A 280,756-nucleotide genomic window follows, 5' to 3' on the forward strand; every position below is an offset into this window, starting at 1 on the left:
TTTCCATTTTGTGTTTGGACAAGTTACTTAATCTTCCTAGTGTTTCCAAGTCTGTAAGATGTTTACTAAGACTGACCTCAAGGGTTGTAGTACCAATAATATGAGATAATGTGGGCAAAGCACACAGCCCAGAGCCTGATAGTAGGAGTTCAGCAAATGGTGATCTGACCCCCTCCCCCTTCCCCAGGGTGTGCTGGAATTCACCCACTGTGCTTTTTACTTTAAATCCTTTTCAGAACAGGCTCCACAATAAACTAGCAAAACAATAAAATACAGACCTCCTTTTCTCTCTCTTTCCCCCTTTCTTCTTTCTTCCTCTGCCTTTTCTATGGGGTCCTTTTCTTCCCTTTCTATTCTTTATTTCACGTGTGTATGTGTCTGTTATTTCTTTTCTGCTTCTCCTACCATACCTTAGCCAGGGTCAGGGAGCAATTAACCAAATATTTTCACTGTGAGAATCAAATCAGAAGATAAAAGGAGTCAAAAGAGAAAAGTATTCTAGAATGGAGCCAAGTTTCTCACTTCACACACCCAGCATCAGAAAACACATTATCGGTATAGATCTAAACCATTGTGGGCTAGGTGAAATTTAGGGGGAAGACTCCCTAACCTGTCTTTAGTATGGCAGACCACCCTTTTCTCCCTTCACATCTTGCTGATTTGTTTGCAGTGATGGACTTCAAGGCCAAAAGACAGAACTGTGTCAGGCAGGCCCTTTTGGGTTCCCAGGAGCAGAGGAGCAGTGGGAGGAGAGGCCATAAGGATGGTAGAAAGAGAAATGAACTGTGAGAGGATGGCAGAATTGGAGCTCTTTGGGCTAGAGACCTTGACCAAATCATTCTCCTTTCTGCTTCCTTATTTCTCTCTTTATGAAATGAATAATTCTGACTTACCTGTCTTGTAAGGTGGTTAGGAGGATCAAATATGAAAGTGCTTATGAAATGTGAACTAGATAAACTGCTGCTTAGATGAAACATCATAATTTACATTTATTTAACTACAGAGCACCTATTTCACGACATCCATTGCTAGGCACTGGAAAAACATAAAGATAAGAAAGGGTCTTTCTAAGGAACTCAAAAGCTAGAGGGTATTTTTAGGATAATGGGTACAATGGGGTCTTTAGACAGTGGACCTGAAGACTTAAGAACTAGAATTGGCCTGAACATAGGTATGATCAAGCTACTGAAAGTGCAGAGGGATAATAACAGTCCCAAGATACCTTCACCCAGTAGGTGTGCCCCAAACTTTCTACGGTGTGTGTCACCAAGGTGAGGGCTGAAACAGTTGAAATGCTCCATGAGCAGGAGGAAGCCATGGGACGGCGTGGAGGGTCCCCACAGAGAATGGAGCCTCATCAGCATCGGAAACCACGGGAAACCAGGTCAATGCATGGGGCCCACTCCCTCAGTTCCAGGGCTCAGCTATGCGACCTGGGGCTTCCTGAGCAGACTGTACTGATTAGTGGATCCTTGAAGCTGGAGGCCCTTTGGCAGAAGTGCTGGAACTGGCCAACGGGTAGAGAGAGAAAGCTGGACACTAGTCCTGAAAGTCAGCCAGGTGGGAGCCAGGATGCACAGGGGGACGTGTGAGGTCTACGTGCATCCTATAGTGCTCTCTTGTTCTGCCCAGCTCTAAGTGGTGCATCAGTCACCTCGGTCTCCAGCACCCACTGCAGAGAAGTGCTTGATAGCTCTGTCAGCCTTCTAAGTGAGAGGATGAAGCACGTGTCCAGGGGAGATGCAAGGCCAGGAGCAAGCTAAGGGGCGGGTCTGATCTGCAGGGTGTTGCAGGAGTAGGAGGAGTTAAGAAGTGGGTGCAGCCCGCCATCCAGCCCCCGAACCCTGTGCCAGCCTCTTTCCTGTTATTTCTCTGCCAGAGCAGGAGCCCCCTTGCCTTCCAGGTAGGGGAGTAGGGTTCTCTGGGGGGCAAGTGTCCTTCAGTCCCTCCACTTGGAGGAGAAGGAATGTGGCCTGGCCGGCTGGTTGGGATTGAGGAGGAGCTTTGGGGCCGGGCGGGGCAGGGGCAGGCTGAGGCAGGGCTCCTGCTGGCACTGCACTCCCTGCTGCTGCACGGCAAGGCCCTGCCACCCACCTTCAGGAGGTGCAGCCATGTTCTGGATACCCTGACCCCTCGGAAGCCCATGGGGAGCCCCGGACTGGCAGCCCTGCTCCTGTCTCTCCTCCAGCTGCTCATTGGCCTGTCTGCCGCTGCTGGTGTTGGCTGCCCCTACCTTCCCAGCTGGAGCGCCCTCTGTCTGCTGGCCTCCCACGTGGTAAGGTGTGCCTGCTGCTGCGGGGTGGGGACACCTGGCTGGCACAGGCTGGTAAAGCTCCCCACTCTCCGCCTGCCCTTTCCTGCTACCCAAGTCCCTGAGCTCTGATGGCAGCCTCAGTGTGTTCTCTACACCGTCTTGAAGGGATAGTCAAGGTCCTGGTGCACTGAGGGCCTGGGCAGGGTGGAGCTGGGAAGAAAAGAGCCAGAGTGGATGGGCTGTTGGCTTATGCGGGCCTCAAAATTAGGTGATGTGAGGCAAAGACCCCAGGGAGAATGCTCCTCGTGGGAATACCTACTAATTACACTTCTGTCCTTTCTTTTCCCTACTGGGCCCTGTGCCTTCAGGATGACAGTTTCACTGGTGAGTCGCATTCCCTGCCCTGCTCCTCTTCCCCATTCTTCCATTCTAATTTTTGGTTCTCAACCTGGGAAGTAGCATAGTATCAAAGAAAAAACACAAGGTGAGCCTGGATTTGCATTGTAATTCTGCCACATACTCCATGCATGGCTTCAGGCAGTGCACAGTTTCTGAGGGGTATAGCAGCACAGTAGAAATGATTATACAATGAAAACAGTTGTCCCTGAGCTGTGGGGAGGATTAAATGAGAGTCAGGTAAATCTCCAGGCACTCTCCCTTAATTGGTCCCTCACCAGTCAGTAATACAACAATGATCCTTCCTGTTTTATGGTACATTTTGTTATACTTTGTAAGGCATTTTCCCACGCATTATGTTACTTGATCTTGACAGCAGCTCCACTTTATGAATGATGAAGCTGAGACTTAGAGGAGTCTGTAACTTGCCCCAGGTCAGTCGGCCAGGATGTAAGTGGCAGAGCTCAGCCTCAAGTCCAACTTTCCTGAGGCAGGAGGGAACTCCTGGGACCTTACCATTTGATTTCCTTTTCATCTTTCACAGGAAGGTCCGCCCAGATTCCTCGCCATACCCGATGGGCCTTTACCCCCTCCCCAAAGCCTTGGTGTGCTTGGCTCTGCCACTGTCCCTGCTGTTGGTGCCTGCATCTGGTGTCAGATCCTTCGGGTATGAGAAACAGTCCTTTGGGCCATTCTTAGTGGAGATGGGAATTGGGGGAATTTGGGGGGGCCCCTAGGCTGACGCTAGTAAAACTTATCCTACTAGAAGAGATGTTTGTCCTGTTGTCAACCTCAGCAGAGACTTAGGCCCTCCTAAAATAGCATGCACCATGATTGATATTCGTGAGTTCAGTTGTATCATTTTGTGAAGGTGTTTCTCCGTTCAGCTGCTACCAATTCTTGGGATTAAAATGTTTTAGTTCTATGAGTATACTATTTTTACCTTCTATCTGTAAAGTAAGAGCTGTCTTATTCAACTCTACATTTTCATTGCCTAGCTCAGTGCCTGGGCACACTAAATGTCCACACACTGCTTAAGAATTGACAGTTTTTAATTGTTCACTGTTGTAAATAATGCTACCATGAACATCTTTGTATATACATAGTTTTTCTCTACTTAAGAAGAGAAAAAGCTTTTTTGATTGTATCATAACTTAGGACTAAAGAAGTTTGCGATCGTTACCTTCCCTGATCTAAAATGACTGACTGTCCAACACTGGGTCACATCTCCACGTAGGGGAGGGGCCATGAAGGGCTGGATAGTAAATGTATCATTCCCTGTGCAGGTCTTCAGTGGGGCTGGCTCCACCTCCTGGTGCAGAAATCCAAAAAGTCTTACAAGTTCCAGTTCTGTAGGAGGCACACGATGCCAGCATCTGCTCAGGTACTCTCCCTGCCAGTTCCAGCCCTGCCCTACACCCCACAGCCCTTCTCTTTCTGGCTTCTCATTCTGTTCTCCAGCCATAAAAGAGAGATGGAGAGAGTGGAGCTCAAGAAGACTATTCTGTCCATTACGCAGTTAGGGGCACTGAGCCTTAAAGGTTGAGCAGCTCGCCTGTGGTGCCCTGGATTCCAGAGACAGGAATAGAAGCCAGAGTTCCTGATTCCTGGCCTGAGGCCAGCCCAGCCTTGCTCTCTGCCTGCAGAGGAAGCTGCTAAGTAGCCGTTGCCTGTCTGAGAAGGGCCATCACATCTCCGTCCCCTCCCCAGACACCTCCCACAAGGGGCTGCGTTCCAAAAGAACCCAACCTGCAGATCCAGAGAAAGGGGACGTTCTCTCCAAACGTGGCTCACAAAGGCTTGGAGGTAGGCACATCGTGTGACTGGAGATGGTGGAGCCAAGTAGTGGTACCTGTGCTAAGGCCAAAAGACAAGGCCACCAAATCCCCCTTCTCCCCAGGGCCTGAGTTCTCCTTTGACTTGCTGCCTGAGGCACGGGTTATTCAAGTGACCGTTCCTCCAGGCCCTGAGGTCAGTGTGCGTCTTTGCCACCAGTGGGCACTGGAGTGTGAGGAGCTGAGCCGTCCCTTTGATGCCCAGGTATGGAGGGCCATCTGCCTGTAAAAGCCAAATCACACAGGGCTGGAGTGAAAGGACCTACCCATTATACAGATGGGGAGACTGAGTCCCAGAGAGAGGTGGTGATTGTCCAAGACTTCCTTACAAGTCTGAAGTGCCTAGCATGAAGACTTCTTTGGTCTAGGCAGAGAACGCAGGGGGCCTTGTCTCCTGGCAGGAGAGGAAGGAAAGGGCAGGCAGAGACCTGGGGGCAGCCATGAATGCCTAGCAGAGAAATGGATATGGCACTTACCCCCAGTGAGAGGACCCTCAGTGAGATTCAGGTTGCATTAAGAGGATTTTTCAGTTCCCCCAAGAAGCTGTTCTCCTGAGAAAATAACAAAATGGTCACAGCTGTTTGGTACCCTTCCATCTCCCTCTCTTTTGTCACTGCTCCTCAGAGAATGAGATGTCCCCTATTCTTCCAGCCTAGGCCCTGACACTCCACCTCAACCTCCAGTTGTCACGGATGCCCTTGTATACAGTTGGTACCATTTGAAGGGACTGTTGCTGTGCCCGAGTCCCTCAGTTCTCCACATTTAAAATGGCGATGATGCCTCCCAAGATCACCATGATGCTAGCATTTAATTAATTGAGTTGGTGCTTCTAGCACCTTGCACCCTCCCTGGCATATAGTAGGGGCTCAATAAATGTATATTCCTTTCCCCATCTCCTCCCCCACCCCCCACATTCCATATATTGAGACACCTAGAGCAGATGGTCAGATTACAGGGCAGAGACCCCCTGAGAAGAAATTTCTCAGAGAAAGAAATGTCTCAGATAAGAGGAAAGGTAGGGTGTGTGGTGACCAAGGTCCCAGTTTTCTCCTGCCGTTTTCCAGGGTGCCTCTGCTCTTTCTCAAGCCCCTCTTCTTCTCTTCCTTTGCTGCTTTGTCCACAGAAAATTGTGTCTGGGGGCTGCACTGTAGACCTGCCTTATGAATTCCTTCTGCCCTGTCTGTGCATCGAGGTGAGCAGAGGAAAAGGTGTGGGTGGTCCATAGCTTCACTCCTAGGCCACCCAGATAACACCACTGGCCAAGCATATCTCCACTAAGTCAGGTTTTAAAAGGGCTGGTGTTAACGAGATGCTAGGGAAGACTGGTGCCAGCCTGACAGTGAGCCATACACAGAGCCAGGGATGGAGGTGTCCTGCTGACCATGGCACATTCCTGGGGGTGAGTCCAACCTCAGCCCCACCCAAACCCAGCTTGCCGTTGTCGAGACCCAGCCTCAGCCCACAGAGGCAAAACAGACAGCTGCCTTCACTGGGTGTTCTGAGCTGTCACAGTGGGGGCTCGTGGCCACTGCAAGGCTCCATGTGGCCCCAGAAGTCTCATCCCCACTAGCCCTGCATGGAAGTCCTCCTCCTCTCCTTGTATGCCTGAGGTGCCTAGCATTAAGACTCCTTTGGACTAGACAGGAAAGGCTGGGGCCTTGTCACCCAGGAGGAGACAAAAGGGAGGGTGCAGGCAGAGACCTGGAGCGGGGAGCACCTGCCGGGGGATAACATTGGGTGTTGGGCTTTCAGAGGGAGGGGCCCTATGGGGCACTCGGCACCTTAGGAATCGCTGAGAGTGGAGGCCAGGGAAGGCAAAAGTTGAGGCATGTGGACCTCATGATTTGCCTCTTTGTGGGAATACGTTCTCCTCTCCGGGAGAAGAGGACTCGGCCCCTTACTCACTGATCTTGCTCCTATAGTCTGGGTTCCTCCCTGAGTGCCACATGCCACCCACCATTGCCCACACCCCACACTTCTTCCCCTCCTCGGTGCCCTGCCAGCTCAGGCAGCTTGCATCTGGGCAAGGTCAAGCCAGAATGAGTTTCAAGTCTGAGTGATGTAAGGAAAGCCATTCCTCTGACCCTTCTTCCCTGCTCCCCTGTCCCCACAGGTGTCCTACCTGCAAGAGGACACCGTGAGGCACAAAAAATGTCCCTTCCAGAGCTGGCCTGAAGCCTGTGAGTGCTGCTCATGTGACTCTTGTGCACGCACAGCTTCTCTCTGTCTCTCTCTCCCCCACAGACGTACAGGTACATGCACATACACACACACGCACTTGCACACCCTCTACACCTGTGTTGGAGCAAGTCCCCAGAAGGCATGCAGGCACTTTCTCTGGAGTCAGTGGGGGCAAGTCATGGGCTACCATGTCTACCAATCAGCCTGCCAATAAATCAGAGCATTGAACATTGTACTAGCACTGTTCAGAAATATCAGAAATATCCACCCCAGGAGGTAATGTCCTGAGAAGGTGGACCAGAGGACCTGGGCTCACATCCCAGCTCTGCCACTTATTCTTCTCTGAGCCTCAGTTTCCTCATCTGTAAACTAATGATACTTGCCCTGCCTCACTTTCCAACTCCTTATGAGGCTGGAATTCAATATTATATGCGAAAGTGACTGGTGACATCTGTGCATACTGTTGAGCCCAAATTGCAGAGACAGGATGCTCAAACATGACAAACGAATAGCACAAAGCATCCTATGGTCCAGGGCAGGGTTGTAATTAAGGAATAGGCTGTAGGGCGTGAACTCAGGGGAGGGAGAAGCCCATGACGGCTGTCCGTGAGTAGAAAAGGTCTCCTAAAGGGAGTGACATCTGAGCTGGGCTCAGAAAATGTGCAGGATTTAGAAAGGAGAGGAGGGAGGGGAAAGCATTCCTGACTCTGAGAGGAACATAAGCAAAGATATGAAGATTTCAAGTTTGGGGAGCAGCAAGGAGTTGGCCAGAATGGAGGTTCAGGAAGGAGAGGAGACAGCTAAGTAGAAGAGGTAACAGGAGGGGCAGGAGGAGGCATGCTCATTTAGCAGGCACCTAGGCAGACCAGGGCTGTGCCAGGCTCCTTCACAAATATCATCTCCCGATGCCCTGGGGATAGGGCTCAGGCCTCCTGGGCCTCACTCTCTGCCCCTGCTGCCTGCCCAGATGGCTTGGACTTCTGGGAGTCGGTGAACTTTACTGACCACAGCCAGCACAGTCAGATGATCATGGCCCTGACACTCCGCTGCCCACTGAAGCTGGACGCCTCCCTCTGCCAGAGGCGGGGCTGGCATACCCTTTGCGAAGACGTCCCCAATGCCACGGCTCGAGAGTCAGAGGGGGTGAGACGGCCTCCCTAGGACCTGGGTGGGCAGGGCTGGGACCCAGGGCCCTGCTCCCTAACTCCCTTCTCCCACCACAGTGGTATGTCTTGGAGAAGGTGGACTTGCACCCCCAGCTCTGCTTCAAGGTACAAGCATGGGCAACGGGAGGGGGAAGGGTGTGCATGGTGCCTGGAGCTTGCTGACTTGCCATTCTTGGATTTCTCAGTTCTCTTTTGGAAACAGCAGCCACGTTGAATGCCCCCACCAGACATTCGGTGAGCCAATAAGTGACCCTGGCTGGGACCCCTTCCCACCATTTCACCCTCATGCAACTGCGGCAAAGCCAAACTCTGTCCCTGCCCTGACTTCTCTGTCAACTGCAGCCCGGCTCCTATCACCTCCCACAAAGCATCATCTATTACATGATGCCCTTTCCTACCCCCTGGCAGCCCCATCCTGGAACGTGAGCATGGATACCCAGGCCCAGCAGCTGGTCCTTCACTTCTCCTCAAGGATGCCCGCCACCTTCAGTGCTGCCTGGAGCCACTCAGGCTTGGGGCAGGACAGCATGGTGCCCCCTGTGTACAGCGTCAGCCAGGTATGGCCTAGCCAGGGCTTGGCCCCCACTAGAACCTGTTGATTAGAGCACAGCAGGTGGAGGCAAGCAAATCTCTTACATCTGGTTATATATTTACTTGGCCAGCCTTTGTTCAGCTGCCTCCTCTGCCAGTCAGTGGGGTCTTTGATGGAGCAGTTTCTAATCCTTTTTTTTGTTTATAAATTTATTATTATTATTTTTGGCTGTGTTGGGTCTTCGTTGCTGTGCGCGGGTTTTCTCTAGTTGCGGCAAGTGGGCTCAATAGTTGTGGCTCACGGGCTCAGTAGTTGTGGCTCACAGGCTTAGTTGCTCCGCAGCATGTGGGATCTTCCCGGACCAGAGCTCGAACCCGTGTTCCCTACATTGGCAGGCGGATTCTTAACCACTGCGCCACCAGGGAAGTCCCTCTAATCCTTTTCGATTTTGAACCTACAGGGATAAACAGAGACAAGAGACTGGCCCTCCCACTCCCAGCTGTTCTCTGGCCCACTCGAACTCCCACCACATTTTATATTGATGCCCTCTCTTGAACCAGCTGTCCTCTACCACTACTCTCCTGCCTTCCTCCACAAGGCTCCTGGCAGAAGTTCTCTATCTTTGGGAGGCAGAGCCCCAGGAAGCTGAAGTGCTCTTAGCAGAATACTGTAAACTACTGACAGATTTAACTCTATCATGTGAACTAAAAACAGTTTGACTAGCAGACTCTCTTCTGTGTATCTGACATAAAAACCACCATCAAATATATCCGCAAAACCACAGCACCAAGCTGACTAAGCATAGCTAGCTTGTTTCAGTTCTTTCTTACTTACATGCAGCTTGTTTATTTCTTTTGTATTCTGTGAGGGCTCCCAAGCCTACAGGTGGTAGCAAATGCTTAAGATTTAAGACGAAACCATGCTTAAGATTTACGACAAAGTCATGTGGGATAACTTAAAATTGAGAGCTAAATCCATGGACTCATTTATTTTTGTGAGCTGGGAACGTCATTGAGTTTAACCATGATTTGAGAGCCACTGCATCAGCACCTGCTCACAGCTGGCTGGAGAATGGGGTCTGGGGCAGGGCTGGGGTATGGGGTACGTGGTGGAGGGTGTTCCCAAAGGGTGGAGACTGATCAACTCTCTAACCAGCACCCAGAGCACAGGGTGAAGGCACATCCTGCCTGTAGACAGATGGCAATCAGTTCAGCATGCATTTATTGAGTGCCTACTCTGTTCCCACTCTGTATTAGGCCCTGGGAGACACAAGAAAAGTATATAACACAGTCTGCCCCTAAGGAGTCCATAATGTAATAACAGCTACTACTACTAAATGAATACACATTGCACTGTGTATTTTTTAATATTTATTTATTTATTTATTTTGGCTGTGCCGTGTCTTAGTTGCGGCACATGGGATCTTTTAGTTGCAGCATGCGGACTTCTTAGTTGCGGCCTGTGGACTCTTAGTTGCGGCATGCAGACTTTTAGTTGCCTGCATGCAGGATCTAGTTTCCTGACTAGGGATAGAACCTGGGCCGCCTGCATTGGGAGCGTGGAGTCTTACCCACTGGACCACCAGGGAAGTCCCTGTACTTTGTATTATAAAGGGGGTTCACCTGCATATTCCCATTTGATGCTTTCAGTAACCCAGTAAAACAAAGATTATTATCTATCATACACAAATGAAGAAACTGAGGCTCAAGGAGAAAGGAAGTCTATCTCCATGCAAAGATCCCACAGCTAGGAACCACAAAGGCAATAGTTAAGCCTGACTTTGTTAGCTGTGGTCTCCTGACTCTACAACTTACGTTCTTTCCAATGGACAAGCTGCCCCTTCAGGTGCGTAGGACACAGAAGGGAGGCAGCATATAATTAGCCTCCTGGTTTGTGAGCTGCTGGAGGACAGAGACAATGTCCATGCCCGCCTTGTCTCCTCAGGGGCTGGCACAGAGTAGGCAACCCAGAGTATGTTTGTTGACGAGTGCCTGATTGCCTGACTAATGTTTATCTGTGCAGCAGTTCAGATCCGGGAACGATCAGCGGGATCTGGGAATGAAGCGTGGGAAGGCTTCTTGTCAGGGGTGGCACTTGGCCCTAAGCCTGGGTAGGGTTTGGGTAGGGGTGGTGGGTAGAAAGGAGGAACACAGCAACGGGCAAAGACTCAGGGGCTGGACAGAGCCAGATCTGCCTCTATGGGGACAGTCATTCTGCTCTTTTTTCCCACAGACTCAGGGCTCAAGCTCAGTGACACTAGACCTCATCGTTCCCTTCCTGAGGCCAGGGGGCTGTGTCCTGGTAAGGAATCCTGCCCTCACTCTGCATATACTCCCCTGTCATCTATACCACAGGTGACACATGGGGCAAATCCAGTCCATAAAAATGTTTGATTTGGCCAGCACGGTGTTCAAAATTGGAATTAGTTGCCACCACTTAAATATTGGGAGATGTCACATTTTAAAAAGCTGATTTCTGGCGTCTCTTGAAAAAAATCAGAAAACCTGGTGCTTTGTTTCCACATTCAGGCATGGTGATCATGGGCTGGAGCTCAGTGGTGTCTGATTACTTCAGTCAGGGCCTGTGCCTTCCACGTCCTCATGGATGCTCTGGTTAACTTAGCGTTTACTTTTTTTTTTTTTTTGATGTGGACCATTTTTAAAGTCTTTATTGAATTTGTTACAATATTGCTCCTGTTTTATGTTTTGGTTTTTTAGTCCTGAGGCATGTGGAATCTTAGCTCACTGACCAGGATTGAACCCGCACCCCCTGCACTGGAAGGCAAAGTCTTAACCACTGGACCGCCAGGGAAGTCCCTGGATTTACTTTCTGAGTTTGCCACTCTTGACCTTGTTCTGTGCCCAGCCAGAGCTGGACCAGACACAAACCCTGTGCTGGAGGAATTCCCTATCCAGGGGGATTCCCCTTCACTATCCCCATGCCTTATTCAACTTCCCCTGGGAGGAGGGTTTACCCTGGCTTACAGGGGTTGGGGGGCTCTGTGCCCTCAGGTTTGGAGGTCAGATGTCCAGTTTGCCTGGAAGCACCTCCTGTGTCCGGATGGTGAGTTCTTGGGAGGGGGAGGGGAAGTGAGAGGGAGGTTGGGCACTGAGGAGCCGGGCTTGGCCTCACCCTGCTTGACTCAGTCTCTCATAGGCTCCTGGGGCTCTTGATCCTGGCGCTGCAGGCCTTCACCACCCTACTGGGTGTTGTTCTGGTGCTCACCTGCCAGCGCCCACTGTCAGGTAAGCTCACTGGGGGTAACCTGGGGATTCAGACTTGCTTGGCTCCTAGGCCAGTTGCCCCCATCCCTCCCCCGCCCAGGCTCCCTTCCGGAAAGAGCCTTGTCCCTGCCGCTGCGCCCAGCTCTCTTTTACCCAAGGCGGTGAGCCTCAGGCCCCCTAGTGGACAGGAATGGTTAAGGCAGGGCAAAGGTCCTGCAGGTGGTTCACTGCACCAGTCTCTAGGCCAGATGCTAGTGGGGCGGAAATCCAGCCTGCGCTGCACCTGGCGCCCTAGCCCTCTCCTCTTCCTGGGCACCTTTATCTAATTAGCCCAAAGGCGCCCTATAGGCCTGTAGGCTAAAGCTGCCTTGGGTACCCATCCCCAGCGCAGAGGAAGAAAGGGGGGGTGGTGGAGTTAACCCTATCATGTAGCCCTGAGGCCTGGGAGGAAAGGGCTGGGCTGTCCCTTAGCCCCCCACCCTGTTCATCTGTTGCTTCCACCCCCAGGCCCAGGTCGAGCGCGGCCGGTACTGCTCCTGCACGTGGCGGACTCCGAGGCGCAGCGGCGCCTGGTGGGAGCGCTGGCTGAACTGCTGCGGGCCGCGCTGGGCGGCGGGCGCGACGTGATCGTGGACCTGTGGGAGGGCACGCGGGTGGCGCGCGTGGGCCCGCTGCCGTGGCTCTGGGCGGCACGGGCGCGCGTGGCGCGGGAGCGGGACACCGTGCTGCTGCTGTGGAGCTGCGCCAGCCCGAGCCCCGCCGGCGGCCCGGATGCCCGCGCCGCGCCCCTGCGCGCCCTGCTCCGCGCCGCCCCGCGCCCGCTGCCGCTGCTCGCTTACTTCAGTCGCCTCTGCGCCAAAGGCGACATTCCTCCGCCCCTGCGCGCCCTGCCCCGCTACCGCCTGCTGCAAGACCTGCCGCGCCTGCTGCGGGCGCTGGACGCGCGGACTTCGACCCAAGCCACCAGCTGGGGCCACCTGGCGGCCCGGCCGTGCCTGCGGGGTCGCGTGGAGCTGTGCCGCCAGCTGGAACGCGAGGCCGCCAAACTTGCCGATCAAGGCTAAGCAGAGCTCACCGCAGTCCGATGTCTGTGGCCGCAGGCCTAGGGGCACTGGCTGGAAGCCCCGAATGAGGCTTCTACCCTGGAATCGTTGGATGCCTCCTAGGGGCCACTGGCCGCAGAGTCTTACGCTGCCTCCCAGCCCGGGAGCAGGGCATCACACTCACTGTCCCCGCCCGTTCCCCACGTTCCCCCAGGGTCCAGTCTCTTCCTCATGCTTATGCTTGAGGGTGCTCTCCCTCAGAACTCCCAGGGAGAGTCACTCTTTCCTGAGAACTCCTCTGACCTCAGTGCTGTTGTGAGTCGGCGATCGTCCCACTTCCTCTCTCCGAAATTCCAGAGAATAGTCTGCACGTGCTCCAGTCCAGGCCAGAGGGGTTGGGACAGGGGTTGGGGAGGCAGGAGCTCTGGCAGCTCTGAGTGGGAGGCGGCTGCAGAGGGGGTGGGGGGACAGAAAACCCCTTTGGGAGCCAGGGATCCCCCTTTTCCAGACCGGGACCCTGCCCAGAGTGGGAAGAAGGGAGGGAGGGAGGGCTGTGGACCCAGGGAAGGAGGCTTTCGCCCTGGGTGACGGGGGCAAAGGTGGGACAGTGGAGACTGAGATAGAGGAAGTTGAATAAAGGTGAACATGATGGATAAACTAAGAAACACAAGTTGCTTTTTCAGTGTGCCCAGGGTGCTGAGTTGGGGGAAGGGTCAGCAAGACCCTGCCTGGCGGTTGTTATGCATCATTTTCTGGGCCCAAATCCACATCCATGTCTGTCATATTCTCACAAGCAATGTCTCCCTGGAAATTTCCTTGATCCTCACTGTGATTCTTCAGAGAGAAGAAAGGAAAACACAGGTTCAGAAAGGTGGTGTGGGTTCACAGTCACGCAGCCAGCCCATGGCAACAGCACAAATAGGACCCTGTCTTCCTGGCGCTGGGTCCTGGGTCCCATCACCCCCTACCCCTCACTTGAGCATAGGCCGGGAAGTGGTGAAAAGCTCACGTTATGGTGCCCCTTGTCCCTGTCTTTAGAGATCCTGTCCTACAATGAGGCCCAAGGGGAATGTCTGAAGGGACCTGGGGTGGCCAGTAAGAGGGGCCCCGTGGACACCAAGATCCCAGAGTCACATGGGAAGTGCATATGCCCCAGGATTGCTGAGGGCCTTGGTTGTCTCGATGGAGCCTTCCTCCTTAGGGACGCCCAGAGTGAGTAAGAGCTCCCTTACTCAGCCTTTAGGCCACCGCCCTCTCCAGGGGCCCCTCCCAGCCAGGTGTCAGCAGAGAAGGAGGAGGAGGGGAAGAGGAGGAGAGGAAAAGAGGGAGGGAGTGAGGCCACCACTCCAGTCCAGGCTGCTGGCTCCCAGGCCTAGTGTTGGTGGGAGGGACCTGGCGGGGCGGGAACAGCCGGCTGCCTGCCGGGAGCCAAAACGAAAGCACTCTGGCAGGGACTGGACGGGAGTCAGGGCTCCTGGGAGAGGGCGTGCGCAAGCGGCCCAGCGCCGGGACCCCGAGACTGGGGAGGGATTCCGGCCCCTCCTGCCCGCAGGCACGCAGCTGAGTGGGAGAAGAGGTGTGGTGTCAGCCCCCCTTCGGGGGGGTGGGGCAGGACAGGGCCTCAGGCCTGGGTGCTGCCTGGCACCTGGAAGATGCCTGTGCCCTGGTTCTTTCTGTCCTTGGCACTGGGCCGAAACCCTGTGGTCCTCTCTCTAGAGAGGGTTGTGGGGCCTCAGGACACTGCCCGCTGTTCTCCGGTGAGTCTGGGGCCCCAGGAGTGTTGAGGAAGGCTCAGGGCTCGGACTGCGGCCATTGAGGCCCTAGCCTGGCTCCTGCTCTGCCATCACTGTCAGAACTGCCCTGGCTGGTCTGTCGGGTGCTGATGGGGTAAGAGAAGAATGGGGAGGGGGCAAGAGCTGGGCCTGAGCTCTTCTGGGAGGGACTTGGAAAAGGGAGCCCTAGAAAGAGGTAGGCGGGTGGGGGGGGCCTCAGGAAAAGATGGTTAGATTTGGACGCATAAACTCTAACTTGTCTTTACCTCCTTCCCAGGGCCTTTCCTGCCACCTCTGGGGTAAGTAGCCCTACTTTTAGAGAGGAAAGATCTTCCCAGGTGGGCAGAAGGGAGGGGGGCTGTTCCGTCCCATGCCCTCACCACCTTCCCTCAGCCCAGGAAGAACCCAAAGCTCCTTGGCCCTCTGGGGGTGTCAGGTGCAACCAGATTCTGGGTCTGAGAAGCTTCAGCTCCCACCCCACCCTTCACACACAGATGGTGACGTGCTCTGCCTGCCTGGGAGCCTCGTGTCTGCCCCGGGCCCCATGCTGGTGCCCACACGCCTGCAGACAGAGCTGGTGCTAAGGTGCTACAAGGAGACCGACTGTGACCTCTGTGTGCGTGTGGCCGTCCACTTGGCTGTGCATGGTGAGCCTGTCATCCCATGACTGGGCATGGGTGCATGTGAGTGTGTCTGGAGTGGGCACGAAGACCAGGGAGGGTGTCTGTCAGGAAGCACGGGGCATCCTCAGTATTCTCCTGGAGGACACTGGCCAACGGAACCCCCAGGTCAGACTGGTCTCCCCGCCCACACCCCCGGCCCCAAGCCTGGCCTCTGCTTCCTAGCACTGAGCTTCCTGGAAGGAACCCAAAGCCAGAGCTGGGGCTAGATCTGAGCCTTGCTCTCGGGTCATTCCAGGGTACTGGGAAGAGCCTGAAGATGAAGAGAAGTTTGGAATTGCAGAGGACCCAGAGATCGAGGAGCCTAGGAACGGTGAGGAGAAGCCGGCTGGCCCAACTGCCCCCCGCCAGAGCCTTGCCCAGGGCCCCTGAGCCTGACCGACCCCCTGCCCTGTTGCTCACAGCCTCTCTCCAGGCCCACGTCGTGCTCTCCTTCCAGGCCTACCCTACTGCCCGCTGCGTCCTACTGGAGGTGCAAGTGCCTGCTGCCCTCGTGCAGCCTGGTCAGTCTGTGGTACGCAAAATAATAATGAATTTATGAAGTGCTTTCACGTGCATTATCTCTTTAGGTCCTGATTCTGGCAGGGCTGTGAGCAAGTCCTTTCAGTCCTTTATGCCTCAGTTTGTAAAGTGGGAAAAAGAACAGTCCTACCTCAGGAGTTCCCTGGCGGTCCAGTGGTTGGAATTCTGTGCTTTCACTGCCGAGGGCCCGGGTTCGATCCTTGGTTGGGGAACTAAGATCCCACAGGCCACCCGGTGCGGCCAAAAAAAAAAAGAATAGTCCTACCTCATATAGCTGTTGTGAGAATAAAATGAGTTGATATGTATAAAACACCTGGTACAATACCCAACACGGAAGAGTCACAGAAAGTTTAATTTTTCCTTTCTTTTGTAATCCTCAAAACTACCCCCATGAACTAGACATTATTATTGCCCTCATACTCCAGATAGAGAAGCTGAGGCTTGCAGAGGGGAGGTCTGTGGGCTGAATCCACTCTTCCGGATTCCCTGCCATACTGTCCATGTCTGCCCCACATATACCATGTCTGTCCCCCTGCGGAGCTTCTCCCAGCCTCAGGGGGCTGCTCATGGTTGGGATATGTATCTCCACTTGAGCCAGGTCACTCAAACTTTGACTTCCCTCCTGTCCCCAGCCCCCAGTCTATATCGTCTTACCTGGAAAATAATGGGAGATCACCTGCTGGTCCCCCTCACAGGGCAATCATGAGGCCCACTGAGGCACTGGGAGTGAGAACAACTTCTGTGGGAAGGGCGTCCCACATTTGTGCTGGGGTCTGGGGTCTCTGATCACCTTAGCTTTGGCACGTGACCTGGAACAGCAGGGATGAGGCAAGGACTAATAGAGTGAGGGCACTTAGCCTGGCCCTGCTGCCACCCCTCCTGAGGGCGTGTGCTTTAGAACTGGAGGCCTTTGAGGACACGTTCATGGCAGAATTGGGGGCCATACAGTATGAATAGTCATTGGTTGGGAATAGGGCAGAGGGTGAGTGGAGCAGACCATGGAGAGGAGCCTCAATTTTGAGCCCTATACCACCAGCCTTCCGCCACCCTCTCCTCACAGGGCTCTGTAGTATTTGACTGCTTCGAGGCTGCCCTGGGGGCTGAGGTGCGAATCTGGTCCTACACTCAGCCCCGGTACCAGAAGGAACTCAATCTCACACAGCAGCTGCCTGGTAAGTGGCCCCAGAGCCTGAGGGGCCCCAAGTGCTGGCCCCTTAGTCTCTCTCCCCACCAGCCACTGCCCTTCTGCTTTCACCCCCTTCCTCGTCCCGGCCTCTCTCAGGCACTCTCACTCCCAGCCGCCCATAGTCAGTCCCTCATGCCTCCTCTCCCCAGGTGACATTGCTTCCCAGTGCCTGGGGAAGGTGCTTTGGGCACTGGAATAGATATGGGTGGTATTGAGGGCACAGGGAGCCCTTCCCCGGGCTCCCCATGGGTCGGATTGCCCCAGTTCTTTCTTTGCCCCCAACCCCACCAGAGACTTTTCTGTGATCTCTCCCCAGACTGCAGGGGTCTCGAAGTCCGGGACAGCATTCAGAGCTGCTGGGGTAGGAGCTAGGGCCAGCAGGGCTGGGAGGAGGGTGGGGGTGGATCTGGAGTGTGAGGGACCCTTGGAGTGAACTTCAGGTCTGGCTGCCACATCCCAGAGTGGCTCACAGAGCTCATTTATTCATTCATTCATTTATCACAAAAGAACTGCGGTAGCTCTTACTCAGTGCCAGGCATTTAGAATATAAAAATGAATCTCTCACTTTTTAGAACAAATATTTATTAGTACCAGGAACATCTAGTGGCCCAAAACATTGTCAAGATTACAGTGCACCCCGCCCCCATATATTAAAATAAAAATAGTACTAAATCATAAAATAAGGGCTAAGAAACTCAAGGTTCTGATGATTTTTCTCATGCACTATTTGGACTTTGTTCATTTTTTTGTTTTGTATTTTCTTTTTTATCATGGTATAACATACATACAGAAAAGTGTGTAAAGTGCACCAATTTTAATGTCCAGTTCAATTAATTTTTACATATGTATACACTTGCATAACTACCAGCCACATCGAGATAGAAACACTGTGATGCTTTTGAACTCAAATGATTTCAACTTCATTTTCTATTTGGGTTCTTAAACTTAAGCTTGATGCCTCTTTGGTAATTCATTAAAGACTACTCAGAACCAGAGGTTTGAGGATACAGATACACATCATGGATTTCATGTCTTTACTCATTTGGTAGACACTGATTCACTTATTCAGCAGATATTTATTGAGTCATTACCCTGCTCAAGGAATAGCCGTAGGCACTGGAGACAAACCAATTAAAAAAAAAAAAAAAAAACTGACAAAAATCCCTGCCTTCACGGAGCTGACGTTCTAGCTGGGAGTCAGGGTCAGGGTGGGGGTGATGGAGGACACAATAAACACATGGAGATGTGAAATATGCAATAAGTTAGATGGTTATTAGTGCTATGGAGAAATTTCAGGGAAGGGGGATAGAGAGGTTGGGAGTTGGAGTGGTCAGTGAGCAAAAGACCTGAAGGACGTGAGGGAGGAGCCATGGGGTATCTGAGGGAAGAGGGTTCCATGTGAAGGGAATAGCCAGTGCAAAGGGCCTGAGGCAGGAGTGTGTCTAGTGTGTTTAAGTATTAGTAAGGAGGACAGTGTGTCTGCAGCAGGTTAATTAAGAACAAGAGTGCTAGGAAATGAGGTTAGAGTGTTCACAGCAGCCATACTGGGGAGGGACTTGCAAGCCACTGTAATGACTCTGGCTTTTACTCTGGGGTGATGTGGGGGCCATCAGAAGGTTCTGAGCAGAGGAGAATGATTTATTTTACAGTGGTTACAGGTACTTCTGGCTGCAGAGGGAGAAGCAAGGAGAAGAGCCCTCTCCAGACCCCATACTGGGGCCTACATGGGTTCAGTCCTGGGCTGTGGCTGAAGTCTGGTCTGACATGGAGACACAGGCTCTGCCCTCCAGGGGCCTCCTAGTCTAAGGGCTTTGAAGGAAACTCCAAAGGGGCAGTGGGTGGGTGTGACCCAGGCTTGGGTGTACAGAAGAGGTGAAGGAAGTCTCTCTCTTTGTTTCCTCCACAGCCCTGCCAGGGCTCAACGTGTCTGCAGATGGCGACGACGTGCGCCTGGTGCTGGACGTCCCTGAGGAGATGCGCTTTGGCCTCTCCCTGTACTGGAATCAGGTCCCGGGCCCTGCAAAACCCTGGTGGCACAGAAACCTGGTGAGGCCTCCCTCTCCCCAAGTCCATTCCCACTGCAGGCCGACGCTTGTGCTAAAGTTGCAAGTGCATTATCATAGGGCACCTTTGAAAAGGACACAGCCACCCACACCCGAAGCAAGAAACATTGGTGGGGGGACGGCTGCCTGCCCAGTGTCCTTAACTTTGGCTTCCAGCCTTCCTCTTCCTCATCTTCTTCAACTTCTCTCCTTCTGCTTGTCCCACAGACTGGGCCGCAGACCATTACCTTGAACCACACAGACCTGGTTCCCTGCCTCTGTATTCAGGTAGGAGCAGAGTCCAGCTGGGTGCCCGGGGATGGGGATTAGGGAACTGGTGAGACGGTTGGCCCTCACCTTCCTGGTCTCCCCACCCTCCACACTCCTCTTTGAGGTGGAAACTATGGCTCCCTAGGGGGACTGGCCCTCCCTTGCCCTTTGCTGTCCTATGTTTTCTGCTTGTACATGCCCTGAATGCTCTTCCTGATCCTCTATCCACAGCACTTCTACTTGTGCTTCATGGCCCCCTTCAGATGTCATCTCCCCCTTGAAGCCTTCCACTACTCCTCCAATTCCCTCTTTGTGTTCCCCTGGAGAGTAGAGTGTGCGCCGTGAACTCAGACTTATTTGAATCCTGACTTGCCATTTGCTAGCTGTGTGACCTTGGACAAGTCACTTCACCTCTCTGAGCCTGTTTCCTGTCAGTAAAATGGGAATAAACAGTACCAGCCTCACAGGGCTGTTATAAGGAAGTGTGCCACTTCCAGCTTATATATGTTATAATAATATATTCTCCCTCTGATTATACATTTAATTGGTCATCAGGTCCCATCTGTTTTACCTCTGACATTAATGTCTCTCATTCCCACCACCTGAAATGCCCTCACTTCTTTTCCATACACCCCAATCCTTCCAGTCACCTCTTTCCCAAAGCTTTTGCCCAACCTCCTGGCCTCTTCTATCTCCAAATCTTCTTGCATTTCTGTCTTTTCTTTTCTATTTATCATTTATCACTTGTTTTCTTATTTGGGCACCTGTCTCTTCTTGCATACCACAAATCCTCAATAAATGAGTGATTGATTTATTAATTTGTATACATGTCGTATCCTTACTACAACTGTGAATTTGTAATTTCCTTGAAGGCAAGGAAATGATATCTATTCAAATTTAGTAATTTCTCCAAGCCTTGCATAATAACTGGTATGTAGTGGGTGCTAATTAAGTTTGTTAAGTGAATGAACGAATGAATGAGTGAAACTCTACTGCCTAGCACAGTGATAGGACATATAACAGACACTCATGAAATGTTTGCTGTGATATAAATGTCCTCACTGCCAAGCCCAATGCCTGCTATGTAGTAGGTGCTCTTATACATTTGTTGTATAAATTAATATATTATCTCTAGTGCTTAGAACAGGGCTAAGCCAAGAATGGGTGCACTTAAAAAGTCTATTGGGGACTTCCCTGGTGGCACAGTGGTTAAGAATCTGCCTGCCAATGCAGGGGACACGGGTTCAATCTCTGGTCCGGGAAGATCCCATATGCCGCGGAGCAACTAAGCCCGTGCTCCACAACTACTGAGCCCGCGCTCTAGAGCCCGCAAGCCGCAGCTACTGAAGCCTGTGCACCTAGAGCCTGTGCTCGGCAACAAGAGAAGCCACCGCAACAAGAAGCCCGTGCACCACAATGAAGAGTTGCCCCCGCTCGCCTCACCTAAAGAAAGCCCGCACGCAACAATGAAGAATCAACGCAATCAAAAAAAAAAAAAAGTCTATTGGAAGAAAAAATGGAGAATAAATGGACATGTCCTTAACGCTGTGCTGAGAACCTGTGCTAAGTAGGTTCTCACAAAGTGATTGTGGATTTAATTGTTAAAAGTCCCTATGCCTACCATAGTGCTAAGACACATAATAAGTACTCATTAAAAATTTGTAGAGTGAAGATGTTGCCAGATGTTGGCATAGGGTTTGCTGGAAGAATAAATGTGTGCAATTCTAGGGCCTTGTAAAGGGCAAAAAGACTTGGGCATATGTTGGTGAAATACATCCTCCTTCCATATCCAGTATCCCAGAGGGATTAGTTCCAGGACCTCTGTGGATACCAAAATGTGCAGATGCTCAAGTCCTTTATATAATATAAAATGGTGTAGTATTTACACATAACCTACTCACATACTCCTGTATACTTGAAATCATTTCTAGATTGCTTATAATACCTAATACAATGTAAATGCTATGTAAACAGTTTCCTGCAGGCAAATCCAAGTTTTGCTTTTTGCAACTTTCTGGAATTTTTTTCCCTGGGATATTTTTGATCCGAGGATGCGGAACAGCGAATCGGAGGGCCAAGGAGCGCTGACTGTGTGGGCTGAGTGAATGCAACCCCAGGGCTTAGCAGGGTGCTGGCTGGGTTGAACTGACCTGTGGAGCCCCGTTTCCTTTCTAGGTGTGGCCTCTGGAGCCCGACTCTGTCAGGACCAGCATCTGCCCCTTTAGGGAGGGTGAGTGGACCGGCCCTGCCAGGGCGGGAGCGGTGCGGGCGGGACCTGCCGGCACGCAGTAACCAGACCCTCTCCCTGCAGACCCCCGTGCACACCGGAACCTTTGGCGTGCCGCCCGGCTGCAGCTGCTGCCCCCGCGGGCCTGGCGGCTGGACGCGCCGTGCTCACTACCCGCTGAGGCCACACTGTGCTGGCAGGCACCGGATGGGGGCCCCTGCCAGCCGCTGGTCCCACCGCTGCCCCGAGAGAATGTCACTGTGAACGTAAGCAAGGCGGCAGGAGGTTCCCGGGGTTGGGGAAGGAAGGGGAACCTAGGGGCCCAAATTTAATGACCCCACCCATTACCCTCTTTCCACAGAAGGCTCTTGAGTTCCCATTGCTGAAAGGCCACCCCAACATCTGTGTCCAGGCAAGAAAGGGGTGCCAGAGAGCCGGGCTTGGGGTCAGGACCTCCGCTGACTCCCAGACAGTCACTGTCTTCTGAATCCACTTTATCCTTGGGTCCCTGGAGCAAAGTGGTTACCAGCTTCCTCTTTAGGAGTTCCACTATTTACTTCACCAGTGCCTGGCGTGGGACCCTGGGCACCTCACCTTTCTGAGCATCAGTCTCCTCATCTGTTTAATGGGGATGATAATAGTAACTATTGAATACTTCATAGAGTGGTTATGAAGATTAAGCAAGTGCTTCACCTTAGCAACGGGCACAAACTAAATTCTCAATAAATGTTAACTGCTTTGATTATTGCTATAATTATCCTATTTCTCTACCTGTAGAAATCGGTTGCTTTATAATTTCAAAGGGTAGTTATAAAAATATTAATTCCAGATTTATTGAGCTATTATGTTTCAGGCACTGTTTTAGGCTCTTGGAATAGATATGTCAGTGAATAAAACCAATAAATGTTCCCACCCTTAAAGAGTTCATGTTGTAATGGAAAAAGGCAGACAATAGGCATAATAAGTAAATTATACAGTATGTTAAAATTGTATATAAATACTATAGGAAAAGGTGGGAAAGGATAAAGGAGGGTTGGAGTTGCAATTTCAAGAGGGGCAGTCAGATGAGGCCTCTTTGAGAAGGTGGTTAGGTGAGAAGGGAGTGTATAAAGTGTTCTGTCAGAACTGAAAAGAGTTAATTTACGGCCGTAAGCCCCTTTAGCACAGATGACCTCACAAGGCTGAGGCTGAGAAAGATGGAGTGATTCCTAATTACTCAGCCTTGAACCCAGATCTGCCTAAGGTCAGGTCCAGAGTCCAGACCCCGCCCCCCAACCTGACAGGCCTCCCCTTGTCTGTCCCTTCCCTTCTGGTTTTTCTGGCCTCCGCTTTTGCTTTTCCTTGTGCCCCTAACCCTGGCCCCTTCTGAGCAGGTGAGCACCTGGGAGAAGCAGGAGCTACAAGAGTGCTTGTGGGCTGGTGAGTGGGACCTGGGGGAGGCTGGGACAGGGCCACTGCAATAGGGGTGGACCCTGGAAGTGCCAGCTCCTGGGGGTGAAAGTCAGGCATGGGGCAGGGGAGTGGCAGCCCTCAACCAGGTTGGGTCTCACTCAGAGTGGGCTCTCACCCTTTCCAGACTCCCTGGGGCCCCTCAAGGATGACATGCTGCTGGTGGAGACACGAGGCCCCCAGGACAACAGATCACTCTGCGCCTTGGAATCCAGTGGCTGCACTCCACTGCTTAGCAGGGCGTCCACGGTGAGGGATGGGGGACCTTCCTTCATGTCCCTTTCCAGCTCCACTTCAAACCTGGCCTCAAATTTTCACTATTCAATTTCCCCTCCTCTGTGCCAGGCCCTGTGCTGGTCTCTGGGAATGTAGGGGGTAACTCAGACCTGGGCCTTGTTCTCAGTGGCCTCTCAAAAGTCTCCCAGACCCTCCCGCCTACTATTCTGCCCAGCTGTAGCCTGGTGGCCTCCTAGGTGTGGTGCCTCTAGGTGACAGCACCCATCCCTTGGCTTGGCAGAGGGCAGCTCGTCTTGGAGGACCATTACTACAAGATGTGCAGTCAGGCCAGTGTCTTCAGGTGAGTAGGTGGCAGGAGGGCCCTCCCCAATGCCCAAAGGCAACAGGCCTCAAACCCTGTCTTCAACGTCTTCTACCTCTTCCTGTGCCTAGCAGGCAAACTGTCACTCTTCAGGGGCAGGGGCCTCCTCGTTGTCCCTCTAGCATCCACCCACCATCTGTGTGTGCTTATTTTGTGTCCAGCCCCGGGGAAGCTAAGAGTTGAAGAAGCATAGTTCCTGCCCCCAAGTTGCTCATGGCTGGAGAGACCAGCAAAGAGATAACCATTGGGTTAAGACAGCTAATAGCCAATGTGCTAAGCTTTGGGTTCCAGGGAGAGCTTCAAGGAAGGGTCTTTTTATGTGGGCCCAGTCTGGCACCAGTAGGAAGGTACAGTCCAGGAAATAGACACAGCATAAGCAAAGGCAGAGCAGCTTGTGGCTGCTGTGTGTGTGTGTGTGAAATATGCATAGCTGAGGCTGGAAATATGGGACCAGACTTGATGGGTGTTGAACACCAAGCTGGGGGCTCTGGATTTGGTTTTGTTTGTGTCTTACAGCTGTGGGACGATGACCTGGGAGCACTATGGGCCTGCCCCATGGAAAAGTGTGAGTATTACAAGAACTGCCCTTCTTCTCTGTACGAGGAGCTGGAATCTTGACAGGGACCATTCCTGGGGGGAGCATACACAATGGCCTTAGCCTTTCAATCAGAGGGTCATTCCTTCATTAATTCAAACACCACAAGGGGCGCTTGCAGGGATCCCAGCATCACCAAAGAGACACATTCCCTGTCCCCATGCCAGCCACAGAAGCTAGAAAGACATTAGCTAAACAGTCATTTAGGAAGTGTGGGCTATTGAAGCATTCACTATAAAGTAAAAGTGTCCAAAGCCCTGAATGCATATAATGGGGACCTGACTTAGTTCAGGGGAAAGGTTGGAGGTGAACTCTGAAGGCTGAGCTAGATGAAGGGGGAAGAGATGCATTTTTGTGAAGACTCTGGGGTGATTTTTTGAGGAACTCCAAGGTAGCCAATGTGGCTGGAGGGTCTTGAGAGATAGGCCTCTGTCATGAGATTAGGATGCAAGGGCCATGTAGGGCCTTGGGAGCCGATGTAAGCAATTTGGATTTTATGTTAAGAGTAGCAGGAGCTTCCCAAAAGGCTATAATCAAATTTGTATTTTTTTTAAATAAATTTATCTATTTTTTATTTATTTATCTTTGGCTGCATTGCGTCTTTGTTGCTGCTGTGTGCGGGATTTCTCAGTTGTGGCAAGCGGGGGCTACTCTTCGTTGAGGTGGGCGGGCTTCTCATTGCGGTGGCTTCTCTTGTTGCGGAGGATGGGCTCTACGTGCGCGGGCTTCAGTAGTTGTGCAGGCTCAGTAGTTGTGGCGCACGGGCTTAGTTGCTCCGCGGCATGTGGGATCTTCCCGGACCAGGGCTCGAACCCGTGTCCCCTGCATTGGCTGGCGGATTCTTAACCACTGCGCCACCAGGGAAGCCCCCAAATTTGTATTTTAAAAAGATCTCTGGGGGGACTTCCCTGGTGGCACAGTGGTTAAGAATCCGCCAGCCAATGCAGGGGACACGGGTTCGAGCCCTGGTCCGGGAAGATCCCACATGCCGCGGAGCAACTAAGCCCGTGCGCCACAACTACTGAGCCTGCACAACTACTGAAGCCCGCGCACGTAGAGCCCATCCTCCGCAACAAGAGAAGCCACCGCAATGAGAAGCTCGCACACCACAACGAAGAGTAGCCCCCTGCTCGCCGCAACTAGAGAAAGCCCGCATGCAGCAACAAAGGCCCAATGCAGCCAAAAATAAATAAATAAATAAATACATTTATTTAAAAAAAAAAAAAAGATCTCTGGGGCTGCCATGTTGTAATGAATTAGAGGCAAAAAAGAGTCAGGAACACCAGTTAGAAGGCTGTTGCAGTCATCCAAGAGTGAGGTTAAGAGTCCAGCAACCCTAGGCTTAGGGGGCAATAATCTTTTTTTAAAAAACATTTATTTATTTATTTATGTGTTTCGCTGCACTGGGTCTTAGTTGTGGCACATGGGATCTTCACTGCGGCATGCGGGATCTTTAGTTGCAGAATGTGAACTCTTATTTGGGCATGTGGGATCTAGTTTCCTGACCAGGGATCCAAGCCAGGCCCCCTGCAGTGGGATCACGGTGCCTTAGCCACTGGACCACAAGGGAAGTCCCTTAGGGGTCAATAATCTTAGCTGACATTTGAGCACTTACTATGCCCAGCACGCTGTTCAGTGCTTTATGTGTATTAATACATATAGTCCTCACAGCAATCCTGTGAAGTAGATACTATTGTTATCCCAATTTTACAGAGGTGAACTGAGGCAGAAGGGGAAGTCACTTATCCAAGGTCACCCAAGTAAATGGATCTATGTTCATACACTGACCCTGTGAGCTGTGGACTTCGGGCAAATCTCTTCATTTCTCTGAGCCTCGTTTTCCTCCTTCGTGAAGTGGGGGTCTCTAACAAGCCTGTCTTCTCCCCTGGGTCTCCTAGACATCCACCGGCGCTGGGCCCTGGTCTGGCTGGCCTGCTTACTCTTGGCCGCTGTGCTTTTCCTTCTCCTCCTCCTCAAAAAGAACCACGTGAAAGGTGAGCGCTTCCCGGCTCCCCATTCCCCAGTGGACCTGGGAGCTGGCCAGGAGAAGGCGGCGGCTGGGCTCACCGGCTGCCTCCGCTCCTCTCCCCTCACAGGGTGGCTGAGGCTCTTGAAGGAGGACGTCCGTGCGGGGGGTGAGTGTGAGCCAGCTCCGGGCGGGGGGCGGCCCCCAGAGGGCCGGGCCTCAGGCCAGCTCACGTCTCCGCTCCTGCTCTGTTCTTTCCCACAGCGGCCGCCAGGAGCCGCGCGGCTCTGCTCCTCTACTCCGCCGACGACGCTGGCTTCGAGCGCCTGGTGGGCGCCCTGGCTTCGGCGTTGTTCCAGCTGCCGCTGCGCGTGGCCGTGGACCTGTGGAGCCGCCGCGAACTGAGTGCGCAGGGGCCCCTGGCCTGGTTCCACGCGCAGCGGCGCCAGACCCTGCAGGAGGGCGGCGTGGTGGTCCTGCTCTTCTCGCCCGGGGCCGTGGCGCTGTGCCGCGAATGGCTGCAGGACGCGACGTCGGCGGCCGGGGCTCACGGCCCGCACGACGCCTTCGCCGCCTCGCTCAGCTGCTTGCTGCCAGACTTCTTGCAGGGTCGGGCGCCCGGCCGCTACGTCGGGGCCTACTTCGACAGACTGCTGTCCCCGGACGCCGTGCCCGCCCTGTTCCGCAGCGTGCCGGTCTTCTCACTGCCCTCACAGCTACCCGACTTCCTGGGGACCCTGCAGGGGCCCGCAGCCCCCCGCCCCTGGCGGCTCGCGGAGAGAGCGGAGCAGGTATCCCGGGCCCTGCAGCCCGCCCTGGACAGCTGCTTCCGGGCCCCGGGGACGGGACGCGGGATGGGGCCTGAGGCAGAGAACAGGACTTGAATAAAGGCAGACGCTATTTTTCTACCCGTGTCTCCCATGTGTGTCTCAGTGACCCAGCCGCTGGGCCGAACTGTCCCCGTATCCGCTATCCCCGCGCCCCTTTAACACCCGGACAGGTGCAGGACGGCGACGCCTCTGGTTGGCTGGCGTGGGGTGACGCAATGGCACATGGCCCGCTACCATTGGCTGTGGCGCGGGCTCCGCCCCCTGGACTGCAGAGCCGGCGGAGGGCGCACGTCTTACGCAGCCGGCGGTAGCAGCGGCGTTGAGGAGCCTGGGCTTGTGGCGTCCGCGGGTTGGGTGGGTTCTCTCTTCCTCCCCCGCGGCCTACTTGGTTCTGGATCCTTCCTTGCCCGCTCGGGGGCCGTGCGTTTGCAGTCTGTAGACCCCGAACCTGACCCCTTCTCTTCATATCCGGATCCGGGCTCCTCCCCCCCTCCCCCAGACCGGGGTTCCGGACTCCTCCCCCCAAGACCGTCCATCCGACGTCTTCTCCCGCAATATTTAGGAATCTGATCCATTCTCCCTAATTCCGCTGATCCAGCCCCTAAGAACCATATCCCGACCCTAAAACAATGGGCTGACTCCTACCCCCTTGCCGAGGATCCAGGCCACCTCCCCCCGCGGTGACGAGGATAACTTGTTCCCGTCCAGGAATTGCAGAATAGGCTCCTTTCCCCAACTATCTCCCCTCCCTCTGCCTTACCCTAGTCTAGACCTTCTTTTCTTATAACACAGATCTGGACTCCCAGACCCGCGGCACCTCAGAACCCACGCTTTTCTTTCCCACTTGGCTCCTCCAGCGAACCCTCCCCATGTCCTCTGTCTACAGGTCCCCAGCCTGGGAAAAGATGGCCCCACGGGCCCCGAGGGGCCTAGCCCCAGCTCTGCTCTGGGGCCTGAGCCTCTTCCTTGGCCTCCCAGGACCGGTCTGGGTCCAGCTTTCTCCGCCTCCCAAGTCTTCTTCCCCCACTGAGCCCCATCCATGTCACACCTGCCGGGGACTGGTCGACAGTTTCAACAAGGTGGGTGCACCAGCAGTGTAAGAGGAGGGGGCTAGCTACTATAGCACAGGGGTTGAGAGCTGGGAGCTCTGGCATACAAGTCTGCATAGACTCAAGTGTCCCAGCTTGGTTACTTACTGGTTGTATGGCCTTGGGTAGGTGCCTCTCTGTAACTCAGTTTACTGGTCAGTGAAATATAAGTGCTGGAATGTGCCAGACACTGTACTTAGCTATTACTAGTTTTCTCCATTTCCAGGGCCTGGAGAGAACCATCCGGGATAACTTTGGAGGTGGAAACACTGCCTGGGAGGAAGAGAAGTTGTCCAAATACAAAGACAGGTAAGGAAGAGGCTGGAGGGGTGGATTTGTATATCTAACATCCCAATCTGTGTTCTGCTGGTGAAAGCCTAGAGACACTTGGGGAGCACTTATTCAACAAATGTTACTGAATACCTATAGGACAGCACTAAACAAGCCAAGCAGAATTCTTTCTTCAAGGAGCTTCTATTCTAGTAGAGGAAACAGTGAATAAGTAAGTAAATAATGTCTTATCAGGTGAAGAACAGTAAAGCAGAATGGTGGGAGGCATGGCATTCAAGGTATGACATTCGAACAGAGACCTGAGGTGCAGAAGCAAACTGTGCGACAGTCGGGGAAGGGTTTTGGACAGAGCGGGACTGAGCTTGGTGTATTTGAGAAGGGGCTGGATTTGGAGTGGGCAGAAGAGAGAGTGGTGAAGGTGAAGGCAGAGAGCGTTGAAGGCCACAGAAAGGCATTCAGATTTCATTCTGAGTGTAGCGGGAAGTCATTGGAAGGTTTGGAGCAGGAAAGTGATGTGGTATTATTTATACCTATAAAAGGTCACTTACACTAACAGACTATAGGGGGCCAAGGTGGAGGAGCAGGAAGACCAGTTGGGAGGCTAGTGCACAGTCTAGGCATGACAGTAGTGGTGGACCTGGTGAGAAGGGGTCAGATTCTGGGTACATTTTGCAGATAGACTGATAGGACATGATGATGGAATCATTATGGGGTGTGAGAGAAAAAGTAGAATAAAAGGTGCTCACTAGGTTTTGGGCCTGAGCAACTGGGTGAATCGTGGGACTGTCTTACGAGATGGGAGAAACGGGTCTGGGGGGGCCTGGAATCAGACGTTCTCAGTGAACATGTTGGGCTGAGATGTCTGTTAAACAGTCAAGTAGAGTTAGATTTAGGAGTCAGGAGTTCAGGGTAGAAGTAGGGCTGGAAACATGAATTTGACAGTTATCAGCGTATAGTCAGTGTATAAAGCCAGGGGAGAAGATGAGATTTTATTGAGAGGAGAGGCCTGAGTCCTAGGCCCTCTAGCTTTTCAAAGTCAAACTGGGGAGAAAGAGGCCTGATTCCTAGGCCTCCAGCTTTTCAAAGTCAAACTGGAATTAGACCAGCTTGTCATTTCTAACCCTTTGTACCTTAGGGTCACCTCTCTGATCCTCAGTTTCCTTATCTGTAAAACGGGAGTATTAATGCCAATCCTATTTCATAGGATTGTGGTAAGGATTAAACTATGATACGTACTAGAAATAAAAGTTTTGTTACTACGTAACACTGGTCATTTTCCTTTCCCTCAATGGGGCTCAGTTGCCTCATTTGGGAATGAGGGGATTGACCAAAATAACCCTAAGGGCACTTATAGCTCTATAATGGTTACTGTTTTTTTGTTTTGTTTTAAATCACCTCCTATATGCCAGGCACTGTGCCAGACCCTTTAAATATATAATATAATACATTTTATGTGTAAATGTATTTTTAAAAAATTTTTTATTGTAGTAGAATGCAATAACATAAAATTTACCATTAGAGACATTTAGTATATTCAGGTTTTGCAACTATTGCCATTATCTAGTTCCAGACTGATTTCATCCCCCCAAAAAGAAACTCCATCCCTATTGAGCAGTCACTCCTCATTCTCCCTCCTCCCAGCCCTTAGCAACCACTAATCTGTTTTCCATCTCTATGGATTTGCTGATTCTGTTGGAATCATACAATATGGCCTTTTATGTCCGGCTTCTTTCACTTAGCATAATGTTTTCAGGGTTCATCCATCTTGTAACAAATATCAGTACTTCATTCCTTTTTAAGGCTTAGTAATATTCCATTGTATGAATAGATCACATTTGTTTGTCCGTTTATCAGTTGATGGACATTTGGGTTGTTTCTACCATTTGGCTACTGTGTATAGTATTGCTATGAACATTTGTGTACAAGTTTGAACACCTGTTTTGCATTTTCTTGGGTATGTATCCAGGAGTGGAATTACTGAGTCATGTGGTGATTCCATGTTTTATTTACGGAGGAACTGCCAAAATGTTTTCATTCCCACCTGCAATGTAGGAGGGTTCCAGTTTCTCCACATCCTTGCTAACACTTGTTATATGATATATTTTTAACCACATCTACCCAGCAGGGGTATTATATTCTGTTGTACAGATGCAGGGACTGAGCTATCTTCCAGCCAACCTACAGGAGAGCCATTGTCCCCATTTTACAGATGAGAAAACACATTCAGGAGAGGTTAAGTTCCTTGCCCAAGGTCACACCACTAGATTGGAACCCAGGTCTCCCCAAACCAATACCCCTTCCATTGTGGCCTCTGGCCTTTGACATTATCTGGCACGAGGTGGGGAGGGGGGAGATTGTAAGGAGGGTGGTGGGTGGGCTGGAGTGTGTTCCTACCACCCATCCCTGTCTGGTCAGTGAGACCCGCCTGGTAGAGGTGCTCGAGGGCGTGTGCAGCAAGTCGGACTTCGAGTGCCACCGCCTGCTGGAGCTGAGTGAGGAGCTGGTGGAGAGCTGGTGGTTTCACAAGTGAGTAGCGGGGGCCTTCCTGGGAGGGGCTCAGGCAGGGCCAGCTGGTAAAGCAGAGGGTGGCGAGCTAGGGGCTGTGTCCTCATTCAGCGCCTTCCTCCAAACCCAGGTGTGCTGAGGACTCGTTGGGGGGCCCAGGCTCTCACGCTGAGCTGCAGACTGCCCCTCTGTCGGACGGGGAAAGGGCAGCCTTATGGGTCTTACGCCCAAGATGGGCTGTATCACAGATCCTGTGGGAGGTTGCGGGAGACGGCAGCACCTCTGACACTGTCTCAGCCCCCTCACCATCCCTCCGCCTCAGGCAGCAGGAAGCCCCAGACCTCTTCCAGTGGCTCTGCTCAGATTCCCTGAAGCTCTGCTGCCCCTCAGGCACCTTTGGGCCCTCCTGCCTTCGTGAGTTTTTCAAGTTCCTCTTGGGGGATGGAAGGGGACTGCTGGGGCCAGGGATCCAGTCCTGGCTCGGCCCCTGGCTGGCTGTGTGAGCTCAGGCTGCTCATATCACTTCTCTGGACCTCTGTTCTCGCCTGCCTCACAGGGCTGGTGAGATGAACAAATCCATGGGGAACGGCTCTGAAAAAGGATACGGGGTTAGAATGAGTCAGGTGCGGCCGTGGTTTCTGTCATATATTTAAGAAATGCGCCCCCCCACCAGGCATTTCCCATGTCTGGACTAAGGTGACCTTCCTAGGGACGGGCAAGTGCTGCTGAAGGCCCTGTTGTCACCACCTTTTTCTACACACAGTCCTGAGGCAGGAGCTGAACTTAACTACCAGCCCCTTTTAGAAAAATCTCTCTCAAAGCTGCAGATATAAAGAGTTAGCAACAAAGATGGTCAATTCAGTTTTTATAAAACAAAAGATTTGTAAATAACCTAACTGTTCCACAATGGGGTGTTGGTTAAGTAAATTTCATACTTATGACAAAATATTATGATGTCGTTAAAATTGTTTCCTCTCCAAAAATGCTTACTAATATGGGGAAAATGTTCTCTACGTACAAGGTTGTATTTACGATCCCACCCGGTTTGGTGTCTGCCCACAGCCTGTCCTGGGGGTGCGGAGCGGCCCTGCGGTGGCTACGGGCAGTGTGAAGGGGAAGGAACTCGAGGGGGCAGCGGGCACTGTGACTGCCAAGCCGGCTATGGGGGTGAGGCCTGTGGCCAGTGTGGCCTCGGCTACTTTGAGGCGGAGCGCAATGCCAGCCATCTGGTATGTTCGGGTAGGTAGCCAAGAGGCGTGGCTTTGGGCAGGGGCGTGTGGGGTACCTGCCTGCCCACCCTCATACTTCCCGCATTCCACCCAGCTTGTTTTGGCCCCTGTGCCCGCTGCTCAGGACCTGAGGAATCAAATTGTTTACAGTGCAAGAAGGGCTGGGCCCTGCATCACCTCAAGTGTGTAGGTGAGTGGGACCCTGCCCTAGGTCTGGAGGGGTGGGCAGGGTCTTGGGCTTGGTCCCCCATCAACACACACATCTCTGGGCTAGACCAGTCCAGTCCCCATCTTCATAGAGATATCAACCTGGTTGGGAAGGCAGAAAAGTAACCAGGCGCTTACAGTATAGACTGATCGTTGTACAGTGAGAAATGTCTCTCTTCCAATTCAGTGGTAGTGGGGAATCAGGGAAGCCTTCTTGGAGGAGGTGTCACTTGGGTCAAGTCTCGAAAATTGAAGAAGGGTTAACCCAGGGAATGAGCATACTGAACTTGGGGTCTGGAAACCTGTGTTCGAGACGAGGGTAAAGGCTAAGCTGCTGTAACAGAAAGATCCCCAAAGACTGTGGCTTAATGAATTTAGAGGTTTATTTTCATCTCACATCACAGTCTGGAAGCCAGTGGTCCAGACTGGCAGGAAAGCTCTGCTTGTCATAGTCATTAAAGACCTAGATTCATTCTGTCTTACTGGGCAGTCATCCCCTTGGGTGTTGAGGCTGGATCACGGGCACCTCTATGTATCATGACCTGGTATTCAGGACGTGCGAAAGAGAAGAAAGTGCACGGAGGATCCAAGTCTGTTGTATTAAGGCCAAGTGAAAAGTGGAGCACATCACTTCTGTTTACAACACGTTGGCCAGAACTGAATCACAAGGCCACACTTAGCTGCAAGGCAGATTGAAAAACACAGTCTCTAGCTGGACAGCCCTGAGTCCAGCTGCCCCTCTGCATGTGTGTTGGTGGACAGCCTGCAGTCTCAGCCACACTGTTTAAGCCTGGGCAAGTCCATTCCCAACAACCCTGGCCTCAGCTTCCCTGTTAGTGAAATAGGGATTGAAATCCCCACCCTGCCGGCCTCTTTGCAGACATTGATGAGTGTGGCACAGAGCGAGCCAGCTGTGGAGCCGACCAGTTCTGCGTGAACACGGAGGGCTCCTATGAGTGCCGAGGTAAGTGTCTGCTCCTGCGGGGGAGGGGTGTGGGGAGGGTAGGAGGAACTGCTCCACGCCTTTCCCCAAAAACTGCCACGTTACCAGGTGCCGGCACCACCCCCCACCCCCGCCCTAGGCTTCTTCTGGAGCAGGGCTTCCCCCAGGCCTATGGGCAGCTCGCACCCTTGTCTGTCCTCTCCCTTCTCCAGACTGTGCCAAGGCCTGCCTGGGCTGCATGGGGGCAGGGCCTGGCCGCTGTAAGAAGTGTAGCCCTGGCTACCAGCAGGTGGGCTCCAAGTGTCTCGGTGAGTGTCCTGCCACCTGGGAGTGCCTTGTCCACCACGAATTGACAGGGGCCGAAATGTGGACGGGGTGTGGGAAGGAAGGGTGGAACGTTGCCTGGGTCAGCACAGAGCGCGTGTCAGGATGTGAGTGAGACCGGAGTCAGGGGTGCTGCCTGTGGGACCCTGGCGGTTAGGGCTCTGACCTCTCCTTGGCCTCCGTCAAGACGTGGACGAGTGTGAGATGGCGGTGTGTCCAGGAGAGAACGAGCAATGCGAGAACACCGAGGGCAGTTACCGCTGTGTCTGTGCCGAGGGCTACAAACAGATTGAGGGCATCTGTGTGAAGGAGCAGATCCCAGGTGAGCCCCAGCTCGGCCCCAGAAACCTGGGGAGGGGAGGTCCTCATCCAGGGGGAGGGCAGGCAAACCCCTCCTTCAGGCAGCTGCAGGCCCTGGCCCACCTGCACTGCCACCCAGCCCTCATGAAGCTGCACTGGGACCCGAACCCCACCTCTGACCCCCAGGGTGGCTTTTGGTGGCCTCACACCTCCCAGGGTAGAAAGGAAATCGGACTTGGCGTCAAATCATTCTGTGCCCCCCGAGCCTCTTTCTCATCTGCCCTTGCCCCGCCTGAGGGCTGCTGTAGGCCGTAGGGGTGATGAGACGAAGGACAATCACAGTGATGACGATAGTGACCACTTCCACAGTTCCTGTGTGTCACACGCTGTTCCAGGCATATTGCATGTATTAACTTATTCACCCCTAAAACAAATCCAGTGCTGTAGCTATTATTCTCATCCCCATCTTGCATAGTGGAAGCAGGGACGCAGAGAGATGAAAAAACTTGTCCAGGGCCCCATGGCAAGCAGGTGGCAGAGCTGGGCGTCACATCCAGGCACTGTGGCTCTGGAGCGGGGCTAGTACACATGCTCTGACCCAACTCTCCCGCGTGGCCTTGGGCAGACCTCTTCACCCTCTGCGCCTCAGTTTCCCATCTAGTAAGACAGGGATAATAAATGCCCGTCTTGGAGTTGTTCTCAGCAGTAAATGACACTGTGTGCTGGCGTGCCAGGCAGGCGTGTGGCAGTGATGATCAGGTGTGTGGGAGGCTCCGGGAACAGGGGATGAGTGACGGGCGCTTCTCCTGCCCAGAGTCAGCAGGCTTCTTCTCGGAGATGACAGAGGACGAGCTGGTGGTGCTGCAGCAGATGTTCTTCGGTGTCATCATCTGTGCACTGGCCACGCTGGCCGCCAAGGGTGACTTGGTCTTCACCGCCATCTTCATTGGGGCTGTGGCAGCCATGACCGGCTACTGGTTGTCAGAGCGCAGTGACCGTGTGCTGGAGGGCTTCATCAAGGGCAGATAATCCCTGCCACACCTGCAGCATCTCCTCCTGCCCAGGCTGACCCCAAGGTCGGGACTCTCCCACCTGGACACTTGAGGCACTTGCTTTACTTCTGAGAGTGCGGTAAGCACCCTCTACCCACCTTATGGGGCAGCCCAGACACCTGGGCCTGGGCAGGTGAGGCCCTTGGGTGAAAAAGTAGCCCTGTAGGTGGGTGCCATGAGATCTTGGCCTTGGGGCACTGGTCAGCCTTCATAGTGTTGTGAATTTTTTTAAAAAGTGTCTCCTCGTTGTGGCTGCTAGTGAGCTTTGGCCCCTACCCAGGATGGGGGGGGGGGGCGTCCCTTCACAACCCCCTCCTGCCAGCTGCATGCTGTCAGCTCCTGTTCTGTCCTCACCCCCTTGCCCCTCAGCCACTGATTTATTTATTCATCTCAGGAAATAAAGAAAGGTCTTGGAAAATGGAGAAGCTTGTCTTACTACCTGCCCCCACCCACCATGGGTTGGCCTAAGCTACTGAGAGCCCCTCCACCCTTGGGGAAGTTTCCTAAAACCCTGGGAAACTGAGGGCCATCCTGATGCAGGAGCAGCAGGAGGACAAAGGAGAGGGTTGGCCCTGAAGTAGTGTTAAGAGAAGGGAGATGGAGGAACCAGGCTTAGGAGTGGAACTTTCTCAGTTCAGTACCAGCTATCACTTGCCAAAGGACCCTGACAAATGACTTTCATCTCTGAACTTCACTCTTCTCATCTATAAAATGGGCATGATAACGCTTCCCACTCAGGCTTACTGTGAGAATTAAGGTGATGGATGTGAAAAGCTGAAGACAGTGTACAGCAGATAGATGTTCCATGAAATATTGATAGCCATTATTTCTAAAGCCTCCAAGGGTTCAGGGCCCTTTCCTTTGGAAGTCCTCCCCTCCGCAATAAACACAGGACTTAGAATCACTGGGGGTGGGCATCTCCTCTAAACAGGACCCTGGCATGGCCGGAGGGAGGCTTGAGCCAAGTCCTAAGGGTTTATTTCTTTGGCACAAAGAGGACAGTCTGGACAGTCCAGCCTCATCTTCATACTGGAGGGTGGATGGGATGTTAGGGCATCTGGACCCTGTTCCCCATTCCCAAATACGTGCATGTCCACCCTGTATTCTGCATAAGTCACGGCCTCTGTGCAAAATACCCGCTAAAAAATAGAGATATTTTAAAAAACAAAAATCTGGGGGTGGGGGTGGGTTCGTGTCCGGCTGTCTCCGGAGGCTGCAATCAGTTGGGGCCCAGGAATACTCCCGGAATGTTTTTCAAATGCTCAGCATCCCAGAAGGTCATGCCGCGGTAGGGCCATCGAGGGCGGGGCCCTGGTCCTGAGTTTCTGGACCCCCTCAGAGCTCGATGGTGTCACTGGAGGCGCTGCGGGAGTCCCCGGGCTTGCAGCGAGGCTGGATCCCATTCTGGGGCTCCCCGGGCCGGGCGGGACCCGGGGCAGGAGCTGGGGCAGACAGTAGCTGCACCGTGCTGGGCAGCTCATCCAGGGGCAGACTGTCCATCGACGACAGCCCGTGGCGCCAGGGGTTCCAGCTGATCTTGAGCGAGCCCCGTGAGAAGCTGTCCACGGAGCTGCCGGAAGCCGCCCCGACAGGCTCGTCCACTACATGTGGTGGGACCGGGCCGCGCACGCGCACGTCGCTGAGCGACCGGCTGCGGCCGCGGAGGAGCGAAGAACCTGCGCCATCCAGCTCGGCGTCGGGATGGCTGCCCCGGCGCGGCCGCAGCGCGCCCCCGGGCGGCGGGGAGGCCAGGCCACGGAGGCCGCAGCGCCGGAAGATGCTGTCTCGCACCAAGTGCTCTCGGAAGAGCGCGGCGTCGATGCTGCGGCTCAGGTTGATGGGTGATGGCGGCCGCAGGTCTAGCTCGCTCATCGATGGCGCCGGCCCCATGCTGCTGCGGGACGGTCCCGGGCCACCCAGGGGACCGCGGCCCAGCGACGCAGCCGAACCCCAGGCGCCTGAACTGGGCGTGGCTGGAGGCCCACCCTCCGCCGGGTTGCGCATGAGGCTCTTGCTAATGTCCAGGTTACCTGCGCCGACGCTGCTGGGCCCCGCGTAGCAGTTGTTGGGCCTCTCGGGCACCTCGCTCTTGCCGGAGGGCGTAGGGCACGCCAGGCGCAGCAGCTTAGCCCAGCAGGCGTGCTCTGTGGGCGGCCTGGGCCTCGCGGCGGCCAGAGCGGCCAGCGCCAGGGTGAGCGCCCACGTCAGCTCCAGCAGGCGCAGCCAGAAGTGGACGCCCCACCAGGCCCACGAGAAGTGGCCCACCCGGCCGGGGCCCGGGTACAGCCAGAGCGCGGCCGCCAGCTGCAAGCCACTGGCCAGCAGCCCCAGCGCGCCCGCCACGGCCAGCAGCCTGGGGCCCGGGCTGGCATCCCAGCCCCTCGGCCCGTCCAGCAGGCGGCGACGGCACAGGCAGAGCGTGCCCAGAGCCACGGACGCGCCCCAGGCGCACGATAAGCCCTGAGCCAGGAGGTTGAGCGCAGGCCTCGCCGACAGCAGGTCTGTGGCGAGCAGCCCCAAGCCGTGCGCCAACGCCAGCGCTCCCAGGAGGAGCGGGTTCTGCAGCTGCTGTGGCAGACCCGCGCCCAGGCCGAGCAGGGTCAGGGCCGCCAGCGCGGTGAGTAGCAAGGGAAAGGGCAGATTGTAGAGCACCAGGCCGGCGCGTAAACCCAGTCGTGCCTGCGAGCCATAGGGGTCGGTGAGCATGTAGGCGGACCGCAGCCCCGACGCCACCAGCACCAGCACCGCCGCCACCAGTGCCAACCGTGGCCCCGCAGGGGCGGCTGCCAGCGAGGCCAGTGCCAACAACGCAGGCAGCAGGAAGAGCACCCCGACCCCGTAGACGTGCAGCTCCCAGGAAAAGCTCAGCACCCGCCGCAGGGGACCCCAGCGCAGGGGAGGTGAGGTGGCGTTGGCCGGGGGGCTGGAGGCTGGGACTGATGCCGCGGAGCTGGCGGAGGGCTCCGGAGGGGGTGGCTGGCCCAGGGCACGCTGCGTGGTGACCCGAATGAGGCCCCGGCGTGACGTCGAGGGGGCCTGGACAGGGGGCACTGGGGGGTGGCTTTGGGGACGCCCCGGCCACTCCTCGGCTTCATCTGCAACAATAACAATATTAAAATAGCCCTCTGAAAAGTACTTTTGATTTTCCATCATCCTCCGGTGTAGTGAGCAAGTTACTTAACTTTTCTAAGCACATCTGTAAAATGGGGATGGTAATAGCACCCCTCTTCACTGGGTTGTGGTGAGGATTAAATGTTTAGCACAGTCCCCAACACCCAATAAGTGTTAAATGGATGTGACCTATCATTTTTATTAACATGCCACCTGCTCTCAACGGGGACTGCATATTAGAATCACCTGGAGATCAACTCAGTCAGAATTCCTTGTGCTGGGGCCTGGGCACTGAAATTTTTTAAAAGCTCCTCTGGTGAACTGTGGGACTTGGAGAATCACTGCACTAAATATACCCATGTATACTTAAGAATTTATATTTAAGAATTTTCTAGCCCTCAGAGTGCAAATGACTTCTCCCAGAGTACCCAGTGAGTAGTAGTTTATTATCCTAAGTTGTTTGAAGTTGTTGGCCATTTCCTTTAAGGAGGTGTTTGTCCCCATTCACTCCCCACCCCTCGCTTATATACCTCACACAAGTTCTTAGGTATTAGAGTACCCGATCTCCCCAACCCCCGAGCCATGCCCTCACCTGGCTGCAGGGCTCCCACAGGGCTCTCTGTTCCGTTTGTAGTTGGGCCAGGGTCCGAAGGGCCAGGGATGAGGGACTTGGGGGTACCTGGGGCCTCCACTGCTCCTCTCACACGCTGGGGGGAGATGGGGTCTGCTCCATTCATTGCTGCTATCTCTGAAATAACAAAAGCAGTCATTGCTTTGCCTGACCCTCCAGCGTTCCCCAAAATCTAATCCCCCAGGAGGGAGGCACAATCACCCTCATTTGCCAGAATGAGGAAAGAGGGACCAGAGGTCACACAGAAACTGGGGCATCCAGCTGCCCTGGAACACTGCCCGTCCCAGCCCTGCTCAGCACCCTCACTTTGATACCCACCTGGCTTGGGCTGCCCATTAGGAGTCTCTGAGGCTGGGGGACCTGAGGGCTGGGGTCCTGATGAGCCCCTAACATCAGGGAGGTCAGTCTGTTTGGGTGAGGGACTTGGAATACTGACTTCCCAGGTCTCCCCACCTCCAGCCTTCTTGGGGAGCTCCATGGGCAGCTCCTCAGCAGGAGGAAGGCTTCTGGCCAATGCCAGGTCTGGCTGGGACCCAGGCTCCTGAGAGGATGCCGCCTCAGCTGGTGATACTGAGCCAGCATCAGGAGCTGCTGGATCCTGCTGGGTGAAGAGGGGGCCTTGAGCTGCCTCCTGGAAGTCCTCCTCACTCCCACCCTGTTCTTTCAGCCCTGGCCTCATGATAGTGCCTGGGTGTGGCGCAAGAGTGTGGGGAGGGCCCTTGTGGTCCCAGGGGGATGTCTCTGAGACCCCGATCTTGGCTTTGGCCACAAGACCCTCATCTCTAGGTGGTCGCTGTCCCACTTGGCTTCCAGGCTGCCCTGGGATGGGAGGAACCGTGGCTAGCCCGAGTTGGAGTCTGGGAGTTGTGGGGATGAAAGTGAGATGGGGGGTGCCCACTGGATAGGGGGCTGGTGCTTCTTGCTCCACAGACTCCTGTGATTCAGGAGGTCCTGTCCAGCCCTGAAAAACTGGCCCTCGAGCCACCTGGAGGTCATCAGTTACTGGGAGTCCTTCTCTCTGCGCCCCATGGGCTGCTTTAGGTCCATGCAGGGCTGGGCCAAGGGAGTCCGTGGGCCTCTCAGGCATCTCCTCAGCAGGGACCTGGGGGACATTGGAGTTCCAGGGGCTCTCGTCTCTGGGCTTCTCCCAGAAGAAGTCAAAGGCCTGGGCCTCTGTGCCAACAGGGCCCTTGGGGTGGGCTCCTGGGATCAAGTGTGGTTCCAAGTCCTCAAGTGGCCTGGGAAGGCCCCGGCCCAGGGCAGAGCCAGCCCCCAGGGACAGCAGCAGCAACAGCAGCAGGCGGCCATACACACAGCCCCAGGGGCTGGGAGCCATGGTTCGCTCTGATGCCTGGGCCTGGAGCCCTCAGCTTCCAGTCTTCACGGGATGAGCCTAAAAAAAGGAGAGGGGGATGGCATAAGATGGGTCTCCCATGGCTGCCCCAAAGAGGCTGGTGGGAAAGAAAGGAAGAATCCTCCTCTACCCGCCCCTTCCTCTTCAACCTCTTCATGCTGCCCAGAGTGACCTTTTAAAACTGCATCTCTGGTCATGCCACTTGCCCTAATTCAAAACCTTCAATGGCTCCCCATCGCCCTCAGGAGAGAATATAAGCTCCTCTCCTGGCCTTCCAAGGCCACACCAGGATGCTCACCTATCCCTCAACACCCACGGAACTGCCTGACGCCCCATGCCTTTGCTCCTGCTCTTCCCTCAGGCTGGAATGCCCTCTCCCTTCTCCTTCACTTGCTGAAATCCTATTCTTTTTTTTTTTTTTTTTTTTAATCCTATTCTTGAGGGCCCAGGTCAAATATCAGAGAGGTGGAGAGGGAGAGAAATACTACGCCCGTGCCTTTACGCCCGTGCCTTTGAGGAGGGACCTGGGTTTCAATCCCAGTTTCACCATTTCCTGGGTGAGTTACTTTTCCCCTCTGCATCATGGTTTTCCCATCAGTAAAATGGGTATAATAATAGTACCTAACTCAAAGGGGCTCTTATAAGACATAACAAAACACAGGATGGACCAGGCCCATAATTGGAGCTTAATAAGCATTAGAGCCCTTTTACTTTTCCTTTTGTCCAGAAAGCTTTCTTTCCCACCAGCCCCCTTAACTATGTCAACAAATAATTGGAGGACATACTATGTGCCAAACCTTGGGGATAAAACAGTGAAGAAGATTGACAAGATGCCTGGCCTCACGGAGCTGGTATTCTAGGTAAGAGACAGACAATGAATAATTTTAAATAAGGTGAGCTATGGAGAACATAAAACAGGGTTAAGAGATAGAAGGAGGGGGGGCTACTTTACACAGGAGTGCTAGAAAGGCCACTCAGGTGACATTTAAGCTAAATGCTGCATGGGAAGAAGGAGTCAGCCATTTGATGATATCCAGAAAAAGCATCTGGAGGAGGGAACAGAAAGTGCAAAGGCCCTTCAGCAGGAATGAGGAGCACAGCAGATGCAGGAGAAAGGAGCAGAGGGAGATGAAATCAGGAAGGTGGGGCTTTCTCAAAAGCCACGAAAAGGCACCTGCATTTTATTCTAAGTGTCCCAGGAAGCCAATGGAGATGTTAAGCATGGGAGTCATGAGATCTGAGAAGTGTCTTAAAAGGCGGAGAGAGGCCAGTGCAGAAATCCAGGTAGGATATGATGGTGGCTTGTTTCAGCTTGAGTATTTCTTTTCCCTGACACTCCCTCCACCCCTTCCTGTCACACCAGTCACATAGTATAATAATCTCCTATCTCCCCCACCCTCCTGGGGCTTCTCAAGGGCTGTGTCTGCGTCTTTTATTTCTTGTCTCCAGCCACTGCATATGCCTGGCCCAGGTGGATATTCCTTTATGGTGCCGCTTCCTGAGAGTCCCTAATGGAGCCGGGAGGCAAGACGGGACCCCACGGCCAGGAGAGGGGGACCAGGAGAGGGGGCCAGGGGCTGTGAGAGCCAGTGCCCGGGTGTGTTTAGGGGCAAAGGCCCTGTTCCCTTCCTCTCTGGGGAACAGTTGTGCTCAAAGATCCTTGGTGGCTCACAGACACCTTGAGAAGCCGAAGAAAACTCCAGGCGCTCTCCCCAGGGAAGTGTCCAGGTCCACCAAAGCTTGTGGGTAATTTTAGGGGGAATCAAAGACCCCTTAAACCCATTCCCCAATCTGCCTCATTAGTTCATTTCTCAAACATTCACCGAGCTCATGCTCTGCTCCTGGCCCAGGCTAGGTGCTGGGGACCCAAAGAGAAGCCTCAGTTCCAGTGTGGGGAGTGGTGGTGAGCTGAGGGGGAAGGACTGGAAGGGCCCTAACACAGGCACTAGTTAATAATAGTACTTCTGTGTTGAGCTCTTGCCCACTTAGGCTCCTGTGCTAAGCTTAGCTGCGTGTCCTCGATTTTATCCACCGCTCCCAAAACAAGCTGGTGTGAGTATACCCATTTCATAGGGGAAGAAAGCAAGGTTCAGAGAGGTTGAGCAAGTCGCCCAAGGTCACACAGGCTGCAAATGGCCATACTAGGGGCTGTGAAACCCGCATTGGCTCATTTTACACAGGGGGTCCGAAAAGCTTTGCAGAGGAGGAGACAGCAGAGTCGGGCCTTCAGTGATAAGCATCTACCATCTGCTCACCACCCGCAATCCAAGAGATGTAGTCACCTCCGGATGAGGAGGGGGCTGCACAGTCCTGGTTTCCTGCTGCTGAAGAGGTTTTTTTGTGTGTGTGTGTGTGGGGGGGGTGTTCTCGCTCCCTCAGGGACTGGGAAGAGGCCAGCCTGGGGGCAGGGCGAGGGCCGCCGCAGGGCAGCCTCCAGGAGCTGGTCCATCTCGGGTTACCTCTCCTTTTCCTCCATCTCCTCTCCCCTGGCTCCGCGCCTTCCCGCAGTGTCCTGGGTGGGGGGTGCACGCTGGTGCAGGCCCTGCCGCTCGCACCTGAGAGGGGGGCTACAGGCCACGCTCCCTGCCTGGGCCCCGCCATCGCCCCCTCCCTAGTCCAGCTCCTCACCTGGGCGCCGAGCTGGCAGCCCCCGCGTTCACCTTGCGCACGTCCCTGAAGCCGCTTGCCGCGCCGCATCCTCCGAGATGCTCAGACTTGGCTAACAGAGCCCGGCGCTGCCGATGGCGGAGCCCGCCCACAGGAACGCCATCCTTGCTTAACCCTTTCCCCTTAGGGATGGATTCTTCTCCCAGTCCTGACCTCCCCTCTCTGAGAGATTCTCAGGGCTAAGAAGGGAACTGAGGTCACCTTCGAGGGGTGTAGAAATCACTTCCGCAGCATCCCCGAAAACGGGGCAGCCAATCTCTGTTTGCATACCTCCTGGGACGGGAAGCTCACTTCCTTAATGTCTCTAGACCTATATCCTTATAGGGCTACATACATACTACATACAGACCTACAGGTAAATCCTACCTACAGCTTGATGTGTATCCTTCAGCTTTTTCAAGGCACAGCCATATATACTTCTTAAATAGAAAAGAGACCATACTGTACATGTCGTTCTGTAACTTGCCTTTTTCCCCTTCACTTTGCAATATAACCTGGCACATTTTCCATGTACATTTCTGCAGATCCATCTCATTTCTTGTATTCAGTGTTGAGAACTGCAGCGTATGATCAGCCTGTCATTTTTATTTATCTGGTTCCTGAGGTTGGACATGTCGATTGTTTCTAGCCTTTTGCTAGCAGGAATAATGAGGCAGGGACATTCTTGCATAGACATCTTTGTGCACATGCACTAGCGTACCTATCAGATAACTTCCTCCCTGAGGCATGGTTAGGTCAGTGGGTCTGCACATTTTCAGGTCTGTCTGTCAAAATGCTCCAGGTCCCTCTTTGGACAGCTCCTGATGTACTAAATTTCCACCATTAGGTTCAACACATTAAGAGGAATCCACACAAGGAATACATGTGGTCATTAAATATGGTGTAGAGTCCTTAATGGCATGGAGACATGTCCAGAGTAGATTGTTATTTATTTATTTAAATTTCAGTCATTTGAATTCTAAAAGTAATATGTGCTGATTGTCCCAATTCAAGCAACATAGAAATGTTCAAAGAACACATGAACTGTCTTATCCTTGGTCTCTCCAACTCTGCCCCCCAGATATACCCATTGTTAACACCATTCTGTTTTCTTTGCATCATATAAAATATATATGTGCATGCATTTCTACAAAAATGGGATCATACTATGCCTATTATTCTATAAGTTTGTTTTGCCTTAAGCAGATATATGTTGGAAACATTTTGAAGGCAATACATACTAGCTCCACCCTTTCTTTCAATTAGCTGCACAGTTTTGTATGATGTGGATGTACCGTTTGTTTCGCAGACATTCCCAGTATTCCCCTACTGATAAGTAATCAGGTGGTTGACAGCTTTTTTTTTTTTCTCCTAGAAACAATACTGCAGTAAGCATCCTTACATGCTAATATATACATCATTATATGCTGATACTCTAAATTCTCTCAGATAAGTATTTGTGTGATCCCATTTTTGTTAGTATCTGTCAGTCAATCAATCAATCATCTATCCTATCCCTAAATATTAGAAGGTAAATAGTGGGTGATGCGATTTTTATCTAATTTTGCTTTTCTGTTTACCAATGTTTAATACAATCATGTATTTCTTTTGTGATCAGAGATAAGAATGATAAATATCATTTTAAAAAGAAAGAAAGAAGATCCTTCCTAGGTTTGAGCTGAAATCTCCCTCCCAGTGTTTTCCTACCTGCGTCTCTCACAGAAGAGCAATGCTCAGCCATTAGATGTGTCTGACATGTTGCAGTTTGAAGGGTGTTCAGTCCCTAGTAGCTGATAAACGGTGGAGCCTGAATCCAGCTTCTCTGACTCTGGGAGAGGGTTCAGGCTTTTCCCATTTCACCATATCATCTGACCAGCTTTACTGTTTTTCTTGTGGGAACCCCTTCAGGATTGTAAAGTCATCTCTCATTTCTCTAGAATTTTCTCCTTCCAGGCCAAATGCTCCCAGTTCTTTTAGTCTTTCCTCGAAGGACAGGGTTCTGGGATTTCACCATTGTGACATCTCTCCTCTGTTTCCTTTTTACCAGGTCAACGATGTCCTCTTTAAAGTATAACTCTTGGAACTGAACCCAGTTGAGAATACAGCTGAACTTTCACCTCCCCTTTCCTAGAGTCTACTCCTCTATTAATATGACCTCACCCTAAAGTAATGTTTCTGGCAGCCACATCACTTTATTGCCCAATATTGACTAGGTCTTCCTCATCTCGTTGTGTGCATTTGGTCTCTTGACCGTCACTGTAGGATGCTACATTTATTTGTTGTTTATTTTATCTTGTTAGATCTAGCCAGTTGTTCTGATCTTGTGGGAAGTTATCTAGATCCTGATTCTATATGTAATAGATAATTGGCATTTTTTGGCATTGTCCAAGATCTCTCTTCCTGACAGTATCCTAATTTCCTTTGAGGAACCTCTGTCTTTTCCCCTGTGGGCAGTCTTGGTGGGAGGACAGTTCCAGGGGCCCACTACAGAAGCTGCGGGGTCCAGGTCCCTCTTCTCAGTGCCTCCTGTGAACTCTCTAATGAGTCTCCTTAGAGATGTCGAGATTCCCTCAGCAGGCTTGGAGCTGGCTTGGTTCCCTTCCTCAGTTTCCCCCGAGGAGGGCAGTGTGTGTGTGCGTGGACCACCCATTCATGCCCCTGCAGAGTCTCACTGCCTTGACAGTGCCCAGCCCCCCAATCCACGCAGGATCATTTGGCTGCTCCCTGGATGACTCTTTGGAGCCAGGAGCCCCAATCCCATTGTGTTTCCAAACCATGGCTTGGTAGGGCTTTTGAGATCACACACAAAGGCAAGGGATATTATGATCCCTTTGGCCAGAGGCCAAGATGAAAGCTGATCCAATGGAAAGAGGAGACTGACTGGGGGTGGAGGTGAATGTAAGTGGGGAGCATGGGGTGCCAGGTGTAGGTGGGGAATATCCTGTCTCTCAAAGGAGCTCCTAGCATCATCCTGGAGACTCTGGGACAGCAAGAATGGGCAGGGGATGATTCCAAGCTTATGGGGGATGGTCAGTAGCTCTGTTTACCAAGTGCTTAGTCTGCCAGGAGCTGTGCTGCACATCGTACATGCATTATTCTTTTTAATTCCTGACAGCAACCCTATATATTATTATGCTCTCTATTTTACAGCCAGCAAGTCCAAGCTCAGAGAGGTGAAGTAATTTGTCCAAGGACACACAGCAAATAAGAAGCCAAACCATAAGAGCCAGTGATCTTAAGAGTGATGACACCATCCTGCCCCTCTGGAGGCATCTCGGAGATAGAAGGGAAGATGAAAATCCCAGGCCTTCCAGGTGGCTCCAACTGTGCTAGGAGTTTGAGTCTGAAAATAGGCCTCCAACTGGGATCTCTGTTGAAAGGACAGCAGACCACCAGCGTTGGGAGTTGTTGGGAGCTCCTACCCTAGAGTACCTTGGAAGCTCCCAAGGAAAGGGAGAGAGAAGGAAAAGACAAAGGTGAGTGACAGCAATGAAGTCTCCTGCTTAGATAGGACAATTGGCTGGCATTTCTGTTCTTGCTGGTAGCTCTGGCGGGCAGGAGCAGAGAAACAAAAGGCAGCACGGGGGTGATGGGGTGGCGGGTGCGGTGGGGCGTGGGCGAGATGCTGCCGCCTGGAGGACATTCTTTGCGTTCTGCCCGCTGTCCTATCTCTGAGGGCAGGAACAATTATACTCTTTCACTCAACTGGCCAAATTAAGCCTCAAGGGTTCCTGCAGTCTTAACTCATTCCTTCTCAGATTTTAGCCTCCATGGATACCAACTAAACGAACCCAGTCTTTTAAAAAGACGTTTTTTTTTGTTGTTAATAAGTCTGATAATCCGGTACACACTTTAAAATCAACTGTTCCTTATTTCATTCCCTCTCACTCCCAATTCCCTTCAACTCTTTCTGGTATTTCTGATTATTCCTTCTGGTTTTTATAAGTGTTTTCTAAGGGTCAGATTTATACTGCTAATGTTAATTTTTTTTTTCAGTTTTAGATTCTACCTATTGACTACTACAAAGGAACGTGAAGATTTAGCTCTCATATTGCCTTCCACATTTTTCTGCACCGCTTTTGTTTATATCATAAGTCTGCATTTACAATACGAGAAGCACGAAACAGATTATTCAGGCTGAGTCAAGAGTGTACTGTGATTATAATTCCTTTGCTAGATGTTCTGTTTTTCCTGGGGTAAGTGTTGCTTGGTTTTTTACTTGCTTAATTTTCTACGCATCTATCACTAATTCACCTATCTATCATTAATTCCCCTTAATCTTTCCTTGAAGCGAAAAATAATCTAAAGATTTGGCTTCCCATCCAGATAAGAATACTTTCAAAAAGACTCACAGACTTCTATAAAAAATACGTGGTTTCTTCAACAAATAAACAGCTTGAAAAAAAGCAGGGGGAGGGGAAAATGTTATAAAAGAGACTTAAGAGACATAGCAGTCAAATGCCACGTGTGGGCCTTGTTGGGATCCTCATCCAAACAAACCAACTGCACAGGGGCGTTTTAAGATAACTGGGGGTAGTCTGAACATTGATTGGTCCTTAGCATAGACTAAAGAATAAACCTGTTTGGACTAGGTGAATAATGGCATAGTGGGTCATGTTTTAAAAATTCCTTATCTGTTAGAGCTACTTACTAAAATGTTTATGTGTGAAATGATATCGTATCTAAGATTTACTTTTAAAACACTCCAGGCAAAAAAGCGGGTTTGGAAGATACATGAAATACTGGCAAAATGTTGAGAATTATTCGTTATCAGTGGAGGGAGATGGGTACGTCCTTATACTATCCTCTCTACTCTTGTGTATGGTTGGAATTTTCCATAATAAAAACTTTTAAATGAAAAATAAATTCACAAAGAAATGGAAGAAAGGAAAAGATTGCACAGGGTTGGCTGTGCATTTTGTGAGCTGGTTGCAGAAATAAAACATTTTATGTATTGGGTACTAGCCCACTTTGGAGGGGCAGGGATACAGAACTCAGGTTTCTGAAGCCCACTGACCTTCCCAGGCTGCCCCAGAGCCCGGGAGATGGGGAGGTGGGACCAGGGTGAGAGCAGGGTCAGCAAGAGGGGTGGCAGGGTGGGGGGTTAAAGCACAGGAGAGGCTCAGGGACATGCTGGCAGACCCCTGACACCCCTCTGCACCCAGCAGTCGCAGATCTCTCCTCGATGCCCTCCTTCTGCAGCCTGGGTAGTCTACAAGAGCCTCTCGTAGCCATGACCATGAGAGATCTTGATGTCAGCTGCCAAGGGCTTATGATCCACCTCTCCTGCTTAACAGTGATGTAATTCACATAACATAAAATTCACCTATTTAAGGTGTACTATTCAGTGGGTTTTATTATATTCACAAAGTTGTGCAGCTATCAATTTTATTTTTTATTTATTTCATTTTTAAAATAAATTTATTTATTTATTTATTTATTTATTTATTTTTGGCTGTGTTGGATCTGCGTTGCTGCGCGTGGGTTTTCTCTAGTTGTGGTGAGCGGGGGCTACTCTTTGTGGCGGTGAGAGGGCCTCTCATTGCGGTGGCTTCTCTTTGTTGCAGAGCACAGGCTCTAGATGCGTGGGCTTCATTAGTTGTGGCACGCAGGCTCAGCAGTTGTGGCTCACAGGCTCTAGAGCACAGGCTCAGTAGTTGTGGCGCACGGGCTCTAAAACGCAGGCTCAGTAGTTGTGGCACCTGGTCTTAGTTGCTCCGCGGCATGTGGGATCTTCCCAGACCAGGGCTTGAAGCCATGTCCCCTGCATTAGCAGGCGGATTCTTAACCACTGCGCCACCAGGGAAGTCCCTATCACCACAATTTTAGAACATTTTCTTTTTTATTATATTTTTTATTATTGAAGTATAATTGATTTACCATGTTGTGTTAATTTCAGGTGTACAGCACAGTGATTCAGATATATATATATATATACACACACACACATATATTCTTTTTCAGATTCTTTTCCCTTACAGGTTATTATAAAGTATTGAGTATAGTTCCCTGTTCTGTACAGTAGGTCCTTGTTGGTTATCTGTTTTGTATATAGTAGCGTGTATACGTTAATCCCAAACTCCTAATTTATCCCCCACCCCTTTCCCCTTTGGTAACCATAAGCTTGTTTTCTATGTCTGTAGGTCTATTTGTGTTTTGTGAATAAGTTCATTTGTACCTTTTAAAAAATTTATTGATCGATTGCCGTGCCATGCAGCCTGCGGGATCTTAGTTTCCTGACCAGGGATAGAACCCATGCGCCTTCCATTGGGAGCACAGAATCTTTACCACTGGACCACCAGAGAAGTCCCTGTACCTTTTTTTTTTTTTAGATTCCACATATAAGTAATAGCATATATTTGTCTTTCTCTTATCTGGCTTACTTCACTTAGTACTGTATGATAATCTCTAGGTCCATCCATGTTGCTGCAAATGGCATTATTTCATTCTTTTTTCATGTCTGAGTAATATTCCGTTGTATATATATAACACATCTTTTTTATCCATTCATCTGTCGATGGACATTTAGGTTGCTTCCATGTCTTGGCTATTGTAAATAGTGCTGCAGTGAACATTGGGGTACATGTATTTTTTGTGAATTATAGTTTTTTCCGGGTATATACCCAGGAGTGTGATTGCAGGATCATATGGTGACTCTGTTTTTAGTTTTTAAGGAACCTCCATACTGTTCTCCATAGTGGTTATACCAATTTACATTCCCACCAGAACATTTTCATTACCCCCAAAAGAAACCTGTACCCATTAGCAATCACTCCCCATTTTCCTCCTCGCCAGCCCTGGCAACCACTAATCTATCTTTTGACCCTATGGATTTGCCCATTCTGGACATTTCATAAAAAATAGGATCGTATATGTGATCTTTTGTGATTGTCTTCATTTAGTTCCACACTTCATCGCATCATAGGTTGTATCAGAACTTCATTCTTTTCATTACTGAATAATATTCCATTGTATGGATATACCATATTTTATATATCTATTCATCAGTTGATGGACATTTGGGTTGTTTCCACTTTTTGGCTATTGTGAATTATGCTGCTGTGAGCCACGATGTACAAGTTTTTGTGTGGACATACGTTCTCATTTCTCTTGGGATATCTGTCTAGGAGTGGATCCTATGGAAACTTTGTTTAAGCTTTTGAGGAACTGCCAGACTGTTTTCCAAAGTGGCTGCAGATCTCCTTTTGGCAGATGGGGAGACTGAGGCCCAGAGAGGGGAAGTGTCTTATGCAAAGCCACACACTGAATCAGAGCAAGAAAGGAGGAGCTAATCATATAAATGGCCTCAATTCCACCCCACTCTGACCTCACTACCGTCTCACTCTCCACTTCTACCCCATCCATTCCTTTCCCTGCCCAGTAGCAAATCCTTTCCCATCAGTCCCTCCCAAAGGCTCCTGAAGCCACATCAAGATCAAGTTCGTGTCTGAGGGGTGACTTACAGGCTCTCTTGACACCTGGTCTTGCCTTTGCTTCATCACGTCTTTTTTTTTTTTTAAATGCAGCTTTATTGAGATATAATTCAAATGCCTTACTATTCATTTAAAGTAACCCAGCGCTCATTACATCTTTTTTTTTTTTTTAATGTTTTGGTTTTTTTTTTTTTAATTAATTAATTATTTTATTTATTTTTGGCTGTGTTGGGTCTTTGTTTCTGTGCGAGGGCTTTCTCCAGTTGCGGCAAGCGGGGGCCACCCTTCATCACGGTGCGCGGGTCTCTCACTATCGCGGCCTCTCTTGTTGCGGAGCACAGGCTCCAGACGCGCAGGCTCAGCAATTGTGGCTCACGGGCCTCGTTGCTCCGCGGCATGTGGGATCCTCCCAGACCAGGGCTCGAACCCATGTCCCCTGCATTGGCAGGCAGACTCTCAATCACTGCACCACCAGGGAAGCCCTCATTACATCTTTTTATTCTCTACACTTCAGGGTCACCCAAGTCTTGTTTCGGTTTCGTGAAAACACCACCACCTCAGCTCTTGGGACCTTGCATACACTGTTCCGTCTGCCTGGGATAATCTTATATTATATATATACTGAATATATTATTCAGTAATGAAAAGAATGAAGTTCTGATACAACCTATGATGCGATGAAGTGTGGAACTAAATGAAGACAATCACAAAAGATCACATATACGATCCTATATCTTCCCTTATATCTTCCCCTGGCTCTGTATCTAATTCCTTGTAATCCTTCACATCTTGAGATGATACTTTGCTGGGAAGCCTTCCCTGGCCTCCCAGGTTGGATGACTTGCAGGACATTCCCACAGCCTCCCTCGGATTATCCCTGTCACGACATGTGACACAGTTTTCTGAGCTCTTAAGGTCTGGAGTGTGGCTTGCTTGTGTGCACAGTTTTGGGCAGATGGTCAATGAATGTCTTGTTTAGTGAACAGGAAGATCTGAAAATATCTAGCATGGCACTGGGCATGTTGCAGAAATCCAGTAAATATTTGCAGACTTCATGGCCTACTAGGATAGGGCAGTACCTCCTTTGGGGAACATTCTAGGTAATTAAAGGGTAAAACATGATTGTTTTTTCTTTCCTGGTACCCATGCCACCTTCTTCTGGCAGCAACACCCCTATTTTCCTTTAGGGAATCATCCTTATCCCATTTTCATTCCTTATAGTTTAGGTAGGGCTAAGTATTTCCTGGAATGTGCACATGACCCAAATCAAGTAGCCTGACTTTTACTGGAATTTTAAGGGGTGCTTTTCACTGGGGTTACTAAGCTGGTGTCTCCATGAGAAGACAAACTACCTGATAGTAGAAAAAGGCAGACCTGAGAAAGCAACCAAGTCTTGATGATATCAGTGAGGCCCTGGTTACAGTGAAGACACTGACCATTGAACATTTTAGTTACTGGACCAACTTACATTCCTTTAAAAAAAATTGCTTAGGGCTTCCCTGGTGGCGCAGTGGTTGAGAATCTGCCTGCCAATGCAGGGGACACGGGTTCGAGCCCTGGTCTGGGAAGATCCCACATGCCGCAGAGCAACTAGACCCGTGAGCCACAACTACTGAGCCTGCGCGTCTGGAGCCTGTGCTCCGCAACAAGAGAGGCCGCGATAGTGAGAGGCCCGCACACGGCGATGAGGAGTGGCCCCCGCTCGCTGCAACTAGAGAAAGCCCTCGCACGGAAACGAAGACCCAACACAGCCATAAATAAATAAATAAATAAATAAATAAATAAAATTTAAAAAAAAAAAAAAAAAAAAAAAAAAATTGCTTAAGCCAGATTGAGTTCTGCTTTTATCACTTGCAACTGCAGTATTCCTCACACAGTTAGTAATCCCCCATATCTCACACATACACCCATGCCCATCACACTCCTTATAGACCAGAGGAACCATACTGACTTTTGCCTCTAAGTGCAGGTTTACCTACTGTCCTCAAATCTAAGTCATCATTATTTTTCTGAGTTGTGTTGTGCAACTGACTGTCAATGTTTAGCCTTCCACGCAAGGTGCCTTCCATACCACTATCAGTAAGTGGACATTTCAGGTTGTCCTAAATGGTTTCAGGTGCTAAGTCCAGGTTGGTGGAAAAGGTAGAACGCTCATCTAGCAGTCTGACCCAAATTAAACTCCAAGAAGCACACATGATAAGGACTGTTCCCTGAACTTGTGAGCTGGTTCTGGGAAGAGCCTGCTAAAACAAACTTGGCTTTTCCCTTTGACTTGCTGGTGCCAAGGAAATGTGCATTTACCACTGTGATGGGTCAGAAAAGTCTCACACATTTTACCCACTTAACTTTGCTACAGGGAAAAGGACAAACTGTGTGTGGATCAAGAGGCAGACTGAAATGCTCTGAGGATGCCTTGTAGGAAAGAGGGTGACATCACTCTCAATCACCAGTTACTGTTTCCATTCCTGCCCTACCTGGACCTTTTGGTATATATCATACAACTCCCCACTTTGTCAGGGAGCAGTGAATTGTAGACATTTTAATCTGAAGGCCTTTGCTGGTTCTGTTCCCTCTGCTTGGGATGCCCTTCTACACTGCAGAACTCTTTCAAGGCCCAGGTCAAAGGTTAGCTCTCCTGGGAACCCTTGCTCCTTTAATATTTTATTTTAGCAGCTCTTTTAAATATTAGCATTTCTTACCTTGGGTCAGTGGGTCACTATGAATAGGCTTTGGAAAGTCTATTAGTGCTCCTGGGGTTACCCGAGAGGTCTGTGTGTCTGTGCCCATGTGTGTTACTCAGGAGGGGAGGGTCAGAACTTCCATCAGATTCTCCAAGAGGTCCTGTGACCCAGTGAACGATTAAGAACCACCAATTTCTTATGTGTCTCTCTTATGAGTTCCTGAGGGCAAGAGTTACATCTTTTTCCATCTTAGACTCTCCAGCACTGGTCCATGATAGACACTGATAACTGCTGGCAGAAGGCTGTTAGTGACCCACAGAGGCAACATTTTTACAGGCAAAGAAAAGGAAACAGGATGGTTTAATTTGTAGAGTTGAGTTGTTTGTTTTTGATTATAGCGTTCAGCATGTAAATTACATTCACCTCGTGGTACAGAAATGGCCCTCTGCCACTTCCCTGGGACAGTTAATCCAGGCAGAATTATTCCTGGGCAACCCTTACCTATGTGTCTGCCAGCAATCACCCTCTCTCCCTTCTTTTTTTTTTATTTTTTATTTTTCTTCCTCTCTCCCTTCTTACAACCATATGTAAGCTCTCTCTCATCCAGAATAACTTGGACATGGGGTCTGTCGTTCAACAGAGTAGCCATATACAGTACAGCACCACTGATTTGTCAACGGATTTGATATATTCTGAACTCCAGATCAAGACCTTGCATTACTTAACTGTTGAAGTCTTTGAGGATCCCAAAGGCACTTGAGAATCTGGCAGTGTATCAGGGTCACCAATTTTCACTGGACAGTATTAAGACATAGAGAAGGTTTGCTAAGTCTGTCCTGGCCCTGGGTATTCACTCTGAAAAGAGTTTGTTTGAATAAGGTTTTAACATATTGGCTCTTCATGTCATTCTGCAGGCGCAAAATGAACAACACAGAGTTTCATCCATTGGTCCTAAATTTTCGGTAATGAAAATGTATTATTTGCATAAGGAAAGTTATGAAAATACTAACAAAAAATTAAAGGTAAAACGCGGGGTGTTTGGATCCCAAGAAAACAGGCGTTTACTATGGTTTAGAAGTCAGAGTGACTGTACATAATCATTAGGTTTAATCGACAACACTTTTTCTGAAATTCCTGAATTTTTGCTAAGTTTTATATATTATCACTAGCTTGAGTTTCTCCCCCTGTCTTACTTTTATTACTAGAGTCACCAGAAGGAAAACTTTAAACATTTCAAAACTCGTTGTTTCTGGGCAAGTCACCCAGCACACACTCCTCATGTTTCTTCTGGTTTCAAACATAAAGGGGAACCCGGCTCAGACAAGAACAATCCTTGCTGCACACCCGCCAGCTCACGCATCCCCCTTTTTATTCCGAGAGGCTCCAGGTCAAACAAAAGTTACAAGGTTAAGCGCTACTCCGAGTTCCTGACACAGCTGACCCCTGCTTGGTCTTCAAAAAATAGAGGTCTGTAATTCCTTTTTGAACATGCCTTCGAAGTGGAGGTCTTTGGCCATGAGCTCCTCTTCGACATCATCTAGTGCCCACTGGTGATCCGTCAGCTCCAAAGCTTCCCACTCTGTCTGCAGAGGAAGAGAATGTGGGGGCAGGGAGAGAAGGGCTGTTATAAGAGCAGTGCTGACTTGCTTGGGCCAGGAGCTGGGTTCAGCTATGTATATGTGAAGCTCACTCAATCCTATGAGGAAGGTGCTGCTCTCCCCTTACCCACCCCCCTGCCCCCAAGTTACAGACTAGGAGACTAGGCTAAGAAAGAAAGAATTTGTTCAAAGTCATTGGAGCTGGCAACTAATAACATTTCTCAAGTATTCTATTAATGCTGACTACTTTCGCTTTTAGTAGGTTTTTAAAAAATGTTGTATGAAACTTAATGTGCAATACAAATGTTAGCTCATGGGTGTGGGTTTTTAAATATATAATTTAGGCCGTAAATTCACCCCTTTAATATGTGCAATTTAGTGGTTTTTAGTATATTCACAAAGATGTGCAACCATCACTACCTAATTCCAGAACACTTTTGTCACTGCAAAAACAACTCCATGTCAAACAGCAAACACTCCCCACTATCCCCTCCCCCAACCACTGGCAACTACTACTTTACTTTCTGTATCTTTTTTTTTTTTTTGGCTTTGTTGGGGCTTCGTTGCTGCGCGGGCTTTCTGTAGTTGCAGCGAGCGGGGGCTACTCTTCCTTGCGGTGCGCGGGCTTCTCATTGCGGTGGCTTCTCTTGCTGCGGAGCACGGGCTCTAGGCACGCGGGCTTCAGTAGTTGTGGCTTGAGGGCTCTAGAGCACAGGCTCAGTAGTTGTGGCTCATGGGCTTAGTTGCTCCGCAGCATGTGGGATCTTCCTGGACCAGGGATCAAACCCTTGTCCCCTGCATTGGCAGGCGGATTCTTAACCACTGCACCACCCGGGAAGTCCCTGAACATTCTTGTACTAAGTTTTTGTGTGAACACGTGTTTTCAGTTCTCTTGGGTACTTCGCTAAGAGTAGAACTGCTGGGTCATATATGGTAACTGTGATTAACTCTTTGAGGAAAGGCTAAAAACTGTGTTCCAAAGTGGCTGCACAATCACCAGCAGGTATGAGGGTTCCAATTTCTTTGTATCTTTGTCAACACTCATTATCCATCTTTGTATCTCATTGTGGTTTTGATTTGCATTTCCCTGATGACTAATGATGTTGGGCATCTTTTCATGAGCTTAGCTTATTGGGTATTTGTGTATCTTCTTTGGAGAAATGTTTATTCATGTCTTTTGCCCATTTTTACTGGATCATCTTTTTATTGTTGAGTTCTAAGAGTTCTTTATTCTGAATACTGGACCCTTATCAGATATATGATTTGCAGACATTTTCTCTGATTCTCTGGGTTGTCTTTTCACTTTCTTAATAGTGTCTTTAGAAGCACAGTCTTCATTTTGACAAAGTTCCACTTATCTATTTTTCCTTTTGCTGCTAATACTTTTGATGTCATATCTAAGAAATCATTGCCTAATCCAAGGTCACAAACATTTACACCTATGTTTTCTTTTAAGAGCTTTATAATTTTAGCTCTTATATTTAAGTCTTTGACCCATTTAAAAACTTTTATTCAAAAAAATTTTTTTTATTGTGGTAAAATATATATACAATACAAAATTTGCCACTTTTAGCCACTGTTAAGTATACAATTTAGTGGCATTTATTAGGTTCACAATGCTGTGCAACCATCACCACTATCTATTTCCAAATTTGTCATCCCCTGAAACAGAAACTCTGTACCCAGTAAGCAATAAGAATCTTTTCTCCCCTACTGAATTGTCTTGGCACCTTTGTCAAAAATCATTTGATCTAAATGTATGGATTTATTTCTGAACTCTCAATTCTATTCTGTTGATCTGGATGTCTGTCCATATGCCACTCCCACACAGTCTTCATTACTGTAGCTCAGAAGTAGGTTTTCAGATCAGGAAGTGTGAGTCTTCCAACTTTGTTATTATTCAACATTGTTTTGCCTGTTCTGGGGCCCTTTCATCTCCATATGAACTTCTGGATTAGCTTGCCAATTTCTGCAAGACAGGTTGGTGGAATTTTGATAGGGATTATATTGAATCTGTAGATCAACAGATCTAGGGCTATTGCCATCTTGATAATATTAAGTCAAGATAATATGTACATGGATATATTTCCATTTATTTAGGTCTTCTTTAGTTTCTTTCAGCAGTATTTTACAATTATCAGTGTACAAGTCTTGCGTGTTTTAAATTTCTTCTTATTTTATTCTTTTTGATACTATTGTAAGTGGAATTGGGTTTTTAAATTTTTTTTTAATTGAAGTATAGTTGATTTACAATGTTGTACCAATCTCTGCTATACAGAAAAGTGAATCAGTTATACGCATATAGACATTATTTTTTTACATTCTTTTCCATTATGGTTTGGAATTGTTTTCTTAATTTCAATTTTTCAGATTCTTTATTACCAGTGTGTAGAACAACGACTGCTTTCTGAATATTGATCTTGTATCCTAAAACCTTGCTGAACTTATTACGTGTAATAGTTTTTTTGTGGATTCCTTACGATATTCTATATACGAGACCATGTTATTTGCAAACAAAGATAGTTTTACTTCTTCCTTTCTAATCTAGATGCCTTTGATTTCTTTTTCTTGCCTAACTGTCCAGGCTAGAACATCTAGTACAATGTTGAGTAGAAGTGGTGAGAGTGGACATCCTTGTCTTGTTCCTAACCCTAGGGGAAAAGCTTTCAGTATGAGTATGGATGTTAGTTGTGGGTCTTTCATAGATATCTTGCATCAAGATGAGCAAATTCCCCTCTATTTCTAGTTTTTATCGTGAAAAATTATGGAGAGTTTGCTGTACAAAAATTATATTGGATTTTACACATTCCAGAATCATTTCATGAAAGGCCGTAAGTAATTTAGATTTTTTTTTTTTTTGGCTGTGCTGCGTGGCCTGTGGGACGTTAGTTCCTTGGCCAGGGATTGAGCCCAGGCCCTCAGCAGTCAGAGCGCGGAGTCCTAATCCCTGGACCGCCAGGGAATTCCCAATTTAGATTTTATTGAATGAAATTTATATCACGGTCCAAAAAAGTTCAAAATATTCCAAATGTTTACTTGGTACCTCTGATTGGGCTGTTTTGTTTTTTTTTTAATTTATTTATTTATTTACTTATTTATTTTTGGCTGCGTTGGGTCTTCGTTGATGCGCACGGGCTTTCTCTAGTTGCGGCGAGCGGGGGCTACTCTTCGTTGCAGTGCGCGGGCTTCTCATTGCGGTGGCTTCTCTTGTTGCAGAGCATGGGCTCTAGAGCACAGGCTCAGTAGTTGTGGCGCACGGGCTTAGTTGCTCCGCGGCATGTGGGATCTTCCCGGACCAGGGCTCGAACCCATGTCCCCTGCATTGGCAGGCGGATTCTTAACCACTGCGCCACCAGGGAAGTCCTGGGCTGTTTTTATAACTTCATTTACAGTGTGGATTAAACTGGGTGAGCATTTAAAAACCAGTAAAAGGGGCTTCCCTGGTGGCGCAGTGGTTGAGAATCTGCCTGCCAATGCAGGGAACACGGGTTCGAGCCCTGGTCTGGGAAGATCCCACATGCCGCGGAACAACTAAGCCCGTGAGCCACAACTACTGAGCCTGCGCGTCTGGAGCCTGTGCTCCGCAACAAGAGAGGCCGCGATAGTGAGAGTCCCGCGCAGCACGATGAAGAGTGGCCCCAGCTTGCCGCAACTAGAGAAAGCCCTCACACAGAAACGAAGACCCAACACAGCCAAAAATAAATAAATAAATTAAAAAAAAAAAAAAAAAAAAACACAACAGTAAAAGTACCAAGAATCTCTAATTTACTTAACAGATGATTCTGTCTCTGGAATAAGAGACATGTAAACGGAAATACATTTTTGCTAAATTTAAAGGATGGAACCATACATACTACACTCACTTCAGGAAATTCATCTTTAAAAGTAACGCTGGTAACACCTTTCCAAGCTTCAGTGAAGCTCGGAGGAGAAGTGAGTGTACCTTAAAAGCTTTGTTGGTGTCGGCAGGCATGGCCATGGCTGCTCCAGTCATCTGTTCCTGCATCATCCGTGATTGGTCAGCAGCTGCAGAGTAAGACACATCCGCGTGAGTGCCAGGGCGCAGAGAGCACCTAGGACCCTCAGAGAAGGATGGTCCTTACACAGCACTTACAGATGCTTGGTAGTGGGTTAGAGAACCATATGACAGTTCACTGGCCCTGTCACGCACTATGTGAAAGCACTTTACCTCTTCTGAAAAATGGACATGATAATAGCAGGAGAAGGAAGATAACTAAAGGAAGTGCTAAACTTTATTTCAAATTTAAATAACACTAACAACAGCCATCAGTTACTGAGCAACTCCTACATGCCAGGTACTTCACTAAGTACTTTATGTGTCTACCTCATCTACTCCTAACAACAAACCCAGAAGTCAATCATTAAGGTCCCTATTTTACAGATAGGCAAACAGAGGACTGGAGTGCTTAAGTAACTTGCCCAAGGTCCCAGCTTGGCAGAGAGAGCCAGGATTGATACCAGCAGGAACTCTAGTCAATGAGTAAACTGATCAAACCCAGCCTTCTTTCAGCTTCAGGTTTACAGGCTTGTATTGCTGGAGCTGGATCCCTCACAGGAGGGCATCAGACTCTGGGCAACTAAATACTGTCCCCATGATTACCAAGGAGAATTCAGATCTTCAATCTGACCCTGGGGTTTTTAAGACTCAGAATACCTCAGAAACTTATGAATACGTTTAAGGAATGAAGCACTGTATTTGACTGTGTTCACAAACAGCATAGACTACATGATCATTCTGGCCCTGGCGTGAATGACTCATCTATTGAAGTATTTGCTTCTTACCATTATCTTGGCCCAAAATCAGAGAGTAAATGCTCCGAAGCCCAAAGACATTGAGGAAATACCAGGATGCAGAACTCACCCTAGGAAGCAAAAGTGAAACAATGTAGGTAAGTTATTTCAGAATTAACCTAGTTCACACACTTTTCTACCATCCAAAGTTGTTCAGAGTATGTAAAGGAATCACCTGGGGCAGGCTGTAGTCATCCAAAGCACAACCAAAGAAGAAACACAAGTTGTGAAGGCCATGTTGCAAATAGTTATAGCTCTGTGCAGGCAAACAGCTGAGCACTGGATTTGGACAGACTTGGGGGTCAAATCTCAATTCCTCCACTCACTTCCCAGAGTTGCCATGAGGATAAAATAAGGTAATATACGGAGGCAAACTGCTCCTTCCGGCTATGTGATAAATTCTTTGGCATTCAGTAGCAGGAACTGAACTCACAACTGGTGTGCTTCATTTTATCAGGGAATGCAAGCTTTGTTTAATTTTTCCTTCATACATAATGGGTTTTCAAACCATTTATTATTTGTAATCATAAAAACAACACACACTTGTTATATATAATAAATGCCAACAATACTAAAGTACATAAAATATAAATAGAAAGAGGCCTCCTGTCCTGAATTCCATTCTCTAGAAGGAATCACAAGTGTTGGTGGGCTTCATACTGAAGACTGTAGCAACTGGGAAAGCCATTCCAAGTTTTGAACTATTATCATCAAAGCCCTCCTTAGCTTAGGTTTCCCACCTTACCCCAATAAAGTTAATATGCTCGCATATAATAAAAACTAAAGAGTATAAGAAATGATACAGAGATGGAAAGAACCCACACTTCATTCCAATACTTGGGTCACACCTATCTGTACATAATGTTGCAGGTTGGTAAGGTAGTTTATAGCCGGTTCTAGGCTCCTTTGTCCACGCGAGTATGTCAGATGCTGAGAAAAGATAAAAAAGCTTTTCTCCAGCCCATGAAGTTTTTGTTTAGCCCACATGAGACTGGAAGGTCAAGGTTTAATAGAGTCATGCTACTCATATTAAGTATAGCTTTTCTCCTCTGGGGGAAGGGCACATAGCCAAGACTCTCCCAGCACCGGGTCTATCCTGTCCCTCCCAAACAACCAGAGACTGCTCTGCTCCAACTGGGGAGTGAATCAAGATCAGCACTGGTTACCCCCCGTTGCCCATTCTCCTCCTTCTCCTACTGTTTGGCTTCCTTTAGATGCTAGTCTTTGGGAAGCCATAGACAAAATAATCTGGAGAGACCACATGAAGAAGCACTACTGCATTCCAGAGGCTGTAGCAGTGTTCTAAGAGCTCTTCAGATTTTGGGTTTTATTACTCTGCTATAAAAAACAGAATGGTAAGACACGAGTGTTGGATTTGGACAGGTTTGTGGTCAAATCTCAATGTCTCCAATTACTTCATAGGGTTTCCATATATTATAAAATAATATATGGAAAATCCTTAGAACGGTGACTGGTACCAATGAAAAGGATTAATGTTGTTATTAGCAGTAATGTATTTTGGAAAAAAGAATACCAACATCCACTTCCATAAGCTCCAGGGTATGTATTGCTAAAAAGTCTGCCTTGGCCAGAGTTCCTGGCTTTATCTTTTAAATTTCTTGGAGTGGACACATCTGCTCTTGCACTCCTCAGCCCCAAGATGCTAGGGAAAAAGAGGCTGATACAGGGCTTCCCTGGTGGCGCAGTGGTTAAGAATCCTCCTGCGGGCTTCCCTGGTGGCGCAGTGGTTGAGAATCTGCCTGCCGATGCAGGGGACACGGGTTCGAGCCCTGGTCTGGGAAGATCCCATATGCCACGGAGCAACTAGGCCCGTGAGCCACAATTACTGAGCCTGCGCGTCTGGAGCCTGTGCTCCGCAACAAGAGAGGCCGCAACAGTGAGAGGCCCGCGCACCGCGATGAAGAGTGGCCCCCGCTCGCCGCAACTGGAGAAAGCCCTCACACAGAAACGAAGACCCAACGCAGCCATAAATAAATAAATAAATAAAATTAAAAAAAAAAAAAAAAAAAAAAAAAAAAAAAAAAAAAAAAAAGAATCCTCCTGCCAATGCAGGGGACACGGGTTTGAGCCCTGGTCCAGGAAGATCCCACATGCCATGGAGCAACTGAGCCCATGCGCCACAACTACTGAGCCTGCGCTCTAGAGCCCGCGAGCCACAGCTACTGAGCCCGTGTGCCACAACTACGGAAGCCCGCGCCCCTAGAGCCCATGCTCCGCAACAAGAGAAGCCATCGCAATGAGAAGGTCTCGCACTGCAACGAAGAGTAGCCCCCACTCGCCACAATTAGAGAAAGCCCGCATGCAGCAACGAAGACTCAACACAGCCAAAAATAAAATTAATTAATTAATTAATTAAAGAGGCTGATACATTCTCTCCTTTTGCAAGACTCATGTAAAAGTTGCCATAATCCACCTGTGGCATTCTGAGTGGAGTTTCAATGAGAAAAACTCCAAAAACCTATTCCAGTGAAGCAGGCAAACTGGAAATCCTGTTCTTTAAGAGATCCTTGTTTTAGATTTTGGTTGGTGTTTTTATTAAATAGAAGAAAGTCCTTACCAGGAGGCATCTAATGTGAGTAGTTCAATTCCTTGCTGTAGCATAGGCTTAAAACGGAGGGTCAGTGGAAACGGGACCTTGGCTGCAGAGAAGAAAGAAAAAATTCAGAATCACTCCCAGCTTCCTTTGTAGAACAGTTTAAGTGTGATGCACATATTATTTCCCTGAGGAGGTGGGAAATCTGTACCATACAGTGTTTAGAAAATGATTTCTACAAGGAGATGTGTGTCACCTTCTGAAGAATTAACAGTCAAATGTCACTCTGCTCTAGTTCCTTGAAAAACACCAGCTTCTCAAGTGCTTAAGAAGCAGGGGCTCAAACTGAGCTGTGTCCCAAAATCTGGAAAAGAAACTTGCACTGATCTGTTAAGCCCAAAGTGGAATACATACACACAACGAACTACATTACTGAGAAACCTAGTTCATTTAAATCAAAGCAGCTTACAAACAAATTGACCAACAACTCACCCCAACACCTAGAAAATGAAGTCAAGACAGAAATAGGCTTCCTTTCTCCTACTCACTAGAATACCAAACTAGTTTCGGATATAAACTAGCAATCCACTTGTTTGAGTCCCTATTAGTAAAAAAGCAACCACATCATGAATTTATGATCATTTTGGGATAAGAGCCATAAAATCAGAGCATATTAAATTTTTTTGTTCAAAGACTTATCAGTTTCCACTAGAGAACATAGGACCCGTGATAGTAGTGTCTCAGCAGCCCTTGGATTTCTGAACAGGGTCATGGGAAAGGGTCACAGATGAAGTAAACCTGAAGTCTTCTGGGTCTATAACTTACTTGTGACAAAGCCTGAAAACGTCATGTTGATCCATCCACCAATAAGAATCATAGGGAGGACATTTGTGACATTGCCTTTCATCATATCTGTGAGCATAGTGGGATCTAAGACAAAACACAAGAAACCAATACCTGTTACCACTGTTGGCAGGGACTTACTCCTGTTTTCTGTTAGTTTTTAATTTATTTGATAATTAAAGTAATACAAGCTCATTGTAAAAAATTCAAACGACATAGAAACACAGGATGCAGACAGTTCCTCTGAGCCTACTCTCTGAACATTTTTAACTGTTTGTTTTATCTCCTTCCATCTTTATATATCTATAAAAACATACATATGCACTTATACATGAATATACACACAATAGTTTCTCTCTCTATATATATATATATACGTATAAAGGGATACTATGCTTACTATTCTGCTACTTTTTTTGTTTGTTTGTTTTGTTTTTTGACTGTGTTGGGTCTTCGTTGCTGCGTGCGGGCTTTCTCTAGTTGCGGTAAGCGGGGGCTACTCTTTGTTGTGGTGCATGGGCTTCTCATTGCGGTGGCTTCTCTAGTTGCGAAGCATGGGCTCTAGGTGCGCGGGCTTCAGTAGTTGTGGCACATGGGCTCAGTAGTTGTGGCTCGCAGGCTCTAGAGTGCAGGCTCAGTAGTTGTGGCGCATGGGCTTAGTTGCTCCATGGCATGTGGGATCTTCCCAGACCAGGGCTCGAACCCGTGTCCCCTGCATTGGCAGGTGGATTCTTAACCACTGTGCCACCAAGGAAGTCCCTATTCTGCTCTTTAATTTTAAAAAGTTAACATATTGGGAATGGTGTTTCCACATTGGTATAATATCTCTCATTATTTTTAATGTCTGCATGGGAGTCCACTGTGTGGTCACTCATCACTTCTGGGTAGGCCTATAGATTGTTTGTTTGGTTGGCTTTTTGGCCAATAAACAGTGTTACCAACAACTTCCTTGTACATAAATCTGCATGTTTATATAAGTGTTTCTGTAAGAGAAACTCTTAGAAGAATTTCTGGGCCAAGGGATTTACCATTTAAAACTGACTTTCAACAACAGTGAGAGGGCCTAACTTCCCATGACCTTGACAGTAGCAGTTTTGGTCAAGCTTTTCAATCTTTGCCAGTTTAATGGGCTATAAATGACATCTTGTTTTAATTTGCATTCCACTGATTTTAGTGATGTCAAGTATCTTTTCATATACTTATTGGTCTTTTTTTCTTGTAGGTTTTCTAAAAGACTTATTAAAATCAATTCCAGTATCTTCTGTCTAGGTTTAAAATAACTGGTTATCTCACCTAAAGAAATAGGTACTGAAATGAGTGGATAGGCAACACTGAATAATAAGTTATTTTGTTTTACTTTAAAGATGCTGTATTTTTCACATGACTGGGATCAGAGAAAGTAAGAAATCTGTTAGAGGAAAAACTGTAGGATGGGCCAAGCAATCATGTCTGACAAAGAAATAGATGGTCTAGGGAAGCAGTCAGGCAGAATCTGGAGGTCATCTGTCAGCAGTAGGATCCAGGCACTGGATGGGACCTGGGACTGGAATGCTCTCCAGCTGTGCTCCTCAGAGCCCCGGGTCCTGAGGAACAGCAAAGGGGAGAGACCCAGGGACAATGGCTCTAGTCCCCACCCCCTCAGCTGAGAGCTCTTTTTTTAATCCACTTTATACATTGGGGTTCCCTGAAGATTTATTTGAAAAAGAGAACCCCACTTCTGTAGATCCCTGTATCCGATGATCCCTAAGGTCCCTTAGATTACTGTCTTGTAAAATTTAAATTTCAAATAAAACGACATCCTCCCTGCCCATCCCCCCAATAATGATAAAAGTCTTCCTTAAAGATGAGAGAAGGGAATAAACATACCAGTCATAGGAGAAGGAGGAACAACCTTCCTTTTAGTTTTTTTGAAAAATCCATCCTCTGGGTTGTTGAAGTAATATTTTCGTGTCAGGAAAGACTAGTAGAAAAAAGAACTTTTTAAGTCTTAAAACTGTGACATAGCACATTGTCAAATTATTCCCCCAAGGTTTAGTCAGAAGGCCCTTGGAATATGCTGTTACACTCAGAGCTGGCAGCCTACTTGGCAGCTGACCTGACACTTTAGCTGAGTCACATTTAAAAACAATTTCCCAAGAAGGGCAAGGTCACAATGACAGCAAACACCACCAGGACACAGCTTAATTACTGACTTGCCCGCCTTCAGCTTTCCCCGAAGAATCCCCTTATAAAACATTCAGATATCTACTGCCCTCAACAGTGAATCGCGGAGCTTTTACTCATTTATGAGTACCTGTTTGGGAATGTATTTTCCATTTTCCCTGAGGACTCTGCTTCGAATTAGGACTTGACTGAAAAATACAACCAAGACAATGAGATTTTTAAAAGCGAAACACTAGAAGAAAATGAGAGAATAAAGTAGAACACCTATTTAAACACAAGACAGGGCCTATTTGGCAATAGCTCTGTGCGGAAACTTTTCAAAATACAGTGTTCTTAAAACCAGTAGAACATATTTAACCCAACAATGAGCTTTCCAAAAGAGCATTTTTCAGACGTGACTGTTCCTGAACAAAGATTTCTGAGGAAGGCACATTTGGGACATTACGCTCAGCTTTTTCTTACTTTATAATGAGCTAAGAAGGAACTTTCTCTGAGTGAAAAGAGTAGCAGTTGGATGCTACTCAGAAGACCTGGGACCAGGAGGAGGGAGGAAGGGTGAGGATAAACGAAGGAAGTTTTTAAACCCGATAGAGAAGTGAGTACAAGACTTGACAGGGTTGTTACCTGACAGACAACAAATAGAAATTGTACTCAGGACTCAGGATGTTAGTAAGCTTTCAATAAATACTTATTGAATTAATAAATGAAATTATCTGATACTTGAACATAATTGATCATTACAGATAACAAAGTGTAATACCACAAGTAGGCAGTGCTAAGATACAAACATCAAACAGAAGAGATAAAAATGCTAATTTTTTCTAGATTTTCAAAGGTGGTTTTAATGAGCGGAATAAAAAACCTCCTTAAGTTAATGGAAATCCTTCTTGAAAAGTGAAAAAAACTGTATACAGAAATGAACACAAGAAAACTGTGCTTGGTTTACTGTCTACTCCTCAATGTAGACCACCTGCTCTAAGCAGTCAGCCGGTACGCTTAGGGTCCCGCTGTCACCTTATGCATATTCTAGCTTCTCCATGTGCTGGGATTGCTCTAGTGCCCCCTCCCTCACCAATTCTACCTCATCATGCTCCAACACCCTTTTCAAATCCCACCTTCTCCATAGAACTCTTTTTTTTTTTAAATTTATTTATTTATTTTTGGCTGAGTTGGGTCTTTGTTGCTGCGCGGGGTTTCTCTAGTTGCGGCACAGGCTCGGTAGCTGTGGCACCCGGGCTCAGCTGCTCCACGGAATGTGGGATCCTCCCGGACCAGGGCCCGAACCCGCGCCCCCCACATTGGCAGGCGAATTCCCAACCACCGCACCACCAGGGAAGTCCCAGAACTCTTTTTTTAATTGAAGTATAGTTGATTTACAATATTGCATTAGTTTCAGGTATACAACATAGTGATTCAGGTTTTTTTTTTGCATATTATTTTCCATTATAGGTTATTACAAGATATTAGATATAATTCCCTGTGTTATACAGTAAATCCTTGTTGCTTATCTATTTTAAGTACAGTAGTTTGTATCTGTTAATCCCATACTTGTAATTTGTTCCTCCCTGCCTCATGGTGCCCTTCGGTAACTGTAAGTTTGTTTTCTATGCCTGTGAGTCTGTTTCTGTTTTCTATATAGATTCATTTGTATTATATTTTAGATTTCACATGTAAGTGATATAGTGTTTCTCTTCGTCTGGCTTATTTCACTAAGCATAATATTCTCTAGGTCCATCCATGTTGCTGCAAATGGCAACATTTCATTACTTTTTATGGCTGAGTAATATTCCACGGAACTCTTTTTGATGCCCAGTGGCCTCATGGAATTCTCTCTGGTCCTCCTCCTCTTGACCTCATTATACTGTACAGCTGACTGCTCTATACACAAGCCTACAGAGGTGACAGGTGATATGTTTCGTTCCCTGGGAGCTAGTCTAAAGCTATTCACAGACTTCCCTGGTGGCGCAGTGGTTAAGAATCCGCCTGCCAATGAAGGGGACACGGGTTCAAGCCCTGGTCCGGGAAGATCCCACATGCCGCGAAGCAACTAAGCCCGTGAGCCACAACTACTGAGCCTGCGCTCTAGAGGCCATGAGCCACAACTACTGAGCCCACGCGTCACAACTACTGAAGCCCATGCACCTAGAGCCCATGCTTCGCAAGAAGAGAAGCCATTGCAATGAGAGGCCCACACGCTGCAATGAAGAGTAGCCCCCACTCGCCACAACTAGAGAAAGTCCATGCGCAGCAACGAAGACCGAATGCAGCCAGAAATAAATTAAAAAAATAAATAAAGACATCTTTTTAAAAAATAAATAAATAAAGCTGTTCACAATGTGGCCTATGTACGAACACTGGTCTGTGACGACGTAAGAATAGTCACTGAGAGTGAGGGTTTAGAAACCTTTATAGTAAATTGACATTGTCACAACATCCAAATATGTGATCAAAAAATTTTACAAAAGCACCAGTCTGAGATAAATTGGAAATTGAAAAACCAAAAAAATTGGTCCTTTACCACTGACAGTTTAAGCAGCACTGGGTCTCCAATAATGGGTAAGAATTTAAGCTCTGGTGTTGGACAGATGGGTTGAAGTCTTTGCTCTGCCACTTGTTAATTATGTGATCTTGGATGAGTCATTTAAATTCCCTACGCCTCCATTCATATTGTGTATAATAACAGATTTATTCTCATTGAAGAAATACTTCTTGAGCTTCTGAGTGCCATGTTAGGTGACATGAACAACAGTGATCAAAAAGCAAGTATCTCAAGAAAATTAAAGTTTAGTGGGGGAGAAAAACATTAATCAAATAACCACAGGAATAAATGTGAAATTCATCTGTATGTCCTAGGAAGGAGAGATGAATGGGGGATGTGACTGAGTCTAGTAAGTCGAGGTCTTGGAGAAAGCTTGGCTGAGGCGGTATGATTACGTTGAAATCTTAAGGATGAGTAGAGATTACCTTGGCCACGTGCTGGAGGGAACAGCTTGGGCAAAAGCTGTGAGGGAGGAGTAAGCACTCTGTCTCTGAGGACCTGAGAAAAGGCCATATGGCTGGAAGAAAGAGGACTACAGAAATGTGGTGAGACAAGGCTTGAGAGGTTGGCAAGAGCCAGACTATGCAAGGCCATGTGAATCCCAACGCTTTTTTTAAAAATTGTGGTGAAAAACATGTAACAAAATTTACCATCTTAACCACATTTAAGCGCACAGTTCAGTAGTGTTAAGTATATTCACATTGTTGTGAAATAGATCTCCAGAACTTTTTCATCCTGCAAACCTGAAACTCTTCCCATTGCACAGTAACTCCCCCATTCCCCCTCTCCCAGCTCCTGGTAACCACCATTCTATCAATATTTTCTGTGAATTTGACTACTTTAGATACTTCACATAAGTGGAATCATACAAATACTGTCTTTTTGGGTCTGGTTTCTTTTACTTAATGTCCTTAAGGTTTATCTATGTTGTACCATGTGACATGATTCCTTTCTTTTTAAGGGTTCTACTGTATTTTAGTCTTTATCTTAAAAGCAAAACGGGGAGGAAAGGAAACCCCTGCTGGTGGGAATGTAAATTGGTACAACCTTTATGGAAAATAGTATGGAGGTTCCACAAAAGATTAAAAATAGAATAGAATCACATTAAAAAATATATATATATATTTGCATCCCCATGTTCATTGCAGTATGAATCACAATAGCCCAGATATAGAAACAACCTTGAAAGGATAAAGACAACATGATATATATGTAGACACACACACACTGGAATATTATTCAGCCACGAAAAAGAAGGAAACCCCTCATTTGCAACAACATGGATGAACCATGAACACATTATACTAAATGAAATGAGCCAGACACAAAAGGACAAATACTGTATGATTCCACTTATATGAAGTACCTAGAGATAGAAAGTAGAACGGTGGGTCCCAGGGGCTGAGGGAGAAGGAAATGAGTTATTATTTAATAGGCCCAGAGTTTCTGTTAGGGATGAGGAAAATATTCTGGAAGTGGATGGTGGTGACAGTTGCACAACAATGTGAATGTACTTAATGTCATTGAATTGTATACTTAAAAACAGTCGAAATGGAAAATTTTATGTTATGTGTGTTTTACCACATTTTTTTTTAAAGAGCAAAAAGGAAATACTGAAGGACTTTAAGCTGAATTCTTCCTATATATTATGTCATTTAAAGTGATTACCACTGTACCGGCATACCCTAAGCACTAAGTTAATGGTATCTCCTATTTTCCTTGTGCATGTTTTATCACTTGGACTGAAACTCCCTGAGAGTAGGATCTTGACCTTGTCATATTTTGTACCCCAGAGCATACAGCACAGTGCAGGGCACATGGGTGGTCATCAAGAAAACCTTGTTCACTATAGATAATTCAGGACTTCCACAGGCTGAACAGAAATTCGGCTAGGTCTCTATACTGCTGAGCAATTTTGCAGAAGTGGGGTTGAGAATTGTGACCTTGAGGCATTTAAACCCTGAAGCAAGGCAAACTTAAATTATCCTATACATTCTAAACACTCAGTTTCTCTAAGGTCTGCAAATTCTACAAGAAATTTTTAATTTTGCATTTTCATTTCCATTAATATCTAAAAATAAGTCCTTGTACTGGTTATAAAGGTAAATTTCTGTTTTGCAGTGGTAACTTGCAAGTGAAAAACATTTTCTTAAGATAAAACTCTAGTTTTTGTTTTTTTTCCTTTCCGAAGAGTCAGTGTATTCTTCAATCTTGAGAACCACTTTTTACATACATTCTATTCCCAAATATGGTCTAATATTTTTTTATTTGTGTATTTTTCAGTTTTGGTTTAACACATTTTAGAAAAATTTTAGTAACTTTTGAGGCAGTAAAACTTAATTTATGAAACCAAATGTCCCATTTTGTGATCATTCAGGCTCATGGAAACTTATACTGTATCTAGAGAAATGTTTTACAGACATCATCTAAAATTTAATCCCCACGCCTGCTCTATGAGGCATGTCCTGGTATCATCGTCCTTTTGCAGATGAAGAAAGTGAAACACAGGGGTAACTCAGCCAAGGACAGTCAGCTGGAGGGGGCGCGATGTGAACCCGGGCAAACTGACATAACCCCTGCACTTTCTTGCCCAAGGTCACGAGAGAGTGAGATCGCCGGAGAGGGGAGGGAGCTGACCTGTCGGAGACTTGTTCCTGGGTGAGCTTCTTGTCGCTCTGCAGCAGGATGGACACGTAGTGGCGAATCATGCCCACGAAGAAGGTGATGATAACGATAGGCAGGACCACCCAGAGGCGGATGTTGGAGTCGAGCAGCAGCTCCGGCCCTGCCATCTTCACAGAGAGCCGGCTCCCGGCCACTTGTAGCCGGGTCGATCTTCACCGGGGCGCAGGTCTGCTCGTCGAGTTCGCCTCCGGGCCTTCTCACGCCCCTCAGCCAGGCGAGCCCGGAACCCCACCTCAGCCTCTGCCCTTGCGCCCTGCCCCCCGCCGGGCCGCGCGGCCGCCGGCTTCCGGCGGGGAAGTTTGACGTCACGGCGAGGCGCGCTTCGACGGCGTCCGTGTGGCGTTGCGCCGCGCGGGAAAGTCGAAAAGGATGAGCAACAAAGGCTTCTCGGCGGGTGAGTGGAGCAGCGGTCGTTTCCTCTAGAGGCTCCGCGTCTCTGCGGCCGGTCTCTAGGCCCCGGCAGAGCCCGGCCTTTTCATCTGGGGCTCCGCGCCCCGAACCTCAGCTTCCTCAACTGTCTTGTCATGGGATAATCCTCCCAGGTATCTCCTTGCGTCGTTAAAATGACGGAGTGAGGAGGGACTTGACCCCTGCTCCCTCCCCGGAGGACCTGGTCTGGGCAGCCCGTCCGGTCTCCCCGGCTTTCAGGCTTCTGTGGAAGCGGGACCGGTTAGCACGTTACGGGCGTGTGCCCTGAAGTCAGGAGGCCGTGACTTGCCTTAGTTTTTCCATCGACAGAATGGCTGGTAATGGTTATAAGTAGTAAACGAGGCAACGGATAAAGAAAACGCTTAGCATGACGCTTGGTACATAGTGAATGGTAAATATTATTGGAAGGCACTGTTATAATCAAGAGTAAGTGTAGGTGGTAGTTAAGAGGCAGATCCTGGAGCCGGATTGCTAAATTGGAATCCCAGCTCTGCCACTGAATGTGAGAATAATGGTAGCTACCTCAAAAAGTTTTGTGAGGAATAAATGAAGTATCAAATGTAAAGCACTTAAAATAGTTTTTATTAGCCGTTAGTATTTACCTGCCTGCCAGCCATTCTCATTTAGCGAATATTCTCGGAAATTTTTTTTATGTCAGGTACCGTGCTGGGCACTAGGGATACCTGAAATAAAGGACACTGGGTTCCTGCTCTCAAGGAGCCCCACAGTCTAGTGCATTGTAAGGGCTCCTACATATACTCTGGAGCAGGGAAGCTGGAGTAGTAATCTCCCTTGGGGATAGGAGGAAGATGACATTTGACTGAGTCTTTAAGGAGGAGGAGTAATTTCCAGGCGGATAAGAGCATTTCAGGTGAAAACAACACCTTATGCAAAAGCACTGAAACCAGGAAGGTTCTAGTTTACAAAATTGAACTCCCTGTGGTTCAGGCCCTCCCCTACCTCTTCAGGCTCATTTCTCACTCTACATTCTCCCTGTTTCAGTGTTGAGTTTTTCCTTGCCTGGACCACTCTTCTCATACCTCTTCTACTGGCTAACTCTTATTTCAACCCTCAGGTCTCTGCTTAAAAATCACTTTCTCAAAGAGATTATCCCTGAGAAATTGTCCCTGCTTTTCTTCATCACCACCAACTAGACTAGATTTCCTCATAGCACCCTGCACTTTTCTTTTATAACTACATCAGGACTACTTGGTACTATATAGTAAATTCCCTGAGGACAGGGGTTGTATGTGGTTCACTGTTGTAACCCCAGCACCTAGCACAGTCCCTAGCATGTAGTATTGGGTTAATGAGTTAAAGGAGCAGTAGACTGGGGCTAGATGATGAAGGATCTTAAATGTCAGAGAACTGTGGGTTTTATCTTTCAGCAAGAGGGAAACGGTCTGGCTAAAGAGGCAATTAGGTAAACAAATCTTGAAAACAAGGGAGTTTTGACCAGATAGAAGAGTTGAAATTTTCTCAGCACCTGGATTTAGATAGCATTATTGTAAAGTCTTTGGTTTTGGATAGTTTTCTTTGAGCTAATAGCTTTAACTTCTCAGAATTCAGCTTCTAACAGGTAATTTCTGTTCTCTGATTTGCTCTGCAAAGTAATTTAACTGAAGAAGGCTTTGGTCAAAATGGTTTCCAAAAGAAGACTCCCAACATCTGAGGATAGAGGGAGCCTGACAGAAGATGCCTCTAGTAAGTGTCTAGTCATTTGTTGCTTTATTTCCTGTAGCAAATGTGTGAGGCACTAAAAGGGTTATAAAGTTCCTGCTTTCAAGTGCTGGAGTCACCAAGGCTTAATGGATGGGGCACACAGAATCTAGTATCAGGAGATTTGGAATGAAATTTCTGCCTCTAATTGCATGTATGACTTTGGGCATGCCCATAGTCAGTGAGTTTCAGTCTCCACATACGTAGGAGGAATCTACATACATAAGAGCTTAACTATTGTACATCCTTTAGGTGCTGGGGCACAAAGATACGACATAGTCTATACCCTTTATTTTTTATTTTTATTGTTTTTAAAGGATCTCTGGATTGGGTTGTATTTTAAACAAGCTCCCCCACTTCCCACCACTTTTTAAAAAATATTTATTATTATTTTTTTATTTTTGGCTGCATTGGGTCTTAGTTTTGGTATGCGGGCTCTTCGTTGCAGCATGTGGGATCCTCCTCTGCTGTGTGAGGGCTTCTCTCTAGTTGTGGCATGTGGGCTTAGTAGTTGCGGTGCATGGGATTAGTTGCCCTTTGGTATGTGGGATCTTAGTTCTCTGACCAGGGATCGAACCCTTGTCCCCTGCATGGGGAGGCAGATTCTTAACCACTGGACCGCCACGGAAGTCCCTTCCCTTTAAAAATCTTATGTCCCCTTTCCTGCCTTAAAAATGATGATCTAGATAAATGCTATGATGGTGATGTATAAAGGAAAAGCATCATAGCAAAGCAAGCACACCAGAGGCAAAGTAAGAGTACAGAATCTGTCCATATGAGAATGCAGTTGACAGAAGCCCTAAGAGTTCCAATGAGATGGGGTTGATAGTCTTTCATTCATCACACTCATCCACTCTATTAAGGCAATTCTAACGTTGCTTCATTAAGGGAGAAGAGTAGATAATCATACTTAACTTCAGGTACCTTTTTGTTTTTGTTTGCTTATTTTTTATTATTTCTTATGGGTTGAAAGCCTTGGGATGAAATCAGTCTGGGCTTTGTACTCAAAGATATGATGTAGGAGAACCTGCTGCATTCTTTCTACCTCTGTATCCTGATCGTTGGTTCTCAAACTTTGGTGTGCGTCAGGATTGTTACCTGGAGAGCGTATTAATAATTCAGATTCCCATGCTCCATCCCTGAAATTTTGATTCTGTAGCTCTGGGACATGACCTAAGAATATGCTTTTAGTAAGCTTCCCAGTGATTCCAACACAGTGGTTTGTAGACCACATGAGACACCCTGACTGCTTTAGAATTTGGCTGGAAAACACTCCTCTGGTCATTCTTGTTAGAGGTGGCTCATTTTGAATTCTTCAAATGAAAACTCAGTAGGTGAAAATAATTCGATTTGTTGATTGTTCTATTTGTTTGTTTGCAAGCCATTATTGCTGACCCTTGTTAGAGATAAAATTGCAAAGCAGCATCAGTTCCAGTATAGTTCTTCAGGAACCCATCACCTTCCCTGTTAGGGTTATTGTTCTAGGGTTTACATTTTAACCTTTGCTTTACTATTTGTCACATTCTTGAAAATTTTGTCTACTTTCAGAAGCCAGGAAACAGCCACTTTCCAAAAAGACAAAGAAATCTCATGTTCATAATGAAGTTGAAGAGAATGACAGTGTCTTTGTAAAGCTTCTTAAGACATCAGGAATTACTCTTAAAACAAGAGAGAGTCAGAATCAACTAGGTAATATTTTAATCAAAATCTTTTGTCTGGGTATAGTGAAAGGGCTCAGAACTTAATCATGGATTTTCTAGAGAGGCAATGAAGATTAGAAATGGGGACACCATCTGTCTTCAGATAAGGATGAAACTGAAATTGATTTTTAGAGAATGTTGTTATTCTCTTTGGTCCTGATTAATGCATGTTAAGTGAAGTATGTCTAATCCTTTTTTTTTTTTTTAAAGGAAGAATGTTATGTACTAGTATTACTTTATGTTTTCTTGTGAAAAAATAAATTGATACCTAGAGAGCAATTAGATCTGTGTCAGAATAATTTCAGAAGAAAATTTATAAAGCCACGTAAGGCCCTACTTTGGGGGCATAGATTATTCCATCCAGCTAAGGTTTTGGCTTTTTTTTTTTTTTTTTTAAGAATACTTAGTAGCTATCCTTTGTAAAAGCTAATTCTGTTTTGCAGTGGGTTTATAAGATTTGGCTCTGAAATTAGGTTGGAAATATCTTTATTGTTTTATCAGACAGGAACCTAGGTCTTAGGAAAGTAAAACTCTGGTAGGAAGTGTTAAAGACACTGGGGACCAACTAGTCTTCTTTCCTCATAGCTGTGGATCAAATCGTTTTCCAAAAGAAGCTCTTTCAGACTCTGAGGAAACATCCTTCTTATCCCAAAGTATGTATTTTCTCCCTAGTATTTTTGTTTTTGCCAGCAGTACTCTGGAATTGGGAGTTTAAAGACACTAGCATAAAGTTGAATAGGCTTGAATGATTTTAGCTAATCGACAGCAAATGTTAAACTAAAAATCTTACTCTTTTTTTTTTGTTTTTAATGTCACTAAGATAGTAGAAGAATTCGTTAGTGGCCTGGAGTCTTACATTGAGGACCAAGACAGTTTCAGGAACTGCCTTTTGTCTTGTGAACGTCTGCAGGATGAGGAAGCCAGGTGTGGAGACGAAGCACTGGACTGTTGCTGAAATTTAGTCTGTTACACTTAACTGGATTGGGAGGTGGGGTTGGGGCAGAATGTGATTTTTTGGAATTTTACTTTTGATTTATAGCTCTCTTTTCCTCAAAGTTTTAACCTAACCTTTAAATTATTAAGTTTATGATAACAAGACTAAGAACCAGAATGTTTTCTAGAATGTGTCTCACCTGTGTTGATACAGTTTCAACTCTACTTGTCTGTGACTTAAAAGCTATCTTCTTATGTTCTGTATTTCTTATCTAACAGAATAGTTTCTCCTTAAAAATTACATAGTTAACCAATTTTATGGAGAAAGGATAATAAAAACATTAAAACAAGAAAAACAAAATAGAAAACCAATCTCTCCCTTTTTTTTTTTTTTACAGCATGGGCACATCTTACTGTAAGAGCCTCATTAAATTGCTTCTGGGGATTGACTTATTACAGGTGAGACTGTGCCACTTTTTCTGTGAACATTTAATGGATGTGATTTGTGGTGTATGCCCAAGTGTAAGTGGCTGGAGCACAGGGCAGAGCAGGGTTAATGGGAGAGTTTGGGTTTGCAACAGTTTACCACAGCCCTGTTGCTGACATGGATCTTGTAGGGCAATATCTTTGTCTTTGGACTGAGCTGATTAACCCAATACATCTTGAAGCCTCATTTATCCTGGCGGCCTCTGATTCCTGTTTTGTAAAAAGCTTCATCCTGTGTGCTCTGAGTACCTTGTATATCTCTGCCATATTCACATCTGCATCATCTCCCATTTAGCTTCGTATTTGCTTATTAACTAGATCTTTCCCTTTTCCTCCTCCTTTCTCTCTTAATTTATTGATTAGACAATCAGTGAGATGTTTTAAACATCTCAAATTATAGAAATGTATATACAATGAAAAGTCTCCCTCCCACCCTGTCCTTCATTTTTCCTCTTTTCTTCTCTTGCACTGTTAATCTTCCCACTCTCTTTTCCTTTTCATTGGAAATCTTGAATATAATTTAGTTAGCTTAAATCTAAGAGCTCTCTTGTTCCTCCAAAGAGAAATCTTTTCTTGCAAACTATTTGATAATTTGTTAAAGCCTGCATATCATGGGTTAACAATTGTCATCATAATTAATAATGTTTTTGATTATCCGATTATTTTAATGTTGCCTTGATAGCCATTTTGTAATTTTTCAGAGGACAGATTATTGATAAATCTTTGTATTCCAACAGGTTATATTCAAAATATAGGCAGCATTCATGTGGACATACTTTTTTATTTTTACATCTTTATTGGAGTATAATTGCTTTACAATGTTGTGTTAGTTTCTGCTGTATAACAAAGTGAATCAGCTATATGTGTATATATATCCCCATACCCCCTCCCTCTTGAGCCTCCCTCCCACTCTTCCCTATCCCATCCCTCTAGGTGGTCACAAAGCACCTAGCTGATCTCCCTGTGCTATGCAGCTGCTTCCCACTAGCTATCTATTTTACGTTTGGTTGTATATATAAGTACATGCCACTCTCTCACTTTGTCCCAGCTTACCCTTCCCCCTCCCCGTGTCCTCACGTACATTCTCTACGTCTGTGTCTTTATTCCTGTCCTGCCACTAGGTACATTAGAACCATATATATTTTTTTTAGATTCCATATATATGTGTTAGCATACAGTATTTGTTTTTCTCTTTCTGACTGACTTCACTATGAATGACAGACTCTAGGTCCATCCACCTCACTACAAATAACTCAATTTTGTTTCTTTTTATGCCTGATTAGTATTCCATTGTATATATGTGCCACATCTTCTTTATCCATTCATCTGTCAGTGGACATTTAGGTTGCTTCCATGTCCTGGCTATTGTAAATAGTGCTTCAGTGAACATTGTGGTACATGTATCTTTTTGAATTATGGTTTTCTCAGGGTACATGCCCAGTAGTGGGATTGCTGGGTCATATGGTAGTTCTATTTTTAGTTTTTTAAGGAACCTCCATACTGTTCTCTATAGTGGCTGTATCAATTTACATTCCCGCCAGGTGGACATTCTTATAATGAGAATTTCAATTATAGCAGGGTTTTTCCTCCAAGAACTCTCGTTGGAGAGAATTACAGCTAATTATACATTTCTGTTGTACATTTCGAGACAATCTCCTAACTCCCTATGTCTTCTTTTTTAGCCTGCCATTATCAAAATCTTATTTGAAAAGTTGCCAGAATTTCTTTTCAAAAAGTAAGTGGAGTTACTCTGGAATGCTCAAAGTACCCTGGTGTACTTATGTTTCTCTCTGAAAAGGTTGCTCTGAAGCATCATTGGTATGTCTGAAGATCGTATTTATTATGACTCCAGATTCTTAAATGACTACTCAAGTTTTACTGGGGTGACTTTCTTTGAAATTTTATCTATTTATATGTCCATGTATTCCTAGAAGGATACACAATAAACGGGTAATAATGGTTGTCTCCCAGGAGTGGAGCCAGTTGGCTGGAGTTATATATTCTCTGAATGCCTTTTACCTTTTCAATTTTATACTTCATGTGTGCTACCATTTTTTAAAATTTACTTTAAGGGAATTTCCTGGCGGTCCAGTGGTCAGGATTCCGGGCTTTCACTCTCTTGGGGCCTGGGTTTGATCCTTGGTCGGGGGAACTAAGATCCTGCAAGCCGCGTGGTGTGGCCCAAAAAAAAATTCTTTTTTACTTTATAAAATAACTAAGGGACTTCCCTGGTGGCACAGTGGTTAAGAATCTGCCTGCCAATGCAGGGGACGCGGGTTCGAGCCCTGGTCCAAGAAGATCCCACATGCCGCAGAGCAACTAAGCCCGTGCGCCACAACTACTGAGCCTGCACTCTAGAGCCCGCCAGCCACAACTACTGAGCCCACATGCCACAACTACTGAAGCCCACGCACCTAGAGCCCGTGCTCCGCAACAAGAGAAGCCACTGCAATGATAAGTCCGCGCACCACAGTGAAGAGTAGCCCCCACTCGCCATAACTAGAGAAAGCCTGTGCACAGCAACGAAGACCCAATGCAGCCAGAAATAAAAATGAATAAATAAATTTACTTAAAAATAGTAATAATAAAAAAATAACTAAGAGAAAAAAAGAACAGCCTAACAGAAAAGTAGATAAAGGTCATTAATAGACAATTCACGGAGAAGAAATACAAGAGCATTAAACACTTTTTTTTAATGCTCAAGTTCATTAATAATCAAAGACAACAATTTCAAACAGTAAATAGATTTTTTTCCTTCTCAAAGGATCTCCCTTGTTGAGTGCGATGAACAGGCATGCTCATATATCACTGGTAAACATATAAAGCAATGTAATTACTCTGAAGGGCAGTAGGTTGTGTGTATCAAAACCTAAGATTTTGCATACCCTTAAATGTTCAGCCATGCCTCCAAATTTATCCTAAGGCAATACCTCTGAATGAAAACAGTAATGAATAATATTACCATTTAAAGTAACAAAAATTGTAAACTGAGATATTCAACTGTAGGAGATTGGTTAAGTAAATTAGGTATATCCACATAATAGAATATCATGTGGACATTAAAAATTATAAAGAGGATTATTTAATACCATGCATTAATTGAAAAAAAAGGCTACAAATCAGTATTTACAGTTCCACTCAGTATTTTGTTTAAAAAAGGTACATACATACACATTTACATAGATAAATATACACATGTATATCAGTGGTGGACCTCTCTGGGTGAGAGGATTTAGGTAATTTTTATTTCCTCCTTTTTAATATGTGCTGCTTCTGGGTCTTGTATGTAACAATAGTAAACTTGAAGATTTATCTTTGGAGATTCATGGTTTGCCTGAATGGCTTGCACTGTGCTTTGTGTCCTGGCTAAGTCTTTTTTAGCAGTTAAATTTGTCTATAGTAAACAAAGACTGAGAATGCTGTTCAGAAGTGCTGGAGGTGGTCCAAAAGTTAGATATAGGAGGCTGGGAAGAAGGCAGAGACTGTCATTTTAGGGGAAATAATACTGGGAAATTATTTATAATAATTTATTATGAAGATTAATGAATAATAATTAATGATTATTAATAAATATTGTTATATTAATGATAATACTAATACTGAGCCAACTTCTCTTCATCCTTAAATGGTTTTTAGTACTTTGACATAGTCTAAATCTGACCTGTTTCCATAGTGGTAAAAATTACTTGCATTTTTTGGTACTTACCACATTGATGTAATTAGTTTTTTACCTTTTATTTTATTTATTTAGTTTTAAAATTTATTTTATTTATTTTTAAAATTTATTTTGGCTGCTTTGGGCCTTGTGCGCAGGCTTTCTCTAGTTGCCGCGAGGAGGGGCTACTCTTTGTTGCGGTGTGTGGGCTTATTGCGGTGTCTTCTCTTGCTGCAGAGCATGGGCTCTAGGCGCGTGGGCTCAGTAGTTGTGGCTCGCGGGCTCTAGAGCGCAGGCTCGGTAGTTGTGGCACATGGGCTTAGTTGCTTTGCGGCATGTGGGACCTTCCCGGGCCATGGCTCGAACCCGTGTCCCCTGCATTGGCAGGCGGATTCTTTTTTTTTTTTTTTTTTTAATTTTTATTTATTATTTATTTATTATGTTTATTTTTGGCTGTGTTGGGTCTTCGTTTCTGTGTGAGGGCTTTCTCCAGTTGCGGCGAGTGGGGGCCACTCTTCATCGCGGTGCACGGGCCTCTCACTATCGCGGCCTCTCCCGTTGCGGAGCAGAGGCTCCAGACGCTCAGGCTCAGTAGTTGTGGCTCACGGGCCCAGTCGCTCCGCGGCATGTGGGATCCTCCCAGACCAGGGCTCGAACCCGTGTCCCCTGCACCGGCAGGCAGACTCTCAACCACTGCGCCACCAGGGAAGCCCGGCAGGTGGATTCTTAACCACTGCACCACCAGGGAAGTCCCAGTTGTTTACCTTTAAAAACAATTTATCTTACTCAATTTGTTAAAGTTTGTTACCTTTATTTTTTTAAATTGTTCATATATTTTAAGAGATACTCTCCAGACCTTTCTTCCCCTCTCTAAACCCTCCCCAGATATAGCCACTAACAGTTTAGTGCGTCTTCTTCCAGACATCTGTCTCAACATACATAAGCATATGTCTCATGCTTTTTTTTGTATTACCTGTGTGTTTAGCACAGTGTGCAACGCATGGTAGGTGTTTAGTAAATGTTAACTGAATGGCTGAAAATGTTACATGCAGTATTAATGCTTGCTGCTGTGTAAGTCAGAAAGGCTACGTTCCTGACTTCTCATCCATCCTAACATTCAGCGTGAACAGTGATGGACTCAACATGCCTCGACTCATCATCAATCAACTGAAGTGGCTTGACAGAGTTGTGGATAGTAAGGTAAGTTGGGGACTTTTTCTGTCTCTTGGATTTATAGAGAGTATGTTTTCCACACTTAACAACTAAACTTTTGGCATTTGCATGTTATTTTTTCCTTTCTAAACAAAAAATTCATATTTTTCTATCCATTATCTTTTTTAGCTTTAATAATTTGAAAACCATGGTTATTTCACCCATTAAATTTCTCTAAAATAAGACATGTATCTAATCATGATGACTGGATGTCATTTATTAAATAAATTAAATATTTGGAAGGAATTCATTAACTTCTCAAAGTACAGAGATTATTATTATGTTTTATTTCCCAAAAGCAATGAGATCCGAAACCATCCTACTTCACTGCAAATGTGTTATTTTAATTACACATTGAGGAAAATTTCTTTGGGATTATGTTACTTGTTACTAAGCACCTTGGTAAAGTTGAATCTGTTCTGAGCCTATTGCTTAAGGCCCATTTCTTTTCAGAGTTCTTAAATCATTCTACTAATTTTTGTCAGACATTCAAAGGCTCAATCTTTATTTGGAAGAACATGAGTTTTGGAATCTCATCTGGGCTGGAATTTTGGGCCTGCCACTTATTAATTGTGTATCCTTGAGCAACACATATCCCTACATTTTAAAAATGGGAATACAGTTGTGAAGATTAAGTGAAATAAAGACAGTAGAAAAGGGAAAAAAAAAAAAGCAAAAGAACCCCCAATTGTTGGACTTCCCTAGCAGTCCAGTGGTTAAGACTCTGCACTCTCCCTGCCAGGGGCCCGGGTCCAGTCCCTGGTCGGGGAACTAATATCTCACAAGCTGCTCGGTGCAGCCAAAAAATTAAAAAAAAAAAAAAAAAGGTATTAAATAATATGCCATCCAGCCTATTTTTTTCTATGTACCATCTCATGTGTGAAAATCTCTGGGTCACTTACCTCTGATTTTAGGCTTTGAGCTTGAGTGTGTGTGTAGTTGTCATATTGTACACAAAATAATTCTAGCTCTACTTTTCATGAGTAGGAAGTCTTTCTCTATTCTGGGTAGTGTTACAATTCTAATAGTCTCCTCCACTGCAGGATCTCACCACCAAGATCATGCAGCTGATCAGTATTGCTCCAGTGTACCTGCAGCATGACTTTGTCACCAGCCTACCTGAGATCCTAGGGGATTCCCAGCATGCTGATGTGGGGAAAGAACTCAGGTGGGTAAGCACCTCGTTGGCATCTTGAGCAAGACTTCACTTTGGGAGCCTTATCACTGCAGTATAAAAAGAGTAGTAATAATGTGTTTCTTATTTTATAAAAGAGGATGATACCCATCTTTCTAGGGTATGGAATTTGACTTGCTTTTCTAATAATGAGTGGTTTTTTTTTTTTGGCTGCGTTGTGTCTTTGTTGCTGCGCGTGGGCTTTCTCTAGCTGCAGCGAGCGGGGGCTACTCTTCGTTGCGGTGCACGGGCTTCTCATTACGGTGGCTTCTCTTGTTGCTGAGCACAGGCTCTAGGCACGCAGGCTTCAGTAGTTGCAGCACAAAGGCTCAGTAGTTGTGGCACGTGGGCCCTAGAGTGCACAGGTTTCAGTAGTTGTGGTGCGTGGGCTCAGTAGTTGCAGCATGTGGGCTTAGTGGCTCCGCGACGTGGGATCTTCCTGGACCACTGATCGAACCCTTGTCCCCTGCATTGGCAGGCGGATTCTTAACAACTGCACCACCAGGGAACTCCCTGGTTTTAACAATTAATTAATTAATTTATTTTTGACTGTGTTGCGTCTTCGTTGCAGTGCGTGGGCTTCTCATTGTGGTGGCTTCTCTTCCTGCGGAGCACAGGCTCTAGGTGTGCGGGCTTTAGTAGTTGTGGCACGCGAGCTCAGTAATTGTGGCTTGCGAGCTTTAGAGCGCAGGCTTAGTAGTTGTGGTGCACGGGCTTAGTTGCTCTGTGGCATGTAGGATCTTCCCGGACCAGGGCTCAAACCTGTGTCCCCTGCAATGGCAGGCGGATTCTTAACCACTGTGCCACCAGGGAAGCCCCAATGAATGTATATTTGAGTAGATCTGTATACTTTCTTTCTTTTCTAATAATGAGTATATATTTGAGTAGACCCGTGTATGTGTCATGAGTATGAAGTCTGGCTTAGGATTAGGTGTGTAAAAGTGATTTTCCCGTCATTATTTGCCCAGCTCTGTTAAAATTTGCACACCTTCTCTCTTTCTACTATTCACAGTGACCTTCTAACAGAGAATACTCTGCTCACTGTCCCCATCCTGGATGTCCTGTCTAGCCTCCGACTTGAGCCGAAGCTCCTGACTAAGGTAGGGAGGACTCTGCTCTCCAGAAAGAGCGCCAGCTTGCTCGCTTCCCAGAACCAATGTCAGTCAGTCATTGCCTTGGATCAATCGCGTATAATGAAAATTTCATTTTGAAACAATGCTGAATGACATTTGCTCTCTTTTTTCTTTTCAGTGAATTTCATATGCCATACTATGATAGACTAACTGCTCATTTTTAATCAGTATGTTTTAGTGGAAATCTTCTGTATTGCCTGTATAGTTACAAACTGCTCCCATAGGAATAACAACTTTTTATGCCTTCCTCTAACCAGTGGAAAATTCAGCCTCCAAAATTAAGAGAAGAAGACTTTCACGTTTATCACCTGTCTGTTTTTGAAGAAGCTGTAGCGTTAACAATTGAAAGCTTGTAATTTGGAAAAAAAATAAAATGAGACGTTTTTCTTCCAAAATTACAAGTGAGAAAACTGAGTGAGAGAAATAATTTTTCTAATTTTACCTAACGAGTCAGTACTAGATTGAGGCATTAACATGAAAATATGTAAGGTTTTTGTGCTTTTTATGTTTAGGTCCGCAAGTTAGTGATGGGTAAGCTGTCATCTGTCACGTTGGACGATTTACCTATGATCATCAAGTTCATTCTTCATTCCATAACAGCCACGGATGCACTTGAGGTACCCTACTGTTTCCCAACAAACGCTGTAGGCAGCTAGATCCTAGCAGGTACAGGGGGTAGCAGTGGTGCCCTTGTGAGACTCAGAAGTCAAAAAAAGACTAACCTTGAGGAAGATACATCAAGATAAATCATTTAAATTAATCAGTTCTAATTGCTCGTCTCCGTCCCAAAACTAATTGATAATGCTGATTAATCCAGCAGGGGAGAGAATGGAGCTACTACCCAGACTTGTTGTTCTGTATAAGCTGCTACAGGTTATATTTGCTATTTCAGTGTAATGCCTGAAGGAATTCTGAAATTTTTTTTGTTTTTTTTTAAAGATTTATTGATTGATTGATTGATTGCTATGTTGGGTCTTCGTTTCTGTGCGAGGGCTTTCTCTAGTTGCGGCAAGTGGGGGCCACTCTTCATCGCGGTGCGCGGGCCTCTCACCATCGCGGCCTCTCTCGTTGCGGAGCACAGGCTGCAGACGCACAGGCTCAGCAGTCGTGGCTCACGGGCCCAGTTGCTCCGTGGCATGTGGGATCCTCCCGGACCAGGGCTCGAACACGTGTCCCCTGCATTAGCAGGCAGATTCTCAACTACTGCGCCACCAGGGAAGCCCGGAATTCTGAAATTTTAAAGAGCATGACGGGGACTTCCCTGGTGGTCCAGTGGTTATGAATCCACCTTCCAATGCAGGGGACACGGGTTCAATCCCTTTTGGGGAACTAAGATCCCATGTGCCACAGGGCAGCTAAGCCCATGTGCCACAACTACTGAGCCCACGCACCACAACTAGAAAGCCCATGTGCTGCAACTACAGAGCCCGAGTGCCACAACTACAGAGCCCATGCGCTCTGGAGCCCGAGCACCACAGCTAGAGAGAAGCCTGCACGCCACAACGAAAGATCCCACGTGCTGCAACAAAAGATCCCACGTACCACAACTAAGACCTGATGCAGCCAAAAATAATAAATAAATAAATATTTTAAAAAATAATAAAGTAAATAACATGGCATACTATACTCACATTAGCTATTTTCATCAGCTGCCTTTTTCAAAATGCCTTGTTTAACAATACATTTAATTAGTTAAGTAAGTAAAACACTTTATTTATTTTTGTCTGTGTCAGGTCTTAGTTGCAGCACATAGGATCTTTCGTTGTGGCACGTGGGCTCTTCTCTTGGGGCACGTGGGCTTCTCTGTGGTTGTGATGCACGGGCTCCAGGGTGTGTGGTCTCAGTAGTTGCGGCACACGGGCTTAGTTGCCCCGTGACATATGGGATCTTACTTCCCCGACCAGGGATCAGACCTGTGTCCCCTGCAATGGAAGGCGGATTCTCAACCACTGGATCACCAGGGAAGTCCCAACAATACATTTAATTTAATACTTCTTCCTCAGTCTTTCAGGAGAAAGTTACGGTTTTTCTATTGAAAGAATAGATTGTGCCTATCTGCTGTGAATGAGCAGAACACATAGCTAATATTTATTTGCCTTAGGTAATTTCTGAGCTTCGGGAGAATTTGGATCTGCAGCATTGTATTTTGCCATCATGGTTGCAGGCTTCTCAAAGCAAGTTGAAAAATAAAGGACAAACGAGGTATAAACTCATGGACAGTTATCACCCTTTTTCTCACATAGGCAAGGAAAGTTTTCTGACATTTATCCTGAAGCCAGGACAGAAGATCTTAATACTTAACAACTACAAATAGTGGTAGTAGTATTACAATCATGTACTACTATACAGTTTTTCAAATCATATTTCTATGTGTAAGTATCTGTATGTGTGTATATGTGTGTGTGTGTGTGTATTCCCTTTGCTCTGCAGATCAATTCCAGATAGACTGCAGTACAATTTTACTAGCCATTGTACACATGAAGTTGTGACTTGTTTTAAGGCACATTGTACACATGAAGTTGTGACTTGTTTTAAGGCACATGGCTAGTAAGCAGGAACCCAGATCTTACAGGTTCCTCTCTGGTAAGTGGAAGAATGATTTTTTTTTCCCTCTGCTACTTGTAGTTCTTCAGGAAATCAAGAAAACAGCGGTCAAGACTGTGTTATTCTTCTCTTTGACGTAATAAAGTCAGCTGTTAGATATGAGAAAATCATTTCAGAAGCCTGGATTAAGGTGAGTGAGATCTTTAAACATTGAGGAAGAAATGGGTGGCAATCAGTGACAGATGTGTAAGTAAAGATAGTTGAAATAAAAGTCTTAAAAGTCAGTCAAGTAGAAATAATAGATGATGGTTGCCAGATGGGCAGATTGGTTCTCAGATAAGAGAACAGAGCATGCTGAATAAGGCGAAAGGTGTTCTTATGTGTTGTAATATTTTTGTAACCCTTGTTTTCACAGGCAATTGAAAACACCACCTCAGTGTCGGAACACAAGGTAATGTTCATGTACTATGAATTTTAAGTATTGCAGATGTAAAATTAGTGATATTTGCTGGCTTTCCTTCCTGCTGTTTTCTCTGGCTCCTTCCAGTCATCCCTTCTGTGACTTTCGTAGCTGCTCTAATAAACATTAGCTGCCTGAGGAAGATGGTCTGAAGGGGTGACTTGCCAGATGGTCTTTATTCTGGCAGTAAAATGAAATAAAATATCCATAAGGGGAAATAGTAACATTCCAAACAGGCATAGTGAGTTGCAGTCAAAGAAGCTGAGTCCCCCTCCCATGAGGAGGTGAGGACTAGAGTCACCTGGGTCATGAGTTAGGTATTCAGGCCCCTCTGTCTGTCTGATTGCCCTTCCTCCCACCACATGGAATTGTCAAGATAGTGGCATTTCATGTTTCACTTTCCTTTACCTGACAGAACTGAATCAAATAGTCTATCTACTCTCAGGGCAGTGGTACTGAATCTGTCTTAAATCTGGAGATACTTTCTTCAGTCAAGAAGACAGATGATTGAATTTCTTGTGTACTGATTGGTTCCCTTTAAGGATTTTCTTTAGTTGGAATCTCTTGTTTTGTAGAGTTTTGTTAGTTGGATTTTCCAGTTGTTGGATGACTATTTTAAAAGCTGCTGTGATACTGAATAAAACAATGAAAAACTCAATAATTTTTTGTGGTTGCCAGGTTGTGGGTGGGTAGGGAATCAAAATATCCAAGACAACGGTTTTATTATTGCATAACCCTTGACCTCCTGCATAGCTGTTTTTACACATTTCTGATCATTGTATAAATATAATTTTGTATTCTGGATTTTTTTTCTCTTCACATTGTGTCATAAACATTTTGCACGCTTCTGCATTGTATTTATTGTCTTTTTTTTTTTTTCGGCCGTGCCACGCCACGTGCAGGATCTTCCCCAACCAGGGATTGAACCCATGCCCCCGGATTGGGAGCATGGAGTCTTATTAACCACTGGACCGCGAGGGCAGTCCTTTTATTGTCATTTTTAATAACTGTATTCTGTTCTGCTATAATCTGTCACGATTTTGGTGTCTGAGTTGGGCCTTCAGTGAAAGGATGTCTCAAGTAATTTATTGTTTTTGCTTTTATTAATTAGAACATCTAACATTTATTAAAATATCTTTTCTCATTAATTGAGATATTGACATTTTATATTAGTTTCAGGTGTACAATGTAATGATCTGTTACTTGTATATATTGCAAAATGATCACCACAATAAGTCGTTAATGTCCATCACCATACATAGCTACCGTTATTTTTTTACTTGTGATGAGAACTTTTAAGGTCTACTCTCTTAGTAACTTTCAAATGTGCAATACAGTATTATTAACTATATTCACCATGCTGTACATTACACCCCCATGACTTATTTATTTTATAACTGAAATTTGTACCTTTTGGCCCCCTTTACCAACTCCCTACCAACTCCCTACCCCTACCTCTGGCAACCACCAATCTGTTCTCTGTATTTGTGAGTTCATTTTTGTTTGTTTTATTTTTTAGATTCCACATATAATTGAAATCATACACTATTTGTCTTTCTCTGTCTGACTTATTTCACTTAGCATAATGCCTTCAGGGTTCATCCATGTTGTTGCCAATAGCAAGATTCGTTCTTTTTTATGGTTGAATAATCTAGAGAGAGTGTGTGTGTTTATATCACATTTTCTTTATCCATTCCATCAGTGGACACTTGGGTTGTTTCCATGTCTTGGCTATTGTAAATAATGCTCTAATGAACATGGGGTGCAGATATCTTTGTGAATTAGTGTTTTTTGTTTTCTTCAGATACGTAGCCAGAAGTGGAATTGCTGGATCTATAGTAATTCTATTTTTATTTTTTTGAGGAACCACCATACCGTTTTCCATAGTGGTTGCATCAACTTACATTTCCACCAACAGTGCACAAGGGTTCCCTCTTCTCTACATCCTTGCCAACATATGTTATTTTTTGTCCTTTTGATGATAGCCGTCCTGACGGGTGCGAAGTGGTATCTCATTGTGGTTTTGATTTGTTTCCCTGATGATTAGTGATGTTGAACATCATTACGTGGAGGTTGGCTATCTGTATGTCTTCTTTGGAAAAATTTCTATTCAGATTCCCTGTCCATCTTTTAATTGGATTGTTTGTTTTTTTGCTTTTGAGTTGTGTGAGTTCCAAGTAATTTGTGTTTTTCTGTTTTGTCCTGCTTGACTTTTTAACTTCTCTGTCTCTCTCTCTCTCTCTTTTTTTAAAAATATTTTTCTGTTACTTGGCAGCTGTAACTCTTTATTTATTTATTTGGCTACGTCAGGTCTTAGTTGCGGCATGCAGCATCTTTTGTTGTGTCGTGAGGTCTTCCCTCTAGTTTTGGCACACAGGCTCAGCAGCTGCAGCCCTTGGGCTCTCTAGTTGTGGTGTGCAGGCTTAGTAGTTGTGGCGCATGGGCTCTAGAGCGCATTGGGCTCAGTACTTGGCAGCACGCGGGCTTAGTTGCCCTGTGGCATGTGGGATCTTAGTTCCCTGACCACAGATCGAACCTGCATCCCCTGCATTGGACGGCAGATTCTTAACCACTGGACCACCAGGGAAGTCCCTCTTTTTTTTTTTTTAAACATAGGTAATACAAGCTAATTGGGGAGAAAAAAAACCCACAAGTAATCTAAATATGTGTAAAATAAAGTTTACCTCCACTCTCTGTGCCACTCTTCATGGATAATCATTCTTCCAGATTTTTTCCTATTCATATACAAGTTGTATGTGTGTGCAAGTGCAGTCACACTCACTCTTATACATATTTGTACTTGTATATTGTTTTTACAAAAATAGAATTACTATGATTATTGCAGGTTGCTTTCTTTTGCTTCACAATATGTTGTGAATGTCTTTGTCAAAAAATATAGCCTATCTCATTTTTTTAAATATTTTTTAATTTTTTAATTAAAAAAAATATTTTTTTGGGGCGCACCACACGGCATGTGAGATCTGTTTCCTTACCCGCACCCCCTGTATTGGAAGCGTGGAATCTTAACCGCTGGACCACCAGGGAAGTCTCCAGCCTATCTCTCTCTCTCTCTCTTTTTTTAATAAATAATTAAATAAGTAAATGTATTTAATTGTTGATTCTTGCCTGCAATGGGTCTTTGTTGTGGTGCGTGGGCTTCTCATTGCGGTGGCTTCTCCTGTTGCGGAGCAAAGGTTCTAGGTGCGCGGGCTTCAGTAGTTGTGGTGCACGGGCTTAGTTGCTCTGCAGCATGTGGGATCTTCCCAGACCAGGGCTCAAACCCGTGTCCCCTGCATTGGCAGGCTGATTCTTAACCACTGTGCCACCAGGGAAGTCCCCTATCTCATTTTTTTTTTTTTTTTTTTTAAAGAAATTCACGTTCTTTTATTTATTTATTTATGACTATGTTGAGTCTTCGTTTCTGTGTGAGGGCTTTCTCTAGTTGCGGCAAGTGGGGACCACTCTTCATCGCGGTGCGCGGGCCTCTCACCGTCGCGGCCTCTCTTGTTGCGGAGCACAGGCTCCAGACACGCAGGCTCAGTAATTGTGGCTCACGGGCCCAGTTGCTCCATGGCATGTGGGATCTTCCCAGACCAGGGCTCGAACCCGTGTCCCCTGCATTGGCAGGCAGATTCTCAACCACTGCGCCACCAGGGAAGCCCCCCTATCTCATTTTTAATGGCCATATAATGTGCTGAAAATGACCATCATAATTTATATAACCTTTTTCATTTTGACAGACATTTACAGACTTTACAACTTTTCACAAAGTAATTTTCCTAATAATAATGAAAATTTATACTGAAGTTGGCAAGAGACTTAATCTTTTTTTCCATAATAAATGTGAAGCTATTCAAAGTTATTTCTGTAATAATACTACTTTTGCTTGTATTCCAATATTTTTTTAAAAGGTACCAGTGGTTAATAGTTGTGGCACTTTATTTCTCTAAAAAATATTTCTGGGTTTTATGAAAACATAGGTGCTCCCATGAGAGGATGTTGAGCAAATGAGAATTCTTTGTTTTAAATGGGAAAAAGTTGAGAGCTGCTGTTTTGTTGTAGTAAATGTACTGATTTATTAAACTGTTTTCGTGTTGTTGCATATTTATTGACAGCAGATTCTTGACCTGGCAATGCTCTTCATCATCTATAGCACCAACACTCAGACAAAGAAGTACATTGAGAGGGTGCTAAGAAATAAGATTCGATCAGGCTGCTTTGAAGAACAGCTGCTACAGAGTACATTCTATGTTCATTACGTGGTAAGTGTCAGAGAATCAGGCAACATTAGTCTTAAAATTTTAGAGAGGTCGTTTTAACCTTTCCTACTCAGTATGGGAATCATGACACTACCAGCTTTGCTGGGTGTAGATGTTTGGCAGGGAGCTCAGTATATTTCAAAACATAGTAGGATTATTACTTACCTTGATTGAGACATTATGATGTTAATCAAATCAAACTAAGATCGGTTTTCATGTTTTTAGCAAAAAAGTCACAAGATTGGTTTATGTTGAACTTACTAGACTCAACCCCAAATTCTTTTTTTATAGGAAATATTGCAATTCAGGTCTTCTAATGACATACTTATATAGCTTTATTTTTAACCCAGAATAGAAAACTTTTACAGCTCCCTTATAAAATGTCATCTTATTAGTTTCAGCCCATTGTTCAAGCCCATTGAGACTTTTGAATCTTAATTTTATGTTAATCATTTTAATTGTCTAGCTCTCTATGATCTGCAACTTTGATAAACTTGCCTTCTGTATCCTGTTTTAAGTAGTTTCTAAAAACTCCTGAGTATAACAGGATCAAAGGAATGGTAATAGAGACATAATTTTGTATCTATTGAACCATCACTATTTAGCCATTCAACACTATGACCCTGAGATGATCATTCCTGTTGAAATATAAAGCATTTGATTTGGAATTTTATAATCTAGGAATGGTGTTTTCCAGGTGAATATTCAGGATATTAATAGTGTATATACCTTCTTAGAAAACTGGGTGAACCAGAGGTTTAGGACCTGACTTAGGAACTAATGAGAATATGTAGTTGCGTCTTAAGACTTTATATTTATGGGCTTCCCTGGTGGCACAGTGGTTAAGGATCCGCTTGCCAATGCAGGGGACACGGGTTCGAGCCCTGGTCCGGGAAGATCCCACATGCCACAGAGCAACTAAGCCCGTGCGCCGCAACTACGGAGCCTGTGCTCTAGAACCAGCAAGCCACAGCTACTGAAGCCCTCACGCCTAGAGCCCGAGCTCCACAACAAGAGAAGCCACCACAATGAGAAGCCTGCGCACCGCAACAAAGAGTAGCATCCACTCGCTGCAACTAGAGAAAGCCTGTGCGCAGGAACAAAGACCCAGTGCAGCCATAAATACGTACATACATACATACATACATAAATAGACTTTATATTTAGGAATGGATTTAAAGTTTGTATTATTTTATCTTACAGTTCTTTGCTTATTTCTGCTATGATACATGTTTTGGGCTATAATTTTGCGTAGGCCAGAAACCATATATAATTTTTTATTGCATTTTCCTCAGTAAAGCATTATACCAATTTCAGTGCTTAATTTAAGATTTTTTTTTAAATTGTGATGATATCAGTAAAGAAACTGGACTTAATAACTGATTATTTATTCTGGTTCCATTAATGTCCACCTACTACCTTCTTGGTAGGACATGATCAGTTCTCCTCTTGATGTTCTTTAAAAGAAATCAGTTTAATTAGCATTGAACCTTATAGACTGATTTCAAATCATAACCAAGGCAGAGGAGACCTGCTATATCCCCAGGGAGGCAGTATGATTAAGTGAGGAAATTGGGATTTAGAAAATCTGGATTCTAGTTCCAAACTGGGCAGATAGGAACAGATTACCAGCTATTAGGCTTGTGGTTTAACTTCCTTGAGCTTACAGGTCAATTCTTATCCGTATGTTGAATCTCACTGATCCTGAGAGAAACTCAGAATGGTGAAGGATTATTCTGAGTAAAACAAAGATTAAGGTTCCTTAAGTTAAAATGAGAACTGGGGAGAACTCTGACATCTTAAAAGAGTTAGCAATAGCAACTCTAGATGCTATAACTAAGTTTCTCCCACAGCTTCATTTCTCTCTACTCTTCCCTCCTCAAGGTTCTTAAGGATATTTGTCCATCCGTTTTGTCACTGGCGCAGAGTTTGTTGCACTCCCTAGACCAGAGCATAATTTTGTTTGGCAGTCTCATATACAAATATGCATTTATCTTTTTTGACACTTACTGCCAGCAGGTATGTTGAAATGTTTATTTTGGGAAGGAGGGAACAAGGAAAAGGAAAGAAATGCAATTCCAGGTGACTTGCATGTGATCTGATGTTTTTATTTCTTCTTGTTTGGAAGGCATTGAAGGAGAAAGAACTCTGAACTGGGAGTTGGGAAAACTTAGTTCTAGTCCTAGTCTCAAAATGAAGAGATTGGACTTGAGGATCTAACTCTGTGTTTTGAGCTTTAAAATTCTCTGAGTCTAAAATAAGGTCCAGCTCCAGTCTGCTTCAAACAAACATTGGCTTAAAGGGCTGGGGTTATCGTGCAATTTTCACAGTACAGTAATGGCAGTTTTAAACTTAGCTCTAAATAATCAACTGCCAGTTGATCCTGGAGTTGTTCTCTAGAAAAAAGTGTGGTGGAAAAGAAATGAAGGAGAAATGCCTGAGGGCCTAACCCTATTCCCATGAACACGAGACACCAAATTTAGTAGCACATATCCAGTCAGGGAGGGCTGTACTTATGGAAAGTGATTACGAAAACAAAGAACAAAGTGTCTTATTTTGTATTGTTTATATATGCTATACCTTTATTAACAACATTAAAGCACATTTGAATGGAACTTTTAAAAATGAAGACAAAATTTTTAAAATTTAAAACAGAGCTATAGACTCAGCTGGCATGAGATAGCTGCTGCACTTGAGAAAACCATGTGACTCAGTGTGGAGCAGCAGTATAAAGGAAAGGGAGAATGACATCTAAAACTTTTGGGGGGAACCATCTTAATGTCTTACAGACAACATCATGACCCATGTTTACTTGAAACGTACAAGTCTAACTTGTAAAAAAAACTTTTAGCTCCTTGAGTGCCACCTTTTCAGTAAATTTCAATAGATTAAGTACAACCACAACTTAATGGGTAATATTTAACCCATATGAGAAAAAGAAAAAGACTACGCCAGGGAGCAAAATCAGGAGGGTTTAGACAGTGCTCACTGGTAAATTATGGGAAATAAATGAAGACTGGATGGTAGTGTTGTTAGAGTGACATAATCCTAAACCTCCTGAATCTAACGTTAATGAAAACTAGTTAATAGAATTAGACAATGGGATTGGGTGGGTTGGGATTTTAACCAAGTTGAGATTGGAATGGCCTCTGGCATGAACCTCTTTTAGATGACCATACCAATCGCTTCTCGGCCTTTTGGCTAAGATCAAGTGTAGATGACCATACCATATTTTAGCTTCACACTGTCCTGTTGACTCTTCTCTGTATAGGAAGTGATTGGTGCCCTAGTGACCCATATCTGCAGTGGGAACGAAGCTGAAGTTGATACTGCATTGGATGTCCTCCTAGAGTTGGTACTTCTAAACCCATCTGCTATGAGGCTGAATGCTGTCTTTGTGAAGGTATCTAGTCCTACCATTGACGTACTGAATCATTTTTCTTTCTTGCATATATTTGAGAGGTACCTGATACCTGTTAGTTAACAGCAATTTATTTTGTACTCTAGATATTGAGCACTATAATTGGTAGAAGCAGGTGATATGGAGGTGAGGGTGATGGGGCAAATAATAGAAAAAATAGCTCATCTATCTATGTATTAATTCATTCAGTGAATACTTGTTTTTACCTAACTGTGTGCCAGGCTCTATTCTGGGTGCTGTGGATATAAAAGTTAGTCTTTGCCTTTGATGATAGAAAGTAAGACACATAAGTAAGTCACTGTAAATACGTGATGAATTCTCTAATAACGTGCTGTAGATACACCAGAGCAGGAATAATTAACTGGGGAAGTCTTCAAAGAAGAGATAACATTGGAGTGATTCTTGAAGGATAGAGATTTGACAAGAAAAAGTAAGGGAAGTACATCTAGGCAGAGAACAGTTTGAACAGAAGCAAATTGGCACCACCCACGTCCATGGTGTGCCTGAGGGATGACAGGTAGATTAGCATGGTTGGCGGATAGGATAAGGTGAGCGGTGGTGGGAGGTGAGGACATAGGACAGGGCCAGATTATGAAGGATCTTAAATACTATGCTAAAGAGTTGCAACTTTATTTTATGGACAAGAGGGAGCTTGTTACAGGTTTGTTTGTTTGTTTTTTCCAATTCATTTATTTATTTATTTTTAGTGCGTTGGGTCTTCGTTGCTGCACGCAGGCTTTTTCTACTCTTCATTGCTGTGTGTGGGCTTCTCATTGTGGTGGCTTCTCTTGTTGCGGAACACGGGCTCTAGGTGTGCGGGCTTCAGTAGTTGTGTGGCTCGTGGGCTCTAGAGCGCAGGCTCAGTAGTTGTGGCACACGGGCTTAGTTGCTCTGTGGCATGTGGGATCTTTCCCGACCAGGGATCGAACCCGTGTCCCCTGCATTGGCAGACGAATTCTTAACCACTGCCCCACCAGGGAAGTCCCTTGTTACAGGTTTTTAATGAGAGTTTGACATAATCAAGTCTGGGCTTTGAAAGATAACTATGTAGGCCCTGTTATCCCCATTTTACAGATGAGAAAACTGAGGCTTTGCCCAAGGTCAAAAAGTAAGTAGCTCCCCTGTGACTCTTTCCATATCTGTAGAGGATGAATAAGTAATTCATGGGGTAGAAGCTGAGAAATAAGGTCAGAGACATAACTTTTGGCAGAATATTGTTTTCACTAAGAAAAAGGGAAGTGTGGAGAAAAAGAATAGGGGGAACTAGGAGGAGGTATGTTAGCATGGCTAAGCAGAACATCAACCCTTTGGGCTCTGAGCATAGTTTTAGAGAACTGGAGCTTTTGTTTAACAGATGCCTGGCTATCTGTGTGTGCCTCTTATGAGGATTTTAATTTTTTTATTTAAAGTAAAAAAATGTTACCTGCTAATCTCATCATTGGCATTTTTTTTCTCCCAGGGCATTCTAGACTATCTGGATAATATGTCACCCCAGCAAATACGAAAACTCTTCTATATTCTCAGCACACTGGCATTTAGCAAACAGCATGAAGCCAGCAGTCACATCCAGGTAAGAGGCAGTGTGTTGAGAAAGAATCTTTTAAACCTCTTCAACTGAAATTTGCTGAACAAAATTACTGCAGCCGGTGTAGTGGTAGAAATAGAGTACATAGCTGTAGTCCTAGCATTTGTTTATTTTCTTACTACAAACATCAGGTGTCTACTGTGTGCCAAGCACTGAGATGATAGGTATATATTAGACCTTCTGCCCTCAAGGAACTTAGTCCGTTAGGGTGAAAATGAGTCTGTAATCAGCTAATTATGAAACGGAGTAAGAAAAGCCACTCAGGTACTGTACTGAGTGCCACGGGGACACAGGGAATTCCCTTGTTCCCTAAGGAACATCTCCATCTAATGTGAACTCCATCTGGGCCTGCTCTCATTTGTGGGCATCATTCACTGAAAAAGCCAGGCAAAGGAACTAAAGATTAGGTTGGAATCATAACTCATAGCTCTTTTGTGTCTTTAGTGCCACCTTGTGGCAGTAATCCATACTGGCCTGTGACTTTGAACAACCAGCACTTTTTTTTTTTAACTAAAATTAATTGGCTGGGTAATATACACGCATGGTACAAAATTCAAAAGGTATAGAAAGGTAGTGAAAGATGTCTCCTCCCTCTCAGTCCTCTAGGCATCTGGTTCTCTAAAGGCAATCGCTGTTATTAGCTTATGGCTTTCTGAGATGTTCTGAGAATTAACAAATTTGTATTTACTTGTATACCTATATTTCACACCTTACCCTCTTGTTCTGTGTCTTGCTTGTTTCATTTAGCAGTATAGTTTGACGATTTCTTCATGGCAGTAATAATAGAGCTACATCATTATTTTATTTTATTTTAATTAATTTATTTATTTATGGCTGCGTTGGGTCTTCATTGCTGCATGCAGGCTTTCTCTAGTTGTGGCAAGCGGGGGCTACTCTTAGTTGCAGTGCGCAGGCTTCTCAGGGCAGTGGCATCTCTTGTTGTGGAGCACGGGCTCTAGGCGCACGGCTTCTGTAGTTGTGGCACATGGACTCAGTAGTTGTGGCGCACGGGCTTAGTTGCTCCACGGCATGTGGGATCTTCCTGGACCAGGGCTCAAACCCGTGTCCCCTGCCTTGGCAGGTGGATTCTTAACCACTGTGCCACCAGGGAAGCCCTATTTTATTTTTTAATTGTGGTAAAATATACGTAAGATAAATTTTACTATTTGAACCAATTTTAAGTGTACAACTCAGTGGCATTAAGTACATTGACAGTGTTGGGCAACCACCACCACTATCCATCTCCAGAACTTTTTTATCATCCCGAACAGAAACTCTGTCCCCATTAAGCAATAACTCCCCATTTCCCTTTCTCTACACCCTGGTAACCTCTAACATACTTCTATGAATTTGCATCGTCTAGGTACTGCATTTAAATAGAGTCGTACAATATTTATCCTTTTGTGTCTGGCTTATTTCACTTAGCATAATGTGTTCACGGTTCCTCCATGTTGTAGGATATCTCAGGACTTTATTCCTTTTTATGGCTGTTAGTGTTCCATTGTATGTATAGACTGCAATTAGTTCATCCATTCACCCATTGATGGATATTGGCTTTTTTCCATCTTTTGGCTATTTTGAATAATGCTGCTATGGACATTGATGTACAGGTATCTCTTTGAGTCCATGTTTTCACTTCTCTTGGGTATATACCTAGGAGTGGAATTTCTGAGTTATGTGATGATTCTGTGTTTAACATTTTGAGGAACCACCAAACTGTTTTCCACAGTGGGTGCACCATTTTACTTTCCCATGAACAGTAGAGGGTTCCAATTTTTCCACATCCTCACCAACACTTATTTTCTATTTTTTATGTTTAACTATCCTACCATTTGAAAAGTGGTATCTCATTGTGGTTTTGATTTCCATTTCCCAGATGACTAATGATGTTGAACATCTTGTTGTGTGCTTATTGGTCCTTGTATATCTTCTTTGGAAAAAGTCTATTCAAGTCCTTTGCTCACTTTTTAAATGGATTATTTTTTGTTGTTGTTGACGTGTAAGAGTTCTTTATATACTCTGGATATTAATCCCTTATCAGATATATGATTTGCAAATTTTTTCCTCCCGTTCTGTGGATTGTCTTTTAGTCTTGATAGTGTTCTTTGTTGTAGTTTTGGTGAAGTCCAACTAATCTATTTTTTTTCTTTTGTTACTGGTGCTTTTGGTGTCATACTTTAAAAAAATTGCCGAATTTGAAGTCATGAAAAATCTCCCCTATGATTTCTTCTCAGAGTTTTAGTTTTAGCTCTTAAATTTAAATCATTGATTCACTTTGAGTTAATTTTTAAATATGGTGTAAGGTAAGGGTTCAACTTCATTTTTTTTAAACAAACCAGTTTTTATTTTATTTATTTATTTATTTATTTATTTTGGTTGTGCCGGGTCTTAGTTGCGGCACACGGGATCCTCGTCGCGGCATGCTGGATCCTTAGTTGTGGCATGTGGACTTCTTAGTTGCAGCATGAGGACTTTTCAGTTGCAGCATGAGGACTCTTAGTTTCAGCATACGAACTCCTAGTTGCGGCATGCATGCGGGATCCAGTTCCCTGACCAGTGATTGAACCTGGGCCCCCTGCATTGGAAACGCAGAGTCGTACCCACCGGACCACCAGGGAAGTCCCTCAACTTCATTTTTGTGTGTGTGGGTATCCAGTTTTTTCTAGTACCTTTTTTTGAAAAGGCTCTTTTTCCATTGAGTGGTCTGGGCACCTTTGTGGACAATCAATTGACCATATGTGTGAGGGTTTATTTCTAGGATCTATTCTATCTGTGGGTCTAAATGTGTGTCCTTATGCCGTTAGCACACTCTTTTGATTACTGTAACTTTGTAGTACTTTTGAAATTGGGAAGTGTGAGCCCTCCAAATTTGTTCTTTTTCAACATTGTTTTGTTTTTTGTTTTTTGTTTTTTAAAGATTTATTGATTGATTGATTGATTGATTGCTATGTTGGGTCTTTGTTTCTGTGCTAGGGCTTTCTCTAGTTGCGGCAAGCGGGGGCCACTCTTCATCGCGGTGCACGGGCCTCTCACTGTCATGGCCTCTCTTGTTGCGGAGCACAGGCTCCAGACGCGCAGGCTCAGTAGTTGTGGCTCATGGGCCTAGTTGCTCCGCGGCATGTGGGAATCTTCCCAGACCAGGGCTCGAACCCGTGTCCCCTGCATTAGCAGGCAGATTCTCAACCACTGCGCCACCAGGGAAGCCCTTGTTTTTTTTTTTTTAAATTTATTTTTTTAATTTATTTTTGGGCTGTGTTGGGTCTTCGTTGCTGCGTGTGAGCTTTCTCTAGTTGCAGCGAGCGGGGGCTACTCTTTTTTGCAGTGTGCGGGCTTCTCATTGCGGTGGCTTCTCTTACTGTGGCTCTAGGTGTGTGGGCTTCAGTAGTTGTGGCTTGCAGGCTCCAAAGCGCAGGCTCAGTAGTTGTGGCGCATGGGCTTAGTTGCTCCATGGCATGTGGGATCTTCCCGGACCAGGGATCAAACCCATGTCCCCTGCATTGGCAGGTGGATTCTTAACTACTGCGCCACCAGGGAAGTCCCTCGCGATAGTTTTGGCTATTTGGGGTCCCTTGAAATTCCATATGAATTTTAGTATGGGTTTTTCTGTTTCTGTAAAAAATGCTGTTGTTATTTTAATAAGGATTACATTGAATGAGCATATTATCATCTTAACAATGTTCAGTCTTCCAGTCCATGAACATGGGATACCTTTCCATTTATTTAGGTCTTCTTTAATTTCTTTCAGCAATGTTACGCAGCTTTTAATGTATAAGTCTTTTGCCTCCTTGGTTAAATTTATTCCTAAGTACTTTTTTCTGTTTGATTACTTCTGCCTGATCAGCCAACAACATTATGATAATTCACATTATCTATATCAAGCAACGGTATCAATAATAGCTGTTATTATTGAATGTCTACCATATGTTAGGCCCTGTTCTTGGAATTTTTTGTAATTTGTCTCTGATCCTTGAAAAACCTTCCCCATTTTATAGATGAAAAAAATTGAGACTCAGAAAGATGAAATGACTCACCAAAGACCACACAGTTAGTAAATGACAGAACCCTTGCTATTCTAGGTTTTTTGGCTCTAATACTTGTAGGCTCTTTTGCTGTACCATTCCAACATCTTCATCTTTATCATTGTTTCCTTGTAGGATGACATGCACCTGGTGATACGAAAACAGCTCTCTAGCACCATGTTCAAGTACAAGCTCATTGGTATTATTGGTGCTGTCACTATGGCTGGCATCATAGCGGCAGACAGGTATGCATGGAAATTCTGATTTCTGTGGCTCATGGTCAGTTAATCAAGTTGCTGTCTTACAAAATAAATTGTTACATCGTGTAGACATCATTGTAACAGAAGACATTAAAACCATAATAAGAGAAGTGAGCAAATGTTTGTTGCCACTCTTCCGTGTTGCAGCATGTGGGGTCTTTCGTTGCAGTGTGTGGGATCTTTCATTGCGGTGCGTGAACTCTTCGTTGCAGTGCGTGGGCCTCTCTCTAGTTGTGGTGCACGGGCTCCAGAGCGTGCGTGCTCAGTAGTTGCAGCATGTGGGCTCTCTGGTTGTGGCACATGGGCTCTAGAGCTCACAGGCTTAGTTGCCCTGCGGCATTTGGGATCCTAGTTCTCCAACCAGGAATCGAACCCCGTCCCCTGCATTGGAAGGCGGATTCTTAATCACTGGACCACCAGGGACGTCCCCCATGTTCCTTCTAATCTTGACTGTATATACTACATATAATTTTTACAGAATTGCGATCACAGTCATTACATTCTGATGGTTTAAAACTAGGGATTGCTAAGAAATTAAGTTCTAGGAATGTTTCTAAAAAAGGGAAACCCTGATCTTGCTGGGATGCATTCTTCTGCATCTGCTCCAGTCCTGGGCACTAGACAGTACAGGTTTCTTCACTGCTGTGTTATTCCTGTCTGGAACACCATGTTTGGTATAAATAAAGTCTTCCTGTGGATTTTTCCCCCTTTGCACTTTGATGCCACAATTGTAACACCTAAAAGAAGCTTGGGGCTTGATAAGTTGTTACCATTGCAAAATGAGATTGGAATTTAGTTCATGCTTCTTGGAAATGATTTGTCATGAATTCCTGGGACCTCAGGAAACATCCTTAGAGTCAACATTAGCAATCCGTAGAGGCTGCATAGTATACTGGTTAAAAGTTCATTCTCTGGAGCCTTACTGCTTGCCTGGGGTGAAATACTGGCTCCGTTATTTATTAGTTGAATGATCTTCGGTAAGTTACTTTACCTCTCTGTGCCTTTGTATTCTCACATCTGTGAAATAAAGATATTAATAGTATTTACTTCATAGAGTTGTTGAGAGCGTTAAATAGTTAGAACAATGCCGAGTGCTTGCCCTTATGATTTTTACTAATTTAATGTACCCTTAAAAAAATCTTAAGATAACCGTCGTTTGCTGTAATCCACATTTTGTATGGTCTGAATAAATACTTGGGGACTTGCTTGGTGGTCCAGTGGTTAAGACTCCATGCTCCCAATGTAGGGGGCCTGGGTTCCATCCCTGGTCAGGGAACCAGATCCTGCATGCTGCATCAAAGACCCGGTGCAGCTAAATAAATAAATATTTTTAAAACAAACAAACAAACTTGTCTGTGCTTTCGTGCACTTTTATCTCCACCCCGATCCCAAGGAAGGCACATTTCTTAAATTTATTGCCATTTGTTACAAAATATTACAAAAATGAGTCTAAAATAATGTTTTTAGAAGTAGATCTTCCAGTTTGACCCCAGGGAGAGGAGACCTCAGCAGTGAACAGTGTACACAGGTAAGTTCTTGTCGTGTAGTTGGATATGTTTATGAGTAACTGAGGAATTGCTTCTAGTCACTGTCACCTTGCCAGAAAGAAGACTTCTTTTTTCAAAATCTGTTTTCCTGAACTCATAGCTTTTGTAATTTGTACCACTCTTTTGGCCTTTAGAATCCACTCGCTTGGGTTGTATTTTAGTTCTGTATCTGTCTGATCTTCCTAATTAAATTGTAAATTCCTAGAGAGCAAAAAAGGTGGGTCATGTTTGAGAGTAGCAGATTGACTGGAGCATAGGGACAAGTAAGTGAGTAATTGGAGAGTTGGAGGTAAAGCTAGTTTGGAGATAGAAAACAGAGAGCTCTGAATGTGAATCAAGACATTTTGATTTAATTTTTACACAGAGGTAGTCCTTAAGGGTTTCTTAGCATAGAAATGGCATAATCCAAGCTTCGCTTTAGAGAAATTAATCAGGTTCATGTGTCTGATGGATTGGAAAAGAGATGAGATTCAAAAGAGATGGATTGGTCTGGAGGCCTAGGGAAAACCTCAGGTGAGAGGTGGTGATAAGAGCTTTGCCAGTGAAATCAGAAAGGGAAAAACTTACTACTGAATGGGGTGAATGGTGTTTAATTAGGAAGCATTGGCAGCCCAAGGGCTGGACCATTCTTTCTCTTCGACTGCTCCAGGTGACCTCCTTGCTACAGTTGGTTCATTCCTGCAGTGAGCAGTCTCCTCAGGCCTCTGCACTTTATTATGATGAATTTGCCAACCTGATCCAAGGCAGAAAGCTGGCTCCAAAAGTGCTGGTATGTCCAAGTATCTTTTCTTAAAGCAATGAAGCATGAGGGCTGCTTTACTATACATTCTTCAAACCCTTCTCTCTGTTGTGCTGCAAAAATAAAAAGATCTTCCTGTGAGCTCTCCCATATTCTAATTGGGAAGGCTGTTCTGACTCACTCGGCCCCAGGCCTCTCCTCTGAGGCCTCCTTCACATAATAAAAATAAGGGATGAGGAAGATGAACATGTGGTTAATGATGTTGTTGAAAGCCACCATCTATTCTGTGCCACGCACCATGCTAAGCATGTTTCATGTATTATGTCTATTCCGCATCACAATGATGAGGTATGTATTATTGTTATTTTCAGAAATGAGGAAACTGAGGCTTTAGCAAGGTTAATAGTTTATTTAGGGCTTTATAGCACATATACCCTGGTCTACACAGCCTTTTTTGTTTGTTTGCTTCCTGAAGGAATGGGCTGGGCAAACCATCTTTAATGATTTCCAGGATGCCTTTGTGGTGGACATCTGTGTTGTTCCAGAAGGGTAAGTACCGTTTACCCACTGACATGGTTGTACTGGTAAAGAAATTATGTCAGTTATGTCAGTTGCTGGTGCAAACCTCAGAATGTTTTGACCTCAGCCAAGTCTAGCCCACTCCCACAACTTCCCTCCTCCCAACCCCAGCACCCCAGCACCCCCAGCTCCAGGATTGCTAAAAGATTCCCCACTTGTTCTTTCTCCTCTTTCTCACTTCTCCTCATAACAGAGGAGATTAGTTTGTTCTAGTGGTTTCTCCCACAGACTTGTCATACCCTTGAATTGCGGTATCAGATTCTGGGTTCTCTCCACAGTGACTATCCATTTCCCGTGAAAGCTCTCTACGGACTAGAAGACTATGATAGTTGTGATGGGATTGCCATCAACCTCCTGCCACTGTTGTTCTCTCAGGACTTTGTGAAAGATGGGGGTAGACTGACTTCGCAGGAATCAGACCAAAAGTCAGTACACTTTTTCTTCTCTAAAACCTCTGTTGGTATTTTGAATGTTCATGGGGAATGCCGCAGTTCTTGCACTCTCTTGAGAACTTGATTGAAAAGGATTTCTCCCAAGACAGGTGGTATATGGATGGGTTACTAAGAATGGGGCAGACTCCTTGTTTTCTCCCGGACCCTGGGTTTGGAATTTGCATTGAGTCATGACAGCCAACAGATATTCTGTGAGGCTGCTTTTGTTTCTGTTCCTTTTTCCCACCCATGAACGTGTTTGTCTATCTCTGCCACTTCTTAACCCCTCCTTCCGTCTTATCTCCGCTTTCTCCTAACACATGGACATTCAGTCTACTTACCTCTGTCTTCCTCCAATTCAGTTCGTTATTTATTTGCTTAGCATCCATTACATTCCTTGTTATATGTTCTTAAAAGTAGACATTTATTTTGGGGAAACCTCCTTAATTATAAGGTTGGGCTCCCTATAAACATGGACTAATTGTCTATAAACTGTGGTCTAGAAATGGATTTTTCCTTCCCAGATTGGTTTCTCCGTTGTGCCTGGCTCCCTACTTCCGGTTACTGAGACTTTGTGTGGACAGACAACATAATGGAAACTTGGAGGAGATTGATGGTTTATTAGGTATAGGATGAAGTTATCAGATCCTTTCTTCTTTGTAACCTTTCTTTGGTAAACTTAGGGAAGGGGCAGACTGGTACAAGTGTGTGTGGGAAGGAATTTTTTAACTTCACAGAGACTTTTAGATTATATTTGTTGACTGCTGCATGATATGGAAGTATTTTTGAGACTAATCAAAGCTTGACCTTCAAATACTAGTTACAGGGGAAAGTAAGTAGAAGGAGAGCTAGCTCTGGGGGCAGCATCCAGGTTCTGTTGACTGGAACTAAAGGGGATTAGAAATGTTTGTTCTTCTCTTTCAGACTGTCCTATATTCCTCACTGACCTGGAGCCTGGAGAGAGACTGGAGTCCATGTCTGTTAAAGAGCGTTCATTCATATGTTCACTTATATTTCTTACTCTCAACTGGTTCCGAGAGGTGAGCAGAGTTACTAGGACAATTCACTTACTGTCTGTAGTTTCTCTTGAAAGGAAACTGTTTTCTTGGTTCCGCGAGGCTCCTTAAAAATTCTTCACCAACCACTAACCCCTGTGTGTTTCTGCAGAGGTTGTATCCTACCCTTCCCTCATCATATGCACCCCCTGATGCAGCGAAATCAAAATACTTAGAATTCACTTACTGTTGCCCATGCTTTACTATCTCCAAGCCTTTTCACGGTAATCTACTTCTGCCTGGAATAACTTCATCTTCACCACTGTGAAAATACTGTCCCTCCTTACGTCGGTATGCACTTAATGTTTCGATTTAGTGAGATCAAGTGAATGATCGTTTTCACTTTCCTTTAGAATATGTTTGTGCTTAATGAAATGCACAATAATAATGAAATATAATGAAAATGAAATGCAGAAAATGATGGTAACATCTTACATCTATATCACACTTCCTTTCTCATGCATATTATTTCTGAGAATGTTTATTCACTTGAAAAATCTCTTATCCTGACAACTGTATTATGATGTAGGCAGGATGGGTGTTATTATCCTCGTTTTACACATATGGAATTGCAGGTACAGAGAGTTCAAAGTCATTAAAATTTACCAAACACACGTGCCAAATGCTGGGCTAGTTTCTTTATTCACACTTAATCCATACGACTGCATTCCAATTTTATAGCTGAAGAAATAAAAGCTCAGAAAGGTTAAAGACTTGGCCAAGGTCACACAACTAGTAAGTAGCAGACTAGGATCTGTTTCACCGAAGTGTGTACTTTCTAGCTATTGTGCTGTTCCACCTTGTTACTTAACTAGAAATAAGTAGAACCAGGATTAGAAGTTAGAGCTCCTCTATTGGCCCAGGGCTTTTTTCTTTACAGTGCCTTGCTGAAAACACTTTGACATTTCTCACTAGACTCACAGATCCTGTCACCAAACAACTCTTTTAGCTCTTGCTGAATAACGCAAACAAGGTTAAAATCTGAACAGTTCACAGTGTGAGAATATAATTTTTACTTCCACAGGTTGTAAATGCCTTCTGTCGGCAAACGTTGCCTGAGATGAAGGTGAAGGTGCTCACCCGGTTAAAGCACATTGTAGAGCTGCAGCAACTCCTGGAAAAGCACTTGGCAGGTGAGGGAAGGGTCCTGTATTGTAGCCCTGCTGGGCAGTGGTGAGGAGATAGCAGAGTTAGCTTTTAAGCCAGACTCAACGATAGCTGCTCCCTACTCGTGGGGCAAGAAAATGGTTGCTCAACAAAAATTTTTTAAAATGAGTACATCGGACTTCCCTGGTGGTGCAGTGGTTAAGAATCCACCTGCCAACGCAGGGGACATGGGTTCGAGCCCTGGTCCAGGAAGATCCCACATGCCGCGGAGCAACTAAGCCCATGCGCCACAACTACTGAGCCTGTGCTCTAGAGCCCGCGAGCCACAACTGCTGAGCCTGCGTGCCACAACTACTGAAGCCCACGCCTAGAGCCCATGCTCCGCAACAAGAGAAGCCACCACGATGAGAAGCCCACGCACCGCATTGAAGAGTAGCCCCTGCTCACCGCAACTAGAGAAAGCCCGCATGCAGCAACAAAGACCCAACACAGCCAAAAATAAATAAATAAATAAATAAAATTAAAAAAAAAAAAGAATACATCCATTTTCCTCCCATTGTTATCTCCAGGAAACCTTGGTGTTTAATACAAGATATAAAACATTGGTTGGGCTTTTTGTAAATTACATTGCTTCTTTGGATGTCAAACTTGCAATGCCCTTTGCCTTCTTGAACATCATTATGAACCAGGAATACAGCTGAGAGGCCTCTTAATACCTTCTGGCCATTAAGAAAACTTGTCATTTTAGAGTGCTAGCTTTGGGACTTCCCTGGTGGTCCAGTGGGTAAGACTCCCCGCTCCCAATGCAGGGGGCCCGGATTTGATCCCTGGTCGGGGAACTAGATCCCACATGCATGCCGCAGCTAAGAAGCCCGCATGACACAAATAGGAGGTCCGCTTGCTGCAACAAAGATCCTGTGTGCTGCAACTAAGATCCGGCGCAGCCAAAAATAATTAATAAAAATAAAGTGCTAGCTTGATTCTCTGGGGAAAACATGGAGCCTCCCTCAGGCCCTCATCTAAATAATTGTGTGTAAAGCAAACTGCTATGTGACCAAATATTGCTAATATCTTTAGATTTTAAATGTAAATTTATTTTTAGTTCTTACCTGCTTGGATGTTTTATATTGTTATAATGGTTTTACGTTGATTGATCATAATCAATTAATATGATATTCCTGTAAGTTATCTTTGGCTGTTTTACTATGCCCAAATGATTAACGTCAGATGACCTGAATGCATCTTGCAGGCAGTCAGCCATGCTTGGTAGTTCTGGAAACTAGTTTTTAGCTAATCGGGTGATTAGCATTCAAGTCTAGTAGTGGTATACGGTTGGTATACATTGAGCTTCCTGCTGTTTGTTTCAGTCACTCCAGACTATGTTCCTCCGCTTGCAAACTTTGACTTGGAAACTTCAGAAGTAACACCTCATACCAGTGCTGCTGTTTCAGCAAAAATCAGAATACAAGGAAATTTAGGTGAGTATGCTCTTTTCTTCTTATTCTGTGTCTCCCTGTGTGCCATGTTGAATTGACTTAGAGGTTATGTGCATCAAGGCATCAGTAATTGGAGAGATTATATAATTGAACCCTTTCTTTGGCATGGTTATCAATGAACTATAATTTAAGGTTATAAAATTACCTCCTGTCTCTAGGTAGTCTTCAGCAGGTTGTTTCTTGAAGGCTGTGATATTTAGTAAACATGATTGTTGATTGAGTCACTTTTCTCTTCTTGAAACATAAGGAGGAAGGAAACGAAAAGCAGATGGCAGCAAAATATCCTCCCCTGACCCACTTTCAAAGGAGGATAATTCAGAATGCGACCCTGCACCATCTGATAGGAGCCCGCTGGAAAAGGTATTGGAATGACTGGTATCTATGAAGGTGTGTGGCAGCCCGGTGAGATTAACGAAGGGCCAGCATTATCCTATGCATTTTACAGAGAGAAAGATTAGGGAAAAGAGAGGTGACCAAACTCTCCTAGGCCTTGGAGTGACCCTCTCAGTAGCAGAGTTTGGGTTAGACTCCGAACATTTATCACTACCACACACTGTTTTTCTAATTATTTTCTTGATTGTATTAGTCCCTTTTTTGCACCCCAGGAATACTTTGAATTCTCTCTTGTAGCAATTAGCAAATTCTGTCTTTGTATGTAGTTCAAGATATACTTCTTTTAGCCTCTTTCCTCTTCCAATCCCAGATTATCTACTTCTCAATGAATTGAGATAACATGAGATGCTTAGTACAGTTTCTTAATACAGATACTTAACAAACAGTAGGTCCTTTTCCTGTAATTGTACCACCCACAGGGTAGGTTTGTGAAATTGCCTAAACCACATGGATCCCAATTATTTCTGTTTTTTAGGTACTGTTTATTGAGAATTTATGTTTAACTCCTCTAATCTTCCTAAAAACTCAAGCTTAGTATTGATATTTACATTTAATAGAGAGGAAACTAAGATCCAGAGAGGATAGGTGACTTGTGCTAAGTTACACAGTTAATAAGTACTTGAGCAAGGATTTGAAGCCAAATCTTTCTGGCCCCTAAGCTCATAGTTTTCTGTACCACACCATAGTGCCTTGATTTGTCTAATAGTTCATCCCTAAGTGGAAACCAACTGAGTATCGATGTGTGACCTATATCCCAATATTACAATAGGTGATCTGTTTCAGGAATATTTAAGGACTTTGGTAAAAGTTGGTAAAAGGATGTGATGAACTGTAACTTTTTACATAAAATAAATGCACAATTGCATTTTGAAATCTTCATTTAAAATTAGATTAATATAGAAGCCTTATTCTCTTGGTTTCTGGTACTTTCTTCCCAGGAGTTCAGAGGGAAAGAAGAAAAGACATCAGTATCGTTACAGAATTACCACGCTTTTTTCCGAGAACTGGACCTTGAGGTCTTCTCTATTCTGCATTGTGGGCTCGTGGCCAAGTTCATCTTAGATACTGAAATGCACACTGAAGTAAGTGACAGAGCTGAGATCCCAGAACTTAATCTTATTTCAGAAAGTTCCTCAGCTCTATTCCTATTTCCAAAAGAAAACCATGACCCTGGGAGAAGTTGGACTCTGGCTTCCAAAGCCTTTATATGTGCAAGTGTGGATGAATAATCATCCTCATCATCTTGATGCTTATAAATCTAAGTTTTTTTTATAGTGCATTAGGCATTACAAAAGCTCATGCTAATGATGTGATCCTTACTTTACGTTACTAATAATAACCTATTTAGATTACTTTTGTGGAGCAACACTGTTCTGATTTATAGTTACACAATGCTCTTTTCACTTTTTCATGACATTTGTTCAGTATCCATGAGATGTTTTTTGAGGCCTTTTTTGTTTTTGACGCAAATCTAGATATTGGCAATTCAGTATTACATAAGCATGATGCTTGCCTTCAAATAGCTTATAATCTAATAAAAGAAGGAGACAGCTAGCAGTACGTGCTATATTGATGGTCTGAACCAAGTACCAGTGAAACTCTGAGGAGAGAATGGTATTTATAATGAAGTTGGAAGTAGAAGACATTTACACAGAGAAGGTACCTTTTGGTATGGGGTTTCACCAGAGAGTAGAGTTTTTCCAGGTTAAAAAAAATTTCTTGAGAAATAGCATGGATTTTTACCAAAGATTTTTCAAGAATGTAACCTCCTTCAAAATAGAGTTTTTTTTTTTTTCAGTCTTTCTACGTCAGCTTGTACTTGGAGATTCTCCATAGTTGTATGTTGAGTGAAAAGTTTGAAGTGAGACTGTATTTGACTCATTCTACTTATGGTAGTGTAATATAGTTATAAGGATCCTACCCAGACTTAATAGTAGCAAAGCATTAGGTGAAAGAAAATATGAAAGAATTACTTAATGAACAGAGAAAAGCAAAATTCCCTTTAATTAGTCATTTTTTTATCCCAAGGTACTTAGGAAATGCATCACGGGTCCATAGCTGGAAGGATACACCAGAGGCATTTATTTCTAGAGCAAAAGTGTATCTTCTAAAACTATACTGCCGGGACTTCCCTGGTGGTCCAGTGGGTGGGACTCCGTGCTCCCAGTGCAGGGGACTGGGGTTCGGTCCCTGGTCAGGGAACTGGGTCCCACATGCCGCAACTAAGACCTGGCGCAGCCAAAATTAAAAAAAAATAAATAAATAAAACTATCCTGCCTCATTCCCATTTAATAATTTTAAATTTTGTTTTACTTAAGAAGTGCATGACTTTTTGATTTGTTGACAGAGCACTACAGCCATTTATATGACGTGGGGCAGAATTTCCCCCTTTTTTGGTAATGGTCAGATTCTTCACCCATTGTAAAGAGTAAACATGAAATATGTCCCCCAGAAAGATGGCTAGGACACGCTGGGAATTGCTCTTTCCTTCCTCCGTGTGATAGGCTACAGAAGTTGTGCAGCTTCAGCCCCCTGAGCTGCTTTTCTTGCTGGAAGATCTCGCCCAGAAGCTGGAGAACATGCTAACACCTTCTGTGACCAGGAGATTCCCCTTCCTCAAGGTTAGTACAGGCAAGAGCACAGGCGCTGGCCTCTGGATTTGGAAACAAGGAGGTCTTAGTAGTGAGTAAGTTGTCACTTTCTCTGGTATTGTTTTTGGGTAGCATGGTGGTAACCCTGTTGCCAGCCCACGTTCACCTTGCTTTGGAAAGGAACTCTGAAACAGAGAAAACAAAAAAGCCACCCAAAACAGAAAATGTATTTCTAAATGCTCTTGAGCATTCCTGAATCCTGTTCTTTGCTTGGGTTTTGGTTTTAACACCCTCCCAAACTAAGCCCTTGCCCAAGCCTCAGCATAGTAGTCAGCTGTCTAGAGAAGTCCAGAATCTCCAGTGTGTATCTAATGGACAAATGCACGTAGCCTCTGGGGAAGCAGTGGGATGATACAAACGACAAAATGTGCAAGTTTTAGGTGTAAACGTTAAAAATGAGTATATCTAGTTACTTGATCCTTTCTTCGTATACTTACTATTTGCTGTACATTTTTATCAGCCTAAATGATTTCTGTTTTCGTGTGAGTTTTATCTCATTAGTAATTTTGGGTCTATACATCTCAAACACTGTACTCTATAAAAGCCAATCTCTTGGTTATTTGAAGATTGAGTGAGTTCCCTCTGTCAAAATATATCCCTAATTTCTTCTGTCCATTCTACCTGGTAGCACAAGGTTTGATTAAACTCTATAATAAACTCTTAGTTTCAGAGAAGCTATCCAACAGTTCCTTCCCTCGTAACTCTGAATTTATTATAGAGCAAAGGAAACCGGAATATTGGATTCTCACATCTCCACCAGAGATCTGCCTCAGAAATCGCTCATAGTGTTGTTCAACTGCTGAGCCCTATGTGTAACCATCTGGAGAACATTCACAACTATTTTCAGGTCAGAAGCCTATCTTATCATTATAGAGACTTAGAAATCGCTTAATGAACAAGAGATTTCATTTTTGGCTGAGAAATATTGAAGGAGAATGAGGGCAATTGCTGAAGCAACAGTCTTAAAAGCATTTTTCTCTTGTAGTGCTTAACTGCTAAGAATCATGGTGTAGTTGATGGACCAGGAATTAAAGGTCAAGAGTACCACATAATGTCTTCCTGCTATCAGAGGCTACTGCAGATTTTACATGGACTTTTTGCTTGGTGAGTATGTGGCAGGTACAGTAGGTAGAGATAATCAAGTATGTCCTTGCTTCTACTTGACAGTCACCAAGGCACTGAGGTATAGAAAAGAAGGAGAGGGCTCCAAAATTTTATGTAAATATGATGCTTATTCTTTCTGGAGTGTTTTTTTTTTTTTAATTTTTTAAAATTAATTAATTTTTTTTTTTTTTTTTTTTTTTTTTTTTTTGCCGTGTTGGGTCTTCGTTTCTGTGCGAGGGCTTCCTCTAGTTGCGGCAAGTGGGGGCCACTCTTCATCGCGGTGCGCGGGCCTCTCACTATTGTGGCCTCTCTTGTTGCGGAGCACAGGCTCAGTAGTTGTGGCTCACGGGCCCAGTTGCTCCGCGGCATGTGGGATCTTCCCAGACCAGGGCTCGAACCCGTGTCCCCTGCAGTAGCAGGCAGATTCTCAACCACTGCGCCACCAGTGAAGCCCTCTGGAGTGTTTTTGTCTGCATCATTTCATTTGGTCTTGCACGCTCTGTGTCTTATGGAGTCACTATTATTAACTCATCTGAAAATCAGATGACTTGCTCTTGGCTAACCTGTAACAAATCTGGCCGTCTGATTCTTAGTGAGTTTGCTGTGGCAACCTTTCCCTAATAGCACCAGAGAGACTGTCAGTTAAGAAGTTGTTATTAAACAAGTTGTAGATAAATTCCAGATTATGAGGTAAAGAGCTGAAGGCTGTGTAAGCTGGGGTGTTTAGGGATGGCTTCATGAAATCATGGGACTTCACGGGGCCCTTGGAGGGTAGATGGCTTTTTGGGAGGTAAAGGAAGAAACTGGAAAGCATGGCATGGACAAAAGTAGAAACGAGGGAGGTGTGTCCTTTAAATGCTTTTGTTCCTCAGGGCTGGGTCCTGGCCTCTCTGTTCTCATTATACAGGTTTCCTGGGCAGTCTCACCCAAGCTTAAATTCGTGCTAAAATTTAACTTCTGAGCTACCGGCATTTACCTCCAACTGCCTGCTCAGCACCCCGTTATAGATCTGTCATTGACACCTCAGACTCATCACATCCAAAACAAGTGTTTCATCCTTCCCACCGCTCCTTCTGCTTTCCCTGGCTAGATAGATGGCACCACCAGTTGTTGAGCCAGAAACCAGGAGTTATTCTTTGTTCCTTCCTCTACTGTCTACCCTTTCTCTCTCACACATCTGATCACAGAATCCTGCTGAGTTTGTCTTGTAGATAACACCTAAATGACCACCTGTCCTCTCCTCCTCCACTGCTTCCAGACTTCTGTCGTCTCTCACCAGGACTGGATTAGTTTCACAGTTGGTCTCTCTGCCTCCAGCTGTCCTCTTTCGGTCCCTTCTTCACACAGCAGTTAAAGCGATCTTCCCAACACAAACCCGATCTTATCCTAGCGCAACTTTGGCTTCTGATTGCCGTTAGATTTCTCTTGAGTTCAAACTCTTTTACCCAGCTTCTAAGGCCTTTTATTATCTGACTCCTGCTGTTCTACTCACTGTCTTGCACTCTGCCCTCCAGCTATACTGAATTAATTTCAGCACCCTGTATAGCTTTTACCTGGAAGGCTCCACACATACCCATCCTTCTACCAGGATCCTCACCCTCCTTGATCCCCAGTCTTTTCTAACTCACCCTTGAGATCTGGATTTAAACTGTACTTCCTCAGGGGCATCTTCCTTGACCCCCTAGGCCAGGTAAGTCTCCTTTCTGCCTCTCTTATCCCCACTTCTTTCCTAATACTCTTAAGATAAAACTGATCACATTTTATTATAATTAGTTGTTGATCTGTCTTCCCTGCTGTACTGTGAGCTCCATGAAGGCAGAGACCAGCCATTGTAATATTCTCAGTACTTAAAAACAGTGCCTGGGGGCTTCCCTGGTGGCGCAGTGGTTGAGAATCTGCTTGCCAATGCAAGGGACACGGGTTCGAGCCCTGGTCTGGGAAGATCCCACATGCCGCAGAGTAACTAGGCCCGTGAGCCACAACTACTGAGCCTGCGCGTCTGGAGCCTGTGCCCCGCAACAAGAGGGGCCGCGATAGTGAGAGGCCCGCGCACCGCGATGAAGAGTGGCCCCCGCTTGCCGCAACTAGAGAAAGCCCTCGCACAGAAACGAGGACCCAACACAGCCATAAATAAATAAAATTAAAAAAAAAAAAAAAAAAAAAAAACAGTGCCTGGGCTTCCCTGGTGGTGCAGTGGTTGAGAATCTGCTTGCTAATGCAGGGGACACGGGTTTGAGCCCTGGTCTGGGAAGATCCCACATGCCGCGGAGCATCTGGGCCCGTGAGCCACTACTACTGAGCCTGTGCGTCTGGAGCCTGTGCTCCGCAACAAGAGAGGCCACGATAGTGAGAGGCCCACGCACCGCGATGAAGAGTGGCCCCCGCTTGCCGCAACTAGAGGAAGCCCTCGCACAGAAACGAAGACCCAAAACAGCCAAAAAATAAATAAATAATTAATTAATTAATTTTAAAAAAACAAACAAAAAAAAACAGTGCCTGACAAAGGATTTGAACAGATGCTGAAACAAGGAGATAAATGGATGGCAAATAAACACATGCAAAGATATTCAGCAGTATTAGTTGTTAAGGAAATGCAAGTAAAAATCACAGAATGGCTAAATTAAAAAGATTTACCTCGCCAAGTGTTGGCGAGGATGTAGAGTAACTGGAACTCTCACATGCTGCTGGTGCGACTGTACAATGGTACACCCACTTTTGAAAACTGTTTGGCAGTTCCTTAAAAAGTTAGATATACACCTACCATGCAACCCAGCCATTTCATTCCTAGTATTTATCCGAGAGAAATGAAAACATGTGTCTACACAAAGGCTTGTGAATGAATGTTTATTACAGCTTTATTTGTAATAGCCCCAAATTGGAAACAATTCAAATGTCCATTGAATAGTGAACAGATAAACAAATTGTGGTATGTGGATGTGGTAGAATACTACATTGCAACAACATGGATGAAAAAAGAATTATAGTGAAGAAAAACCAAGACCGTAAGAGTATGTAGTATTTGATTCTATTTATATAAAATTCTAGAAGAAGCATATAATTTTGTAGTGACAGAAAACAGTTCAGTGGTTGCCTCGCATTGGGTGGGAGGATGGAAGGAGGGATGGATTACAAAGGAATACGAGGAAACTTTTGGGGGTAATAGATATGTTTATTATTTTCAGTGCGGTGGTGGTTTCATGGGTTTATATATAAGTCAGCTGATCAAATTCAGCATTTTAAATACATGCATTTTATTGTATGTCAATTATACTTTAATAAAGCCATCCCCACCTCCCACCTCCCCCCTGAAAAACCTGCAGCCCATAAGAGGCCCTCAGAATTCATTTGTGGAAAGGAAGAGAGGCTACCACTGGTGATGTGGAAATGTTTCTAGAGGAGTGAAAGATCTAGGGGGTCAGATTGTGCTGGGCCTTGAAGGTATTTGAAGAAGGCAGAAGAATTTGAATGCTGTCCAGGGAAGCAATTTTGGAGTTTTATGATCACAGCCATGATATAGTGAAAGCAGTGTTTTACGAAAATCCTTTTGGCAGCAGCATTCAGGACAAAGGGATTGGATAGGCAACCAAAAAGACCAGTCAAAAGATGTTGACATGATCTGTGCATGGGATGATGATAAGGGCCTGGCCTAGAGTGATGGCCTTGGCTTGGAAAGGAAGGGACAATAGGAAAGATAATCTGAAGATAGAATTGTCAAGACTTGACTTAATACAGAAGAAGGAATAAGTTCTTTGCTGAACATCTACTATGTATTAGACATTGATTTAAGCAATTTCACAAAATTATTCCTGTTTTTTTGGAGAAGACTGATAGTTATCTCTAAAATGTACAGAATGAAGGAGAGCTTTGTTTCCCTTGAAAATAATCCTAGGAGGACTGTTAGGTCCTTAAGGAAAGACTTTTTCAGGTGCACTTCAACTTCTAGTCTGATACTCACAGCTGTGACTGAATTTAGCACTTGAGTACTTTCAGCACCTAAGTTCTCCTTTTTCTTCTGTTTTATCGATGGTACAGACTGGAGGCCAGGATCCTCACCTGCTGTCCACGTAATCTTCCTGAAACTGAGCTAAACTACCTTTCCTTGACTTTCCCTTAGGAATGGATTTTTTCAACCTGAAAATACTAATTTACTGTACTCAGCCCTTGAGGTCCTTACTAACCGACTGAAGCCGGGAGAGCCTGACCAAGCCTTGGAGGAGCTGCTTAGGTGGGTCAGACCACATATCCCTGAGTGTTGTCCCAAGAAACTCCTAGGAATAAGATTGGCAAGACTTCTTGGAGATAACTTGGTATTTTCAGTGACTTTTCCTCATTTATGTGAGCTTTCTCATCTGTGTATTCAGATATATCCTGAAGCATTAGAAACTGTTGAATTAATCAAACTAAATCTTTATGCACCCTTCATCCTGTAAAGTTCGCCTTTTCAGGTAAGGTAATGTTGATGAAAGCACTGGCCATCTGTAGTCAACTCTTGATTATCCGGGGACCTACTCTGTCTCCTAGTAGGGTTGGGTAATTAGGTAGCAGTTAGTTACTACTGATTACCTGTCCATTTCCCTCATCTTGGGAGAAGAGGAGCCTAGGCTGAGGGCACAGGAGGTGAGAAGGAGCTCTGAGGGGCACAGCTTCCAGCCTCTACCCCAGCTTCAACCAGAGCACCTTGGTCTTTCCCTTACCTCTCCTGATAGCCTAGGCCATCACTGGGTCCACAGTCAGTGCTTGTCATTCCTGCCTATAGAGCCTTATTTCATTTTCAATACAGTACTTTTAAATTTGTTTGACTTCCTTCCCGCCAATTAATCAGGAGTTGACTCTAGTTTTATTTCACCTACGGTTTTGGATTAATTGTGACTCCTCATCTGCCATTACTTCAGAGCATTGAAAGCTAGCCATTTTCAGTACATTTATTAGAAGCTCTGCTTTCTCTGCCTTATCATTTCCTTTCACTTTGTCCCTATGAACCCAGAATTTAAACATTATTCTCAGTGTGTTGCCTAATGCCTTAAAAAGCAAATAATTTATTCTACACTGAGAATAATGTAATCAGCATGGCCTATGCTAGCACTTGGGTATCTTGGCATACATGACCTCTTCAAGGCCAGCATTCCATCCACTGGGCTCTGGCCTCCATGCCCTAACTTTCTTTATACAAAGTTATAGTCTCTATAAGGTCTTGAAAGAAGGTTCTACTAAAGCCCCTGCAAATGAGGAGGATTCTGATTAGACCATCAAACATTTAAGCGGACTTAGATAACTCATGGATTTAGACACATCTGTAATAGTTGTGGTGTTGTTTTTTATTTTTTTTCTTGTCTCCTTACAGCCAGAGCTTCCATTACTTGCAGAATTTCCATCTCAGCATTCCCAGTTTCCAGTGTGCTCTTTATCTCATCAGACTTTTGATGGTCATTTTGGAGAAATCTACAGCTCCTACTCAGAACAAAGGAAAAATTGGTGATGGGCCATATCCTCTTTTTTCTTTCATGAATAGACTTGTAAACTTAGGGCTTCCTAGGACCTTGGAAATTTTGTAAGCAAATCTGTCCATAACTCTGGATGTGCTCTCTTGCTATACCAAGAAGGACATTTTTCCAGAAGGAGCTATGTCTGATCTTTGCTGACATTGATTGGACTGAGTGTGGTTAGTTCAGTTGGCTAGATTTTGTTTGGCTTTTGTTTATTTATGTCCTTTTTTTTTTTTTTTTTCCCCCTTAAGTATCTGAGACATTTGACTGAAAGACATAAACCATGAAGTTAATAAAATGGGAGAGAGAGGAGAAATCAGAATTAAGTGTAAAGAAAGGTCTGGCCCCATCCCTGATCTTTTTCTTTCTTTCTTTCCTCCTTTTATTTTTTTTTTAATTTTTATTTATTTATTTTTGGCTGCGTCGGGTCTTAGTTGCGGCACACAGGATCTTTCGTTGCAGCGTGTGGGCTTCTATCTAGTTGTGGCACGAGGCCTTTTCTCTAGTTGTGGTGCGCGGGCTTAGTTGCCCCGCGGCATGTGGGATCTTAGTTCCCCGACCAGGGATCGAACTGGCGTCCCCTGCATTGCAAGACGGATTCTTAATCGCTGGACCACCGGGGAAGTCCTCCTGATCTTTTTCTTTAACTATCTTTTGACGTAGCTCTTGGAATGCATCTCACTGATACAACTTAATTGGCAGCACAGACAGAAAGCAAGGAGAACGTGCAAAACAAACCTTTATTATTCCCTGTTGTTTAAAAGGGGAGGGTTTGGTATGAATCTAGGAAGCAGCCACTGCTTGTTGGCCTGCCAAGGAGGAGCTGAGATGGACTTCCCACTGCCCAGCAGCATTCCTTTTTTCTGTGTGTCTGTGTGGTTCATGTTTGTGTCAAGACAGGGTAAGAGGGTGGGACATGTTGAGTCTTAGAGAAATGGGTTTATTTCTGGTAGAAGAACCAGTAGAGCAGGAACTCATGACAGCTTTTTTTCAAATTGTCTGTTAGCCCAGGAACGTCATAGTAAATATAAAAGAATAATCCTTTTGGTCAATAATCATCCCCAAAAGCCTGCAAAACAAGAGTGAAGTTCATTTTCCATGAATGAGATGTCTTTGCCTTGTTTCTCCAACAGCTTCCCTGGCCAGACAGTTCCTTTGTCGGGTGTGGCCAAGTGGGGAGAAAGAGAAGAGCGGCATTCCTAATGACCAGCTTGAGGCTTTGCTTAGGTGAGAGGCTCAGTTTCTGTCCACAAGCCAAATAGCCTTCCATTTTGCCACTGTTCAGATCCCTTGTCTGGTCAAAAACTGAGAAATTACCTTGGTTAGGAGTAACTTGGAAGCAGTGAAGTAGGTTTGAAATTAACATAATTTGGAATATGTGGATTGTCAGATCTTCTCATTCTGTTTTATACTGTCAGCTAGTTCTTTATTAAATCAAATCATAGAGGAAGTGGGGGAGTCTGCTGTTGTATCCTGCCTTGTTAACCAATGAGTCAGATATTTATTATTGCCTACCGTATCCAAGACACAGCCATCACTTCCAAGGTGTCTAACTGTATTTCCAACTGAGACATCATTTCCTTTACCTCCTGACAAGTATTTGGAATCCTTATTAAAAATAAGTATTGGGAGTTCCCTGGCGGTCCAGTGGTTAAGACTTGGCGCATTCACTTCTATGGCCCCAGGTTCAATCCCTGGTTGGGGAACTAAGATCCCACAAGTGGTGCAGCCAAAAAATAAAAAATAAAATAACATAAAATAAATGCTAATAGTTGTCTTAAAGCTTAGTACCTGGTAATGTCTTAAGAAAGAAATCTTGATTTAGGAATTCTGTAACATGCGTTCATACTCCTATGGCTGTCAATGCAGCATCTACCTGGAGCACACAGACGGTGTTCTGAAGGCCATAGAGGAGATCGCTGGTGTTGGTGTCCCGGAACTGATCAACTCTCCTAAAGAGGCATCTTCCTCCACATTCCCTACACTGACCAGGTAAGGGAGTACTGTCCTCTTGTTCTCTCCCTAAGTTAGAATCACACTGTCTAATGTATGTAGTTTCCAAATAACTACCTTACTCTTCATCTAGTTCTGATACAGAGGGTAGGTACAATCATTCATTCAACACACGCAGTGTCTACTGTGCATTCTCTCCAGGCGGCTCTTAGCCAGCCCATGTGAAAGGACCTTACTGAGGAATGAATTTTTCAGTAGTTACAGTCTTCAGCGGCATTGGATATTTAATCACCAGGCTTCTATCAGTGCTTTCATCCTTTAAATGTGAAATTACTTTTCCAGTATTTTAGCCATCTTTGAAGGATACAATGATTGTTGTATCTAACCATATGTGTCTCACATAATGGGTTTTGTGTCTCATAATATCAATGGTTATCTGACACTTTTATGGTCTTCACAGTTTATAACACACTCTTACATCGTTTCTCTCATTTGATCCTTTTGATGAATCTGTGAGGTAGGTATCATTACCCCTGTTTCACTGATGAGAAAAATGAGTGTTAGGGGGCTTGCTCAATTGATTCAGGCAATAAAGTAAATATGGAACTAGGAACTTAAACTCAGATCTTCTCACCACTACTTCCCTGCTCTTTACCACTACACTCACCCTTCATGAAGTTAATCCCCTTATTTCACAGACCATCTTCTCGGCTCATTTCTAAATCCTTCTCACTCTCGTGTCCTCTGAGGGTGGACCCTAGTGAAAGGACATTCAGAGAGGTGGGGAAGGAAATAACTTTTGGCACTTTGTTTCTGAGCAGTGCATCATTGTGTGGGCATCATGCTTTTCTCTTCTAGGCACACGTTTGTCATTTTCTTCCGTGTGATGATGGCTGAACTAGAGAAGACAGTGAAAGGTCTTCAGGCTGGAACAGCAGCAGACTCGGAGCGGGTAAGTCAGATATTCCCACCCCAAGAAGTAGACTCTGGATTACTTGGAAGCTGCTGATTCTTCTACTCCTTGGGTCCAGAATTTTCTCCTAAGCTATTTCCTTCAAGTTACTAAGATCCAGGATATTTTTTTCAAAGAGCTTCTGGTTTAATTTCCTTTCCCTCTGGTTGGAAGTGAGGATTGGGCTCTGTTTTACCTGGCTACTTCCCAGGGGACTTGGGACTCCATAGACCTAGTCTGGAAAAAAATATCTTTGGTTGCAGCCTCATGTACCCGGCTGCAACTTGTGATCTGGCATGAGGTGAGCAGGCCTGTTTGAGATGCTGTGGTAGCCTGGGCCTTGGTAGCCTGCTAACCAGAACCGAGCTAGCCTGCTGGGAGATAGGGCTTGCATAGGGAATCAGAGAAGCCACAGGGAGCTGATGGCCCAGAGGTACGTTGCAGAGGCTTTTTCCTACTTGGAAATTATTGAAGAGAAGTCCTCTTTTTAGAAAGTCTCTATAAGATACCCTAATGTTACCACATATATGCAGGCCTCAGAACCATCTTGTGGGTGCACTGGTTGCCACATCTCTGTAGGAGGATAATTGGCTTAAATCTCTGTAGAACTGTGTAGTTCAAGAACCATATATTAGTAGGAGTACAGTAAGAGAAGTATTTGGCTGTGATTCAGAGGTGTCTGTATATTTGGCTGCCTCCAGATTCATGAAGAGAAGCTCCTCTACTGGAACATGGCTGTTCGAGACTTCAGTATCCTCATCAACCTGATAAAGGTGAGTATGGAGGCTCCTTATCTCATCTCACTGGCTAATTGCAGGAACCACCAAGGGGCCTGGCTTCCAAAATGGACCCTCCCGCTCCTCTCCCCAGCCTCCCTTGGGGACCTGCTTCCCCCATCTTCCTCCCTATGCCCCACCCACCCTGGATAACCCCTTCCCCTCTTCCTGGGCAGTGTCTTTTCCTTCTCTGCCTCCCTCCTTCCCATCTGTGCCACAGCACTTACTATTTAATGGGTCCTTCCCCGTGTCATCCCCACCACCACCCCGCCGTGGGTCTGAGCACATTCCCCACTGTGTCCCTCTTCCAACCTGAGTGCCTTCTTTATCCCTCACACATACTCTGTGCTCTCCCCCACTCCATGATTTTGCTCAGACTGTTCCTCCAGCTTAGAATGTTGCGCTCTCTCCTTTCTGCCTCATCTACTCTTTCTTCAGGCTTCAGATCAAGGTTTGGGGCCTCTGCAATGCCATCTTCTTAACATTCCCAGTTGGAATCAATTCCTTGTTCCTCTATGCTCCCCTCTTCCTTTTCTTGAACTTCAATTACAGGGATTACTTCGTTCTGCTTTGTAATTGATTTGTTGACATGTTGGCCTGCTTTCTTCATTTTAGACATGTCTGCAACACTCAGAGCTGTGCTTTGCGTGGTGGGGAGGAGGCTGGGGTGCTCAGAGGAGCAGACTTCAGCTTTGGTTTCTTGTCCTTCATCTCTCCAGGTGTTTGATAGCCGTCCTGTTCTGCATGTATGTTTGAAGGTGAGACCAGCCCTCTTTAGTGTTTATTCCTCCTGTGAGTTAGCTGAGTGGAATTGCTTTATACCTTGCCCAAAAGCCAGTCTCCAGAATCTGTGCTATCAGGTAGTCTAGAAAAGACCATGGATATGTTTTTCCATACTAGTTGGATGACAAGAGAAACCAATTTTCCTATGAGTTTGAAAACTTAGAAATAGGATGAGTGGCTTCAGGAGCAGTAGTCACTCCCTGCCATTCCTTCCCAGGCAACAGAAAGGAAGGAGGAGTGGGTGATTGGTCTTTTTAAAGCCCATGTGTGTGAGCTGGTGTTCTGGTATCTGCTGAACTCCTCTGCCGGGGGATATCCCAGATTAGCCCTAGATTTGATGGTAAACCCATCAAATCTTTGATAGCTTAAGAGCTAAAGAACACTATAGGGAGAATGCTTCTAGCCCCACTCTTGACAGTTCCTTCTAGCGGATGGTGCCCCATTCTCATTATCTTCTGGCTTCTCTCTTCCTCTTTACTCGCTCCACCCTGGTGCCATTATGGGAGATGGGTGAGAAGGGGGAGTCATTTACCTGATTGGTAAATTGGGCAAGTGGTCATGTGCTTTCTCAGCTCTACCCAGTTCTTTCCTCTTGAGAGTAAGGTGTCCTCGGGGAGCTGGGGTTCCCCTCTGTTCCTCTGTGCCCTCATTCTCAAGCTGAGCAACACCCCTGTGAATTGACTGTGTCTGGGGTAGGTAAGTCTGCCTAATTGTGGGGCTTAGTTAGCAGGCTCATTTAGCTTTTGCGTTAAGCTACATTCTCCAAATTAACCTTTTGGACCCTTTCCAATTTATTTTTTATATATAAAAATAAGAAAAGAAACCCCCTGGTCTGGGAAATGTTATGCTGCCTTAGGCAGGGGCCTTTCAGGTAAAAGACCTCAGCTAGAGGTCATCACCAATGTATCTCTTCTCTTCTTCAGTACGGGCGTCTCTTTGTGGAAGCATTTCTGAAGCAGTGTATGCCTCTCCTAGACTTCAGTTTTAGAAAACATCGGGTAAGAACTGAGAACAGAGAGCAAAGACATGCTCTGTACAGTTGTTCAGAAGATACGTCCACGGCGATTCCTGGGCTGGCATGGGGGTGGTCCCCTTGCCCAAGTTCTGGGCCACAGATCTGCTTAGGTACTTCTCGTCACTTCAGCTATCCCCAGAGATGCCCATGTAGGACTGAATATTCCGTAGTACATCCGCCTTCCTACTTCTCCTCCAGATTTGAGGATGGTTGTTCTTTTTAGCTTGATTTTATTGTGCTGCTGCAGTCCCAGGACCTCACATATTAGTGTGTCATTTGCTTATTCCTGTGTGCTTCTCTAAGTCTGGTCTTGGGAATTTAAAAACAAAAACAAACGAAAAAAACCTCATTTGTGTCGTAAACTCTTGTTATAATGGACAGTCTTGAGAGTTTTTTACCCAAGTGGGATCCAAGACTAGAGTAGTGAAATAAGAATAGAAACAGGGACTCCCCTGGCAGTCCAGTGGTGAAGACTCTGCGCTTCCACTGTAGGGGGTGCAGGTTCCATCCCTGGTCGGGGAACTAAGGTCCCGCGTGCCCCACAGTGCAGCCAAAAATTTTAATTTAAAAATAAAAAGAACAGAAACAGAGATGATTATTTCTTACACATACTTAGCAAGTTGAACTTTGCAAAACACTCTCACAATATTTGGCTGGTCCCTCATAACTCAGAAAGATAAAGGGGAGGATAGCCAGTGATCACTCCTCCTCCTATTTGAGGGCCAAATTAAGCCAAATTTTGCTAGGCCAAATTGTCTAGCATAATATTGAAAAATTGTGAATCACTATGGTGTACACCTGAAACTTATATAATATTGTAAATCAACTATACCTCAATTTTAAAAAAAGAAGAGATGATTATCCATATACAGCTGGAACCTGCAGGTCTGATCCTCTTTGGAACCCTTGGTTGCAAGAATATCTTGCATATAAAATGAAATGAGAACGTTTCATATGGCACTTACGAATGTTGTTGGTTATAGGAAGATGTTCTGAGTTTACTGGAAACCTTCCAGTTGAATACAAGGCTGCTTCATCACCTGTGTGGGCATTCCAAGGTAAGATGGAAAGCAGGTCACACCACCAGCCCACCTGTTGGTTTAATCTGTGGTTGTGATTTCGGAGATCCATGGGCTCCAGTGCCTTCGTCCTTTTTTACCCCTCTGAAGCCTTTATTTCTGGGACTATGTCTGTCCAAAGGCAGTTTATTCAGAGTGGTCAAATCCTCAGTTGCTGGCAGAGATTGGGTAATCATCTAGAGGGGAATTTCTGCATCTGAAATTTGACTCAAACTCCATAGCCCTGTTTCCTCCAGGAGCTCTTCTTTGGTGAGAGAATGTTGGTGGATGTGTAACTGCTACAAAGTACTCTGGGCAGTAGGAATATTATGTAAGTGATGACTCTGCTGGAGACAAGAGGTAGTTCTAAAAGCAGCTGTTTTTCGAGCTTTTCAGCTGTACTGTTTACTTGTCAAGGAACACATCTGTCTCTGTGAGAACATTTTAGCATTAAAGGACTTTTCCACTTGAAGCCTGGAGTTGAGCCAGTCATTTTTTGTGTGAAGGAACACAGAACCATGGAGTTCTGCAGTCACTGGCAAGCCCAGTTCCTGTTGTTCAGTTCCTCCCCTGGTTCTAACTTTTTAAGATGCTGAACAGTGGAATTTTATAAGGACTCCTGCAGCTAAACAGGGATACTCTCTGTTGTTTAGTATCAGTAGAATATACATTCAAGAATATTTTATGTAAATTCATTGATAATTGATCAATAAGAGGTTATGAAGAGGAACCGTGAGGTGTTGGTGGTATGTCTTCTAGGCTCTTTTAGCTTGAAGGACAGCTGCCATTCTCTTCGGGATACTCTGCCGGACTACTGCTCTTTGATGGAACATGTCTCTGGCCTGTACTGGCAGGGCATATGGTCTTGTTCAGTGTTCAAGGTGTCAGGAATTCAAAAGTTTCTGTATAGGAAATGTGAAAGCATGATGATTAAACCCAGATGAGTTGGATGCATTTGTTTCCATTCAGATTCACCAGGACACGAAACTCACCAGACATGTGCCTTTGCTCAAAAAGACCCTGGAGCTGTTAGTTTGCAGAGTGAAAGCCATGCTCATCCTCAACAATTGCAGAGAGGCTTTTTGGCTGGGCAATCTCAAAAACCGGGACTTGCAGGTAAGCCTGAGATCCCGCCAGTAATAATCTCCTACTCCCTTTCTTTGTGAGAGCATTGGAAAGTATCTAAGGGAGGTCACCTAAGCCCCACTCTCTCAATACTCAGAACTGCTTTTCTCAAATCTGTGACTGTTGAGCTCTTAACATTAGGGTACATTGCCTTTGGGCCCTGGTTGCAGGTTGCACTCCTCATCCCAGGCAGCGAAGGCACCAAAACATACCATTGATATAAACAAGGCCTCAGACATAGAGGAGCAGATCAGGAAAACCTCTTTCCATAGCTAGAGGGATACCTTTAAGCCCTACTGTGGGTAGATTTAGAATATTTTTGTATATGGAAAAACTTTGTTTAGTTATTTTTGTTTTTTCCCCCTAAAACCAGTCTGTCTTGTTCCTGAAATTATTCTCTGGCTAATTTTAACAAATGAGCATTTCTTAGTTCTTTCAATTGTCTGACTGACTGGCTGAAATCTTGTGTTGCTTATACTACTACTTTGGAGTTACAGCATTTTTCAAATACAGTCCAAGCCCTCCTCATTCATGCTTACAACATCTGAGTTTTAAAATCTTATATATGAAAAGAATAGCTCCCCAGAGAATTAGCTTCCTTTCTTCCCCTCCATTCTTGTTTCCATGAGAAAATTGAAGCTCAGCAAAGTTAAGTAACTTATCATTCAGCCATAGGTGAGTGGAGCAAGGGTTTGAGTCCAAACAGTCCTGATCCAGATTTGATGTTCTTAAACCATTTTAGTATACCATCCTTTAGCCTCTACATGGCCATTTGTGATTGGTGTGTTGGTGTTCATGCTCACATACCTTAAGGTATTTGGGAAACTTTAGAACCATATTCAGCATTACCTGAAAGAGTCACCAATACAGTCTGGCCTTGTAAAACTAGTATGATATTAGAATACAATGATGAACCATTTGTAAAACTACATATTGTATCAGAGCCACAAGCATCTTAGAAATCTTGGGTTGATTATCACTTCTCTAGATGCTGGATCACAGGTTGGTGTCCATGTTTGACCATATTTGAATGACTGAATATCTTTCTTTGCCTTGTCTATAAACTAAGCCTTTCTCCCCTTGAGACCCCAAATGTGATCATTATAACCCACTGTTTGTCCTGGCCCATTCACATTCAGGGTGAAGAGATTATATCCCAGAATTCCCAGGAGAGCGCAGCAGATGAGAGTGAGGATGATGCGTCATCTCAGGTCTCCAAGAGCAAAGGAACAGAGGTATGTCTGTAAAAGGCACCAGAGTGGCATTGATGGTAGGGAGTGCAGAACTTTCCCTGCTTGATTTTATAATCAGATACTTCTACGCCCATCTCCATTTCCTCCAAAAAAGCTTCTGTGCTTATGTGACTTCTGGGGGGGCCAGAAAAAAAAAACAACCCACACAATATTATAATCACTCAATATTTTAATCACAACTTGAGTATCTGGAGTTGTTTGTAGCATATGTTATAGAGTTGAAAATTCCTTTCCATTATAGCCTCCTGAATTCATACGAAACCATTTTAGAGGGGAGATAAGAAGAGGTCAGAGTGTTCTCTAAGTGTTGAGAAGAATGAGTTAAACCATTTAAACATGTGTTTGAATATCTAAAATAGAAATGTGAAAGCTAAAGCACAGAATCAAAAGCTGCTACCACTGAGGACTAAAGTAAGAGTAGGAGCCCTTATGCTCTTTTGGGCTACTACCAATGCTTTTGAGACTTTAAAGAAAACTAAAGAAAAATGTATATATTTATAAAAGTTTGTTACAATTCAGGTGGGTTATAGATACAGAGAAGCTGAGATTTAAGAACCGCTGCTGTGGATACAATTTGTAATGCAATTTGAGGCTGATGTGTAAGGATCATTTAGTATGAAAAATTCTTTTATTACATGGTCCTCTGTTTTATTTGTATAGAATATCTCCACCTTGTTCTCATAAAAAAGTTTTATGGCTTTTTTTTCCCCTATAAATTTATTTATTTATTTATTTTTGGCTGTGTTGGGTCTTTGTTGCTGCATGCGGGCTTTCGCTAGTTGCGGCGAGCGGGGCCTACTCTTTGTTGCGGAGCACGGGCGTCAGTAGTTGCGGCACGCGGGCTTAGTTGCTCCGCGGCATGTGGGATCTTCCCAGACCAGGGCTCGAATCCGTGTCCCCTGCATTGGCAGGTGGATTCTTAACCACTGCGCCACCAGGGGAGTCCCCATAAAAAAGTTTTGAGGCAGACGATATCCTATTAGTTTGGTGCTTTGTCATAAGCAAGCCTCCCAGATTAGATTTTACAAACCAGAGAGAATTTTACTCTGGATTCCTATTGGATTTTGAATTTAACTAACATTTCATTCTATATTGAATGCCCGTTTTGTTCCTATGTCACACACATGCAGTAGAGCTGGAGGGCCGTGGCTTATTTACAAATCATGCATATTTGGTTGGGTTGCAGAATGGCGTAAGTCAGTATCAAAACGGCTCCCTCCATCGTCTTGGCTTAGAGGCCATGATACCAGAATGGGGGAGCCTCTGATTCATTCTCAAAAGAATGGTTTAAAACCTATCATTGGTTTTAACAACGATACAATACAGTCAGGTATGCTGTGGGAGCGGTGTTGCAAGTCATGGCGTCGCCCGGATGACCTAAAATATTTAATTATCCTTTGCCTCTTAGGACAGTGGAGAAGATGAAGCAAGTGATGGAGCAAAGAAGCAAGAGAGTGATGAGAGTGATGATGACTGATTAGACCACAGAAAGATACTCCCTCCCCATCTCTGCCAGCTGCTTACCCTTTTGTGTTCAGGGTTTCACATCTGCTCTCTGCCTTTCTAACTGGAAGCATCCTATTTTGTCCTTAAAGAAGGGGCTTTATTGAATCAACTTAATTGTGGATTTCACAGGTTGTCTACCAACATCAAAGACCGTGGCTCAGAATTCGAATGTAGTGTTACTTACCAATTTAGGCGAACATGGCAGTGCTGTGCTGCAGAGTAGGCATGATTCTGAGCTTCAGGAGCTAGTTTTGAAACTCTGGATTTATTCTAGAATTTAGGCTTGTACCAGTTTTACAAATAAATTCTGTTTTAAGTTCTACCTCAGCTACCTCATTCCTCTTTTCGAATTTCCTTCATAGATGGAACTGAATTGGTGTTTGTGCAGAGAAATAATGGAGACTGGTACACCACATCAGTTCTACCAATTACAATCATATGTTCGCTATTACAAGGATCCTCTTATTTGAGACGAGAAGATATTTGTGATCTTTTTTGGAGGAGTGACGAACTTCTTTCAATGCCCAAAGAAAGTCGAATGTTTGGCTGCTTTTTAAGTTTTTGGTGGTCATGTAGATATGATAAAGGAGAAAAAGGCAGCATCAAATTCATGTTAACTTTGCATATGTAATTTTTATTTTATTTCCACATTATTCTGAGTTATACCTATAATCTAGTTACAACAGTGCTATAAAATTACTTGTAGTTTATTAAAAATAGAACATTAGGAGTACATTTCAGCTAAAATGGGGAACTCTCATGTCTTCTGCCAGAAAGCCCAGTTTCAGTGCTGCTACCAAGTTCTTTTTTGCCAGGCTGTAAATATTAATTAATATTTGTTTTATTTCTACCCACTTTTGTACTCTCTGGTAGTATTAGGGTGTGGCTGGTTAGGTTTTTATGTTGTCTTTTTGGTGGGGGAGGTTATTTGTTTTTGTTTTTTTAAATTAATCGTTGACCCACATATAGATTTTTGACCCCTTCATCCTCATGTACATAGAAATCCATAATCTCCTTCCTTGACACTCTTTGTTTCCCCAACTCATTGTGGTCTTCAGTGTTGAAAAGAGTTCACAGTAGGCTCATTGGTTTATGTGGTTTGTTTAATGGTTCTTTATCACATGTACATGTCAATGCTAGTTTGACTCTAAATGGTTGTTCAGCTTTACAATGGAAATGTTCTCCCTTGCTCTGTTACTGGCCCATTTTTGGACGGGAAGAGAGGAGGGGGGCTCCGGATCGTCACTGCTTGACTGAAAAGCAAGATGGCTGGGGCAAACACAGTTTCCTTTACACGGAAAAGTCTATGTAAGCTTCAGGCACATAGCAGAAGGCGTGGTGTGAGGAATGGGGATCAGATGGGGACACTTTACTTGGAGTGTTGCAAGGCAAAGGTGCACTTCTTGTACGTCGCATACAGCAAGAGGATGGAGCGCAGCATCTGTTTGCACATGGTCACTGTCATCTGAATCTGAGGCTCCTTAAGTCCAGTGGGCCACTGGTGCTCCCGGCTGATGATTTTGCAAAAGGCTGACTTGTCTGAAACTCTGAAGGTCCCGGTCCACTTTGGCGGCTGAGCCGTGATGACCCTGCCAAAGACAGAATCCACTCCATTGAGGCAGACAGGCTGGGGCTTCCTGACCAGCCCTTTCTTGTTGTTCATGGTTCGGAGCTCTGACGTGCGGCAGGGCAACTTGGGACTCACCCCAGGCTCCAGGAATGGACTGTCTAGAACTAGAGTGACCTCTTGGAAGCACAGCTGCACTTCAAGATCAGAAGGGGTGTGGGGGAAGCAGGGGCAAGCCCTAAAGGGGTGCTTGGAAGAAGGTGTAGGTGTTGTATGCCGCAGCCATTGGAAGCTCTCATCCAGTGGGGTCCATGGTGACCAGAGCTGGTATCCTGCCATTGACAGTCCTAGAGGAGAGGAATCAGAACATGGAATTTTCCTAGCATGCTTTTGGCAAAGGCATGGCTGTTTAAATTCACATCTCTGTCTCATTATTGACTTTAACTTACTCTGTAGTTCTCATGAAAAGATTCCAGTAGATGTTAGGATACTAGTAATTCTATAAAGGGCAGTAGAGGATAGTGACAAGTATTGAATCTGGCAACTGCTGTGTGTACTTTATTAAACCTTATCACCAGCCTCTGAAGGTAGGTTTTTACCCATTTTACAGATGAGGAAATAGATTTGTCCAAAATGGAGCGTCCCTGTTAAGCATTAGGATCTGTGCTGTGTTGACAACTGCTGAAGTCAGAATCTATGCCTCTCAGGTGGCAGAAGCTGCTGGCATTTCATGATGAGACATTATTTGTGGATGGATGCTCAGAAAGGTGTGTCTTGCCAAATATTTGTGACTCTAAATCCCATGTATTTATACCGTTGGTTCTCAAAGTATGATTCTGGGACTAGAACCATGACACTCATCTGGGAATGTGGCAGAAATGCAGATTCTTGGGCCCTACCTGAGACCTATAGAATCAGAAACTCTGGGGGGAAGGGCCCTGCATTCTGCATTTAAACAAACCCTCCAGGGGAGTCTGATGTACCTTGTAGTTTGAGAACTTCTTATGCTGTTCCTTTAAGGAACTTCAGCTTTTACTATTCTTAATTATGGAGACAGTTTGCTCTTGGCCCTAAAAACCTCTTTTCTGACACAAGGGAGCAGCTCTCTCAGGGCCCTGAGGTACTTATATACCACCTCAGAGGAATTATACCAGGCTGGGAGGGAAAAAAGTTCCAAAGGCCAGTCTTTTAAAGTTTTTAAAAGATTTTTCTGGTTCTTCTATGTGTGTTTTGTTTTTGTTTTTTTCTTATCTATGAAAGACCCACTGGTTAAGAACTTGATTTTTTCCCCCCCCCTTTGGAGATAAAGGAAAGGGCTGGGAGGATGTTGCTAACTCAAAATTTATCCAAGTAGAATTCGGACTTTCCGTTTTTCTACTTTAAAATTGCCAGTATATAAAGGATTTCACTGAATTCAAGAGAAGCTAACATTTTTTGAGCACCCACCTATTATGTTAAGGGGCATAGCATATCCCTTTTCTTTCCAGTCAAGTGTATTTCTCTGCCCCTTCTCTAGTCTCCCTCAAAGGTAGCAGCAGATCTGATCCCATCCCATCCAGTAATTGCCCAGGAAATACTGTGAAAAGTTTGACACCTCCACCATAGTTTGTGAGAGAGTAAGTTTCATTTTTAAAGGGAATTGTTAGTGACCTTTCATACCAGAAGACCTGCCCCTGACAGTGGTTAGTAGAAAGAAGACTTGTTGATTTCCTCCAACTGGTATGTTTCTCCTGATCTATGCAGGCCCTTGTGCATACTGTTCAAATATCTGGGCTGCCTTCCGATGAGAAATTGACACCCAAGGGATAGTTATCTATTCCAAACAGCCTGTGGAAGGCTTCTGGTGCTTGATATTATGACCCTAGGAGCATACATCCAGGATCAGGGCTGCTGTGGTACACCACCAAGGCAAGGTGCGGGTGGAGGGCGTTAACACCTCTGAGCATATGACCAAAAAAAGAAAAATCCCAGGAGCCTTTCCTCGCTTGTCTCCTAAGAGGAAATAGGGCCAGAGGGAAAAGGCTTTATCACATGTCCAGCCTAAATATTTGGCAGAACCAACATGGGATGAAAGAGGGCCTCTGACCCCAGGTCTTTCCACCACTTTCACACAGCGTTCAAATAAAGATAGTTCACCCCCCACGCCTACCACCCAGAAGTCACCGTCATCCACTCCAGGAGGGGTTGAATCTAGGAAGTCTGTTCAAGCTGCTCTGATAGCTCCCAGATAGGGAACACCTGGTTCTAGCCCAAAAGGCTTCCCCTTCGTACCATTCCTCACATGCCAAGGAACCCAGTCCCTCCATTTCCCCACCTGGGAAAGGGGAAGGCAGCGTCAAAGTGCAGCTGAGGTCCTCTTGAACTGTGAACTGCGATCCCGATCCCGAGGGGCTGGAGCTGCCCTGAGTGAGGGAGGCTCCCCCTCCCAGCCGGAAGAGGGGCTTGTCCCCCGGGGGCCCGGCCCCTACCCGGGGCGGGGGCCAGACGGCTCTGGCCGAGGCAGAGGTGGCAGTGGGAGCCCGGTCCCGGTCCCACCATCCGGGCTGGGGGCTCACCTGCTGAACTCCGCGGGCCGCACGCTCCAGAGTGGCGGCCGCTGTTCCCGGGCCGCATCTTTTCTCCACCCGGCGCCTGGCAACCGCCTTTGTGACCCAGGACCATGGGGGAGCCCGAGCCGCAGGGGAGTGGGGGAGGGGGCCTCGAGGCGCCCCAGCTAGGAGCCCCCACCTGATTGGAACACCTGGTCCAGGACTCAGCCTTCAGGAGCGCTGTTTGGAATCCCCGTCCTCTCTGTTCCCCTCCATCTCCTCCCCGCCTCGCCCCAGCGGTGTGCCTTTGATCTGGTCAGAGAGCACAACGCGCCCACTTCAAAGACTGTGGCCAGGAACCTGCATAAATGTCCCGGGAGCTGTAGTTAGTGTTAAAATGTAAGCTCTACTCTTTAAACCCTGTTCTGGGTATTCGGGCTGAGTTACCCAGAATTCTGAAGGCCTTTGTTGCTGCGTTGAAATGATCCCAATGCGGGGGCACAGAATTTATACGTGCTCGCCTGTCAAGAGCAAACAAAGATATGTGTCTCCTTGACTTCCCAACCAAAAACTTTGCTTTCTGTTAAACCTCAAGAAGGAAGATTCTGTCCCATTCTCACAAAGCTGAAAAAACTGACACTTTCACCTTAGTAAAGGAGTGATCTGACTACTTTTAAACCCCACTGCAAACAACTACTCTGGAAGGCTGGGGAAAGAGAGGTCTACCCAGCTGACTCCTATATCCGCAGTGCCTATCACAGTGCCTGGCAGGGTGCAGTATTTGTAGGAGGAATTAACTAACGGCCCACCTGCCCTTCCCTTATATACCCAGAAATTGCCCTTGCACTTTGTGAACCGTAGAACACAGCACAAACAAGAGTGGTCACCTTTTGCCTGGCTCTTTGGGTGAAGCTGAAGGGGAAAGACTGGGGCCCAGGGATGGGGTCAGGCTGAGATCCTGGTTTGGAAGATGAGATAGTCTTGAGGGACTTGTCAAGAATTGTCAAATGTCCACTGTGTGTGTGTGTGTGTGTGTGTGTGTGTGTGTGTACATGCGTGTGTGCGTGCATGCGCGTGCATGTGTATCCATGTGGAAGGAGAGATGAGTGGAGAGAGTTGGAGGTGGAGAGAGGGGCAGAGAATGATGAGTCTTGGAAAAGACTAAAATGATTTTTTTTTTTAATATTTATTTTGGCTGCACCGGGTCTTAGTTGCGGCACTCGGGATCTTCATTGCGGCATGCAGACTCTTAGTTGCAGCATGCATGCGTGATCTAGTTCCCCCACCAGGGATTGAACCCGGGCTCCCTGCATTGGGAGCGCAGAGTCTTACCCACTGAACCACCGGGGAAGTCCCCTGAGATGATTTTGAATTGCAACTTTTTTTCACCCAGTAAGTTTATTTTTATTTTCCTCTTGAATAAAAGAGACACTTGTTATTTAAAAAGCAAACAAAACAGTAGTTTTTATTGCACAGTTGTGTTTTTTAAATGAAAGTCTCCCAAAGCAGAATTGTATGATTAAGAATTGTTGGATAGAGAAGGCTTCATGCTGTTATGACAATCTGCACCACGGTCCTCTGTCTAATCTGCCCAACATTAAGGGATGTATTCCTGGAGGTACCATATGCCATCACCTCCAAGTCTGATACTCCACCTCCATGGCTACCGTACATGTATAGAAAGCCAGAATCTCCCATACTTCATATTATTGATGATCTACAACATCAGTTTGGTCTGTATCATGCAACACAACATTGTGGTTGCACCATCCAGGGATTCTCGTGACAACAGCCGCATTTGCTCTGCTGAGAGCCCATATAATGTTTTTTACAGTAGCCAGCAACATTGCCACACTGCACACACTACACCTATAGCCATGCAAATAATGGTCCAAGTACACATGACTGCAAAGGCAACTCAAATGACCACACAATGCAATCAAAACATTTCTTCAAGAATTTGATTTCATGCTGATTGTTATACCTGGAGTCACTGACAAGATCCCCAAGTTCTGTGAAGCGTGTGACAGACTCAAGGACAGGGACCTGTCTCCCTTATGCTGAGGCATTCTATCACCCGGAAGCACTCCTTGCTGCACCAAGAGCATTCCTGAAGCTTGCCTGTGCAGCCCTGCATCACGCATTGGGAACAATTCCTACAAAGAAGAACTACCACATTGGCAAACCCATAACTGGAGGACTGAATGGCAGAGAGCCTTCTGGATGCCTGGGTTTGATATTTAGGATCGATATTTATTATTATTTTAGAAACCATTTACATGAAAATGTAGGAGAGCTCAGATGGACTTTAACCTGTTCTCAGAGTGGTACAGTGAAAAGATAATGGAGTCTGGAATCAGCTGGTGAAGGTCCACTACTTAATTGGCTCTGTGACCCTGAACTTCAGTTCTCTCATCTGTAAAATGGGAAACCTCTTCCTCACTTCCTTCCACAGGGTTTGTGAGGATCCAGTGAGGTAACAGCTATTAAAGCAGCATTATAGGGGCTTCCCTGGTGGCGCAGTGGTTGAGAATCTGCCTGCCAATGCAGGGGACGTGGGTTCAAGCCCTGGTCCGGGAAGATCCCACATGCAGCGGAGCAACTAAGCCCGTGCTCCACAACTACTGAGCCTTTGCTCTAGAGCCTGTGAGCCACAACTACTGAGCCCGCGTGCTGCAACTACTGAAGCCCGCGCGCCTAGAGCCCATGCTCTGCAACGAGAGAAGCCACCGCAATGAGAAGCCCGCGCACCACAAAGAAGAGTAAGCCCCCGCTCGCCACAACTAGAGAAAGCCTGCGTGAAGCAACGAAGACCCAACACAGCCAAAAATAAATTAAATAAATAAATTTATTTTAAAAAAAGCAGCATTATAGCTTATAAGATCTTCTACCAGAGTACAGGACTGTTAGTAATGTTTTCTTCCCAGCTACTGATAGAAGAAATCTGACTCTTCAACATCACTTTTTAAAAAATAAAAGGCATTTACCGTACAAACCAGATTGTAAATATTCCCTGAAACAAAAATAAAATTGCCCATAATTCCACTACCTTAACAAACCAGGTATTGACATTTTTTGGTATATCCTTCTTGTCCTCGAGCAGACATAATTTTTGCATAGTTGCAATTAAAAAAAAAAACATGCATTTTGTTTTCCCTTTCATTTATCATCTCTGTTGTGCTGCCACAGTTTTTCATAATTAGCATTTATATGACTGCATAATATTGCTCTAAGTGGCCATACCAATGTTTAGTCATTCCCCAACCGTTGAGATTTATATTTTAAAAACACGTAATGCCTCAAAGAACACCTTTGTGCATAAAGTGTTTTTTCTTTTTCAATAATTTTGTTAATACCTAGGTTAAAAAGTTTGAAAATTTTTACAGCTCTTGATAACAATTTACAAATTTCCTTCTGAAGGGTTTGTGCCAGTTTACAGTGTGAGCAGCTATTTACGAGTTTACCAATTTCCCCTCAGCCTCTTCAACACTGAGTATTATCGTTAAAAAAAAAATAACGTTTTGTTCATTTGATAATTGTAAGGTGGGACATCATGTTGTGTTGTTAAAAGGCATTTTAAAAATGATTTGCATTTAATGTGGTTTAATTGGCTATGCCCAGCTTATTGTGGACACAGACCGCAGGCTTAGTTTGGAGCACCGGAGGGAAGGGGTGATGCGGGCCCATGCTCCCCCGTCAACGAGCGTAACCGCCAGAGACAGAGGTGGTGGTGGCGGCGGAGGCGCGGGGGTGGTTGGACTTTGGCGCGTGCGCACTCCATTCTTCTCCCCGGCCTGGAGGCGACGGTCTTCAGGGGCGTGGGAGCAGCGCGAAGAGGCCAGTGAGGACGTGACAATGCGCAGGCGCACCACAAGGCCCGTGGATTCGTGGGTGCCCCGGGACCGGTGTGGGCTGGCGGCGCAGGCGCACTGACGGCCTGGAGGGTCGAGGCGCCTGCGCAGTCACGCTTCCTTAGGCTGCAGCCATGGCGGGGCAAGAGGATCCAGTGCAGCGGGAGATTCACCAGGACTGGGCGAACCGGGAGTACATTGAGGTCATCACCAGCAGCATCAAGAAAATCGCAGACTTTCTCAACTCGTTCGGTCAGCGGGCGAGCAGGGGGAGGCTGGGAGGAGGGAGGCCCGCTGAGGGAGGGCGCTGAGAAGCTTTGAAGGGGACTCGGGGAGCCTTGGGCTCCTGCTGGTTTTCGCTTCCTCCTTCAGGCCGCACCTTCCCCCTCTCGCCCTGACCCCCGGCCTCCACTGGGCGGTCCCTGTGGGGTGTTCCTGCCCCACGCTGAGCTCATCGGCTTCCTTGCCTTCACCCCGGATCCATTAACAAGTCTTTCCTTTTCCCGGACACGTCAGGCAGCCCCATCCATCGTCTGCTTCCTTTCTTCTCTTCAGTCGCCTCCCTTCTTCCTCTGTGCTTCGCTTCCAGTCCCCACTTGGCGCTCGGAACGCAGCATGGCTGTGTCACTGCTTGGTAAAGACCCTAGACGGTTGCCCATTTCCTTCCGGATCGAGTCGAAACCCTTGAGCTCCGAGCCTCTTAGTCGCCCCTCCGGCCCCTCCTGTGGGTTCCTTCCTGTCTCCGCGCGCGCTGTGCTGAGTGGCAGCAGATGAAGGCAGAGTACGGTCCACATCGCGTCAGGCCGTGGACATCTCTGCATTGCTAGTCTCTAGCCGACAGTGGGTGTTCTGTCTGCTTCTAGTAAAATCTTTCCTAGGCCTGCTCGTGACAGTTTTAAATTCTCTCCGCATTGTTCTTCTGGACGGCAGGCCCCTGGCAGAGACCTCCTACCTCATGTTCTCCAAGTGTTTCTTTGAGAGAACTGAGCGCTGGGTAGACTTTCTATGTCATCACAGGTGTGGGGATGACGTCTAGTGATCTTTTTCCAACTGGTGTGCTTCAGGTCCCCTCTTTCAGCAACATTAAGCGATTAAGATTAAGGAGGGGACACCGATGTATTAAAAAAGATTTCAAAAGGAATTATTTTCTAGCTAGAGAACTGACAAGTCCTAAGGAGTATAAAGGTGACAGGGCAAGAGTCTTGTCAGAAAGCATCAGCAAGAGAAACTAGAGCTGAGTACAAGACTCTCTCTCAGGTTCTGTGGGGGACACAGAATAAGAACCATTTCCTGCATTTAAAGAATTTCTGCCTTGAAGATGAAATAAGGACAACTTCAGAACAAAGCAGAACATTGCTTTTGTCTTAATATATTCACATACAGTGTGACTGGGTGTGATGGATTTCCTCACTCAGGGAATGAGGGTGAAGGTAGTGTTAATGAGAGATGAGAATAGTATAAATTATACGTCAGTGATACAAATTCACACATATAACTTAGTATAGAGGTTGTAGTAGGGAATGGTAGTCAAGAAGTCATAGATCTCATGTATCCTGAAATAATTTTTTAAGTTCTATGCAAACTATTTTGATTTTAGTTCTCCTAATTGTCTCTCCTGCTTCCTTAGAGAGCTAAACTATTATTGGGGGTTCTTTAGGGCATTCTTTACTCATAACATTACCTCAGAAGCAGAGCCAGATAAGAGAAAACAAAATGTTCCATGCTCCAGGTGGGATGGAGTGATGACAGGATCACAGCTTTGACACTTTGGCTTAGTCTGGAGAGGCAGTGGAAAGTAGTTGGACAGATAACTGACGTGGAGAGTTTTTACTTTTTTTATTTTTTTTAATTTATTTTATTTTATTTTATTTTTGAGAGTTTTTACTTTTAAAACCAGAAGCAAAAGGCTTCATTTATCTGGTAGGAGTTAGTATCTGATATATAGACACAGAATATCCAAACAGAGTATTAAGAATGTCAGTTCAGTAAATAAAGCATCTAAAATAACAAGTTAAACTGGTGCTGTTGTTCAAAATTTAAAAGTGATCTAGCATCTCACTTCCCCCAGTTTGGATCCAGATAATGTAATAACTTCGTTTCTGAGCACAGAATCATATTAATAAGCATATAATAAACATACATTTATCTCTGACATAAAACTTCTTGACATATTACTGAAGTTTTAGTGGGTGAGTCTTGGAACTAACTGAAAATTGAAGAGTTTGAGCTTAGGATTGCGGAGGAGAAATGTCTCTTTTCTTGCTGTATAAGCAAGGAAATACCTGTTGTGATATTTTAGCAACTGCGTGTGAGTTCCATTTTATGATCAGATAGAGAATAAAGACTTTTTTTTTTTTTTCTTCAAAATTTCCAGCAAGTCCTAGACCAAGGAAATAGACGCATAGGATTCCGTTCTTCAGGAGCTGGAAGAAATGGCTTCCCATGGCTTAGGCCATTATTCTCCTTTAAGGTGAGGGTAATGGCCTAATGTTTGGAGTAATTACTAGGTGGTTTTTGAAGATTTTAGAAAGTGGATATAGTTCTTTTAAAGAAAAGAACAATTAATTACAAGTAAGAACAATTAGGAAGCACGATTAAAAGTTAAAGCAATTTGTCTTAGCAGTTAGGTATACCTGAGGCAAGTTCCTGAAGATTGACGATATCACGATACAAGAGTTTAGACAAAGACCACCAGGCTGGGAAACTGGATAAATCATAAGGATAGACTTGAGTGTGTTGTCTTGGCATTGGATGACTCAGGATGAGTGAGTGTGGGATGTATTTTCCCTTTCTAAGCCCTTAGCATGACTCCTCAGTTCTGACGTTTATCTGGGGGGGGCTTTGTATTGTGTTTATAATGTGATTTGGTGGTGCAAAGATTTAGCAGGTGTTTACTTTGAGGAGGCATCTATAGCTTTTTGAAAATGGCAGCAGACCTATAATTCTCACCCTGACCACAGAGAGGTTGTATAGGGCATGTGCTTTGGGGAGGGACCTGTTTTTCCAGGATACCTAATGATTCTGAACAGCTTTTACCCTGTGATTCCAGCTGGTGTGAGTAGAATTTTGATCTCTTTGTGGTTTACCCTTTCAGTGTTGGAGGACCACCTGAACCTGAAGACACACAGATCATGATGGAGCACTAACATCCTAACACTGGGCCTATTCTGTACTTTGAATTGATTAAGTTTCTAAAAATAGATTGTTACAGATGACAGCTTTTTATTTTTACACCTTTTTTTCTGACTCTAAAGCTAATATGTTCAGAGAAATGTAACAAAAAAAAAATAGAGAATGAGGCTACTTTTACATCTCAATTCTTATACTTAGCCAACAAATACAGCTTGCCTCTTGTGACTCCAGCTGTGTGTCAGATGCTCTGAGAAAGGGATAAATAAGAATAAATGGACATAGCCACTCCTAGGAAGTTTATAATTTTGTTGGAGAAATAAGACCTTAAGAGAAAGACAGTGTTGATTTTTGTAGGCTAAGGTTACATGCAGTAAGAGTTCACAGAAGTTGTCTGGTAACTGGCATTTGTTAGCGGTGGTAATGTATGCACACCATCAAGCACCCTGATGAGGACAACTGGCTTTTTCTATTACAGTCTGGTGATAATGTACATATAAATGCATTGTGGTTTCAAATTTGTCCAGCTGCCGCATGGTTTCCCAGCGTTTTGTTTGAATCGGTATGTATTTAATGGTATCTGAAATATGACTGAAGTTTCTAGAGTTCAACATTTTAAATTTTCAACAGTGCTTATCCATGCAGGCCAGTAACATAGTGCTGTTCTTGGATTCTGATTCGTCACCAGATTGACAGAGCTAGGACAGAACAGCCATCCAGGAAGGAAGCCTCCCTCTCACCACCCTGCCCCTTCATTTTGGCAGACGTTTTTATGGGAAAAGACAGGTTGTCGGTGATAACATTCATGCTGTTACTGAATAGCATACACGATGTGCCTTTGAGCTTCTAAAAACCAGGCTGAAAAGAGATTAGGTCCTGTTGGGCAGTCCTAGCAGTGGCAGTGTATCCGGGAAAAGGAGGGTGCTGAGGTGCTTCTACTCAAGCTTGACCTGGGAATTAGAAGTAGCAGCACTAGCAGATTAAAAACAAAAACAAAAAAACAAGGTTAAAAAGAAGAGCGAACAATGTCTGGAATAGGCAAATCCTTATAGAAGAGGGAGAATTATATCCATTCAGCAAAGACCTCTCAGAGGTCCACTTTGAACTGACTTGAAGGAGAATGTTTAAAAGGGCAAGACGAGTAAGATTTGGACTTGATGAAATGAAAGTCAAGGCAAGATCAGGGTGTGCAAGATTTGTTAAATTGGGTGCTGAAGCGCTTTTGCATAACATCCAGGGAAGAGGTGAAAAGGAGGGGTGTGAGCTAAGTGTTAGATCACTGGGTGGGAGAGTGTCTCAGAGAGCGGATATTTTAAACTTCAGAAGTGAGGATTATTGAGAGATGCCTGAAGAACAGTTCTGGGAGGAGTATGGGAGTAATTAGCATGCCTGGAAACCTTTTTCTCCCGGATGTTGAGAACAGTTGGAGGAAGAGTAGCCAAGTGATTTGTGTCAGAGAAGTTTGCAGGGGGAAAGGTATTTTAGGGCAAATCTAGGTTTCCTTTTGGGTGAGGTGGTAAAAGAGATTGGAAAACGTAGGGGAAGAAAAGGAATTTTTTGCAGATGAAAGGTGGGATCCACAGGGTATTTGATGTTCTCCAAGTTTTCTCTTGTTCTGAAAGGTCTGTGCAGGTGCTGATGGGACATCAGGCGCCCTTAGAGCAGCAGCAGTGAGCTGGCTTCCATGAGCTCAGAAACAACACACCTTCCCTCCTCCTCAGGGTCTGCTGCTTCCTTGGCCTCTGCTTTTCTTCCCTGTTGAGATTATTTTCTTCCTCTTGTCATTTCCCCTCTCTTGAAACTCTTGGTTTGCTCATTAGCAAATGGCCATCTGTACAGCCTTGCTGTATTAGTTTTCTCTTTTCTATTGCTGCCATAACAGATTACCACAAATATAGCGGCTTAAACCACATACTTTATTATCTTACAGTTGTGTAGATCAGAAGTCCAACACTGGTTCTCTGGGCTGAAATCACAGTGTCAGCAGGGCTGGAAGCTCTAGAAGAGGAGCTGCTTCCTTTCCCGTAGGTTGTTGGCAGAATTCAGTTTCTTGCAGCTGTAAGACTTAAGGTCCCTGTTTCCTTGCTGGCTGTCAGCTAAGGACCACGCCCAGCTTCTAAAGGTCACTTGCATCCCTTGGTTTATGGCCACCTCCCTCCATCTTCAAAGCCAACAGTGGCAGGTTGAGTCCCTCTCACACTTCGAATCTCTTCTTCCACCTTTCTTCTGCCTTTCTCTTTTCCATTTATGGATTTGTGATTAGATGGGCCCCATCTGGATAATCCAAGATCTCACGGTCCTTAACTTCAATCACATGTGCAAAGTCCCTTTGCCTGTAGGATACATATTCACAGGTTCTGGGGATTAGAACGGGGACATCTTGCGGGGGGCGGGGCGGCATTATTCTCTGCCTGCCACATTTGGTAGGAAGTTAGGCAGATCCTCTCTTAGCAGCTGTGCTCCTAAGATACTTCTCACCTTATCCTCCCACTGCCTTGTTTTGCCCACTCGCTCTTCTTATCTGTGCTCTGCATGATATATCATTCCTCCTCTTCATCTTAGGGGCTGTGTGTGTGTTTGTGTCTGGAATGGCATTAATCCTGAACGTCAGTCTTCTTTTACCAGATATGTCTTGTCGTTCAAGACTCGCAACACTAAACGAGAAATTGACAGCTCTTGAACGGAGAATAGAGTACATTGAAGCAAGGGTGAGTATGACGGGCAAGGGCCTTCCTCATGAGGCAGGCATGGCTGTGCAAGAGAGAATGCACATTTCCACTCGTTGCTGAAAAAACCTGGTAGCAGAAACAGGCTTAGAGAAGTTAACTACCTTGCCTGAATTTAAACCAGCTTTCTGGGACTCTGGAGCTGTCATCTTTTCTACCACTCCCAACTACCTAGGATAGAAAATAAGATTTTTTTTTTAGACCCCTCTAATGCTTTTGAATTTATCTGATTGTCAATTTTCCTTTGACAGGTGACAAAAGGTGAGACCCTCACCTAGAACTGTGCCATGCTGCTGCTGGGAAGTTGCTTTCACAGAACGCAGACCCTCGTGGGAAAGGCCCCAGCAGCCTTCAGCTCCTTCCTCTCTCCTTAAAGAGCAACAGGGCTTATTCTTGTTTTTCTTTTTTTCAAAAATGTGGCCTTTGGGCTCTGCCATGTACACCCAGCATTGTGATGTGGCGTGTGGGGAGGAGTCCAGGGGAACTCTCAGAAACAACATTGTGGCGTGTGGGGAGGAGTCCAGGGGAACTCTCAGAAACAACATTAGGCATTTTACCTCTTCAGTGACACTTTGTAGCACTACTGTCAACATGTTTGAGGCGCTAAGAGCCAAAAGCTGGGCCTCTGTCAAGGTCCTCCCCACCTCTCTCTTTCTCTCTCTCTCAGCCTTTCCTTGCAGCTCTCATTGCCTCTGCATTGATTCTATAAACGGTCTTTGTCTCCTCCCCACCTTTGGCCGGGGGTCAGAAGCAGTCCTGGCTGAGGTGCCCTGGCGAGGTGGCTGCCAGAGAATGTTGTTGCTAACCCACCAGTTTCTTGTCCTTTTGGGGAGGTCAAGTCCAGGCCCCCACTTGGCTTGAAAAGGGACATTTTCAGAGTTTTCTTTCTCTCACTTGGGGTGTCTTTATCTCTCATATTTCCCTAATAAACTCCTCAACTTTATCTGACTGCTGTGATTGTGGTGGGGAGAGGAGCTAGAGGTGGGGCTCACATATTCCACAGAAATCTGATGTGTGGGATTCTTATTCTAACAGCAAACTTTCAGATGTAGCTGTTTGGTCAAACCCTAGGTGGCTTGCCAGCTGGAGCCCCCATATTTGGACTTTGCGCTAATTCATCCTGGGAATCGTTTGGTCATTCAGTGGACATTTACCAAGTACTTAGTATGTAGGCACTTTATGCTCCAATAAAATATACAGTGTTGAATCAGGCGTGATGCTTACAGTCTATTGAAATACCAGCATCTACACAATTTAACGGCAATCCAGGGCAGACAATTAGTTTTATAAGGTACAAGCTAAATGTCTACTTCTTTTTGAAAAGCAAATCATTTAAACAGAAGAGTCTAAAACTTTTCATTCTAGCATCAAAGCCTGCTATAAACTTGTGCCAACCCACTCCTAAAGGCTTAACCCCCATTTAGAATTTTCACTTTAGTCATGTAGAAGTCATTTCTCCCTATTCAAATCTTACTTGCCACTCAAGGTCTAGCTTAAGCTGAACCTCCTCCATAAAGTTTTCCTAACTTTACTTTTCATTCAGTACTGCCCTGTTCCTTTTCTCGGTCCCTCCCATCCTGCCATGCTAATACTGCACTTCAGCCCTGGGTTTGATCTTGTTCTCTGCCTTAGTGTCTGCATCGTACAGTATACATCAGTGCCTTTGCCTGTGTTGCTCAGCTGGGTACCTTGCAAAAGGCAGGTAGTCAGTAAATAGCAATTGAACTGACTGGGCAGAGCTCAAGCTGCTTTGCATTGTCACATCTGAGCTTAGATCCGTGCTTAGACCTTTGGAAGACCATTTTAAGTAGTACCTTAATTTAAAAATGTGGTATTACAATGGAGGCAATACTGACCTCCTTTACTTTGGTAAGTGCTGTTTTCAACATTATTGAGCTCATCTGAGGTGATTTAACAGTCGCTTGAATTCATTATTCATAATATCTTCCCTATCCTTTCTGAGATAAATAAGTACTTGTAAAGTTCAAGTTTTAGATTATCTGGTGCTCTGCAGTCAGTTTAACAGATACTTACTAAGTTCCTACTATGTGTGAGGACTATAACAAGATAGTAATAGAGGCAAAAGTGATGATAATCTATAGAAGCCGGAAAAACCCTTCCTTAGATGACGTGAAAATGATAAATTTTTTTATGGTCCTATAGACATTCTGTTAATTTGTTGATATCAAAGTAATATTTCTAAAAAAGTTAGTGCCCTAAATACCATGTTGCTAGTGGTAAGCTGCTGGTTGTAAGGAGAGCAACTGGCATGGGAACCAGTGAGCCTTACCTCCTCCAGTAGAGGTAACAACTCCTGCTTACCTGGCACTTTGAGGTGTCAGAGTGCTTTCCTGTGTAACTGTCAATACCCCCTTTATAAAATGACCCTCAGCTCGCTCACGGATATGTAACTAGTATTGTCTGTAACTTATTGAGTGTTAACCACATGCTAGATGTGCTAAGTGCTTTGTGTACTCTATTTCATTTAGTCCTCAAGCCCTAAGAAGTAGGCGTTCTTACCTCCATGCAGTTCTTTAGAGAGGCTGAAACTTGTCCAGAGTCATACAAAGTAAGCAAAGGTGCTGGACTTTGGACCTAGACCTGCCTGCCTCAGACTGCTCTAACCGTTCCACTCCTGAGTGTGGTATAACCACATCTAAAACTTCCTTTCTCATTCATACTTCAGTGCTATTAGATAATTTTTTTTTATATAAATTTATTTTATATATTTTATTTTTGGCAGTGTTAGGTCTTCGTTGCTGCACGCGGGCTTTCTCTAGTTGCGGCGAGCAAGGCCTACTCTTCGTTGTGGTGCGCAGGCTTCTCATTGCGGTGGCTTCTCTTGCTGTGGAGCACGGGCTCTAGGTGAGCAGGCTTCAGTAGTTGCAGCACGTGGGCTCAGTAGTTGTGGCTCTCAGGCGCAGGCTCAGTAGTTGTGGCACATGGGCTTAGTTGCTCCGCAGCATGTGGGATCTTCCGGGACCAGGGCTCGAACCCATGTCCCCTGCATTGGCAGGCGGATTCTTTTTTTTTTAAACATCTTTATTGGAGTATAATTGCTTTACAATGGTGTGTTAGTTTCTGCTTTATAACAAAGTGAATCAGCTATACATACACATATATCCCCATATCTCTTCCCTCTTGTGTCTCCCTCCCACCCTCCCTATCTCACCCCTCTAGGTGGTCACAAAGCACCAAGCTGATCTCCCTGTGCTATGCGGCTGCTTCCCACTGGCTGTGTTTTACGTTTGGTAGTGTATATGTGTCCATGCCACTTTCTCACTTCGTCCCAGCTTACCCTTCCCCCTCCCTGTGTCCTCAAGTCCATTCTCTAGTAGGTCTGCGTCTTTATTCCCATCTTGCCCCTAGGTTCTTCATGACTTTTTTTTTTTTTTAGATTCCATATATATGTGTTAGCATACGGTATTTGTTTTTCTCTTTCTGACTTACTTCACTCTGTATGACAGACTCTAGGTCCATCCACCTCACTACAAATAACTCAATTTCGTTTCTTTTTAAGGCTGAGTAATATTCCATTGTATATATGTGCCACATCTTCTTTATCCATTCATCTGTTGATAGACACTTAGGTTGCTTCCATGTCCTGGCTATTGTAAATAGAACTGCAGTGAACATTGTGGTACATGACTCTTTTTGAATTATGGTTTTCTCAGGGTATATGCCCAGTAGTGGGATTGCTGGCTCGTATGGTAGTTCTATTTTTAGTTTTTTAAGGAACCTCCATACTGTTCTCCATAGTGACTGTATCAATTTACATTCCCACCAACAGTGCAAGAGTGTTCCCTTTTCTCCACACCCTCTCCAGCATTTATTGTTTGTAGATTTTTTGATGATGGCCATTCTGACTGGTGTGAGGTGATACCTCATTGTAGTTTTGATTTGCGTTTCTCTCATGATTAGTGATGTTGAGCATCCTTTCATGTGTTTGTTGGCAATCTGTATATCTTCTTTGGAGAAATGTCTATTTAGGTCTTCTGCCCATTTTTGGATTGGGTTGTTTGTTTTTTTGATATTGAGCTGCATGAGCTGCTTGTAAATTTTGGAGATTAATCCTTTGTCATTTCTTCATTTGCAAATATTTTCTCCCATTCTGAGCGTTGTCTTTTCATCTTGTTTATGGTTTCCTTTGCTGTGCAAAAGCTTTTAAGCTTCATTAGGTCCCATTTGTTTATTTGTGTTTTTATTTCCATTTCTCTAGGAGGTGGGTCAAAAAGGATCTTGCTGTGATTTATGTCATAGAGTGTTCTGCCTATGTTTTCCTCTGAGAGTTTTATAGTGTCTGGCCTTACATTTAGGTCTTTAATCCATTTTGAGTTTATTTTTATGTATGGTATTAGGGAATGTTCTAATTTCATTCTTTTACATGTAGTTGTCCAGTTTTCCCAGCACCACTTACTGAAGAGGCTGTCTTTTCTCCATTGTATATTCTTGCCTCCTTTATCAAAGATAAGGTGACCATATGTGCATGGGTTTATCTCTGGGCTTTCTATCCTGTTCCATTGATCTATATTTCTGTTTTTGTGTCAGTACCATACTGTCTTGATTACTGTAGCTTTGTAGTATAGTCTGAAGTCAGGGAGCCTGATTCCTCCAGCTCCATTTTTCTTTCTCAAGATTGCTTTGGCTATTCGGGGTCTTTTGTGTTTCCATACAAATTGTGCAATTTTTTGTTCTAGTTCTGTGAAAAATGCCATTGGTAGTTTGATAGGGATTGCATTGAATCTGTAGATTGCTTTGGGTAGTAGAGTCATTTTCACAATGTTGATTCTTCCAATCCAAGAACATGGTATATATGTCTCCATCTATTTGTGTCATCTTTAATTTCTTTCATCAGTGTCTTATAATTTTCTGCATACATATCTTTTGTCTCCTTAGGTAGGTTGGCAGGCGGATTCTTAACCACTGCGCCACCAGGAAAGCCCCATTAGATAATTTTTAAGCTGTTACATACTCACATTAGTCTTACCTGCCTCTTCACCATCCTTCCTTTGGTAAAGAAGGCTTCAGGGGTTTTCCTGGCTGTGTCTGGCAAACACTGTTTGCATTGATGTCTGTGTTGTCAAGTTTCACTTCTTCCAGCTTCCTTTCTCTAAAGACTGAATTGTGTGTTGTATTTTCTGGAAGTCTTGCCTAAGGAATTTAATCAACTCTGGCACTTTCCCTAGCTGTCTCTGGGTTTCCCTCTTTTGAAAGACCTTATTTGGTCAGGCTCCAGAAACTGGGATTTTATTCTCAAGTTATACACGTCTTTGCACATAGGTCATTTCGGTCCATAAACAGTGTTATGCTAAACCACCGTTTATTTTGTCCCCAGTGTGTCACTTCAACTTATGTACTTAGAGTTCTGTTATACTAACATTTCACCCTCACCGATGATGATAAAGTTATACTTTACATTTTAATCTGTGTTTACTAAATCGTTCAGTTTTTAAAATTTAAACATCTGTTTTATCCTTTTATAATAAAATTAAGATGTTGCCAGGATAGCTGTTTTGATTTGAACCATAAGGAGACTAGGAGTTCAGAGAGGTTAAATACTATACCCAGCTTTTCTGAATCCAGATTGTTCTCAGTCACCTCACCATCATGAATAAAAATTGTCCTGGATAAAAGAACTATCAAAACTCAACAGTAAGAAAACAAGCTAATAAAGAAATGGACAAAAGATTTGAACTGATACTTCAAAAACAAAAGGATGGCAAACAAGCTCATGAAATGACGTTCAACATTGTTAGTCATTAGGAAATAAAAATTAAAACCTCATCAAGATACCACCATACGCAATCTATTAGAATGGCTAAAATTTTTCAAAAAGAACAAAATCCTGATAATAATAAGTGCAGGCAAGGATGTGGAGCGACTAGAACACTCATACATTGCTGGTAGGAATGCAAAATGATATGACTACTCTGGGAAGACAGTTTAGCAATTTCTCACGAAATTAAACATGCACTTACTGTATGTCTCAGCAATCTCATCCCTAGGTGAGTCTCACCTAAGAGAAGTGAAAACTTATGGACGCATACACACAAAACCTGTATGCAGATGCTTATAGGAGTTTTATTCATGATTGCTCAATGTCGCTTAACTGGTGAGTGCATAGTGGTATACCACTTGGTGATGGAAAGAAATAAACTTGATACATTCTACAACATGGATGAATCTCAAATGCACCATGCTAAGTGAAAAGCCAGACTCAAAACGCTACATGCTGTGTGATCCCATTATATGACATTATAGAAAAGGCAGAACTATAGGCACGGAGGACTGATGGGTCAGTGGTTGCCAAGACTTAAGCCTGGGGGTAGGGTTTCATCACATTCTCTTTGGGGGGTGGGAGAGGGTGGATTGTTCTGTATTTTGATTGTCGTGATGGTTACATGACTATGCATTTTGTCAAAACACACCTCTATCCACCAAAAAGAGTGAACTCTGGAAATTTAAAATAAATTTAGAAAAAAAAAAAATAGCCTGGTTAGATACACATCTAACTCATGGTAGTTATTGCCTTTGAGGAGGAAGGAGGGAAATGGGACCAGGGTGGAAGTCAAAAGGTATTTTAGCCTCATCATTTATGTTGTCTTAACTTTAAAAAGTAAATAAATGACAATGTGTTGTTTATTTTATATGGTAAGATTGTCAGTGTTTGCTTTATTATTGTACATCTTTGTATTTTTTGATTGGTCAAAGTATAAACAAGGCGAAATATATCCTAAAAGAAAACTTTTTTTAAAAAATTTATTTATTTATCGGCTGCATTGCGTCTTCGTTACTGCGCACGGGCTTTCTCTAGTTGTGGCGAGCATGGGCTACTCTTCGTTGTGGTGCACGTGCTTCTCATTGTGGTGTCTTCTCTTGTTGCGGAGTATGGGCTCTAGGCACGCAGGCTTCAGTAGTTGTGGCTCGCGGGCTCTAGAGCGCAGGCTCCATAGTTGTGGTGCACAGGCTTAGTTGCTCCGCGGCATGTGGGATCTTCCCAGACCAGGGATGGAACCCCTGTCCCCTGCATTGGCAGGTGGATTCTTAACCACTGCGCCACCAGGGAAGACCCCTAAAAGAAAATTTTGAAAAGGCAGCAAAGTAGAAGCGAAAAAAAAATCACCAGTTGTTTTAAAACACTTGGGTACATTTTCTTCTTTTTCTCTCTAGTTGTTTGGTTTTCAATAGTGGAAAATGTACTCGAAGAACAATATAGCCTGTAGCTTTACTTTTACTTAGAGTACCCTAAATATGTTTTCCTTCCTCTTAAATGATCTTTGTAAACATTTGCAGTGATACAATGTCACTGTTAAGGCCTGCGGTTATCTCAGCAACTGGTTTCATTTTAGGGATGTAGACATTTCTGTCATATTAAACTGGTATGTTTCACCTCACTATCCTGGGAGTAAGGGTATGTTTGCATGAATCCTGAGAATTATGATGGCTCTGAGCCATTGGGATTTGATTAACAGAAAGTCCTGTCTTTCTCAGGTTTCCCTCCACAAATGTTTCCACATTAATGTTCGATAAACCTGGCGGTCTGTGTCACTGCTGGTCACTTAATCCTGCTGGAGGCCATTAGGATGTGCCATCTCTTTGTATAATGTGCTGTCAAGGACAGCCCAGAGGAGAATTACCTAGGTTCAGGGTGTTAGTTCCTTTGTAGATTTGTCAGACTCCTTAGATTCACTCATACCATCATTTTCTCAAAGGCACCAGATGATGAGCCTCTCTAATCCAGCACTCTCCTCTGACCACCCCCCTTATACCCTTATAACCCCTTCAGTTTCCTTAGCTGTAAAGTGGAGATAATGACATGGCTTTCATGAATGTGGAATGCTTAGTAGAGTGCCTTGCATTTGATAGATTTATTCTTTCTCCTTGAAGTTCATCTTTGACTAAAATGAAACCCTCTGAACTCTATTTCTGAGCTTCTCCAAGTAGAGTCTGTTTCAGGTCACTGAAATTTAATTACAGGGACTCATGTACCATCTTTCTTCAGGTTTACCTAGCACCATGTGTCTCTCCTTTGTTGCACTAGTGGTAACTGCAACTTTGTTTTTATTTGTGTGATGATTATGGGACCCTCATTGAAGTGCTGTGGAGGCATGACTTATCTGCAGTATTCTCAACACTTAGCACAGCACCTGGCACCTAGTAGGCCCTCAGATATTCTCAGAATGAAGGAAGAAATGAGTGTTTAAACTTTGTAGTTTTAATCTTTCATATATAAACATCTCATTTCTCAAGTTTTTACCATAGCGCTTTGCACATAATAGGTCTGGTTATTTTTTCCTCTTCATGGCTCTTAAGAATTGATTTAGGTCTATTATATCTCAATAAAAGCTGGGGGAGGATTGATTTAGTTGTTTTCATTATAAAGGTAATAAAACTATATTCTAGAAAATGGGGTTGGCTGAGGCAATAATGACATTTTACCTAAATGTCATCACACTATGCATATAATTTGATAGCTCTTTCCCCCTTTTATTTCATTTTCCCTCAGTAAGTTTTCCCTATTTTTAATGGTGTTGCCATTCTCCAATGTAGTTTGTGGAGAAGAGTTTGCTTTCATGTCAGGCAACCAAAGAAACTGAAAAAGAGGTTGCTCAGATGGGTGAAAATCATAAACCTAAACCCCTTTACTTGTGGATTTGACTGAGAACAACTGTCCAGGAGTGCAGCCAAAAACAAAAACAGAAAAGCCTATTTGCTCCCTTCTCCCTGCTATTTCTTTTAAATGTTAGGGCCATAGTGCTGGTCTGTGGGCATAAGCATGTATGCCTTCTTGGCCTGGGCCACCAGGTGAGTTTTCAGTAAGTGGTAGGACTGTAGGAGTCCTGGGCTTGGAGGCCGTGAGTTTAGTCAATGAGAAGCAAACTGGATAGGGGAATCAGTGCCTGCTGCGGGGTCTGCCTCGTCTCCCGATGGGCATGACGCCTGATCTGACACCCAGGCTAGATATTTGTATGATGGGAGTTGGGAAGGGAGAACTCTTAGACTTTATTCAAAGTTCATCTAAGACGTTAATCCCTCCTGGGGTTAATGAAGATTTACCTGATTCTTTTCAGATCAGCTAGTCACCTTCCACTTGCTCTTTTACTGGTATAACCAATAATAAAACTACATGTCCTACGTCAACCACAATAAAAAGAACAAAACAGTCTACATGTCCCGTGCTTTCCCAGTAGCCCAGTAGCATTTTGAGGGTAGAGACAGTGTTTTTAACTAATCTTTATAAATAGTAACTGCTGCTATTTGCAGAGTGCTTGCTATGTGCTAGGCACTGAACACTTTTCCATTTAACCCACACTCCTATGACATAGGTACTTCTTAAAAATGCCAGTTTCAAAGATGAGCAATTAAAGGCTCAGAGACATCTCATATCTGAAGCTAAACCTGGAATGAAAACCCAGGTGGGTGTGAATTTCAGAGGGCACACAGACTGAATTGTGAAAGTTTATTCCCTCTTCAGTTTCCTTTAATCTTTCTGATTATGTCCAGGGGGAAGGAAGTTGGTTTGACAACTAACACTCCGTATCTAACATTTAACACTTGGCTGACTTTTGAACCAACAGAACGCAGGCTCAGAGCCTTTACAGAGAATGAAGTTTAGTAACTGTTGTTTTGTTTTCTTTAACTTAGTTCCACTGTATTCTTCTATGGCAAATGATAAAGAATTTCCATTGATGGTAGTGATATAAAATTTCTTCTCAAATGTGTTTAGTTGCTTGCGTATGCATAGAATAACTTTGAAAGGAAGGACAAAAAAACATGATACCTGTTGCCTCCAGGGACTCTTTCTAGGTGGCTGGGGGGACTGGGAAAATTTCACTTTATCCTGCTTTTCTGTACAAAACTCAAATTTTGTGACCCAAAATGGAGACAAAACAACCTAGATCAATGAGAAAATTAGTAAATAAATAATAGCGCAGAAGGTAGGGGGAATATGGCAAAAACCATGAAGGGCTTAAGACAATGAATGAAACTAAAGAAACGCTGTGTCAGAAACGTACGAAAGGTACGACAATCCAATTTCCAGGGGGAACCCTGGGACAGGACGACCTATCGCCACCGCCCGCTTCCGTGAGAGCGGGACCCTCACTCGTCAGGGGATCCATCTGCGCATGCGCACGGCCTCAAGCCGGCCATCTTCCAGGCTGTAATCCATCCTCCGCCGATAGCGCGCGAAAACTGCACGCACGCCTGCCGGGGACGCGCACGTACGCCCCGCCCCGCCCCGCCCCGCGCAGCCAGCGAATCCCGAAGCGGCGAGGCCCGGGTAGTTTTGGCTTCGGGAGGTAATTCCCCGGAGGGCGGGGAACGCGGAAGAGGCAGAGGCGGGCGCGGAGGAGGCGGGCGCGGAGGAGGCGGGCGCGGAGGAGGCGGGCGCGGAGGAGGCGGGCGCGGAGGAGTCCGGCCCGGAAGAGTCCCACCCGGAGCAGCCCGGCTCCCAGCAGGAGATGGAGGCTGGGCGGCCGCGGCCGATGCTGCGCTCAGTGAACACTCGCGAGCCGTCCCAGGTCATCTTCTGCAACCGCAGCCCGCGCGTGGTGCTGCCCGTGTGGCTCAACTTCGACGGCGAGCCGCAGCCCTACCCGACGCTGCCCCCCGGCACGGGGCGCCGCATCCATAGCTACCGAGGTAGGCGGGCCGGGGTCGCCCAGTCGCGCCCGGCCGCGCTGCCCCCTTGTCCTGGCCGCAACGAGCCCTGTGCTGAGCTGTGCCCAGCGCGCTGCCCAGCGCTCTAGGCCTGATAACGATAACGGTGGCTCGATCTCACCGAATTCCTGCCCCATCCGGGGAGGCAGGTGCTGTTGTCATTATTATTCCCATTTTACACTCGAGGAACTGACGCCCTAGAGAGGTTGTGACAGATCCAAGTAGACGCAGCTAGTGACAGAGCATTCTTCTTTTAAGAGTGCATAATTTGCATTTGATGATCGACCCCACGTGTATTCCGTCCCTCACGCCCATTTGTTCAGTCCGTGAATGGGAGAATCCCACATTCCCTGATGTGCCCAGTGGGCCACGTCCGCGTAGGGTCCCTGTCTTCATGGAGATCGCGGTCCAGTGGGGGAGACGAGACAAATGCATAAGTAGTTAAGAACAAGCCAGTGTCATAATTGCTACCATAGGAACGGAGCACAGCAGGGCACCTGCTCAGTGAAAGGGAGGGGTGTGTGCTTTGAGTTGGAACTTCCCAGAGAAGAAAGGGAATCCTGCAGGATGAATGGGATCTTACTAACCCAAGACAGGAGTGGAGAGCTGTAGGCAGAGTGAACAGCATGGGCTAACACCTGGAGCCTGGGAAAGGGGAGAGGGTATGGAATGGTGGGAGAGGAAGTCTGAAAGGTGATCTTACCCCTAGGGAAATGGGGGCCATTGAAAGTTTTTAAGCAGGGAAATGACATTGCCTGATTTAATACTGAAAAGCTTACCCAGGTTGCAAAGTGGTTTGGAGGGGGTAGAGTACTGGTAGCAGTTAGGAAACTGTTGTAATAACCCAGGTTGGAGCTGTCTAGGCCTTACTGCATAAAGTGGCAGTAATCTTCCCTTGGTTTTCAAGAAGAGAAGTTAATGCTTGCTAAATTTTCACTACCTTCCTCGGAGGATCCTAATGGATCTTTTTTCCTTGAGGGTGGCATACTCAATAATGCTCTTCAAACTTTTACACCGAAGTTCTGCTAATATTAAATGAGGAAGAACACAATTCTTCCAGGCATTTACATTTCTGTAGTCTCCTATTTTATCTAGGAAATTGTGTGAATTTTGTATTCTTCTCCAAAATGTATCTGTGCCTGATTTAATATAAACATTAAAAAAAAAATTACCACGTGAATGTACTTAATGTTATCGATACTAAACTGTACACTTAAAAATGGTTAATAGTCAATTTTATGTTATATATATATTACTACAAGAAAAAAAAATTACTTCCTACTTTACATTTCTTAAATTTTCCCACCAAATCTTCAAGTAAATTTATGCCCTAGGAACACATGCTGTTTTTTATTCTGAGGCAACCTCCTCCCTCCTTAAACAGAATCTTAGCCCTGGGATTTTGTCTCCTTCCAAGTGCCCCTCTCTCTCTCTCTCTCTTTTTTTTTTTTTTTTTTTTTGCATAAAATGTGTTTAAATTATACCTTAAATTCAGGTATAATTTACATAGAGTAAAATACAAATATCTTAGGGTTTGATGGGTTTTGACAACACCTAGATCAAGTTACAGATTAGAATATTTTCGTCACCCCAGAAAGTTCTCTCCTACCCCTTTTCACTCTTCTGATTTTTCACACCATTGACTAATTTTATCTCTTTCTACAGAATGTACCCTTTTCTGTCTGGCTTTTTTCTTTCAACGTGATGTTTTTGTATCTTCTTGTTTTTGAGAAGCACAGTTCTGAGGAGTTGGTGACCTTTTCTCTCCTTTTAGTTTGCAGCCTTTGGTGTGATTTGCAATTCCCATACTTTGCTTTTGTACCAAGATAGCAAAAAGGGCCTGGGTTTTGGAGCCTCGCTCGAATACTTGCCCTTCTCCTTACTGTCCCTGTTGCCTTGAGCAAGTCACTTGGCATTTTCAGACCTTTTTTTCTCATCTTTACCTGGATCTTTTGTGAGGACTAAATAAAATAACATTATTGGAATGGCTTTGTATGGTATTTAAGCAGAATGAGAGACAGCTATTTTCAGTGTCAGAGTGAAGAGATGAAGGAAATAGGTGTGCGGCTCCTTAACCTTTGCTTGTCTTAACAGGTCATCTTTGGCTCTTCCGAGATGCTGGGACATCTGATGGGCTTCTAGTTAACCAGACTGAGCTGTTTGTGCCGTCTCTCAATGTTGATGGACAGCCTATTTTTGCAAACATCACACTGCCAGGTACTGATGTTCCCTCTTACTTTTTAAAAAGATAGGCTGCTGTACTAAGTAGAGGATAGGCCACTCGAAGGAGCCCAGTTATTAGTGATTTCTGCCTGATGCTGGGCAAGGTATCCAGCCTTTCTGTGTCCCATTCTCCACCATGAATAAAGTGGAAGTAATTTACTTGTATGCTGTATGTTGAACGAAGATGTCGTGCTATCTCAGAAGCTCTTCGGGCTGGTCAAGGGTGGGCTAAATTAAAATACTTGATTGTAGAATTATGAATGCGTTTTGTTTCGCTGGCCCTGGAGCAGAATGATGCCCCGGAGTCTCAGGAGAAAAAAAAGGTGTAGAGAATGAGATATCATGACTTATTTATTGACTTCTAGTGTTGTATCTTTCGATGTAATTGAACCCAGTCAAGGTCACTGTGTCAATCAGGGGTTTTAAGAAGAATCACCAAATTGAACATTAGCTTCATAGCTTACCACTTGTTTAAAACTCAAGTGATTTTATTAGGTTGAACCCTTAGAAACTGATGATCTGTTGGGTTAAAAAAAAACCCAAATACCTGCAGCTTCAAACGAGTATGTGTATGTAGGGTTCAAACTAGTATGTGTATTTAGATCCTGCTTTAAGGCAGGTATACAGTGGGTATACAGAAGTGCTTTAAGGCAGGTATACAGTGGGTATACAGAAGTGCTTTAAGGCAGGTATACAGTGGGTATACAGAAGTGAGCACTGGTAAGTTAAATGTCGGAAATTCTGCCTTAAAGGAGACCTTTAAAGAGTAAGTTCCCCAGTAAGTTTAAAATAAGATTTGAGTTCCCCCAAAATCCAGTTACACACTTCTTTGGTTATCTATTGCTGTGTGACAGCTACCCCCAACCTAACAACAACCGTTTTATCTGTTTATAATTCTGCAGCCGGGGCAGGCAGCTGGGGCAGAGCTCAGCTCAGTGGTTATTCTGCTCACTGGTGATCACTGCCTTCTGCTGGCAGGTTGGCTGGGGCCTGGGCCTCTCTCCCGTGTCATCTCAGGGCCTGGCCCTCTTTGTATGGTCTCTCCTGCTGGGTAGCTCAGGGCTCCTGAGAGTGTAAAAGCGAACGTTGCCAGGGCTTCTTAAGGCTGAGACCCAGAATCGCCACAGCGTCACTGTGCCCACATTCAGTTAGCTAAAGCACATCCCAGGCCCAGCCCACTCTCGAGGAAAGTTCCTACACAAGGTCATGAATAGTGTGAGTTGTCTGTTGCGGCCATCACATTACACTCCGCCACAACCCATGTACTCACTTTTTTTGTCCAAAGCGAGGTCCAGCTGTTGCAAATGTAATTGCCACGGTTGGCAAAGCCTCTCACTCAGCCCCTGTCCTCAGGCCTGAGTCTGCTGCTGAGAGTCGGTTTTCTGCCCTTACAGTGTACACCCTGAAAGAGCGGTGCCTCCAGGTTGTGCGAAGCCTAGTCAAGCCTGAGGATTACAGGAGACTGGACATCGCGAGATCCCTCTACGAAGATTTGGAAGACCACCCAAATGTGTGGAAGGACCTGGAGCGGTTGACCCAGGAGCATATTGAAAATCAGCGGATGGCAGAGGAGACTGAAGATTTTAATTGAAATTTACACTCCTGGGTCTCGGCTTTTGACAGTCCTGACAAGTCTTGATCTAGATCTAGGACTGGTCATTTTTTCTCGGCTTCAAAGTGTCTCATTCTTGGAGTCAAAAAGCTCCATTGCTTAAAAGAAAGTTAACTGACCTCACTGCTGGGCACTGTGATGTTTAAGGGCAAATATCACAAAAGGTAATTTAATGCCTGTCCCTTCTAGAAGTATTTATCAAGGGAAAGTAGTTGCATTTTTGCCTCCTAGTGAGTCAGGAAAGTTTCTGTGTAAGGACTTTTGTGTAAGTAATTCAGTGAGAATTGTAGCTTATTCTTGAGTTGTAGGAAAGCAGTGGCGTCTGCTTTTCATTCCTGTATTTTGGTTGGTGATGTGCCCGCGTCCCGCACTGAGAGACCAAGGTGTCCTTGGGGCAGGGGCATAGCCGTCGGCTCTTTGAGACTCCAGTGGCTCGCACGTTATGAGCCTTCCCTCAGTGTTTGTTGAATGAACAAACCAGTGGCTACTTTGGTAGTGTTAGAGGTTTTCACCCTTTTTTTTGAGGGCGGGTGGTATTGGGGACCTTAAAGTATATACAGTAAACAAATGTTTTAAAGGGCATCAATTTTATAGAAAGCAGTTTTTATAATTTTTCTAAATTGTGGCTTTTCTCTGCCCACTGTTGTCGCAGGACTGTTTTATTTCTGTTTCTAAGCCAGGATTAGCTTTCTACAGTTCTTATTGATGATAGCTTTTTTGAAACTTGCTATCTGCACAGAAGATAGGAGAAAATAGCCGTCCCCTTGTTTAATCATAGTATTAAAGAGCTACTCCTGTACTATAAATAGGTTTTTGCCAAATGTGGGTACTTCTGTTCGTTTTTGTAAATCCATGACATTTTTGTTCGATTCAGCAGTTTTTCATCAGGCAGGATCTGGCGACACTTTGCACCTGGCTGGAGGAGAGGACAAAGCCATCCAGCCTCTCGGAAGTTACTTGCTAACACACCGTGGATTCAGAGGGTAGCCTGGAATGTTTTCTAATTTTATACATGTACAGATCCTTTCCTATAGGCTGGACTTAAATTCATTAACTCAAATTCAATACTTCTATCAGGCCTCCTTTTTTGGTAGCTAATCGTTAAAAAAAACAAAAAACAAAAAAACTCCCCAGTAGAGAAAGTGTTGGAAGAGACAGAAAAGTAAAGGAAGAGAAAAGATCCAATTAGGTATACTACTTAAATACAACCACTAACTTAACATTTTGAACTTTTAGCCTTTTTTTGGCTTGGTTTTACGTAGTTGAGATCATACTGAATATAAAGTTTTGTATTCTACTTTCTCATCTAACTTTATAACTTAAATATTTTTCCATGGTATTATAAGCTCTTCATAGACATGAGTGCAGCCTTCCTTTTATAAATAATGTTGGCATATTTCTTGGCATCTTTATTAGTTCCTTTGAGCACAGTTCCTGTGCTCTGATATCAGAGTGAAGTGAATGAATCAGACGCCGTACAGTTTTCCCACCTAATCTTATTCTCCTCTTTCAACATTCAGCAAATAAGTGGGCCTTTTTTTTTTCTTTAGCCTGTTGTGGTACTCATTCAGTGACACACCTATAATTTTTTATCTAATTTTTTTGTCGAATTGTTGGGTAGGGAAGAAGAAATGCTGGTATAGAAGGCAGCCATATGATCTCGAAAGTGGGATAGGATGGGAGATTTAAGGAAGCCTGCTGGTGCTCGATTAGTTCAGTGTTGGTTTTATTATTTTTTAAACCTGTCTTTGTGTCAAAATGAGATTTCATGTTCCTGTCAAAACTTGCAATTTGAGTACTGTGTTTTTTGTGTTGTCCAAGGAAGATTGAAAACCTATAGCATGTATGTACTCATTTGAAATTTTATGAATGTATTAAATGTGTTACTTTTAAGAGACTGTGATCTTATCTATTTTGAGTTTAAAAAAAAAAGCTTTTTTGGATACATTAAATGGTGCTAAGTAAAGGAAATAGGTAAGGTGTGGTGGTGTCATTTGCCAGGCTCTTCTCTCTTGGAGAGGTGTGAAGGCCATGCTTGCTTAAAGGCTTAAGGGGGGCGGGGCGGGGGGGTGAGGTGGTTGGACAAAGGCAAGAAACCTGCTTTCATTCTTAGTCCCTTCTCTTTCCAGCACTGGATTTTGTTTTAAACTTTGTTTCTTTTAGCTTTATTTTTCTTGTAAAAATGAAATATCACTGTAAAAAACTTAAGCTCTACAGAAAAGTATGAAGAAGAAAAGCATTCAAATTTGGAGCACAGGTGGTTTTTTTTTTTTTTTTTTCATGAAAATAGAACCAACCGTAACAGACACCTCATACAGGTGGCAACTAAATATATGAAAAGATGCTCCACATTATATATCATCAGGGAACTGCAAATTAAAACAACAGTGAGATACTACTACACACCTATTAGAATGGCCAAAAAAAAAAGAATGGCCAAAATCCAGAACACTGACAATACCAAATGCCAGTGAGGATGTGGAGCAACGGGAACTCTCATTCATTGCTGGTGGGAATGCAAAATGGTGCAGCCACTTTGGAAGACAGTTTGGTGGTTTCTTAGAAAACGTATTCTTATTGTACAATCCAGTAATTGTGCTCCTTAGTATTTACTCAAAGGAGTTGAAAACTTATGTCCAAAAACTTGCACATGGATGTTTACAGCAGCTTTGTTCATAATTGCCAAAACTTGGAAGCAACCAAGATGTCCTTCAGTAGTTGAATGAACACATAAACTGTGATATAATGGAATAACTGTAATACAATGGAATATTATTCAGCACTAAGATGAAGTGAGCTGTTAACCGTGAAAAGACATGGAGGAAATTTAAATGCATATTACTAAGTGAAAGTAGACAGCCTGCCAACGCAGGGGACACAGGTTCGAGCCTTGGTCCAGGAAGATCCCAATGCCACGGAGCAGCTAAGCCCATGCGCCACAACTACTGAGCCTGCAATCTAGAGCCCACGAGCCGCAACTCCTGAGTCCACATGCTACAGTTACTGAAGCCCGTGTACCTAGAGCCCGTGCTCCGCAATGAAGAGAAGCCACTGCAATGAGAAGCCCACGCACCGCAACAAAGAGTAGCCCCTGCTAACCGCAACTAGAGAAAGCCCGTGCACAGCAACGAAGACCCAACGCAGCCAAAAATACATAAATACATAAATAAATAAAAAATTTTAAAAATACTGTCTTTGTTAAAAATAAATAAATGATAAATAAAAAAGGGTTGGGGGAGAGGGAGGGATGAATAGGTAGAGCACAGAGAATTTTTTAGAGCAGTGAATCTATTCTGTCTGATGTTATAATAGTGGATATATATCATTATAAATTTGTCCAAACCCACAGAATGTACACCACCAAGAGTGAACCCTAAGGTAAACTGTAGACTTGGGGTGATAATGATGTATCAATGTAGGTCCATCAATTGTAACAAATGTACCACCCTGGCAGGGGCAGGTGTTAATAATGGAAGGGAGACTTTGTGGGGGGGCAGGAGGTATATAGGAAATCCTGTACCTTCCTCTCAATTATGCTGTGAACATAAAACTGCTCTAGAAAATAGTCTATTAAAAAAAAAGTGGTTAATATCTCACCAGGACTTATATTGAGAATGTGATAAAAAAAACAACAGGGCACTCAGCTCACTAAGGACATGAAATAGATACCAGCGTTTTGCATTCTTGAAATAGGAACACCAGTGAACTTTTCAGACACTTTCATGCTGGGTTTCTGTATCCCGTTCTTAGCACCTCAGCCCTACTCTATGCTAGTCACTGGGCTGCCTGATACCCTTTCACCGTTTCCCCATTCTGTCAGCACACCTAAGCTCCCTGCCCCAACAGAACATTTTCCTGGGGACTTTCCCCCATCACCACACATACACAGTAATCCATTGGCAGATCACAGAAGAATGAAATATACTTGTGGTGATAACCAAAAGGGGCAATATTACCGGATAGGTAAATGAGAGAGAAACCCACAAAACTAGTTTCAGAATTTGGAACATGAAACCTCAGGAGAGTACGAGTTGGCTTAACATACACTGAATAGCAATATGCTCTCTCCATATTCAGGTAGAAAACACAGAAGATTGTTTTGTTCCACTTGGGAGAAGTTGAGTCCTTGAGGACCGGGCTGGCCCTGCAAATGTTTCTGAAAAACCCAGAGGAAATCATAGCGAACCATTTTATCCTCAGATAAATTGAAGGAGAGTTAATTGGGCAAAGGATAGCCTAGCTGCAGTTTGCTAGGGAGGACATGACATTCTTCACCTGGAGGAGGGTGATCAGATACCCCGGTCCAATGCGGGAATACTGAGAACTCATGCTGCAGTTATCCAGTGCTCAGAAGCGTCAGGTGGGAACTAAAGGGGAGGGTTATTCTAGCAGGTCTGGATTACCCTGTCCTGTAGCAACCGCAGAGAGTGGGGGGAATTTGGAGGGGGGTCTGGTGTGTCCTCGGGGTAGCAGTTTTCCAACTATTGATTTATGGTTTTCCTTGATAGACTTTAGGACTGCCCTACCCTTCCTGTAGATGAGAAAGCAGACCCCTCTGGAACGGACCCTAATACTGGAAATAAATGTACATTAATAGGAAGTTGGCCAAATAAAGTATGGTGCTCCTAAATAAACTATTAAAAAGGAAAAGGTAGATGCTTATTTAAGGACATGAAAAACTATTTATTATTAAATATTATTATTTACAGAAAATGAAATGTTTTAAAATTTTTTATATTAAAAATTAATTTTATAGAGGTCTAAAAATATGTGAAAGTATATACAGCAAAGTATTAATAACGGTGGCCCATCCAGGATGAAATTATGGGAAGGTGTTCATTCTCTTTCTCTGTCTCTCTCTCTCTGAGATAATTGAGATAATGGAATAGATATAGATATAGATATAGATATAGATATATCTTTGCCCCAGTTCCTGGCACAGAGCTCCTAGAACTCTTTTAAATTCCTAAGTGATAAGATCACTAGGAGCATCTTTTGTTCTAACGAGAGGACTCTGGGTGGGCTCCTGGATGACTCCGGGATGGGGTCTGGTCAGCAGAAAAGCCAAGCCATCATTAGAAGCTTGGAATTTTCAGCCCGCCTCACCCTTCTCTAGAGAGGGGAGAGGGGCTGAAAATGAGGTTAATAATTGATCATGCCTACTTGTGGGAGCTTCCATAAACTCCCAAAGTAGGGGGTTCAGAGATCTTCCAGGGGGACAAACACACCCACACTGGAAAGGTGATGCACCCCAACTCCACTGGGACCGAAGCTCCTGTGCCCAGGACCCTCGAAGATCTCACCCTATATTTCTCTTTATCTGGGTGTTCATCTGTATCCTTTGTCATATCCTTTAATAAACTGGTAAGTGTGTTTCCATGAGTTCTGTGAGCCACTTTAGCAACCTAATTGAACTTGAGGAGGGGTCCTGGGAACCTCTGATTTGTAGCCAAGTTGGACGGAAGTTATGGGTAACCCGGGGACCTACTACTTGGGACTGGCATCTGAAGGGGGGTTGGGGGCAGTCTTGCGGAACTGAGCCCTTAACCTGTGGGATCTGACACTATCTCCAGGTAGATAGTGTTAGAATTAAGTTTAATTGTAGGACACCCAGCTGGTGTCACAGAGAATTGCTTGTTGTGGGGAAACTACCCCCTCTCCTCCATTTGGTGACCAGAAGTGTCAGAAGTGACGTGTTGTGTGTAATAGTGTCACCGAATGAAACTTGGGTCTGCTTGACCCGTGCAGTAAAGCCAATCTACTGATGCCCGCTTGTGGTGAAGGCGAGTGCAGCGTTTATTGCAGGGCGCCAAGCAAGGAGTCCAGGTGGCTAGTGCTCAAAAAACCTGAACTCCCCGAAGGCTTTTGGGAAAAGGTTTTTAAAGACAGTGTGAGGCAGGGGGTGTTGTGGGGTGTGTGGTCAGCTAGTGGACACTCTTCTGATTGGTTGGGGATGAGATAATTGGGAGTCAACAACATCAACCTTCTGGTCCCAACTGGTCTGGGGTCTACGTGCTTGTGGGCAGCGTAAGGTTAACTTCTTCCACCCGGTGGGGGTTTTAGTATCTGCAAAACAGTTCAAAGAATTTGGCTCAGAATATTACCTATAGCCCTTGAGGAGGAGCTAAAAGTCCTCAACTTTGTTTAATGGCTAAACTGTTATTGTTTTGTCATGCTTGACTGTTTCCCTTTCTTTCTGCATTTTCTCACGTTGCTGATTAAATTCACTCTTTGGAACTCGAGGAAGGCCTAGGGGGCTAAAGGTTTTCTACAGACAAAAGACAGGCAGAGGACGCTGGGGGTGGCAGGGGTGCGGGGTGTCTGTTCTGGGAAGGCCCCATAGGGTCCTGCTGCGTTACAAAGGTAAGGAGAAACACAGAAGGGGGAACTGGCTTTCCCCCTCTACAGGAGGAAGAAAAGCTAGGACTGGGTTTTTTTCTTTTTTTGATGTGCACCATCCTTCGAGTCTCTACTGAATTTGCCACAATGCTGCCTCTGCTCTATGTCTTGGTTTTTTGGCCACGAGGCATGCGGGATCTCAGCTCCCCGACCAGGGATCGAACCCACACCCCCTGCTTTGGAAGGCCAAGTCCCAACCACTGGACCGCCAGGGAAGTCCCTGGGTTTTTTCTTAATTCACTCCTTTTTTCAGACAGTGATCATGTACTATCAGAAAAACCAATAAAGTTATTTTTATTAGAAAAGAAAAAATATGTGCAAAGTACACAGAAAAGCCTTACTGTGGTTATTTCCTTTTCATCAGCCTTCCTTCGTGCCCATCTTCCTGATGTCACATGGGTCCTCAACTCTGCTGGCACATAAGTAGAACTACCCGGGAAGCTTTTTGAAATGCTACCGCCTGAATCCCAGCCCAGAACAATCATGCCTGGATCTCTGGATGGAGGTAGGGCTGGGCCTGTAGAGTCTTTTTAAAGCTCCCAGATGATTGATTCTAAGGTGTAGCAGGGATTGCAAACCTCTGATTGTAATTTCAAGGGAATTAAACATGAATAGGTCAAAATGGCACACTATATCACTAATTACATTCGGCCTCAATAACTGTTTCTAACTGATCCTGGTGTGGAGGCTGTTGGTCATGGAAAAGTGAATTAGGAGAAGATGTGTGCAGGATCACAGGAAATTTTTCAGGGTGAGGTGATATAATAGGGCACAAAGAGCCCTCCCTTTGGAATCAGACTTGGGTTGAATCTTGTCACTTGGCCAGTTTAGCTTGGACAAGTTGCAATTGACGTGAGCCTCAGTTTCCCCATCTGTAGAATGGGAATGATAAACCTACCCTGTAGGGTCATTGTGGGGATCCCAGATAATATGTGTTAAATGCCTGGTACTCGATAGGTGAGTGGCAACTCTGTTAATTAGTGATAGCAAAGACCTTACTTTGAAGAACATATTCTAAAGAATGGGGACAAAGACGTGTGCCTAAGATGGCCTGCTTAGGCCCAGAACTACTCAATCGTCTTTGCAGGAAAGAATCCTAGGACTCAGGTTGAAAGCCCTGGAGCTGGGCAAGAAGGAACCCTGCAACCAGGGGCCGGAGGAGGCAGCAGAGAGAGAGGGGCTGCCTGGCCTGCCTGTCTCCTGGACGGGCCAAGGCTGTTGCGAACCTTCTGTGGTTATAAAGCCTCACCAAGGGGAAGAGGCCCCCTGGCCCTAGGGGAAAAGCACTACAAGGGACAGCGGCTCTGTGCTTGCAGCAGAGGGGGAAAGCAGGCCGGGACTCTGCAAATAGAGGAGAGAAAAAGGAGGACCCTTATCCTCCTTTGCCCCTTGCACCTGGGATGTAGGTGTTTTTTCCACTCGGCCTCCGTCAGACCATTCCTGGAGCTCTTCTACCTCAAATTCCTCCTTCAACCACTGCTGCAACACGAGACTTCCCCTGAAAAGCAGTCTTGGAGCGCTGGAATGCACCCCATGTCAAACACCAAGGAGGTGCACTCACATAATAGTGATTCCTTATGGGGCTCAGCACTTTGCAGTTTACCCCGAGCATTTTGGGGTCTGTTTAAACTTCACAGAAATCCTTCGAAGTGGGTGGAGCAGGATACCCAATTTACAAAAGAAAAAACTGCAAACTGGCTCAAGGATGAAGAGCCAGAGACAGTGACTGAACTAGGACCCAAATCCTGATAGGACCCCAAGGCCGGTGGGCGCTTTTTCAATATTATCAATGGCGACTACCATTTTTGGATCACATTCTCTGTGCAAGGAAGACCCTGTCTAAAATGATTTAATCAATATATGAGCGACTGTTCATAAACTAATCTGTTTATAATTGTGTAAATTGATTTAACCCACTTCCTTCGCTCACAGCTCTAAGCAGGAGGAATGATTAGTCCCACTTTAAAGATGTGGAAAGTGAGGCTCGAGAAGTGAAATGAGTTGTCCAGGGTTGCAAAACCTGTTGGTAGCAGAGCTGGGGCTTGTTCTCAGGGCTGCTCACTTTCCTTTTAGTTTCCTTCTTCTTTCCATAGCTGATGTTTGCAGCTGCAAAGTGGTGCTCTAGTTGCTTATGTGCCTTAGATGATACTGCCTAACTTCTTGGAACCCATTTACTTCTGTGTAAAAGCATAGGCTTATGAGAGTTACATAAAATGATTTATGCAAAGCACATTGTAGGTATAGATAAACGGTAGTTATTGCAATAACGAGGCAGCTTGTGGCTAGTGGTCAGACTGATTGGGTTCAAATCCCAGCTTTGCCACTTTGTACCTGTATGATTTTAGGCAAGTTATTTGACTTCTCTGTACCTCAGTTTCCTCATCTGTAGAGTGGGGGTAACACATAAGGTCATTGTGAGGAGTAAGTAAAACAACCCTGGTAAAGTTTGCCCATCATAAATACTTAATAAATACTAGTTATTATGTTCTCCTTCTACCCTATTCAATAATTCACTTTGCCCCCCAGTTCCTCTTACCGTATTCTGCTTTGCCCCAATAATATTTATCACCTTCTAAGACAATGAATAATGCAATTAGCTACTCCTACTCTCTTTTACTATACTCTATTTTTATTCCCAAACATTACCTATCACCTTCTACAGTGCTAAATTATTTACTTATTTAGCATTTTTACTGCTTATTGTGTGTCTTCCTGCAGGGCAGGGATTTTGTCCTTTTTTCTTTTTTTTTAAAGGAATTCCTTTATTTTTATTATATATTTATTTATTTATTTTTGGCTGTGTTGGGTCTTCGTTTCTGTGCAAGGGCTTTCTCTAGTTGCGGCAAGCGGGGGCCACTCTTTATCGCGGTGTGCAGGCCTCTCACTATCGCGGCCTCTCTTGTTGCGGAGCACAAGCTCCAGATGCGCAAGCTCAGTAGTTGTGGCTCACGGGCCTAGTTGCTCCGCGGCATGTGGGATCTTCCCAGACCAGGGCTCGAACCCGTGTCCCCTGCATTGGCAGGCAGATTCTCAACCACTGCGCCACCAGGGAAGCCCTGTCCTTTTTTCTTCAGAGGGAACCCCAGCACCTAGAACAGTCCCTGGCACATAGTAGCTGCTCAATAAATATTAGCCCTTAAAATCAGTCTAGGGACTTCCCTGGTGGCTCAGTGGTTAAGAATCCGCCCCCCAATGTAGGGGACATGGATTCGAGCCCTGGTCCGGGAAGATCCCACATGCTGCGGAGCAACTAAGCCCGTGAGCCACAACTACTGAGCCCGCTGGCCTAGAGCCCATGCTCTGCATCAAGAGAAGCCACCCCAGTGAGAAGCCCACGCACTGCAATGAAGAGTAGCCCCTGATTGTAGCAGCTAGAGAAAGCCCACGTGCAGCAACGAAGACCCAATGCAGCCAAAAAAATAAATAAATACATAAAATTTATAAAAAAAAAATCACAGTCTATCCTGACTACCCTATTTAATACAGTCCTCCCCCTGCTCGCTCTGAACTCCTCATTCCTGTTTTTCTTTCCTTCCCCCATCCCCTGCCATAGCATTTTCACCTTTTAGCATTTCATGTAACTTACCTATTCAATACTGTTATTATTTGTTGCTCGTTTCCTCCCCCACTCCCACCCCCGCCTAGATTGTAAGTCCCATGAAAACAAGGACTTTGGTAAGTTTTCTCCACGTATGCATCTCCAGCACCTCGAACATTGCCCCACATATAGCAGGTAATTAATAGACTAGCTCTTGAAGGAATCATATGTGGCAGAGGGCCAAAAGCCCTGGAGGTGGAGTCAGAAGGTCTCTTGGGACTGCCGCTGAATTCCCGTGTGGCCTTGCACGTGTTCCCTCGCTCCTCTGGGCCTGTTTCCCCTCCCGGCGGCTCTGACCCTCTTGGTTTCGCAGCCGCTGGTCCAGCCGGCCGGGAGGCGTCGCGCCCCCGGTGGCCGCTGGGGGGCAGTCGAGCCCAAGCCCAGCCCCAGCCCCGCCCACTTCCCGGGCGGCACGCGCTGGGTGGGCCCACCGGCCAGCCGGTAAAGAAGCAGAGTCCTGCCGCGTAGGACTCAGTTGTCCGCGCCGCCTGCCCGCCGGCCTTCGGAGCCCGGCCATGTCCTGCTACATCTACCAGCTGCCCTCCTGGGTGCTGGACGACCTGTGCCGCAACATGGACGCGCTAAGCGAGTGGGACTGGATGCAGTTCGGTGAGTGGGCACCCCCCCAACCCCGCTAAACCCCCTCCCCGCCTGTTTACGCGGGTCCTGATTCTAGAGGCTCTCTGTGCTGCCATCCTGGACCCGGGCCTCGCTGTGTGCCCTCGGGCAGGCGCTGCCCCCTCTCTGTGGTCATTTGGAAGGTGTTAGGTGATCTCGGAGGATTTCTGCTGTTACTCAGTCTGTCGCTAATGACTGGCTCGACTTCGCTGTTACAGTAAAGCCGAAAATGATCGCTCTTAGCAGTGATTAGTGCTTACTGTGTGCCCGGCCCTGATGTAAGCACCTGACACCGATTATCTCATTTAATTCCCACGACGGCCTGTAAAGTGCCTATTTCTCTTACCCCATCTTACAGACGACGAAACGGCTTTAAAGGTAGAGTTACTTTGGGGGGCCAGGGTATGGCGTTGCTAAGTGGCGTACTGGGCTCTGAACCCCGGCGGCTGGCCCCGCCAGGACATCGTAACTCCTTGGTGTATTTTGTTTGTTTGTGCCTGGTGATTGGCTGAGGGCTTGGCATCCTGGGGGAGGCTGCGTGTGTGGTCCTCAGGCGCCTTCCAGGCTCCACCACATCCAGCTGGTGACTTTGGGCAAGTTGCTTAACCTCTCTGAGTCTCAGCTTCTTAATCTGTAAACTGGAGGTGGTTATGAGGAATGAAATTGTATAAAAAGCACTTGACACCTATGTGTCAGAGGTTCTTGTAAGTATTAAGGAAGTGTTAACAATTATTCTCAGGTTCATGTTTTAAGTCAATGTGACTGGTGCCACTTTATTTTTAAAGTAATATCTATATTTTCTTTAAAATTGAGATTATGATATATACCATTCATACAAAGGGAATATAATATTTATGTACAGTGGAAAGAATAATAATAAAATGAACATGTATGTTTTTATCCATCCAGTTTGAGGAAATAATATATATTTTAACCTAGTAGTTCTCAACCAGGGGCGACGTTGCCCCCTTAGGGAACATTTGCCGATGTCTGGAGACATTTTTGGTTGTCGTAACTTGGGGGATGTAGTGAGTAGAGGCCAGGGATGCTGCCAAACGTCCTGCAATGCACAGAACAGCCCCCTCCACAAAGAACTATCCAGCCTAAAGTGTCAGTAGTGCTGAGGTTCAGAAATCCTGTTTTAAACCAGTCACAAAAATAATACACTTATTGCAAAATACTGTGGGAAATTAAGAGTAGCTCAAACTCCACCACACAGGGATACCATTCTTTTTTTTTTTTTTTAATTTGGAGGGAGTATTTTTTTAAAAATTAATTAATTAATTAATTTATTTTTGGCTATGTTGGGTCTTTGTTGCTGCGCGCGGGCTTTCTCTAGTTGCGGCGAGCAGGGGCTACTCTTAGTTGCGGTGCGCGGGCTTCTCATTGCGGAGGCTTCTCTTGCTGCGGAGCATGGGCTGTAGGTGCGCAGGCTTCCGTAGTTGTGGGACGTGGGCTCAGTAGTTGTGGCTTGCGGGCTCTAGAGCGCAGGCTCAGTAGTGGTGGTGCATGGGCTTAGTTGCTCCGTGGCATGTGGGATCTTCCCGGGCCAGGGCTCGAACCTGTGTCCCTTGCATTGGTAGGCAGATTCTTAACCACTGTGCCACCAGGGAAGCCCAAGGATACCATTTTTTTTTTTTTTCCACATCTTTATTGGAGTATAAATGCTTTACAATGTTGTGTTAGTTTCTGCTGTACAAGAAAGTGAATCAGCTCTATGTGTATATATATCCCCATAAGGGATACCATTCTTACCATTTGGATGCCAATAGTAATAATAACAACAGCAGCCGCTAACGTGTATTGGCTTCTCACTATGTGCCAGCAGAGTGCTGGGTGTCTTATGCTTTCTAGTCTTTTTCACTAACCATATTTATTTATGTATATACGTTTTCCAAAAATCGTATCATTTTGTACATTCTACTAGCCTGCTTTTTTCACTTAAACTATATCACAATGATTTTTTCTTGTCAAGCAATATTCTTTAGCAACATGGATTTAGGCTTTTACTTTCAGTGTGTATTTTTATTAACTTCTTTTGTGGAAAAAAATAACAGATGTACTGGGTTAAATGGTGTAAATCACGCCCCTGGGACAGAGGGGAAAGTAAATATCTTTCCCCTCCCTGCTCCTCGGCCTCCCCACAGAGGCTGTCCCTGGTAACAAGTCAGGGCACCTCTGAGAATGTCTGTCACCATCTGATTTTCTAGACTGCACTGTGTCCCTTTGCTCAGATGATCTGTGATTTAACTACTTCGACTGTTTCCTGGGCAGTGGACAAACACTTTGTGTAAGAGACTCTCTCTAGTGTTTTCCATGTTGGCCTCAATTGTGAAGGCCACAACAACTTCTGTTTCTAGGATATTGTTGCTATTTTAGAAGGCACACCTATGGCTTTTTTTTTTTTTTACTAAAATTTAAAAAATTAAAGTATAGTTGATTTACAATGTTGTATTAATTTCTGCTGTACAGCAAAGTGATTCAGTTATACATATATATATATACACACACACACATTCTTTTTAAAAATTCTTTTCCATTATGGTTTATCACAGGATATTGAATATAGTTCCCTGTGCTATACAGTAGGACCTTGTTGTTTATCCATTCTGTCAATATATATATTAGTTTGAATCTGCTAATTCCAAACTCCCAATCCATCCCTCCCCCACACCCCCTCCCCCTTGGCAACCACTAGTCTGTTCTCTGTTTATGACTTTCTTTAAAAAACAGCTTGATTAAGGTATAATTCACCTACCATGCAATTCACCCATTTAAAGTGTACAATTCAGTGGCATCTAGTATATGCAGAGTTGTGCATCCGTCTCCAAATCAATCTTAGAACATTTTCATTACCCCAGAAAGAAGCCCTGTCCCCCTCAGCTGTCTCCCCCAGCACTCTCACACACATCGCCCATTTCCCCCCAGCTTTAGGCATTGCCTATTCTGGACATTTCATATAAATGGAATAAATCATACAATATGTAGTCCTTTGTGACTGACTTATTTAGCATGTTTCCAAGGTTCATCCATGTCATAGCGTGTATCAGTGCTTAATTTCTTTTTTTTTTAAGATTTATTTATTATTTATTTTATTTATTTTTTGGCCGCGTTGGGTCTTAGTTGTGGCACGTGGGATCTTTCGTTGCGGCACACGGGCTTCTCTCTAGCTGTGGTGTGTGGGGTTTTCTCTTCTCTAGTTGTGGCGCACAGGCTCCAAGGCACGTGGGCTCTGTAGTTTCGCGGCAAGCAGGCTCTCTAGTTGAGGCGCGCGAGCTCAGTAGTTGTGGTGCACCGGCTTAGTTGCCCCGAGGCATGTGGGAATCTTAGTTCCCTGACCAGGGGTCGAACCTGCGTCCCCTGCATTGCAAGGCAGATTCTTTCCCACTGGACCACCAGGAAAGTCCCAATTTCTTTTTATTTATTCCTGAATAACATTCCATCGTATGGATGTACTGCATTTTATTTATTCTTCTGACAGTTGATGGACATTTGGGTTCTTTCCACTTTTTGGCTATTATGGATAACGCTCCTGTGTACAATTTGTGTACGTCTTTGTGTGCCTTTATGTTTTCATTTCCCTTGGGTTGATACCTAGGAGGGGAATTACTGAGTCATAGGGTAACTCTATGTTTAACATTTTGAGGAAGTGTCAGACTGTTTTTGCAAATGCGAGTACCATTTTACATTCCCACCAGCAATGTGTGAGGGTCCTAATTTCTCCACGTCCCCTCCCCGCAACACTTGTCATCGTCTGTCGTTCTGAGTTTGTAGCCATCTGAGCAGGTGAGAAGTGGTTTCTTGCTGTGTTTATCTATTTATCTATTTATTTATTTAGGTTGCGTCGGGTCTTAGATGCAGGCACACAGGTTCTTCGTTGAGGCAAGCAGGATCTTTTCGTTGTGGCGTGCGGGCTCTTCGCTGTGGCACTCGGGCTTCTCTCTAGTTGTGGCATGCAGGTTTTCTCTCTCTAGTTGTGGCGCACAGGCTGCAGGGCGTGTGGGCTCTGTAGTTGTGGCACGCGGGCTTAGCTGCCCCGCGGCATGTGGGATCTTAGTTCCCTGACCAGGGATCAAACCTGTGTCCCCTGCATTGGAAGGCGGATTCTTTACCACTGGACCACCAAGGAAGTGCCTCTTGCTCTGGTTTTGCTTAGCATTTCTGTAATGACTAATGATGTTGGGCGTCTCTTCATGTGCATTTGTACATCCTCTGAGGAGAATACCTCTGACTCCTTAGGGCTTGGAGACACCAGAATTGCTCAGGGTCCTCAGGAGCTGCCCACTGTGATTTAGGTTATAATCCAAATCCCTCACCAGGCCTGCCCGGTCTGGCACAGTCTGAGCGCCAGTGACTTTTGACCTCCTCTCCTCCAACACCCTCTCATGCCCACCCTGCTCCAGCCAAACTGGCCTCCTTGGTCCAGACTCAGGGCCTTTGTACTTGCTGTTTCCTCTGTCTGGGACATTCTTCGCTCTGTCCTCCACATGCCTAGCTTTCTAGTCTCTGTTAGTTTCCTCTTGCTGCTGTAACAAATTACCACAAATTTGATAGTTTAAAAACAGCCATTATTGTGTTACAGTTCTGGAGGTCAGAAGTCCTAAAATCAAGGCGTTGGCAGGGCAGCTGTCCTTCTGGAGGCTCTAGGGGAGAATCCATTTCCTTGCCTTCACTGGCTTCTAGAGGCTGCCTGCATCCCTTGGCCTGTGGCCCCTCCTCCACTTTCAAAGACAACGGGGTAGCATCTTCAAATCTCTTTCTCTGACCTCTGCTTCTGTCATAATCTTCTCTGAATCGGATACTCCTGCCTTCCTCTGATAAGGACCCCTGGGCTCAGTCAGATAATCCAGGATAATCTCATCTCAAAATCTTTAACTTAATGCCCTCTGCAAAGTCCCTTTTGTCATGTAAGGTACCGTATTCACAGGTTTTGGGGTTTAGGACACTGACATCTTTGGGGGCCATAGTCTTTCATTTCTCAGTTCATATGTCACCTTGTTTGAGAGGCCGACCCTGTCCCCCTTTCCTCTTTATCTTATCAACGTGTTTTATTTTCTTCATTCCTCTTAACATGCTTTGACCTTGTTCCTTATTGGTTTATGTCTGTCTCTCCCTGTAGAATGTCGGCGCCATGAGGGCAGGGACATCACCCATCTAGTTTGCTCCTGTATTCCCAGTGTCTGGGGCAGTGCCCGGCCAGTGGGCAGACACTCAGTGCCACTTGAATGAATGATGGGCTGAAGGATGTGGGAACGGTGGGGACACGGGATGGCTTGGAGCCCATACTTGGCCAGCTCTCCGTGCTGGGTCACAGGTCACTGGGCTGGGAGCCAGCCGTGCCCCCCAGGTAGCAGCTCCTTGGCAAGTCACAGCACTCCATGGTTTTCTGTTCCGCACAGTAAGCGACTGTGACTGTCCTTCCAGTCCTAAAGAGTCTCGGTTTCTGCGAGTCTTTTTTTTTTTTTGAGGTTGAAAAATCCTACTGCATATTCCACAATTTATTCTTTTTTTTTAAAATGACATTCTAGTTTTTGACTATTACAGATAATGTGCATCATTTTAGAAGAGATCATCCCTTGGGGCTGATTGTGATACTGGGGAGTGGAGGTGGAAAAATCCATAAAGTGATTCAGAAAACCACACAGCCACAGATACGCACACTCTTTGGATTTGACAATTTTGGCAGATAATGTGGCTGCCTCCTGCTCATTCTCCTATGATTGTGGCTGCGTTCACTTTTGCCCTTGGGGGAAACCAGGCTGCTCACAGCTTCACTCACCCCAGGTGTATTCCGAGGGACCCTGGGGCAGGGCTTCCTCTGTTGGACGGCTCTCCATCTTGCTGTCTCATGCACGTGCCAGCCTTTGTGCACAGGCCCGCTTTGTCCCTGCCCAGCTATGTGCTTCGGGCGAGTGACTGCCTCTCTCTGAGCCTTTAGTTTCCTCATCTGTAAAATGAGGATGAGTTGCTGAGAGGCTTAAGGGACAAGACACTTTCCCCTTCCCTCAACCAGGAAAGAGTCTGGTTAGTCCGGACAAAGGGCATTTCACTCGAGGGTGAGGGCAGATCACTTCAGGAGGCCGTGCCGTCTCTGCTCCAGAGGGCTTTGAAGATGGGCAAGGTTGTCTACTGCGTCCTGCAGGATTCAGGAAGTCAGACCAGGAGGTCTGGGGATGGTCACCACGTAGTGTTAACCATTGGGGATAAAAGCAGGTTTTCATAGAGTGCAGATGGCTTAACAGCTGCAGTGAACATTTATATCACATACATATTATTCTATACATATAACTAATCTAATCCTCACAACAACCTCTGAGGCAGGTGCTGTTGTTTTCCTCATTTGCAAATGAGGAAACTGAGGCACGGCGAGAAGTGAAGGGCCTTCCCCAAGCACGTGGGAAGTAAGTAGCAGAGAGAAGATTTGAAACCAGGACTCAGAATCCAGAGTCTGGGCCCTGAACCCACCACTGTACCATCCTGCTGACATAAGCATGTATTTTTATATCTAATAGACAAGTCTGGAAGATTAGAAGCAAGAGTATAACCGGTGCTTTTCTTGGGGTCTTCCAAGTGGGATGATCACGGGGGCTTTGATTTTCTCCCGTTTTCCAAATGTTCCGTAACGACCAGGTATTACTGGTGTGTGTTGGGCAAAGAGCCATGAACTCAGCAGGGCGCTCGACAGTGACTCATCCCTGAGGTCTCTATCTTGTCTTGACCCTGTTTCAAGGGTGTTAAATGCTGACAGGTCAACACCATAAGAGATGCCACTTTCACGGAGCTACAACGTCCACATTGCAAGGCACCTCTGGGTTTAATTCTTCTTCCTCCTGCATTGCCTGTGAGGAAAGTGCAGCCCACGGACGTGAGGGCTGGGCTTGGCTTCTGCTGCCGCAATGGAGCCCCAGGGGCGGCCCTGGGCTTCTGTTCTTCCCATGACATCACGCTGCCTCGGAGAGTGGGAGGTGAGCCCACGAACAGAGCTCGTGTGCAGGGAGGGCTGGGGGGAAGGGGTTCCTTCCTCTTCCCTCTACGCTTTTCTCTCTGCTGCTGGAGGCAGCCCCTGACCCTGCTGACATCACTTCCCATGGACCAGGAATCTGGCCTGGGGTTTCCAGTGACTAAAGTTACAACTCAAGAACTTTCCATCCCTAACAGGGCACTTCTCCCAGAGGCTTTCTCTCTGTGGGAGGCTGTCACAACCTTCCCCATTCCTCCAGAGGGACAGGGACTGTACAATATGACCGCGTCCCTCCCTGGCTCTGAGGTCTTCCGTGGTGTCCTGGTGTCCGTGGCTCTTAGGGTCAGGTTCAAACTGTAGCCTGGCCTTTGAGCCCCTTCATTACGTAGGCGTGGTCTCTTGTCTTCCTCTTCCCCACTCAGTTCACTTATGTTTGTATTTTTCAAACAGAAAAGCTCCTTGGGCTTCTGGTTGACTCACCACTGTATCTCTAGAGCTTGTCACAGGCCTGGAGCTCAATAATATTTTGTTGAATGAATGTATGATGTGATGTTCACGTAGATATCTGCTCCACGATTTCTGAAATCCTGGGACTGAAGTCCGATTATTTTAGTCCTGGTTTAGGGGAATAAAAAATGCCTCCCTCACTTCAGGAAACTCAGCAGAATACTATGTGACCGTTCAAAAATTCCATGTATGAAGAGCTTGTACCAACTTGGAAGATGCTTATGGTATAATGTTAGTAAATAAGGCCTGGATGCACAGTCTTACTTACGGCCCGGCAGTAACTGCATCCAGAAGCACACCTGTGCGTGTGGTGGGGAGACTTTTGGAAAGGGAAAGTACCCTAGTGGGATGCTGTGTCATTTATTAGCTTTTTTCCCCTGCATTTTTCCAAGTTTTCTTTAATGAGCAGCCATTTTATAATAAAAAATGAAAAGAAGGAATGCATTAGTTTTAGTATTGCGGACAGTAGCCCCCTGCAAATTGTACAGTGCTTCAGAGTTGGCAAAGTGCTTTTAGATCCATAGCTCTCTTGCTCCTTCTAGCAGTTCTGTGAGGATGGTGGGCTGTGGATTCATTCATTCACTCATTCATTCATTCATTCAGTTCCCCCTGCCAGGGCTGGGACTTAGAGATGAGGAGAATGGGGTGCCCAAGGCAAAATGATAGGAGGCACCTACTCTCTGGCTGCTTCAGGTGCAGGACCAGCCCCGAGAATGAGCACCTCCTTAAAATTTGCCCCTTGGGTGCCTCCTCTGCCTCACTTTGGTCCTGGCCCTGCCCCCACTCTGTGCCAGGCACTTTTCTCTGTTCTGAGGATCTAACAGTGAACGGAACAGAGAAAACTCTCTGCCTACACGAGGCTTCTGTTTGGAAGGGAAGTTCTCTATTACAGTTGAGGAAACCGAGGCTCCCATCCCACTGGGGAAGTGACTTGCACGTAGCAAATAAGCAGCTAAACCTCAAGGCCCCTGGCCCTCTCGTCCACTGGTCTTTCTCCTAAGTCTTGTGTGGCAACCAAGTTGACATTTACCTTCAAGTGTGAGTGTGCTGGTCCCCGCGGGCACTGAATGACTTGGGCCGCCTGTGGACCCCAGCTCCTGGTGGAGTTTCAGGTAGGATGGGGCCAGGCGGCTTTGTGGTGGACAGAGCTGGGTGGGCCAGCATGGTGACCCTCTGGTGGAGGGGCTGCCCTTCTGGCTCTAAGCATCCCTTCTTGCTTGCCTTCCAGCCTCCTATGTGATCACAGACCTGACCCAGCTGCGGAAGATCAAGTCCATGGAGCGGGCGCAGGGCGTGAGCATCACGCGCGAGCTGCTGTGGTGGTGGAGCATGCGGCAGGCCACCGTCCAGCAGCTGCTGGACCTCCTGTGCCATCTAGAGCTCTACCGTGCCGCCCAGATCATCCTCAACTGTGAGTTACCAAGGCCCCCTCGCAGCCAGCGTGAGCTGTGCCCTCTCACCTTAAAACCTTTCTTGGGGTTTCCTTGGTGGTCCAGTGGTTAAGACTCCGCACTTCCACTGCAGGGGGCATGGGTTTGGTCCCTGGTCGGGGAACTAAGATCCCGCATGCTGCTCGGCACGGCCAAAATGTAAAAATAAATGAATAAATAAAATTAGAAAACCTTTCTTAATCTTAAAAAAATTTGAATGAAAGAGTTTACCATCCAAGTAAGAAATTAGTAATGGTGGTCACCCCTGGGGAGAGGAATCGGGTGGCCAGGGAACCAGGTGTTGGAGAGAGACTTTATTGTCAGTCTTTTTGCACCTTTAAAATTTTTGTCCTCTGTTCCAAAAATAAATAAATAGAAATTTAAAAATATCTATAACATAAAAATTCAAGAAAGTCTACAGTAAAAATTATTTACGTCCTCATCCTGTTTCCCAATTTGGCATCCCAAGAAGTAACCACTAGTCACAATTTCTTATCTACCTTCCTAGAGATTTTCTAGGCAAATGTATGTATGTGTCTACAACACTTTTTAATACAGACAGTAGAGAGAATACCGTGCACTTGGCGGTCCCCTTTATTTTCACCTAGCAGCCGATCTTGCAGATTGTTTCATATTGAGACATTCTTTCAACAGCCGCATTGTATTCCTTTGACAGATGTACCATGATTTATTGATAGGTGTTCAGGTTGCTTCCATCAGTTGCCTCTTGTGTACAGTGTTGGGATGTGCACCCCGTTTGCACACATGTGAATCTCGCGTGGGATGACTTTCCAATATTGGAATGGCTGGGCTGAAGGTTTGTGTATTTTAAGTTTTGATTGATATCAATACCAGTATTACCAAATTGTCCTCCTACAGGAGAATACAACCATGGTGGGAATGTATTTAGCAGGTAATAAATAATACCTCCCTACCTTGCAGGGTGTCTGTGAAATTGAAGAAATAGAACATGTCAAGGGCCTGGTGTTCAGCCAGTGCTCAGCAGAGGCAGGGGGATGAGGGGCTGATTATCTCCACCTGGGCCCCCCGCCATGTCCCCAAAGAGACCCCTTCAGTGTGGGACAGTGAGCCAGACTTCTCACAGGTACTCACTGAGCCCCTGGCCAGTGCCTGGTGCTGTCCGAGGTCCTGGAATACAGGTGGGCAAAGCGATAGGTCCTCTGCCCTCGTGGAGAGCATAGTCATGAGGAGACAGTCAGTAGACAGGAAAACAAGTAAAAATAATGAGATGGAGTGACAAGGTAGGGGAGCCTTCTAGAACACGATTGTCATGGAAGGCCAGTCTGAGGAGGAATGGAAAGAAGACAGCCACGTGAAGAGCTGGAGTAAGAAAGCCCAGCGGAGAGGGGACAAAGGCCCTTGTGCAAAGGCCTGGGGTGTTGCAGGAACTAGCATAGAGCTGGTGTAGGAGGTAGAGAGCAGGGCATTCAGAGCCCCAGAGGCCTGTGGAAGACACTGTGGGCCCTGGAGCTGTCCTGGCTGGGGTTCCTGAGCTGGGAATAACCTGGCTGAACCAACAGACCTCAGTTCGGCACCTGCCTGCCTAAATCAGGGAGGGCTTCCAGGAGGAGGAGTGGGGGCTTAGAGACCTCCACCCTCAGAGATAAATCAGGAGACACCAGGGTGGCCTTACAGGTGGAGACCTGCTCAGACCCATGCCACATCGGTTGGTTGGTGCGACCAATGCCTATCCTGTGTAGCTGCTTGCAGACCCCTCTCTGGCTTGTCTGCATCCCCAGAACCTGGCACGTGGTAGCACTGATTATTGAGTAGATGTGCCTTCACATACTTTTCATGTTTTGAGAGAATTAGTGATAAACTCTTTTTTTTTTAAATTTATTTTTAATTTATTTTATTTTTGGCTGCGTTGGGTCTTCGTTGCTGCGTGCAGGCTTCCTCTGGTTGTGGTGAGCGGGGGCTACTCTTCGTTGTGGTACGCGGGCTTCTCGTTGCGGTGGCTTCTCTTGTTGCGGAGCACGGGCTCTAGGCGCGTGGGCCTCAGTAGTTGTGGCTTGTGGGCTCAGTGGTTGTGGCGCGCGGGTTCTAGAGCGCAGGCTCAGTAGTTGTGGCGCACGGGCTTAGTTGCTCCGCGGCATGTGGGATCTTCCCGGACCAGGGCTCGAACCCGTGTCCCCTGCATTGGCAGGTGGATTCTTAACCACTGCGCCACCAGGGAAGTCCAGTGATAAACTCTTAATGGGTTCAAAAAGAGGTGAGGAAATTCATGCGCACCCAAGGATGCCAGAGAGAGAGAGAGAGAGAGGGAGAGAGGGAGAGAGGGAGAGAGGTAGGTGTGGAGAGGGGGGGCTGCAGAGGGGGAGCGGGAAAGCCCCTGGGTCCGGTACAGTCAGAATGGAGGGACCAGGCCTCCTGCTCAGGCCACTTTGGGGAGGGGGACGCCGGTTTTGTCTCTGCAGGGCACTGGGATGCTGCAGGGGTGTTCCGAGGCCTGTGGGCGGAGACGTACTGGGGATTGAGACACAGGCCTCTCACTGGACACACCAACTTGCCACTGACGTCAGAACCTGGCTGTTGACTAACCTCGAACATATTCTTAACGATTTGAGGTCAGCGCACAACATAGTGCCAGATTCAAAGAAACACACTCATTGCAGCGTGACACTCTGTTTGAAGCTGACACTGACTGGGCACTTTTGCGGCACCAGGCGCTGAGCGTGGCTCCTCCCAGCAGCCCCTCGATGTGGGCGATCTAAGGAGCCCCTTCTCCCCCCGAGGACACGGAGGTCAGGAACGGCTCAGAGCCTCCCCCAAGGGCACAGGTCTGGTCACACCCAGGCGCGTTTGGATCAGAGCCCTCATTCTTAGCTTCTCTCACGGGAACTTCACTGCACTCGGTGTTTGGGCTTCCAGGAAACAGTGATATTTGTCTGTCATCCTTTCTTCTTACTTCTTACAACTTTACTCAGTTCCCTGTTTTCCGGTTCCAACCTCCTCTGACCTCTCAGGGCTGTGAGAGTCCACCGGTGTTCCCCAATCCTCTTTTCTCTGCTGCTTAGCCTTCCTGATTAAAATTGCCTGAGGAAGAGAGGTTCAAGCCTGTCTCCCCATCCACTTTTGTTTTGGGAGTTCGGTTGTGTTGTCACTATTGCCTTCAATCCTCAGGCAAGTCACTTCCCCTTTCTGTATCTTGGGTTTTTTTGTTTGTTTGTTTGTTTGTTTTTCATTAGGGAGAAAAAGTGCCATAAATCTTGGTCACTTTTTGGAAGTGAGTATGGAGGGCATGTGTGAAGCATATTAAGTTTCTGTTATTCCAACCGGTCAGTTTTCCCTTCCCTAATTGTAACATTAGTTAAACCTTATTATTTTGCATTTACTTGCTGAAGATTGTTTATGAACTTGCTCAGTTGCCCCCAGCAGTTTGAGAACCTGACTTCTGCCCACCACTTCTTAGAGAGCTTTAAGAATAAGTTTGAATAAAACAGAGCTTGAAAACCAGATACCAAAAGTCCCAGAGACAAAGTGTTGTCCTCAGAGACTTATGACTCCAGGGAATATATTTGCATTTAGCAGAGGCCTTCCGTAGGTTGTACGTGAACCGAAAGGTGGAGTGTGGGGTTCCCTGGGGGCCACATGTGTGTCCAGTCTCTCGAAATCGTGTCCTGTGGGGCTGCTAGCCCCATTGTGTAGAGAGCTGGGTGTGTGGGTCTCTGTTCCTTGGTATCTTCTCAGCCTTAATTGCCAAGATCATTATTGTTCAATTGTCAAACATTAAATGTTATAAGAATTAGAATAAATTAGTGCAGAAGGCTTACCATTCCTTCTTCTGGCAAATCTGCTTGCCAGTGTCAACCATCTTACTCTTTTAGCTGTTTCTTGGTGGCTTCTTGTATTATCATCCCAGGTTCATTGCTGTTACTAAGGGTAGGCTGTAGTGACTTAAATGAGACAGACGTTTATTTCTCTCTCCTGTGACAGTCCAAGCTGCCCAGGGCTCATAGGGCAGCTGCCCAGTGTCAAGGACCAGTTTCTTTCGTTTTCATTGCTCTGCTGTCTGGGACAGCTGGCTGCCAGCTCATACCTGAGATGGCTACTCTGTGCCTCCACACGTGCCTTCCAGCCTACAAGAAGGGCACGGCCCCCTGGAAGCTGCAACATAACCTCCCTTCCCAGGCCGTTGGCCAGGACTGGTCACATGAGCACGCCTAGTTGCAGGGGAGGCTGGGAAATGGAATCTGTAGCTGGGAGCCTGTGTGCACCGCTAAAGCGTCTGTTACTCTAGAAGAGGAGGGGATACGTGCTGGAGGGACCGCTGTCTTCCTGCAGCCCTCTGCTTTGGGCCACCCAGATATCCATGTGCACCCTCGGAGTGTCCTCTGGCACGGGGAGCGAGTCCTCTGTCTGGTGCATCTGGCAGCCCCTGTTCTTCTCCGTTGACCAGTGATCCTCACAGCGTGTTCCCTATGGCAGCCCCTGTTCTTCTCCGTTGACCAGTGATCCTCACAGCGTGTTCCCTATGGCAGCCCCTGTTCTTCTCCGTTGACCAGTGACCCTCACAGCGTGTTCCCCAGATGTCTAAGCATCAGCATCCCCTGGGAACTTGTTAGAAACGCAGGTTCTCAGGCCTTACCTCAGCTGCCGATTCAGAAACTCCGGGGGTGGGGTCCTGAGTCTCCCTCCAGGGTATTCAGGTGCAGATAAAAGTTTAAGAACCGCTGATCCAGCACCTGGTTCTCTGACTTCTGGCTCTGTCTTGGGGGGTTGGGTAGGCGTTGGGGGAGCATGCCCGTGGCCTCAGCGGAAGTGGGAACTGGAGAGGCTGCCCTTACGGGTGGGCTGCACGGCTTTCACAGCCCACTTCCTGCTGGGGGAGGGGTTTGGGCGCCTGGGAGGAGCTGCGGCGTCAAATAATGGCCGGCTTTTGTCACACCAGGACTGTGGCTTCTTTGGCCGCACAGGTCTCTCAGAATGCTAGAAGCATATGGTCTCTTGGCTTCTCATCAGTTCTCTGTGTGATAACCACAGCTGATGATCTAGCCTAGGTAGCTTAGTTCTTATCCCTGAAAGGTTTTTTCTTTCACTTGGTGGCCTGTGTGCTCGGCCTGCCCCCCTCTCCTCCTAATTGAAGGTGCATGCCTGGAGCCTCCCTCGAGGCCACCTGAAACAATAGCTTGGATGGGACGGAAGCACTCTTATTTTGACTCTTGTTTCTGGGCTCTGTGTCTGGCAGAGAGCCCCTCCTGAAGTTCATCAGTGGACTGAGAAAGGTGGAGTGGGGATTAGAAAGGTTGGGGCCATGGTATCACCTCCTGCTGTGGCTGACCCTTCAGGGCCCCTGACAAGGGGGTTCTTGGTCAACTTGGATTGTCCACTACAGGCCGAGAGTCTTCCTTTTCATCTCTGCTTGAACATGGTCTGGCTCCAGTGGAGTTCTTCTCCCTTTGTTGGAGGTCCCTAAAAGAGAAGCAACATACACCAACATTCAGAACATTTTCAACTTCTCCCCTTAGAGTTACGGGTGCTCTTAGCACATGGACTGCCTTCCGAGGGTCACAGGTGACGGTTTTGCTTTGGTATAAGAACGGTAATCAGCTTTCCAGTCTGCAATATCTGGGTCCTTGCCACCTGGAGCATTATTATATTGATTTGGCTCCGGTAAGAAAGGCCAAAACAACAATAGGTTAAACTAAAAGAGGGTTTCTTTCCACTAGTAGTGTGTGTGTCGGCAACCTAAAGCTGATAGGGTGGACCCACAGTGTCAGGGATTCAAGCTTTTTTTCTACCTTATTCTGCTGCCCGGCGCATGTGGCTTCCATCTTGTGGTTTGAGATACTCGCTCCTGCTGTTCCTCTCTTTTCCACATTCCGGGCGGCAGGAATGGGAGGGGATTTTCTTTCCATCTAAGGGTACAATCTGGAAGATGCGCTTTATCACTTCACTAAGTTCTATTAGCTAGAACCTAGTCACATGACCACAATTAGCTGCAAAGGGAGTCTGGCAGTAGCTAAAAAATGTGGTTTTTAGCAGCCATATGTCTAGCTAAAACTTCTAGAATGTAGGAAGACAAGGGGAATGGCTATTCTCTACCACATTTGTACCATCGCTAAATAATGTGCTTCTCCTTTTCTTTTCATATATATCAATTTATATGTTATCCATTAACTTCCTAGACGAGGATTTGGCTCTACATACCTCCTCTCCCTCTTCAGCTCCTCTATGGGTCTGTAGGTCGTTTTTCTAACTTTTAATTATTTTTCCATTAGCCCTAGGCAGTGCCTCTTGATGCTTCACTTTGTAAGGTGAAGCTTCGTTTACTTGCCCTTTCTTACCCTCCCCTGTCCACTTTCACCTCCCGACTTCTGGCAAAGACCAGTCATAAAGTGGTCTTCCTTGGATGTCTTCACATCTCCAGGCTCTTCTGAGCCCACAGGGAAGAGCTGGGTCTTGGATGAAGCCCCAGTCTCTGGGTCAGGACAGGAAGAGGAATGCTGCCTTTGTGTCCTGATTGAAAAATGTTTTTTTGTGATGGGGAAAGTACTGTGTGCATAGGACGTCCGCAGGGCGAGTCATGGTGCAGAGTAGCATTTCCCAAATCACATGCCCCAGACATGTGCTCCAGCAAGTTACCCCATGCAACTAAAGGGTTCATGAATAACTAACCTTGGGAAATCTGTATGCTTTATCAGTGCCCCCTACCTTTGGAGAGTCACAATGCACACCCAACGTTTTAAGGCTCTGATAAGTTCTAGAGCAAAGAAATCTATTTAGGTCAGTGTTTTCCATTTACATTTGACCACAGAGCCCCCTTTTCATTTGATACTTATTAATATTCCCATGGAACCAATACACTGTGGGAATCACTGCTCTGGTAAAACGGTGGCCATGGTGCAATTGCTGGGCATCCCAGGGGAGCCTCATTATAGAGAGTCTGGGGGATCAGGGGCAGCATTTGCATGGCCAGGTCAGCATTCAGCGTCAGGAGAGTCTGACCCTGGGGCCTAGGGCCAACCATCCCCCTGGGGCTTCAAACGTGAGAGTCCTACTCCTGAGGGGGACGTTTCCCGACCACCAGGCTTAGTTAGGGAGAGAGCTGTGAGCCAGGCCCCAGGGTCTCAGGGGCTGGAATCAAGGCAGAGGCCGAGGTATCAGAGCTGTGGCTTCCAGCCAGAGGCAGGTCGGCTGTCATCACGGCTGAGCTCCTGAGCTGATTAAACGCCACTGAGGCAGGCAGGGGACCTGAGCCTGCCGATGGCGGGGGTCCGATGGCTCTAACTCTGAGCATGGAGGCTCGAAACCAGGTGTGCCTGATTCGTGTGGTGACACTCTCCCTCGTTCCTCCCCATAGAGAGTTAGATACACGAAATCTGGACAAGAGAGTCAGTAGTGAACTGAGACATATTATCAAGTGCCTGCTGTGTGCTAGGTGCCGGGGACACAGCAGTGGAAATACAGACAAATACAGACAAATACAGACAAAGACCTCAAGGAGCTTACAGTTTAGTGTGGGAGACGGGTATGAACAGGATGATGGCACAGAGACATGTACCCAACCACAGCAGGAGTGCTCAAAGAAGTGTAGGTCAGGTGGGTAGGTAGGTAGGAGGGTGGGAGAGGGGAAGGTTTGATCTCACCTGGGGAAGCTTCCCCAAGGAACTGAAACTTGAGCCTCCATTCAAAGGACTGGCGGGCCGACCACACAGGCATATCCAGGCAGAGGGAACAGCACGTGCAAAGGCCCGGTGGTGGGAAGGAGCAGTGCGTGGGTGTGGTCAGGTCTACTTTCATCAGGAGTGTAGGGAAGGTTTTCGAGGGCTTCTACCTGGGAGTAACCCCGTTGCTCTGGCCACAGTGGGGAACAGGGGCCTGTGAAGTTCCAGGTGTCAACTGAGTAGGAAAGCAAGAAGCTTCTGGAACCTGAAGGGACTCCAAGGGAGGCGACCAAGGTTTCATCTTCCCATCTGCTGCTACCATCTTCCTGGGAGTTTCTTTCAAGTTTCCCAATTTTCACGCAGTCTCTTCTTGGTTGTGCAGCTTTCACAGTTTCTAACTTTTGGTTTGGCAGCTCAGCCAAAGTCATTTCCTTCCTGGAGCTGGGCTTTCACTGCATGGGGAATTTCTATCTGTTGCCTAAAGTGAAATGGAAGAGAACACACCCTTTCTCTCCCAAAGAGGCTGAGCTGTTGCAAGGGCCAGACAGGGCTTGTGTGTGTTCTCCTGGAAGTTTTCCCAACATCCGCCCCTTTCCTACCACTAGGGAACAAAAAAGCTTGGGAAGGACTCAGACCCTGGGGCCCCTGGAGACTTGCCCCTGGGCGTGGCACTGCACAGGGCCAAGACCCGCCCCCCCCCCCCAAAGTCCTGGCCAGGAGTCACTGTTATCTGAATGCTAGTCATAACTTGTATTTAGCACCTAATATGTGCCAGGCAAGCATCTTATCTCACAAATCTCGCTATTCCCATTATACAGATGAGGAAACTGAGGTGCAGGGATTAAGTAACTTGCCCAAAGCCACACAGCAAGTAAGCAATGGGCTGGAAAGGGATGCAGGTCTGCGTGACCTTAACCCCTGCTGGGGGAGGTCACTAGATGGCATCAAGTCTCTGAAAAATAGGCATAGACATTGCCCTGTCTGCTTTTCTCATAAATGGGGGCGCTTCAGAACATAAGCGATGCGAGGCTCTTCTAACATCCTTGCTGTGTGGCTCAGGATGGTCTTCTGACTGTCCTTCTGTGCATTAGTTATTCCACTGGAAAAGAGCGAGGCTTTAATCACTGTGGGTTTCTTGGGAGTAAATGTGAGCATGGACAGAGGGGCTTGTGTGTGGTACCTCTAAACCAACCCCCAGTTTTTCAGAGAGGACGGGTGGGAGCTGGAGGGAGAGGAGCTGCGGTTTACTGAGCTCCCGCTCTGTGCAATGCGGTCGTAAGCAGCTCCTCTGGGTTACGAGCTTTGCACACATGTCGAGGTTACCCATTAATCTGGATGGGCTACGTTATGTTGCGGTCACAGATAAACCCAGAAATCTCAATTGTTCAACACAGCAAAGAATCAATTTCTCCGAGTCCAGTGCTGGCTCCTGCCTTCTTGCACTCGGCAGGCCATTGGGAATGCACGGCTTCCAGGGTCACTGTGGAGGGGAAGAGACAGATGGACGAGGCTCGCCAGCTCTTAATTGCTTTGTCCAGGAAGTGACAGTAGCATTTCCACTTAAAACCCATTGGCCAGAACCAGTCACGTGGCCCCAGCCTAACTGCAAGGGAGGCTGGGGTCTGAGAGGGAGCAAATGACTATTCGGTAAGCCGTGTCTCAGCTACTGGGTACCTCAGTTCAAAGGGGTTTATTTTAAGGTTCTACCTAACCATGGCCTACGAGATCTCACGTGGACTAACCCTTGCCCAGTTCTCTCACCTCATCTTGGCTACTTTCCCCCGCATTCATTCAACTCAGCCACTAGGGTCATCCTTCATTTGAGGAGATGCACCAAACTGTTTTCTTCCTCAGGATTTTTGCATATGCTATTCCTTCTCCTTAGAATGCTGGTCCCTCCCCAGCTCCCTTGCATTCTTCCCATGGCTCATCCCTCTCATCTTTTGGGTCTCTGCTTAAATGGCACCTGCGCACAGAAGTCTGCCCTGGGCATCCCATGTAAGTAAGTGTCAGGTACACCCCTCCCTTCCTCCGGTTTGTTGTCAGCATAGAACTCCTCCCAGTTTAAAATTAGGTGTCTTTTAACTGTCATGTGAGTTTTGATAACAGTCAGAGCCCCCAGTCCCCAACATAGTGAATAAATGAATAAGGATGGATGAGTCATTTTAGCAGCCGGTGAGCAGGTCCCATGGAGGAGCTGAGATAGGGCGATTAGGTCTTAAGACAGGTCATGCCCTCTTATTTGCCTGACTTCCCGTCTCGCTTGAGTTGGGAGTTTTGAGTGGTTTGTGTATGTGGACTTTGGATGCCCAGGAAGGTTGAGCCCCAGGGATTGGGAGGGAAAGGAAAAGGAAAAGAGAGGGTCCAGAAAGCTCTTTTTGTCTTGATATGGCCAGCTGGCACCTAGGTTCTTTAGTTAGGGATGAATCACTTTCATTTGCTCTAGAAGGTATCTGTTTCAGCCACATGAGTCAGAATAAATGCAAAGAATAAAAACAGATATATAAATATTACCTCACTGTTTACTTTGAGGGCTGAGAAGAGTGGGGGGAATTCCAGACTGTGCTCACTGGGGAAAGACCTTGCCGGCAGCTGGAGTCCCCTCTGCTCAAGCGTGTGGCTCCTGGATTTGCCACTGTGTTAAATGTTCCCAGGCTGCCAGCCGGCGAGGAGAACCCAGGCCCCTCTGCCAAGGGTCCGGCACACATAAGCCTTTTGACCAAAGGAGGCGGGGCCTCAATAAACAAAATGTAAATAAGAGAACTATTTCAGGTTTCACTTTACTGAAGTATAACCTAGAGAGGGCAACTGGGCTTTCTCCCCGGAGGTATCCTCTGAATTCAATAGGCCACACCTATGGGAAAGCACTTAGGACGAAAAAAAAAGCCTGACCTAGACTCAGGGGTGATGATCCTAATGATAGTAAATTACAATAGTAGCTTATAACTGTTGAGCACTGACTTATTTCATCATCTCTGGGGGTGCAGGGTACAGTTCCTCGTCCCACTTGTCGGATGAGACTTGGCGCGTTTCCCTTGCCCGTGAGCCTGGCTGCGGTGTGCATGGCGGGCTGGAAGCCCTGAGTTCATCTTTGGGCTCCACAACACATGTGATTTGTGCTCATTAGAGAGAGTGGGGCCTCTTGAAAATACAAAGCAGAGAGAAAAAGGAATCAGGCCCATCGTCCCCTGGGAACCGTGGAGAGAGCACAGAGAAATGCTTTTGCCCCCTTTCTCTGCCTCCTGGTGCCAGAAACTCAACCCTCATCCCTCCGGGTTAAGCCAGTTGTTCTCAGCCTCACCTAGGGAACTTTCGAAAGCATCCAGACTCTGATTTAATTGATCTGAGAACCAATACATCAACCCCTTGGTGCCCACAGACACTGAAGCTGTTATTTCGAGCACTGGCATCCCCTCCCGTCCCTAGGGGCACTGGCAGGGAGAACTCCACGCCGCCTGTCCTCCTGTGTGTGACCAGGCTGGCTGCCAACGACACAGCGGGCGGAAGCAGGTCTAGCTGGGCTTCTGTATTACTCATCCCCACGGCCGCTGCACCTTCAAGGCCCTGCCACTGCCCACTGAGAGTCATGTGTCCATTAGAGGGTATTTTTTCTTTTTTTTTTTTTTTGGCTGCATTGGGTCTTCAGTTTTGCGCGCGCGTGGGCTTTCTCTAGTTGCAGGCAGCGGGGGCTACTCTTTGTTGTGGTGCGCAGACTTCTCGTTGCAGTGGCTTCTCTTGTTGCGGAGCAGGGGCTCTAGGCTCGCAGGCTTCAGTAGCTGTGGCACGTGGGCTCAGTAGTTGTGGCTCGCGGGTTCTAGAGCACAGGCTCAGTAGTTGTGGTGCACGGGTTTAGTTGCTCCGCGGCATGTGGGATCTTCCTGGACCAGGGATCGAACCCGTGTTCCCTGCTTTGGCAGGTGGATTCTTAACCACTGCGCCACCAGGGAAGTCCCTGTTAGAGGGTTTAAACTGTTGGATACAGCCATCCACCCCATTTGCTTCCTTCAGAGACCCTAAGTTGGGATCAGAGGTTCTTTTGGGTAGGGAGAGAGGACAGAGGTCAGAGGATGACTATGTCACAGTTTGTGTCCTGGCCTTGGCCTTGGCCTTGGCCCAGCTGCTTTTTGTATCTGGTCCCACTGAGTCCTGGGACTGTTCTGGGACAGAGGGGTTATAATTATTCTGACTCCACAGAAGATGCAAATGAAGCTCAGAGGGTTAAGAAATCTGTCCTTGGGCGTACAGCTAGGATTAGAAAGGCTGGCTCTGGAAGCTTCCCCACACTTGCTCTCGCTTCTACTCTATGATCACAATTCTTATTTTTGGATCTCATGATCCTGCAGAATTAACTTTATGCATGGAATCTTTGTGAGAATGTAATTCCAGCGGAAAAAAGAGTGCTGTCCTGGAAGCATGAGGCTGCTCCCGTTTATCAGTCATAGGAATAAATGATGTAACCGGCTTGCTTTTTGGTCTTGGCCTTGGCAGACAGGAAACTCACAGGAAACTCGTGAGATTTAAAGCTCGTCACGACCCTTTTTCATGAACATTTTGTCCTCCTTTGCTCCATCCTGCCCTCGATGTTCTATTTTTATTTCAATGGCACTCTGGTTTATGTACCGGCCCAAAGGAGTGGTGTTGTATCCGCTCAGCTATCAGGGGTCAGCTTCCAGGCATTAAGGGCAGAAAAGCCACAGTTTCTCCCTCTTCTGGGTTTGCTGTGGAAAAAGAGGCAAGCAAAGGCCTGCCCTGCGCCTTCCAACTAAGATCGGGCACCAGCAACCTAAGAGTCAAAATGAAGATGTGTCCTGTTTATGCCTCTTATTTATTGTCTGCATCTGAAAACCCACAGAGGGCTGAAACGGGGATTTCACAGGAAAGTGAAGCTTGTCATCTGATTGTTACTGCAGGCCTGACGTTGACCTCTGTGGCTGGGTGGGGCCCTCGTGTGTGACTAGGTGGGAGGGGGCGCTGCAGCAGAAATGCGCTGACAAGCTCCGTCTCAGGCTGGAGCCCCCGCCGGTGCCGGTGCCTCAGGATTGTTCCCTCCTCGGGCGGGCATGTGCCCCAATCCCACATGTTTGCATGGACCACGGTGCCAGCTGTAGGCCCCTGCCTGTCACTGCAGACTCACCTTAGGTTGAGTACATAATGAAGCCTTTTCTATCCCCTGTTGGTGGAGGCCAGGGAGGTCAGCCACAAATGGGTGGGTGGCTTTGGTATTCCTGCCACGTAAGTCTTGATGGAGAGGCAAAGATCTGTGCAGAAAGGGAAAGAAAAAAGGAATAGGACACTGAAGTTAGGTCAGGCCGGGACGGTCACCTTCACTTCCATTTGTCTGATGACGAAACAGGCTCAGCCGGGCCTTGCATGGGGGAAAGTGCTGCTTATTCTGGGGACGCAGGCAGTTGGGGTGCACGTGGCACCTTTAGAAGCTGATGCAGCCAGGAGCACCTCCTACTGTGGTGGGCTGTCTGGGGTCCCCTTCACCAGCAGGCCCGGCCTGCCTGACGTGAGGGGAGCTGGGGCCGCTTAGGGGTCACATCTGCCCTTGTGTCTCATACACAGATGTCATCATGAGGATGGCGTGGACGTGGCCCTTTGAGGTACACGGGTGGGACCCCAACTGAGGCAGTTGGTGGAGGGAGGGTGCGTCCAGGGGCCGTCTCCCCGGGCCAGAGAGGGGAGGGCAGGGGGGAAGAGGGCTCAGAGTGGCATGGGGGCCCCTTCCTCCTGGGGTCTTTGCTTCTGCCCTGGATCTGCTCACGAGTCAGCCTTCACTGCCAGTGACTCTCACCGGCAAAGCTGTCACTGCACGAGGGACGGTGTCACCCTGTGCCTGTGGAGAGCAGTGCATTACATGAGCAGAGATGCGGGAGTCTGTGCGTCCTGCCGGCAGGGCTGCCCTTGGGGAGGAGCCTCGCTTCTGGGATCCCAGTTTGGGCCAGAAGGGCCTCTCCCTGAGGCGATTGGGTTGGGGGCGTGTGGTGGCTGAGGACCCCAGGTGGGGAGAAACGAAGTGTGTGTCCTCCGGGGTCCCCACAGGGGACGTAAATCCTGCTCACAGCCATTGGTTCTGGGAGGGGACCCCGCCTCCCTGAGCTTCCGTTTCCCTCCTTGCTACCCCTAGGGTTGGGGTGAGGACACACACAGTGAAGGTGTCAAGGGCACGTCCTGGACAATCAGCGGCAAAATCCAGGAGCGAGCGGGCCCTGCATCTGCTGCTCACCTGCTTTCTGGCTACTCACCCTCTTTGGAAGACTCCGTTCTAGTCCCTGTTTGAGCAAGCTTGCTTACTGACTTTTTTCTTAAGAAACAATTTACTGTGCAACTGATACATACATGATCATTGTTGAAAGATTCTGCCAAATGCAAATAACCCCCCAACCCACAATTATACAATCCTTGATAATCACACCATCCAGAAATGTTCACAGTTAGCATTTCCTGTATGTTCTTCAGGTTCTTTTTCTCTTCATATGTAGATGTCTTCTATACTTTTACACATATTTTACAAAAAAAAAAACCTGGGTAACACATTATATATCCTCTTTCATTGTCAGTCAACAATATATTGGTGGTTGCCAGAGGTGGAGCGGGGGCCCAAAATGGGTGAAGAGGGTCAAAAGGCAGAACTTCCGGTTACAAGATAAATTACGTACAGGGCATGTAATGTGCGGCATGGTGACTGTAGTTAACAATACTGTATTTTGCATAGTTGTAAGTTGCTAAGAGGGTAGACCTTAAAAGTTCTCATCACAAGAAAAAATTTGTAACTATGTGTGGTGATGGATGTTAACTAGACTTATTGTGGTGATCATTTCACAATACATACAAATATCAAATCATTATGATATATACCTGAAACTAATATAATGTTCTATGTCACTTATATCTCAATTAAAAAAATATATTGACACCTCTCCATATCATGGATATCCACATACATCTTTTTAGTTACTATTAAAGTGAAAAAATAAAAAACTCACACAGGTCAAAATATTTAAATGAATAAATTCATAGAGACAGAAGGTAGAATGGTGGTTGCCAGGGGCTGGAGGAGCGGAGAGTGGGAGTTACTGTTTAATGAGGGCAGAGTTTCAGTTTGGGAAGATGAAAAAGTTCTGGAGATGGATGATGGTGGTGGTTGGACAGTGGTGTGAATGCACGCAGTGCCACTGAACTGTAGACTTAAAAATGATTAAGATGATGAATTTCACGTTAAATGTATTTTACCACAATTTAAAAAAACAAATACAGTAAAACAACAAAAAAGTGTAAATGATTCAGAGTTGTGTTAAATGAAAACGGAAAGACTCCCGAACTATGCTCCTTACACCCACTCTGGGCTGTTTAAGAGGTGACCCGGTATATTAAAAATATGATAACAATACCACCAATGAAGTTCCCATGTTTTGAGCTAATTGGTTAACATGTGCTATCTCCCTTAGTCTCATGGAAGTTATCCAAAGCAAACACAGCTGGGAGGTGAGGGAGCTGGTGTCAGGCCAGAGCCTCAACTCTGAACAGCTAAGCTCTGCTACTTCTTTTATAAGATAGTTCCATTTGAAAGAACAGTATGTCAGCAAAGGAAACAAGGAAAAAGTCACCCACTGTCCCCCATTTGGCCTTCTGGTTACTTTTGTGCATTCCCTCTGGCCTTTCCTCACTTGCTCGTACCCTTTGTCCTGCTTTTCCTCAGTCGGGGCCCATCTGCAGAGGGGAGTAGGGATGCTGAGGACAGTGGCCATGTGAGTGGTTCTACCGGACGGATGACCGCGAAACCAACCCCAGGTTTGAATCCCATCAGCTGTTTGACTTGGGACAAACCATTTTACCTGTCTGAGCCTCAATATGCTCAAAAATAAAATGCAGAGAATTCTGTTAACCATCAGAAGTTGTCAAGAAAATCAAATAAATCTGCGTCGTGCCATACACACTGTAGTGCCATTCGCTGAGGCGTTGCTAATATTGTTCTTGTCCCAAAGCTTGGATTTGAGAAGCTTGGTCCCGTGGTGACGATCGGTTTTGTTGAGAGAGAGAGACACCCTGTTTACCTGTTGGAATAAGTGCTCCTGGAGACTCATAGGCTGGAGGTGTTTTGTCTCAGCCCCACCTAGTGCCCATGTGAGAGTGAGCAAGTGGGCTGGCCTTCCCCGAACTTCAGTGCCCTCTGTTTTTTCGGTTCTCAAACATGGGTCCACCTCTGACCACCAGAGGGTGAAGGGCCTTGAATGCAGGGCTGTAGAATTTGGATTTGGTCTGGGAGGCAGTGGGGAGATAGGAGGATTCGAGTGAAGAGTGTGTGCCTTATCCTGCCAGTGGGGAGTCATAAAGGCTTTAAGCAGGGAGGTGGTGAGGCCAGGTCTATATTTTAGCAAGATGCGGCCTGGGGAGGGCTCTGGAGGCCACTGGAGCTGGAGGCCGGGACCATCCTGGAGAGAGGATGGCAGTGGTGGGGGGAAGGGAGAGGAAACAGGTTCACTCGGAGCAGGCTCTGTGGAAGCTGGTGGAGACACACCCTCTGGCACCTTTGGGGTTTTTCCCAATTCAATGCAAAGAGGAAGTGATTACTCTCAAAAAACAGGTGACCTCCACCCAGGCTCTTTCAGCCGGTCCTGCCTGCCCAGGCTGTGTGATCTCAGACAAGGCACTTAACCTGCTCAGGCCTCAGGGTCCTCATCTCCACCAGGCTGCAGTGAAGGACCTTGTGAGGATTGCATGCGTGCAGAGCTGGGCCTGGCCGCGCATCGTGCATTGTCGGCTGGCAGTTGACGTGGCTGCTATTTTCAGGCTTCCCATCTCTAGAACAGGGAAGGATGCACATGTCTCCACTGCTCTTGGAAGGGAAAGCTGGAGGACTGCCAGTACTTTTATATTTAGGGGCTCGATTTAGGGACTCAGCTGGGTGGAGATCTTTGACTTCCCCACATGTTCAGGGAACCGTGTGGTCTGCAGAGGCCTTTCATGTCTGCACTCTCATTCCCCCCTCCCAACAGCCCTGTGAGGGAGGCAAGCAGATGTTATCATGATGATCATCTCTGTTTCATAGGTGAGGAAACAGGCTCAGAGAAGGAAAGTGACTTGTCTAAGGTCACACAATGGGTAGGATCGGAAGCCAGGTGTGTCTGAGAGAGTGTCTCAGCTGGACGATTGTCAGGTCCAAGAGCTACACCTTACACATGGGGAGGCCGAGGCCCAGAGGGGAAAACAACCCTCGGGGGCACATTGTGAACTTGAGGCGGAGCCAAGACTCTGATCCAGGTCTCTGACTTCTGGACCCAGCCTGTCGATGGCTAGCCCCCTTCATTGAATGATAATAGCTTTCTTTCTTCCCACCTCGTTTCAGGGAAATCAGTTCCTGAAATCAAGTCTTCCTTCCCAGACTTCTTGGATACCGTGAAGCCAGGAAAGCCTTTGGCAGCTTCTGTAAGAAACGCTGAGGATAAACAAGAAACGGAGCAGCCCATGAGGCCAGCCACCTTTCCAGGCCCAGGTGATTTTAATTAAACTTAATTTTTTAATTTAAAGAAGATTTATTTAAGGAAATGTTTTATCTATAAAGATATTTAGCTCAGCATATAATAGCAAAAAATTGGAAACAACAAATGTGGATGGCAAAATTAACCACAGATTGTGGTAACAATAAAATCCTGCTGGCAATGATGTAGGTCTGTATACATACATGGAAATATGCTCACGATATACTGAGTTTAAAAAGTTAAAATGTCAGACGACAAAAGGATATATACCGTCTATTAGCTTTTTTTTTTTTTTGGTTTCTCTGCACGGCATGTGGGATCTTAGTTACCCGACCAGGGATTGAACCTGTGCCCCCTGCAGTGGAAACGTGGATTCTTTTTTTTTTTTTTTTTTTTTTTTTGGAAACGTGGATTCTTAACCACTGGACCACAAGGGAATTCCCAGCAAGGTGAATTTTAATTATAATTATTAATTTTTTTTTTTTTGGCTGTGCTGCGCAGCTGGTGGGAATCTTAGTTCCCCAACCAGGGTTGAACCTGTGCCCCCTGCAGTGGAAGCGCGGAGTCTTAACCACTGGACCACCAGGGAAGTTGCCCATTTTTGTAAAAAGAAAAAAGAAACTCAGTAACTGGGGGCTTTCTATGTGCCAGACACTGTTCTAAGCCCTTCAAGAAGTTGAGCTATTTAACCCTCAACTAACTGTATGAGTTTGGTATTGTTTTTCTCCCCATTTCACAGATGAGGAAAATGAAGCACAGAGAGGTTAAACAGCCTGCCAAGGTCATACGTTACGGGGCCCAGGTATTTTACCTGTGGTTCCCCAAGCCCCCAGCACAGGCATCTGAGCCATGTGATTTGAACGCTTATACCCTCAACCGCTGCACACACCCCTACCCCAAAGCCTCTCAGCCCACTTCAGCTTTGTCTCCATCCCCTTGTGCCCAGGGAAGGGCTCGGGGACAGTTTGCCAAATGATGGAAAGACTCAGCCAGCGGGTAACTTCCCGAGGGGTACCCGCTCCTCATGCCGTCCTCCCCACCTCTCCCCCGGAGCCCCGCCCACCTTTTGCTCTCCTGCAGCCTCATGAGTGGAAAGCCGGAGACCCCAAATCCATGAAACCTCCCAAACCCATTGACGTGGCTCCCAAAGCCAGGGTCAGCGTCGGCTGAGAGGCACGTGCACGGGCTTTTGCATCAGGCAGACCCATATTTGAATTCCAACTCTGCCCTTTCCAGCAGGAGAATGACTTAGCCTCTCTGTACCTCGTCTTCTTCATCTATAAAATGCGCATAATAATAGAATAATAATTCCTGACCACCTACATCATCGTGTGTGGTTAGGAATCATACACCTTGGTGTTGCCACCACGTAGGTGCTCATTAAACGTTAGCCGATATTAGGAACATTCCAGGCACCCCAGATAGGTTGAGTCTGGAAAGTTAATCCTAGACCAAGGAGTAAATTATTTCCTGTAGCTAAAGAGTTTAAAAAAAAAAAAAAAGAGCAGAACTTTGATCAGCAATTAAAGATAAGGGGAAATGGTCCTAAAGCTAATATGATACTGATCGATGGCCAACGGGAAAGATAATAATAAAATAGGGAAATTCGAGGGGCGTGCTGGTGAAGCTGGAGGAGGTTACTGGTATAGCAGCTTCTTCAGAGGTTCCTTATCTAGGCTGCCATGAAAACAAGCATCATATGTCTCTGCCAGCCTTTGCACCCTTCGCTTTCTTGAATGGCACTTGGGAGGACGTGTGCCCAGACAGGTCAGGACGATAAATAGAATCTGTAGACAGAGACAGGAAGTTGATTGTCTATCTTTGCCCAAACTAAAAATAAGGGCATCATCATTAATTTCATCAGATAACCCAAAGCCAGTCTTTTCTTGGGAAAACCCAAGGTTCCATTGGGCCCAAAGTTCCAGCTGATTATCTCGTAGGAGTGGAGAACGTGGAGGCAGAGGTGGCTGGGGAGGAGGGCACAGACAGGTAGGAATGGTGCCGGCTGTCACTGAATCAGCCTGACCACCCAGGGAGGGGGCTCTTGATAGCTGGGGAAGGAGACATAGCCTGCCAAAGCTCCATGGCTGAGCAAGCGGTGGGACCGGGATTCAGCTCAGGTGAATTGTTCCAGAGCCCACGTCCTAATCTCCGTAGTGGGGAGAGACATGGAGAAGGAAAATACACGAGCAGATGAGCCATGGACAGGTTCTAAGCACCTCCTTAAACAGATTCTCAAAGCTAGATTTCAGATAAATGGGCTCTGAGTGGCTGAAATAACTGTCGCAAAGCCTTACCTATGGGAGAGGCCATCGTCTGTCCATCAGAATTGATTTAATCTACACATAGTTTTACCAGCCTTGGTACCCCACGTATACCAGAGACTGATCTTTGTGCTTTATGCCGTGTCTTTTAATCTGGACAAGAACTCTACAAAGAATGGACTCTTACTGTTTTTTTGTTTTTTGGGTTTTTTTCTACATCTGAGAAAACTAAAGAAATGAAGCACAACCCACCCAAGGTCAAATCTTTAGTAATGACTTGAGCCAGGACTTGAGCTCAGTTCTGTCTGCTGCCAAGAAAGAGATGGGGAAGCTGTAGAGGCCGACCCACTGCCAGCCACAGGGCAGGATCCAGAAAACCCCAAATGAGATACAGCACCATTGCGTGTTCTTTGTTCCTGCCTGCAGTGACGCAACTCAGCAGGACAAGATTTGGTGCATTCTGCTTGAGAAGGCAAACGTTTTAGAAAGATTTCTGTGGGAAATGGCACCATGAAGGGTTAACTCTTAGTGTTTTGGAAATGACATTTGTGTAGGCCACTGTCTTCCCTGGCCCAGGCCTTCCATGAGTGGAAGCAAGGGCTAGTTCTTATCTGATTTCTCAGCCTTGCGGTATTGGTTCAAATTCCACTCCCTCCCCCCGCCCCCCCTCCGCAAACCACAGGGATAAATAGACTCAACCACCCCTAGTAGCCCTCCTGTGTCACAAGAGCAGACCTCAGCGATCCCCCCACACTGAGAGGCCCGGAGCAGCCCCCAGAGCAAACCCCAGGCATCAATCAGACCAGAGAATCATGGCTGGGTGAGGCCAGCGCTGACCTTGGCCTAGCTGGGCAGTGCGAGAGGATGAGGGACCGTGTGTGCAGCCTGCTCTGAGGTCAGCCCCGAGGCGGGGAGGGCAGATAGAGCAGAACTCCAGGAAAGAAGCAGGAGGGCAGTCAAGGTGGCCTGGAACAGCAGTTCCCAGAGTGTAGAGACTCTGTCCCCAGTGGTACATGGAACACAGGTGTCAGACAGAGAATATATCACATGCACAACAACTAGGGATTTCGAGGCTGAATATGTAATACGTGAACGGGAGTGGATTGAAAGAAAACATCAGGTAACTTATTGCGGAGCAGCACAGACACATGGCCATCGCCTAGGAGATGGATGACTGACCACAGTTTGGGTCACTCAGGCCAAGGGTCTCGAGCCGAGCCCAAGAGAAGGCAGGGCAAGGGCGGAGGCCTCCACCGCTGGAGCAGCAGTGGCCAGGAGCCTTACCGCAAGGCAGTCTCCCCTCCGCACCCAGTCACCAGGGGTGGGGAGTCGGGGTGGGAGCAGCCTTGGGAAGCGCGGCCTGGGTGCATGCGGATGCGCGGATGGGTTTAAGTGAACAGCGGGGCTCTGGCCGGTTACAGGGCTGCCAGCTGGTCTGTAGCACGTTGCTGGTTTTATTTATTTTGTTTTTTATTTTACCTTTTTGTTTTTTTAATTGAAGTATAGTTGATTTACAATGTTGTGTTGGTTTCAGGTATACAGCAAAGTGATTCAGTTATATATATATATTCTTTTTCAAATTCTTTTCCCTACGGGTTATTACAAAATATTGAGTATAGTTCCCTGGGCTATACAGTAGATCCTTGTTGGTTATCTATTTTATATATAGTAGGGTGTATCTGTTAATCCCAAACTCCTAATTTATCTCTCCCTCACCCTTTCCCCTTTGGTAACCATAAGTTTGTTTTCTATGTCTGTGGATCTATTGCTGTTTTGTATGTAAGTTCATTTGTATCATTTTTTTTTAGATTCTACATGTAAGTGATATATGCTAATTGTCTGCCTGGCTTACTTCACTTAGTATGATAATCTCTAGGTCCATTCATGTTGCTGCAAATGGCATTATTTCATTTTTTTTAATGGCTGAGTAATATTCCGTTGTATAAATATGCCACATCTTCTTTATCCATTTATTCTGGTTTTATTTTTTCCTTTTTTTGCCAAAGGTTTAATTCCCGTGTCTGAGCTATAGCTCTTACCCTGAAGCTCAGTTTATATATTTAAAAAATTTTTTTGGCTGCGTTGGGTCTTTGTTGCTGCCCGCGGGCTTTCTCTAGTTGCGGTGAGCGGGGGCTACTCTTCGTTGCGGTGCACGGGCTTCTCATTGCGGTGGCCTCTCTTGTTGCGGAGCTCTGGGCTCTAGGCACGTGGGCTTCAGTAGTTGTGGCATGTGGGCTCAGTAGTTGTGGCGCACTGGTTTAGTTGCTACGTGGCATGTGGGATCTTCCCAGATCAGAGATCGAACCCATGTCCCCCTGCATTGACAGGCAGATTCTTAACCACTGCGCCACCAGGGAAGTCCAAAGGCCAGTTTAAGTTGTAGTGCACTGAGAGACAAAGAGGGTGTGTGTGAATGTGTGTGCGCACCTGTGTATTTTGGGGAGAGGTGTTTATTGTTAGTACCCCATTCTGGGGGTTGCTGGTGCAGTGTGGGTGTACCAGCACGGTACCTTCTCAAGTGTAGTCCTTTCAAATATCACCAATGCTGGAAAATGTGGAAAAAAGAAAACAAACAAACAAACAAAAGACTCTAGAAGCAACAGACAACGCAGGGAGAGAGGCTTAGGGTGGCCCCTCCTCTGAGAGGATGAAAGAGCCTCAGGCTTTCTATCAGGTGAGTTTTGTTTTATCAGCTGCCTTGGTTAATAGTTTTGGAAGGCTGATTCTAGTTTCACCATGGTGCTATTTTCAGTATTCTGAATTAATTTTTTTTATGGTCAAAGGTCCACATTAATAACTCCTTTCTTGATGAGGTAAGCCAGAAATACTTGAAACAGGTGGATTTGGCCAGCAACCCTCGGGTCAAAGTCAGTTTCCCTTGGAAGGGCCGGCCCCCTGTTATTCAGAGGCCAGCCCTGCAGTAGGGCCACTTGGGTATTTCCAACAGTGACATCTGAAGCTTCAGGCTTCTGGTCAAGGTCCACTTTCATGTGGGTCAGCTACGTGGCCTGTCTTGTTCCCGGCCTGCACCTGCTCTGACCTGCAGACCCCAGACTGCCCCATTAGTCTTCAGATTAATCTTCACGTGGTGCCTGGTGAAGACATGTCACCCTCTTTAACCTGACTTTTCCCTGACCCTGAACTACTTACTCTTCAAGCCACCTCTCTTGTGAATCTTCTGCATTCACTAAGGGATTAAGAGCACAGACTCTGGAGCCACTGACTGGGTGCCCTTGGAAAGGTTGGGTCACCCCTCCGTGCCTTAGTTTCACCACCTGTAAAGAGTAGATGATACTGGCATCTGTCTCCTGGGGCTATTATGAGCGTGAAATGAGTTAGCTCAGGGAAGCATTGGGACTGCTGTCAGTGTTTGCTAACTAAGCGTGCCCGGAATGTTTACCACACGCCTGGGCTTTCCTGCTGCCACACCTCCTTGTGGGCCGGTTCCACGGCCTCGGTGCCCTCCCTACGTCATAGCTACTTGTTGCAAATGTTTTCCCCGTTTTGAAGCTCAGGTCAAGTGTTCCTTCCTCTGTGAAGCCCTCCTTGATCTCCCAACCCACTAAGGCAGGCTTCTCCTGCCTCTGCCCTGGGAGGCTGGTTATTGCCATTCCTGCTGCCATGGAGGTTTATGGAAGTTAGGCTCTGTAGCTAATGCACCTGTGTCCTTCTCTGCTGCTTTTGTGGGAGGTGGCACAGTGTAGGGGTTAGAAGGCCCAAGGATCTCCACTTAAAGGCTGACTCTGCCACTTACTCTCATCGTGGCCCTGGGCAAGTGGCCACCTCCAGTGCTTCCCTTTCTCCACCTGTCACACGGGGACTTTGTATAGGACCAACCCACAGGGCTGTCATAAGGCTTCCACGGGGTAACGCTCGAGCAGCGGGTAGGCTGACGCCTGTGGTGTCAGGAAATGGCAGCTGTCATCATTGACAGTAAATGTTTGTGGAGTGAATGAGAGACTGACTGGGTCTGGGGACCAGGCCGGGACCCGCCCCTCCTTCCTCCAGTGGCTGTGGCCTGACCCACCGTCCCTCCTTTCCAGGGCCTGCTCCAGCCAGAGCCAGCCTCCCGGGCGCTGCTGAAGATGCCTCTCCTTCCGTAAAAACCGACCTGCCCGCCTCATCTGATTCAATGGTAAATCCTCCACCCCCGAGCAGTAGCCCCCAGCTGTGACCCTCTCGCAAAAATGCAATGTGTTTATTCCTCGAGAACAGTTTGGGGGTTAGGGGTCAGGGTGAAGGGGAGAAACGAGGCCCATAGAAATACTCTGAGCTTCTAAGACTCTAAGTGCTGGCCCTCGATAAATCAGGCGTGGGGAGAGGGTGTAGTCTAGTTTTTAATGAGCTTTTCCATTATTTGTATGTAAATGAGAGCTGATAATAGACATCTGCCTCCTCCCAAAATATCTTGGTTGCAGTAGTCAAAATGCCTCTCCTTCAACCTTTTTTCAACACAAAATATATCGGAGTTATCCTGAATTTTTAATGATTTGGGTCCAGGGTCACAAGTGACTTCTGTGAATCTTAAGCATTTTTGCCTTTCTAGGCCCTTTCTTTCATTTAAAAATATTACTTAAAATTATATTTTACGACTGCAACAGTATAAAGATGAACATAATCCAAGTTGGATTAAAAATTAAAACATTTTCTTCAACTTGAAAAGTTCATTTTTGTTCATCAGACTTCGAAAGAAATTACATTAAGCTGTTTTCGTGGGCCCCTAAAAGTGTCTTGGGCAGAGTGCCTGGCGGGGAAGCCAGTGCTACATGGGTCTGGTTAGTGGAGCTCTTCCATAAAAGGGACTGTCACTTAAGCAGGCTTATTTATTTTTTAATAATTAATCATTTTCAAAGATGATTTAGTAATTAGAAGAATGATCATGGTATAACGTTTAGAGAAAACACTGGAAATCAAAACGGTGGGTGCGGCATGGTCCCAATTTTTAAAAATAAATTCTCGTGTATCTAACTGGCAAGAATTACACTAAACTTTAATAGCAGTTAAGTGGATAATGAGATCATGTATAATTAGCCCCACCTCTAATTATCTAAAACTGTTTATAAGAGCACATATAACTTAAAAAAATGGAAGTTTATGTACAGCTATTTTTAAGAAGAAAAGGGATTGATGCAGAGCTGCTTTTCTTCGGCTTACACAGGTTATGTGAACCTGTGTCCTGCTTCCCGGCATGTATACCGTGTGCAGGATCGGGGGCACAAGCCCAGCCATTGACCAGCTGTGTAAACTCACTTCAGTTCTTTGACTCCCTTGGTGCTCACCTTTGTAAACTGGGAAAAAAAAAAAAAAAAAGGAAACCTCCACCATGGGCCGGGAATACTCACATTTTAGTTAATCTTCAAAATTACCCTCCAGGGTATTATGGTTATCTTTATTTTTGCTGATAAGGAAATGAAGGCTCAGAGAGGTTAAGTAACTTGTCCAAGGTCACGGAGCAAGTTAGAAGCAGAGCTGGGATCTGTCCTTTTTGCCATCCCTCCTCACTGGATGAGATGATCCCCTTCACCCCTCAGCTCTGCTGTTCTAAGAGTCCCTGAGGTAGTAGGGAAAATAGTATTTTCCATATTAATTCCATATTAATCTCAGTCTCTTCTCTCTGAATTCCCAGGATTTTAGCACCTCCATTCCTAAGCAGGAGACACTTTTGAGCCTAGCTGATGACAGCCTTTTCTGGAGCGAGGTGGACGTGGTCCAGGCAACTGATAACTTCAACCCAAACCACAAAATCGGTGAGGGGACCTTTGCTGACATCTACAGAGGGCAAAGGCTCGGCACTCCATTCGTCTTCAAGAAGCTCAGAGAGGTGGGCACTTCTTGGTTTCCAGTAAGGGGTGGAGACTACATGGTGAGGCTAGATTTTCATGTTTCAGTGTCTTTTCCCACAGATGGCCTGTTCAGGTCCAGGATCAATTGAAAACTTCTTCCAGGCAGAGGTACAAATTTGTCATAGGTAAGCCTCCCCTTTGGAAAATACTTTGATAGTGATGACCGCTAACCTGTATATAGTGCTTCCTATGTGGCAGGCACGTTTTAAGCATTCTCTTTATGTAAACTCATTTAATCCTCACAAGACCCCTGTAACATGGCTACTATTGTCACATTATTTCACACATGGGCAAATTGAGGCACAGAGACGTTAAGTGTCTTGTCCAAGATCACACAGCTAGTAGGTGGCAGAGCTGGAATGTGGTTGGTGGGTCTGGCTCCACGGGCCATGCTTTTCCTCTGTAGCCACTGTGTGCATGGATTAGAATTGGCTCACTTGGCTCAACTCCTTCCTTCCGGGGAGGCGGGGTGGATAATCTGTTTTTGTCCCATTTTTTGAGATGGACAGAAACTTACTGATTCCAACTCTAATGGCAAATGATGACCCACAGGCTCAATCTGGCCCAGCCTGTGTTTTTATGGTCTGAGAGCTAGGGATGGATTTTACGTTTTTAAAGGGTTGAACAGGGACTTCCCTGGTGGCACAGTGGTTGAGAATCCGCCTGCCAATGCAGGGGACACGGGTTTGAGCCCTGGTCCCGGAAGATCCCACATGCTGCCGAGCAACTAAGCCCGTATGTCACAACTACTGAGCCTGTGCTCTAGAGCCTGTGCTCCGCAACAAGAGAAGCCACTGCAGTGGGAAGCATGCGCACCGCAACGAAGAGTAGCCCCTGCTCACCACAACTAGGGAAAGCCTGCGCACAGCAACGAAGACACAACGCAGCCAAAAATAAATTAATTTTTAGCAAAAAGGGTTGAACAAAATAAAAAGATTATTTCATGACCCATGAAAAGTATATGAAATTCAGATGTCAGTGTCTTTAATGAGGGTTTTATTGGAACCCAGCCACGCTCATTTATTTCTGTGTCGTCTGTGGCTGCTTTGCATGATCCTGCAGCAGAGGCCAGATGGCCTGCAATGGCTAGTATTTACTTTATAGAGAACTTTTGCTTACCTCTGGTTTTGAGCAGTAAGGACCTTCAGAAGTCATCCTCAGGGGGCTTCCCTGGTGGCACAGTGGTTAAGAATCCATCTGCCAATTCAGGGGACACGGGTTCGAGCCCTGGGCCGGGAAGATCCCACATGCCGCGGAGCAATGAAGCCCGTGTACCACAACTACTGAGCCTGTGCACCTAGAGCCTGTGCTCGGCAACAAGAGAAGCCACCACAATAAGAAGCCCATGCACCGCAACAAAGAGTAGCCCCCACTCGCCGCAATTAGAGAAAGCCCGCGTACAGCAGTGAAGGCCCACCGCAGCCAAAAATAAAATAAATAAAATAAATAAATTTAAAAAAAAAAAAAAGAAGTCATCCTCAGACCTGCATTTTACAGATGAGGAAACTGAGGCTGGAGAAGTAAAGTGAGTCTCCCCATCACAGAGCTTGGTAGGGGGGACTGGGAAATAGAGGGGGAGGACATTTGGATACCTGGACACTTATCTTGGCTCTGCCGTCATTGCCTGATGGATTGAACACGCACATACTGGACCCCTGCAATGTGCTGGACACCAGCTGTCATTCAACCTGGCAAGTCACTGTCTGAGTTCCTCTGCCAGTGTGTAGCCTTGGGCAGTGTGTGATGATTGTGGAGTATTTTAAGAAATAAAGAAAATTATAAAGAGGAAAATAGAAATCACCAATTTTCCGTAGCACCTATAAGTAACTACTACGGTATTCAGATTTTGATATATTTTCTTTAATCCTTTCTCTCTTCATACATATGCATGACTACACACGCACGCACGCGCGTGCACACGCACATATATACACACATACTTATCCACACACACACACACACACACTTAATGGAAACGGGAAATCTGATTCCCTTTCCACCTTGGTGTAGTGCCTTCCTGGAGTCGGTAGTCACTCCTTCATTCATTGATTTGGCAAAAGTGAGTCGTCAGTCAGGGCCTTTCTTTGTTCTAGGTAGTGCAGACATGAAGAATACACAGCCCCTGCCTTGGGGAAGTTTATGGTCCAGTGGGGAGAGTGAAGTGTAAATAACTCTACTGAGTGTGAAAATTGTGCAGTAGGATGGCCTGGAGGGAGTGGAGGGGGGCCAAGGGATCAGGCAGGAGGCCGTTGCAACAGTGCTGGGGAGAGTTCATTGGGGTCAGACCCAAGGCAGAGGAGGGGAGAATGAAGGGGGTGTATTGAACGCTATTTATGACAGTAAGTGGTGACTAATTAGATGGGGGAGGTAAGGAGGTTTCTAGGAAACTGGATGGATGGTGGTGCCCTTGCTTGAGAAAATAACTGTGGGCAGAGAAGCAGGTTTGGAACTTGTTGAGTCTAGGTTGTTCACCTGGAACATTGGGATGCAATTTGACAGTCAGTTCTGGTGTGTGGGATGTGCCTGGAGATGAGAGATTTGGGGGCGTTCCTCAGAGAGGTGAGAGATTCCTGGTGGAGAAGCTTATAAAACAATATAATGAGCCCAACCAGGGAGATTCAAGTTTCAGGGGAAGGCAAAGGAGGAGGGTCTTAGTGGAAAAGGCCAAGAAAGAGCAGTCAGAGAGGTAGGAGGAGGGTCAAGAGGGAACAGTGACTCGGAACCCACCAGAAGAGGATTTCGGGGAAGAACCCAAGTCCTGGGAGTCAAACAGACCTGCTCTCTGGTCCTGGCTTCAGTGTTTGCTAGTTGTGACCTTGGGCAAGTTCCTTAACCTCTAAGCCTCTGTTTCTGGAAGACGGGTGGTTAGGGTGTCATGTACTTTGAGTTACCTGATTTTAAGCTCCTTGAGGGCGTGCAGTTGTCATCTCTACCCTGTTGCTGGGCTCTCAGGGTTTAGAGCATTTAGTACCTGGGAGGTTACTGGTGGCCTCAGGGGGTGGAGATGGCAGAAGAGGTTTAGGAGGTAGGAAATGGAGCAGTCTTTGATTATTCTTTCTGTCTGACTCCTCATCCCTGTACTGATGTCTGATTTCAGATGCTGCCACCCCAATGTCTTACCTCTGCTGGGCCTCTGCACTGGAAAACAGTTTTACAGCTTGATTTACCCGTACATGGCAAATGGTTCTTTACAGGACAGACTCCAGGGTCAGGTAAGGGGCTCGATCATGGTCAAAGAACAGGATTAGGCAGTACCCAGTTGGAGAATCAAGGGTTGAGGACTTTTAGGAGTCCAGAGGGGAAAGGGGCCTTCGAGAGACCCTTCGAGAAGAGAAGGTGGGCCAAGATAGATAAGATGTGGCTAAACATCTTCAGGTAAAAACCTATTTAAAACGTTTTTTGACAAGAGGCATTTAAGTCAAGAGCAAGACAAAGGTACCCCATAGTGCTATATTATTCAACATTGTTCTGAAGGTACTAGCCAATGCAATAGGACAAGAAGAAGAATTAACAGAGTATGGAAAGTGGAGGCAAATTTTTATTAAAAAATGCTATTCTAATTAATTCCTATTTGCTCGTGAATATTTATGGAATATTTCTGGAAAGATACAAGAAACTGGTACCTTGACTGCCTCTGGGGAGAACTATGTAGATGGAGCATAGGTTGGGAGAGAAACTTTTACTCCACACCCTTTTGACCTTTTGCAGGTCATACTATATGAGTGCTGTATCTATTAAAATTACCATTTTTAAGACAAGCCTCCTTCCCATAAAATCCTCAAACAGAGGGTAAAAAGTCATTCTGCAACAGAATTATTGCTTCCCTTGGCAGGGACCAGACAAAGCAGTTATTCATGGTATAATAATGATTGGTAGCTTTGCCGAACTCTCACTGTGTGCAAGACACCTTGGTAATGGCTTTACACATCTCCTTTGGACCTTGCCACAGCCCTGGAGGTTTCCCCCATTTTCAAAAAGAGGAGTCTCTGGCACAGAGAGGCAAAGTGACTTACCCAAAGGAACACAGCTGACACGTATCAGGGCTAGAGTGTAAACTGGGTTTGTGTGGCTCCAGATTCCAGAGTTTTTTAGAAGAAATCCATTAGCAAGGCCAGTTCTTAGAGGATGTGGGACCTAAGAGACGACCTAAAAAATAAGAGGTGATTTTGCTTGGACATTCAGTGGCAGGTAGGGGAAGGTAGGGGACTTTAGACCACCGATAATCCCCATCACCTCTTGTGAGATCTCCCCAAATACTTATAAAATCAGCCCATGTGCTTGGTGTGCCAACACAAGCTCCCTAGCTCCTCTCCCAACCAGCCCCTCCTAGAGAAGAATTCCAGAGCTGCCACATGATAGTCATGATAAAAATAACTTCTGTTTTTTGAGCACCCACTGTGTAACAGGCACTATGCTAGGGGCATACCATTCACTCCTTTGAATCCTTACAACAACCCTAAAGCATAGGGATTAACATTTCTATTTTATATCTGAAGAAGCAGAGGCTCAGAGACGTTGAGTGTCTTTTCCGAAGTCACACAGCTAGTGCATGTCTGAGCTGGGATTTATACCTAGATGTGTCTGATGTCAAAACCGGTACCCTGCCAGTAAACCATGCTGGCCGAGCCCTGTTGCAGAGGACATGAGGGCTGGAGGAGAGACAGGAGCCGAGGACCCTGCCATTGGGACTTTACAAAGGCATATGTGTGAGTGTTTTCTCCTCCTTTTCTTTCTCTTAGGGTGGCTCGGACCCCCTCCCCTGGCCCCAGCGTGTCATCATCTGCTCAGGGCTGCTTCATGCCGTGGAGCATCTGCATGGCCTGGAGATCATCCATGGCAACGTCAAGAGGTGAGAGAGGTGGGCTGGGCCCCGCCCAGGGCTGGGCTACAGGGATGAGATGGCGCACACTCCTGGGTCCCATTCCTCTCCCTCTGCCTCTCTTCTCTTTCACTTTCTCTCCCTTCCTTGCCTCTCTTGGGGCTCTTCTTTCTTTGTTATACCCTTGAACATCAGTGTTTCTGGGTTGTACTCTGTCTCTAATTGCTGTCAGCATGAACTGCCTGTCTCCACGTTTGTCTTTCCCTAACAAAGGTATTTCCCCCAAAAGCTTGTTGGTATTTCCCCAACAAGCCCTCCATTCCCCTGCTGTATTTCACTTCCCCTCCAGCAGCTGGTCTGGATCAGGTCCTTGAGCTGTGGGCCATGTCTGCCAGGCTCCCTGGGCTTTGGAGCTCCTTGCTCAGGGTCTTTGCGGAGACCCGTTCTTTTTTTTTTTTTTTTTAATTAATTAATTAATTTTTGGCTGCGTTGGGTCTTCGTTGCTGCACGCGGGCTTTCTCTGGTTGCGGCGAGCGGGGGCTACTCTTCGTTGCGGTGCGCGGGCTTCTCGTTGTGGTGGCTTCTCTTGTTGCGGAGCACGGGCTCTAGGAGCGAGGGCTTCAGTAGTTGTGGCATGCAGGCTCAGTAGTTGTCGCTTGCGGGCTCTAGAGCACAGGCTCAGTGGTTGTGGCTCACGGGCTCAGTTGCTCCGCGGCATGTGGGATCTTCCCGGACCAGGGCTCGAACCCGTGTCCCCTGCATTGGCAGGCGGATTCTTAACCACTGCGCCACCAGGGAAGTCCTGGAGACCCGTTCTTGCTTGTGCATCTGTTGTCACAGATACTGTGATGCAAGTTAGGTGTGTACCCCAGCATATCAGTAACGTGCTCCCAACACTGGAAGCACAGAGAGGGATTCCAGAAGATCTGGCAAAACTGACCTCGAAACCGTAGAATTCATACTTCCCCAAAGTTCTCTCCCCATTTGGCAAGTGGAAGCCCTTTCCTCTTTTCTCCCCCCTGATTTTTACTTGATTGCACAAACAATTGTAATAGCAAGAAAGGAAATGAAAGGGCAAGTGGTCATCCTGGCCCTGCTGCCCTCCCTCACCAGCTGGCCGCCATTTTTCTGGGTTTTTTCCAGCCCTTGCCCACGCAGACATCTCAGCCCTAAGATAGCACCGTTACCTGTTTACCAATTCATATTCTCTTTTTCCCCATGATTTAAACATGGTAAACGTTTCCCCACATTGCCTGTCATCATTTTTCATGACTTCTTAGTCTTTCATTGAAGATATTTGCCCATAATTTACATAACAACTCCTAATAGTGGATATTGGAATTGGCGTCTACTTTTTATGACAAAACCAAAGGCTTTATTGAAAGGGGGTGCTTGAGCGGAGAGCAGCAGGGTAAGGGAACCTAGGAGAACTGCTCTCTGTGTCTACTTTTTAAAAACCATTTGGGGTTAGTTTGAATATTTCTATACTTGAAGCTTAGTTTTTAAAAATTTTTAATTTTTCCTTTGGAGTACTTTCTGAGAGTGTTCATTCCCACGGTCCAAGAATATTTTTATTGCTCTTCTTATTCCCCATGATCTGGGCAGGTTCAGTCCCAAAGGATGCTGACATTTAGACTTGAGTCAGTTGGGCCAGAGCTGGGGTTTGGAGCAGCTTCTGAAGAGATGGAGGCGGCACAGCCTCTGGGCTTGGCAGGCTGAGGTTGATCCGGGCTGACATCCATGGGGATCAGGATGGCTGCACCTCTCTGGCCACCAAATGCCATTTCTGGGGCAGCAGGACTAATCTTAGCTTCATCCCCATTTGCTGGTAGAGGTGGGCTCCCAATCCCCACCCCCCATCAGGACTGGCTTATAAACTTGTTGAGGGTCTTTAGTGACCCTAACTTGCTGGCACTGCTCACTACTAAGCTGTTTTCCGAAAGGATCTCCATGGCAACCTCTTCTTGTCTACCTCAAAACAAGAGGGTTCTCTCTGCCTTCTTTCCCACAGCTCCAATGTTTTGCTAGACCAAAACTTCACCCCCAAGCTGGCTCATTCGATGGCTCACTGGTGTCCTGTCAACAAAAAGTCAAAATACACTGCGATGAAGACCTGCCTTTTCCAGGCCTCCGCTGCATATCTTCCAGAAGATTTCATCAGGGTGGGACAGCTGACAAAGCGAGTGGACATATTCGGCTGTGGAATAGTAAGAGCTTCCCTCTCTGTTCAGATCTGGGCCTGTACACATTTGTCCTTCCCATGGCTCCTTTGTAAGCAAATAATAGAGGCTCTTAGAAATGTTCCACCAAGTACAGCAGGGGTTGGCAAACTATGGCACACAGGTCAGAACTAGCCCAATGGCCTATTTTCTATGGCCTATAATTAAGACTAGTTTTTACATTTATAAAAGATTGAATAATAACAGCAACAACAACAATCAAAAGAATATGTGACAGAGATTGTTTGTGGCTCACAAAACCTAAAATATTTACTATCTAGCCTGTTACAGAAAAAGTCTGCCAACCCTTGAAGTAAAGGCCCCCTGCCCCATGGGTGTCCAGATTCCAATAGGCTACAGATACCTCCTGACTTCCCTGATTCGCATCCAGCCAGCCATCTAATTATCTATCCAATTGTCTGTTCTTGTTTGTTCATCCGTCTGTTTTGTCCATCTGTCCATCCATCCATCAGTCCAATTATTATCCAACCATTCATCCAACAGCTACCCATCCATTCAGTATCTATCTACCCATCCAACCTCTGTCCTTGTCACCACTGCTGTCCATCAGTACTGTGTGTCAGGCACTCGAAATGTAAATGTAACTAAAACACAATCCCTCCCCCAGGAGTTCATGGTCTGAGTGTAGCAGTCTCCAAAGAACACCAATTCCCTGAGATCTCAATAGGTTTGATGTGTTTAAAGGGTTTTGATGTGTTTAAATAGGTTTGAGAAATGCTGGGTTGAGCAAGGTTAAGCAGGAAAAAAAAGAAGTTACCACAAAATTAACAAGAGCCTTTCATATGGTAAATAGCCTTTAATCTGGTAATTGTGAATTCACCACCACCCAGCAATGGTATGCAGTGTTTCCCAAATTTCCTTGACTATGGAACCTTATTTTCTTAGTATCTCTAAGCATCAGAGACCCATGGATCCCAGTCTGGGAAGTGCTGGCTGAGAAAAGTGACGGTCGCTGGCTGACCTCTGCCAGGAGCCAACAGCTGCATCTTGGACCTTGCCTTCTCTCTTCCTCTCCAGCCTTAAACTCTACACTGCCTCTCTTTGACCACAGTCTGTCCATCTGCCTCTCGCACTAATGCCCGTCCTCTGAGCCACTTTCTGCCCTCAGCCCAGCCTCCACATACCAGATTCTGCTTCCCTCTGTCTCCCAGCCCATCGGCCCTTCTGGTTTACTTGTCCCCAAATTCCCTCCCGCCTCCCCCTCCTCGCCCCCATCAGCCCCACTGCGAGGGGCTCAGTGAAGCTCAGCAGGGCCAGCCCAAGCTCCTGCTCCTTTAAGAACCAGTGGAACTGAACCCCAAGGCTGCCAGGCCCTTATAGGTTAGAGCTTAAGAGCATGGGTTTGAGTCCCAGCTCAGTAACTTTCAGCTGTGTGATCTAGGGTGTCATCTGTAACTCTGGGCCTCAGTTTTGTCCTCTGGAAAATGGGGGTATTCATACATATGGAGATTAATAAGATAACATGTATAAACTGGTTAGCAGAGTATGTTGCATAGGTCAACATGATTATTATTATTGTGGTTATCGTTATTATTCCTACCTTCACACCCTCACTCCTGATTTCTGTTTACTCTTGACTTTTTAACTCAGCTCCTGATGTAACAATTGACTTTCCTATTCACTCATTCTTTCATTCAGTGAGTGCCTACTGGCTCCCTTCAGTCTTTTTCTCAGCCCTACCACTGATGGATGGTATGATTTTTTTTTTTTTTTTTTTTTTTTTTTTTTAAAGGAGGAGGGGAAGCTTTTTTTTTTTTTTATTTTTTTTATTTATTTATTTATGGCTGTGTTGGGTCTTCGTTTCTGTGCGAGGGCTTTCTCTAGTTGTGGCAGGCGGGGGCCACTCTTCATCGCCGTGCGCAGGCCTCTCACTGTCGCGGCCTCTCTTGTTGCGGAGCACAGGCTCCAGACACGCAGGCTCAGTAGTTGTGGCTCACGGGCCCAGTTGCTCTGCGGCATGTGGGATCTTCCCAGACCAGGGCTCGAACCCGTGTCCCCTGCATTGGCAGGCAGATTCTCAACCACTGCGCCACCAGGGAAGCCCGGATGGTATGATTTTGAACTTTGGTTCTTGTTGTGGGGAACACTGCATTTCTCTGTGTGTTTTTTTTCTTAATTTATTTTTTCATTGGGGTTGATTTACCCCAATGTAAAAGTATCGTTGATTTACAGCGTTATGGTCATTTCTGCTGTACAGCACAGTGACTCAGTTATACACATATATACATTCTTTTTTATATTCTTTTCCATTGTGGTTTATCCCAGAATATTGAATATAGTTCTCCGTGCTATACCGTAGTAGGTCAGTGTTCTTTTTGATGAGCGCTAAGTAACCTCTGTAAAAGGCCTGGCACAGGGCCTGCCATGTGGAAGAGGCAGAGGAAATGTCTGTCTATTTATTTCCTCTTATTCTTCCCTCCTGCCTTGGCAGGACCCCAGCCGGAGTCCCTTTTCCATGGGCTCCTCCGCCAGCTGCAGGGGTGCCTTCTGCTGCCCCCTCCTGGCCACTTCCAGTCTGTTAGTAACCCTGCAGGCCCTTTCTGGGTGGAGGAGTTCTTGGCAGTAATGTGACCTTATTCTGACTTTGAGAGAAGTTGTGTTAGGGAGATTTGACACTAAGATGGAGTACCCACTGCCTCATATTTACAACCACTAGATCACCATGTACCACATAAGGATACAGGCTCAGATGCGGCATGCGGGATCTTAGTTCCCTGACCAGGGATCGAACCCGCACCCCCCTGCAGTGGAAGCGCTGAGTCTTAACCACTGGACCGCCAGGGAAGTCCCCAGATTTTAGTTTCTTGCCCAAATATCACCAAAGCATGTAAGGAGCAGAGTCAGAATTTGAATCCAGGCCTCTCTGACTCTGGACCCCTTAGCCAGTGTGCTGTTATCTCTGCTGAATTTCTGTTCAAAGCAGGTTTCTTATTTTTTAAGATACAAATCACGGTTTTGTCAATTTTGTGGTGGCTTACACTGGCTCAGGGCTGTGCTCCTTTCTTAAATGGATGTATTAATGAACAAATAATGTAAATAAAGGCCTGTGGATGAAACGTGCTATGGATATTGCCGAGATTTTCTGTCTAGAATAGGTGTCTGCACATGGATTCCTCCTTTTCTTGAGATTAACATAGCAGTGCCTGCTTACCATTTCTGATGGGTTTTAAATGAAAATATCTTTAGTATATATAGTGTGTGTATGTATACGTATGTGTGTATACAGATAGATGTATATATGTATATCTATATAGAGAGAGGTGTGTGTGTGTATCTATCTATCTATCTGATGGTAATACACACACATTTGGTTTTCATCCTCCCTACCTTGCTATCAATTAACTTAAACCTTCTCCTAGTAGCTGGGTGGTGTGTTTAGTTGGAGGAGGTGTTTAGTGATAATCCCACGTTCCAGATTTTGGGCAAGTGTCTGTGCTGGCAGATGGCAGAGCCAGGCCTGGAGCTCAGAATTTGTTCCTGAGAAGAAACTTCTTTCTTGGCCAGAAGCTCCTGTGTGAACTTGTGCCTGTGTGTGTGACCCGTGCTAACTCTGTGTTCTCACAGGTGTTAGCTGAGGTCCTCACTGGCATCCCTGCGATGGACAAGGACCGGAGCCCAGTTTACTTGGTAAGGGAACCAGTCACTTCTTTCTCACAGCTATGAGGGGTCAAGGGGTGGGGAGGGCAGGGGCCTCCACTGTACCCATTTTACAGATGCTAACGAGGCCTCAGTCCAGGGTTTGATTTGTACCTGTGCAAAGTAGCTGTAACCTTCCCCCCCTCACCATACAGGCAACAATTACTTTTTCATGATAAGAAAGTTTAGAATGTTTAGGGGAAATCCATGTCTTCTCTCTGCATGTCAGGCAATCATGTAGAGTTTGTCTTTATTTTTTTAATTTTTTGGCCGCGTCATGCAGCATGTGGGATCTTAGTTCCCCAACCAGGGATCGAACCCATGCCCCCTACAGCGGAAGCCCGGAGTCTTAACCGCTGGACCTCCAGGGAAGTCCTAGGGTTTGTCTTTAAATTGGTGAAAGTTAATTTCAGCCCTTTTAGGTTTCTATAATAAAAACAATAATTTCCATTTTGTAGGTTTATAAGAACTGTCATTCAAATATACGTGTGCATGTGTATAGTGTCATTTCAAAAATATAACAACACGGCCCAACTCTGTGTTTGGCACTTTACATGTATTATCTTTCTAAGTCATCTCAATCCCCATGAGATTGATAAAGTCATCTTGTTCACCTACAGGTGAGGAGAGCAGGCTCTGAGGTTTGCTTGAGATCTCAGCTTTACTAAGTATCAGAGTTGAGATTCTGAGTCACATCTGCTGGACTGCAGATCCTGAGTTCTTAACCCCAATGCTCTCCTGACTGTTTAATTCTCATGACAGTCCAACCATATGGATTTATCATCATTATTACCATCCCCATTTTACAGATGAGAAAACTAAGGCCAAGGTGAAGAGACTTATCTTATGACCCTCAGCGAGATGGTGGAGCTGGGATTTGAACCCATGTTTTCTGCAGAGCCCTGACCCCTGTGCAAGCCCTAATCCTCTTCACTAATTTGAGAGGGGAGCACTTTTCTGACTTGATGTTGAGGCCGTTGGAGCAGCTGGCTTTTTTGTGACTAGGCTCCAAAGGCATCCCCTTCACCCTGGGGTGGGAAGCCGAAGACCTCCCCTATACGCGGCCAGTCACGACCTGTCCCTTTGCTGAATTCCCAGAACTCTGCCCCTTTTGGGCACCAGGCCCCCGGTACTGCAGAGAGGTCGGTTTGGTCAGCTCAGATGTGGTTCGGGGCAGTTTGGGGCAATTTCTCATATTCTGACAGTTTTCTTCAGATGTATTACCCAGCACTCCTGTGGGGCTCCCTGGGTGAATGTCACAGGGGAAGCAGCCTTCGGAGACACTTAGGTGAAACTTTCCAGAAGGCTTTTTTGGTAAATGGTTTCTAAAAACATGGAGGAAATAATTTTTTTAAATCTAGTTTCTTTCTCTTCTTCTGGACCCAAATAGGGTCTCCCATCATCCCTTGTTGTGGTACTTATAATTCATTGTGCAAATAATTAAAATTCGAGTCAGAGATGAAAGCTGCAGCCGAGTGTGGTCCAGGGTGGGAGGAGCCGGCCTCTCCTCCACGCTCGGGAGTGTTCATGGCTGCAGTGTTTCTGGAGGCCATTGGGTGGTTTCCATCAAAATCCTCTGATGCAGCAATTTTATTTGTACGCTAGGGAAACGCATACAAGTAAGGAAAGACAGAGGGACGAAGCTGTTCGTTGTAGCACTAGTTATGGTAGTGAAGCATTGCTAACAAGTGAAATATCTATCAATTGGGAGACGGTTAAAAAAATGACGATATGATCGTACACACCATGGAATACCATGAAGTTATTTATAAAAAAAGCTTTATGAGTATGTTTGTAAATACTTATAATGAGGATAAAGTGTATAATATGATAAATGTTGACATTGGTGTTTATCTTTGAAATCGTCACCAAATCAAGATAATGAGCATGCCCACTACCCCAGAAGTTACCTTTTCTCATTTGTCACCCTCCTGTCACCCCTCCCCACCCTGCCATCCCCCACAGCCATCGGTCTGCTTTCTGTCACTGTACAACTGTACAAAAGTTTCTGTTTTCTGGAGTTTCCTGTAAGGGAAACCGTAGAGAGTGTGTGTGCCCTTTTATTGTCTGGCCTTTCCCACTCAGCATAGTTTTTGTGAGATGCACCCATGCTCTGTGTGTGTGTGTGTTGGGAGTTCATTTCTTTAGATGCCAAATGGTGCTCTAGTGTGTGGATGTGCCCCCATTTGTCCATTCACCTGTTGACAACGTGTAGGGTGTTTCCAGCGTTTGACCAGTACAAATAAAGCTGCTGGTACCTTTGTGTGGGGATCTCAGTGTGGACGTATGCACTTATTTCTGTCAAGGTGTAATTCACACTTTTGAGGTACACAAAAATGGTATGAGTTTTGACAAATGTAGACGGTCGGGTAACCACCACCACAGTCAAGATATGGAATATTTATTTCATTCCAGAAAATCCCCTCACGTCCCTTTATAGTCAATCCCCTTTCCCCCCTTCCAGCCCCTGGCAACTCCTGATCTAGTTTCTGTCTGTGTAGTTCCGTCTCTTCTGGAGCGTCATGTAAGTGGAATCATAGAGCGTGTGCCTGTTCGTTTCGCGCTCCTTCCACTTAGCGTGCTGCCTTTGAGATTCATCCATGTTGTATGTGTCAGTGGTTGATTCCTTGTACTGCTGGGGAATACTCCGTCGTATGGATGTCCGACCATTTGTTTGTCCGTTGATCAGTTTCTAGACATCTGGGTTGTTTCCAGGTTTTGGCAATTCTGAATAAAGCTGACATAAACATTCTTATTTTAGAAAAAACAAAACAAGAAAGACATATATGTTCTGACAGGGAGTATCTGCAAGTGAGAAAAAAGCAAGTTCAAAACAGTATATATAGTGTGATCCCGTCTTTGGTGATAAATAGATGAATGAATTTACAAATTGTAGCTTATATTTTCTTATTTATCTGGGGCTAATAATAGTACCGACCTGATAGGGTTTAGTGAAGATTAAATAATATGTGAAGTACCTAAAACAGTGACTAGAACATAGTAAGCACTCTGTGTGGTAGCTATTATTATCACTACTCTTATTTCAATAGCTCTTAGGAGATTGCTTGCAATTATTATAATTATTGTATATAACTAAAGTGATTATAACTGTGGACTTTTATAGCAGAAACTCTAGAAAAATATAATCCAGACTATTAGCAGGGGTTGCCTTTGGAGAGTTGACATAAGGGGAAGGGTTAACTTTTGCCCTAAAACTTCAACTGCTTCTATTTTAGTTTTTAACAACAACAAAAAAATGTTTTTAATAATATTGTTGATTTTGAATAATTTCTCTTTAATTAAAATGTTTAATTCAAGTAATCTGCATACTTGGCTTAGAAAATGTAACAGCACCTAGCAACTACTCCAGGCCTCTTTCCCTGGCCTGCCCTCAGGGACACCCAGTTCCTTAAAAAGCCCTTTTTATTATGGACAATTTCAAACATACACAAAAGTCAAGAAAAGAATATAAGGAATCTCCATTCATCCATCCCATCAGTTATCAACAGCATGCTTTTCTTATTTCTTTTGCATCCCCCAAACCATTTTTGTCTGTGTATTTTCAAGCAAATCCCAGGTGTTGTTATTTCACCCAGAGAATTTAGTTTTCTTAATTACTTATTATCATTTAATACCCATTTCATATTTAGATGTCCCAAATTGTCTCAAAAATTGCTTTTTAAAGTTGGTTCGTTTGAAACCAGATGCAAGCAAGGTGACGTGTTTCTGAAGACTTTGGTTCTCTCACTGTGCCCCTCCCCCCTTTCTTTCTGCCTGGCATTGCATTTTTGCATAAAGTGGGTCACTTCTGTGGTAGACTCACGTGCTGGATTTTTCTGATTGCATCTTGTTGTATCCTTAACTTGTTTCTCTGTTGCCCCTGTTTCCTGTGCCCTGGTTGTCAGCCCTTGAGACTTGATTAGAATCATGGTCTAGGTGGTTCTGTGTACTTTATTTTGTATCACAGCCTGAGGAGTGCGGCAGACTGCCCTCCTTTTAGTACTAAGCTTCATCAGGGTTCAGGTGGAGTTGCTGAGTCCCTCCATTACTAAGTTCCCCGTCACTCTGCCTCCGAGTGTTCTTGACGGAGGACGGCATCTCGTGATGGCCGTTACTGGGTGAGACCCAGGATTTCATGGGCGGTAGTCAAGTGGGGAGCGTCTTCTTACACTGTTCTTTCAGGGCAATCACTACGCACAGTTTCTCATTTGTTTCAGATGGTGGTAACCTCCATATCCGTAAATAATACGCTTCTATTCTTATTTACAGATTTGTCAACTTTAAATACCATTACACTTTTAAAATAAATTTTATTTATTTATTTATTTATTTTTGGCGGCGTTGGGTCTTCTTTGCTGCATGTGGGTTTTCTCTAGTTGCAGTGAGCAGGGGCTACTCTTAGTTGCGGTGCCCGGGCTTCTCATTGCGGTGGCTTCTCTTGTTGCAGAGCACGGCCTCTAGGCATGCAGGCTTCAGTAGTTGTGACATGCGGGCTCAGTAGTTGTGGCTCATAGGCTCTAGAGTGCAGGCTCAGTAGTTGTGGCGCACGGGCTTAGTTGCTCCGCGGCACGTGGGATCTTCCCGGACCAGGGCTCGAACCCGTGTCCCCTGCATTGGCAGGCGGATTCTTAACCACTGTGCCACCAGGGATGTCCCACCATTACCCTTTTTAAAAAGATAAACATTTAAAAAGGCAGAGCTCACATGAAAGAATTGTGCAAAAGGGCATTTAAAAATGAACCCCTTGCCAGTTTTAGGTTTTCAGTCTCCAGGTATTGAATTACTGATGGCGTCAGGTGTCTAGGTATTTTTTGGATCCTTAGACAGCCCATTTTCTCAATTGGGAAACTGAGGCAGAGTGGGGACTATTTTGTTTTGTTTTTGAAGCAAATATCACAACCCATGTCTGATAATCTCTGATAATATTTTACTCTGAATTATAACTGTATTTGTATACAAAGCTGTATGGAGCAATAAAATTTTAGTTTTACATTTAATGAATCACTTCTATTAAAAATAATAAAATTACACAAAAAAGAAGAAACTTAACCAGAAAATAAATTAGCTTGTACAATATGTGAAAACATTTGTGAGGAACTTACTCTCTGCCAGGTACTGTTCTTGGTGTTGGGGATACAAAGTTAAAGTTCCTGCCCTCCTGGAGCTTTCATTCTTTTTTAAAAATTTTATTTATTTATTTATTTATTTATTTATTTATTTATGTATGTATGTATGTATGTATGGCTGTGTTGGGTCTTCGTTTCTGTGCGAGGGCTTTCTCTAGTTGCGGCAAGCGGGGGCCACTCTTCATCGCGGTGCACGGGCCTCTCACTATCGCGGCCTCTCTTGTTGCGGAGCACAGGCTCCAGACGCGCAGGCTCAATAATTGTGGCTCACGGGCCCAGCTGCTCCGCGGCATGTGGGATCCTCCCAGACCAGGACTCGAACCCGTGTCCCGTGCATTGGCAGGCAGATTCTCAACCACTGCGCCACCAGGGAAGCCCTGGAGCTTTCATTCTAGGGGAGGAGAACAAAGGATATTTAAGTAAATGAAAATATGTGTAATTCCAGGCCAGTGGTAAGTGCTATGAAGAAATGTGAAGTAATGTTAGGGGACAGAGTGAAAGAGTTGGGGGAGGGCTGTTTTAGGTTAGGGAAAGCTTCTTGGTGTAGGTAACACCAGAGCAGAGACCCAAATGAAGGGAGGGACCAGGACGTGATAAAGCTCAAGGGAGGGGCATTCTAGACAGAGGGAAGAACAAGTGCAAAGGCCCTGAGGCAGGATGAGCTTAGGGGCTTCCAAGATAGAAGGAGGAGACAGAGTGGCTGAGTACAGTGAGCTAGAAGGACAGAGGGAGGAGAGGAGATGGGATAGGTCTGCAGGGGCCAGATTGTCACAAAATCTGGGGTTTCTGAAGGCCATAGTTAACAGATGGGGACGAATTATAGGAGGTCAGGAACTGTTGATGTTAAAAACAAACACACAGGGCTTTCCTGGTAGCGCAGTGGTTAAGAATCCACCTGCCAACGCAGGGGACACGTATCTGAGCCCTGGTCCGGGAAGATCCCACATGCCGCGGAGCAACTAAGCCCATGCACCACAACTACTGAGCCTGCGCTGTAGAGCCCGCGAGCCCAACTACTGAAGCCCGTGCGCCTAGAGCCCATGCTCTGCAACAAGAGAAGCCACCGCAGTGAGAAGCCCACACAAGACAAGGAATAGAAGCCCCCGCTCGCCGCAACTAGAGAAAGCCCGCACGCAGCAACGAAGACCCAACACAGCCAAAAATAAATAAATAAAATAAGTAAATTTATTAAAAAAACACACACACACAAAAAAAACCCTTTTATTTTTCCAAATATAAATGCAAAACAGGCTTGTAGAACATTTAGTAAATATAGGAAAATATAGAAAAGAAAATAGAAATCATTCTTGGAGATGACTGCTGTTAATATTTTACACCCTGCCCCCTGGTATTTATTCTATGCATGTATATATACATACAGTTTATATTATTTATATTTAAATATATATTTATATTTTATATTATTTATAACATGGATTTTCAATTTTTGCATTTTATATAGCATGAAGTATTATACAATATTTTTATGTAATGCATGTAGCATATAACATATAAAGTGTATTGAAATATTTCCGTATAAATATTTTATATAGTTATTTAAAGTATTATATATTATATATTTGTATGTTATATATAGTTATATAAAATGTTTTATATAGTTATATGTGTAACCATATAAAATACTGTATATTCATGAAATATCATTACAAATATGTATATATATAAAACATTGTTTACAGTATACAATATTTTATGTATAAATATGTATATATGTAGAATATACATGGAAAATTTATATATAAATGTTACAGTGTTTACATAAATATACCACAAACATAAAAAAATACATATGTTTCATATTTTTTTAACATCTCATATGTTGATATATGATAGATTAATGCACTATATACTATATCAATCAGTATTATACATAATTATATTACATATTAATTTCCTATATTTAATATATTTAAGCAGTACGAGTAATATATTTGTAACCTATTTATATAAGTAGGTTTATATTTATATAAGTTGCAAATAAGTAAATATATACATGTGCAATGTAATATGTAACATACAATTTGTACTCTACAAATATACTTATATAGTAATATATTTATTATTATTTATACAGCATATCTTCTGTTTTAGGAATAGTTCAGATTTCTGCTTTCTAAGTAGCATAAAATGTTGTAACATGTAAATACAAAATTTAAAATATAAAAATATACATAATATTATATATAGTACATCTCCTATTAAATATACATGGGTGAGAATCCTACATCCTAAAATGTTTATTTTATATCATGAGAGATTTTTCCTGTAAATGTTAATAAGATGAATTATTGGTGTAAGTAAAGTGCTCAGCACGTAGTAAGTACTATATAAATGATAGCTATTATTACTATTTATTATTATCACTAATAGACTATTGAATGTTGATTCTGTGTCAAGTATCACACTTTATCACACTTTATGCTTTAGATGCACTATGTCATTTAATTTTTGTGTTAGTCCTATTATCCCCATTTTCCTGATGAAGCAACCGAAGGCCTAGAAAGGTTAAGCCCCTGCCTGACGGGGCTTACGAGTGTGGTATGGAATGCCCTGTACGTGGGGGGAATTTAACAATTCTCCACTTCTTGGCTGTTTTACTTGTTCCTGGGATCCTTGCAATTATTTTTGACAACACTGTTGGGTTTCTGAGCGTTGCCGCTCTGGTGCAATCCTGGAGGCGGGTGGGGCACGGGTGGTTAGAATCCCCACCCCTGCAGCTCACACGGGGGTGTTTCCACTCTTCTTCCCACAGAAGGATTTACTCCTCAGTGAAATTCCCAGCAGCACCACATGGCTCTGCTCCAGGAAGACAGGTGTGGAGAAAGTGATGGCCAAGGAGATCTGCCAGAAGTACCTGGAGAAAAGAGCAGGGAGGCTGCCGGAGGCCTGCGCCGAGGCCTTGGCCACGGCCGCCTGCCTCTGCCTGCGGAGGCGCAGCGCCAGCCTGGCGGAGGTGAGCCTAACGTTCAGCCTTCCCCCAGCGATGAGCCCTGTCCTGCGTCCGCAGGGCCTCACTTCCCCGGCTGCATGAGTCTGCTTTACCAGGGGCTCTGTCACGATCCCTTTACCGATGCCTTTACCGAGAAGTGATTTCATACATCAGGGCCATATTTGTTTGCAAACAGCAGTATCTGCTGGAGCTCACAGCAGCCAAACTGGAGTCTGGTCCTGAGGGTGCCCAGGACCACACCCTCGGATATAACAGAAGTCCGTCTGCTTTCTCTGAACCGGCTTTATTCCTCCTCCTCTCTGTAGGCCCCTTCTCATTCCCTCCATCCTCTTGGTCAGGGGATACAGCCGTATTCATTTACATGTCATAGTTCTGTCTTCACTGAGCGGCCCAATTCCAACCTCTTAGTGAGAGAAACTGATTGGCTTAGCTAGGGTCAGGTGTCTACCTGTTGGCCAATCAGGTAAGGTGGGGGGTCCAGTATATAAACCCGGTGGCCAGGGGGTCAAGCCTGGAAGGTGGAAGGGCCAGGTTCCAGAGAAGGGGATCATTCCTTAGCCCATGGACTAGGCAGACATCAACCACCACAGAGGATAAAATATTTTCCTATGGACAGGATATGTAGAGGGGGTTTCCATGGTAACAAGTGTAAATTTGGGCACCAAATTTACTAGGCCTTTCTAAGGACAAAATAACTGCCTGAGAGGGCTCATAGACATCATCCCACAGAGTGATTTTCAAGTGGTGTCTGACAGGGGCTCCTTGGGAGTACCTTTTGGCAGGAAGAGAGCTGTGGATGGCTGCAGGCCCCACCCATGACTCGAACCAGACATCCACTATCACTTCTCATAATTGTATTGGGTTCTCAGTATTTTATTTGAGGAAAGGGTTTGGTAGCTGAAAAAAAAAATCTTCAAACACCAGTGCTATAGCCCAAGCCTCCCCTTTTACAGATGGAGATGTTGAGGCCGAGAGAGGGGGAGATGAGGCCAGAGGGAGTTTCTATCAGAGCCCTCTGGACTCCTGGCTCAGCCCCAGGTCTACCCTCTTGCACCAGGACGTGGCAGGAGCTAGAGACCAAGTCACCGCTCTCAGCCTAGGCTGTGCTCCAGCTGCCTGAGTGCCGCAGTGTTCAGTCACTCATTCAGCAGTGGTGTGCTGGGCCCTGGGGATATATCGGGGAACAAGGCAGGCCCAGTTCCACTTTCCTGGAGTTCACAGACATTGTGCAGTAACCATCTGGTGAGCGCTGGTGTAGCATATTACGGGGGCCTCGCCCAGGACTTTCCCAAGGAAGTGATGTGTGACCAGATGAAGAGCAATCGAAGCAGAAGGAACAATTTATGCAAATAGCCTGAGTTGAGAGAGAGCCTAGCAAGGTCAAGGGCCTGGAATAAGGTCAGAGTGGCTAGAACATAGAGTACCTGGGGCAGAGTGGCTTGTAATGAGGCTGCTGGGGAAGGAGGAGCCCGGACAACAGAGGGCTTTGCAGCCACAGTCAGGATTTTGAGGAAGTCACTGGGGGAATTAAGCAGGGGCAGGACATAATCAGACTCATGTTTTAAAAAGATCTCTCTCCTTCAACCACTTATTCTTTCATTCCTTCATTCATTTTATTCTTTTGTTCAGTGTATCAGTTAAAGTACATTCAAAGAAGCTGCTATAACGAGGAGACTCCAAGTGCGATAAAAGTTTATTCTCTTTAGCTCAACAGTTTGAATGTAGGCAGTCCAGAGCTGATGTGGCAGTGCCGCAGTATTGGGGATTTGGGCTCCTGTATTGTTGCTCTTGCTACCCTTATCATGTGATTTCCACTTCAGAATCCAAGAAGGCTGCTCTAGCTCAGGCCATCACATCTGCATTCCAGCCACTGAAAGGGGGTTAAAAAGGAGAACATACACCCTTCCTCGTAAGGGTGTGACCTGGAAATGCACCTATCACTTTTTCTCCCATAGGTCAGAACCTAGGCCAGAACCTAGTTATGTAGTTTTGTAGTTTTTAGCTTGGCAAGTATTTATTGGGCATATATTGTGAAGGTTTATCTCAAAAGGTGACATTTGAACTGGGCCTTGAAGCATGAGGAAGCATTTGCTATGTGGAATAAAGGGGATAGGGCACTTTCATATACAAAGAGGAATGAAAATGGTCATTGTCCCCAGTATTTCACAACCAAGCTAGGAAGATGACAGATCAGTGGGGTCATGGCCTTGAAGACAAGCGGACTTTGATTTAGTGGTCAGCTCTGCCACTCACTGACTGGGTGACCTTAGGCAGGGAACTTAACCTCTCACCTCTCTGATCTTTTAATTTTTTATTTATAAAAACTCATTTACATTATGTGTCAAATGTGCTTTGTAAATTGCAAGGCACTGAGCAAATGAAATTTGTTATTTTTACTAAGGGTAGGTTTGTGTGCCATTTATATGTGTGTGTGTGTGTGTGTGTGTGTGTGTGTGTGTGTGTGTGTAAAGAAGAAATATTCCTTCCCTGCCTGCTTCTAATTTTCCTAACCTCCCTAACCAGAAAAGCCCTCAAGGGCAATATCTGTATTACTTAGGGCATTTCTAGTTGAAAGTGATAGAAACTCAACTCGAATTATTAGATTCGACCCACAGACACACACGTAAACACGTAACAGAGAAGGAAGCAGGGAGCCTATGAATGAGTGGATGAATGATTTATTGCTCATTTAACCAAACTGCAGGCAGGATAGGCATTGCTGGGGCAGCTAGACCCAGGGTCTCAACCAGCAAAAGTACAAATATCTGTATCTCTGCGCCTGTGGTGCATTTCTCTCTCTCTCTCTCTCTCTCTCTGTCTCTCTCGGCCTGGGAGACCTGGTAGATTTTTAATTTCAGGAAAAGTTCTCAGTGAGTGCCCTTGTCTCTCTTCCCAAAGGTGTGTGGCTCTGTGGCTGCTGTGGAAGAGCAGCTGAGAGGCCAGGAGACGTCGCTCCCTTGGAGTGGTCTTTCCGAGCACACAGGCTCTTCCTCCAATACTCCGGAAGAAACGGACGACGTGGACAATTCCAGCTTCGAAGCGTCCTGCTCCATGAGGGAGGCACCCTGGGCCGGGGCTGCCGCCTCGCGTCCCCCCCCAGCGGATGGAGAAAGCGAGCTGCCGGCTGGTGGGGCAGTGGAAGCTGACTCCTCCTCTGAGGCCCGCGCCAGTCCAGAACCTCCTCAGGATGGTAAGCGTGGGATCTGAGTCCTTATACACTCTCATTTATGTCCCCAACTCAGCCTATCATTTATTCCTTCTCTCCCTCATTCACGCGTTCATTTGACTATCCAGCTGTTCACCTGCCAGCTGGCCGTGCCAAGAGAGCCATCCTCCCTCTCCCCCGGCCCCCGAGGTCGAGTCCCTCACGCAGTCCTGTCCACTGACCTTAACATCCCTCGGCTCCATCTGCTTCCCTGCATTGCCCGTCCCCAGACCCCTACCCCTCATCTAAGCTACTCTCCTCTTGCTGGATGACCGCACAGCCTTCCTGTGGCCTCCCTGATCTGCTCGGGCCCCTCACCAGTTCTTCCAGGGGCCAGCCGGAGTGGTTTTTAAAAACAACTCATGTCACCCCTCGTTTAAAGCCCTTCTGTGGTTCCCCATTGCACTTAGAGACCAAGTAAAAACTCTCCCTTGGGACTAGCAAAGCCCCTTGTGGTCTGTCGCCGGCCGCCTCTCCATCCTCACTTCACACCTTGCCAGCTGCTTCCAAAGGTAGCTTCTATTTCTGACTCTGGGGTCCAAACACACCAGGTTTCCTTCTGAAATAAAAATTCGGAAGGCCTTTACAATTCAGCGTCCTCATCCCCTGGTACACATGGCTCTGTGAATGTCTCAGGCTCTGACCTTTCCTGTTGTTCCTCCTCCCACATGGAGGTGAGAGGAAGAAGAGAGAGAGAGTGTAAGCTTCATTCTAACACTGCCCCCCACCCCTCAGGGGAGAAGCATGGAAGCCCCTCCTCTCTGAAAGGCGGGGGCAGGTGACAGGCCTTCCCTGAAAAGGCAGAAGCAATGATAGTGCTCATTCCACTCAGGGCCTGATTCAGAAGCCCGATTTAAGTGAAAAACTGTGACCAAGTCTGACTTTCTAAGAATTATAACAACTCTTTCCAAATACCTTTTGTTCAAGTTCTTTACTTTCCATTGAATGTCAGCTACAGAGACTTCGTGGAAAATTGAGATCAATGAGGCCAAAAAGAAACTGATGGAGAATATCCAGCTCTACAAAGAAGAGAAACTGGATAGCATTGAGCTTTTTGGCCCCTGATGACTTGACCACAGCTGAGGACCCTCGTCCTCCATTGGAAAAATGAACGTCAATTCGAGAAAAAGATCTAAGGAAGAATCAAGATCTCCCAGGAAACACCAAACATCAGCTTCCCTTGGGTGGCGGCAGAGACACTTCCATTTTACCAGAGTGAGTTAGGGGAGACGGGACCTCAGCTTTCAGAGACACAAAAATCCATGAAGTCCTCTTCCTTTCTGAGATTTGTCAATCAGAGCTCTGGGTTATCAGGAGACTGAAGGGGAAACCCTGATACAAGAGCCCAGGATGTGGGCGATTTTGTGGTTCCGGGGAGCGTGTGACGATAACCACCCCAACAGATGCCATTGCCTGGCTCTCACCCTCGACAGCCGACTGAGCATTCTGAGCGCTGATGGCACTTTCCAAAGCTAACATCTCTGGGTAACATTTGTCACCAACTGCCTGCAAACTTCCATGACCTTTACATGAAAGACTTTCAACTTGTGTCCCATTTCGGTTCTTCACTCCCTCCTCAAGGTCTCAAGTTTTACGAATGCCAGACACCTGGCAGAAGGCTCTGGAGATTTTCTGCTTTCTCTTTCAGAAATCTTGCAACCCACAGATATTTATTTAATGCCCACTCTGCACCTTTATCCTCCCATCCCACTAACGCTAATATTTTAAATGGAGTTTTTATTTAGAGAATATGTATTATTTATGGCTGGATGAAGAGCCAGGAGAACTAGGTTCATGTTTGATTCTGCTGCTAGTTTAATTTCTGGAACCTCAGTTTCCTTGTAAGTAACATGCAATCATCCTCCCTCCCTGGGCTGTTGGGGAGGAACGGGTGAGACATGGCTACAGAAGTACTTTGAAAATGCACTTGTCCTGTTTTATTAAATAAATTTTTAAAAAGACATTAAGCGTTTATTTTTGTCATGTACCTAACATTTATTGCAGTGGGTATATTTCTGAAAAGTCACGTTGCAAGTCTTTTTAAATTCAGCATGTCCTATTTTTATTTTTTTATAAATTTATTTATTTTATTTATTGATTTTTGGCTGTGTTGGGTCTTCGTTGCTGCGTGTGGGATTTCTCTAGTTGGGGCGAGCGGCGGCTACTCTTCGTTGCGGTGCGCGGGCTTCTCATTGCGGTGGCTTCTCGTTGTGGAGCATGGGCTCTAGGCGCACGGGCTTCAGTAGTTGTGGCTCGCGGGCTCTAGAGCGCAGGCTCAGTAGTTGTGGCGCATGGGCTTAGTTGCTCCACGGCATGTGGGATCTTTCCGGACCACGGATCGAACCCGTGTCCCCTGCATTGGCAGGTGGATTCTTAACCACTGTGCCACCAGGGAAGTCCCACCCTTGTCTTGAACTCTGGTGGCTGTGAGGATTCAACTAGAGTCCGTGTTACGTGCCCTGAACAGGACCTGGCATGTGGTAAGCACCTTAAAATTATGAGCAGTATGTTTCCAAAGCATTTTGAGCAATAGAGGACAGTTGCCAACTGGGTAATATTACCCAGACAGATTTGCATTTCCAGACCAGGGCTTCACAAATTTCTGAAGAGGTCAGAGAACCACTTTGAGAATCTATGAAAGCTTTGGATTTTCTTCCTCCAGCAAGCTGTAAATTCATACATACACAATTCTGTATATGAATTCCAGGGTTCATGAGCACCAAGGTGTCTTTCCATGAATTCCTAGAGGTAAGGCCTGACTTTTTTTAAGTTAATATATGCACACAGCAACAAACAAACAAACAAAAAACCCAAACAGTACAAAAGATTACATGGGGGATTCCCCACTGGGACCTTAGTCCCTCATTTCTTCTCCTCAGAGGCAACGAGTGTTACTAGTTTGGGGATTCTTCCAGAGATGATAAAAAAATTTTTTTTTTTTAAATCTTTGTGCTCAACCTCATTAGTTATTAGGGAAATGAAAATCAAAACCACCATACAGAGAGACACCCCTGGGGGAAAAATATCTTCTAAAGAGATTTCTGAGAATGACTGGAAATTCCAATTAAAATGAGATAGATTTATCTTGACAAATACTGCAATACTAGCAACATTTCTCTGAATGTGGGTACTACTAAGAGCATTCCAGTGACTTTATCATGTATGTTAAAAATTAAACATTTGTCATGTGTTTTGTCGTTTCTATCAGGTATTTAAAATAAATTTTGTTAGGTATTAAAAAAAATCAAAACCACAATGAAATAACCACTCACACCTGCTTGGATGGCTGGAATAGAAAAGACAGACAAAAACAAGTGCTGGCAAGGATGTGGAGAAATTGGAACCCTCATACATTGCTGGTGGGATTGTAAAATGGCCAGCCACTTAGGAAAAGTTGGAAAGGTTAAACATAGTTTCCATATGACCCAGCAATTCCACTCTAGGTATCTACCTAAGAGAAATGAAAACATATTCATACAAAAACTTAAACACCAGTGTTCATAGCAGCAGTATTCATAATAGCCAAAAGGTAGAAACAACCCAAATGTCTATCAAAAGATGAAAAGTTAAACAGAATGTCGTATATCCATACAATGGACTATTATTCAGCCATAAAAAATGAAGTACTGATACATGCTACAACATGGGCAAACTTGAAAAGATAATGCTAAGTAAAAGAAGCCAATCATATATTGTATGATTCCATTTTTGTGAAATGTCCAGAACAGGCAAATCCATAGAGACAGAAATTAGAAGTGTGTGTGTGTGTGTGTGTGTGTGTGTGTGTGCGCGCGGAGGGGGAGTGGTGTGGGGAGGGAAGTGGTAATGATCACAAGATTTTAGGGTGATGCAAAGTTCTAAAATTAGATTATGGTGATGGTTGCACAACTCTAAATGTACTAAAAAAATCATAGAATTATATATCGGTGAACTTTATGGTATGTAAATTATATCTCAATAAAGTAGTTAGAAACACACAAATACAGAGCGGTTACTCTCAGGCATTTAAAAACATTTTATCTCGAGGCTCCACTCCTCTCTCATTTATTATTTTTTGCTGTACACAGGGTATTTTCATTCATTCTGGAACCTGTGTTTTCTCACATCTTTTTTGGCCATTCTTCCTCAACAGTACTTTTGGAGCAGTTCATTCTTTTTGCCCGGTATTCCATTGTATGGTCCTTCTGTAATTTACGTAACTAGCTTCACTTGCCGGGTACTGAGATTGTTTCCATTCTTCCTGCTCCCAATGGTGCTGCCTTCCAAGGAGGTTTCACCAATACGGTGATGTATGGGAGTGCGTTTCCCCACATCCTCAGCTAGGAAGAATGTTATCACTCTATTTGATCTTTGCTAACCTAATGGGTGAACACATAATTTTATTTGTACTCTCTAAATGACAGAAATGGAGCCATTTTTTCATATGTTAAAATGAAATATAACAAATTTCGTGATTTGTTTCGTTCATCAGTTCATTTCCTTTGCCCACTGAAATATCTTATTGCCAGAGTTTTTACATAGTAGGGACATCAGCCCTTTGCCACGTGTTCCAAATATTTTTCCAAGTTTGTACCTTGTTTTTTAACTTTTATATTTTTTTGCCAGAAGGATATTTTACATTTTTGTGTAGTCTTTTTTATTTTTTCCCCCGTAGTTTCTAATTTCTAATTCCAATTCTGTCATTTTCTGTGTTTTGTCACTTGGTCTCTGTAAATGGAGTGATGATGCTGGTGTGGGTTCGATGAGCGTATCTGGATCTGAAGGCGTCCTGCTAAGGGGGACAGCGCTGAGTGGCAGGGAGCAGCCCTCGGGAACCCGGCTCCCCTTGTTGTCCCCTACCCACACCAAGGGCAGGCCTGAGGAACTGCGGCCGGGCCTCAGCTTCGCGCTCTTCGAGCTAACGTGAGTGGCTCCGCCCCGTCTAGCTTCCGACCAATGGACGAGCTTCTTAAGGCGTAGGGTCCCGCCTCCAAACCTCCTGGCCAAAAGGAAAGCTCCGTCTTGCTTGGAGTCCCGCCCCTTGTCGATTTGACCAATGGGCGACCTCCCTTCAGTGCAGGACCCGCCTCCGCCGCCCGCCGCGCTGCAGACCTCACCGCTCATTCCGGTAGGCGGGCGTAGCGGAGGCCGGTGTGGTCGGAACCCGGGCGGAGGCAGGGCCGGCGCCGCAGGACTGAGGCGGACGGCAAGCGGGCGGCCAGGGCAGGGCGTCAGGCCGGTGCAGGCTGCGGGGCCGACGTCCGGGCCGCGGGAGCAGGGACGGAAGTTGGGGCGGGGCGGACCCGGGGGTGTTCTGAGGAGGCGGACTGGGGCGCCACGGGCTTCTGAGGGGCGGCTCGCCCCCTTCCGGCCCGGGGCTGGTCGGCGGGGCCGCGGGGGCAGGGCGGGCTGCGTGCTGGGTCTGGCCCTGCTCTGCGGCCCGCGCTCGGCGTTCCGGGCCTCCGGGCCTCCGGGCCGTGCGCCCGCCCAGGGGCTGCGGGTCTGGCCTCCAGGTGTGGACCTAACAGCGCCCTGTAGCCTTCTGAAGCGCTGACATCTGCGAAGGGCTTTGTATTGTAAACTCAATCAGAGCGCGTCGTAGTCCCGGAAGCGCTTTGACATTCCCGAAGTAGCGCTGTGCAAACTGAAGCGCTTGGTAATCGCGGAAGCACGTTGTGGGCTCGGAAACCAAATCGAACGAAGCCTTTGGTAAATCCTGGGACCTTCTGGACTTCCCCGAAGCGCTTTGGAATCGCAGACATTCGAAGCGCTTTGACATCTCTGAAACCTTGAGCACTGTGATGGGCAGTGGAAAGAAGGGGGAAAGGTCAGTGAAGCCAGCCCCTGGCTCTCACCTACTGGCCTGCCCTCCCTCGGGGAGTCCCGGGATAGCGGGAGGCTGAGGAGGGGCAGCTATAGCAGGAGTGGTGGTGGATTCCCGGCTCCCTCTTCACCTTGCAGGTGCCCATGGCGTCGGAGAGGCGCAAGGTCAAGTACCACTGGAGCAGCCCTTCGGAGCCGAGTTCCCGCAAGCGCAGCTGCCTCCGGGAGCCCAGTGATGTGGCCCCCTCCAGCTGGTCAGCTCACAGCTCTGTGTCGCGTTCAGGAGGGGCCAGCAGCCCCAAGCGCATGAAAACCCAGAAGGAGCATGGTGTGTCCTGGGGCTCATCCCGCCGCAGAAGTTCCTCCTCCTCCTCCCATTCCTCTGGCCCAGGTGTGGGTGGGGCCGCCTCCAAAGGAGGCCTGATTCAGAGCTCAGGAGAGTTCCTTTCGCCAGGGGGATCCCCTCGGTGCCCTGCCAGACCTTCTCTAGAAGAAATGGCTTCTCTCGAGGAGGAAGCCTGCAGCCTTAAGGTAAGTGGCCCCAACGCCTTGCAAACGGTGAAGCCCTTTCCACTTGGCTTGAGATGTTGGAGATAGGAATTTTGGTGAAAGGATACTAAAAAAAAAAGACCAGGTCTCTTAAGATCCCTGGAATCTCCCCAGGGGAGAGCAAACTGGAAGACGTCAGAGGATAGCCTGAAGGTCGGTGGAGAGGTAGTTTGCGAACTTGGCAGCATTTTGGAACTACTTTAAAATCCTTGCGCCTTCCTGCCACCCTGATGAGGTTATGCTGGGGTGTGGGCGGAGCTGCCAGGTGTATATAAATATTCCTCAGGTGCTTGTAACCCACAGTCAGGATGGAGGCTCGCTGCGCCGGGAGGTAGGTGGCGTACCCTGGAGACACAGATGTATGTTATTTCGGTTGTAAATTTAGGGAATTGTGCCCTGTACTTAGAAACACAGAACCAAGAAAAAGAATTTGGTTCTTGGTGTGGCTTTTCACCAAGGTTAGGGTTTCCAGCACGTTGAGGTTTTGCGTGGTGGGGTAGGGTTTATTTTGGAGGTTCAGCGTTTAGTTCCCCAGTGGGAACACACAGGAGGATTTCATAATACTGGGGGGCAGACTGAGGAGTGCTTCATGGAGGAGGTGCAGTTCATCCACTCATTTGTTTTATGTTAACTCTTATTTTTTAATTTTTAAAAATAAATATATTTTTTTTTTTGGCTGCGTTGGGTCTTCCTTGCTGTGCGCCGGCTTTCTCTAGTTGCGGGAGGCGGGGCTACTCTTGGTTGTGGTGCACGTGCTTCTCATTGTGGTGGCTTCTCTTGTGGAGCTCGGGGCTCTAGGTGCGCGGGCTCAGTAGTTGTGGCGCATGGGCTTAGTTGCTCTCCGGCATGTGGGCTCTTCCCAGACCAGGGATTGAACCCGTCTCCCTTGCACTGGCAGACGGATTCTTAACCACTGCGCCACCAGGGAAGCCCAATTTTATGTTAACTTTTTTTTTTAAAAAAAGATTAAGTTTACTCGGCATGTGCGAGTATGTCTGTGTGTATGTATGTGTGACAGAGTTGATCGTGAGTTTGGAAAGGTTCAGTCTCTTGCAGTCAGTCTGCTGCTTCCAGGTTAGAGAGAGGAAAGGAGCCCTAGTTTATGTTACTGGCTACTGTGTGAGCGTCATCCACCTCTTTAATCAGGTCTTGAACAAATATTTACCTAGGGCCTGGTTTGTGCCAGGCAGTGTTTCTAGTTGCCTGGGATTTGCTTTCTAGGTTTTGGAGGTCTGGGCCTTCAGAGGTGGGGAGGAGTTCTGTGTGTGAAGGAACGGAGGAAAAGTCTTACTTGGGTGAGATGGGCTGCCCCTAGATAAAGTTATCATTAAAAAACCCAAACGCAGCCGGAAGGAAAGTGGTTTGTCCTTACGCCTTTGCTCAGTGGTTTCTTACGTGGAACTGAGAAGTGAGGCTGTATTTAGCTCTGTATCCTCGCCGGCAGGCTGTTGTTTTTAGGCGAAGTGCTCCAGGTGTTTTCAGTGTGGCTCTCACAGAACTCTTGTGGGCACACTGATTTTTTAAAAAAATTTAATGGTGAGCTGAAAAGCTTTGTCTTTGACATAAGAATACTGAATATGACTCAAATGTAAATCAGGTAAATATGAGGCTAATTTGATCTTGTCATTAATTCTTGCTGCAGCTTCAGTGGTTTTGGGTACAGGGTAAAACTGTCAGTTGATTAAAGGTAATGGCAATAACAAGATGAGGAGGCACGGAGCAATCTAGCTTAGTGTTTCAGGTGTGCTGCATCCTCCGCTGTCCTGTGGGGCTGGAACTGGAGAGTTGAGGGTGTGGCCTGTCTGCGGGGTGGTCTAATCCAATCATAGACACACTTTTCTCTCATTTAGGCCTAAAGGGCCTTGTTTTGCCACAGTTTAATGGTTAACCTTGGAGCGATGAGTAGTCTGGTCCTGTCTCAGAAGTCTTGCGTTTTGCTGATGCCTTGCTCTCAGTCATAAGCGCTTGAGTGAGGATTGTGTGCCGCACATTCTGTTGGATGGTGGAGCCATGAGGTGGCTTGTAAGGAGCATCCAGTCCGGAGGGAGTGCTGCAGAAGTCACAAGACTGCCTCACCAGGTGGTTTGGTGCAACAGAGATTCCGGAATGGAGGCTGGGGAGCTAGGTAGGGGGCAGCTTGCTGTACGGTGTTATGAGCTAAGGGAATTCGGATTTTATTCCAAGCCATTAGCGAGCTCTATACAGGGCGAAGGCACATTTGCACTTTTGGAAAATCACTCGTGTTGGATAGAATATGAGGATGTTGATGGGATCGATCCCAGTTGTCCTACTCTAGTACTGCTAAGGGCTCTCCTTAGAGAGTGTTTGTTAGTTTGAAAACAAGATACAGTACTTTACTCATATTTAAAAAAAATAACTAATTAATTATTTAAACATCCTTATTGGAGTATAATTGCTTTACAGTGTTGTGTTAGTTCCTGGTGTATAACAAAGTGAATCAGCTATACGTATACAAATATCCCCATGTCACCTCCCTCTTGCTTCTCCCTCCCACCCTCCCTATACTTATCTTGATGAATTTGAAAATGCTTCTCTGACGTTCCCCTCTCTCTGCACCTCTTCCCCTCTTTTTCTGCAGTCATTTGCACACTTGTTTGTCTAATAAGTCCAAAGTCCTGTCAGCAAGCACTGCTGAAGGGCATGCACAGAAACGGCCTGTTCTCCCCTTGGCTCCTCCTAAGGTCCGCTCACCACTCGCCTACCTTCTACCCACTCATCCACCTGCTCTTCTGCATTTGCTCTGTAAACATTGAGGGGTACACACTTACCTTCATGTGTCCCCCTCAACACAGAAGTCTCTGTGCCAGGTTATGGAATATTCTGAGGGGAAGATGTTTGTCGTAGTTCATTCTGGCTGCTGTAACAAAATGCCTCAGACTGAGTAGCTTATAAACCACAGAAATTTATTTCTTATAATTCTAAAGGCTGGAAGTCTGAGATCAGGGTGCCAGCTTGGTCAGCGAGGACTCTCTTCTGGGTCACAGTCTTCTCTTTGTGTCCTCACATGGCAGGAGGGGGCAAGGAAGCTGTCTTGGGGCCCCTTGACTAGGGCACTAATCCCATCAATAAGGGCTCCACTTTGATGATCTAATCACTTCCCAAAGGACACACCTAATACCATCACCTTGGGTGTCAGATTTCAACATATGAGTTTTGTGGGGAACACTTTCAGACCATAGCTAGACTGGGCATTTTGGAATCACTAGAGATTCCTGCTGGCCAGCCTCTCCTTGTTTGTTCCTGATTACCTCCAGGATAATTGCGAGGTTTTCTCAGATTCTAATGCTAGCTGATGATCTTGGTTTACTTTATAGAGAAGGTTAAATGTGTCTATCATGAGCATCTTCACCTACCTTAATTTTAGTTTTTAGTATGACATATCCAAATTTCTAATTCAATTTAGAGAAGGAAGAGTGGAAGGGAAAATTTAAGCTTTATGATGTGCTAGAGCTTGTCAAATATGAGTCTCAATATTTGACCTCTAGATGCTCACATAATCCTCAGTCTTGTGAGGTGGGCCTTGTTATCTTTTTTTTTTTTTGAGAAGTAAAATCATGGTTATGCTAAACCCTTGAGATTTTAATCTTTTTTGTTTGTTTTTTTATAGAAGTATAGTTGATGGCAGTGTTACCTTTACGTATTAGTTAACAAATACTTAGATATCAGTCAACACATATTTGAGCACCTGCTATGTGTAAGCCCTGGGAAGATGAGACTCAGAAAAGTTGAATGACTTGACCAAGGCCACACAGCTTGTACGGGGCAGAGCTGTGGTATAATCTCGGATGAGTCTGACTTCAAAGCTAGTGTTCTTTCTGCTGCTGCCCTCTGTGAGCATGTGTTCCTCCTGACCCAGTGTTAGGTGTGAGGTGTGGGGAGATGGAGAGGGCAGGATCCTTCCCTTGAGGAGCCCTCTGCAGGGTCACGCAGCCCAGACACGAGAGAGCATTGTGCGTCTTGGCTCTTGAGGGATGAAGCTTTCACGGGTGGTCCTGTGTCCTGCATCTTCACTCAGCGGGTGTCCAGTGCTTGGGTGGAAGGCTGTGCTGGGGCTGGAGGTGCAGAGAATAGGGCAGTTCATCACAGTGCAGTGTGTGGAGCGTTGTAACAGGGATATTTGAAGTACGAGGGGTCAGAGGACTGAGTGACTAACCCTCGGGAAAGTCCTCACAGAAGAGGTGTCATTTGAGTTCTGTTGATGGCCAAGGCAGAAGAAAGGACATTTCAGGCAACAGGAACAACGTATGTCCAAAAAGTGTCAGGAAATGCTGGTCTGACGCTTGGGGCACTGCTTGTTCCTGGGACCCTCCTTTCCCCCTTCTCCAGCGTTTTCCTCATTCCCAGAACACCCGGGTGTGTGGAGAAAGGCGGGAGGTGATGCTGGAAGGAAGGTTGGGGGCCAGCCTGGGGAGGAGGGCTTCCGGGGTCACACTCAGGAGTCTGGGATGTATCCTGCAGGCAGATGTAGAGCCGATGAAGGGTTTTAAGCAGAGGTGTGACGTTGCCAGATTGTAGAACTCCTTGTGGCACCTGTAGAGAAAGGATGGGAGGAGGGAGCAGGCTGGGAGCCCCTGAAATTGTTAACAGTGGCTGACAGTGCTGAGGGCTGGCATGACATCTCCACTGATGTCTCATTTGCCAAGTGCTTCATATAAGAAATCACCTTTCATAATGTGTCATTTTCCTTCCAGGTTGATTCCAAAGATAGTTCTCGTAACCCCACGGATTCTGAATTTGCAGCTGAAGCTGACGTTCAAAATGACATAATTGAGGAACCAAACAAGGTCCAGAAAAGGCAGAGGGATAGACTTCGAGACCAAGGCTCTACCATGATCTACCTAAAGGCCATCCAGGGCATCCTGGGAAAGTCGATGCCAAAAAGGAAGGGAGAGGCTGCCATGAAGGCAAAACCCAACACGGCAGAGCGTGCCAGCCGCGGAGAGGGGCCAGCCCGGAGTGTCACCATATGTGCTCCTCAGAAAGAGAAAACGTCTGCCCCAGAGGTCAGAGCGGAGGAGGAGGAGGCTGTGCCGGAGAAGAGCGGCTTCTGGGACAGGAGAGTGGTGATAGACCCTCAGGAGAAACCCAGCGAGGAGCCTCTGGGTGGCCGAAGGACAGTCATTGACAAGTGCTGTCCAGTCCTGGAGTTTTTGGATGACTCTGACTCGCATGTAAACGGCCAGAAAGTGAGTCAAGCTCATGCCAAGCATGGGGTTTTGAGTTCTGTTAAATGTATTTGGTCTTTTTAGTTTGTTCCTGAGTGTTACTCATTCAACACTGTACTTGACTTACCCAGGGCTCCAGGGAGCAAATTGTTGGTTCTCTTCTAACATAGCTTTCAGAGTTATTAAGAAACCTCAGTTCAGTGCTGTTTTTGTTTTAGGATTTATATGTTTGTTAAGACATAGATTTGCCTGTGTAACAAAGGCCAAAATAACAGTGGCTTAAAGAAAACAGAAGTTTGCTTTAAGGAGGATGGCTCCACAGTGTGGGGGACTGGGGTGTCTTCTGCTCGATTCTCTGCTGCCCCTCAGCAGTTTCCATCTTGCGGTCTGAGCTACTGTGACCTGGCTCAGCACATTACATTGACATTCCAGCCGGGAGGAACAGGAGAAGAACATAGTACATTCCCTCCCTTTTAAGAGTTTGGCTCAGAAGCGGTCCCCATTGTATCTGCTCATATCTGTTGACAAGAATCTAGAAACCTGGCCAACACCTGCAAGAGAGTCTGGAAGATTCCAGACTAATTTCCATCTGGGGAGCTTTACATTCAGATAAACTTTTATTGCTGTAGAGGAAGGAGAGAGTGATACTGAATGATATTGGAGGGAAACTAACGGTTTTTAACACTGCTTATAATTTTGAGGAAAAAAACACTCCTCTGTTGTACGCATCTCCGCCCATCCTTCACTACCGCTGCTTGGAGGTAGCCCCTTTCGTCTCTTTTAACTCTCGCTTCTAGTACTTACCTCCATATTTCTAAGTAATTTTTCATTGTTTATTTTTTGAAAATGTAGACATCTGTGGACTTCCTACTCAGGAGATGAGAATTTAGTTCTCTACACTTCGACAGCACCCACACCCATAAATGTATCCTCTCTCCCTTCCTGCAGCTCCCTGTATCATAAGACCATTTTTAGCCAAATCTATTTGATTTATTATCACCATATTCATAGCTGAGTTACTTAGTATACTTTGATTACATTTCCTTTCTTAGAAAAGTTGATTTTCCTTGGAGTTCATCTTAGCTTGTTTTTTCCTTTAGTTTTCTCTGTTCCTGTGACTATGACTGTTTCACCTCCAAATTGCTAGTGCCGTAAAATTCTTCTCAATGTTGTCAAAATAAGTAATCTGTTCCCCGCCTTTTTTTTTTTTTTCGAGGTTTAGCCCTTTTAATTGTTTCCTTAAGATTCCTTTTTTCCTCTGTCTCTTTTCATCTCTGCTTTCTTTATGAATAATTAAGGAGAGTGTATATAATGATAATATATACTCTTAAAATTTTTGACATACTTAATGTCTAAGAACACTGGCTTAGTCTTTTTTTTTTTTTTTTTTTTTAACTTTATTTATTTATTTATTTTTGGCTGTGTTGGGTCTTCGTTTCCGTGCGAGGGCTCTCTCCAGCTGCGGAGAGCGGGGGCCACTCTGGGCCACTCTTCATCGCAGTGCGCGGGCCTCTCACTGTCGCGGCCTCTCCCGTTGCGGAGCACAGGCTCCAGACGCGCAGGCTCAGTGGTTGTGGCTCACGGGCTTAGTTGCTCCGCGGCATGCGGGATCCTCCCAGACCAGGGCTCGAACCCGGTTCCCCTGCATTGGCAGGCAGACTCCCAACCACCGCGCCACCAGGGAAGCCCTGGCTTAGTCTTTTGAGTATTCCTTTTTTAGAACATGCTGTTCTTTTTTTTTTTTTTTTTTAAAGAAATTCACATTCTTATTTATTGATTGATTGATTGATTGATTGCTGTGTTGGGTCTTCGTTTCTGTGCGAGGGCTTTCTCTAGTTGCGGCAAGCGGGGACCACTCTTCATCGCGGTGCGCGGGCCTCTCACTATCGCGGCCTCTCCTGTTGCGGAGCACAGGCTCCAGACGCGCAGGCTCAGTAACTGTGGCTCACGGGCCCAGCTGCTCCGTGGCATGTGGGATCTTCCCAGACCAGGGCTCGAACCCGTGTCCCCCGCATTGGCAGGCAGATTCTCAACCACTGCGCCACCAGGGAAGCCCGAACATCCTGTTCTTGTTTTGAGGTTAAATACCTTCTCTTGTTTCTCTGAGAATATGATTAAAGGTTTGTTTTGAAGTTTTCTTTCTGCACTGCTGAGTTTCCTTCTGATTTTTTTTTTTTTTCCTAAATATTTTGGTTTCCGTCTTTTGTGATAGGGCTTTCCTCAGATGTTTTGGGTATCTGTTCATATTTTAAAAATGAAGCATTAAAAAGCCGATTGGAAGTTCTCAGTGCCTGGAAGGGCTTATTAACTGCTGCCTTGAACATAGGTGATAACCTGTGGACTCCCAGTTGGATCTGTAGCTTTTTCCTCAGAGGCTACAAGGGGTCCCTGGGACAAATCTTCCAGTGCTCTGCCCAGGAGCACACCTCTGGCTGCTAGTGTTTTAGGGGTCAGATTGAGGGAGGTGCCTGGGTTCTCACTGTCCAACACGTGATGGTCTCTCACCCTCAGCTATGTGTCTGTTGTCCCTGATTACTCCACAGTCTCCGTGGTTTAAGTTTTCCAAGTGTGAACCTTATCTTTTGCTGGGTGGGGAAGGGGCAGACCCATCTGTACAGGATGGGAGCAGGGATCTGGGGATCTAACTTCACAAATTCTCTTATTTTCATCTCCAGCTTCACCTTCATTTTGAGAGGTCTGGTACCTCCAATTCCTTAGTCTTCTGGGGTCCTGTAGTGTGATTCAGCATGTTTCTGGGTTTTTCTCATTGCAGGCTTAGGTTTTGGCCATCTGCGATCTGCTTATCCAGTAACTGTTCATCTATCTGCTTTCTAGCATCAAATTTTTATTTAATTTGCTTTGCTGTTTATTCTATATGCTTTCTCTTTGTAGGTTTATGCTTTTTCAAGTCCATTTCCTGTAATTTTAAGAGTTTTTGGGTGGGGAGGACAAAACCCACATGTGCTGTATTTAATTGGAAATCCCAAGAACAGTAGGTTTTGTAAACTACTTTTCCCACCAAATATATAATGTCTATGTTTCCTGTCTAACATAGATCATTGTTTGGCTGCCTGGAATTCCATGGTATGGATGAACTTTCCAAACTTATATACCCAAACTCCTATTTGTCAAACTGGACATTTAGATTATCTGTTGGGTATCTATTTGGGGCAGCATGATATGGTAGGTCAACAGATGAGTGTTGGGATCAGACAGTTTGGGTTCAAATCCTGGCTCTGCCCCCACTAAACTGCAGTCTTGAGAAAGTCACTTTACCTCTTGGAGCCCCAGTTTCTTCCTCTGTATAAAAGGCACGGTTCTTTAAATGTTATCACAGACTAATACAGGGATCAGCAAACTCTGTCTGTAAGGGGCCAGATAGTAAATATTTTAGGCTTTTTGAGCTTTTAAGGCCTCTGTTGCAACTATTAAACTGCGCTGTAGTAGCATGAAAGCAGCCATAGATAATATTTAAGTGAATGGGCCTGACTATATTCCAGTAAAACTTTATTTACACCAACAGGCAGTGCATTGGATTTGGCTTGTGGGTCACAATTTGCTGAACCCCGAATTAATACATGAAAATCCTTTGCTCAGTGCCTGTGTATAGCAGACTCACAATAAATGTAGCTTTAAATTTTACCATATGGGCTTGAACCTTAGGCAGTCTTGAGTATAGGTAATCTCCGGTTTTCCCAAAAAGGAAATCCAAAAACATTTTCCTGGCCAACTTGACAATCTAAAGCCTTTCAGGGTCTTAGATGACGTCATCATAAGTCTGTTTATCATATATATTTCTAGGTGCATGTGCATTTTTGAAGTCACTTTTTTCCCCACTTTGCCATTTTTCCTCCAGCCTCACATTTCATTAAATAATTTTGTTAAACCTTTTCACCTGTTTCTCTGACATGGTCTTTGTTGTCACTGGAGTTACTTTTTGTGTTATGTAATGTGATTTCCTGAACTTCCCTGATGATAAGAATGAAAGAATCTGACTCAGGATGTCTGAGATGGGACTGGGGAATTGGTATTTTTTAACAGATACTCTCGGATGATAGAGAAGTTTGTGAAGCAGTCAGAGGACATCTCTACCCTTCCATCTGAGTTGGAATTTTAACTGTTATTATTTCTATTTAAACTTCTTATTATGGGATATTTAAAACATTTATGAAAATTACCCACATACCCATCACTCATCTTCAATAAGTATTAACTCACTGCCAGTCTTGTTTTATCTCTGTGTCCCTTTTCTCTCCACAAATTATTTTGAAGCAAATCCCACCTACCGTATCATTTCATCCATAAATATTTCAGTGTGTATCTCTAAAATTAGATACAGGATCTTTAGGGAAAAAAACAAGCATAACTACAGTTCTGATCTCTCCCTCTGCCCTCTCTCCCCTCCAATCCTTTTTTTATTTTTGGCCGCACCATGCGGGATTTGAGATCTTAGTTCCCTGACCAGGGATCTAACCCATGCCCCCTGCAGTGGAAGCATGGAGTCTTAACCACTGGACCACCAGGGAAGTCCCTCCCCACAATCCTTAATAGCATCAACTATCCAGTCAGTGATTAAATTTCCCTGTCTCGTGATTGTTTCAGTTTTTTTGAAACAGGATGTAAGAGTCATGTGTGTCAATTTCTAAATGTGTTAAGTCTCTTCTTAGTCTCTGTAGATTCCTCCTCCCCTCCCCTCTGCAACCCTGTGTTATTTATTTGTTGTTAAAATAAATAAAAGGTGTCATTTGACTTGCAGAATTTCCTGCAGATGAGATCCTACTGATGCAATGTAGCACTTTTTGAATCTGTATTGGTCTGCCTGTGGAAATTCTATCCCACCTTGCAAATAGCTGTTCCCATTGCATTCAGTTTGTGTTGTTCAGTTTTTGGAGGTATATTTTTGGGAGCCCAACAGTGTAACCATGTCTAATTATTTTTTAGGTTACTTTTTTAGGAAATATATTTACATTGTTTAAAAATAAAAATGTTTTTAGTGAAAAGTAGCTTTCCAGCTGGCCCTGTGTTGCCCTATTCCTTCACCTGGATACCACTTTATACATATCTTAAGTGTTTTTCCAGTGTAATTTTATGCATAACCACTTACCATACTGCTTTTTAAAAAGTTATCTTTAAAAAAAAGTAAAAACAATCTTGAAAAGCTTTGTTAAAAATGATGTCCAACACAGAACTGTGAGGTCATACCTGCAGGAATAATTATTAAGTCTGTTAACTATTTTTGCTTCCCATCTCCCCTCCTTTTTAAAAGAATGAGCTAAGGGAACCTCTTTAAACGTCTCAAATTAGCTTGATTGAGATTTGTTTGGGGTCATTTGTCTTTTTCAAATAAAAGAGTACATCTTGTAATAGAAGAGACTTTGTAGGGACTTGAATATAAAACAGACCCCTCAGAAAAGGGAGCATCATTTTGGGGAGAAACCCTTACCTTCCATATGGGCATTTTTTGTAATTTTAATCAGATTAACTTTTGGTTTTGAAAAAAATGGTGAATTATATATATATATATATATTTTGTGTGTGTGTGTGTGAATTATATTTTGAAGAACTAGATTGCAAACATGTTAATTATGTGTTAGTGTATGCGATAGACATTTTATTTGTTCACATGTGAACACATCGGGCACTTGGTGCTGGCACCTATGTGTGACTTCTCTAGCATGTGGTCGTGGGTACTCAGCCATCATATGGTGGTTGGCCTCTCCCAGAGGAGCAAGCGGAGAGAACCAGGGGAAATAGCAAGGCTGCTCTGACGTAGCCCTGGAAGCTGCAGTGTCCCTTTTGGTTCCATCAGTTACAATACAAGTTGGCCCAGGTTCAAGGAGAGGGGTCACAAACCCCATCTTACAGTGGAGAGTAGTATCAAAGAATTTGCAAACACGTCTTGAAACTGCTACAACTGTGTGGTTGTGCGTTTTGAATGTGTGAGAGACCTGCTGTTAAGGATGAGATGCTGGGTGCTTCTTTTCTTTAAAACCCCCAATACACTGTGTGTTCTGGAGAGCAGTTTCTCCCAAGAGGGGTCTTCAGAAAGGGAATGTAGGCACAGCTTCCCTTTCAGGGATGGCATATGAGACCATGGGCACAAGTTTATTCCCTTTAGCTGATAGGACTGTTCCTAGTTGTAAGCTGACTCGCTTTCTGGGAATAATAAGGAAAACAGGTGACAGAGTGAGCAGAGGAGCCAATGCAAAGCCATCATCACGGCCAGAAAAGCAGCCAGGGCTTCTGTCCTGGAGGTGACTGAGCACGGGAGGCTGTCTTCACATAGGAAGAAGGCTAACCTGTTTCTTTTCTTTTCTGCAGCCTAAAGACCGGGAGGTGGTGATGGAGCGCAACTCTTCAGGAAGTGACTGGTCCGACGTGGACGAGATTTCCACAGTCAGATTCTCTCAGGAGGAGCCCGTATCCCTGAAACCCTCAGCGGTTCCAGAGCCTTCTCCCTTCCCCACGGATTACGTCATGTACCCGGCTCACTTGTACAGCAGTCCCTGGTGTGACTACGCCAGCTACTGGACCAGCGGTCCCAAGACCCCCGGCTACCACTCCGTGGGCAGTGGCGGCAGCGACACCGTGCAGGTGGAGAGGAGCGGCCGGGGCTCTTCCCCCCACTCAATGGTGAGCCCCCAGCACAACTCCAGAGAGCGCCAGGCTGCTGAGGAAGGCAGATCCCGGAAGTCGCGTTCATCTCGTTTCTCCAGAAGCTTGGAAGAAGAAGAGGTGAAGGAGAAAAGAACATTCCAGGAGGACGTGCCGCCACGTCCGTGTGGAGGACCCGCATCTAGCTCCCTGCCCAGGAGCCGTCAGGAGCCCAGGTTGGAGGGTTTCATCGACACCCATTGTCACTTGGACATGCTCTATTCCAAGCTGTCGTTCAAAGGGAGCTTCACAAAGTTCAGGAAAATTTACAGCAGCTCCTTCCCTAAGGAGTTTCAGGGCTGCATCTCCGACTTCTGCGATCCTCGCACACTGACAGATGGCCTCTGGGAGGACCTGTTGAAAGAGGATCTGGTGTGGGGGGCCTTTGGCTGTCACCCCCATTTTGCACGTTACTACAATGAGAGTCAAGAAAGAAATCTTCTGCAGGCCTTAAGGCACCCCAAGGCCGTGGCATTCGGGGAGATGGGCTTGGATTACTCTCACAAGTGCACCACGCCTGTCCCGGAGCAGCACAAGGTAATGTCGTCCTTAGTTTGCTGACAAACTATTATTTATTTAGTTCCTCTTTTAGTTGTTGAAACACAAGGGTTGCTCTACTTTTGGAACTAAAGAGTTTAGAGTCTCTAAAAATATGATTGCTCTTAGCCAGACCCTGTAGATGTCATTGGTCAAATGCTTCACAAACAATATCTTACCTTTCAGCTTCATTATGTAAGAGGAGGGGCTTAGGTGCTGAGTGACTTTTACAGCTAATGATACAAATGTCAAAACTTCCGTTCCTTCTTGGGAAGCAACATGTTGTGTTTGTTTAGTTAAACAATATATATATATATATATTTTTTTTTTTAAAGATTTATTTATTTAATTGATTGGTTGCTATGTGGGGTCTTCGTTTCTGTGCTAGGGCTTTCTCTAGTTGCGGCAAGCGGGGGCCACTCTTCATCGCGGTGCGCGGGCCTCTCAGTATCGCGGCCTCTCTGGTTGCGGAGCACAGGCTCCAGACGCGCAGGCTCAGTAGTTGTGGCTCACGGGCCCAGTTGCTCCGCGGCATATGGGATCTTCCCAGACCAGGGCTCGAACCCGTGTCCCCTGCATTCGCAGGCAGATTCTCAACCACTGCGCCACCAGGGAAGCCCTAAACAATATATTTTTATTCTGATTTTAAAGTTAGTGTGCCCATTTCAGAATATTTAAAAAATACACAAATGTGTAAAGATCATTTCCCATTCCATCAGAGATAGTGACCATTACCATCATAAGACTTTTCCCTCCCAGCAGGCTGCATTTACTCTTGTGCTTCACCTGGCTTCCCGGGGAGGACAGATGCTCCAACCCAGACACAGTTCCTGTCCCCTAACAGTTCTTCCTTCTTAACGTTTTTGAAATTCAGATGTGTTTTAAAATGCATATTTTTAATGTTGCTGTCCCTTGGAGAATTGCAAGGGACAATTGGTGGTATGTCTTACAAGCACCTGTCATGGAATCAAGGAAATGTGTGTTGTATGCATGTGCTTTTTAAAAAAGAATTTAAGAAAGTTAAAAAGAGAAAAGTTACAGATTTGAATGTTTTTTCCACTGTGAAAATGTTCCTGCTTCATTGAACGTGCTTTGAAAAATAGGCTTTTTAACAGCTATGTTATATTCCATCCCAAGGCTATAATAGTTTGAGTACTCAATAGTTTGAGTATAATAGTTTAAGTACTTGCGTACTCAAGGCTGTAATAGTTTGAGTATTCAATAGTTTGAGCATAATAGTATTGAGTACTCACTACTCAATAGTTGAGTACTCAAGGAAGAATTTTTTAGAAGCAAAAATTAAATGTTGGAATCAGAATCCCTTGCAACCTCTTGCCTCTGGAGGAGTTCAAGGAGGGTTGATGTGTTGGGGAGGGATCCCGCCGGCTGTAGGTACTGGAACTAGCTCGTCTTTAAAGTCCTTGGCAAGCATTCTATGCTGTTGGTTCCCAGGGTCACTTTGCTTTAGTTGAAAACACTGGTTAAAAGTGAGTTATATCAGAACTGGTATTGGCGCAGTGCCACTATTTTGAGAAGAGGCAGTATAAGTGGTGGACTTGAAAATGTCATTCTCAAGTGAATACCACCTGACTCAAATTACCAAAAGCGTCTTCTTATTTGATGTTAAAAATTCAAACACGAATGATATTGCACAATTGAAAAAGCTACTCGTGAAAACATAAAGTTTAAGACGAGGTAATTTCTTTATAATGAATTAGTATTTTTGTTCTTTTTTTTCTAAACCTGAACTTAGGAAGAATAAGAATAAGGAGAGAAGAAGAGGAAAGAATAAGTTCTAGCCCTACTTTTTTCTTTAAAATTATTAGCAACAGGTGTATTTTACTACTAAAGACTTTTAAAGTAGCTAGAGTTTAAAAAAAAAAAAAAGTAGTATATCTGTAGGTATTCACCTAGAAGGAGATCTGATTTTGGTTAAGTAAAGAAAGCAAGTTCCAGGAAATATGTATAGTATTTATTCTTTCCACAATTACTTGAGCACCTTCTGAGATCCAGGCATTGTACAGACATATACATGGCAACTTTTTGCATAGGAAAAGGTGTGCAAGGTGATGGATTACCTCTTGGGAGTGGGAGTGGAGGCGGGGGCAGTGAAGGGGAGGACACTTAACTTGTAGTGGTGCTCCTGAGCCCAGCCCAGCCCTGCAGCCCCACGTGAGCATTGCCTAGGGGTGGCTGTGTGGACAGCCTGGGTTCAGATTTGCATTGTGGTGCTACAGTTTACCAGCTGCAAGTTACTTGACCTCATTTGGAGCCTCAGTTTCTTTGACTGCATGATGGGCTAACAGCAGTACCCATCTTAGGGTGCTTGTGAAGATTACATGTTATAATACACCTAAATAATAATACTACCTAGTAAGCACTCGGTAAGTGTTAGCTATTATTATGCATTATAGAGTTTAAAAGTAAAGAAGAAGACAGTGGGGGTTGTGCAGTGGACCGGCTGTTCTGGGGGGTAACAGACATCCAGAGTGGCCCTAACCCACAGGTGTTGCCACTCTGTCTTCTCCCAGGTGTTTGAGAGGCAGCTGCAGCTGGCCGTGTCTCTCAGGAAACCCTTGGTGATCCACTGCCGAGAAGCTGATGACGATCTGCTGAAAATCATGAAAAAATTTGTGCCTCCAGACTACAAGATTCACAGGTGAGAGTCTAGGACTTCAGCGGGCAAATGAAGTGAACATGTCCCTCCGTCTAGGACATTCGTGGGAAAACAAATTCAGTGAGGAGAGGATTGATGATGTTACGTCTTTACATAGAATCTTTTCTCAAGATTAACTGTCAGGTTGACCCATGTGAAATTTCTGATATTTGATCATTTTTTAACCTAAAAAACGGCAACTTCATATGGTTTGAGCTAATACCCTAAATCACTGTGACCCCCATCGCAGGAAGCAGGCTGTAGTGGAGGCTCGGTTCCCAGAACTGAGAGCTGTTGATCTTGGGAGAGGCTGCTGTGGGTCCAGTGACTGAGCACACGAGAACATTCCAGGGCACCTGAAAAGAAATTTTCTCTCCTACTTTGAATTTGAAAGCCCATCCCTCCCCACTTCCCCCACCCCCAGTTAAAGTCCAGGATGTATTTTCTCTAAATGGTATCTAGGGGTTCTCCAGTTTGGTAAACTCACCAACCTGCCCTGGTATGTCTGTCCTGGGCATGGGCTTGGCTTGGGGGGCCCCCTGGGGAGCAGTGGGAGACAGTCAGCTGGTGACTCTGCAGAGGGCGTGGGGCTGAGGTGGGCGCAGGGTGCCCTGGGAACCAGAGGAGGGGCCCTTAGCTGCGTCTGGCTACAAAGAGGTCAGGAGGTGATGCCCACTGGCACTTTCATGATGGGTAAGATGGGTTAACTGAAAAAACAGGGAGTCTAGAACCCAAGCCAGGTGGTGCCAGGTGGCTGAAGGGGTGAGGCTGTTAGGCCTCTAGACCATTGCCTTCCAGGCGCCCAGGCAGAGAGAGTGACGCCTCTGAGTGGAGCCACCACCAGAGGTGAGATGAGGCACAGTCACTCGGCCCTTCTGGGCTAATGTGTACTGTACTAAGAACGTGAACAGACACCAGGTTAAGAGAAGACTATTCACCTGTAGGCCACTCCCCAGTATTTTTATTGTTTGTTTCCTTCTGGTGCATTTGATTACATGGACGTAGTGTTTACCTACTCTAGTTGTGATCCAGATGGGCTGCCGTTTTTAATTCTGCTCCTGACTGTGTTGACTGTGAGTCCTTCCCTTGGATGCAGTCTTTCCATTTCTGAGAATTTACCCACCGAAAATAACTTAAAAGAGGTGAAATGTCCAGAGGGAGTTGGGGGCTTCTGCAGAGGGGATTATGAGAGAGCCCTGATCTGGAATTCTCCTCCTCGCAGGCATTGCTTCACCGGCAGCTACCCGGTCATTGAACCCCTGTTGAAGTACTTTCCCAACATGTCCGTGGGCTTCACGGCGGTCCTGACCTACTCCTCTGCCTGGGAGGCCCGGGAATCTCTGAAACAGATCCCGCTGGAGAGGATCATCGTGGAAACTGATGCTCCCTATTTCCTGCCTCGACAGGTAAGGGTGTCTTCAAGCTGAGTTGAGGCACTGAGGAGAGAGGGTGGGAGGTGTGCAGTCCCCCTTGCAAGGCTGGCAGGACCAGAGCCACAGTACGTTTCCAGGTCCCACCCTTGGCTGTGTAGATGTCTCCTCTCTGTTGCTTTGCAGAACCAAAGTCTAGGGGGCTGAGAAGCTGAAGGGTAACCACTCTCTTCCAGGCAGTGCAAAGCCCTACCCTGTAGAGGGTAGTCCAAGGAAGCGTGGGACCCTGCTCACCCAGAGCCCCCCTGACTGGGACTCTCCCTGCACCTGCAGGTAAAGGGGTCTCTACACAGCTCCAAAGAGGCCCTGCTGGGGAAGGGCCGGGGAGGGACTTGTGCGTGACAGCTCTGCACAGAAGGCACAACGATATCCTGAATGCTTGGTGTCTTCCAGGTTCCCAAGAGCCTTTGCCAGTACGCCCACCCAGGCCTGGCCTTGCACACGGTTCGAGAGATTGCCAGGGTCAAAGACCTGCCGCTCGCCCGCACCTTGGCCACCCTGCGTGAGAACACCTGCCGCCTCTACAGTCTTTAAGCAGAGGGTGCCGTCAGGAGTCTCCCAGAAAAGGTGATAAAAATCACATTACATAGTTTTTAAAAACCAGGACAAAAATGACTGGCTATAGTTTTTAAATGTAGAGCATGTAGACATAGGGTGAGCAATGAACCTGGTCTGTCTTGAGTGAACTCAAGTTTAACCTTCGTCCTTTTCTCTTCCCCGCCCTCCAGGATAACCAGTGGCCTGGCAGGAGAAAGGCCGTGTGAGCTCTGCCTGTGTGTACCTGCTCGAGGATGTTTGAGAGCCCGCTGGGATGGAGGAAACCCGGACAGGACGTTTCCTGAGACCTCGTCGGAGGCTTCCGCTTCAGGCTGGTTGGGGGTGGGGCCGGCGTGTGGGGGGCTGGTGAGGGGCTCGGGCTGGCCTCCCGGCTGCAGTGCTCCAGGGCAGCCTGGGAAGAAGAGGAGGCTGATGTGAGGGTGCAGCGAGCTTGCCCGCCCAGTGCCTGTATCCGCAGCTTGTGGTGCGAGCAGTCTGTGAATAAAGTCACACTGCTCCTCAGCGAAGTGCACGTAGGCGTGTAGCTTGGTTCCTGGTTCTCCACTGTCAACACGAACCCCCGGTGGGAGATCTCCTCTGGGGGACATTTGCCAGAGACCTGTGTTAGAGGCTGATGCTCCTGCGGCCAGAGAAGGCAGCCCCTCCCTTCCCCGGGTGACTCTTCAGTCTGGCTCTCACTGTTGCTGCGTCAGCTCCGAGTTGGCACTGGCGGAAGGACCTTGGCTGCTGGTCTCACTGGTTCCACTGCCATCAATATGGAGGGGCCAAAGGGGCGCTCACGGTCCAGGGCAAGTCCTGGCCGAGGAACATCTGGACAGACTGGGGGACTTGAGGAGGAGGAAACCTGCTTGAGGAAGACGACCCTGAGGAAGGTGATCCCACTTACCGAGGCCCCCAGGGCTGCAGCTCAGTTGTGTTAAACTGACAGGGTCCAGTCTGCAGCAGATGCTGTCTGCTAGTCTGCCGTCAGGGGGTCCCAGCTGCCCTGTGCTCCACTTTGCCCCCTTCTCCTGGAGCACTGGACCAGAAATACTCCTTCTGTTTCATCTCATGTGACAGCCCCTTGTGTGCCCCATCCAGGTCGAGAGGTAAACCAATTTAATTTTCCAAAGCTCTGCTGGCGCTGCCCAGCCCTGTTCTATTGCCTATGCAGAACAAGAGGCCTGGTGTCCGTGGATCTCCCGTTCCCCGTCTTGGGGCTCTCCCTTGCCTTGGCCTCTGCTGCGTCCTTTCTCCGTGGTGAAAGTGAGAGCCCCTTCTTGGACTTTGAACAGCCAGGTCATCTCAAGTTCTGAGCTGCGCTCTGCTCCCTGCTGGTGCCTTGTAAAGGTGTGTTCATTACAGGCCCTGGAAGGTTATGACGGTCAAGGGTTAAGTGTGAGGATGCTCTGCATTTGGGACAAAAGGATCCTTTTTTCCAATCTTCCTCAGTGCAACAGGCCACCCTGAGTCCCTTGTCTGTTTCTTGGAGGCCAGTAGCTGAAATCGTAAGATCCATCGCTTATGCTGGATGCCTCTAGGTGTTTGTGGAAGGTGCTTTTGAACCTTGTAACCTGCAAGGGAATGGACTTTGCATTTCATATGTGGTATTTCCCTCTTGCCCCGGTACCCAAGTTGCTGGCCTGGGAAGTAGGCCTTAATTCACTGTCGACCTTCCGTGGATCAGCTGTGCGTCATCTGTGCCGCAGATTTGGCAAATCCGGGGCCTTGTTCTCCTGCTTGGAAGATTTGGAGGACTAAGTATTTCACAGCGCTTTGTTGTCACCCAATGAACTGTCCCTTATCCATCTCCTTCACAACAAGGCCTGTACATCACAACTGCCTCCGAGGGAAACCAGCCGGGCCTGTGTTCAAGGACTAAGAGTGATAACTCAGTGGATGTCTCTGAGCCATTGCAGTCTCCCTGCCAAAGTAAAGCACAAGGTGCTATATACTTTTATCTCCAGGATTTAGGATTATCATTTCTGTTACTCAGTGAAACATTACCTGTGTGGGAGTGAAAGCTTGTTGGCATTGTTTTTGATTGGTTTTGGATGGCTGACTTGATTGTTTTTGCTGTGTTGCCGGAATGCCTCTGTATCTCTGCCCCCTCGCTCCCTTTGACCATCTCTTTCTGAAAATAAAGTGATGGATCTTCAGCCAACTCCCATGGTCTCCATGTTCGTTTATATTTCTCAGAGTGTTAACGATGGTTTAGTTGCTGACTAGCTTTGTAACCTAAGAATCCAAAGGTCTGGAGACATTCACAAATATACCTGTGCCTCAGCAAAATTCAACTGGAAAGGGCTTCCCTGGTGGCACAGTGGTTAAGAATCCGCCTGCCAATGTAGGAGACACGGGTTTGAACCCTGGTCCGGGAAGATCCCACATGCCGCGGAGCAGCTAAGCCCGTGTGCCACAACTACTGAAGCCTTTGCTCTAGAGCCTGCAAGCCACAACTGCTGAGCCTGTGTGCCACAACTACTGAAGCCCACACGTCTAGAGCCCGTGCTCTGCAACAAGAGAAGCCACTGCATTGAGAAACCTGTGCACCACAACGAAGAGTAGCCCCCGCTCGCCGCAACTAGAGAAAGCCTGCGCGCAGCAACGAAGACCCAATGCAGCCAAAAATAAATTAATTAAAAAGAAAAGATTTGCTAAAAAAAATAAAAATTCAACTGAAAAGGGCTTCCCTGGTGGCGCAGTGGTTGAGAATCCGCCTGCCAATGCAGGGGACACGGGTTCAAGCCCTGGTCTGGGAAGATCCCACATGCCACAGAGCAACTAAGCCCGTGAGCCACAACTACTGAGCCTGCGCGTCTGGAGCCTGTGCTCCGCAACGAGAGGCCGCGACAGTGAAAGGCCTGCGCACCGCGATGAAGAGTGGCCCCCACTTGCCGCAACTAGAGAAAGCCCTCACACAGAAACGAAGACCCAACACAGCCAAAAATAAATAAATAAATAAATAAAATTTTAAAAAAAATAAAAAAAAAAAAATTCAACTGAAAAGAAGAATCCCTGGTAACTTCTTAAAAGTTCTGCTGCCTTTGAGCATTAACTGTCATTTTACTGCCTGGAAACACCCAAATACACTGCTGCTGCTTAGCTGTGAAAGATACATAGATGCCTTCTTTGTTCCAGAGCAACGCAGTAGGAGGAGGAAAAATTGAGTACACGAGGGTGTTGTTGATGACTCGGTTGTACTGTGGGCTTTGGACTGTGAACTCTGATGCCGCTGGGTGAACTTTGGAGGAAATTCTGTTTCACTGCTTGCAGTCAGTCTTCCAGTTTTGTCCTAAGGTATCCTTGAACACAAGTAAGTGCTCAAGCCCAAAGTAAACCCGTCAAAAGGGAGGCTCTGTTCCAAGAATGGTAAGGAAATTTGGAATCTGTTGATGCCTCATCTCAGATGCACAGTCATTGGTGTGCGTATTTCCAGCACATTCCTCACTGTCTCAGCTCTGTCCCAGCTGGACATATGGCAGCTGTGTCCACTGGACAGTGATAGTCTCTTTGTGGCTGGAAATCTGCTCTTGGCCTTTCTGGTGTTTTACATCTCTCTTTCTGTATTAAGTTTGGGACCAATAGTAATCATTTACCGTGAACACTTTCATTTTTGCCTCAGGCATTTCTGTAAGATCAGGGCAAAGGGCCACTGAAGTGTACGGTGCTTGAATAAAGTGTCCAGGATGGCAACAGAACTGTCAGTCAGTGGCCAGGCAGCCCTGTGCTCCCTGTAAATGCTCATTTGTCAATGATGTTTGGAAGTGGATTCAGACTAAAGGAAGGTAACCAAGCGTGGATCTCTATTATTCTGTCTGTACACCGTCGTAAGAGAATTTTTTACCCCTCTGTAAGCGTGTAAGATGTTAAACACGGGCTTCCCTGGTGGCACAGTGGTTAAGAATCTGCCTGCCAATGCAGGGGACACGGGTTTGATCCCTGGCCTGGGAAGATCCCACATGCCACGGAGCAACTAAGCCCGTGCTCCACAACTAATGAGCCTGCAAGCCACAACTACTGAGCCCGAGTGCCACAACTACTGAAGTCTGTGTGCCTAGAGCCTGTGCTCTGCAACAAGAGAAGCCACGGCAATGACAAGCCCTCGCACCGCAACAAAGAGTAGCCCCCGCTCGCTGCAACTAGAGAAAGCCCACGCGCAGCAACGAAGACCCAACGCAGCCAAAAATTAAAACAAATTAATTAATTTAAAAAAAAGTTAAATACATGAGCTGTTATACTAATGTACTGGGTATATTATAAAATAAAAAAGTTGTTTTATAAGGAGGGGTTTTTTTCTGCAGCAAATATCTTGCTTAGCCCAGGGGTATATACAGCTGCTTTGGAGAACCGGAAGTTAGTGGTGTCGGGAAGTGACATGTGCAGGAACAGGTCCGAGAAGGCTGACATGGGACCAGGTTTGAAATGCTACGTTTTCTCAAGTGTGTTGCCTGTTTCCTGTGATCAGTTTTATTTCTGCCGGTTGTTGACTTGAAATTGTCCTCAGCCCACTCTTAAGTTGACCCCGTGTATTATGAAAGAAAATGAAAAACAGAAACAGAAGGAATCCCTAGGACCCTAGGCAGCAGGGCAAGAGGGTGACATTGGTGGAGAAGCAGCCGAACGTGGGGGAGTGGGGGCCTGAGCCCACAGCTCTGGGTGAGTCAGAAGCGTGTTTGCTCTGTGACCTTGGGAAGTCACTAAATTCCTGTGAACTTCAGTTTTCCCCCTCTGAAGTGGGTCTGTTGTGAAAATTCACTGAAATTACATTAAGTTCATGTAAGAAGTATTTAGAAAAGTGCTGGTGCACAGCAAGAATGCTGTAAATGGTGGCTATCAGGATAATTGAATGTCTACTATGTGCAGGTGTCCTCAACGGGAGATACTGTGTTCAATCTTGACAGTGACCCGGGGAGGTGGGTGTTTTACATGGGAGGAGCCTGAGAAGTTCAGTGTCGTGGGCTGGACCAGACAGCTGGTGTTCAGATTCAGGTCTGAGCCTGAAGGCCTTAAGCTTTCCACCCCACTATGCTGCCTGGGGCAGGTGAGAGAGCCCGACCAGAGTGGGTGCTTAACCTCTGTTTCTGGAGTGAATGACCTAGGCAAGTGGGAGAGAAGGCTTGTGTGTCCCTTGAGAAAGGAGTAGGGCTTGTCTTTGTGGAGGAGCATCAGGTGATGAGCATTCCCCCCAGGGCCTGGCCCCCATCCTCCCCGGAGCCCCATCTGGCTGCTTCTCCAGCAGGTCAGGAGCTGGTTTCTTGGGCCCTTTGCCTATGTTTGAGTCTTGGTGCCTCCGCTGGGTGTTGAGAAGAGGGCGGTGGGCCTGGCTAGTGATGATCAGGGTTGCACCCCTACTAAGCTTTAGAGCTGGGACGTGCCTCAGCTCCAGGCCCGCGTGTGGGTCTCTGCATCAGAGCGAGTGGCTGGCTCACTGGAGGCGGACTTCTGCTTCCTCTCTCCCTCCACCCAAGTAGTTCACCTGCTCTCCAGTACCTTAGATTCCTCTAGTGGGGATAATGCCTTTCAAAGTGTGATTACCACTTAGAGGCAGATGCTTTCAGAAGCAAGGGCTCGGTGAGCTGCGTCACTGCACGGTCAGGTAGTCAGGTGTGTGGTCCCCCGAGAGATGGAAGAGTGTGTATATGTGTTGTGTGCCCAATGCATGGGCATGGAGTTGACAGCAGAGCTGGGACTTAGAGAGTTGTGGGGGGGAGATAAGTGAAAGAGGGAACAGGACAGCTTTTTCATGCGCTTTCAGTTTTGTTGAGGGCCCCCTGGCCAAGTCTGCATTTTCCTCAGTTATATAAGAGTCCACACCTGCTCTAAGCTAGGTGGGCTGACCTGGCTCTGCTGCCTGAATAGGACCCCGTGGCCTCTAAGCCACTTTATATATGCGCCTGGGGGTCTTGTTAAAATGCAGATCCTGATCTATTAGGGCGGGGGCGGGGCCTGAGACTGCATTTCTAAGGGTCTCTGATCATGTGACATTCCACGGACCATGTGTGGCTCCTCACTGAGGCATGGTGGTGGGGTTTCGGGGTGCCCGCTTAGTGTGATCAGTGGTTAGTGCTGTAGGGCTGTGCCTTGAGTGCCAGATGGCCAGAATTTCACTCGAAAAGATACTTGGCTCCTAGAGGGAGCCCTTTGTGACAGAGGTTTCTCCAGAATATGGATGTTACCCCCAGCTTCGCAGAGGGGCATCCTGCATGTTTCTGATGGGTGCGCACCTGTTGGGGTGGGCGGTGCTCCTCCCCTTGTGATCACGCATCCATCGTCACTAGCTCTCGAGTCAGTTCACGTGTTTATACCAAAGAGCAAGTGACTGATAAGTGACATTCCTCCCAGGAAGACTGGGTCTTCACTGGAATTCAGTTGTGGAATTTAAGGACCAAGGCTCACTTCAGCTGTGAGCTGGAGTTGGAAGTGTTTTTGGACATCAACCTGGTGTCCCAAATCAATGAAGGAACCAAGGTAATGGCCAGCCTTGGCCACATGAGGTGGCGTCTGCTGTGCCAGGTCTTTTCAGTGGACAAGGAGGAAGGAGGAGGAGTTAGGTCAGCTGTGTCCAGCAGTGGCTCTAGCCATTGTTAGCGGCCCACTTAGTCCAGCTTCAAACTTAGGCTCTCACATTCCCAGCATCCTTTTCTGCCCATGGATGTCAGTTCAACGGCTGTTGGCTCTGATAGTGTCACCTGAAGTTTTCCTGTCCACACAGGCCTTGCTGGTTGTTAATAAGCTCTCAGTGCAACTTTGCATCGGGAAGCTCTGATATTTAAAGGAACTTAGTCTTTCTTCTCCTTTTTCTCCTCTGTCTCACCCCTCCTTCCCCCTTTCTGTCCACCTCCTCTCCCCCAGTAGCCTTATTTGCTTGTAGAAATGGGTCTAATTTGGTTTTCTAAGCATTGACACCTCGTTGCTACATGTTCTTCTTTTCTCTTCCCATTGACCATAGACCAAGAATGGGGCAGGGGGTGTTTTTCAGTGAAATGTGAAATTTTCCTCTTTCGTGAAATAAACATTTTGAACCTTCACCATCCAGTTTGAGCATTTATTCACCTCCTAGGCTGGTACCCCTCAGAGCTGGGAGTGGTCTCGGAAGTGTTCTGGAAGCCAGGTAAGTGCTTCTGAGGGTGGGAAAACGGAGAGGTGGCTGGACTCAGGGCCCGTCACTTGTCGGCTGGGGTTTCTGAAAAGCAAGAGGTCAAGTCAAAGTGCTGTGTCTGGGACTTCCCTGGTGGTCCAGTGGTTAAGACTCTGTGCTTCCACTGCGGGGGGCACGGGTTCGATCCCTGATTAGGGAACTAAGATCCCGCATACCGTGCAGTACAGCCAAAAAAAACCCAAAACATCAAAAAAATAGTGCTGTGTCCGCCATCCTGCCAGTGCCATCAAAGTTGGCTTTTCTTCCACAGGGTGACGGAGGTGGTGTGTTGTAATGGGGGGAGCGCTGGCCTCAGAATATGGACCGTGTGATTTGGGCACATCCCCTAAAGCCTGGGGGCCCTGGAACCATTCCCCCGCAGGTACTGAGGGATGACTGTGTTTGGGAAAGAGGAATTAGAAGCTCTTTTGAGAGGCGGGGATGGGGAAGAAAACTTCTGTTTTGTCACCCATAGGCGGACTCACATTGGGACTCCGAGGAAACTGGAGAAAGGACTTACCACTGGCGTCTTCCCAAAGGACGTCCTGAAGAAACTTCCCCAGGGTCTGGCCGTGCTGGTGGGAGTGAGCCCCTGACAGCTTGATCCCAACGTCAAAGGGGGCGCTGAACTAGGAGGAGGATCCAGGAATTGTCAGAGGTCACACCCTCCCGTCCCTGCCCCGCCCCCCGCCCCCCGCCCCCATCCCCATCCCCATCCCCATCCCCATCCCCATCCCAGTGGAGGCCCTGGGCTCTCAGGAGAGGGAGAGAGGGGGCCTGGGGTCCAGCAGGCACCACTGAGGGGACAGCTCAGCCAGGTTACCCTCCTGCCCAGACCTAGTCTTAGCGTCCGCACCATCTTTAGGAGGCTTACCTTGTACCCTCTTGCCTTACCTCTGAGGAGGTTACTGATAAAAGCTGTGAGGTCCCCTAGATCAAGGTTCCCCGCTCCTTGCAGCTTAGGAAGACATAAGGTTGAATGGCCAGTGGTAGAGTTTCAGGCCCTGGCAGGGTGTTCTGGGGAGCAGGGTTCTCCCTGGTGTACACAGCACTAGCCCCCCACCTTCCTCCCTTCCCAGGTGGTCTTCCTCTCATTTGCACAGGCCTCTCCTTGTTCTGTGGGAAATTGGACAGGAAGCTGACCTTTCCCTAGAACGATGCTCTGAGCCAAGTTTGTTCTTCTTTCTGTGCCTCCGTCTCGTCCCTTCCACAGGGAGAGCACCCCATTTCCCCTAATTTCTCGGCATCCTATGAGATGATTTACTGGAGCTCAGTTTTGGGTGAATAGGAAGGAGCTCTGTTTTCGGCCACATCATTGTTTCTCACCTGGGGAGTGGAGACTATCTTTAGCTCCGTTCATCCAGTAACTGCCTGGGTTCCTGGCCCTGTTGGTCACTGAGATTCTGGATGAGTTGACGCAGGGATCTTGGGGCTGAAAGGGAGCCCTCGGTCCTTGGTCCTCCTGCCTCCTTGGCCTCCAGACAGGACACGTGAGCCGCATTTTTCAGATAAAGGAGCTGAGGCCCCGACTTGCCTGGGGCCACAGAGGGAGGTGGAAGCAAGGGCCAGACTGCAGGCCTGAGTCCACCAGCCCTGGAGCCTCTTTGAGCCCCCGAGCCGCTGCCCTGCCCTGCGTGCAGCCCTTGCCCTGGTCAGTCCCAGGCTGAGCCCCTTTCCCTCCAGGCAGGAGCCACTGTTGCTCCCATTTCACAGATGAGCTGAGATGCTCAGAGATGTTATTAAAACAACAGATATCTGTTGGTCCCCTTTTTAAAATTTACCTCCCCCTCTTGTCTCCACCGTGAAGGTGGAGCGAGTGGAGATGATATGAGTGATTTTGGGGGAAACTGAGGCCCCTCTGTCCCCTCCCTTCAGTAAATACTCATTTCCCCTCCACCCCTGTGGTTGATGCGGGTGGTTGGATGACCCCAGCAGACTTTGCAGCACCACAAGCACCAAGCTGGGGACCTGCTGGGCTGGTTTGCACCCTGGAACCGGGCGACGGGCAACTGACGGGAGGTGCAGCAGCTGTTGGATAGGGGAGCGGCTTCGAGCGACTTGAAAAGGCGCCTTAGTGTCTCATCTGGTCAGTGGGGGATGGGTGGAACTTGGTCTTGAAAGCTTCCAGCTCTGAAACTTGATTTCAGGAAAACTTTTGGAGGGGGTGTAGGGACCTGGGATGAGTGAGGTGGGACCCCAGCCCTGGAGAGGTTCGGGGGGCACAGCCAGAGCTCTGCAGCCTGTGTCACAGGCCTCCCACCTGCCTCTGGCGTCCCACTACTGCCGACATTTCAGACTCCTGGTTCTAGCGGAGCCAGGGCCTGCCGTTTGCTCTGTGGAAACTGGAAACATCCAGCCGTGAGTCATCAGCCACTGGAACCTCTTCCCCGCCTGGGCTAACTTAGGGTGTCTCTGGCCCCACTGGACCTGGCAGTCTCACCCGGAAAGTTCCCTGGTTTTAGTCTAAGGATTTGCAGGTCGATGAGTGGGAATGTGGCGGGTGGGGTCTCACACGTGGCGGAGGAGGCGCCTGGTGAGGGTCAGAGGGCAAGGGTTGGGGATTTGACCCCTGAGGGGAGGAGAGGCTGGGAGTAGGTGGAGGGAGGCCGAGGCTGGGCAGAGGAGACTTCCTGGGCCACCTGCTCGCTCTCTGCCAGACCGGTGATGGGGACACAGGGCTTGGGGACTGGAGTTCCCCAGACTGTGGGTCCCACCTCTGCCCCATGCAGGCTGTGGCCCCTCAACCCAGTGAGCTCCCTCGGCTGAACCTCGGTTCCTCATCTCTAAATGAGGGCACAGAAACCAGCCCCGCTGACCTCACAGGCGGTTGTAGAGGTTAAATGCTATGCAGGAGGGTAAAGCAGCCGGAAAGTGAAACCGCAGTTACTAACAGTAGTTACTAGGCACCAGCCGGGGATTCTGGTTTCCCTGCGTGCGGGTATCTGTCCTCACCTAAACTCTTGTCAGAACCATTCCCCGGACCGCGGCTGCCCGACGGGTAACTATAAAACGCCTTCTCTCCTAGTTCTCCGTTTCTCTCTAAATGGCTCCCCTGCCCCGTGAACTATTCATCAAAGCTCAAGCAAGCCTGATGAGCCCCATCCTCGTCTACAGGTGGGGTTTGGTGAGAGCTGGGCCTGCCGCTCACCTGTCCAGGCCGCCGTCTGGTAAGATTTGGTAAGGTAAGGTCTGAGGGGCCCGTGAGTCAATCAGAAAGTTTTCTGCAGGAAACGCCTCCAGTCTGTGACCAGCTCTTTCTTCCTGAGTGTCTATTTGCTGGCTCCCCTCTGAGATCACCTGTCGTCTGCTGGCGCCCCCTCTCCCCTCTGCTTGAGGCTCATCCTAACACAGCAAAGTTGCTTAGATGTTTGCCTGTTGATCGGCAAAGCCGATCTCACTGAGCCCAGTGGTGCAGAGTCCACTGTTTTTGTGCTATTTAATGTTCCTTGAGTGGCTGGTAAGTGAGTCCCTGTGGATGGCCGCCTCTCCACGCCCTCCCGCGCCCCATCCCCTCCACTGCTGAAAGTACAAAACTGCAGAGGGACCCACCTGGATTTCCAGCTCGTCCCCTGCGCCTTCCGCCTGACTTCTGACTTCTGCGTCAAGCCAGCCTTCCAGGGCCCGGGGCTTCGGTTTGGCTGACAGCTTCTTGGATTCCTTTCTCTGCTGGAAAGAGGAGGTGTTCTCCTTAGGGCCCTAAGCCCCCCTGTCCTTCCAGAAGCAGAGTGAGGTGTGGGCCCACGGTCAGACCCAGAGTCCTCCTTTGTGCTCTGGGAGAAGAAGGCTGAAGCGCAGAGGGGGTGAGCCGCTGCCCAGGTCACGCAGCTCATGGCAGGGCTGCAAAGCGATTCCCCAGTCAGAACGCAGGGCTCGTGGGGGACGTCTCACCTGCACTTTCTGGTGTTCGGGGCTCAGGAAGCTGGAGCCCGCCATGGCCAAGTCCACCCAGAGCACACTGAGGAGCAGCAGGCTGCAGACGGTCCCTGGGGAGGGCATGGCCTCGGCTGGCTGGGGACAGATGGGCCTGGAGGAGAGAGCGTCTCTGGGCAGCATGCGCCCCCCATTCCATCCCCTCTTTTCCCCCTGCTTCCCTCCCTGTGCCTCTGAGCCCAGCAGACAGGCTGAAGGGCTCTGACCTGGACCTGGGGCCATGACTGCGGAGTAGAGCGGCTCTTAGCGCCCTCTCTGCCCGCCTCCCCCAGGTAGGAGCGATGGAAGGATGTGTGTGCTCTTTTCCAAGACTGTTCTTCTGGGGGCAGAATGCTTGGCAGTGGGGCTCCCCATGTCCTTTATCCCAGGCCCCGAGGACCTTGTGCCAAGTTTCTCGAGGATGTATGAGGAAGCTGAACTGGCAAGGTCCCAGGAGACATGGGGGCACTGGGGTGGCTCCCAAGCCCAGCTCTGAGCAGCCAGGCTGCCCCAGGTCATGCGACCTCCCCGAGTTCAGATGGGCCTGGCAGTGGAGGTGAATTAACCCATAAACAGACCCACCTACATGCAAGGGAGTTGCCAGAGTGCCTACCTGGGATTCCTGGTGGAGGTGGCGACTGTTGGCTGCCTGGTCATTATATAGGCAGCCTGTGTTTGTTTTAAACCAGCAACCCCACCTCAGGGCAGCCCAGTATCCGGGGGCTGATTGACATTCCTTGGGAACTAAAAATGCTCACGTCGTCCTCTGGGTAGAAATCAACAGCGGAGGGCAAACGCCCCGAGAGATGTCTGGGTGGCCTGGGACAGCCACGTGAGGTGGCCATCTGCCGCTCCTCTCCGCAAGCGCGCCTGGCCCTGGTTTAGATGGGAGGGAGGAGAGTGGCCCTGGGTCTGGTCTGGCTTTGCTGCTCTGGGGCCTTGGCTTACTGGCCCTTCTGCCACTCCCTTCCTCCCGGGATAGAACGAGGTATCCTCACTTGAACTCAGGAGCTTATCCTGCCCCTGCGCTCGCTGCTCTCCATGAGGGATGCTGCTCTGGCTCCCACACACCCCGAGCACATGGGACGCTGGCGCTTGGAATTCTCACACGTCCCCGAGGGAAGCCCCATTTTTCAGATGAGGAAACTGCGGAGGAGCAGGGCAGGGATCATCTCCAACAGGGGCTGAACTCCAGTCCTTTTTTTTTTTTAAATGCGTAGTATGATCCCATTTTATGGAAGAAATACAAGACAGAAAAATACAACAAATATAGCCAACTATCTGGAAGGACATATGCTATTCAATTTTTTCTTTGGAATTATTTTTAGTGCTTAGGTTGAATATTCATTTGGTAATAAGAAACAAGCAAATAAGGAAAGTCTTACTTTTGTGTAACTCTTGGTAGAATCACATGCTCCACCTTGCAAAAAAAATCAAACCTAAGTCTATAGATGCTGTAGTTTCAATAACCAACTCCCAAGAAATACAGGGGATGGAAGAGTGTGTAAAGGGGACCCACAGGGATGCAATCAGCCCAATACAAGCTGAGGGCAACAATAATGGGCAAGTGTCCAATCCTTTCTTCTGGGTGGTGGTGATGGCTGCGCTCAGCTTGGTCTTTCTTAATGTGTGCGCTTGTCTCCCCTCGCCCAGCCAGGTTCTGAGAGGAGGCAGAGTGCCCTGGGGGCAGGAGAGCCGGGACCTGGTGCTGCCACAGGTGACCACACACAGATTGGCCTTACGCAGATCACTAAGCGTCCCCCTGCTCACGGCTGCCTCTCAGAGGGGCTCTGAGGATTAACTGAGGTGATGGGTGTGAAATCCTTTATAACCTGTCAAGTACCATTCAGATGACAACTGTTTTTTGTACCCTGGCCAGCCTTTGCCACGTCAGATGTTCACGGACGAAGAGTGCATCAACCACGTGGGGGATTCCTTACGTGCCCGCAGCGGCTCATCCCACGGGATGCCCAGGTGGTGACTCCTAAGGGCTCGGTGAGTTGTCTGCGTAGACGTTCTAGCGTTTCAGAGGAGGAGCTCACTTCTGGCTGGGCTCGGGCTGGGAGGGTAGGAAGGGCTCCATGATCCAGGCGGCGGAAGTGGAGCAGGGCTTTGAAGGGAGGGCACCGCTGCAGGCAGAGGGGCAGGAGCGGAGGGGAACAGCAGGCGTGGGTGTAGACTGTTTGTGGCCCCAGTGAGAAGGCTGGGTGCTCGGAGGAGGGTGGTAATGGGGCGGGTTGTAAGAAAAGGCCTAGACGGAGGTGCGGGGCTGGGATAAGCAGTTTGGAAGCTGGTGGCCCAAGGAGTTTGGGCTTGATCTGGAAGAGGGAGGCCACTGAAGGCTCTTGAGCAGAGGAGTGACAGAACACGACCTTAAAGACCTGGGAGGCTGCACCCTTATTTCACGGGGAGAAAACCTGAATGCCACAGGGACCACACTTTCCCCAAAGCCACGCAGCCCTCAGTGGCAGTGCCCGGACGCCCAGCCAGGCTCCTGAGCAGGACGGGATGGGGCAGGGGAGCCAGCAGAACGCTGGTCATCCAGTGACCGCCTGAGATGGTTGTCAGGGGGCACTGGACCCTTGTGGAGACTCTAGGGACAGTGGGTGCCCGGGAGGGGCTGGACTGAGCCCCTCAGTAGAATGTGGGGACTGAGTACCTCCTGCTGGAAAACTTCTCACCACCAGTGCACTGGGGGGCCGGAATCCTCCCGCAGTCCCAGCAGAGTGTAAGCGTGTCACCTGGAGGCCTTCGCTCTTGCGGGCCACCTGAGCTGATGCCTCTGGGCCTCGGGGCTCAGAAGGGCTGAAGGTGGAGCAGGTAGGGAGATGCTAGAGAACGCCTGCAACTGTTTCAGAGCGTGGCCCCTCCTGCCCCCCCCCCGCCCCAGAAAACCCCAAACGGACTATGGTGACCAGGCCCCACGGAGATGTGAGGCCTCCTTCAGTCCCGGCCCTGGAGACAGGAGCTGCCAGTGTTGATCTTAGATAACGCCCCGCAGGCAAACACCCACACCTGCTGCTGCATTCCCTTCCGGAGCAGAAAGGTGGCCTGCGGGCTGGAAAGCACCCGGAGCACATCCCGCAGAGCGGAGCGGAGGCTGGTTGGGGGAGGGAGGAAGGAAGGATGCCGGGTACACTGAGGGAGGGGGAGGCGGCACCCAGAAAGTACCTCGCTGCCCACCCCCGGCTGTGGACGGGGTGTAGGTGGGGTGGGGACGCACACAGACCTGAGCCCTTTGAGGGCCTTTGAGGAGGACTGGTTGGCTCGGGGGGGAGGACCGACTTGCCCCCAGCACGTGTTTCCCCTCGTTTGAGTGTGGATAATGCCAAGGCCAGTCTGTCCGTCTGTCTCCTTCTCTGAACCTTCCTCTGGATTGCTTGCTGGTTGGTGGTTTCCTTCCCATGGCAGGGTCTTGAGGGCCCGGCCTCATCCACAGATAAGGACACATCATCACTGAATTAATTGCTATATGTCAGTGGTGTCTGAGAACAGATTGTGTACGCTTTCCACTGTCATTCTGTTTGTACTGTTAAGTAGTCGGCTGAGCAAGGAGTTTGTTCATGAATTTGGCCAAACCTTGGTCTGAATGAGGCAGATTCTGGGGTAATAGAAACGGGTTTCATTTTTTTGAGATAGCTAGGGCTCCTTGGCGGGGCTTATCTTTTTCTCCCTGTTCTGGCTTCCATAACTTGTAGAACAGCATCGATCACTAGAAGTATCATGCCAGTCATGCAGTTAAAAATTCCTTAGGAGTCACATTAAAAAATGCAAAAAGAAACAGATACAATCAATTTTAATAATATACTGTAATATATCCAAAATACTATCAATTTGACATGTAATCAATGTTAATTAGGTATTTTGCACTGGTTTTCTTTTTACTAAATTTTCAAAATCCATTGTGTATTATATTTTCACAGCACATTTCAGTTCAGACCAGCCACATTTCCAGTGCTCAGCAGCTACTTGTGGCGCACGGCTACTGCACTGGACGAGTTCTAGATCATCATGGGTGTCACTCTTGCAACTTCCACATCCTTAGCCCAGGGCTGTCTCATCCCTCCTGCTCCAAACCCAGCCTCTCCCACTGGGGCTTCCCTGTTCTCCTGCCATCATGGGGCTGGAGCCCCCAGTATTGGTCTCCTATCTTAAGTCTTTCTCTCCAACAGCTTTTGCCCTCAGCTTTAAAATATGCCCAGGTCTCTCTAATCCTGGAAAGGTCTGTTGATGCCTTCTTGCCCTCATGCTACCGTGTCCAGGCAGAATTTCCTGTCCCTGTATCCTGTTCCTTATGGGTACTGGCCCCTCCAAACTCTGTAGCTTGACTCCCCGCACCCCCTGCCAACCACTGTGCTGAAACTGTTCTCAGAGCTACAAGTAGCGCAGTCTAGGGATGGCTAAGAGCCCTAGGATCTCAGGGTGAGGCCTGTAGGGTCATCTAATCTCAACCGCTGGGTGCAGACTTGTGCTGGGCTGCAGTGGATTCACAGGGGAAGCGGTAAGAAAGCAGACTTTTTTATGCCTTATCTTCGGATTCTGATCCAGTAAGTCTGCAGTGGGGCCTGAGATTCTGTATTTTAAGAAGTATCTCAGGCACTTCCTTTCTGATTATAAAATAATGTTTCCAGCAGAAAATTTGGCCGTATGTAAGATAAACTCTCTCTCCATGTATATTTGAACTTCTTATTCTGGAAAATTTCAAAGTTACAAAGAAAGCAGAGAGAGTAATACAATGAGTCTCCACAAGCATTCATCATCAGTTTCAACATTTATTAGCATTTTGCTTTGTGTATTTATCCCCCATACTGTTTTTCTTTTGGGGGGAATATTCTAAAAGCAAATCTCAGCAATCATGTAATTTCAGCCTTAAAATCTTCAGTGTGTATCTTTAACAGATAAAACACACTCTCTTAGTCTACAACAACCCCCTTACCTAAACCTGATTCTTTTTCTGTTGTTTGTTTCTACATTTATTAGCATTTTTTCCTTCAGCAATTATTTTATCACGTTGATATACAGTTTGTACAGGAAAGGCAAGAAAAATACATGATTTTTTTTCTACTTACTAATGTTCAAAATAAGGACAGTCTCTAGATCCATCCACGTCTCTACAAATGACCCAATTTCATTCCTTTTTATGGCTGAGTAATATTCCATTGTATATACATACGCACCACATCTTCTTTATCCATTCATCTGTGGATGGGCATTTAGGTTGCTTCCATGTCCTGGCTATTGTAAATAGTGCTGCAATGAACATTGGGGTGCGTGTGTTTGTTTTGAATTACGGTTTTCTCTGGTTATATGCCCAGGAGTGGGATTGCTGGGTCATGCAGTAATTCTATTTTTAGTTTTATAAGGACCCTCCATATTGTTCTCCATAGTGGCTATATCAATTTACTGTCCACCCACAGTGCAAGAGGGTTCCCTTTTGTCCACACCCTGTCCAGCATTTGTTGTTTTGTAGATTGTCTGATGATGCCCATTCTAACTGGTGTGAGGTGATAACCTCATTGTAGTTTTGATTAGCATTTCTCTAATAATTAGTGATGTTGAGCACCTTTTCATGTGCTTCTTGGCCATCTGTATGTCTTCTTTGGAGAAATGTCTATTTAGGTCTTCTGCCCATTTTTTGGATTGGGTTGTTTCTTTTTTTAATATTGAGCTGCATGAGCTGTTTATATATTTTGGAGATTAATCCTTTGTCTGTTGGTTCGTTTGCAAATATTTTCTCCCATTCTGAGGGTTGTCTTTTGGTGTTGTTTGTAGTTTCCTTTGCTTTGCAAAAGCTTTTAAGTTTCATTAGGTCCCATGTGTTTATTTTTGTTTTTATTTCCATTACTCTAGGAGGTGGATCAAAAAAGATCTTGCTGTGATTTATGTCAAAGAGTGTTCTTCCTATGTTTTCCTCTAAGAGTTTTATAGTGTCCGGTCTTACATTTAGGTCTGTAATCCATTTTGAGTTTATTTTTGTGTATGGTGTTAGGGAGTGTTCTGATTTCATTCTTTTACATGTAGCTGTCCAGTTTTCCCAGCACCACTTATTGAAGAGACTGTCTTTTCTCCATTGTATATCCTTGCCTCGTTTGTCATAGAGTAGTTGACCATAGGTGTGTGTGGGTTTATCTCTGGATTTTCTATCCTGTTCCATTGATCTATATTTCTGTTTTTGTGTCAGTACCATACTGTCTTAATTACTGTAGCTTTGTAGTATAGTCTGAAGTCAGGGAGTCTGATTCCTCCAGCTCCGTTTTTTTCCCTTAAGACTGCTTTGGCTATTCAGGGTCTTTTGTGTCTCCATACAAATTTTAAGATTTTTTGTTCTAGTTCTGTAAAAAAAAACGCCACTGGTAATTTGAAAGGGATTGCATTGAATCTGTAGATTGCTTTGGGTAGTATAGTCATTTTCATGGTATTGATTCTTCCAATCCAAGAACGTGGTATATCTGTCCATCTATTTGTGTCATCTTTGATTTCTTTCATCAGTGTCTTAAAGTTTTCTGAGTACAGGTCTTTTACCTCCTTAGGTAGGTTTGTTCCTAGGTATTTTATTCTTTTTGTTGCAGTGGTGAATGGGATTGTTTCCTTAATTTCTCTTTCTGATCTTGCATTGTTAGTGACTAGGAATGTAAGAGATTTCTGTGCATTAATTTTGTATCCTGCAACTTTACCAAATTCATTGATTAGCTCTAATAGTTTTCTGGTGGCATCTTTAAGATTCTCTATGTATAGTATCATGTCATCTGCAGACAGTGACAGTTTTACCTCTTCTTTTCCAATTTGTATTCCGTTTATATCTTTTTCTTCTCTGATTGCCGTGGCTAGGACTTCCAAAACTATGCTGAATAATAGTGGTGAGAGTGGACATCCTTGTCTTGTTCCTGATCTTAGAGGAAATGCTTTCAGTTTTCCACCATTGAGAATGATGTTTGCTGTGGGTTTGTCATAGATGGGCTTTATTATGTTGAGGTAGGTTCCCTCTTTGCCCACTTTCTGGAGAGTTTTTATTATAAATGGGTGTTGTCAAAAGCTTTTTCTGCATCTATTGAGATGATCATATGGTTTTCCTTCTTCAATTTGTTAATATGGTGTATCACATTGATTGATTTGCATATATTGAAGAATCCTTGCATCCCTGGGATAAATCCCACTTGATCATGGCGTATGATCCTTTTTTTTTTTTTAACATCTTTATTGGAGTATAATTGCTTTACAATGGTGTGTTAGTTTCTGCTTTATAACAAAGTGATTCAGTTATACATATACATATGTTCCCATACCTCTTCCCTCTTGCATCTCCCTCCCTCCCACCCTCCCTATCCCACCCCTCTAGGTGGTCACAAACCACCTAGCTGATCTCCCTGTGCTATGCGGCTACTTCCCACTAGCTATCTATTTTACATTTGGTAGTGTATATATGTCCATGCCACTCTCTCACTTTGTCACAGCTTACCCTTCCCCCTCCCCATATCCTCAAGTCCAAGCTATAGTAGGTCTGTGTCTTTATTCCCGTCTTACCCCTAGGTTCTTCATGACCTTTTTTTTTTTTTTTTCTTAGATTCCATATATATGTGTTAGCATACAGTATTTGTTTTTCTCTTTCTGACTTACTTCACTCTGTATGACAGATCTAGGTCCATCCACCTCACTACAAATAACTCAATTTCGTTTCTTTTTATGGCTGAGTAATATTCCATTGTATATATGTGTCACATCTTCTTTATCCATTCATCTGTTGATGGACACTTAGGTTGCTTCCATGTCCTGGCTATTGTAAGTAGAGCTGTAATGAACATTTTGGTACATGACTCTTTTTGAATTATGGTTTTCTCAGGGTATATGCCCAGTAGTGGGATTGCTGGGTCGTATGGTAGTTCTATTTGTAGTTTTTTAAGGAACCTCCATACTGTTCTCCATAGTGGCTGTATCAATTTACATTCCCACCAACAGTGCAAGAGTGTTCCCTTTTCTCCACACCCTCTCCAGCATTTATTGTTTCTAGATTTTTTGATCATGGCCATTCTGACCAGTGTGAGATGATATCTCATTGTAGTTTTGATTTGCATTTCTCTAATGATTAATGATGTTGAGCATTCTTTCATGTGTTTGTTGGCAATCTGTATATCTTCTTTGGAGAAATGTCTATTTAGGTCTTCTGCCCATTTTTGGATTGGGTTGTTTGTTTCTTTGTTATTGAGCTGCATGAGCTGCTTGTAAATTTTGGAGATTAATCCTTTGTCAGTTGCTTCATTTGCAAATATTTTCTCCCATTCTGAGGGTTGTCTTTTGGTCTTGTTTATGGTTTACTTTGCTTTTAATGTGTTGTTGGATTATGTTTGCTAGTATTTTGTTGAGGATTTTTGCATCTATATTCATCAGTGATATTAGTCTGTAATTTTCTTTTTTTGTAGTATCTTTGTCTGGTTTTGGTACCAGGGTGATGGTGGCCTCATAGAATGAGTTTGGGAGGGTTCCTTCCTCTGCAATTTTTGGGAAGAGTTTGAGAAGGATGGATGTTAGCTCTTCTCTAAATGTTTTATAGAATTCACCTGTGAAGCCCTCTGATCCTGGACTTTTTTTGTTGGAAGATTTTTAATCACAGTTTCAATTTCCTTACTTGTGACTGGTCTGTTCATCTTTTCTATTTCTTCCTGGTTCAGTCTTGGAAGGTTATACCTTTCTAAGAATTTGTCCATTTCTTCCAGGTTGTCCATTTTATTCGCATAGAGTTGCTTGTAGTAGTCTCTTATGACGCTTTCTATTTCTGTGGTGTCTGTTGTAACTTCTCCTTTTTCATTTCTAATTTTATTGATTTGAGTCCTCTCTTTTTCTTGATGAGTCTGGCTAAAGGTGTATCAATTTTGTTTATCTTCTCAAAGAACCAGCTTTCAGTTTTATTGATCTTTGCTATTGTTTTCTTTGTTTGTATTTCATTTATTTCTGCTCTGGTCTTTATGATTTGTTTTCTTCTATAACTTTGGGTTTCGTTTGTTCCTCTTTCTCTAGTTCCTTTAGGTGTAGGGTTAGATTGTTTGAGATTTTTCTTGTTTCTTGAGGTAGGCTTGTATTGCTATAAACTTCCCTCTGAGAACTGCTTTTGCTGCATCCCATAGGTTTTGGATCGTCGTGTTTTCATTGTCATTTGTCTCTAGGTATATTTTGATTTCCTCTTTGATTTCTTCAGTGATCTCTTGGTTATTAAGTAACGTATTGTTTAGCCTCCATGTGTTTGTGTGTTTTTACGTTTTTTTCCCCTGTAATTGATTTCTAATCTCATAGTGTTGTGGTCGGAAAAGATGTTTGATATGATTTCAGTTTTCTTAAATTTACCGAGGCTTGATGTGTGACCCAAGATGTGGTCTATTCTGGAGAACGTTCCATGTGCACTTGAGAAGAAAGTGTAATCTGCTGTTTTTGGACGGAATGTCCTATAAATATCAATGAAATCTGTCTGATCTGTTGTGTCATTTAAAGCTTGTGTTTCCTTATTAATTTTCTGTCTGGATCATCTGTCCATTGGTGTAAGTGAGGTGATAAAGTCCCCCACTATTATTGTGTTACTGTCGATTTCCTCTTTTATAGCTGTTAGCAGTTGCCTTATGTATTGAGGTGCTCCTATGTTGGGTGCATATATATTTATAATTGTCATATCTTCTTCTTGGATTGATCCCTTGATCATGATGTAGTGTCCTTCCTTGTCTCTTGTAACATTCTTTATTTTGAAGTCTATTTTATCTGATATGAGTATTGCTACTCCAGCTTTCTTTTGATTTCCATTTGCATGGAATATCTTTTTCCATCCCCCCACTGTCAGTCTGTACGTGTCCCTAGGTGTGAAGTGGGTCTCTTGTAGGCAGCATATCTATGGGTCTTGTTTTTGTATCCATTCCGTGAGCCTGTGTCTTTTGGTTGGAGCATTTAATCCATTCACGTTTAAGGTAATTATCGATATGTATGTTCCTATTACCATTTTCTTAATTGTTGTGGGTTTGTTTTTGTAGGTCCTTTTCTTCTCTTGTGTTTCTCAGTTAGAGAAGTTCCTTTAGCATTTGCTGTAGAGCTGGTTTGGTGGTGCTGAATTCTCTTAGCTTTTGCTTGTCTATAAAGCTTTTGATTTCTCCGTCGAATCTGAATGAGATCCTTGCTGGGTAGAGTAATGTTGGTGTAGGTTCTTCCCTTTCATCACTTTAATTATATCGTGCCACTCCCTTCTGGCTTGTAGAATTTCTGCTGAGAAATCAGCTGTTAACCTTATGGGAGTTCCCTTGTATGTTTTTTGTCATTTTCCCCTTGCTGCTTTCAATAATTTTTCTTTGTCTTTAATTTTTGTCAGTTTGATTACTGTGTGTCTCGGCATGTTTCTCCTTGGGTTTGTCCTGCCTGGGACTCTCTGTGCTTCCTGGACTTCGGTGGCTATTTCCTTTCCCATGTTAGGGAAGTTTTTGACTATAATCTCTTCAAATATTTTCTCAGGTCCTTTCTCTCTTCTCCCTCTGGAACCCCCTATAATGCGAATGTTGTTGCGTTCAATGTGGTCCCAGAGGTCTCTTAGGCTGTCTTGATTTCTCTTCATCCTTTTTTCTTTATTCTGTTCCACGGCAGTGAATTCCACCATTCCGTCCTCCAGGTCACGTATCCGTTCTTCTGCCTCAGTTATTCTGCTATTGATTCCTTCTAGTGTAGTTTTCATTTCAGTTATTGTATTGTTCATCTCTGTTTGTTCTTTAATTCTCCTAGGTCTTCGTCAAACAATTCTTGCATCTTCTCGATCTTTGGCTCCATTGTTTTTCCGAGGTCCTGGATCATCTTCACTATCATTATTCTGAATTCTTTTTCTGCAAGGTTGCCTATCTCCACTTCATTTAGTTTTTTTTCTGGGGTTTTATCTTGTTCTTTCATCCGGTACAGAGTCCTTTGCCTTTCTGTTTTGTCTATCTTTCTGTGAATGTGGTTTTCCTTCCACAGGCTACAGAACTGTGGTTCTTGTTTCTGCTGACTGCCCTCTGGTGGATGAGGCTATCTAAGAGGCTTGTGCAAGCTTCCTGATGGGAGGAACTGGTGGTGGGTAGAGCTGGGTGTTGGTCTGGTGGGCAGAGCTCAGTAAAACTTTGTTCCACTTGTCTGCTGATGGGTGGGGCTGGGTTCCCTCCCTGTTGGTTGTTTGGCCTGAGGCGACCCAGCACTGGAGCCTATCCGGCTCTTTGGTGGGGCTAATGGCAGACTCTGGGAGGGCTCACGCCAAGGAGTACTTTCCAGAACTTCTGCTGCTAGCGTCCTTGTCCCCATGGTGAGCTACAGCCACCCCCTACCTCTGCAGGAGACCCTCCAACACTAGCCGGTAGGTCTGGTTCAGTCTCCTATGGGGTCACTGCTCCTTCCTCTGGGTCCTGATGCACACACTACTTTGTGTGTGCCCGCCAAGAGGGGAGTCTCTGTTTCCCCCAGTCCTGGCGAAGTCCTGCAGTCAAATCCCGCTAGCCTTCCAAGTCTGATTCTCTAGGAATTCCTCCTCCCATTGCCAGACCCCCAGGTTGGGAAACCTGACGTGGGGCTCAGAACCTTGACTCCAGTGGGTGGACTTCTGTGGTATAAGTGTTCTCCAGTTTGTGAGTCACCCACCCAACAGTTATGGGATTTGATTGTATTGTGATTGTGCCCCTCCTCCTGTCTCATTGCGGCTTCTCCTTTGTCTTTGGATGTGGGGTATCTTTTTTGGTGAGTTTCAGTGTCTTCCTGTCCATGATTGTTCAGCAGTTAGTTTTGATTCTGGTGCTCTCCCAACAGGGAGTGAGCTCACGTCCTTCTACTCCGCCATCTTGAACCAATCTCATGGATTTTTTTCTTAAAATATAAGTGTTTCAATCCATTATAGTCGTTTTCTTTTTGATGCTTCCATATTTGATGAGTTTATTCCTGTGTGCTTTTGACACAACCCTATCGTTTTTATTTATTTATTTTGTTTTTTAATTAATTAATTAATTTATTTATTTTTGGCTGTGTTGGGTCTTCGTTTCTGTGCGAGGGCTTTCTCTAGTTGCTGCAAGTGGGGGCCCCTCTTCATCGCGGTGCGCGAGCCTCTCACTATCGCGGCCTCTCTTGTTGCGGAGCACAGGCTCCAGACGCGCAGGCTCAGTAATTGTGGCTCACGGGCGGGCCCAGTTGCTCCGCGGCATGTGGGATCTTCCCAGACCAGGGCTCGAACCCGTGTCCCCTGCATTAGCAGGCAGATTCTCAACCACTGCGCCACCAGGGAAGCCCCCCTATCGTTTTTAATAGTTTGTTTTCTTTCTGTCTCATTAAGAAATCCTGGCCTCATGTTGTGTGTGTCCTTCCTGCTTCTGACCTTAATTTGCCATTTCTCTAAGAAGTTTTGGTTTCTTTTAGTGGGAAATAGTTTTTAAAGACCACAAATTGGATGCTAACTACTAGTATTCCTTCTAGGCCTTTTCAGTGCATAGATGAGAAAAACTTAGTTTTTAGAAGGAGAAATATAGGTCATGAGTTAATACTGTTATTTCCAAGTAAAACTTAAGGTCACAGTGCTTTCACTTCTTGGCTTTTATACTTAAATTCCTTCCTTTATCTTAAAAATCTTGGTTTCTAATTACATTAACAAAGTTATCTCTATCTTGCTGTATCTTACTTACAGTATCAACATAATACATTCAAAATAAGACTATGACAATTACTACAAACCACAAAACTACGAAACGCAGCCTTAGGAATATACAGTCAAATGAGTTAAATATTTTCTCTGTGTGGTTATGCCATGGGTTTGATATATAACTCACATTACATCCAATTGATTTTCAGTTTTTAGGGATTTTTTCCCCTTTATTTGTTAATTATTAAACATTATGTGGTTCCCAAGTCAATAGTATAAGACAGGGTACATGCAGAGACTATTATCTTCCATTCCTGTCCCCTTCATTCTGTTCCTTCTTTCCTCTATAGGTAACTATTTTTATTGTGATATTTTTTCTTTCACCTATGAGTAATTTAGATGTATTCCTTAAATTTCCAAATATTTGAGGATTTTCCAGGTATTCTATTATTGATTTCTAGGTTACTTCCATTATAGTCTGAGAATATGTTCTAGATAATTTTAATTCTGTTAGATGTGTTAAAGTTTGTTTTAGGGTCCAGAAATTAGTCTGTCTTGATGAGTGTTCCAGATGTACTTGAATGCATTTAAGTGTTGCTGGGTAGAATGTTCTATGAGTGCCTGTTAGGTCAAATTGATTGATAGGTTTGTTTATGTATTCTGTAACTTTACTGTTTTTTAGGGTCCTGTGTTTTCTACTACTGAAAGAGGAGTGTTGAGATCTCCAAGTGGAATTGTAAGTGACTTCAGTTCTGTGAGTTTTTGTTTCACATATTTTGAAGCTCTGTTTTAAGTGCATACATATTTAGGATTGTTGGCTTCTTGATGAATTGACCCTTTTATTATTATGCCCTTTTTTCTCCCTTATAAGTATTTCTTGTTCTAAAGTCTACTTTATCAGAAATTTCTTGTTCTAGAACCAGTTTTTTTTTTTAATAAATTTATTTTATTTATTTATTATTATTGGCTGCGTTGGGTCTTCGTTGCTGCGTGCGTGCTTTCTCTAGTTGCGGTGAGTGGGGGCTACGCTTCGTTGTGGTGCGCGGGCTTCTCATTGCAGTGGCTTCTCCTGTTGTGGAGCACAGGCTCTGGGCCCACGGGCTTCAGTAGTTGTGGCTTGCGGGCTCTAGAGTGCAGGCTCAGTAGCTGTGGTGCACAGGCTTAGTTGCTCCGTGGCATGTGGGATCTTCCCGGACCAGGGCTTGAACGCGTGTCCCCTGCATTGGCAGGCGGATTCTTCACCACTGCACCACCAGGGAAGCCCTCTGGAACCAGTTTTATCTCATATTAATATAGACACTTTATCTTTCTTTTGATCAGTGTGTATACAGGATATCTTTCTTCTAAATCATTTCCATTGTTTTAATCTGTGTGTTTATGTTTAAAGTAGGTTTTGTATAAACAGCATATAGTTTGGTTTTGTTTTTTAAAATCCATTCTGGTAATCTCTTTTGACCAGGGACTTTTTAGACCATTGATATTTATTGTAATCACCTGTATAGTTTGGTTTAAAACTACCATCTGTTTCATATTTGACCCATCTGTTCTTTGTTCCTTTTTTTTTTTCTTTTTCTCATTTCATGCACATTTTGGCCTATTTTTATGGTATCATGTTAATCAGTACTGGCTTTTTAGCTATATTGTCTGGTTTATTCTTTTGTGCTTGACCTAGGATTTACAAACACAACTTCACGACAACGTATCTTGAACAGATATGATATTCCTTCATAGATACTGTAAGACCCTTGAAACAGAATACTTTGATTTCCCTACTCCCATTATTTGTGCTATTGTCACACATTTTATTTCTATATGCTCTAAGCCCCACGATGTAGTTTGGATAGTTAGTATTTTTCGAGGGGTTAAAGAAATTTTTAAAAAGTCTTATATTTGCTTAGAAATTTACTATTTCAGGTGTTCCTTATTCCTTGGTATAGGTTCAGATTTTCATCTGGTAGTATTGCAGCTTTGCTGGTAATTCCGTCTTTCAGTTTTTACTTGAAAAAGTCTTTATTTCACCATTTTTGTTTTTGGCTGCGCCGTGCCGCTTGCCGGATCTCAGTACACTGAGCATGGATTGAACCTGGGCCATGGCAGTGAATCGTAACCACTAGGTCACCAGGGAACTCTCTATTTCACGTTTTTAAAAAAGATGTTTTCACCAGGTATAGATTTCTAAGCTGACGGGCTTTTGTTCTCTCAGTGCTTCAAAGACATTAATCTTCTGATGAGTTGCATAATTTCTTTCTTTTTAGAAAATTTATATATACTTTTAAATTTTTGGCTGCATTGGGTCTTTGTTGCTGCGTGTGTGCTTTCTCTAGTTGCGGTGAGTGGGGGCTCCTCTTTGCTGTGGTGGGCGGGCTCCGTAGTTGTGGCTCACGGGCTCTAGAGCTCAGGATAAGTTGTGGTGCACAGGCTTTGCTGTTCCATGGCATGTGGGATCTCCCCAGACCAGGGCTTGAACGCGTGTCCCCTGCATTGGCAGGCAGATTCTTAAGCACTGCTCCACCAGGGAAGTCTGATTTGTATAATTTCTAATGAGAAGTTGGCTGTCCTTCTTATATTTTTTCCTCTGTATGTAATATGTCTTTTTTTTTTCTGGCTGCTTATATAATTTTTAAAAAAATTTCAGTCTTATTATTGTGTGTGTGTATGTGTATTTTCTTCTGCTTGGGGTTCTTTAATTTCCTAGAATCTGTAGGGTTATAGTTCAGATTCAGTTGAGAAATTTTGGCTGTTTCTCTAAACATTTTTTCTGTCTCCTTTGGAATCCAACTTACACATATTTTAGACTATTTAATACTGTAGTCACAGTTGCCTGTGTTTGTTCTGTCTTGTCTGCTTTCTCTCTGTGCTTCAGTTTGCATAGTTTCTATTGCTGTCTTCAGATGTACTGATTTTTCCTATGGCAGTGTCTAATGTGCTTTTACTGCCATCCAGTGTATTTTTCACTCCAGATATTTAATTGTTCATTTCTAGAGACTCCATTTGCAACTTTCTTATATCTCCCATTTTTCTTATGTTCATTTTCCTTTACATTCTTGAACATATATATAATAGCTGTTTTTAAGGTAGTCATCTGCTAATTCCATGGTCTCTTTCCTTTCTGAGTCTGTGGCTATTCGCTTTTTCCTCCCCTGGTTATGGGTCATTTGCTTGCTTCTTTGCCTGCCCAGTAAGTTTGGATTAGGTGATGGACGTTGTAAATTTTATGCTGTCACATGCTGAATTTCCTTGTTATTCCTTTAAAGAATGTTGGGCTTTGATCTGGCAGGAAGTGAAATTATTGGTGGATCAGTTTGATGCTTTCAAGGCTTGCTTTTAAGGTCCAGAGCAGCCTTTACTCTAGACCTGATTGAAGATACACCATTGATGCATGATCTTTCTTAGGACTCGACCCAGTGCCCTTTGTATTGTGAAGCTGTTGCACTCTGGTTCTTGGGAACATGAACTACTCGCCCTCTGTTGAGTTCCAGGAATTGTTTGGTCTACTGCTTTTCAGTCACGAGAGTTTCACCCTTCCCATAAGCAGCTTAGTACTTGGTCAAAAGTCTAAGAGACCCTCCTGAACATCCCAGGAGCTGGCTGTCTCTGAGCAGCTCCCTTTTCTCTAGTACTCTGCTGTGTAAATGCTACCTTTGCCTTTCTGAACTCTCATGTGTCTTTTTAACTCAGTGAGGCTGCTCTGGATTCTGTTTCCCTGCCCTTTCCTGGGAACCGCCTCTAGGAAGAAAGCTGCGGCAATTGTGGTGCTCCCCTCCCACGCCCACTTTTTCCTCTTCTTCCAAACACTGCCTGTTGTCCTACATCGGAAAGCAGTTGTTTCATGGATTTTGTGTTTTTCTAGTTGTTAACGGCTTGAGGGAAACTCATGGAGCTGTGAATCCTTCATGTGTGGAAGTGGGAATCTCCCCGTTATGAATGGTTTGGCCCTACTCTTTGATGTTTCAGAGTTTGAGGAGCTACCTGAATGTCATCCGGGGGTTTCTTTTGCTATCCTAGTTGCTTTGCTTTTGTGAAAGGATTGAAAATCAGTGTGGCTGCTACTGCCATCTTGCCCTAACTAGAATTCTCTCTATATCTTTTAAATTACCCTTACATTCCTCTCATTTGGGCTTGGCAACTGCCCTGAAGATGGACACAACATGGCATTGCACTTGGTTGGCCTGTTTTGTTGTAACAAATTGGAGGTATTTCCCTTACACCAGGAATGGCTAACATGTTACCACCCTAAGCATAAACTGTTGACAGTGGTAATTTCATTTACTTCTAGATTATTCAGACTGATTCTGGTGGTGTAAGCTATGAATACAGCCTATGGCCAGGAGCCCAATGACGTATCACTAACCCACTGTGTGACATGGGACCAGTCCCTTCTCATTATTCATTTGTAGATGGTAGCAGGCACTATAAGGAGGACCAGGCCTGCCCTCTTGAGCACAGAGCTTGTTAGGGAAGGCAGATATGTAGAGCTAACTAGAATTCAGTGTAATTTGTGTCCATTGAGAAGCCTGAGCAAAGGTGCTTCCTTGGCCTTTCTTTTCACATCTGAATAATGGAAGGGAAGAAGCAGCAATTTTTCTATTGTTCTGTGAAGGCTAGGATTTTGCGGAATGCTTTTGGAGGCCTAGTGGGCCAGGCCTCTCTATCCTCACTTCAACCAATGTAGTTACACTTTTTCCAATTTTATATGTTATGATCTAAGATTTATTTCACAACAGGGATTCTGCTGCTGAAAAATGGACAAAGAACAGGCAGAAGAGGGGTCCACACTTATCTGTGCACACAGCCTCCTGCAGTGAGCGGCCTGACCTTTCATCGGTGTGTGCGCACATAAAGGCCTGGCATGAGCTCCACTCCTTGATTACGGTTGAGGAGCCCCAGCACCAGGTCCCGGATTCCACCCTTGAGAGTTCTGAGCTGAGACCGATCTGGATGCCAGTGGTGGCTTTAGCATATGGTGGTGGACGGCCCAGGGCAGCTCTTGACCTTCTTGCCGTTTTCTTCACCAGTAAGTTGGGGGTATGTGCCTACACAGGTTTGCTGTGCTGCTTCACGTGTGAAAGCTCCAAGTTCATGCCACTGATACAGGTCTCAGCTACTGCTGTGACTGCTGTTTCAGTTCAGGGTCCCAGGGCCTCCCATTAGAGGTGATCCTTGGTTCAGTCGGTGAGCCTCTCGTTCCACTGACTGGGCAGTAAACCAGGTGAATTGTGCCTGCTTTCCTCGTCAGTCTTGTAACTCTTGGGATATGGTCGATATCACCCTGTATGTGCAGGGCAGACTTTATTAGCCTCAGTCTCCAGCAGAGGATGTATACTCAGGATAAGTAGCAGAGCTGGGGGCTGCAGTCCCATCCCTGAAGGCGAAGTGTAGCTTTGTATGGTGCCTTCAGCATAAACTGAGTCACAAGGACTCCTCTTACACAGTGACAGATCAGCTCTGTGGGCAGCACTCAGCTAGACCCACAGGGACCTGGGTCTTGGTAAATGCTGTTCTAGGACACTAACCAACAAGAGTTAAAACAAGCTTTGCAGGGAGGGGTTAGAAAAATGCAGGAAGAATTATAAGCAATACAAGTTTATTTAATTACTTTGGAAACAAACAGTCCCCCCCCAAATGATGCCTGAACCTAAAAGGTACATAAAAATGACCAACAATATCTTAAAATAATAGAGCTGACAGTTAATTGCAGTTTTCCCCTCAGAACAAGTGTGTGTTCAGCTGGACAGTAAATTACAAACCATATCAAATCATGTTAAGGCAGATGATAAATCTGGTTGCGTTTGTTAATGACTGCCAGGAAAGTGATGTGTGGGAGCTGGGTGTTCTTCCTCCCAGCAGTTTGGTCAGTTGGCCCACGAAGAGGCAGTCCTGGAGGCAGCCGGTAGAGACCAGGCCCTGCCTGTCTTGTCACTGCTCGTTCTGCTGACCCTCTGTGACGGAAGTGGACACAGAACCCTGGCCCTTGTTGACATCACTGATGCACACCCATTGCCCGTCAACCGACTCCTTCCACAGGGTCACCTGCAAGCCAGCACACACATCCTGTTACAGGTATGTACCCCTGCCCTTACCTCCCTCGGTTCTCTAAAGAGGGTAAAGATCTCCAGCAAGAACTACAGCTCACAGTCTTGTGGGTAAAGAGAGCACTTACCTTGGCTTCCCCCACTGAAATCCCACCAAAATGGAAGTAAAGGAAAAAGTATCCACACAGAGTAAGAAAGAAAGGAGGAGTATGGAGAGTGATGTCATGAAGATGGTGACACAACTTGTTCCTGGCTTCACTTTCCCTCAGAAGAAGAACTAACAGCTATTCACAGAGACAGACACACCACTGAACAAATCCTACAACACAGAAGTGAGGCTGAAGTGTCCTGCACTATGGACACTGAGACCGACTGCATTAGAAGGTAAGAGAAGGGGCCACATGTTGATCCCAGCATCCCTTCCAGGGGCTGGCACACTACCACGGGGAGGGGCCTCCCCTGAGGCTCTGGCCCCTCCAGTGAGAAAAGAGCCCTGGGTGACATCCAGCAACGTGTCCCCCCCCTCCCACTGAATTGTGGTCATCACTTTGCAGGTGCTGATACTCTGGTTTTGCTCCACCAGGATCACAGCTGAATCTGTGAGGCCCAGCTGCTGAGAATTGGATTGTGACCAGAGAGGACTTCCAACAACCAGCACTCAGATCTCTCTGCAGCCTGAGTCCCTAGCTGCAGGGCCCAAGTGAGTTTGTTCTGACAGAGAAGCTGGGGCACAGGTAGGCTTCAGTCCAGACCACAAAGCATTAGTAACCTTAAAGCTGCTTCCTTGGAAAGCACACCAGTTCATAGCTGCACTTCCTACTGAATACAGCCTTCGGACTGCCCAACCAGCGAAGCCACATAGCCGGTCAACAACCCTGCTTAAGGTAACACAGGAATAGAAAGCACAGCCGGTGGCATTCACTGTCTGCATAGCAAATCTGGTGGCCTCACCTGACCAGGAATTCGGTGCACACTCTTGACTCTTCAGCTCCCCCCGAAATAAGCCATGCATTCTCTGGATCCCATCCTGCTGTGTGCTGCCAAGGCAAGGAAGGTAATTCTAGCCTCACCTACTGCTGAGTCACGTAGCCAGTCCTGACTGTCTAGCAAGCCTGACCAGAGAATCCAGGCAGCTGTGAAGCTGATGCTCCAGCCTCACTGGTGCAGGGAGAGAAACCAGCTGTCCTGTCTACCTGATCTCAGCCAGTGGCATACTCAGAGTGGAAAAAAGTGCCTCAACCCAAAACAGAACTTAATAGCAGGTCCTTTCAACCTAAGAACACTAATACGAGAGAAAGCCAGAAACCCAAATTGAGCTGACTAGTGAAGAACTGTATCTGCACACTTCCAGAGGGACAATGAATTATTCGAAAAAGAAAGAAAAGAATTCAAAACGGCCCACTGTCAAGAAGCCCACTTGCAATCTCTTGCATTCCTATAAACTAACAGTGAAAAATCAGAAAGAGAAATTAAGGAAACACTCCCATTTACCACTCAAACAAACAGAATAAAATACCCAGGAATAAACCTACCTAAGGAGGCAAAAGACTTGTATGCAGAAAACTATAAGACACTGATGAAAGAAATTTAAAGATGATACCAACAGATGGAGAGGTATACCCCGTTCTTGGATTGGAAGAATCAACATTGTAAAAACGACTATACTACCCAAAGCAATCTACAGATTCAGTGCAATCCCTTTCAAAGTAAAGTACCAGTGGCATTTTTCACAGAACTAGAACAAAAAACTTTGGAAACGCAAACGACCCCAAATAGCCAAAGCAATCTTGAGAAAGAAAAACAGAGCTGGAGGAATCAGGTTCCCCAACTTCAAAGTATACTACACAAAGCTACAGCAAGCAAGACAGTATGGTACTGGCACAAAAACAGAAATATAGATCAACTGTACAGGATAGAAAGCCCAGAGATAAACCCACGCACCCATGGTCAACTAATCTATGACAAAGGAGGCAAGACGATACAATGGAGAACACACACCCTCTTCAATAAGTGGTGCTGGGAAAACTGGACAGCTATATGTAAAATAAGGAAATTAGAACACTTCCTAACACCATACACAAAAATAAACTCAAAATGGATTAAAGACCTAAATGTAAGACCAGACACTATAAAACTCTTAGAGGAAAACATAGGAAGAACACTCTTTGACATAAATCACAGCAAGATCTTTTTGGATCCACCTCCTAGAGTAATGGAAATAAAAACAAAAATAAACAATGGGACCTAATGAAACTTAAGATTTTGCATAGCAAATCACACCATAAACAAGACAAAAATACAACCCTCAGAATGGGAGAAAATATTTGCAAATGAAACAGACAAAAGATTAATCTCCAAAATATACATGCAGCTCAATATCAAGAAAACAACCTAATCGAAATATGGGTGCAAAATCTAAATACACATTTTTCCAAAGAAGACATACAGAATGCCAAAAAACAAAAGATGCTCAACATCACTAATCATTAGAGAAATCAAACCAAACTCCAACAAGGTATCACCTCACACCTGTCAGAATGGCCATCATCAAAAAGTCTGCAAACAATAAATGCTGGAGAGGCCGAGGAGAAAAGGGAACCCTCCTACACCACTGGGGGCAATGTAAATTTGTAGAGCCACTATGGAGAACACTACAGAGGTTCCTTAAAACACCACAAATAGAGCTACCATATGATCCGGCAAGCCCACTGCTGGGCACACATCTGCAGATAACCATACTTGGAAAGCCGACACTTGCACGTTCATTGACTGCAGCAAGACCTACAACAGTCAAGGTTTGGAAGCAACCACAATCTCCATCCACAGGCGAATGGAGAGAGAACATGTGGTACATATATACAATGGAATGAACACTCAGGCATAAAAAAAATGAAATAATGCTATTGGCAGCAAGGTGGACAGACCTAGAGATTATACTAAGTGAAGCAAGTCAGACAGAGAAGAACAGATATCATATGATTTCACGAAGAGGTGGAATCTAAAAATTGATAGGCGTGAACTAATGTACAAAACAGAAACGGACGCACGGACATAGAAAAGGAACTTAGGGTTACCAAGGGGGAAAGCATGGGGGGAGGAACAAATGCTGTGGTTGGGATTAACCTGTACACACTAATATTTATAAAATGGATAATCAACAAGGACCTTCTGTGGAGCATAAGGAACTCTACTCAACAATCTGTCATAACCAATAAGGGAACAGAATCTGAGAACAGATCTATGTATCTGCATAACTGAAACACGTCACTGTACACCAGAAACAAAAACAACACTAAATTTACAACACTCCAAACTAAAATCAGAAGTAAAAATAAAATACAATAAAATCAAAAGAGAAAGAAATGCCTCCTCTATTCCGTGTTGGCTTAGGGAACCTGGGCTACTGTCACTCCCCTGGAGCCTGGGCAGCCAGTAACACAAGGCTAGAGTGTTCTGGGCCTGAGGGAGCTGGGGAGGATGTACCAGCAAATGAGCCCCCCTTGGACCTGGAGTGTCTGGTCCCTGGGGATGTCACCACAATCTCCAGATCCAGGCAGACCCTCCCGCAGCTGAAGCCAACATTGTGCACCCAGAGGATGGTGGACCCTCTGGCCGGGAAGAGCTCTGAATAGTCTCCTAGTCTCCATGTCTGCTGGTGGTGGCCTTCCCACCTTCAGCTGCCTTCATTAGGGTCACCCCACCCATGTAGGACAGCACCCTCAGCATTGGGGTTTTGCAGGGGTTAGGACCTGTCTGGGAGGGGGGCAATGAAGTAATGAGATACAAGCCCTTGGGTGTTTGTGCTGACACATTCCACTAATTCACAACCCAGGAACACGACTTCCCCTTAGGCTGTACATGCAGGTGTAACCAGAGTTGGGCATGAAGAAATCATGCCACCTTTTGGCCATTTACAGTAACAACAACTTTAAAGCAGGTGCTCAGGGGAACTTCATATTCTCAAAGCCTGTGAGCCTGTAAAGACACCTGCCGTCACGAAATGCCCAGGAGCAGGTAATAGGAAAGGAATTCAAAACAGGGCCCAGTTTTAAGAGGCCAATTTCCAGAGGTACATTTTACTCATAGTGTTAAAAAGAGAGGCACATGAAAAGATGCTGAACATTCCTAAATATTAGAGAATTGGAAATCAAAACTGCAAGGAGGCACCACTTCACACCACTCAAAATGCCATGAACAAAAAGTGTACAAACAATAAATGTAGCAGAGGGCATGGAGGAAAGGGAGCCCTCCTATGTTTTTGGTGAGACTGCAGTCTGGTAATAACTACTATGGAGAAAAGAATGGCGGTTCCTCAAACAGTAAACACACAGCTACCATATGATTCAGCAGTCCCACTCGTTGCCACACACGTAGATAAAAGTATAACTGGAAAATGTACGTGCACCCCTATGTTCATAGCAGCACTATTTAGAATAGGCAAGACATGGAAACAACCTAAATGTCCACTGACAGAAGAATGGGTAAAGAATATGTGCTACATATATACAATGGAATCATTATTATTATAAAAAAGAACAATATAATGTCATTTCTAGCAACGTGGGTGGACGTAGATATATCAAGTGATGTAAGTCATGATGAGAAAGACAAATACCATATGATATCACTTACATGTGAAACAAAATATGACACAAATTATCTATGAAACAGACTCCAAGACTTAGAGAACAGACTTCTGGTTGCCAAGTTGGATGGGGGGTGTGGGAGGGATCCATTGGGAGTTTGGGATTAGGAAATGCTAAGTATTATATATAGAATGCACAAACAACAAGGTCCTACTGTATAGTACATGGCACTATATTCAATATCATGTGATAAACCAAAATGGAAAGGAATACGAAGAATATATATATATGTGTAACTGAATCACTTTGCTGTAAAGTAGAAATTAATACAACATTGTAAATTATACTTCAATAAAACAAACTAAAAAAAATTAAAAATAGAACTGCCATATGATCCAGCAATTCCACTTCTGGGTATAAATCCAAAGGAAATGAAACACTAACTTGAAGAGACATTTGACCCCCGAAGTTCATAACAGCAGTATTTACAATTAGCGATACATGGAAACAACCTAACTGACCATCAACAGAGGGGTGAATAATTAAGTTGTATTTATATATAAATATGCACACACACACACATAAAATGGAGTATTATTCAGCCGTAGAAAGCAAAGAATATGTGATATTTGTGACAACATATATGGACCTTGAGGGCATTATGCTCAGTGAAATAAGTAAGACAGTGAAAGACAACTGTACTATCTTACTTGGATGTGTAATCTAAAAACAAAAAACCAAACTCATAGAAAAAGGTATCAGATTCATGATTATCAGAGGCAGTGTGTGGGGGAGGGGGAACAGGAGGAAGGTGGTCAAAACCCACAAACTTCCAGTTGCATGATAAATAAGTACTGGTATGTAATGTACAGCAATGATGACTACAGCTAACACTTATGTATAATACATATGAAAACTGTTGAGAGTAGATCCTAAGAGGTAACATCACGAGGAAAGTAATTTTTTTCTCTCTTTATTATATGAGATGATGGATGGTAACTAAATTTATAGCGGTAATCATTTAACAGTACATGCACATCAAAACCATTATGCTGTACACTGTTACCTTATACAGTGATGTATATCAATTACATCTCTCTACAACTGGAAGAAAAGATTAAACAAAATGCATATGAGTAACAGTAACTGAGGGGCAAAGCTGTGAATAATGATGTAACATGAAATATTGACAATAATGATAATGTAAACATGGATGCCGTTTAACCAAATTGACAGAGCTCCAGTGAGAGGTTATGGGGTGTTAGAGTGGTTCTCAAAATGTCCCAGACCAGAGTGTGTGTAGCATCTGGGAACTTGTTAAAAATGCAAATTTTGGGGGTCCCAGCCCAGATCCACTGGTTCAGAAGCTCTAGGGGTGGGGTGGGTAATCTGTTTTAACAAGTTTAGCAATGCTAAAGTTTGAGAATCGTGGTAGAGGAAGACAACAGATCAACAGGTATGTTATTTATACACTGAAGTAAACAGCAGAAGCAGCAGCTAAAAGTTGAAAAGGTTTGCCCCCGTACAGGGAAAATTAGACTGCATTAAAAAAAAAAATCATAGGGACTTCCCTGGTGGCGCAGTGGTTGGGAATCCACCTGCCGGTGCAGGGGACACAGGTTCGAGCCCTGGCCCGGGAGGATCCCACATGCTGCGGAGCAACTAAGCCCGTGCACCACAACTACTGAGCCTGTGCTCTAGAGCCCGGGAGCCACAACTACTGAGCCCACACGCCTAGAGCCCATGCTCCGCAACAAGAGAAGCCACCACAATAAGAAGCCCGCGCACCACAACGAAGACTAGCCCCCGCTCGCTGCAACTAGACAAAGCCCACACGCAGCAACGAAGACCCAAAGCAGCCAAAAAAAAAAAAAAACACACACACAAAAAAAACCAAATAAAAACTATCTAAAGCTATGTACATTAACTTGATAAAAAAATGATTCTAAGAACTGCTGCCTTAGGGATAGACTTTATTCACTAAGCATGCACTGTGTAGAATGCTCTGAAGTGAAAACATACCAAGTCCTTCAGCAAAGGAATGCTATAAAGACAGCAATAGCGCTGAGCTCTTTGTAGGAAACAGGCTTATAAGGAAGAGTAAGAAGCATAAAAGACAGCAGACCCCAAAACGTGGAACGTACAACCAGGTACTTGCCCACTGATTTGTAAACATTACTGAGGGCAGTCAGGGTACAGTGGCCTGTCCTGGGTGCCACCAGACCTGGGTACTAGTCCTGATATTGGCACTCACTAGAAATAGGGTTAGATTAGCTGTCCTTTAAGGGTCATTCCAGCTCAAATTCTATGGCTTTTAGATAGGGCCTGATGGATCTTTCTGGGACCACTGAAC

At 45.9% G+C, this 280,756-nt stretch overlaps 12 protein-coding genes and 1 long non-coding RNA gene across 38 annotated transcripts in view; 9 read left to right on the plus strand and 4 right to left on the minus strand.

Annotated features, from left to right (window-relative positions):
- The first annotated feature begins 1,911 nt into the window (after positions 1-1,911).
- IL17RE (interleukin 17 receptor E) lies at positions 1,912-13,112 on the plus strand. Its single transcript, XM_059940364.1, has 16 exons — positions 1,912-2,275; positions 2,623-2,642; positions 3,199-3,317; positions 3,937-4,034; positions 4,297-4,456; positions 4,551-4,690; positions 5,609-5,677; positions 6,599-6,665; positions 7,634-7,809; positions 7,890-7,937; positions 8,018-8,066; positions 8,241-8,389; positions 10,597-10,665; positions 11,376-11,427; positions 11,511-11,609; positions 12,096-13,112. The coding sequence occupies exons 1-16, from the start codon at positions 1,967-1,969 to the stop codon at positions 12,650-12,652; spliced, it is 2,181 nt and encodes a 726-aa protein (XP_059796347.1). The 5' UTR covers positions 1,912-1,966; the 3' UTR covers positions 12,653-13,112.
- A 59-nt stretch (positions 13,113-13,171) lies between these two features.
- Positions 13,172-26,846, plus strand: IL17RC (interleukin 17 receptor C). 13 transcript variants are annotated; one of them, XM_059940316.1, is made up of 19 exons: positions 13,172-14,388; positions 14,681-14,702; positions 14,898-15,050; positions 15,322-15,396; positions 15,488-15,597; positions 16,666-16,777; positions 17,108-17,152; positions 18,698-18,837; positions 19,062-19,121; positions 21,279-21,333; positions 21,415-21,596; positions 21,695-21,742; positions 22,704-22,749; positions 22,907-23,028; positions 23,297-23,356; positions 23,894-23,942; positions 25,871-25,966; positions 26,069-26,107; positions 26,203-26,846. In XM_059940316.1, the coding sequence occupies exons 1-19, from the start codon at positions 14,284-14,286 to the stop codon at positions 26,820-26,822; spliced, it is 2,139 nt and encodes a 712-aa protein (XP_059796299.1). In that variant the 5' UTR covers positions 13,172-14,283; the 3' UTR covers positions 26,823-26,846. The 13 variants fall into 13 exon arrangements, with proteins under 13 accessions (XP_059796299.1, XP_059796302.1, XP_059796304.1 ...); XM_059940314.1 differs by having other exon boundaries at positions 13,173-14,388; positions 21,692-21,742; XM_059940325.1 differs by having other exon boundaries at positions 14,121-14,207; positions 21,692-21,742.
- Positions 26,847-27,030: 184 nt separating this feature from the next.
- CRELD1 (cysteine rich with EGF like domains 1) lies at positions 27,031-35,132 on the plus strand. Of its 2 annotated transcripts, XM_059940330.1 has the most exons (11): positions 27,031-27,122; positions 27,655-27,847; positions 28,083-28,165; positions 30,563-30,673; positions 30,975-31,066; positions 31,715-31,891; positions 31,976-32,071; positions 32,969-33,052; positions 33,244-33,339; positions 33,543-33,677; positions 34,470-35,132. In XM_059940330.1, exons 2-11 carry the CDS (start codon positions 27,674-27,676, stop codon positions 34,682-34,684), a joined length of 1,263 nt encoding a protein of 420 aa, XP_059796313.1. In that variant the 5' UTR covers positions 27,031-27,122; positions 27,655-27,673; the 3' UTR covers positions 34,685-35,132. The 2 variants fall into 2 exon arrangements, with proteins under 2 accessions (XP_059796313.1, XP_059796312.1); XM_059940329.1 differs by lacking the exon at positions 27,031-27,122 and having other exon boundaries at positions 27,315-27,847.
- Positions 35,133-35,185: 53 nt separating this feature from the next.
- Positions 35,186-42,448, minus strand: PRRT3 (proline rich transmembrane protein 3). Of its 2 annotated transcripts, none has more exons than XM_059940313.1 (4): positions 42,432-42,448; positions 38,768-39,842; positions 38,411-38,566; positions 35,186-37,802 (listed from the first exon to the last, which is right to left on the minus strand). In XM_059940313.1, the coding sequence occupies exons 2-4, from the start codon at positions 39,783-39,785 to the stop codon at positions 36,043-36,045; spliced, it is 2,934 nt and encodes a 977-aa protein (XP_059796296.1). In that variant the 5' UTR covers positions 39,786-39,842; positions 42,432-42,448; the 3' UTR covers positions 35,186-36,042. The 2 variants fall into 2 exon arrangements, with proteins under 2 accessions (XP_059796296.1, XP_059796295.1); XM_059940312.1 differs by lacking the exon at positions 42,432-42,448 and adding an exon at positions 40,589-40,644.
- Positions 36,359-126,074, plus strand: FANCD2 (FA complementation group D2). Of its 11 annotated transcripts, XM_059940302.1 has the most exons (50): positions 36,359-37,607; positions 40,253-40,360; positions 40,551-40,663; positions 41,984-42,135; positions 45,600-45,925; positions 46,446-46,645; positions 69,668-70,151; positions 71,798-71,890; positions 73,454-73,594; positions 74,191-74,258; positions 74,426-74,529; positions 74,937-74,997; positions 76,707-76,759; positions 79,801-79,879; positions 80,935-81,059; positions 82,078-82,165; positions 82,711-82,815; positions 84,300-84,400; positions 84,824-84,932; positions 85,158-85,193; positions 89,318-89,464; positions 91,346-91,480; positions 92,733-92,864; positions 94,342-94,452; positions 98,622-98,731; positions 100,214-100,274; positions 100,943-101,062; positions 101,508-101,581; positions 101,890-102,036; positions 102,567-102,667; positions 102,967-103,082; positions 104,122-104,230; positions 105,572-105,682; positions 105,948-106,060; positions 107,032-107,175; positions 108,598-108,714; positions 109,463-109,591; positions 109,730-109,848; positions 113,963-114,073; positions 115,190-115,320; positions 116,465-116,558; positions 117,201-117,323; positions 118,143-118,236; positions 118,938-119,009; positions 119,732-119,770; positions 120,719-120,793; positions 121,794-121,868; positions 122,838-122,984; positions 124,133-124,228; positions 125,655-126,074. In XM_059940302.1, the coding sequence occupies exons 8-50, from the start codon at positions 71,827-71,829 to the stop codon at positions 125,721-125,723; spliced, it is 4,356 nt and encodes a 1,451-aa protein (XP_059796285.1). In that variant the 5' UTR covers positions 36,359-37,607; positions 40,253-40,360; positions 40,551-40,663; positions 41,984-42,135; positions 45,600-45,925; positions 46,446-46,645; positions 69,668-70,151; positions 71,798-71,826; the 3' UTR covers positions 125,724-126,074. The 11 variants fall into 11 exon arrangements, with proteins under 11 accessions (XP_059796285.1, XP_059796284.1, XP_059796283.1 ...); XM_059940301.1 differs by lacking the exon at positions 41,984-42,135 and having other exon boundaries at positions 40,246-40,360; XM_059940300.1 differs by lacking the exon at positions 41,984-42,135.
- EMC3 (ER membrane protein complex subunit 3) lies at positions 53,601-70,047 on the minus strand. The gene is made up of 8 exons (XM_059940356.1): positions 69,710-70,047; positions 64,664-64,721; positions 64,237-64,330; positions 62,353-62,457; positions 61,552-61,633; positions 58,965-59,044; positions 58,105-58,187; positions 53,601-54,146 (listed from the first exon to the last, which is right to left on the minus strand). Exons 1-8 carry the CDS (start codon positions 69,862-69,864, stop codon positions 54,018-54,020), a joined length of 786 nt encoding a protein of 261 aa, XP_059796339.1. The 5' UTR covers positions 69,865-70,047; the 3' UTR covers positions 53,601-54,017.
- Positions 126,075-127,121: 1,047 nt separating the features above from the next.
- Positions 127,122-127,658, minus strand: FANCD2OS (FANCD2 opposite strand). The gene has a single exon (XM_059937731.1). The coding sequence runs from the start codon at positions 127,656-127,658 to the stop codon at positions 127,122-127,124; it is 537 nt and encodes a 178-aa protein (XP_059793714.1).
- A 6,109-nt stretch (positions 127,659-133,767) lies between these two features.
- On the plus strand, positions 133,768-140,760 carry BRK1 (BRICK1 subunit of SCAR/WAVE actin nucleating complex). The gene is made up of 3 exons (XM_059940365.1): positions 133,768-133,950; positions 139,453-139,535; positions 139,805-140,760. The coding sequence occupies exons 1-3, from the start codon at positions 133,833-133,835 to the stop codon at positions 139,829-139,831; spliced, it is 228 nt and encodes a 75-aa protein (XP_059796348.1). The 5' UTR covers positions 133,768-133,832; the 3' UTR covers positions 139,832-140,760.
- An 8,197-nt stretch (positions 140,761-148,957) lies between these two features.
- VHL (von Hippel-Lindau tumor suppressor) lies at positions 148,958-155,945 on the plus strand. Its single transcript, XM_059940608.1, has 4 exons — positions 148,958-148,969; positions 149,855-150,197; positions 152,310-152,432; positions 153,833-155,945. Exons 1-4 carry the CDS (start codon positions 148,958-148,960, stop codon positions 154,027-154,029), a joined length of 675 nt encoding a protein of 224 aa, XP_059796591.1. The 3' UTR covers positions 154,030-155,945.
- Positions 155,946-164,482: 8,537 nt separating this feature from the next.
- IRAK2 (interleukin 1 receptor associated kinase 2) lies at positions 164,483-222,710 on the plus strand. The gene is made up of 13 exons (XM_059940367.1): positions 164,483-164,656; positions 173,362-173,544; positions 190,541-190,687; positions 196,981-197,072; positions 198,564-198,758; positions 198,841-198,905; positions 201,878-201,992; positions 203,520-203,629; positions 205,611-205,806; positions 209,404-209,466; positions 217,375-217,575; positions 220,471-220,762; positions 221,730-222,710. Exons 1-13 carry the CDS (start codon positions 164,563-164,565, stop codon positions 221,840-221,842), a joined length of 1,866 nt encoding a protein of 621 aa, XP_059796350.1. The 5' UTR covers positions 164,483-164,562; the 3' UTR covers positions 221,843-222,710.
- A 3,170-nt stretch (positions 222,711-225,880) lies between these two features.
- On the plus strand, positions 225,881-248,412 carry TATDN2 (TatD DNase domain containing 2). Of its 2 annotated transcripts, none has more exons than XR_009505960.1 (8): positions 225,881-226,583; positions 226,718-227,110; positions 231,841-232,335; positions 238,636-239,505; positions 242,037-242,164; positions 243,384-243,567; positions 243,768-243,864; positions 243,985-244,070. XR_009505960.1 is itself a non-coding variant. In XM_059940368.1 (8 exons), exons 2-7 carry the CDS (start codon positions 226,724-226,726, stop codon positions 244,123-244,125), a joined length of 2,205 nt encoding a protein of 734 aa, XP_059796351.1. In that variant the 5' UTR covers positions 225,881-226,583; positions 226,718-226,723; the 3' UTR covers positions 244,126-244,158; positions 244,320-248,412. The 2 variants fall into 2 exon arrangements, 1 of the variants encoding a protein (XP_059796351.1); XM_059940368.1 differs by lacking the exon at positions 243,768-243,864 and adding an exon at positions 244,320-248,412 and having other exon boundaries at positions 243,985-244,158.
- Positions 248,413-273,314: 24,902 nt separating this feature from the next.
- LOC132375207 (uncharacterized) lies at positions 273,315-278,306 on the plus strand. The gene is made up of 3 exons (XR_009505961.1): positions 273,315-273,845; positions 274,087-274,201; positions 274,401-278,306. It is a non-coding gene; the product is annotated as an uncharacterized LOC132375207 (long non-coding RNA).
- Positions 273,353-280,756, minus strand: part of SEC13 (SEC13 homolog, nuclear pore and COPII coat complex component) — a 50,152-nt gene continuing 42,748 nt past the window's right edge. Inside the window, exon 9 of the mRNA XM_059940369.1 lies at positions 273,353-273,815. Coding sequence (XP_059796352.1) covers positions 273,702-273,815 — 114 coding nt within the window. The 3' untranslated portion in view covers positions 273,353-273,701. The remainder of the gene's footprint in view (positions 273,816-280,756) is intronic.

The sequence above is a fragment of the Balaenoptera ricei genome, chromosome 11, assembly GCF_028023285.1.
Source record: "Balaenoptera ricei isolate mBalRic1 chromosome 11, mBalRic1.hap2, whole genome shotgun sequence".
Taxonomy (NCBI): Eukaryota; Metazoa; Chordata; class Mammalia; order Artiodactyla; family Balaenopteridae; genus Balaenoptera; species Balaenoptera ricei.

Excerpts from the sequence above, each read along its gene's own strand:
- IL17RE (XM_059940364.1), top strand. The coding sequence starts at position 1,967 with ATGTGGCCTGGCCGGCTGGTTGGGATTGAGGAGGAGCTTTGGGGCCGG. Across the intron at positions 2,276-2,622 it reads GTCTGCTGGCCTCCCACGTG|GATGACAGTTTCACTGGTGA; the intron begins GTAAGGTGTGCC and ends CTGTGCCTTCAG. Across the intron at positions 2,643-3,198 it reads GATGACAGTTTCACTGGTGA|GTCCGCCCAGATTCCTCGCC; the intron begins GTCGCATTCCCT and ends TTTCACAGGAAG.
- IL17RC (XM_059940314.1), top strand. The coding sequence starts at position 14,284 with ATGCCTGTGCCCTGGTTCTTTCTGTCCTTGGCACTGGGCCGAAACCCT. Across the intron at positions 14,703-14,897 it reads CCTTTCCTGCCACCTCTGGG|ATGGTGACGTGCTCTGCCTG; the intron begins GTAAGTAGCCCT and ends CTTCACACACAG. Across the intron at positions 19,122-21,278 it reads TTCCCTGCCTCTGTATTCAG|GTGTGGCCTCTGGAGCCCGA; the intron begins GTAGGAGCAGAG and ends TTTCCTTTCTAG.
- CRELD1 (XM_059940329.1), top strand. The coding sequence starts at position 27,638 with ATGTCCTCTGTCTACAGGTCCCCAGCCTGGGAAAAGATGGCCCCACGG. Across the intron at positions 27,848-28,082 it reads TGGTCGACAGTTTCAACAAG|GGCCTGGAGAGAACCATCCG; the intron begins GTGGGTGCACCA and ends CTCCATTTCCAG. Across the intron at positions 28,166-30,562 it reads TTGTCCAAATACAAAGACAG|TGAGACCCGCCTGGTAGAGG; the intron begins GTAAGGAAGAGG and ends CTGTCTGGTCAG.
- PRRT3 (XM_059940313.1), bottom strand. The coding sequence starts at position 39,785 with ATGGCTCCCAGCCCCTGGGGCTGTGTGTATGGCCGCCTGCTGCTGTTG. Across the intron at positions 38,567-38,767 it reads TAATGGGCAGCCCAAGCCAG|AGATAGCAGCAATGAATGGA; the intron begins GTGGGTATCAAA and ends TTGTTATTTCAG. Across the intron at positions 37,803-38,410 it reads TGTGGGAGCCCTGCAGCCAG|ATGAAGCCGAGGAGTGGCCG; the intron begins GTGAGGGCATGG and ends TTATTGTTGCAG.
- EMC3 (XM_059940356.1), bottom strand. The coding sequence starts at position 69,864 with ATGGCAGGGCCGGAGCTGCTGCTCGACTCCAACATCCGCCTCTGGGTG. Across the intron at positions 61,634-62,352 it reads GTTTTCAGGCTTTGTCACAA|CCAAGGTCCCGTTTCCACTG; the intron begins GTAAGTTATAGA and ends TCTTCTCTGCAG. Across the intron at positions 59,045-61,551 it reads CTCACATTAGATGCCTCCTG|GGTGAGTTCTGCATCCTGGT; the intron begins GTAAGGACTTTC and ends TTTGCTTCCTAG.
- FANCD2 (XM_059940301.1), top strand. The coding sequence starts at position 71,827 with ATGGTTTCCAAAAGAAGACTCCCAACATCTGAGGATAGAGGGAGCCTG. Across the intron at positions 107,176-108,597 it reads ATACTGAAATGCACACTGAA|GCTACAGAAGTTGTGCAGCT; the intron begins GTAAGTGACAGA and ends TCCGTGTGATAG. Across the intron at positions 118,237-118,937 it reads CAGCAGCAGACTCGGAGCGG|ATTCATGAAGAGAAGCTCCT; the intron begins GTAAGTCAGATA and ends GGCTGCCTCCAG.
- FANCD2OS (XM_059937731.1), bottom strand. The coding sequence starts at position 127,658 with ATGGCAGGATACCAGCTCTGGTCACCATGGACCCCACTGGATGAGAGC.
- BRK1 (XM_059940365.1), top strand. The coding sequence starts at position 133,833 with ATGGCGGGGCAAGAGGATCCAGTGCAGCGGGAGATTCACCAGGACTGG. Across the intron at positions 133,951-139,452 it reads AGACTTTCTCAACTCGTTCG|ATATGTCTTGTCGTTCAAGA; the intron begins GTCAGCGGGCGA and ends TTCTTTTACCAG. Across the intron at positions 139,536-139,804 it reads TAGAGTACATTGAAGCAAGG|GTGACAAAAGGTGAGACCCT; the intron begins GTGAGTATGACG and ends TTCCTTTGACAG.
- VHL (XM_059940608.1), top strand. Across the intron at positions 150,198-152,309 it reads CCGCATCCATAGCTACCGAG|GTCATCTTTGGCTCTTCCGA; the intron begins GTAGGCGGGCCG and ends TTGTCTTAACAG. Across the intron at positions 152,433-153,832 it reads TGCAAACATCACACTGCCAG|TGTACACCCTGAAAGAGCGG; the intron begins GTACTGATGTTC and ends CTGCCCTTACAG.
- IRAK2 (XM_059940367.1), top strand. The coding sequence starts at position 164,563 with ATGTCCTGCTACATCTACCAGCTGCCCTCCTGGGTGCTGGACGACCTG. Across the intron at positions 201,993-203,519 it reads AGGACAGACTCCAGGGTCAG|GGTGGCTCGGACCCCCTCCC; the intron begins GTAAGGGGCTCG and ends TCTTTCTCTTAG. Across the intron at positions 220,763-221,729 it reads TCCAGAACCTCCTCAGGATG|CTACAGAGACTTCGTGGAAA; the intron begins GTAAGCGTGGGA and ends ATTGAATGTCAG.
- TATDN2 (XM_059940368.1), top strand. The coding sequence starts at position 226,724 with ATGGCGTCGGAGAGGCGCAAGGTCAAGTACCACTGGAGCAGCCCTTCG. Across the intron at positions 239,506-242,036 it reads CTGTCCCGGAGCAGCACAAG|GTGTTTGAGAGGCAGCTGCA; the intron begins GTAATGTCGTCC and ends GTCTTCTCCCAG. Across the intron at positions 242,165-243,383 it reads CCAGACTACAAGATTCACAG|GCATTGCTTCACCGGCAGCT; the intron begins GTGAGAGTCTAG and ends TCCTCCTCGCAG.